Source organism: Xenopus tropicalis, chromosome 8 (assembly GCF_000004195.4).
Source record: "Xenopus tropicalis strain Nigerian chromosome 8, UCB_Xtro_10.0, whole genome shotgun sequence".
NCBI lineage: Eukaryota > Metazoa > Chordata > Amphibia > Anura > Pipidae > Xenopus > Xenopus tropicalis.
The window spans coordinates 51,723,774-52,012,131 of NC_030684.2; the positions used below are offsets into that span (position 1 = coordinate 51,723,774).

Consider the following 288,358-nt stretch of genomic DNA (forward strand, 5'->3'; position numbering starts at 1 on the left):
TTATTTTGGATTGCACAGATTGGCTTATTTATGAAGAGCATTGAGAAAAGCCCTGCTCCCTACCTCCGCTCAGCGCTACCATCTGCTTCTCCTCTTAACAATGGCAGATGTAAAAGAGATGTAACCCTTCACTGCCATGGCACAGCTTAAAGCTAAATCATCATTGCCTTTTGTATTATAGCTTTTAAAACATGTACAATTTTGTTAGTGAGGATTCTTTAGAATGTTTTTTGGTCATGATGTGAGGATCAGACAAGCACGGGACCTGGAGTTTTCTGGATAAGGGGTCTTTCTGTAATTTGGATCTCCAAATCTACTAAAATTTGGATCTCCAAGTCTACTAAAAATCATTTAAGCATTAAATAAACCCAATAGGACTGTTTTACCTTCAGATAGGATGTGTTATATCTTAGTTGGGATCAAGTACAAGGTAATGTTTTGTTATTACAGAGTAAGGGTGAAGACACACAGAGCTACTTAGTAGCAGCTACTTGTACTTGCACCAGCAAATCACCTGCCATAGACAATACTGAGAATTGCCTCTGCGTAAACACACATAGAGACAATTATCAGTAAATGATTAGCATTGTCTATTTTAGTAGCCGTGACAAGTAGCTGCTACTAGTAGCTCTGTGTGTCTTCACCCTAAAAGAAAGTCAGTTTTAAAATCTGAATAGATAGATTAAAATAGAGGCTTTGGGAGATCTTCCTGTATCTTTCTAGATAACAGGTTTCCAGATAACAGATCTTATAGCGGTATTGGAAATACCAAGTAAAATGTATGTAATGTAGGGAATGTATTGGTGGTTCATTTCTGTGTTTGGTTTGCCACTATAGCAGAAACAACAATTTAGGCTGCATTAAAAAAATCTCACAAAACAGTAAGAACAAAATAGTAAAATTCCAGTTGGTAAAACAGATTTAAGGGGTCATTTATCAAGTTCAGTGCAAAGTGCAAAAAATGTGCATTTTGCACACTGCCTTCTATAAATTGCCACAGGTGGTATGCAAAGACCTGTGTTCTCCCAATGAAAACTGAGCCGCCTGCATTTGGCAGTGCTGCATTCATAAGGGGCAGTTGAAGGGAGGCATACAGGCATTACCCCTCCTCTACCCCAACCTGCAATCCCCTAACTTGTGTGTCATTCAACTGGCATAAGCTGCAGAGCTCAGTCAGACCCTGGGCACAAATGAATATAGGGCCCATATTTGAGCCCCTTAGCTCTAGAACCCTTTTAAGAAAGTTGAAAGTAACGATGAATAGAACTGAACAGACATGCCTGCCTGTGTTTAAAAGCAAAATCCCTGAGACCTGGCAGTCTTATAAGAGTGAAGTGAGGCCTTGATAAAAGCTGTGATATTTCCAGGATTAAAAGTCAGCCAAGCAAGAAAAACTAGGGAGAGCATATGTCTGAACGTATGTTCATCAAATAGGGAATATTTTGTCACAGGAGATAATGGAAACCCCATACAGAGCTAGCACAGCATTAATAAATCAATTATTTAATCCCACCAGTTTGACTGCCCTCAGATTTTAAAACCTCTGATGTTATTAGGTTTTAATTTTTCATTGCAACTATGAAACCTGTAACTTCTCAGTTTTGAACAGTTATATACAAATATATTATAATGCAACATACATTTACCTGCATGTATATGATGCTTAGGTTGTTTTACCATTATCTTTCAATTGCCTGCATCTCCCTTCTTCCCCTTACTCCTTGGAGGTTACTAATTATGGACTGTGAGAGTTTCTCTGACCAGTTATAAATTCTAAAAGCAGCATGATGTTACCATTTTCTTGGAGAACACAAGTAAGTTTTTAGTATCTGCTTTCAGGGGCAGTTATCCTCATGGAGCCCCCAAACACTTAACTGACCCCATGTACCTAAAAGAACTCTGTCACATTAGTTACCCACTGCCTAGACTCAATATTGTGGGACAGTAAGAGAGCGCCGATTTACACAATCACAGCAAGCAGGCAGACACCATTTTGTGGACACTGTTATTAAGGCAAGTTTTGTATCACCCCAAAATCTTGTGTATGTGCCATAATGGGGGACCTGATGCCCATACCCATGCACTGGCTACACAGTTAGAAGGTGAGGAAGGGGGAAGTTAGTGCTGAATGGAAAATAATTCTCTGCCCTGCCTCTATGCCGGCATAGAGACAGGTCTAAGAATATATGATTGAAATCTGGGATTTTAAAATGCCTTTATAACGGGTTTGGATGTGTTAATAAATAAGGAAATTGGGTCAGATTTTTGCCTGTCTGGGTGACAGGATACAAAGGATAACACATTGGTAAATAAATGATCCTATGGGCCTTAACGGAGCGTTGAAAATAAAATATATCTCCATCTGTGCCACTAAGGATGTATGTTTCTCACTGGCAAGTAGTTAATATCCATCTTGGATGAAAACATTAAGTAGCTGAAGTCGAGGACCAGATTCAACTGTTGTTATTATGGGAAGTACAGCTTTAGCAGACATCTGTTTGGTATCATGTCTGCAAGTGAGCTATTCCAGCTTTAAGGGGTTTTATAAAAATATTTTACTAAAAATCACAGACCTTTTTTTCAGAGCTCTTCTGTGATTATAAAGAGCCTCTCAGTCCTGAGATGTACTTAGTGCAAAAGCTATTCCATTTCTAACCTCAATGTCTTATCTGCAGGGCAGCATAGAGGAAGGGTAGGCAATATATGATTGGCAGCTGGGGTTTTTAAATGCCTTTATAATGGGTATGGATGCCTTAATTAATAAAAGGAATCTGGGTTTCATGTTTAATTTGAAAAGGACTTTTTATTATACAGCTTTTTATGCCTGGGTGACATGTCCCCTTTAAGATACAGTGGCCAAGCCCCATGGTATCCGACCAGGTCAGCAGCCAAAATGATCTGAACTGCAGGGACTAAAGAGGAGGTGCTGCTCATTTTCACTTCTTCATGTGCCAATGGTCAGTCAAAACCAGTCCCCAACCAGCCGTACATGCTCAAATGGATGAATAGTATGGGCGAAGTTTGCCAAACTGCCTGACCAATTGGTCTGTTTCTTATTCAGATAAACGGGAAGCAGCTGTCAGAAGACACAGCTATTTTTAAATCACTATTTTACTCTAAGGGGCAACCCTGGTGATGCCCATGTGCCATTAGCTTTTCTTGAACAATTTAATAAACCTCTGATTAAATAGCTGAGAGCATTGTTTCTATTGCTTTGTAGAGTTACAGAGCTGCACAAATCAGCATGGTACAAAGCATAATGAAGACTCAGTGACAATATAAGTAGCTCAAATAAACATCTCTTTTGCAGTTATAATCAATTATGACCTTGTCATTTCATGAAGGAAGTCTACAGAAGTAAGGCACAAGCATTCAGAATGAACCCGCAGGCAGTTTAATTGCCAATCATCTGCATGAGAAGCACCAGCTGAGCCTTCCCAGGCTGAACTAAGCACAGAACCCACTCAGGGTCCACATTCTGATCAGCCAATCAGAATTCATGGCTGTTTCCTTTTCTCTGTTCAAAACTTCAGTTCAAAACTGCATGTTGTACTTTTCATATTGCTCTCAATGAATGTGTTGTTATTATGGCAAACAGTTATGTGGTAATGTATTAACAACAAGACAAAATTACAACATGAAATTACAACATGATATACCAGCATTGCTTGTAGGTATAGATACTGTATGGGATCAATAAAATAGAAAGCTGGCATCACCTATATAAGAGGGTCTTTCTATAATGAGGTCAATATAAAAAAAATAGGATTCTTTTACCACCAAGAGCAAGTTTACTATACCTGATAACCAATGTAAGAAATGGCGAGCGTGATCAAGGATGGATTGCCTTGGGCGCCCTTTCAACTTGTCAGAGAATAGTTCATTATACATTCGTTTAATCAGATCTGTAGCATCAGACCTCATTTTTTGCTTTATGATTTCCGACTACCCCTAAGCTTAGCTTCTAATTGCTGTCTAGACCACACTGACCATTTGTAGTGATGCTCAAAACATGATGGCACATTCCATTGGTCAGTTTTAAAACCCTGAATCATTACTGTTACTGGGCTGCTGAACCTTTCTGCTGGTACAGTAAGTTAACTGTAGAAAAGAAAGCATTTCAAGACATATTTGGACTTTAATTCACCTCAAAGACCAATGGCAAGTGGGCATATATATATAAGTCTAGTGCATTAGGATCTTTATGATCATATATAGTTTTTTTTTTGAGAATAGATGTGCTGGCAGAAAAAATAATGATTTATAAAGTACAGGGCAAGAAAATGTTCAAAAGCTATTCCATTTCTAACCTCAATGTCTCATCTGCAGAGACATACTGGAAAAATACTGGTTGGTTTCCTGATCTGGAAAAAAATGTAGGGCAACTAATAATATTCCAACCAATTTGAACCTATTTTTAATTACTTTTAAATAAATCATTAATGAGAAACAAGCCAAAATGGCTTAAGAAAGGTATCTTGTTAGCAAGATAAAAATTTAAGAATGTGGACTTCAGGTTTCTAATACAACTTAAAAAATTAAAAAGATCTGATTGGCTGCTATAGGAAACTGAACCTTTGAATATTACAACCTACTGGTACATTTGTAAATCAACCCCCACATGCTGTAATCCTTGGAAGATGTAAAAAAAGTGGCTATAGACCTGGGACTGAAATCAAAATGTGGTCCATCATCCTACAGAATAATTAAATAAAGAAAAGAAAGTTCTTTTTACTGGGAGCAGGACTGGGAAATTATTAGTCTTGCAACACTGTGGCTGCAAACACAGACAAATGACAATTTAATGGGCAACTTTGTGGTAGGAAATTAGTAAACAGCAACTAACTAGTGATGAGCAAAATATTTGAAAATATAACAGCTGCAAAATTTTGTTGGGGAAATTTAAAATTTTTTAAAAGATTTAAAAAAACCCATAAGAAAAATGCTGTGAAAAGAAACACCCATGGGCTTCAATGCATTTTGTGCAAACAAAAAGCTGCAACAAATGGCCCTTGAGTTCAATGCATTTTGCACAATAAAATGCCAGTTGATTTTAAAGCATTTTGGGAATTTTTTGTGTACTTCATCTCATCACTACAGCTGACTATAGTGAGCATATTAGACACCATTGCACTTAAGGCTGATGCCACATGTGGCGTTTTTACGCAGTGTTTTTTCTCAGCCTAAAAACGCTGCACAAGCCACACAGCCCCTGACTATGGCGTTTTTCAGCCTAGTACTGGTGACGTAGCAAATCCCGTTTCCATGGTGCTAATAGTGCAAAATAGTAAAAAATGCCGCGTATTTCAACTAGGTCTGGCAGCTGCCTTTGTGTATACATAGGAATAGCTTGCTTTGCAAATACTGGCGTATTTCAGCCAACGCTTGAAAAATCCGTGCTAAGGTGTTTTCTAGCGTATTAACGCTTTGTGTGGTTTGCTTCGAGTCTTTTCAAGTTATTTCTATGGATGATGATATCAGGCGTTTTTCAACCGCTGAGAGAATTAGAAAATACGCAGCGTAAAAACGCCACGTGTGGCATCAGCCTAACAAGGAATAAATAATAAGGTCCCTCGATTATTCTGTGAATATTTTTAACAATGTAACTAATGCCTTCGCCAGATAAAGATTTAATTAGATTTTATTTGATTATTTTTTCCCTTAATCAGCTTGAACAAATTCAGATGTTTGTTTGCTGTACCTTAAAATTTTTTAATTTTTAAATAAAGTAGGTTGAAAGGAGAAATAAGTTACAAATACAAACTGGAAATCATCACATTGTGACTGGGAAGCTTGTTATACAGAGCTGCTTCATTTGCTGCTGATCATTGCATTGCTGTCTGGATCAGTCTTGGCACAAGCTTTATTTTGATTAATACCTCATACATACAAAAACACAATTTCTGCTAAAATTGCATTTTCTGGTGTGTAGAAAAATGGATAGAAAAGAGTAAATGATGTACCTGATTTATTAAGTTCATGCATGTGATTTATAGAGTTAGTGCCCGCATTGAATAATTGCACAGAAATGTCCTGAAATGGATAGAACTAGTGAGACACAATAATATGCTGCACTGACACATGGAGGTCACCTTCTATTTAACTTAATTTCACAGTTTTTATGCTATAGATGTATTAATATCTGCAGATATGCAAATAAAGTGTTACATGCAGGTGTGGATGGGGAATATGTCATGGTGTGGAAGGTATACATGTATTATGTTAATAGCATGTATGGGTCTAATATTAATAATTCATCACAGATAAGAATGCTTGTAATTCATTGAGTCAATATTATAATAATGATCATAAATTCAAATATGCTTACATAAGTGTGTAATTTGCTGGCACAATATACATAAATGATGATGATAATGATGATATAGGACAAATGAAGATACTGATTATTTCTGTACAAATAGCATCTAAACATTATGCGGATCATTTATACACAAAAGTGCAGTGTGCAAAGTGCAACTATATATCCATAGCATCAGGCTTTGTACCATAATGCAGCATTTTCTCCATAATTCTACATTATTACATGGGTAATTGTGTCGTTGCGTTGAAACAAATGCAGGATTTGCGTTTTTTTTATTGAATTTAATATGGGTTTTAGTAGCCTTGACATTAAGTCCCATTCCCCAATGGACAAAAACCTAGTTAGGGCAGGGGCACAGGGGGCGGATTGTCTACGGAGAAGCACAAGCTGACAAACCACTCTGAATCCACTCTGGAGCAGGCACACACAGCGTATTTCTGCCTGAAACGCCATAGTCGTGCAGTTTCAGGCAGAAATACACCGTGTGTGCCTGTAGCCAGGCGGATTCACTGTTTCCTGTTGCAGGCACAACTAGAAGATTTTTAGAGCAGAGGGGCTGATTCTCAGGAAGAGTTTTTCCGCTTGCCGAGAATCAGCCCCTTGTGGTATAGCCTATAGTCTGAGCCAGTGTTTGTAAACAGCTTGTTACTGGGAGTCATTATATTTGTGACCCCCAAAAATGAAGCCTTCAAAGAGTAAAAGAGTAAACAGTCTGTGCAGACTTGTTAATGTAATAATATTTCTAATAAAGAAATTGCATTGTGAACTGCAAATGTTTGTTATTTATGCAAATGTTTTCATGTTACTGGGTCGCTATACATTGCAAACGTGATCAAAGAGAAGAGGAGTAGGTATAAAAGCAATATATCCAGTTAAAAAAGAAACCTCATTGCCAGTTTATTTTTTCTTAGATGGTAAATTAGGAGGGCATAGCCTATTGTGTGCAAAGAATTCAGGGGAATTTTGGTCCCTAGTGCTGTCCTGAATTGGCCTAGGGGATAATAACACCCTTCATGCTAGGTTTTATATGTTAGAGGGGGGAGGGGGCCAAATCACTATTGCAACTAGGAGAGACAAAATTCCCATTTAAAAATCGGAATTTGAGCTCCTAAAGTTGCCAGGCTTTTTGACATCCCTTCTAACTTTAGGGGCACTGCTGCCTAAGGAGAGTTTCTTAGCTCACCTCATGGCAGCAGAACCCCTGACAAAATCTTATGAGTGGCAGCTGCAATGTTACTGCATTAATAAATACTGTTAAAAGGTGTCATTTATTAATACTGGACAAGTTTGCCCCTGGACAATAGCCCAGAGTTTTAATTGCAGCTGCTGAACAAAGCAAATAACTGGTTGGTTGCCATAGGTGCAACATATGCAACATAGGTTGCCTGGGTGCAAATTTACCCAGTGTAAATGAGCAGAGTAGCAGAGAGGTAGTGTTATATTTTCACGGTGGAGACCAACCTAACATAGATATTTATAAAAATATATGGTGCTCAAAGCTTGCAAAGGCTGCAATACCTTACCAGGCAAATTAATGAGAGATATGGTGTGGTATATAGGTATATGCAGTGACTCAAAAGTGCTCAGGGGGAAGGCAAGTGTGTGCTATTCTAGAAATAGAAAATCAGTTGCAGAGCAGTGCTAAATTGCTGTGATGGATGGGAGGAGAAGAAGCTTTTGACATACAATAACAAGCAAATGTATAAACCAGTGAATGTTGTGGAGTGTCGTCCTTTTGGGTGTGCAATTACAGATCCATTCCACTTGACTTTGCACAACTGCAACACCTCTTGTGGCCTCTTATGGGGATCAAGCATATCATCCCTATACTGTGCTGATCTCTATAAAACCCCCAAGGATGCTTATATTAAGTGCACATAGGCAGAGCTGCAATTAGACCAATGGATTTTTGCTGAGGTACTCAGACCTGTGACCAATTCTCTAATCTTTATTACATATTATTCTGAGTGATATTTCTACCACATAGTTTATGTACAACATCTTAAGAAAAGTAAACAAACTGAAAAATGCTTTTTGTACCACCAGTCCCTGCACTTTAATATCTTGTATAGTTGCCTTTATAAAGTAGTGGCATCATGGGGCTGCTTTTCAGCTACATGCACTGGGCATTCAGTATTGTTAATGTAATAGGGGGATAAAACAATGTATTGTACAAATTACAGGAAATTGCAGAAAAAGAACTTGTTTCAAAAATGTACTGTAGGGTGCAATAGTGTACAGCATGGGTATAGAATGGCATGAGAAACACAGAGGGATATAGCAAGTTCGACCCAGTAATTTCTTTTTAATTTAAAATTCTTGTAACATTTTTGAAGCTGAACGTTTACCCTTTTGCTCATGCAGGGCCTGATTCAGTCTGATGTGTTGACTAAAAAAAATCAATTTTGGTCTACGTGGAAACGAGCAATTGAATCATTCCTATCTTTCCTAACAGATCCAGAGGTTGGCAAATCAAATATTTAAAGCTGCTTCAATTTGCTGTAAATTGGGTTAAGTGGGGAAAAAGAAACATCTTTCTGATGTTGGCAAAGAGCCCAATTTATGGTACTAATCTGTAATATATCTATTTTGTATTATATCTACTATTATATCTTCCATGTTCAGAGATTCAAAATGGGCCCTGGTGTTTTAGGTCGAAGACACACACAGCGATTAATAGCAGCAACCTTTGCAGCGAATGATCCATGCAGCAAAAACTGCACGCAATTAGTCGCAGCAACTTATCCAGTAACCTATGGCGGGAAAGTCGACACAATTAGTTGCTGCAGCGCCTTTTTAAAATTGCCCCCTGTGTGTTTGCCCTTGAAGGTATTGTTCACCTTTTTAGCATGTTATAGAATTACCTACAGTATTCCTAGCAACTTTGCAATTGGTTTTTCGTTATTTATTTTTTATAGTAATTTGCTTATAGTAATTTCTCTTCTTTCCAGCTGTCAAATGGGGGTCACTGACTACAGCTGCCAAAACTATTGCTCTGTGAGGCTACAATATTATTATTATAATTGTTACTTTTTATTACTTATATGTCTATGCAGGCACTCTGCTATTCATATTCCCATTTCTTGTGAAACCACTGCCTGGTTGTTAGGATAAATAAGACCCAAGCAACCAGATAGCTACTAAAATACTAAACTACCAGTCCCAATTTCAACAGCTCAGCCCGCGGTCCCAGATTCTTATTAAAAAGTCCCTCATTTCCCTTTGATCTCCTGCACTGAATGCCAAAAAGATACATAGTTTCTCATTAGATTAGATTACTTAATTAGATAAGTAGGCTTTTGGCAGAGAGCCCAGAATACTTAATACCTGCATTTAGATACAGTTGTAACTAATAAGTCTCTTGGGGGAACTAAGACTTCTTAAAGGGCAATTTCACCCCCAAAACTGTAATAACACTTAGGACAAGACCCCAAACCCCCCAGAAATGTGTTCAAACTTTACATAACCTGCCATATTTTGTAAAAGGGGAGTGGTATTTACCGTATGTGATCACAAATATGGGCGTGGTCAAAAATTTCACACAGAATTTCTTTTTGCCCCTCTTCACATTTTTCAAATGTTGGGAGGTATGTTATATTTTATTATTGATGGAGTTAGAGAATATTTTGCAGTTGACCTGATATTGCTCTTACATTGGTGGCAGTTCACCTTTCCTTTTCTTGATCTTTATAGGTTGTGTTAACAAACATGACAGTCAGGGAAGTGTTTTAGCAGTTGGTACACATGAAGGTGAGTTTGGCAGAATGTGTTTAGCTGCTTTGTGCAGTCTGGCAACATCCAGCTATATGGGGTGCTGACACCCCTCCCAATCACTATTGTATGTTTCTCCTTACATGTATATTTATCATTGGGATCTGCAGATTTTGTATAGCTTAAAAAGGTTTCTGGCAAATGATCTATTCATGATTGTTTAACCTGATTGCTAATTCATATAGTCACTTCATCCTTTATACCTTTATAACACTTTTCTCTTTGCCTACAATATTCACAGTCCAGTCATGTACCTCATGGAAAGTTCAGCACTGCCAGTAACATCATTGCTCACTAAAAAGCAATCACTTAAAAAAGTTCTCCTATCAGCAAACAACATACACTAAGGGGCAGATTTACTAATGCACGAACGGACCGAAAGCGTCCGAACGCGTTTTTTCGTAATGATCGGTATTTTTGCGACTTTTTCGTATGTCCCGCAATTTTTTCGTCGCCGCTACGACTTTATCGTATATTTTCCGCGACTTTGTCGTCGCCGAAAAATCGGATTGGTTTTTCCGCCGTTTACAATTGCTCAATCCGAAAAAAACGCGACGACGACGCAAAAGTCGCGCAAAATATGATAAAGTCGTGACGGCAATGAAAAAATCGCGCAAAATACAAAAAAAACGCGATGGCGATGAAAAAGTTGCAAAATTTGCAAGTTTCCTACAGGCAGAATATTTCCTGCAACTGTTTAGTTAAACTAACTATAGCATATGGTGTGTAGAATTACTTGGGGTTACAAAAAAATAATTGTTTGCTTTCTATATTTTTAAACCACCACGAATAGGCCTTACCTAATCTGTAATTCCACACACACTCGCTTTTAAGAAGCCATCATCTTTGAACATACACAAACTCAAATAAGATAAAGCATTTACATAAAATGCATGGCAAATATATTTAGCCTTAAAATAAATGTAATGTAAACTAGATCCAATCAAGGTATAGTTTTTTATTTTTACAAGCTCATGGTTGATACCAAATCTATAACAGTAGCTCATTATTGCTGTTCCATTATTCATTGTGCACATGTGAAAAATAACTTTTAACCCACAATGTAATTCACCATCATCAAACCACACATATGACACATAATTCAGATGACAAATATGAGGGGGGGGGGGGGTGACAGAACCTTTTCCATTAAGAATTTCTTGTTTTTGACATATTCTTGTTGGTGCATTAATCTGTCTTGTGTTCACCTCTATTGCAGAAATTACTAATAGATACAGTGTGTACAGCAACGTGTATGCTTCTTTTATTGTCATGGAAACTATTCCTGCAGTTGCCTTCTCCACATAGGCTTGTAGAGCACAGTATGTCCCATTCATGAACCAAAGTGAGGAAGTATTTTAGCATTAGGCACAGATCAGGAGACCTTCTGACCCCAGCAGTAACGCATTTCTAACAGTGGTACCTCTTCAAGTTCCATTGTTACCAGCGACAGGGAACAGTATGTAGAAGACACATAGCCCTTATAGATCATCACTAGTGTCCTGCAACACTTGAGACATTTATTAGCTTCAATGGGTAACATCATATGCCGTTAAAAATGCTTCTAATGAGGCTGTGATATACACTGATATATAAATACGCACACTTATGTTGTTAACTGGACAAATATGGTACTGAGAAACAACTGAATTGGTTAACTCAAAAACCTATATGGCCCACTGAATCTTACATTTAATATTTTGTATTGGTAAAAGATTGTCACTGAGCAAGAATCCTTATTAAAGCAAGGTACAGAGTAATGTACTGCTTATACATGTAACATTTGTGCAGCAAAGCCAGATTTACTAGTGCATATTCTTCACTTGCAACAGCTCAAGCCTTCTTACTGCTTCTTAGTTCTGTGGCTTATTCTGTTGGAAAACGCATCTTCCCATGTATCCATTAGTTATTGGGTGGCCTGCCTTGCATTTCCAGGTCAGTGAACTGTGGCATGTTGTCTGTGCTCTCTGTATTAGGAGTAATGGGCGAGATGACATGTTTAATACGTAAAAGCATTGTGAACAGCAAAACAAGCAGCACAGCCAGGAGTCCCAGAAATAAGCCCACATACATGTACAAGGTGGAGTATTTATCCGCAGTGGTAGGCGTTGCCTCTGTTGTCACTGTAGGAAATTGTTGGACAAAGATAGTTCGGTTTCCTCGGTATTTAAAATAGGCTTCAGTCATTGCTTGAGTTAGAGTTGCTTCTTCTTTTTGTTTATTCCAGGTAATCTGTATATTGTAATGGTAGTTATAAATCTGTCTCCGTGTAAGCAAAACTAACTAAATTTATCTCATAGCCATTGAATTGTGGGTCCACTGAGCAGATTCCAGATGAAATGGAGCGATAGCCCAGCATGTACAATGCTGCTCTTCATATGCCCATACCCAGTGTAATGTAGTAACTTTCATTTTCCTCTTTTTATTATCAGAATTATAAAGTCACGGTTTGTAAATTGTTCATGCTCTTATGGAAGCAGAGCCTCTAGCATATAACTTACAAGATAAAATATGCAGAAGATGGACTGTTCACATCTATGATCTGGGCTCTGTTAGGTCTTTTCTTTCCAGCTTGTGCAGTACTGTCACACTTCTGTAACACAAATACCAAAACAGGAACCATTATATTAGTTGATAAAATTGTTTTGGGTAAATGTAAGTAAGCAAAAATATACAAACAGCAAGAAAAATACGATGTTCAATACAATAATTTGCAAAATATACAGTATGTTCTGACCACAAATTCTATACAACACCTCTTCAATATATATATTTTACTATATATTTACGTATATTAAAGATCTCAGACGTCTTCATGCCTTTGTAGGGTCAAGGAACTCCTCAGTGAGTTAATAATATCGCTATGTGTTACGATAATAATATGTATAATATGGGGAATAATGTACCCCTTAACTTCTAAATAATATGATTTCTTATCACCTTAATAAGACAGACAAAATGCCCTGTCCTGCAATTCCAAACAATTATCACCTCTTTGCCTTGTTTACAAATGCCCTATATATTGTTAACTGAGTGAGTAAAAAGAAAATGAGTATTGAAATTCCAAGTATTCTTCATTAGTGTTGCAGTGTAATGTCCTACCAAATGATTAGCTGTTCCTCTGACATGGATATTTGTAAAGAGCAATTACCTTTAGCAATTGAACAGAACCCCAGAGACTTTAGATGCTGTTGCATTGCTTTTACTGTAAATGCTTTGGTCTTTTAGGCTGGTGGCAAAAACATTTTAATAGTTTTTTTCTAAATTTTTTCTCAATTTTCATGTGAGCATGTCTTACGGAAACCCCCACATCCCCTTCTGCTTCTTGTTCCTTTGCCAATCTGCCATTGTGTAACGTTCCGTATCCTGCACTAACAACTGCTGCTCTTTATCTAAACCTGCCTTGTTTGATCTGTAGGTAGTTCATTAAAGGCATTTGTACCTTAACATGCTCCCCTCAACTGTGCCTGCCTGGTCTGTTCCAGTGAATCACCCAACATAGGTGAACCCTGGATCTACTACCACCTCAAAGGCGCCATGTTGAATTGTGGGGAAAATGCTGTGGGGAAATTGCTAACGAATCACCCTCCAAATTGTCAAGATTGTATTCAGCCACAACCAAAACCCTAACAAGAACTTAGTACAGCATCTGGAATACACTGTCCAAATTATGGCAATTATTCTATCACAAGAGACTCTAGACTCAAACTACAGAATACACATGTTGGTATATTGCCTATATTCAGGTAACAGTCCATTTCCCTTTCTATTTTTGTCATCCACTAACAAAAACAGAGTATCCCAATCACAGCAAAAATACCTGTGTACAGTATGCATGGTTAAAGTTGCACAATTTTAAGCTAGAAATAAAAGTCTGCAAGCTAGAGTCTTGGTAGGACAGCATAAGTCAACCTGCAAAGGGATCCATAGGGTTTATTTGTCTCTGCAAATGCAGTTGTGGTCCCTGCAATTTCCCCACAGTCAGTTGCACATAAAACCACTTGCATTAAAAGTACTTGTGTTAAAATGTGCTCCTTGCACTTCTAAATGTCACACTTGGTCTCGCTCAATCCTTACTGACTTTGGTTCTATATGGAGAGCCCCATACACAAGCAGATAAGCTGGCATTTGAGATGGCCAAGTCGTCAGCTTATATCTGCCCAGCCCATTATAAGCGGCCATGTAGGGACACTTTTACAGAAAGCTACAGGAACAGGATATCATATTGTAATCATATTGTAATCTGTAACATATTACAGAGTTTGGTAAGAAAAATGCAGGGCATAAATCTAGATCACACTTTTGGCAGTCAACCTTTATATAAGGGTTAATATTAAAGGAGATCTTTGGCTAATATATGAATACCATTTTTATATGCTAAAATCCAGCTGCAAAACAGATCTTCTCTTTTTGCATCATTTGAAATCCTGGCAGGGGAGAAGGGACTAAAACATTGATGTTACAAATTGTAACACATCTGACAGATAGCATGCAGGAACTACATAACCCACAATGCATTGCACTGATTTTGCTTTCTCTGTTGACATAACATGTGCAGGGAATTGTGGGATGTGGAGGATGAAGACTGAAGGCAGGCTGAGGACAGTTGACTACTGTTACATTTTATTTTGAGTCTTAAGTGGAGAACAGGGGGCCAGGCTGGTCCAAGCCATATTATTATATGAAAAATCATGAAAAGGCTGCATCATTTTTTAATTGATTTATATTGAAAAGTTGTTTCAAAAATTATGTTTACTGTTCAAAAAGATCAAGTTGTGTTTGGGTGGAGTTCCCCTTTTAATCCCAATGCTGTCTGGGCTCCTTGGCCATGATCAATTTACAAAATAATCAGATTTTTCTCTTTCTCTTTATATACTGATTTCTACAATTGGGAAAAAAAACACTCTATTGTAATGTGCCTATTTTAAAATGAGTTCTCATAACAATCAGTGAATTGGATGATGGGAACTCTAATGAGTCATCCTACCTAGCTTTCAATAGAATCATTTAGCGATTACAGTAACCCTTTATGGCTCCAACATTCCATTTCTACTGAACTGGGAAGGCTGATGCTGGGCAATGCACATTTCTTCTTTCTTGACTGATCCCCTTTACACTGTAATACCCCCCTTTCACATTTACTAGGGGTAAGAACCAATGGAGCAGTTCAGTCACCCTCGATAGATCTCTGCTATTGCGGGCGACTAACCACTCTGAAATGGCTTTCCACCAGCAAAAACAGGAGTTGCCAGTGGAAAGCCCTTCACATCGCTTTGTTTTCCAAAGTCGCGAGAAGTTGCCTGCAGGGGGAAACTTTGTGCTACTTCAGAATACCGAAGCGATTCAAAGGGCTTTCCACCGGTGACTCCTATTGTTGCTGGTGGAAAGACATTTCAGAGCAGTTAGTTGCCCAAGATAGCAGAGATCTATCTATCTGTACCGCTCTGTGGGTCCTACAAGTGTAATTGCTAGTGATGAGTGAAATATAAATACAATAATACAAGGTAGAAAATGACAGCAAAGCTCTGCTGACTAGGGGCATTTGCACTGGTACAATTTAGCGCATAGGTCAGTTGGCCCAGTGGCTTGCACTAATGTAATCCCCCACAAAAATCCCCCCAAAAGGCCACAGCAAGTCTGGGCTTAAACTATAACATGTATGATATTTTTATTTTTATTTTTTATTTACAAATTATTTTTTCTTAAAATCATTTCAGTATAACATTGCGTTGTGCTAGGAATTAACCCAATGAATTCTGAATTTGAATAAAAAATAGACATAAAGTGGGTTATGTAATAAAAGACACAAAATTAGCTACTTGTCTAGTCACCTATATCAAGCAATTCACTGTTAAGAGTCAGCAGAAAGCAGCAAATACTATAAAAAAAATGACGATCAATTGGAAAGTTACTTAGAATTGGCTATTCTATAACACACTAGAAGTTAACTAACCCTTTAAAGCTGACCTGTCACCCAGGCATAAAAAACTGTATAATAAAAGTCCTTTTCAAATTAAACATGAAACCCAAATTCATTTTTTTATTAACACATCCATACCCATTATAAAAGCATTTAAAAATCCTAGCTGTCAATCATATATTGCCTGCCCAACTCTATGCCTAAGGCATAGAGGCGGGGCAGACACTTACTTTCACTTTGAATTCAGAACTTCTTAGATGTTGCTGCTCTCCTCACATTCCCCCTACCTCCTCACCATCTAATTTTGTAACCATTGCACAGGCATGAGCATCAGGTCCCCCCATACTGGCACAGAAACAAGATTTTGGCAAGATACAAAACTTGCCTTAATAACAGTGTCCACAAAATGGCACCTGCTTATTTGATGTGATTGTGTCATTCCAGGACTGAAGGAAACAAGATTTACATTACTTATATAATGTAAGTGAAGTTTATTTTGCTTAACAAACACAATAGAAGAGAATTTCGAATTATTTCTCAAGGTGACAGGTCCTCTTTAAGGGAGCAAGAACATTTTTCTTTTTCTATTATTATTTAGTACAGTACAAATGTATAAAAATGCATTCTCAGTCTAGGGGACAAGCCATTAAGACTATTCCACTTGCAGTTTGATTATATGTAGTTTCCTATGTCGAGCATCTCCTGACAGGTGCATAATGACATGTATTTCAGACCTAGGAAACCAGGCGTTGCTTTCAAAATGAATTTACATTGACCCCTTTTTCCTAGAAGGACTGCAGGTCTTAAGGGAACTCAAACTGTCACATCTTAGGTATTGCGGGAATTCAATTTTATCCTATTCCTGCTTATGTTTGCCACTCACCTGTCAGTCCTTATTAACACTCACATTTAATGGCCCAATACAAATGGCATCACTCATTCTTTAGTAAGAGAGCTACCTGATTGTTAGGTTTTGGAAAGGCAGACTTTGATTAACTTAAAGTGCTGTATTCTCCTGCAGAAGTTTGCTTGCAGCGAGAGCAATACCAATGCTGGCATAGGTTTATGGTGTCTCATTTTACAGGCCATGGGAAAATGTAATTAACTGTCCTTGCTATGCTAAATTCATAATTCACTTTTTTGATTCAATAAATGGTTACACTCTTAAAACGTAAATCTGGATATTTCAGGCTATGCCCAGAGTAGCCCAGTTATGTCCAGACACACTGAGACCTGCTCACTTCTTGGTACGTCATACCCCTTTTAGGGTCCATAATTTGGGACCACAAAATACCTTCTTTATGAGGTGGAGTATATCTTTAGCCCTCCAAGTCATCCAACTGGCTTTCTCAATTCAGAAATGAGAAGCCAGTTGGATGACTGGCAAAACATCTTCAAGAAAAACACAGCAAGTCCAGTTGATTTGACGTATTACTACAGATATACCATGACCTAGATGAAGGAGAATCTTCACAAACAATAAGGGTTTTTGCTTTACTCTTACTTTCTAAATCAGTTTACATGATAACAATCTGTACAGTGAATCTAGTAAAGGTACAATAGGAAGTCTTACTGAGCTCTGCTATATGAATTATGCAAATAAAGGCAGTTCTAATGAGAACACGTGCTGTGCCTTAAGTTCTGCTCATGATAATTACAGAACATTACCGCTTGTCATGCACTCACTTGAGCCTGATGCCGCTCTTACGAGAGTAGATTTGTCTGCCTGCAGGAGATGAATACATTAAACCTATGGGCTTCCTCGGAGGGCTAAAGATATACTCCACCTCATAAAGAAGGTATTTTGTGGTCTGATGGGAAAACCACAGCAAGAAAAAAAAACACCTTCTATTAAATATTCAGGAAGAATACTAGCGCTAAAGCCATCCATGATATATTTTTTTTGTACTATATTGAATACAATGACAAGCAAGATATGAACTATCCATATAGGATGAAATCACATTAAAATATCATGAACATATAATATGGCAAAAGAAATTGTAATACTAAAGTATGTTTTATTACATATTGGGATCTGTTATCCAGAAAGCTTAATGTATGGTGATCCAAATTACAGAAAGATCCCTTATCTGGAAAAGCCCAGGTCCCTAACATTCTGGATAATAGATCCCATACCTTTATTAACATACATGTATCTAAAACCTAAGATTATGCTGGATCACTTTGTATTGAGTCCCTTATAAAGTATTGTTGTTATAGAATACTCTAACTTGCAGTTGTTTCAGAAAATTTTTTCCATTTTGTCCAGTATTCTTTAATGTTACTGAATCCTGTCCATAATATTAAATTGCCATTCTCACAAAAGGAGTAGAGTCTATTCCAGTTTCAAAAAATAGTTATTCAACCAAAGATGGGATCACACTGGGGGATCCAGTATAGTGTGATTGTATTGTTCAATTTAAATGATGATCTATGTGGATATGGATTGGCAATGGCTATTATCTTGGCTCAATAAACAGACTGATTATCTGCCAGATCATATATGCCTTCAAGATTTATTAAAAGGCAACTAAACATTTTCCCCTTTTACCATTGTATTTGTTGTATGAAATTTATAAAAGGCTTTCTTCCTCTAGTATTTATTAATGTGTTACGTCACATTTTTTTCTAGCTCCTCTGCACAGCCTTTCTTATCCCCTCCCAAGCCCCCCTGTAGTATGATAGCACCTTAACAGGAAGCCAACAGGGGGTATGTTCATGTAAATGAACGTAGGCTGATGGTAACGGGAATATACAATACTGAATACTATGTTGCTACTATCATCCTTTTCTGCGCTGTAAGCTTTAATTAGATCTTTCCTATTTGTTCCTCTAATGGTAAAGCACTACACAATGTGATTATTTTATATAAAGTATAAAAAAATACATAAACAGAAAATTAACTGAGGCCAAGGTTAATCAAGCACTGAGGCTTTTAAGCATTGGGATTGTTAAAGGACAAGTCAACCCAAAATATTTTGCCTAATAAAAGAAAACATAATTCTAAGCCACTTTGCGATATACATTCATTACACATTTGCAATTTTTTTTTACTTATTTGTAAATGTAATTGCTATTAGAAGCAGTGTTTGTCTGTCATTTTCTATTCTCCGCCCTGGTGGCTCTGGCATTTGAAACAAAGACCTGCCTTGCTGGAGGAGACTGCCCTTTGCAACATTGTTTAAAAAGTTACAACCAGGAGTTCAGCAAATGCTGCTTTCTATAGAGATTACATTTACAAATAAATACAACAAACATTTTTAATAAATTCATATTGGAAAGTTGCTTATAATCATGTTTTCTTTTATTAGGCAAATAATTTTATTTGGGGTTGACATGTCCTTTAAGGAAACACTTTGTAACAGGCCAAGGTATATAAAAAATACACATACTGTATGTATAATAATTCTGGTGCAAAGAAGTCATTACTCCATATCCTATAATTACAACATCCCATGGATCACTTGTTTTGGTTAAACACGCAGATAAACCACTTTGCATGTTTAAATGATAATAATAAATACTAAGGATTGTAAGAACAAGTATGGGCTGAAATGTTTGACCCTAAGAATGATGTGCATCTTTTGAATGCCAGATTGTTTCAGGTGCACCTACAGTTTTTGCACTTCTCTTACAATCCACCCACCATCAAAAGAATAGTACTCTGTTTGACACGTGTTCTAGCTCTGTACATTTCATGTAGACGCATCTAACCTCCCACATGTACATAGCACATCATATTAAGGTCTGATATCAAGGGGGGGCAAAAAGGTACTGCATTATCTTTAAAGTCTATATTTGAGAATAAGACAAACTCTAGTTTGTTACATTAAAAGCATGTTGTATGCTTCGTCTGAATTCTTTAGAGCTATCGTTACCCGGTAAAGTAGATCTGCCGCTGAAGGAGGTTTGCAAAGGCAGGAGTAGCCCATGCAGACTCGCTGTTGGTTTACTTGCTTCATGAAGCAGTGTTATTTCTGTTCCACAACCTGATTTAATATTCTTAACAAAAGACCTTTGAGGGTCACCAGGGTATTGTGAGTAAATCAGTGACTCTGAGCACGTTGCAGCTTGGATTCTGGGACTCTGAGTGTGATTAGAGGGCAGAGTCTTCAGAGAATAAAGAGGAATCTAATCAGAAGCTAATGGCGTTGTGTCTTACCCACTGAATTTACGTGAGGTTAGAACACCACAGCAGAACAACAAGGCAAAAAGATAGGATAGCCCTACAACAACTCAGGACAGACAGAAGCAGAGAAAGTAGAACGGCATTTCTGTAGCACTCTAAACATTTCAGGTTAAAGGAGAACTGAACTCTCAAAATCAATATGTAATATAAGCTAATTCTACATGGCTGATTATTAAAATCTGATGCTAAATGCACTGATTTTTGAGCTGCCATGTATTATGAACCTGAATTAATTACTATTATTAGCCTTATATTGTGATATGTATATTCAATAGAGTATATTGTGAGTCAGCCCCTAAGCTCAGGTAAGTGACAGCAGCACAGAGCATGTGCAGTAAATCAGCAGAAAAGAAGATGGGGGGCTACTGGGGGCAATTTGGAGGCACAGATCTTCCCTGCTAAAGGGCTGTGGTTGCCTTGGGTTGGTACAGAAGCTCAAAACATAGGGGCAGATTTACTAAAACTCAATAATTTCTCATTTTTTTTTTATTTTCAAATTCGACTTAACTCGTTTTCTCGAATGTCTAATATTTACAAGAAAATGTTGCAAGGAAAAGTACCTGTGAGAAAAGTCATAAAAATTCGACTTTTTCTAATTGTCACCGCATGAATCCCAAATTTTGCAAAGACAATTTGAAAAAGTTGTGATTTTCGAACAAAATCCAGCGAACTTCAAGGAAAGGGAAGGGACCTTTGCAGCTGACGTCTACATTAACTCGGCAAGTTTAATCTGGAGAATTGTTGAATTCAGATTTTCAGCATTAAAGCACATAGTAAATCTTGGAAAAGTTGCAGCATTTTTTTCTCAGCGATTTTTAAAAAAAAATTCAAATTGAGTTCTCATTTAACTATGTAGCTTCAGTCTGGGAATCATTTCAGCGACCCTATACCTTGAAACAAGTCAATTTAATGGAATTGTTCCCTTTGATGCACTTATAACATTATAACAATTATTATAATATTCCATTCAGATAATAGCCTAGTTAGTTGCTACAGATTCACAAATCCTTCAGTTCCCTTAAGAAAGATCTGATGTATTATATGACTGTAGATGGTTGGGATTTACCAATAGGTCAGATTAATCAGTAACTGGGTAGTTTTTTGACCCAAACACTGCTGCATATCAAGGAGTTTTGGTTGATTCATGGCCAGACTGGCTATGTTTTGCTTTCATGCATACCTAGCTTTGCCATTTTTAAAAGTTGTTGTATGTATATTTGTTGAAGAGCTTCTGTATATCCTAAAATGATTGTAGCAAGTGCCAGACTGCAGAATAATGTTGCCAGCAGTAGATAGAGTACTCACAAAGGTGTCTGTACTTAGCTATTCCAACACCCTTTCTAATTTAAGGCCCATAGCATACAAACATCTTTGATAGCCAAGGTCATCTTATGGATAACCACTGTGATCAAACCATCTGTATAACTCCAGCAGCTGCTTCACACTGACTTAAATGGGATAAAGACTGCCTTTGATAGAGCGCTGTCAGGTAGGTATTGTTCATGAACTTTGTTAGAGTTCCTATGCGACATGTTTCAGACACCATGAGAAGTGGCTGTCAATGTCAATTACAAACTCCATGAGCCTAACAGCTCAGGCTGTGCTTTATTTGATCACTTGCCTCATAATATTGCATGTAATATGTGCTCGGGATAGCTTACTTTTTCAAAGCACTTACAGATCCCTGAGGGCTAAGCTACGTGACTGTTCTGCCACATGCAAGTATATTATATTTGTGATGAATATAGCACCTGTGCCAGGCCTAGTAAAGCCATTCAGGCTGCATCCATCTCCGTCTGCTAAGGGTTTACCCTGCCCCACCATCCCATAAAGACTCATTTAGCAATAAGACCATATAATAAAGGGTAATAAGGTCTGTGTTGAAATTCTCATTTATAATTTAATGGTGCAAGGCTAATTCTAAAAACATGTGCACCCTGACGTGCTTTTGATTGTTTGCACCTTGCGTCTATTATACCTGTAACTGAGGCTCAAGGTGAAGTTGAAGAGAACTTTTGCAACTGTGGATGCAATATGAACACAAATGACTGCACATGTACATGCATTATAATGTATCTTGTATCAAGTGGCAGACACAGCCTCTGTGGTCACTTGAATATTGAATGTAATCATCTAATTGGTTGCTATGGGCAACCAGATGTCGAGAAAACTTCACACCGGTTACTACATATGCCTGTTGATTAAGAAAGACATTCGTCTTCATTTCGCCATTTTAAAGACAAATGCTCTATTTGAATACCACAGTTACTCTGAATTATTGCTTAAATGAACACATATCATGAAAATAAAAATTAATTTGTGCTTGTGAGCAATGTTTAGAAAAATAGTGCAGGACTACAATGACTGGTGAATTATATTATAATGCAACCGTAACAGAATTTTAATAAGGCACAAGATAACATTATATTTCCCATTTAACATCATTATCTAAAAATTACACCCTTATTCTCTGGTACCTCAGTTAATGTGGCACGATCTGTCTGATTTGGTTTTGAAGGGACCACACACATCACGTGTTTGCAGCATAGACTGCCTTTTCCTGCTGTGCCAATGTGCGTAATACTCTGGGCCCTTCTCACCAGTGGACTCTTCACCCATCATTAAAGGAACAGTAACACCAAAAAATGAAAGTGTATAAAAATAATTAATATATTATGTACTATTGGCCTGCACTGGTAAAAGTTGTGTGTTTGCTTCTTAAACACTACTACAGTTTATATAAATACCCTGCTGTGTAGCCATGGGGGCAGCCATTTAAATTGAAAAAAGGAGAAAAGGCACAGGTTACTAAGCAGATAACAGATAAGTAGCAGATTCCCATTGTATTCTACACAGTTATCTGTTATCTTCTTATGTAACCTGTGCCTTTTCTCCTTTTTTCAATTTAAATGGCTGCCCCCATGGCTACACAACAGCTATTTCTATTAACTACAGTAGTCTTTCTGAAGCAAACACACAACTTTTACCAGTGCAGGGCAACAGTACATTATATTTTAATTATTTCAAAACATTTTTATTTTTTAGTGTTACTGTTCCTTTAAGTACAAAAGCCATCTGCATGTCGGTCAAACAATGAAGCAATAAACCCCCTGGATCAAGGTTAACTAAATGTATGACTAAATGTTACATCGCTATTTCGTAAAAATGACATGGAGAAAGCTCCTAAAAAGTCCTAGGATGAATCATATAGACTGTCCAAAGTACTACTCTGACAGCCTAGAATAAGCTATAAATGCTGACACCAACTCAGCTAATGGTAATGATATCTAATGGGGGTGCAGGGTCACCAGGTCTCTTACTTTTTACTTTATCTAAATTGCTTTTGTTCCAATTTGCATTGGAACAAAATTATTATTGTTATTACACACAAATCATATGCAAGGCGACAGGAATCATATCCTTTACGCTTCATTTCTTTCTTTTAAAACATTTTATTGAAGCTTTACAATAAACATATAGGATGAATAATGACAAATTATTTAAATATAGGTTGTACAACAATAGTCACATTCAACAGTTTGAAGAAAATAGAATACTTACAAAGAAACAAAATAAGTAATTAAAATAGAGAAAAACAAAAACAAATTAACTAGCTTTGCCCAGTGGATAAACTATAAAAAGAAAAGGAAAGAAAAGTTTCCTAGAGAGCAAAATCAAGGATAATTTTGCTTATATGTTTGTGAATTATTGAAATAAATCTATATATGCAGCATTTTATAAATCTGATCCTTATTACTTATATCTACAGCATTAAAGAAAAATGACCATGTATTTTTAAAAGGAATCCTGGATTTAGGTTCACTTGTTTTTGCTTTGATGGCCTCTTGCCAGCTAAGCTGATTAAGATAAGAAATAATTTCTGTTATAGGAGGGGTTTCCTCTTTTAACCAATAATAAAATAATGCTTTTTTAGAGGCAGCCATAAACAAAAATAATAATTTATCAATTTTTTGTACTAAGGAGACTGGTAAAATGCATGATAACACCTCCTCTTTTTTAATGTGTAATAGAGCGAAACTAGGAGATAACTTTATATTTAAATTCAACCTGTGGTTCAAGAATCTTTCCACCATGTTCCAGAAGTTACCAATCTTCGGACAAGACCATAGGTAGTGGAACAAAATTACGCTTCATTTCTTTTGGGTTGGCACTACCATAGGGGCATTTGAAAATTATATGCATCTTTGCATCTTTTAAGATAAATTGAGCCCTAACGTTGAAAAGGAAGGCTTCAGGGCTTAAGAACTGTATTTATTATTGCAATATTAAAGATTAATTATTAATGTTTGTATATATAGTTTATGTATGTGAGTGTATAGATAGACAAGTATAGGTTTGTGTGTGCTGGGTTTACTTGGAAGGGTTGAACTTGATGGACTCTGGTCTTTTCTCAACTATATGTAACTATATGTAACAATGATTAAAGGCTCCTCATTTGTGCCTTTGTATGCTGCCATTTAATTCTAGTCCAGCTCACTGTTTAAAGCTCTGGGTTCTAATAGATTAATGTCTCCATTCCTGAACATCTGATAGAAGTACATTGCCCAGTCAGGTGTAACCCAAGCTTGTTCTGCTTTCTTTCCATGTAGATTGTGTGTATGGTTCCTATTTCTGTAATGCTAAGCAAATGCTGCTTTCAATAGCAATTACATTTAAAAATAACTTTTAAAGCACTAAAAAAATGTAATAAATTCATATTGGAAAGTTGCTTAGAATTTCTTTTATTAGGCACAAAATATTTATTTAGGTTGACTGTAAGCAATGGGACAAAATGAACTTTACGTGATCACCATGCAAAGAAAAAGACTTTGCAGTGCTCCAAAAATCCTTTACTTTATCTTACATTTATCCTTTATATTAAACATTATTTAGGGGAAAAGAACACAAAAAAATATGCATAATTTGTAATTTTGTGTACCAAAGGGCTTTCAAGCACCATATGTTGCAGTAACAAGATTGAAATATACAGTCAGGATAAACTGTACTCCACACAAACTTACAAATCAGTCTCATTGGTAACTTATAATTTAGATATTCTTCCTCTAAGAAAATGAAATTAATCCTATATGAGCAGGGTACACTCACTTCTTAGTAATAGATCATCTGGTTAATTTTCCTTAACTAAAGTATCACTCACACATTAACAATTCACAGTAGTCTTTTCACCAGAGAAGCTTACAATCTAATACCCTTTCCACAGAGTTAGATTTATCACAAGTAGTGGATACCCCGAATCTATAATTATTCAATTTGGCCAAATACTAAATTGTCTGAAACAGATTCAGCCAAATACAGTATGTCAATATTTATTTTTATATTGACATTTGCCAGAAAATGCCCCAATATTCCCCCAAATTTCCATCATTACCAAACATCAATTTTTTTTGGTTTGTTTTTTTTTTTTTATTTTACACCAAAATATGATTTGGTCTCAGAAAAAAAATGTGACTTTATTATGCAACAAAACTGCGACAAATCTGAAAGAAAAATATGCCATATCTTGTAGAAGTCAATGGCAGAGGTCCCTTTCTTTGCTTCATGATTTTAGAGGTTTTCTGGAACTTTTTGATGCTGTAATTTCTACCACAATATGAAAACGTTGCGGTTTAATTACTGTGCTACCTTGCTATCCATGTATAAAGCAAAGAAGAGTATTTTACCATTTTAAATGCTTCAGAGTACTATTAATCTGGATTTAACTCAAAGACCATAATACAAATCAATACCATCCATGATATTTATCTTGAGACACATGTATAGATTTCATTGGGATCTAGTGTTTTTCCTTTGTCAACACAAATACCTACTGTACCTGTGGAATGAGGTATGAATATCTCCCGCTCATCTCAACAGAGAAAAAAATAAACATTTCCAGCCTTACCAAAAAATTCTTAATATTCATTATATGGTTCACATGCTGCGCTGATTTCATGCTTATTGTTGTTTGCCCTGTGTATTATTATAATCTGTGGGAGTCATGATAATGCAAAGTAATCTATACACTTAATATCAATACCTTTTTAAATACAATGTTATGGACAGACTGTGGCAAAAATAAAATAAAGGCAAACATGAGGTCTTCTCTGTATGTAACAAAGACATCTTTTTTTTTTTTATTTGTATTTATGTGCTTTGCACTAACTCGGAAATAATTTAATCTCTCTCCTGTTCCCCTCAGTTTTGTACCCTGGGGGAAGAAAATGCCTGCTATGTGCCTGCTAAACAGATGCACACACACTTCACTTCCAATAAGCATACTCTGTACTCCCAGGCATTAATGCAATAAATTGGCCATATTGCTAGTCAAAATGCTTGAATTGTTTAAAATGGGCAGAAAGCTGCAAGGCTTCCCAGAATGTCAGTCCGGTTATTATTCTCCTTTCTTAAACAGTAATGAGATCACTTTGTTTTAAAGCAGAAGTAAATTAATGCTGCCCTGCAAAGGTAATTTAATGGGGCTTGGTGCACGGGTGACATTTTCCCCATTCGTGTACAGTATATATAGTTATACACATAGTTACACACAAAGTTATCCACATGTGTACAGTTATATCTCAGCCTACTACAGAGGCTGCAGTTTTATCTAGTAGAATTAAGTCTAAAACAACTGGAAAGTTGTCAGTTGTTGTCCAGTTGTCTTCATTCTACTAGATACTGTATTTTATGATCTGGATGAATGATAATCTTCATAGATAGGCTGGAGTATTTCTAGAAATATTCATTGTGCGCACTGAAAGCGCCCTGGGCATGGACATGTGCAGTACTCTTCTTCCTAGGAGGGCGCATGATCTGCCCTTCTCAGACCTCCTACCTAATGGCATGATTTTTAATTAGTAAAAATGTATTTGTGGCACAATTTTGTAACCAATGTTGCCTTCTGAACCAGATCATTTTCCCATGTGAAACATTTAGTCTGTGTTTTAGATCCAGGACATGGAGACCAGAACACTTTACGACCATAAATATCTGGATATTGCTACTAAAATCACATGTCCTCAGTTGCAACATTCACTGCACATTTCCAAACTGTCTCTGTCTCTGCAAGCAATATCAGCACATGAACTTAATATTAGGAGCATGGGTTTCTAAAGGGCAAGTATTCACCAATACAGCCCAATGGGAAAAAGAGGTATGGAATGCAAAGTATGGGGCTTACAGTGTATTATGAGTTTTTCTAATGTAGTGGTTGTAAGACTTTTTCAGTTTGAGGCCCCCCTTAATAAGGGCTCCCTTATCACATCAATATTATAATTATAATATTAAAATGTTGAATATCAGTAATTCAGTTATAGGACGACAAATATATTTTCACCCATATACTCACCCTACCTGACACTAAAGCTGGGCTTTCTAGTATATCATGAGCAAAGAAACATTTTCCTAAAATCTTACCATAACTGGTATTCAGGCTAAGCTACCCTTGCTACTCCTCCAGCAGTCCCACAGTTTGTGAGATGCCACTATAAAAATGTGTTTTGAGGCTATGTGTAAAGGTTAAAAGAATGGGAAAGTATAATGAAACATAGAAGGGAATTCCAGAAAAGGGGTGCAGCACATTTGACGTCTACAGCAGTATATGAGAGATGAGTAAGGTATGAGGAGTAGGTGAAATGAGCAGTTTGGTGAAACCAAAAAATATATTTATGTGGGTTGAGATTAGCAGAGAAGAGATACATTTAAATATTATCAGCGTAGAGGTGATAAAGAGAAAAAAAGGAACCCAAACAGATAAAGGCAACTGGGAAGACAAAACTCATTTTTTTTATTATAGTGGTTAATAGTGGATGTTTTATTGACGGAGGAAGATTTTAGTTGAGAAAAAGGATATACGGAATATATATGCATTAGGCTGTTTGATTAAACAGGGTGTGAACTGAACTGTGGGATTGAGGGGATGTAAAGGTTTGTTTGGCTAAACAGATGCTGGTTTCTCACCAGGGTTAGGGTCAGTGGTACTTAGGATCATGTTACACCTTTGGAGAACTCTTGAGATATTACTACTTTGAGCTTTGAATTGTTCAGGTCTGGCAAGACCAAGCACAGTAAAAAAATCTTTCCTAGAAGAGCAGAGGTTGTTGTAACAGCAAAAGGAGGTGCAACACTCCACATTTATATCCTTGATTTTGGAATGCATTGTTGGACACCAACAACATTACATGCAGATATGCAGATAAACAGAGAATTAAATAATAGGCGAATCTGAAGTTTAGTAAACACACACTTTCTTCAGTCTTGACTGCAGTAAAAATCACAACTTAGCTTAATGTATATATCAGTGATTACATATTGATTTTTCCCATAACATCTTAATTCACTGAATACTCTATAGTACGCTTTCCTATTGTAAGGCACCTGCTCCATTATCTATACAGCACCTATCACATCCTCCTTAGCGGGAAGAGGTATAATTAGCCCCAGCGAGCAGATTGTCCCCAGGTGATTTTCTTTGTGTTTCATAAAAGGCATAATTACTGTACAAAACCAACAACAAACTAGATCCTAAAGCACTTACACTGGGATATATATTAAAGGGAATGCAATGAAAATAAGAGATGTGCCAGAAATATCTCACCTTAAATAAGCTGTTGAATAAAACAAGACACTTTAATGAACAGGTTTCATATAACCTACACACTGCAATGCTTTCTTATAGTATATCCCTAGAATACTTAATGGTATCATCAGGAAGGCACCTCATATTATTATTGTAACATGAACAGCTGAGGGCTAAGGTTACACAATTTCCAGAGCCACAAAATATCAGTGTTACTGTAATTCTAAAGGACCTGTCAATTAAGGTATACTATTTTCTTTCACAGTACCATATAAGCCCTACATGCAGTAATTAGTCATGGCAACGGGCTATTACATGGTCTTCTTTTGGCTGCCATGAACAAGTAGCAGGCCACTAAGAAGCCCTCTGTATAATGACCTCCTTCTAGCTCAAATCCTAACAAAGGCTGCAGCTGGGGGGCATGGGGAGTTGTTTATACAGAGGGATTTTATAAGGACAAAAAGGAGAATGTGACTTTAGTTTTATTTTTACCTTTTTCCCTTTAAGTGCAGGAAACAAGGACAACTATACATATTTCTAAAGTAAAACAATAGTCAAAAGATATGCAGTGCAAGGCACCATAAGTGTGCCCCTTTGCTTCCCAGCAGTATAGAAAATAACCCTGGGGTTTTATCATTTTCAAGTTAGAGGTAGTTAAATACAATAGGAAGGATACTGGGAATGGTGTGTCTGAAACATTGAACCCTAAGACACTAACTAAAAAGTTAAAATAATGAAGAGTGGCAAATTTTTTAGGCACCACCTAGTAATGTTAGTGGCTTACTTGCTAACCCCAGGCCAGCAGTCCTCTTCAAGAAAAGAATGGGGTACTGTTCACGGAGCATCACCATTTTCTTCTTCCCTCCCAAGATTCTCCAGCCTGACTTAAAATAGGGCACATGTGCAGTACATAAATTCTGTACTGCTTATGCGTAAGTCCAAGCAAAGGTGGTGTGGTTTGGGTCACCACCTTTTCTGGAAAAAATACTGACCTTTTTATATTTTTAGCATTTTTCCCTATTAATAATATTGGCATCAATTATCATTTTAACTGGTAAGGCTGGTGAACATACCTGCCAGGTAGCCAACATAGGCATGAGTTGAGACATACTTAGTGACCAGTACTTAGTGACCAGTACCCATCTGCTTGCATTAAGTGTCTAGAATTACTGGGGGATGCATAACAACCCTCCATTAGGTTTTAACTTTTCTTCTCCTGGCATTGAGAAGGATTAAAAAAAAGATACAACTTTTGTGGGTCAATTTAACATAAGAGTATCCATGTCCTTGTCAGTACTTAAAGCGGTATAATCACTTCATTACATACAGAGATTATGTTAGAAACACTAAAAACAAGTATATTTCTTATATACACACATTAATATTTAAGGGGGTCCTTTATCAACACTGGGCAGTAACCAATGGCAACTATAAAAATGGTGCATTGACTGTTCTGCCTGCAGCTGGTGGAAAAAAGCCAGTCACTGATTAGCTGCTATGGGTTAACTGTCCATGGGCAAATATGCCCAGTGTTGATAAATGAGTCCCAATTTTATTCTTACTTTTGCAATGATAAAGGATCTGGTCTCCTCTGTTCCAACAGGTAGCCTCAGTCAGGCCCCACTTCAATTTTGAAGTAATCCGATTGGTCTTCCAGTGCACAGCCCTCCGTGTGCAGCAGGAGCCAATCAGAAGCGAGTGTGATTGCTAATGGTTGTGTCTTCTCTATTCCTACAGGGTCCTGCTGTGCTGACAAAACACTGCAGCCACTTAGGTTTCTTAAACAGTTTGGGTAGGGCTGTCTGAGGCTGCCTATTGGAACAGGATTAACCAGTAAAAATAGAAAATGCGTCTAAATTGGAAACATACTTGTTTTTAGCAATTCTAATATAATCCCTTAATTTAGGGAGAAGACTTTACATTCTCTTTAATCAGATCATATGTGACATACAGAAGATCTTACAGAATAATCTCTTGTCAGCAAACTCACATCTTTGAATGGCCACTTCGCCAATCCAATATGTTACTAACAGACAGCACTCTTTGTTAGTAACATACAGTAGATCTTATATTACTCTCCATAATATAACTTACAAATGGTAGCCATCACCACGTGATAGAAATGTAAGGTAGAGACCCTTACATTTAAGGACACAAATTACTGCCCCCAATTATCTGACTAAACAATAACAAACCATGAGCTTTCCTATAACAAGACACTGAAACATATATAAATACACCTGCACTGGTAAAAGTTGTGTGTCTGCTTCAGAAACCCTACTACAGTTTATACAAATAAGCTGCTGTGTAGAATACATTAGTGTTTTATCTGTTATCTGCTATATGTCTGTGCCTTTTCTCATTTGAATGGCTGCCCACAGCTACACAGCAGAATTCTTTATATAAACTATAGTAGTTTTTCTGAGGCAAACCCACCAGTTGTACCAGTGCAGGGCAGCAGTACATTATATTGTAATTACTTTTAAACACTTTCACTTTTTGGTGTAACTGTTCCTTTAAAAATCCTCTTTAATACCCTAAGGGGCTGATTTACTAAGACACGGATTCGAATCCGAATTGGAAAAATTCCGATTGGAAAACGAACATTTTGCGTCTTTTTCGTATTTTTTTCGATTTTTTCTGCGCCTTTACGACTTTTCGGAAATTGTCGCAACTTTTTCGTTACCAATACGATTTTTGCGAAAAAACGTGAGTTTTTCGTAGCCATTACGATTCGCTCGTATCTTGTCGCGACTTTTTCGTATTGAGCGCTCGTAAGCGGCGGGTGAAACTTTCAGACTTAGCATATTTTTGGAAGCCTCCCATAGGACTCAATGGCACCCTGCAGCTCCAACCCGGCCCAAGTCACCATACTGAAGCTTGAATGAATCCGAACGCTACGAAAAAATCGCAACATTTTGCGCAACTTTAGGAATGGCTACGAAAAAGGCGCGACTTTTCGCGCAAGTTTTAACGCTACGAAAAAAATCGCCAGATTTTGCGCAACATTCGGATGGCAACGAAAAAGTCGCAATAATTTTCCCAAAAAATTGCCAAATACCGATCATTACGAAAAAAACGCAATCGGACGCATTCGGCCGGTTCGTGAGTAAGTAAATGGGCCCCTAAGTATTCTACAAGATATAACCTTGTTAAACATCTGCAAAAGAAATTACCTCTTTATGGGGAAATTAAATAGTCTCAAATGGAAAAATAGTTGCAATGCAAACAATGTTCATTTTATACAAAAATTTGCTTTGTGCATTTTTAATATCAGTTGTGAAACCATATTTAGCGACTTAAAAGTGTTTTTTGTGGGATCTCCGTTTCAGATCGGCCCCACTTATTAGGTCAGCTACATGTGTTTATCGCAATTCTGAACCCCGTGCCCTGAATGCCAATTGTATAGGCATATCCTCACCCTTGCTGACCTTAATCTCATTCTCTTTCAGTTTGTAGCTTCATAAAGCCTGATATAATTGGTTTCCCCCGTTATACAGCACTGCAGAATAAACATTTAATCAATCAATAAGGCATTTGTTGTTTACTATGGTAAGTGTTCAGGTTTGATAGATTTTTGGGTTATCTTCATAATGCAGCCACCAGTCTGTCAATAACACTCAAGACTTGAAAAACACACAGACCCTGACTACTGAAGAGCATCTTGAATTCTGCTTGGAGAACCAGTTTTTTCATGCTTTGCCTGTGTGTGTGTCTGATTCTCTGAAATGGAATGATGGCTGACTGCTGTGCCTGAGAAGGGCTCTATAGCAACTGCTAGAACTTAACTGCATTACAGTGAAAGTGGCGATTGGTAACAAAGCTGCCTTTAACAGTTCAAAATAATCAACAAATCATTTATAGAAAACAGGATATGTGTGTATAAAGTTATTTATACAGAGCAACTTTTATATACAATGCTGTACATTAATAGAATATACACAGTGGGAACAAACACTGCAATGAAAAAAAAAAAAAATCTGAACATTATGAGACATAAAAAGAAAAAAGGTACCTGCCCTGTAGAGCTTGCAATCAAAGTTGGTAGGTAACTAACAGGGCTCTTGTTTACCAACCCCACAGGTGCAGGTGCTGGAACTAGGGATCCACCGATTCTTGGATCTGACTTGGGATTTGGCTGAATATTAGCCTCAGATTCCTCAGAATCCAAGTGCCTGGCTGTACTGAATCCAAAACTTTAAAAATCATATAATTTTGGATCACATGACCTAAAGGAAAGAAACTGCAAAATAGCGATTTCCACCCCCCCCCCCCCACCTTACACTAAGTTGCATATGCAAATTAGGGTTCGGATTCGGCATTCAACCAAAACCTTCATAAAGATTCAGGATCTGGCCAAATCCCTCCCAAAAAATGGATTTGGTGCATATTTAGCTAAAACCCATTGGTGCAAGCAGTGCTCTGCACCATGTGGCAGATTAAAACTCTGGAGCAAGGTGCAGAATGTAATACTGTCAAGGAAATCCTGTATTTCACTCCCTAGCTTGTTCTTCTGATTGATGTACTATATAAGCAAGTGCTGCCCACCTACCACCCCCTCTGCATGTAACGCTGCTTTGAGAGAGAGACCCAGATATTTGCACTGCATTCTAGGAGCACAAAAAACTACACCGCATGATGCAAATAAGCACTGCAAGCAGGCCCAGACTGTCAATCTGTGGGTTGTCCCATTTTTTTGCCCTTTGCTTGATACCCCATCTATCATAAATTAAGATAATAAGTTCTGCAATTCATTCTGGCAGCGGCATTTGCAGAAAGGTGCCAGGGCTTTAAGAAGAATCATTTTTTAAGGGATGAGGTGGTTAAGGTAAAAAAAAGGAAAATTACCAGATCACTTGGAAAATCAGATGCACTTCTAGCAAACACTGGTTGCTGGGCTGTCTTGAGTGCAAACTGCCTTGAATGCAACAGTACATGCAGCAAGAAGCAGAAAAAGAGACAGACTAAAGTGGGAGAGGCAAGAGTCTGTGCATGTGACCCTTTTAACAGTTATTTACAAGAGACAAATATAATATTGCAGAAGAAGTGCTTAACATTATTAGAAAAGTTATAATAGTAATGATTTTTAAAGCCTTAGGCTGTCAGTAGATGCTGGGAAATGTAGAGGAACAAGAACTGGAGGCTGTAGGTTTTGCTTTTCTTATACCAAGGGTTAGGTTTGCCTTTCTACACATACAGTCCTATAGTTGCAGCCCCTTTTTAGAAAGGAAATCATCCTATTGAGAACCAAAAGTGCTTTGTATTTTACTTCCACCCTACACAACTGCTGCATTATAAGTAGAGATGCAGTGAATCCCAGATTCTGTTCAGGATTCAGCTGCCTCCAAGTTTGGCTGAACCGAATCCAAACCCTTAAAATCCACCCTCACCCCCTGTTTTCGGTTCTGTTGAATCCTTTGTGAAAGGTTTGGGATTTGGCTGAATCCCAAAAAAGTTGATTCAGTGCATCCCTAATTGCACAGATAATGTGACTCAGGTCACCAACCTGGTTTGTGTACCCCAAAATACAACTGTAACTGATAGTAAACTTCCCAAACTTCTATGAATATGAACTTGGCTGCACATAATGTATTACAGAAATATTGTTAGGTTTTTTAGAAAGTTTTCAAAAATCTGGGATATAAACCCAAAACTAGTTTTGCCTAATGAAAAAATGTGTCCTCCTAAGCAACTTTCCAATATACAGTACACTACAAGGGGTTTTTCTATACAAAAATGTTAATGTTTCCCCAACCAGAGTGTGGGCTCTATTGACCAGCACCTCCGGTAAGATGAACAGTTTTTGTATGATAGGTGCTCTTTCATTTTCAAATTTTTGTTGTGGTTTGGAAGTTATCTATATTAGAAGCACATTCATGCAGATTTCTTCTCTCTGCTCTCGTGGTTCTGACATTTGAAACAATGCAGCAGAACCCAGCTAATATACAGATATATGGCAAAGCATGCAAGGCTGACCTCGGCTATTTTGACTAAAAAAGATTTCTCAATTGCAATTACATTTAAAAATAACTGAAAATATTTCATAAATGCATATTAAAAAGTTGCTTATAATGTCTCCTTCTTTAATTTGGCAAACACTGTATTTTGGGGTTTTACATTGCATTGTTTCCCATTGTATTTTCCTGTCAAGAGGTGCCATGTATTTTTATTTCCGTTGCTGACGTGACCCTTCATTATACTGATTGCAAATTACCATGAAGTGCCAGCTGGGGCTAGTACATTCCTTTGGCTTAGCTACTGTTGCCACAACACCCAGTATAGTCTGTTCTAAATGTACATGATATAATAAAAACATTTCCATTAGTGTTAAATATTTACCTGTCGAAGTAAGCCACATGAATTGCTCTCAGCTGCGCTAGAAAATATGGATAGAATTCCAGCTGTAGGGTAGGCATTTCCAGTGGCATGTCTGTAGAAAACTTTTTCCTGCTGATATCGAGGAAATGATTCCTAATTTCCCTAGATAGCAAAAGAGAGTCCCTGTTGTGTATTGCAAGCCCAACTCCAGGCACTGCCAAATTCACCTTCTGGAACAGGAGACTGATGTGATTTCCCCAGCAGCGTAGGTGCCTGCAGGATGGAAAGAGAGAGGCCGAATGTGCTGTTTGCTGAATGGAAAGCTGATGCGCTAAGGGCTTTGAATAAGTTGACTTGCTCCCTTCTCTGAGACTACATAGAAATCAGGGAGATCTGGCTCCACCTTATTGGGAGGGAGGAGAGGATGCTGTGGAGTAGAGACAGGGAGGGTAAGGGGAGGAGGTGGCAGAGGAGCAGAGAATAAAGAGATGATCTTGCAGATTACATTCACAGAGTTCCAAAATCTGCATTTCATGTCTGTAACAAAGAATTGCTTCAGTGTTATAACCATATGGCACTTATAGCTGAATTGGCTGTCACTTTTCTATTTGGTCACACTGAATGGTTACATGTTATAGGAAAGCTATGGTAAATTCAGAGCTTGTTGGAGCTGCTGCTGAAAATTTGGAATCCTAAGGGGGGGGGTTTGTACCACAATGCAGCCAGCACCAATTCTTTGCACAAGCAGTCACGTGACCGGGTGCAGCATTGTGCCAATGTGAGCATATAAATGATGTGCCAGCTGCATCCTCAAGATATAAACTGAAGGGAAGGGCTTCTATTTGTTTTCTAGATTAATTTAAGCTGTCAGAATCGATAGCTCAGATATTTATTCCCTTTTTGCAGGAGGCATTGTCCCCCATCTCCCAGCATCAGGGTTGCCACTTTTTTCTAGAAAAAAAAAATGACCTTCCTTCCTATTTTTTTTTATCTTCTCTGTTAATAACATAATTTTTACTGGCCAGGATAGTAAAATATCAGCCAGGTGGCAACCCTACCCAGCATCCTGTGGCATATGGTGTAGGATTTTTCCATTACAAACTTACTCTGAACAGGGCATGTTGATAATAATAATGATATATGCCATATATATTAACTGCAATGACACATATGGCTAGTTTTATGGGTACATTTATATATTACATACATGGCTAAAGAACCCAGAGAGCCTAGTACAGTAGGAATGTGCAGCTGACTAATGTACAGCCTTGGGGCTTGCCCACTGTGACTAGTCATAGTGTGTGCACGTGGATTCACGTGAGACTTTAAACATAGTACTACTACCTGCCTGTGTCTCCCTCCAGCGTGAATCAGTTTCCCGCTTCTTCAGATCCAGAAATAACTTTCTGGAAAAACTGTGCATACAGAAAAACAGTTATAACCCAAGGAGAAAAAAAAAAAAAATGAGCACTTTTGAATAAAGGTGTTGGATGGAACTAAAAGCTTTGCATGAATAATTCTACAATAACTTTACTGGAATTCCACCTGAAAGGACCAATAGTAAAGCTGATATTGTAATAGTTTGCCCACATAATACATAGTTAGGAAAAGTGAATGTGCTTACACAGTATTACTGAGATTATGAACTCAGGTGTTTGCTGGCAAACAAGAAGAGGGTCACAATAAATTGTATATTTTTATTATTATCCAATTGTGTTAAAATTTCTCTATAATATTTTCTAAATATACTGCTGTTTGGCAGGGCCACAAACCTTACTGAACTTCTCTATGCAGCAAGTAACCAAAATAAATCAGTTAGTTGAGGATACTGGCGATATATATGTTTGAGAGGGCTACATCCAGCTAAGTACTGTGGTGTGTTACCATAATACTCAAGATATTAAGCTGAGTTTAACATGCTTGGTCTGTGGTCTATATTTAGAACTTTTCCCTTCCCTCCCCTAAATCTATAGTTCAACCTCATCTTGCAAACAGTGCTTGAGTGCATTCTGAAATGCCAATTTGTCCATATCATGTCATCACTGGTGGGAGTGGCAGTCTGGCAGAGGGTTTGGCCTGAGACTATGCCAGAAGGTATGCTGGGGCATATGGTGAGATATATTAAGTTACATAGTTTGTTTTTGCCAGTAGAGAAGCAGTAGAGCCCCACTATATCATACTACAGTACATGACAACATTAACTGCTGAGCTGTAGTTACCCTTTAAATGTTCATGTTTAATGTGATTTATTTATGGCTGAAATGAATCCTGTTGTATACACTCCTTTCTACTCCAGATAGGTGACAGATCATAATAAACTAACCTGTATGTAATAGAATAACCAATTTATAAATGGAGAAAAGAAAATAATGATATATTCTGAACAACATGCTGTGACACTCTACTGGCAAAAAGTTTTAATAAAAAACAAGGTTGTGGGCAATAAGATGGGGGATGGAGCTTAGACTCCAAGAAAATCAAAAACTGCATCTTCTACAAATCAAATCAGTCATACATAATCTGGTTCACCATTTCCACAGCCATTAAATCATCTCTGTTCGGCTGCAGTATTAATAATAATCCTCATTGGATTGGGTTACCTTTTACTTGCTATTAACATCAAACAGATAAGTACGTCACTTATTGCCAGAATAGATATTAGGTTGGGTAATTACATATTTACTATATTCATTATATATGATTTGCCGTTTGTGCAAACAAAATATTCAGTGGTTTTGGAGGACATATTGTATAAACTTCAAGTACAAATTGGTTGTTCAAAAGGGTTTTTATTTAGAAACTGCAGATTTTGCATTACTCATGGCCTCTCTTTCTTTGGAACTGGACAAAATTAAATTAGTATCTTATTTACTCTCAGTAGAGAAGTCATGTTACTATGGAGCTGTAAGGTGCTGGAACAGAAACTCAAGCAGACACTTTACAGTGCCATAAAAATATCAGATAATAACGATACAAGAAATGATGTTGAGCTGTTGGTTTATCTTGACCCAGTGCAGGAGAAAGATGTAAATTAAGGCTTGTCTAATATATATATATACAATACAGTAAATGTTCAGTAAATGTAACTGCCTTATTCAGCGGTAGATATTGCAGAGGGCATAAGGCCATTACTTGAGATTAGAGGAAAGGAGATTTAATCTAAAGGTGTGATATAGGTTTTTTTACACAGAGAATAAAATTGTGGAATTCTCTCCCTCATACAGCTGCACTGGCATAAAGGTAGCATCAAAAATAGGGCTCTGACTACAGGAGCCTTGGTTGGTGGCAGGGGCAGTTCATAGAGGGTAAGCAGCTCACAGGCAAGTTGCAAATTTGAAGGAAGTAAGAATGCTGGGAACTGGACAGGAAGTTATCCCAGCAGAAAAGGTTCAGGATTGGCATGGTCTGGTGCATTCCTGTCCAGAGGTAACAGACTTTTCTGGTGGCAAGGTAGCAGAGACAAGCATTCCCTCCCACCTTCCCTATGTCCAGGCCTGGAGTGGGATTCAAAATAGGCCCCGGAATTTCAAGTTCACAGAGACCCAATCAGCCCCCCCACCAGCCCACTAAATAGGGACTGTCCATGGCATCTTACAGCAGGCCCTCTGGCATTTGCCTGCCTATGTATGGTCCTTTTGGTGGTCACAGTTTGGCTAGGAATGCTTGCCAGAGGATAGGGGTGTATTCCCTAGGCACAAGCCACAAGGGTACAGGTAGTGTTCAGCTGTCCCCTTTGCATGGGGCCCTGGGAGATGAATGCTCTTTATTTTTACCTTCTCTTAAGGTGCCCATACACCTTAAGATTCGCCCGCTTGGTGATGTCGCCAAGCGAGCGGATCTTCTCACGATATCCCCCACCTACAGGCTGGGCGATATCGGGAGAATCCAGGCTAATTCGATCGTTTGTCCCTGGGGTCAAAAGATTAAATCATTACAGCAGGTATAGGCAAAGTCGGTCCGGGGACCGCATCAACGAGCCGATGCGGTCCCCGATCTGACTAGATTTTTTAACCTGCCCGATCGAGATCTGCCTGATTTCAGGCCAGATATCGGTTGGGCAGGCCCATCGGTAGTGCCCATACACGGGTCGATTAGCTGTCGAATCAGTCTAAAGGCCCGTGTATGGGGACCTTTAGTTGCCAACCTGATGCGGCTGCAGAAGGTGGCCAGCATAGCCTGTTGCCCATTTGTGTTGGTTGGCAAGTATTCTAAGAAAGGTTATCCAGAATGTTGATAATGTTGATTGTTTTTGTTCTTGAAGGGGAGGCTGGTCGTATCCCAGAACCTGCGCCCTGACCCTGCCCTAGTCCTGGGCTGAAAGCCTGTTTAGCAAGAGTTAAATACTGATGTCACTAAATCAGTATTGTATGGACACAATTTAATCAGCTAGTTGTTGTGAAGAGCTTACAATCTATGGCCCCTATCACATTCACACATTATGTTTAGTGTACCTTGGATCCAAGAACTTTAAGGCAAAAATAGTAACCACTACAGTATCACTACAGGTACAGTGGTATGAATGCCATAAAGGGGATTTCAGACAACAGAGGTCAGAGATTCTACAATATTGGCAACTGTTTACATCAAGGCAGGATATTAAGCCCTCAGCAGTTTTAATTAGCTTATATTTGTAGTTATATAACTGCCTAACACTAATCAGCGGTGTTTAACATTAAGTGAAAAAGGGCACAATATTGGCAGTGCAGTATTTTAAATGGCTGTTGACAAAATCCACCCATGATAAATCCTGTATGTGCTTTCCTGTACATACTGTACAATGGTTCTTCAGATACATTGGAGGAAGATGCTACTTTATAAACTGTACTTCCATTTCAAAACCAATGATGAAACTAAACTATAGCTTGCCAAAGCCAGGAATATGTTATTATCTTAAAGTTGACCTGGAGTCATTTGATTACCCTGCTGGAACACAAGGAAGAAGACATGGAGCTACTAGTAGCAGCTGCTTGTCATGGCTACAAAAATAGACAATGCTTATCATTTACTGATAATTGTCTCTTCGTGTGTTTTCTCTGAGGCAATTCTCAGTGTTGTCTATGGCAGGGTTTTTTCTGAAGTTTAGTAGCTGTGACAAGTAGCCGGTACTAGCTAGTAATTGCTGTGTGTGTCTTCACCTTAATTGTTATTATTTGCTCATTGGAGGGAATTCTTGTTATGGCTCTGGCACACGGGGAGATTAGTCACAAGCGACAAATCTCCGTGTTCGCGGGCGACTAATCTCCCCGAAATGCCATCCCACCGGCGAAAATGTAAATCGCCGGTGGGATGGCATATGCGGAGGCGCGATTTCAGTGAAATCATGGAAGTTTCCTCTCGAGGTGGGCGACTAATCTCCCCGTGTGCCAGAGCCCTTAGAGGTCTTACAATGTTGTATAACATAGATAATGTTTCCTTATCAATGCAACTATGACTTCTCCCTCTTCAAAAACAAACTGATAAAGCGGAAGCTCTTAGATAATTGCAAAACCAGGCAATTAATTAACACAGTTTCTTACAGACTGACATTTCTGTCGTTCAAGAGGTGCTACAATATATTTACGGGCACCATACTCTCAGATGGTTAAAGGGTAGTTAATTTGTTTCACATCTTAACAGCAGGCAACCATCACCTTGGCCAGCCTTTCCCTGATTGTCTACTTAAAGAGAGAAAGTCAAATACTTGCCATTCAGAGAACAAAGGGACTTTTTACGCTGCCACCATGTGCTCTTATCAAATGATTGGAAGTCTTGGGATCTTAAAAGCAGATGATAATTGTATGTGTGTCTGGAAAGTATTTTTTTTCTTGCAGTGGGAGCTATCATTTTAAAGCTCTGAGGTAACAAAGGATCAAGCAATTTGCTTTTAGGATTTTCTAGGTTTATGTAAAAAGGAGTAAAAAAAAAAAAATGATTTTCCAACACCCTAAGGTGTAACCCTGGTAACCACCAGGTTCTAGTCTCGTCCCACAATCTCTGCAAATCTGTTTTTCTTATTGTCTTTGAAGATTGCATCTCCCCAGCCCTCCAATCTGAGCTACCTCTGCACAGGGCATCCCTGGGGATAGTTTTAGCCTCAAGAAAAAAGACCCTCTAACTTCCAGTCTCTTCAAATACTCAGTCACTTCTTGCTGTCAGTTTAAAAACAAAACGCTGCTCCCTGGTACAGCCACTGAGAAACATCTACACACCCACATAATATACATCCCAAACATTAAAAGAGGACACATTTTATCTCCCTCTTATTGATCCACTCAATCCACCTGTTTTTTGCAGATTTCATGAGTGACGTTACTGTACATTCACTAAACCAAATCAGTGAGCTGCACTCCATATACCAGACCATTGTGCTACACTCCCTGATCCAGACCACTAAGCTACACTCGTTGAACGAGTCCATTATGTTACACTCGTTGACCAAGTCCATTATGTTATATTTGTAGACCAAGATCATTGAGCTAAACTAACTGGCCTAAACTATTGAGCGGAATTTATCTGAACCAGACCATTGAGCCAAATTCCTCTTTCCAAGACCATTTATCTACACTCACTAATCCAGACCAGTGATCTACACACACTGAATAAGACAACATAGCTATACTTACTGAACCAAAACATTGGGCTGCACTCAACACCCCAGGCCATTGAGCTGCACTCCATAAACTATACCACTGAACTAATCTCACTGACCCAGACCAAAATCACTGAGCAGCACCCCATTTACCAAACAATTGAGCTACACTCCCTGACCCAGACCACTGAGCTACACTTGCTAAACCAGATCATTGAGCTACACTCACCAAACCAGACCATTGAGCTATACTCACTGAACTGGACCATTGAGTTACACACAAACTATTGAGCTATATGCCTACAGTAGACAATTGAGCTGAACTCAATACGCCAAAATATTCAGCATAATTTCCTGACCAAGATGACTGAGAAACACTCGCTGTCCCAGACAATTGAGCTACACTCACTAGACCAGACCACTGAGCTGCAACTCTATATACCAGACCATTGAGCTGCACTCCCTGACCCAGACCATTAAGCCACACTCGTTGACCTAGTCCATTAAGTTACACTTGTTGCTCAAGGCCATTGATCTAAACTCACTAACCCAGATACTGAGCTAAATTATTTTATCCCAGACCATTGAGCTACGTGTACTAAACCAGACCAGGAATCTATACTGAATTGACCAGACCACTGAGCTGCACTCGTTGACCCAGACCATTAAGCTGCACTTTCTGACTCAAACCACTGAGCTGCACTCGCAGAGCCAAACCACTCCATGTACCACAATACTGAGCTGCACTCCATGTACCACAATACTGAGCTGCACTCCATGTACCACAATACTGAGGTGCACTCCATGAACCAAAACAATAAGTTGCACTCCATGAACCAGAATAATGAGCTACACTCACAGACCAAGAACAATGAGCTGCAGTCGCTGACCAAGAAAAATGAGCTGCACTCGCTGACACAGACCATTGTTCTGCACTCACTGGAAAAGACCGTTGAGCTGCACTCGCTGACACAGACCATTGTGCTGCACTCACTGACAGAGACCACTGAGCTGCACTCGGTGACCCAGACCATTGAGATATACTCAGTTAACAAGACCATTGAGTTATACGTCATAAAGTAGACCATTGAGATGCACTACATACAACACACTAATCAGCATTACTTACTGACCCATCAAGTTTAAATGATTTTTAGCAGATCCAAATTATGGAAAGATCCCTTATACCGAAACCCCAGGTCCTGAGAATTCTGGATAACAGGTCCCATTTCTGTAAATGGTTTGTATGAACTAATGCATTGCTCCTTAGAGAAGAGAAGAAGAGGCACAGAATTACAGACTGGGGAAGAGAAGATGTACTGAATTAGAAATAAGGGAGACAACTAGTAAATGGGAAAGAGCACATAATGCTAAGCTGTTAACACCCTTTGCATGTTGGTAGGAGCACCCTGTATTGTAAAGCCTGACTTTACCACTCTGGAGAGACAGGGATATCCACTCCCATCCATAGGTTTTTTCCCCAGAATCCTGTGCAGCCCTGGATCAGCCAAAGCTTCTCCCGGCAATCTATGGTGGGAGAAGTACCCTGTGTGGCAAGGCCAACTTTACCCCTCACCATTGCAGCAAGTCTGACTTTACCCCTCAATAGAGCAGTGATACTCCTCAATCCTCATGCTCCGAGTGATCTGGCACTACTGTCTGTCCTCCGTAAAGGGGTATGCCTACTTCCCCTCATTACAGTCGAGCTGGGTTAGCAGATGGGACAAATAGCAAAGAGCTTAGCTTCTGGCTTGTGGGTGTTAAAAGTAATGAAAGGAATCAGTGTGTATGATGTAGTACAGGTAGGGGATCCCTTATCCGGAAACCCATTATCCAGAAAGTTCCGAATTACAGAAAGGCCATCTCCATTATGAGCAAATAGGATTGTTTTGTATCCAATAAGGAGTATTCATATCTTAGTTGGGATCAATTACAAAGTACTGTTTTATTATTACAGAGAAAAAAGAAATCAGTTTTAAGATTCTGAATTATTTGATTAAAATGGAGTCTATAGGAGACGGGCTTTCCATAATTCGGAGCTTTCATGAAAAGGGGTTTCCGGATAAGGATCCCATACCTGTAATTCTTTTTTTTTTTTTTTTAAATGTTTCCCTTTTTCTCTGTACTAATAAAACAGTACCTTGTACTTGATGCCAACTAATATATAATTAATCCATATTGGAGGCAGAACAGTCCTATTGGGTTTATTTAATATTTAATTGATTTTTAGCAGATTTACGTTAGGGAAATCCAAATAACGGAAAGATCCCCTATCCGGAAAACCCCAGGTCCTGAGAATTCTGGATAGCAGGTGTGTATGAACTAATGTATTAACCTTAGAGAGTAATGTGACTTCTTCCCCACGTTACAATCCAGCTGGGCTATTAGACGGGACAAGTAGCAAAGAGCTTAGCTTCTGGGTTTTAAACAGTAATGAAAGGAATCAGTGTGCATGATGTAGTACAAGTAGGGGATCCCTTATCCGGAAACCCATTATCCAGAAAGTTCCGAATTACGGAAAGGCCATCTCACATAGACTCCATTATAAGCAAATAATTCTAACTTTTAAAAATGATTCCCTTTTTCTCTGTAATAATAAAACAGTACCTTGTACTTGATCCCAACTAAGATATAATTTATCTACATTGGAGGCAGAACAGTCCTATTGGATTTATTTCATACTTAAATGATTTTTAACAGACTTAAGATAGGGAAATCTAAATTACGGAAAGATCCCTCATCCCGAAAACTCCAGGTCCCGAGAATTCTGGATAACAGGTCCCATACCTGTACCCCAAAACAATGAGCACTCCATACACCAAACCACTGAGCTACAGTACATGTACAGTATTAACATGCATCAGAATAAATAGCATGCAATAATAGGGTCTAAACATAAAAACATCTGTGTTCCCTTATAACAGAAGAATCATCACCCTTTCTGAAGGTAAGTGCTAAATTAAAAGGTACCATGAATCAAATAGTTTACAGCTTTACCTGTGGAGGTGCAACCAGGTCTACTTGTAAGAGACAAGGGCAGACACCTATTTATTAAAGGGGTAGTTCACAATTGCATTGATTTTTTATGGTTTTCAAATTATTTAGCTGTTTGCTCAGCAGCTTTCCAGTTTAGTTTTTAGTAGCTTCATTACCCTAGCAACCAGGCAATGCTTTGAACGAGAGATGGGAAGCTGCATTGGGAAAGCTGCAACGAGGCAGAAAAGGAAGGCAGGTCTTTAAAAAAAAACGATTTTGAAAATGAAGACCAATTGCAAAGTTGCTAGGAATAGGGTATTCTATAATACTAAGAGGTAGCTTAGAGGTGAACCATCCCTTGATGGAGGTTACTACCTGAATTACAAGTGGGATGCATTTTGTCTTGCTTGCTGTCAGTAAACTGAAAGGTGATCTAAACACAATATACAGTAAGTTAACCTTAGTGTCACTGACACCCTCTGGAAAAGAGCTGCTGATCTAAAATTCTCAGAAAAATCTCAGAAACCACTCAGAACAGAGAACTACTATAAACTGCAAAAATGCTCAGATGAATACGTTTAGAATCATTTCATTTATGGCCCCAGAACCCCTTTAAACTGTACCTCCATACATCCATAAAGGATTGTTTCATTGTCAGACTGTGACGGCTTGAAATTACCCATAAAACTGCACTAAAGCTACACAACATAATTCCAGCCTACCTTATAAACCAGCAATAGTAAAACTCCCCAGTTAAGATGATGAAAGCTCTAGACTTGCAGTAATGGAGAGAAACAAACTTGTACTGCCTTTTAATGCAATATAATCTACTAAGTGTAAATTCTCTTCCCACCCCTAACAATATAGGATCAAAAACATTTCTTTGTACCGTGATTATATATATTATTTCCTCCAAAATGTAATTTTTTAAATGTGCAAAATGGGATTTTATACACTGCTGTGTCTCTCATTATACTGCAAATTTCTTTGGCCAGGACAGGTTGTATTCAAGGGCTCCCATTCTCATAGACATGAAAGGTCAAGATGAGAAGCCATGCTGTGTGCAAGGAGGTTTGCTTTTCTGCAGAATCTCATGGTAATAATGCCTGGATGTTTAACTCCTTTGAGACCAAGAGGCAATTGCTATTTTTGTCTTGCTCACTCATGTGCTAGAAGTGGCATTCACCATGTATATAGGGTGAAAAGTTACCATAGCCATGAACACTTGCTTCATATCACGGGTGTGTGTGGGGGGGGGGGGGACCAGGGGATCAAAATGAAGAAAACGATACAAAAAAAATTAAGTGTTCCAGTATGACTTTTTTGAATATCTATAAGTACATAAATGCTTGCATTAAATTGCTAAATTAAAACAAACTATACATACATAAATACATAGCAACTATAGCAACAATCTAAACTGTTCCTGTATGACTTTTTTGAATATCTATAAGTACAGAAATGCTTGCATTAAATTGCTATATATATATATATATATATATATACAAATAAAAAAGGAACTAGCAAAGTAGATGTCTTACATGGTTTTTATTCAATCCAACGTTTCAGCTCCACACAGGAGCTTTCTTCAGGGAGAAAGCTCCTGTGTGGAGCTGAAACGTTGGATTGAATAAAAACCATGTAAGACATCTACTTTGCTAGTTCCTTTTTTATTTTTACTTTTCTAACAAGTCCTGCGAGTGCTAGCCTTTTTCATTTGTATACTACTATTTGTTATGCATTAGCACCCAGGCAATGACCCCTGGTTTGTTGGAGTGCTACCTCTATTGGAACTATATATATATATATGCAATTGGAAAATTGGAAGTAATGTGTGTGTGTGTGTGTGTGTGTGTGTGTGTGTGTGTGTGTGTGTGTGTGTGTGTGTGTGTGTGTGTGTGTGTGTGTGTGTGTGTGTGTGTGTGTGTGTGTGTGTGTGTGTGTGTGTGTGTGTGTGTGTGTGTGTGTGTGTGTGTGTGTGTGTGTGTGTGTGTATATATATATATATACAGTGGAGGAAATAATTATTTGACCCCTCACTGATTTTGGAAGTTTGTCCAATGACAAAGAAATGAAAAGTCTCAGAACAGTATCATTTTAATGGTAGGTTTATTTTAACAGTGGCAGATAGCACATCAAAAGGAAAATCGAAAAAATAACTTTAAATAAAAGATAGCAACTGATTTGCATTTCATTGAGTGAAATAAGTTTTTGAACCCTCTAACAAAAAAAGACTTAATACTTAGTGGAAAAACCCTTGTTTGCAAGCACAGAGGTCAAACGTTTCTTGTAATTGATGACCAAGTTTGCGCACATTTTAGGAGGAATGTTGGTCCACTCCTCTTTGCAGATCATCTGTAAATCCCTAAGGTTTCGAGGCTGTCTCTGTGCAACTCTGAGCTTGAGCTCCCTCCATAGGTTTTCTATTGGATTAAGGTCCGGAGACTGACTAGGCCACTCCATGACCTTAATGTGCTTCTTCTTGAGCCACTCCTTTGTTGCCTTTGCTGTATGTTTTGGGTCATTGTCGTGCTGGAACACCCATCCACGACCCATTTTCAGTTTCCTGGCAGAGGGAAGGAGGTTGTCGTTCAGGATTTCACGATACATGGCTCCGTCCATTTTCCCGTTAATGCGAATAAGTTGTCCTGTGCCCTTAGCAGAAAAACACCCCCAAAGCAAAATGTTTCCACCCCCATGCTTGACGGTGGGGACGGTGTTTTGGGGGTCATAGGCAGCATTTTTCTTCCTCCAAACACAGCGAGTTGAGTTAATGCCAAAGAGCTCTATTTTGGTCTCATCAGACCACATCACCTTCTCCCAGTCACTCACAGAATCATTCAGGTGTTCATTGGCAAACTTCAGACGGGCCTGCACATGTGCCTTCTTGAGCAGGGGGACCTTGCGAGCCCTGCAGGATTTTAATCCATTGCGGTGTAATGTGTTTCCAATGGTTTTCTTGGTGACTGTGGTCCCTGCTAATTTGAGGTCATTAACTAACTCCTCCCGTGTAGTTCTAGGATGCTTTTTCACCTTTCTCAGAATCATTGACACCCCACGAGGTGAGATCTTGCGTGGAGCCCCAGAGCGAGGTCGATTGATGGTCATTTTGTGCTCCTTCCATTTTCGAACAATCGCACCAACAGTTGTCACCTTCTCTCCCAGCTTCTTGCTAATGGTTTTGTAGCCCATTCCAGCCTTGTGCAGGTCTACAATTTTGTCTCTGACATCCATGGACAGCTCTTTGGTCTTTCCCATGTTGGAGAGTTTGGAGTCTGCTTGATTGATTGATTCTGTGGACAGGTGTCTTTTATACAGGTGACTAGTTAAGACAGGTGTCCTTAATGAGGTTGACTAATTGAGTAGAAGTGTCTAACCACTCTGTGGGAGCCAGAACTCTTAATGGTTGGTAGGGGTTCAAAAACTTATTTCACTCAATGAAATGCAAATCAGTTGCTATATTTTATTTAAAGTTATTTTTTCGATTTTCCTTTTGATGTGCTATCTGCCACTGTTAAAATAAACCTACCATTGAAATGATACTGTTCTGAGACTTTTCATTTCTTTGTCATTGGACAAACTTACAAAATCAGTGAGGGGTCAAATAATTTCCTCCACTGTATATATATATATACACACAGGTATAGGATCCCTTATCCGGAAACCCATTATCCAGAAAGCTCCGAATTACGGAAAGCCTGTCTCCCATTTTAATCAAATAATTCAGAATTTTAAAACTAATTTCCTTTTTCTCTGTAGTAATAAACCAGTATCTTGTAACTGATCCCAACTAAGATATAAATAATCCTTATTGGATGCAAAACAATCCTATTGGGTTTAATTAATGGTTTATTGGTTTTTTGGTAGACTTAAGGTATGGAGATCCAAATTACGGAAAGACCCCTTATCCGGAATACCCTTGGTCCCGAGTATTCTGGATAATGGGTCCTATACCTGTATATATATATATATATATATATATATATATATATATATATATATATATATATATATATATACATATACACTTACTTCCAATTTTCCAATTGCAGCACACCTTCACCTTTTCATAACAAAAAATGGTGCATGTACTGTATCTAACCACAACCACTAACGTATGTGGTATAAATTATAAGATTTAAAAAAGACACAGCAGTCCTCAATCATGTGCAGTGAAATTATATCAGATGCATGGCAAAATGCATTACCCCATCAGCAACATTTCTGAGTGCTTAAACTCCTTTATCAATGGATAAAGTGATATAACAAATATATGGTAGAAATAGAGAGCACTAGGCAGTACACGGGAGCACTTACCGCTTAATCAGTGTGCTGCACGCGGATCCTCTCCCCCAGGATCCAAAAATCCAAATAGCAATAAAACAAAAAGCAGAGCACCACTGAAGTAAAAACAGTCTTTTATTCCATATTTCTTAAAAGGCACAAGTACATCCCTTGAGAAGACTTTGGCGCTTGACGCGTTTCGTGGCCTCCCGCCACTTCCTCAGAAGCATCAAAATCCTTAAAGGGGAGGGGGATTATATACCCATAACCTACAACCCCCATTCAAAAACCAGGGACTGTTAACCCATACCTCCCCACAATAAAGCAGAGTACAAAATACCATAATATAAAAACATTACACAATACATAAGAACAATATACGAATCCATAGTACCCCGGAACCAGGAAGGGTGGGTAAATCCACAGAATCATACCATGGTATTTTGCCTAATAAAAACAGGATAATTCCCATTCTTTATTCATACCACCCTTAGTATCTAAAGAATTTAAATTAAAGATCCAGAAAGCTTCTCTTTTTAGTAATCTCCTTTCCCTATCTCCTTTCCTCACTTGAAAAAGGGGTCTATCTATTATCTGGAAAGAAAAACTACATTTCCCATCATGCTTCTCTATAATGTGTTTTGCTACTGCAGACCTTAAATCACCCCTTTCTAGAGCTGAGGCATGTTCTAATATTCGTGTAGCAACGTTACGTTTCGTTTTCCCTACATATTGGGAGCCACAAGCACAAGTAACCAAATAGACCACTTGTTTAGATAGACAGTTAAAATACTGTTTAATAGCAAACTCTTTCCCTGTCTGGGTGCTAGTGAAAACTTTAGAGACTTTCAAGAAATGACATGCCTTACATCTATTCCTCCCACACCGATAGTTTCCTATAGTTTTTAGCCAAGGAGTTAACTCCTTCCGTGATGTATACATACTCGGAGAGAGCCAAGATGCCACATCCCTCCCTTTTCTATATACAAAGAATGGTTTCTTATCCAACACTTGGGCTAAAATGGGATCCTGTAAAAGGACTCCCCAATATTTGTTAATACTTTTGCGAATATAGTGAGCATCTTTATTATATACCATAGAAAACCGTGTCTTAGGCTCCTTCTTAACTTGCAAGTGGCGACTACCTGTACATTTAGCTTTAAGAAGGTCCCCTCTGGTACTACTCACTGCCCTATCATAGGCTATCTTAATAACCTCAGAGGTATATCCCCTTTTCCATAAATCCATAGCCTGCCGTTGGAAGGCATCCCAAGTGGAGCAGATCCGGCGCAATCTGAGGAACTGCCCCACAGGGATACCCCTCAAACAGCTGGCCGGGTGTGCACTCCCAGAATGGAGCAAAGTGTTACGTGTAATTGGTTTTCTAAACAAATCACAATGTATTTGACCATCACAGACTGAAAAATTAACATCTAAAAAAGAAATAGTATCTATATGTATCTCAAAAGTAAATGCTATACCCATTACCTGGTCATTACAATACTTCACAAACCTCTGAAAAGTGATCTCATCCCCATCCCAAACACCAATGCAATCGTCGATATAATGAAAAAAAGAAATAACCTGTGTCCGAAAAGGATTACCATCTCCAAGGACATGGAGCCTTTCAAACCAACCCATGAAAAGGTTAGCATAGGTAGGTGCAAAGGAAGCACCCATTGCAGCTCCACGCCTCTGGAGATAAAACTTATTATCAAATAAAAAATAATTTGATTTAAGCAAAAAATCAAGAGAGTCCAGTACAAAGCTAGATTGTGCCTGCGGAAACAATAGTTCCCTGTCTAGCCAATAGCGGACTGCTTCCATGCCCAAAGAGTGATCTATAGAGGAATAAAGGGATACTACATCAAGCGAAAACCAGCGAAAAGTTGACTTCCACTTCAGACCCTGTATTTTATTAATGCACATAGTCGTGTCTTTGAGATATGATGGTAACATTTCCACAAGAGGGCGAAGAAGTCTATCTATATAACAAGATAACTTTTCACCCAAAGACCCAATACTTGCCACTATTGGGCGCCCCTTTACATTTTCCAACGATTTGTGGACTTTTGGCAATATATGAAAAATTGGGATAACAGGGTTATCACATCTCAGGGCTTCCACATCTTGGGTGGATATATGGTAACTCACTTTTTAATGTTCAAGCAGGAAGTTCTTCCATTCACAGGAAATGACATCTTTATTGGTGTAATGGTAACCAGCAAGCATCAACAAACTACTGTAGATACATATCAGATCAGAAGGCCACTATGTATAAAAAAAGAAAAATGAGAAATCATATCTATGGAAAACAGAGGAACTGCATCATAATTAAACATAATCACTGTCATGATTTGTATGCATGATTTGAGACAAAGCAAACATGCAGTTGCATTAATTTTGGCAAATTGAACACAATTGTGGTAGGCACAGCAAATTGCATCAAGAGCCTCACCCCTTTGCAACCACTATGATTCCAGAATTCTGGTAAAAACACTGCATTATGGGAAAAAACATGGCAAAATTGAACTTTGCTCACTGCACTTGCAGATATACATGTGCCATAATGTGTTGTAGTTTTTAAGCAACTTGGATTTTTACATTTCTGAATAACTTCCAAAACACCATGTAAATACTATGTAAATAGGAAGGCACATGTTTCTGCACAACCACACATTTGTGGTTAACCTTTTTAACATGACTTTACCAAACAGATAATAAATAATTTTTGCCTATTGTTTTAATCACAATAAATCCATGGGTTTTGCTATTTCTTTAATAAAGTACACAAACAGCAGAAAACTGAAGCTACTCCATGTTTGGTTCTAGTGAGGAAAATATTTAGAATACCAGTGCACAGTTAATATACCTGCATAATTATCTATCTCACAAGGAGCAAATATAGAGCAGCTTCATTCTCTGTTTGTCCTGTATAACTGAAGGAATAAAAAAATTAAAATTTTTTTCTGATGAAACAATAGGCAAAAAGCATGTTCACTGAACTCATTGATACCGTTTTTAAGTTATAACTTCATTCATGCATTTTTATGCATATATAATGCCCACTGATCAATATTTGGGATACCAAGGCACAAGGAATAGCTCTCTGTGACTCTTCTGGCCAGAAGCTCAAGTAGAAAAGACTGCTCAGTTTAATAATGTTTCAAAAGAAAGTCAAAGTCAATGCTGACATGGATGTCTGAGGGAATTATATCATCTAATGATCTGCTGTCTGGATGTTGGTCCTAGATTAAAGGCACAATGAACTCTGAATCAGTAAAGGACAAATGTTAATCTAGGGCATAAGAAGTCAGTCTGATCAGGTAGCATCATGTCTAATGAGAAGCTCATAAACTTTTAAAGGAACAGTAACACCAAGAAATGAAAGTAATTGAAATATAACGTACTGTGGCCCTACACTGGTAAAACTGGGGTGTTTGCTTCAGGAACACTACTATAGTTTATATAAATAAGCTGCTGTGTAGCCATGGGGGCAGCCACTGAAGCTGGAAAAAAGGAGAAAAGGCACAGGTTACATAGCAGATAACAGATAAGACACCATTGTATTCTACAGGGTTTATCTGATAGCTGCTATATAACCTGTGCCTTTTCTTCTTTTGAATCACTGCTCCCATGGCTACACACCAGGGTTTATATAAACTCTAGTAATGTTTCTGAAGCAAACACAAAACTTTTACCAGTGCAGGGCAGCAGTACATTATAGTTTAATTTCTTTAAAATATATACATTTTTTGGTGTTACTGTTCCTTTAAGAGGAAAGCAAAACACGGGACAAGGTCTTATAAATGTTTGCATGTTCCAGAATGTTCCAAAAATCTTTTTAAAATCTGGAATCTGTTAGAAACTTAAGTAGGAAAGGTGAGTTATTTACCCTTTTACATGTAAAAAAATTCTGTTTATTTGTAAAATGCAAGATTACAGTCAAGAAGGAAGGAATGCTTTTTTACTAGATGCCGATATCTAAAAACATATGTAGGGTTAGGGTTAATAGTCAACAGACAGACTGCAGTGCTACTCTTCAAAAAAAAAAAAAAATACAGAAATTCCATTTCAAGCTCCGAGGAGCAGCTATCCATTTTAGTAGCCTACTGTGTACCCTGCAAGCATAATGTAGCACTAATGGATAAACCATAAAGTCAGGCAAAAGCCTGAACACTTCCCTGCAAAGATAAAAAGAAAAAAGAAAATACCCACACACAGTTTCTAGACAAAAAGCAATCTTACTAGGAAAGCGTGGCAGAGACCTGGAATAATTCCAATAGTTACAATGCTGTTTTTTTCTTTTAATCAAAATTGTTAATTGGAGACTGCAGTGAATCACTTACACAGTACATTGTGAGGTTACGTCACTCAGTAGCCAGCTGGTAAATACATGGTGGGAGAATATGTAATAATTAATTTTCTAATTGAATGTTTGCATTTGTGTTGCTCACCATGTGGCAAACCCCAACCGATGGAGGCAGAGAATAGTCAGATGGCATTTGTATGGGAGTTTATATGATGTTTTCAGCACATACTGTCTCTTTTTCTATCCCTAATCACTTTTTAATTGGGAATTTTAACATATTATCATCCTGGCAATTATAAATTCAGAGATTTTTAGCATATTTTCTACGCAGTAAAAAAAAATTCATCTTCATTGCTTACACCCCTGCACTATGATTCTAGCAGATTTGCTTGTGCTTACATTCCATCAGCCGAGCAGTCAGGTCAACTGTATGGTTTCTACAATTGAACCCAATTACATCCAAACCAAAGGGTAATATATTGTAAAAATACTGCATTTTTGCACATATAACATTAAGTACACAAATTCACTGTATAATTTACAGGTTATTCAGGGCACAAGGTACTCCCTATTACATCACTAAGCACAGATTATAACTGACATCACTAAGCACCTTTTGTAAGAATATAAGTAATAAGATATGCATGGCTCTTGTCTATTAGATACTTAAAAATACAAAAGAGCCATTAATATCCTGTAAATGATATCCTTTTAAATGGTGCGTAATGATGTAATTAGCTATAATTGGTGTTTAGTGATGTCATTTCTGTCACATGAGTCCCTAAACTTTTGTATTATAATAAATAAAGTACCCCCTGTAAATATGAATAAAGAAATATATCTGCCTTTTGAAACTGTTCCATATGTATAAGCATTGACTCCATCTGGGAATGCCACAAAGAAAGTGACATATCAAACAATATGTGACAAAACAGTAATTATTGTTGTAATATAGATATGTATGAACTGCTGCCATAACAATACATAAGGATAGTTCCAAATATTATCTTACAATTAAATATTGAAAGTGAAAGTGACCCAATGACATTATTAAAAACAAGGTACTGTATTTGTCATAGCTTCTCCCCCATCATGAAAAGGCAGGGGGAGGCAAAGTAAGAGTATATAGTAAGGTGCATCGAATCTGCTGTTAACCTATTGCATTACATTCATATGAAGAGATCAGCTAGGCAATCCTACCTTTAGTGGAGATAACAGCAAATCCCATCATTTCCAGTTCAGCTGTAGAAAATGAGATAGAAATCATTTATTCAGCCATGGTAGGAAACATTCCAGGTAAACTATATCGTTGAAACCATTGTATCAAACAGATAAAAGCCCACAATCAAATCTTAATCAAAATGCCTTTATGATAACATAGGATGGAACAATATTTCAGATTAAAACACTTTTCATCAGGTTCTATTAGAAAAGATGTTTTAATGTGCAATGCCATTCAACATTAGTTGTGCATGCTTAAGGAGGAAGAGGCTACTATTCATATTCTATCCCCTTAACAGATGATTTTTGTAAAAGAATTTAGTACATACAGAAATACATATTAATTATATCATCAGAACAATTAAAAATGGAGGGCAGATTTACAAATGATCATTATGGATCCATCAATTAATTAGATTGAAACCTATATATTTAGGAACACAAATAATGATTGCTATCAAATTAGTTCATTATGAATCAATCTGATTTTGACATGTCAACTAGGAAAGGGCATTCATGCTTCATTTTTATCCATATTGATCAATATCCATACTGTTCTGATCAACCTGGTAAAAACTTAAATAAATGAACAAATCATTGACCTTATTCTTCTATGGAATTTGAGATCTCGGACAACTTGTTATTGATATCCTGTTCCACCATGATAATAACCTTGCGCACAAAGTAAAGACTATACATAATGGGCGTTCAGAGATGGGAGTGAAAGAACTGGACTGGCTGCACAGAGCCCTGACCATAACACAACTGAACACTAGGGGGATATATTGAAATGCCAGTGCCAGCCTGGCCTGATCACCCAATATAAGTTTCCTATCTATAACATATCAATAATAGCAAATTCAATCAGCATCTAGTAGAAAGCCTTCCCAGAGTATAAGTGGCTAAAGGTTGTTTTGGCAGCAAAGAGAGGACCAACCTCATATAAATACCATTGGTTTTCAAGCCAGATGTTGGATATGCAGGTGTCAACACACATTTGGCCCTAATGTGTAAATAACATTTAAATAAAGTCTCTCTTTCTGTCTGTTCGTTAACTCTTCTGAGAGACAATCCAACTAATAATGGCAACCCTAAGCTTTGCACATTCTGGGGCCTTCCAGAGCATAATTGATGTATACTTTTAATTGTGTACACAGAGTAGCAGCACCTATAGTAGCAATTTCTAGATCATCTAAGAAGGGACTGTAGTTGTCTCATAGCAGGAGTTCTAGTTCAATAACAGATAACAAGACTCGGGTAGAACAGGCACTGTTTTTATAATATATGAGTCTCTGCAATATCTGCTTTGCCCTGAAACCCTGTGACCATTCATGGTTATTTAATACAGCTTATTTTAAAAAGGTGCAGACTCTAAGTATATAAAGTGAATTTAAAATTAAACTACCTAAATTATACTGTACTGTTTAGAACAATATATTTAAACCTTGTTTATTCTCTAAACTTACTCTGTACTGCCCCCAGAATAACATACCCAGATTTCTTTCTCTGTTACAGCCAGTTCAACCAAAGCTCTTTTGCTGACTTCCTTGTCTAGCGTGATGCTCTGCCCCTTTTTGCTATCTATGCACTCCTTGGGGCTGATTTACTAAGACACGAATTCCGACCGAATTGGAAAAATTCCGATTGGAAAACGAACATTTTGCGACTTTTTCGTATTTTTTGCGATTTTTTCGGCGCCTTTACGACTTTTCGGAAATTATCGCGACTTTTTCGTTACCAATACGATTTGCGCGAAAAAACGCGAGTTTTTCATAGCCATTCCGAAAGTTGCGATTTTTTCGTAGCATTAAAACTTGCGCGAAAAGTTGCGCTTTTTTCGTAGCGTTAAAACTTAAAAGGCGCAACGTTTTGCGCAAGTTTTAACACTACGAAAAAATCGCAACTTTTTGCGCAAGTTTTAACGCTACGAAAAAATCGCAACTTTCGGAATGGCTACGAAAAACTAGCGTTTTTCCGCAAAAATCGTATTGGTAACGAAAAAGTCGCGATAATTTTCCGAAAAAATCGCAAAATACCGATCATTACGAAAAAAACACAATCGGACGCATTCGGCCCGTTCGTGAGTAAGTAAATGGGCCCCCTTGTGTCTCTAACTATGATGACCTCAAAGAGGTGCCTACTGCACATGTATGATTGCTTTTAATTGGAGTAGAGGCAGTGAGCATGCCCAGTAGGCACCTCTTTGAGGTCTTCATAGAGAAAAGGACTGCTCAGAAAGCAAAGAGGTGGAGCTTCATGTTAGACAAGGAAGTCAGTAAAAGAGCAACAGTTCAGCTGCTTGTAATAGAGAAACAAAATAAATTTGCATGCAGGCAGAAAGATATGTTATTCTGGGGGCAGTTTAGAGTAATTTTAGGGGATTTTAAAATAAAAGGCTTACTTATCCCTTAAGCATTTTTATTTCTTTATTACTTGAAAGAATACGTGTGCATTTCATGCAGTCAATTAGACTGACAGTACAGGGGTAATTATTTTTAAACACTTTGTTAGAAATGCAATTTAAGCACATTCAGGATTTTGCTGAACTTTCTGTATAAAATGCTGTCTCTACATCGAATGCAGAAACAATGGAAGTGAGTGGTAATGAAATGCCAGTATTCACATTTCTCAGAAAATAGCGGTCACATTGTGCTCAAAGCAAGGCAGCCGAAATGATCCCATTTGTGTGTGCAGCAGCATACTGCTCTTTACTAGTCTGTTTAAAGGGCTGTAACCAAAATATGACATTTTTGCATAATAAAAGAAAATGTAACACTAAGCAACTTTTCAATATATAGTCGTAAAACTTTTTTTCTGTGTATTGAAACTTATTTGTATATGTTATTGCTATTTCCTACAGTGCTAATTCTGACTACATGTACCACTTACACAATATGGCAGATGTAAGCCCTCCTCCAATACCTTGCACACTTCTGTGATTCTTGTTCTTTGCAGGTCTAAAATTTGAAAGGTACATGCAGTCAGAACCACCAGAGCAAGAAGACGCTAAATCAGGGGTCCTCAAACTTTTTTAAGTAGGGGGCCAGTTCATGGTCCCTCAGATTGTTGGGGGGCCGGACTAAAGTCCTCCCCCAGTGTCCTAATACTATGGCCTGCTCCCCGCTACTTCCTTCCACTCCCCTCTGTGTCCTCCCGCTCCCTCCTGCATCCTCCCACTCCCCCTGTGTCCTCCTACTCCCTTCTCAGGCTCCCCCCTGCGTCCTTCCGCCCCCCCCCGTGTTCTCCTGCTTCCTTCTCCCGCCCCCCCTCTTCTAGCTCCCCACTGCGTCCATCTCCAGCATCCTCTGCATCCTCCCACTCCCCGATCCGTTCTCCCGCTCTCCGCTGCATCCTCCTGCTCCCCGCTGCATCCTTGCATCAGATCATAGTAGGGGCTGTATCCGGCCCGCGGGCCGTAGTTTGAGGATGCCTAAGGTAAATAGACAGATGCAAAAAAGTACAAGTAAGTTAGAATTAAATTTAAAAAATTAGCGCTGTAACGTCACCGGTCAGCCCCCCCCCCCCCTCCGTCCCCCCAAAAAATCTTCAAAGGACTGCAACCTTGCTGGCCCATGCGTGCAAATTTTCAGGAGCGGCTATAGTTGAAGCTGACCCTATGATTTGGGCCCCACTTTCCCCCACTCGGGGTCTGCTTCTTTTATAATTACTGAAAAAAAAATGTATATTTGGGTTCCCATTTATGCCATTAGTCCCAGTATATTTGCAGTAGAAATAGTTTTACTTGGTGAAATTGTTAGGCTGAAGGAGCCTGTGTCACATTTTTTTCCTGCTCTAACAAATTAGTTCCAGCACAAGTAAGCTAAACAGCCTGATGATTACGTTAGTAGAGGTATGGGATCCCTTATCCAGAAACGAGTTATCCAGAAAGCACCAAATTACAGGAAGGCTGAATTTTCTCCTCATCTAGCCAATGTTCATTTCAAGTTGCCAGGCATATTTTCACAGAACATCTCATATTTACTAAAAGTTTTAAACACATTGTTGCAAGAGAACAACCAATCAGATTCATGCATTCAAACAGGTGAATTGTACATTGTACTTGCTGATATTTTGTTATAGGCTACAAGAACTAGTGCAAACATTGCCCCTGCTATTACATAACTCGACTGGATTTGTGACACCACAAACTGCTTATAAGATGGTAACTGGCAATTAGGTTTAGTTGAGCAGCGCCAAGAACAACTATACAGAAATGCAAGTGACCTCATTTTTTGCGACAAGTACCTTTAATAAAAGGGGCTCTATGTACAACTGACTGCAGGCAAATTTTGCAGGACAGTAACTGTGCTTGCAATTGTAAATGACCCCAACAATCCTTTTAATCTGCTGTAGTTCCTATTAACAGTTTATACAATGTTAGAACTAAGCAGATTTTAAGAATAACAATAATAATGATAATGGGAATAATAATACACAATTAATAAGGTTCTTTAATTCATTGTAGGGAGTTAGTTCTGTTTTATGATGTGAAGAGAGTGGCAGGGAGTTTTGTATGGTTACCAGGGAGCTTTCATAATGTACTAAAACGCCCACTGCTGCCTGCTGAATATCCATTGTATGCTACATATTAGCTGCATGTTTGAACTGCCATTCAGATAAATCCATGCATTTATTTTACTCTTCACCTAATCCCAAAGATAATTCCATCCAACATCCCTGTCATGTGAATTTGCTGTACCCCTAACTGCTGTGTGCCTTTTATTTTCCACAGACATTCTGACAAGTACAGTGTGTGCACGGCATTTGCAGTTCTAAAAGATAATTAACCCCACTGGGGAGGGTGTTTATAACCATAAATTGGTGAGGGATTTCATGTATTCCCCTAGCAATATTTAGTAACCTGCTTGTACCTTTGCTCAACACAATCCACTTTGTTTTACTACCCTTTAACCTCCTCTTAGTGAGAGAATGGAATATAAACCTATGCCTTTGCTGTCTTTCCTTTACCAGGATAGGAGCTTTCACTGCTGGTTCTGGTGGGTCCTATATTTTGTCAGAAACAAAATGTTAAAAATAATATGAACCTGTATTATAATTTGTACCCAGTTTACTTCTGCAGTTGAAAATGTCTAAACCTTCCTCGCTGGGCAAAGCTGCAAGCACAGCTGTAGTGAATTCTACGCCAAGATGCCAAGAAATAGGAGAATTAAAGGAACAAAATGCAATCTAACTTTTATGTATACCACATATATTATATCTAACTTATAATGTAGCAACAATAATGCTGATTCGCTCATAGCACAGATCAGGAATATACTCAAAATACTTGGTCTATCCCTGCAGAGTAAATCAAGGCACACTATTCAGCAACACAAGAACAATGGGTTACCCCCAACTTTTTGGAATCAACTTCCGAGTGGAACCCAGGCAATTTCTATCTAGCTCTAAAGGTCCCCATACACTGGCAGATCCGCTCGCTTGGCGATGTCGCCAAGCGAGCAGATCTTCTCCTGATATCCCCCACCTACACGTGAGCGATATTGGGAGAATCCAGGGTAATTCGATCGTTTGGCCCTGGGGCCAAACGATCGAATTATAGTGACGGGCATAGGTAAAGTCGGTCCGGGGACCGCATCAACGAGCCGATGCGGTCCCCGATCCGACTAGATTTTCTAACCTGCCCGATCGAGATCTAGCCAATTTCAGGCCAGATATCGGTCGGGCAGGCATGTCGGAAGTGCCCATACACAGGCCCGATTAGCTGCCGAATCGGTCCAAGGGACCTTAAGTCTGTATACTAGTTCCCTACTAATAAATCCAGAATCTTAATCCCACTGACACTCCTCGGTGAAGCCAAAAGCTGCTCACTAACTCACCTTAACTACCTGTCATGCCAAGTGTGACCTATTATAGGGCGAATTATAGGGGAAAAAAACAAATTGCACTTTGTACATTGCACTTACCTCAATGTATTTTTACTTATCAAGTGAAATTGCACAAACACACCTCATTGCTGAAATAATTTGTATTGTTGTGCCCACATGGTGCTGACTGCTTAGTACATTATACCAGTACCCTTGATTCTGCAGTCATATTGCTGTACTTACTTATCACAACTAAATCATAACTAAAATCTATAATTCTAAATATACATTTATATGACGTGCTAAACTATAAGAAAAAATGTTGTTTACCATTTTTAGCCTAAAAAAGCTGCAGATTCTCTCTGAAATAACAAGGTAGGCTCCAAGCAGCAAGCTGGCACATAAACTAGACAGTGTAAAACATGATGTTCTGATTAAAAAAGGACAAATATTTGAAAATACCAGATATTAATTCATGACAGACATTTTTTTTATTACTTCTGAAAATGTGTGGTCAGGGCCACCATTAGAAATACTGGGTTGCCATTCAACAAAATGGGTTCCATCCCAATGATCAGTGCAGGGTGCCTATGTAGGCAACACTAAGTTGCAGATATTGCTTTCTTGTCTATGCCCCCTGGGCCTAAAATTGCTGGTTCACCTACTACAGTTCCTGCTACCCTGTCTGTTAGGTGCCATGAGTGGTTTGATCTTTACATGTGCAGTTATTTATATTTTTTTATGATTTGTTTACGATTAACTTTTCAGTTCTGCCACTTTCCAGCCTGAAATGTAAAATTCTGTCTTGTTGTCAGGGTCACCAGGAAACTAGAAAGCAGAAAGTTGGCATGTATGTGCTAATAAAGGCTCAACCCCTCCTAGGGTTGCCACCTGCCTGGTATTTCACTGGCCCAGCCAGTTAAATACCAGCCAGAGCCAGTATTACAAATGTATTGGCAATGTAATGTAATAGCTATTCCTTCCACCCCCCAGCCTGCCTCCAATCCGCTCCCTACCTTTTCCATTCTTCCCTCCTAGTTCTGACTGCCTAAATCATCTCCCGATTCAATCCTTGAGGGCATAACCCAGCCCCCTTGATGTCATAACTCCTTCCCCTGGGTGACACAGCCTGCCCATTTACATCACAGACCACCCTCTTGCAGGACCATCTCCTACCCAGCAGGTATAGGCAGCCCAAAAAGGTTGCAACCCGAACTCCTCCAGATCCTCGGGAATGCCTACCTATGCAATATCTGGCCAAAGGTCAGCCAGATATCTATTGGGCAGGTTTGAAAATCCCATTGGATAAGCAATTTGGTACATAGCAGAGTGGGGGGAAAAGGAACTTTTTGGTCTAAGAACCACTTACTGTATAATAGGACAGTTCTTTGAAGCTGACCCAGGTGGGTGGTGGTCTCTTCTTTGGTGTTAGCTATGGGGTAATAAAATCTTCCAATAGCTCCACTCAAAGGTATGAGGCAATTACATTAGGTTAACTATGCAGCGGCAGGTTGGCCGCTAGTTAGTGTATGCTGGAAGGATCTTTATATGTATGTGCTATACATTCAGTTAATTCCATAGATTTATTTTACCCTTCAAGTAATTCCAAAGCTTATTTTTCACATTTTGAAATATTTCCATAATATAATAGGGAGAACACAGCTGAAAAGAAATTGCAATTATTTGTATATTACTTAGGTAGGGGTAATTGGCTCCTGACCTCCAGGTTAAAGTTTAGGAGTTTGGGGTCAGTAATGACCTTCCCATCTTCCACTGGGATTACGTGATGGGAATAAGGAGGAGAATTTATAAACCAAGATCGAACTGACAGAGCTAAGAACTGCTGAATTTCCAGCTTTCAGCCAGTCCTCTGCAACAGGCAATGTAATCATTACCAATGCACTTCACACCTCTCCATCAACATAGATGGGGCACTTTCCATCTCCAGCTTTAACCCTAGGGGGATTTCATATTAAGGAAAAAAAACATTTGAGCTGCAATCTAAAAAATCTATTGCCATTGTGACCAAACATGATGGTTTCCCTCTAAACTGCAGGGAGTTTTACTTCAGCATCACAATTGTAATGATTTCCCAGCCATTTGGTCATTATAAAATAATTTCTAGTATTCAAAACACACTAGATAGTAACAGAGGCCTTATGCAAGTCACATATCTCAGTGTTGCAGGGCAATGAGACACTATTACCATTTGTGTAACACTTTACACACATTTTTACAAATATCAATAATATAAAAATAATACTATATGACATTAGAAAACTGCAGTTTTTATCCATTATGATATGAAGTTACTGGAGTGAAGATATATTTGTAGAATATCTTTGTTTCTCTGAAAGACACCAGGGCACATTTATGTCCACAAGTGCAGTTGGTGCCCCCTCAATCTATTAGCAGTCAGTTGCACGCAAAATCACTTTCATTAAAAGGTGCTCCTTGCACTTATTGTTGCATAATTGTGCTCAACCCTCTCAACCCTGACTCGAGCCTGTTGCGCCTATTTATGCAGAGGAAGCTACTGCTACCTCCTGACCAGGTGGTAGCTCCAGGGTTCAGTCACTTGCCACAGTTCAGTTGCGCCAAAAGAATAGGGCGCACACGTTGCTCGCAAATGAACATTGGAAATTATGCTCCACCGGATTAGAAAATTTTTGGTGATATTGCACCCAATTTGCAATAAAGCACATGTGCAAGCTTTAATTTTGGTGAATTGAATGCAGGTGCAGTAGATGCAGTTAAAGAAATAGCCTCCTTGCAACTGCAATGACACTGGTATTCTGACACTGGTATTGCACTTTACCCCATTCTTTTTCACTCATAGCTGTCAGTGACAGTTCTTTGTAATTCACTTCTGTCACAGTACTGCTGGATGAACCTTGCTTCAGCAATATAAGGGTTAGCAGGTAGGCATCCCCTTAGGCTGATGCCAGATGTGGCGTAGGGCTGATATTTTTGGCAAGCGGAAAAACGCTTGGCGAAAATACAGCCCTACGCCTGCTACTTGTGCCTGCACCCGAATGAATGAGATACGCTCGGGTGCAGGCACATGTAACCAATATACGCATGAAAACGTGAGGCTTTGCATTCTCTCACGTTTTTATGCGTATATCGGCTACATGTGCCTGCACCCGAGCGTATCTCATTCATTCGGGTGCAGGCACAAGTAACAGGCGTAGGGCTGTATTTTCGCCAAGCATTTTTCCTCTTGCCGAAAATATCAGCCCTAAGGCTAATGTCAGACAAGGCGTTTGGCATATATATTCGGCAGTTTGCCGAAAATATACGCCAGACGCCTCATCTGACATTAGCCTAAATGCTTTACATGCACATCTCTGCATATCTGCACACTCATGCACCTGTAAATGAAGGCAAATTTAGAGACCATTACAGAACACTGTATACCAAGCCTTGCGTCTGACTTGTCAGCAAAGGTGCAACTGGTGCAAGAACTAGCACTTTTTTGTCTGGGGGGAATAGTGCTAGGAAGGGAAGGCAGGCTATAGTTGTAGGGGATTCAATTATTAGAAAGGTGGATAGGGTAATTTGTCGCAAAGACCCTACATGCCGAACTGTGTGTTGCTTGCCTGGTGCTAGGGTTCGGCATGTGGTGGAACGAGTGGACAGATTGTTGGGAGGGGCTGGGGAAGACCCGGCGGTCTTGGTACACATAGGTACCAATGACAAAGTTAGAGGAGGGGGGGAAGTCCTCAAGAACGATTTTAAAAAGCTAGGTGCGAAGTTGAGGGCGAGGACTTCCAAGGTAATTTTCTCAGAGATATTACCTGTGCCACGAGCAACATTAAGAAGGCAGCGGGAGCTTAGGGAGATTAATGCGTGGCTGAGAGATTGGTGTAGGGAGGAGGGCTTTGGGTTTCTCCAGAACTGGGCTGATTTCTCAGTCGGCTACAGGCTCTTTGCCAGGGATGGGCTGCACCTCAATGATGATGGGGCAGCTGCTTTGGGGGAAAAGATGGCTAGAGGGTTGGAGGAGATTTTAAACTAGGAGTGGGGGGGGAGGGTGCAGAGGGAAATTCTGTGGTAGACAGGATAGATGAGGTAGTGGGCATAGTAAGGGAAAATGGGGGAGGAGACTTGCTTCGGGATACTGATAATGGCAGGGAGGCCCATAAGTTGTTTACACGTCATTCTCACGCCGGAACCAGTATTAAATGTATGTTTACCAATGCAAGGAGTCTGACTGGTAAAATGGGAGAGCTGGAGGTACTGGCGTTGGAGCGGAAATATGATGTGATTGGAGTTGCTGAAACTTGGTTGAATGAGTCTCATGACTGGGCAGTTAATATTGGGGGGTATACATTGTTTCGGAGGGACAGGGGCAATAGAAAAGGAGAAGGAGTGTGTCTGTTCATTAAGCAGGAATTAAAAGCAAATATTAGGGAGGAAGTGATGGGGTTAACAGAGGGAGCTGAATCCTTATGGGTTGAGCTTCTCACAGATAGTAAGGAATCTACCAAACTAATTGTAGGGGTATGCTATAGACCCCCTAATGTAAGCGAAGAGGAGGAGGCCCAGCTCCTGTTGCAAATAGAAAAGGCTGCTAGTTTGGGGCAAGTGATAATAATGGGGGATTTTAATTACCCTGATATTGACTGGGGCAATAGTACTGCCAGGACAGTAAATGGGAACAAGTTTATAAACTTGCTGCATGACAACTTTATGTCACAAGTTGTTGAGGAGCCAACCAGGAACCATGCTATACTAGATCTAGTGATCTCTAATAACCCAGAACGTATAGCAAATGTGCAAGTGGTTGAACCCCTGGGTAATAGTGACCATAATGTTATTTCATTTAATGTTTGGTGCAGGAAACAAATTTACACGGGGGCAACAAAGACAATGAATTTTAGGAAGGCAAATTTTAGCTCCTTAAGGGCAGCGCTTCAGGGCATAGATTGGGGCATTATGTTTTCTGATAAAAACACAGAGCAGAAATGGTTGTCATTTAAAATGATATTAAATCATTACTGTTCTCAATTTATTCCATTAATAAGAAAAAGTAGAAGTGTTAAGAATCACCCTATGTGGCTAAACTCTGAGGTAAAGAAGTTAATAGGGAGAAAAAGGAAAGCTTTTAAGAAATACAAGTCAGAGGGGACAGTAGCTGCGTTTAATGATTATAAACACTATAACAAGTGTTGTAAAACAGCAATCCGGAAGGCAAAGATAGAAAATGAGGAGCGCATCGCGGCCGAGGCCAAGACTAACCCCAAAAAGTTTTTTAAGTATATTAATAGTAAAAAGATGCAGGTTGAGGGTGTGGCCCCATTGAGTTATAATAACAATATGGTTACAGCGGATACAGAAAAGGCAGATGTGCTTAACCAGTTCTTTTCTTCTGTGTATACAGTAGAGGATCCAGTGGGACAAGTCCCACCCAATAGCTGCACTGTTGCCTCAGCTCCAACTACACAGTGGTTGGCACAGGATATGGTGCTTAAAGGGTTACACACGATAAATGTAAACAAGGCACCTGGGCCAGATGGAATACACCCTCGGGTACTGAGAGAGCTAGGGGCAGAATTGCAGTGGCCCCTGTTTCTGATATTCTCAGACTCTCTTTCATCAGGTATGGTACCTAGGGATTGGAAGAAGGCGAATGTCATTCCCATATTTAAAAAGGGAGTAAGATCTCAGCCTGGCAATTATAGGCCTGTAAGTTTGACATCCGTGGTGGGCAAGTTATTTGAAGGCTTGTTAAGGGATCACATTCAAAATTATGTAGTGGAGAATGCCATTATGAGCAGTAATCAGCATGGCTTTATGAAGGACAGGTCATGTCAGACCAATTTAATTGCTTTTTATGATGAGGTAAGTAAGAAGCTGGACAGTGGGGATGCAGTAGATTTAATCTATTTGGATTTTGCGAAAGCATTTGATACCGTTCCCCACAAACGACTGCTTTCTAAGCTAAGGTCTATTGGTCTTAGTGAAGCCGTTTGCACATGGATAGAAAACTGGCTACAGGATCGGGTACAGAGGGTGGTTGTTAATGGTACATTCTCTACTTGGAATAAGGTCCTCAGTGGGGTTCCTCAGGGTTCTGTACTGGGTCCACTTTTGTTTAATTTGTTCATAAATGACTTAGGGGAGGGTATTATGAGTAATGTATCAGTGTTTGCAGATGACACAAAACTCTGCAGACCAGTCAATTCTATCCAGGATGTGACATCCCTGCAGCAGGATCTTGACCAACTGGCAATCTGGGCAGCTAAGTGGCAGATGAGATTTAATGTGGATAAATGTAAGGTCATGCACCTGGGATGTAAAAATATGCAAGCCACTTATACCCTTAATGGGACTGCACTAGGCAAATCCATAATGGAGAAGGACCTTGGAGTCCTTGTAGATAATAAACTTGGCTGTAGCAAGCAATGCCAGGCAGCAGCTGCAAGGGCAAACAAGGTTTTGAGCTGTATTAAAAGGGGTATAGATTCACGGGAGGAGGGGGTTATTCTTCCCCTTTACAGAGCGCTGGTAAGGCCCCATCTAGAATATGCTGTTCAGTTTTGGTCTCCAGTGCTCAAACGGGACATTACTGAGTTAGAGAGGGTCCAGAGAAGGGCAACTAAGCTGGTAAAGGGTATGGAAAGTTTCAGTTATGAAGAAAGACTGGCCAAGTTGGGTCTGTTTACACTGGAGAAGAGGCGCTTAAGAGGTGACATGATAACTATGTATAAATATATAAAGGGATCATATAATAACCTTTCTAATGTTTTATTTACCAGTAGGTCCTTCCAACGGACACGAGGGCACCCACTCCGTTTAGAAGAAGGGAGGTTCCATTTAAACATTCGGAAAGGATTTTTTACAGTGAGAGCTGTGAGGTTCTGGAATTCCCTCCCCGAATCAGTCGTGCTGGCTGATACATTATATAACTTTAAGAAGGGGCTGGATGGATTCTTAGCAAGTGAGGGAATACAGGGTTATGGGAGATAGCTCTTAGTACTAGTTGATCCAGGGACTGGTCCGATTGCCATCTTGGAGTCAGGAAGGAATTTTTTCCCCTCTGTGGCAAATTAGAGAGGCTTCAGATGGGGTTTTTTGCCTTCCTCTGGATCAACTAGTAGTTAGGCAGGTTATATATAGGCATTATGGTTGAACTTGATGGACGTATGTCTTTTTTCAACCCAACTTACTATGTTACTATGTTACTATGTCTGTACTTTAGATGTACTATAATGCCCATCAATAACGCAATGCAAAATTAAGCATACATTTGCAAAAAAAAATATTATTATTATTAGTAGTAGTAGTATTTGGAGCCATTTTTCTTTACCTTGCAACATGCAGAATTTCATGTGGGTTCAGTGCTTCACCATGGTACTGTACAGGCACCCTAGGAAAGAATGGTAAAGTGTTTCAATATGATGGAAATTCATAAAAAAAAAAGACACCGTTCGGAAACACTGATCAAAACTGATCAAAGGTTTGTGAACATTTTTATGCGATTATCAGATATTTAAACGCATTCAGCTTCATTAGTAAAGACCACACAATATGCAGGGCTACAACCAACTGTAACAGCCTGGACTGCTAAAGGAAGCCCAATGAATTGTGAGGAGTGGGGTGACAGCATTCCTGATAAAACACTAGTGGGGGGGATTATAAAGCTGTGCTGAGCTGGACATACAGAAGCTGCTTACCTTGTGCTTAATTCTGGAGGGGGGAGGAAAGTTTTAAGCTGTGTAGCATCCCATTGTAAACTCTGCAGTCACCAACATAGCAGCTCTAAGACCTCTCCAAAACTTTTGTTGGACAGTGGACTTTAAGGTGTTTCCTTACATGCCCCAATTTTTTAAAACCAAGAATGCTAAAAGTCCATCCAGTTCATCACAATAGTCTTTGATATTGCACTTATTCAAGAAGTCATCAAAGCCAATCCTTAATGCTTTTGCCACAAGGGGCATATTCTCAGCAAGCCGAAAAACGCTTGCCGAGAATACGCCCCACTACTGTAAATTCGGCGTACCTTTTGCCTGCACCTGAATGAATGGAATACGCTCGGGTGCAGGCACATGTAGTCGATATCCGCCGAAAACCATAAGACCTCACATTTTTGGTGGATATTGGCTGCATGTGCCTGCACCCGAACGTATTCAGGTTATTCGGGTGCAGGCACAGGTAGTGGCATTTTGAGTGTATGGAGCATATGCTCGGCAATCGTTTTCCGGCTTGCCGTAAATATGCTCCATACGTTCCGTGTAGCATTAGTCAAAGGCTTTAATTCTAGAATCTGCTATCACAACATCACCGGGCAAGGCATTCTACCTCACTGCCCTCACCGTCGTTACAGTTAAGAACCACTTTTGCTGTTTCAAATTTAAAGGGATGGACTCTTGTCCTTTGATCTTTTCTATTGAAAAAAGACCCCCTGCTATCTGTCTTTAATGTTCTGTAAGGAACATTTTTAAGCCTGTTTTTGCCAATGCAATCATCATGGCACCTTCTTCTTAATTGTATATGATAAATTGAAAGGAAATGTACACACAAAATGAATGCTCTGCGTACATAGCTAGATGTGTTTCTATACTTGTCTGTTTAACGAGAAATAAATAGAAACGTAGAAACATTTATTAGCAAAAAATCAAATAGGAAAAAAAAAACTGGGAACAACTTTGTTTGCTTGACTTGTGTGCTCTCTTGTGGTTAGTTTGTACTATAGCATCTTTTAAATTGAGCACAGAATGAAACTACGGCATTAAATCTGTAAATATGTAAAAGCCAAAGACAAAGAGAAGGTGAGCTACATTATGAAAGAGCCACCAGACAGTACGCTGACTCAACCTCACACTCCATAGATACTGCCCCCCCTCTGCTAGGAATTCTGGAAATGATAGGTAGTCATTATAACTGCACTTATTGCAGTTAAGAGTGAACTTCTGCTTTAAAAAAAACAGAACAGGAGGGGCCACCATCTAGATTCATCCGTGAGCCTGAAGTAGATCTACAACTAATTTCTTAAGAATAGTCAGAATTTCTGAAGAACTTGCCTTTATTAGGATATAATTTAGGTAGACGCCATCTTGATGTCATGCAATGGAAGAGCTACCAGAATAGGAGCCAATATCTTTTTATGGCTACTAGCACACAATATATAAATATAAGTATATGCTTCCGTGGGTGACAAATCTCCTGAAAATGCCTAACCTTCGGATCACTACGGAGTAAAACTCATTGCGGTGATCCAGCTTAATAGCAGAAAAATGCCTTAAATCGCATTTTCTTACAAATAAACCAGATCGTTGGTAATAATGTCTTACCTGGGACAATCCCAGTGTTAAAAAGCCATAATTAACATTGGGATTTAATACCCCATAAAAGGCCAGGACCAGTAACCCTTAGCAGCAAAAAAGAGTTTTTTTATAAGTGACCAGTAAAAATCACCTGCTGCCATGGGTTACTGCACCTGGGCAAACTTAGTGCCTTTCAGTACATAACCCATACAGTATGTCTTTGTTTCTGTTCTCTGTTTCTTCATTTTGGGAGCTCTCTGGATCACTGAAAACTGGAGTGGTCACTGAAGCCCAGGCACATGTGGACTGGATACTTTGGCTTATTAGTTTATCAGTCATTTTGTCCAACTTATCAGCCATGCATTTGTCAAAGGAAGTTAATTTATCCAATCCATCAACTGTGTAAACTGAAGAGCAGTAGAAGGACCAGCCATCTGATCAAAACAGTTTTAGCAAAACTTTCTTTGTCTTTCTTCACCTATCTTTCTTATTTAGTTTTCTATCAAGATTTGGCTCCCCCCAGGAATATTGTATTAAACAACTTATTTTTGAAGAATCTGTTTGAAATCCACAGAGGTTACAGCACTCCATACAAATGACACTTTTTAATTTTGGAAAACACAAGGAATAGTACTGAGAAAAAAAATTACATCTGTAATCTGTAAGGGCCTTTCACCTTGTGTTCCCCTGCAGTAAAATTCTACCCAGTTCCACCGCAGGGGGGCACAGGAAGAAATGCAATCCAACTTGATTTGTAACACCAGCGTTCGGTGCTTACATGTGCCTGTGTTAGAACAGCCCCGTAACAAAGAATGGGAGGCGTTTCTCCCTGCGCTCCCCTGCAATGGAACGCAGGAAAACGAATTGGAGTAAAATTACATACTTTAAAAAGGCTCTTACAGATGTTTTATTGCACATTTGAAGTGCAGATCTGTGCAAGGGATAATTGATTATTATATTGATGAATTATATTATGATAACAGTGTTCAGCATTTTAGTATATTTCCAAATATTTTTACACATTAAAACCCCCTTCTGTATTCCAAATACTAATCTAACTGTATTTATTGTTTTAAACATTATTAAAGAAAAAGCATTGAGCCTCCAGCTATTGCTGAACTATAACTCAAAACATTCTAATTTCTGTAGTTATGCTATCATGGCAAATAGCTTAACCTTGAAACATCACACTTAGGGGCTGATTTACTAACCCACGAATCCGACCCGAATTGGAAAAGTTCCGACTTGAAAACGAACATTTTGCGACTTTTTCGTATTTGTTGCGATTTTTTCGGCTTCTTTACGAATTTTTCGTTACCAATACGATTTTTGCGTAAAAACGCGAGTTTTTCGTAGCCATTACGAAAGTTGCGTAAAAAGTTGCGCTTTTTTCGTAGCGTTAAAACTTACGCAAAAAGTTGCGCCTTTTTCGTAGCGTTAAAACTTAAATGGTGCAAAGTTTCGCGTAAGTTTTAACGCTACGAAAAAAGCGCAACTTTTTGCGCAAGTTTTAACACTACGAAAAATCGCCAGATTTTACGCAACTTTCGTAATGGCTACGAAAAACTCGCGTTGTTACGCAAAAATCGTATTGGTAACGAAAAATTCGTAAAGAAGCCAAAAAAATTGCAAAGAATACGAAAAAAATCGCAAAATACCGATCATTACGAAAAAAACGCAATCTGACTCATTTCGACCCGTTCGTGGGTTAGTAAATGTGCCCCTTAGTAACTAGGCCCAGACCATGTTCTGCTAATGTCAGACGAGGTGAATGGCGTATATTTTCGGCAAGCGGAAAAGCGCTTGCCGAAAATAGGGGTGAGATACTCTTGGGTGCAGGCACATGTAGCCGAAATACGCATAAAAACATGAGACTTTGCATTCTCTCACGTTTTTATGCGTATTTCGGCTACATGTACCTGCACCCAAGCGTATCTCATTCATTCCGGTGCAGGCACAGGCAGGAAGCAGATGACGCTTTTCTGCTTGCCGAAAATATATGCCAGACACCTCGTCTGACATTAGCCTTATGCCTTACTCCACCTGAGCCCAGAATAAATGCAGGGAACTTTCAGAAAATACAGGATTTCTGGACAGTCTCTGGACTTCTAGACTCAATCATTTTGTTTGTAAGGATTTTTATAGTATCTAATCTAGCTTGATGATATAATTCTTTCACATGTACCAGAATACTAAAGTTTCTTGCTGGTTACATTATATTTTATACCCACAGTATAACCATATTTTCCTTTTTTTGGCCTTCTGAGGCCACTTATACAAGTACATTATTTTACCACATGGCCAAGCAAGAGTCAGTTGATTTAAGTCTGCTTTATGAATCTGTATCTGTGGGATCAGCCACACATAGCAACACACAACTGAACTGAATGTCCATTTCTGTGGTTACAGACCCACAGAACATACTGCAGTGTATATCAGCTCATATCGATACAGACCCATAAAGCAGACTTACTGATTATTTTGCTTTTGTTTTGCCATGTGGTGGAGTGCTAAAAAAAATATCTATCACATACCAAACAAATAAAAAAAAAAAAGCCTGACTTTGCTAGCTCATGTTCTATTGCAGTAAAACAGATTAAAAAAAGACACCTCAAGAGAATGCAAAAGTAAACGCCCATGTGTAAGGGTCGTAACAAGCAATATGTAGTTTAATGAGGCTCAAACCAGTGCATAGGGAATCCTAAATGGGGCACAGGTGAGAAAATATGAGACAACTAGTTTTACCCTTTTGCTACAGTATTTCACTGTTAACCCTTGCTACTAGCAACTAACAAAACTGGTTGTGTCAAATGTACATAGGCTGTCAAAAACAAGTGAAAGGCTTTTATCTTGCTTTTAAGTCTTAATGGATAGTTTGCTTATCTACCATTTTTGGGCATCCATCTTCCATTTCTAATAAGGGCTTTTTACACACAAACTTTTGTTCATGCATTCCCTTGTGGTGGTTTTTTATTTCACTGCAGAGAACACGAGTTAACGTAGGCATGTATTTGTACTGCACCACTGGGAACAGCTGCAGGTGGGACACTTAAAGCTGCATTCCACCTGTGTTCAGTAGACTGGAATTGGAGTAAGCAATATTTTGGGAGCTAAACTGGACAAAGTCAAATTCACAAAAGCCTTAGAGCTCTTACACACAAGTGTTTAAAATGCATGCTGTGCATGTAAAACACATAAGGCTGAAGTATGACTATTGACCAAGATGAAGTAGGTGTAAGTTTTTTGGTTTTATTAAAGCTATGTTGTTTGGGTTAATAAAGTCACATTAAGAAATATTGATTTAAACTGGCAACATTGCTTTACACCAACCAACAATATTGCTTTACAAAAAAAATTTGGTATAGGGTGGCATAAAAAGAAAAACGTCTGTATACAGTTAGTGCACACAAATTAAACAGGGCTGCCACCTGGTCATTATCTTACTGGGCCACAGGGGTGTAACCAAAAACAAAAGCCAGTCATGTGGCTGCAAGGGAGCTCAGGAGTGTAGAGGGTCCAATGAGACCCAGTTAATTAACTTTATATAAAATAAAAAAAACTTATTTTAGGGCCCCCAAAACTTATAGAAGTTGATGTAACCAGCAAGAGATCATGTAAATTTAATGCTAGGGTGTTCCAGAAAAAATTTAAACCAAATTTTATCATACTTTATTTACTTCACCATTGTGAACAACCCTCAGTAGCAGAAAAGTGCAGTAACCCATAGCAACCATTCAGCCTATAGCTGATATATCTCACAAGCAGTAAGACAGATCCAAACTATACTCTGGTTACTACACATATGTCAGGGAATAAGCCCTATGAGCAGGCCCTGAGAGCGCTCAGCAATACAAACAGGTGTAGCTGTGGAAAGCCCTCCTTTAATTTAATAATAAACACTCCTCCCGTCAGCAGTAGCTGTGCGTTTGTGTGTTTTTTTCCCAGTATAATCCGACAGCCGCTAGTTCCTTGACTGCCTCCCCCACCTCCACAGGTGGTAACTCCCCAGCCGCAGTGACAGGTTATATAAGGCGGCTCCGGAGGGCCGCTTTTCCCCAGTAAAGAATCTGCTGCGTGGATGTCGAGGTCAGGGGGTAGCCAGTTACCTACACACAGGCCGTCATGCACAAGGGCTGGAAGAAATACTTTGGCCAGAAATCTCTAAATGAAGTGACCATGGACGATTACTTGGCCAGCCTGGGGCTGTACAGAAAACTTACTGCTAAGGACGCGTCGTGCCTATTCCGAGCTGTGTCTGAGCAGGTCAGGATGGAAAGGGGGCACTAAGGGGGTTGCTGGCATTCAATGGCGCTCTAGAGTTTATTGGGGCTGGATGTTGTCTGACCTATGTGATATAGAAGTAGCAGTCAAAATGCCTAGCACTGGCCCCTAGAGTCAAATCATTGCTCCACTCACCTCTTGCTTCTGTAGCCCAATACACTGACACCACCTACTTTCTTAAAGGGCCCATTTACCTTTAGGTTAACTTTTATAGTATTATAAAGTCTCCTGTTAGCAACTTTTCTATTGGTCTTCATTTTTTTTTTGTAGTTTTTAAATTACACGCCTTCCTCTCTTCTCTGTTTAAAATGCTGTTAGTTGGGGGTTTATGGCCCTACCAAAAAAAATATTATATTGTTTATTTTTATTACTTATATTTCTATTCAGCCCTCCTTTTCATCTTCTAGACCATTGTTGAAACCACCGTCTGGTGGTGGGGTCATTGGGACCCTAGCAACTGGATAAGTTATAAACTGCAAAATATAGTTTCAAATATTCTAGAAGCATACCATAGTTCAGGCAAGGCTTCTATTCAATTTACACTAGATTTTGTTGTACTTTTGTTGTATTTGACCAGAAAAAAACCCAAAACGTTTTCAAATACAACAAAAGTAAAACAAAATCTAGTGTAAATTGAATAGAAGCCTTGCCTGAACTATGGTATGCTTCTAGAATATTTGAAACTATATATTGCAGGGTAATTATTCATGGCAAAATAGGACTATGTAGTAGATGGCAGTACACTTTACAGTTGTTTAAATATCTTGAGTAGCCCTAGATTTATATGTTGAACTTTCTTATTTTCATTTATTTAGCAGCTGCTAACTGAAGGAAAGCTTTTGTGGGGTCCAGATAGTCACTTGTACATGAGCAGTAGTACGTGGGAATAAGAGGTCTAGTATGGCAATTAGGGTTGCCATCTGGTTAGTAACTTACAGGCCCAGTCCAAAAATGATACCTAATGCCAATGTTAATAGGAAATGGCAATATAGGAAGGCCCTGCAATTACAAAACAGAGCCCTCTTTGTCCCCTCCAGCTTTTTTGCTTATTCAGTAATGCTCCTTATTGTTCTACATGGAAATTTGTGACTGATATTCACAACAACCTTAAAGGCACAGTAAACTTTTTGTTTTTCAACTATATCCTTGATGTACAGTTAATCCTGTTGGCAAGGGTTATTCTGCTAAGGAAGTGTCATTTATATAGTTAATTTGCCCCCCCTATTGAAAATTAGAAGGGTATTGCCGGTCGCAAAGAGTTCCATGCCCCTATAATTGCTGTTATACAGTATAGGTCATGGAACTCCAAGGTGACTTCTTATATCCTCATATTTTACAAAAGGGGGTACATTGTTTATTATAATACACATGTTTCAGTGAGACATGTGACAGAAATTATCTCACTAAGCACAGTTTATAAGGATATCATTTACAGGCTCATTATATGCACATTTGTGGTTATTTAAATGGTTGGGAGTGAAAGCAGTAATGATAGCTCTGAAGCAGTAACCTTGTTACAGAAATGAAAAGTGCCCACATGTTGCTGGCATTGTTGTACCAAATTCATTTTTTTTCTTTATGAAGTATTTTTCAGACATGGGTACAGGTATGGGATCCCTTATCTGGAAACGTGTTATCCAGAAAGTTCCAAATTACGGAAAGGCCATCTGCCATAAACTCCATTATAAGCAATGTACCTTGTACTTGATCCCAACTAAGATATAATTAATTCTCATTGCAGGCAAAAAACCATCCTATTGGGTTTATTCGATATTTAAATTATTTTTAGCAGACTTAAGTTATGGAGATCCAAATTACGGAAAGATCCCTCATCCGGAAAACCCCAGGTCCCGAGCATTCTGGATAAGAGGTCCCATACCTGTATTAGTCAATGTAAAAGGCATATATTGAGATTTAAAAAATCAATGGTTGTCGTGTTTTGCATAAGTATTCACCCCTTTGGACTTTTTGATATTTTAATACAACCTTAAATTAAAATGCACTTAATACGTATGTTTAACAAAACTTTGTATTGCAATGCAAAACTAAAACACAACAGCTGATATGGTTGGTTGCCACCTTAACGCTTGTTAGAACTACCTTTGGCTTCGATTAGAGGTGCAAGTCTTCTGAGGTAAGTCTCTAACAGCTTTGCAAATCTATATCCAAGCTTCGTGAGGTTGAATAGGGTAATGGATTGGTGATAATACATTTTTAAATTTTGGCAAATGTTTTTGATCAAATTGGACTTTGGCTGATTCATTCTAAGACATTGAGGTACATACCAGTGCAGCTTTGCCTGTGTGTTGAGTCTGTATTCTGGAAAGTGAAGCTCTGACCCAGTCTCCGGTCTCTTGCAGAATAGTCACTGCAGAAGAAAAGCATTGCTATAACATGATGTTTTGCCATTAGAACACCATGTTCTTAGTGAGCAGTATTGACTGTCTGCCACACAGATCCTAGAGTGTGAAGGACAAAAAGTTTCGTTTTGGAACTTTTGTTCCACTTCACTCCAAATGGGGGGTATTATGCCCTTTTTTAATGGTTTAATAGCAACATGGATCATTTCCCCTATTTAATCTGTGGATTTCTTTAGTTTCTTTATAGTTATTTGGCTAGTTTTCTGACTAACCTTGCCTGGTCACTGAGATTTGATTAACATCCTTTACTAGGTAGACTTGCTTAGAGTTCTGCCATATTTGTTCCATTTTTTTTTAAGAGGGGAACTCCAGCTTCTGAACCAAAATTTGTCCCACACAACACAGAAACCCATAATATACCTGTAATTTGTTCCATCAAATAGTATGAATTAATACCATTTGTGTGTCGAAGTCCAGCTCCAAAACAGTCCTTCTCTTTCTGCATCATTTGAAATCAATTACAAATTGTAACAACTTATCCACAGCTTACAGAAGGGGTCTCCAACCTTTTATACATGGGAGCCACATTCAAATGAAAAAAGTTGCTCGGGGGTTACCTAATAAGAGCTGTAATTGGATATTTGGTAGCCCCTATCTGGACTGGCCGCCTGCAGGAGGCCCTGTTTGGCAATACACTGGGTTTTTATGCAACCAAAACCTTCAAATCAGGAGTTTAAAAATAACCACCTACTTTGAGGTCACTGGGATCAACATTGAAGTGGACTGTTCTACTAGTTTAATAGTTTAGAACAGTGATCCCCAATCAGTGGCCTGTGAGCAACATGTTGCTCACCAGTCCCTTGGATGTTGCTCCCAGTGGCCTCAAAGCAGGTGCTTATTTTTGGTTGCATAAAAACCAGGTGTACTGCCACACATAGCCTCATTTAGGCTGCCAGTCCATAGAGGGGCAGCCTAATTGCCAATCAGAGCCCCTATTTGTAACCACAAGAACATTTTCCATGCTTGTGTTGCTTTCCAACTCTTTTGAATGTGGCTCTTGGGTAAAAAAAAAAAAAAAGAGAGAGAGAGAGAGAAAATTATATATATATATATATATATATATATATATATATATATATATTGACCCTCTGGCTGTAATAATGTCTCTCTAATGTTTCTTTTATATACATGGTAAATGTACTGTAGCTTGCTCAGTTTTATAAATATAAAAAAGAAAAGTGGCAGATACATTTTCCATTGATTTAACCATATAGCCATGATCTGTACTGGTTGCACAATAAAAGTAAAATATTTTTTCTAAGGCTTGAATATTAGCAGCCCCCTAATATATATTTTAAAAGCAACCTAAAAAGTTAAAACTCTAATGGAAGATCTGACCTGCTAATTGATCTGAAATCTAAGCTGTTCTGCAGTACTATTGTATTATTAACTCACTTATGGTGTTAATAGCATTGTAAATGGAGATTATTTGAAATGCAAATTTTAAATCTTTTGGGGGTTTTTTTTTTTCCCCTTTTCAGTTGTTCTTCTGCCAGATTCACCATCCAGAAATTCGAAAAATCTGTGTGTCCTATATGAGACAAAATCAAGAGTTATTTGAATCGGTAAGATCGTTCATCATCTGCATGCATTTTTTTACAATTTTTTTGAAATTATAGTCATCTTGGCAAATATTAAGATCGAGGCTTCTAGCATTGTTTTGTACACTTTACTGGGTAACTTTTATAAACATTTATGATTGTACATCATCGGGATTGGATTGGATCGGGACAAGGTAGGCCACATATCTGATTTACATTTGTTTGCCCATTTATGGCCATACATGCATACTAGTATATTCAAGACCCTGCCCATTTTTGGGTCAGCCCTTCTCCTTTTTGGACTCAAATAGTATGACTGTCCTACCTAAAAATGGACCACTGCTTCTCACTGTGTTTAATTTTGCGTGCTACTACCTCAACTCACTGTATTTAATGAGTTGTTCACAGAAGTGAGTGAACCATTATTTACAAGTGCATACTGTGTGTATAGCTATATACCCTTTACTGTACATGATAATTAAGGCTAATGGCACATGGGGCAGTTATGGGACAGTGTATTTTAGCTGACCGAGAAATGACTAAAACCACCCTAAATTATTGGGCGGCAGTATAGGCAGTTTTGCCTGTCTTACCCACTCACTAAGTTAATAAGTAAATAATACAAAAAATCTTATTGAAAGGAAAACAATCATATTGGGTTTTTTAATGTTTAAATGTTTTTTTAGTAGAATTAAGGTTTGGAGATCCAATTTATGGAAAGATTCTAATTCTGAAAAACCCCAGGTCCTGAGCATTCTAGATAACATTTCCTATACCTGTATATCATTTCAAGCTTCTAGCTATTTTTTAGGGACTGAAGTTATTCTCCTAGCTTTTTAGCCTTTAATTATTTAATAGTTTTGAAGCTATATTATTCCCTATTTCTGACTAAGTAGTTCCCAAGACAAAATCTGTTTTGGGGAAAAAGACTTAAACTGGTTGCAAAAGTGAAAGTGTATTAGTCCTTTCACAAGGTATTTCTTGACAAGTGCAGTCGTCAATTCTTGTGGCCCTCCATAAACAACCCTTCACTCTTAAGTTTTACCCCCTTTTGGTCCTAACAGATGCACTCACACGACAACCTTTTGTGGATAGAAAAGGCCACAGCCCGTTTATTTGCAACAGTATCAAATTTGTTAACAATAACATATTAATGTCATTAAATAACATAATTTAACATAACATAAATCTCCTGGTAACATAGTAACAATAAGCTGCTGAAGGCTGCTTTGTGGAAGCTGTACCTGCCCCCACCCCAATCAGTTCCCTGAGGTTAGAAACCCCCTTTTCTAATCACCACAGCCCCATATACCAACGGCCTATGGCTGTAATCCCTAGCCTCAGGCCTAACTTTCCACCTCAATATCCTTTACCTATGTAATCTCCAGCTGCGACTATAGTCCTTTCATCCCTATTGTCTTTGTGACCCCATTTTCTCCTTCAAAAGGGAGGGAGGGTGGGAGCTGGTACCTTTTCTCTTTGCTCCTTCCTGCTTATACTATTCTACCTCCCCTTAGCCAATCCCAACACTGAACTACACTTCCCATAATCCCTAGCAACCAACATTCTCCCAGTCCCTTTTCCTAGCCTTGTCATGGCCCCGTACCTCAACTCCTGCCTCGTTCTATCCCGGGGCCCCTTTTTAAAGTGAAAATCCCATTGTATGCACACTGGTAGATACACAGTGCATAATACCACTGACCCCAGCAAACAGGCAATAAATTGAGTAGCAAACTAAATAAAAAAAAAAAAAATACAAATAAAAAAGTGAACAGAATTTAATAAAACTAGAGACTAGATCTGACAAGGTAAAGCACTGACCCCTGTAACAAAAATGTTTCCTCTTTTACATGTGGGAAGTGGCCTAAAAGACATTTATGTGGGGCATAGTTGTTTTGTTTCCAAATCTCTTAGTGCTAGCACTCCTTTTCCAAACATGGATTCATCAAAGTGTTATGGTAGTGCCACCTGGACTGCACTTCTATGCTAAAGCAGACCGAGCTTCATGGACTTGATGTACTCTACCAGTTTTAGGTCCACCATCTTTTCTATATGTTTTAACTCAGATAAAGACCTTGTTTTTTTTTTTTTCTTAGTATGTTGAAGGACCATTTGAAAAGTACCTGGAACGCTTGGAGGACCCTAAGGTATGTTGTAGCATTTAGGTTTTTATAGAGGGAAGGCAGCAACCACAGCCTTCAAACTGCAACAATTAATTGTACAATTCTGTAGTATCAGGATACACCAAGGGGCCGATTCATTAAAACACAAGTTCGAATCCTGAATGGGAAAAATTCGGATTGCATACGATAATTTCTGAAGATCGCAAATATCACGAAAATGTTTCTGAAAAGATCGTATTGGTTACGATAATATCGTATTGGCGATCCAAAAGTCACAAAGTTTTCGTACTGAACGATTGTAAACAGCGGCAGAATGTTTCTGAATTTTTTGTGCGGGCGTACAAAAAAGTTGCGCAAACGCGAAAAAATTGCCGAAAATAATCTTGGATTGTTTGAACGCTCCGAGCGTTTGTGTCTTAATAAATCTCCCCCCAAGTATACCCAAAGTACCTGCAAGAGCTAGTCAATGTGAAAATAGTTATACTTGTAAAAGCACCTGCACATAATATATATGAACAGCTTTCACCCTCCTGTCTTACTGAATAAAGAAGTGAATTGGAAAATATTTAACATAAGATATGTAAATAGAATAAGCTCCTTTCAAATTTTTCATTTAGATTGTTGCATTGCAACTGACGGCATTTATAAAGAACTGTGCTAATACTGTGTATAGTTTTAATGTTAACTTACCAATGTTGCCTATACCCTTTAATAAACTTTTATAAAGACTATATGGTGAATAATGGACCCCCTATTATAGAATATAGATAGGTCAAGAAATATAGTTGCAGGTCATGGAACTCTGAGGTGACTTGAAATATTTATATACATATATGACACCACTAAGCAACCTTTGTAACAGAGATCCCCAATCTTTTTTTTACCAGTGAGCCACACTGGTAATCCACACAAGCCCAATCAGTCTTTGGGTCTCCTCTATTTTCTTAGTTTTGTATGATAAAATGCTTCCTTTAATATAGTATTATCTTCTTAGAGCTATGTTTAACATTTCTTTTACTTTTATTGTAGGAAAGTGCTGGACAGCTTGAAATAACTGCCCTGTCTCTGATTTTTAAGTAAGATTTCTATTTTACAATTTAAACAATGTTAGGCCCTTCTACATTAATTTTTTTTCTTTTGTAGGCAGTTCATGTAAGAAATAATGTTTACAGTATATTTCTTAGTGCTTCTTAAGTTTCTTGTGTATTTAAGTTTGTTCAAACAGATAGCATCTGATTGAGCTATATCACGTTGCTTTATGTCCACCTTCCTTACTCCTTACCATGTGAGTTTTGCATAGTAGCTAATATACAGGATCTACTGTATATTTTGAGGGCACTAAAGACAGTTGAAACCCACTCTTTGGGACTATCAGAGAAGTCCTTGAAATCCCTTACACCAGGGCTGTCCAACTGGCAGCCCGCGACCCACCTCTGTGTGGCCCCCCCACCTGGCTGCTTTGATTGCTTACCTTTTAAGATTTAAATGGTAGCAGTACTGAGATTAACTGGCCCCCTGCATGGCTCACACCTCAGATTCAGGCTGTAATCCCCCTGTATTGTTTAAATATGTAATCTCCAGTACTGTTCACACCTTTTAATGCATTCATTGTTTTCCCCCTGCATTGTTCACACCTCAGGCTCAGGCTGTAATCACCCACATTGTTTCCCTGTTCACACCGCAGACATTCCCTCTGACACATCCAGGATTGTGTCTCTGTATGCTGCCTGTGTGTGCCATAGGGCAGGCATAGTGTGGCACACATAGGCAGGGGAGGGCAGGAATAGTATGGCACACATAGGCAGGGGAGGGCAGGAATAGTATGGCACACATAGGCAGGGGAGGGCAGGCATAGTATGGCACACATAGGCAGGGGAGGGCAAGCATAGTATGGCACACATAGGCAGGGGAGGGCAGGCATAGTATAGCACACATAGGCAGGGGAGGGCAGGCATAGTATAGCACACATAGGCAGGGTAGGGCAAGCAGTACTCTGCCTGCTCTATGCCTCCCCTATGCTGCCTGTGTGTGCCATACTCTGCCTTCCCTATGCCGGCCGTGTGTGCCATACTTTGTATTTTCGTATGTTGCCTGAGTGTGCCATACTCTACCTGCCCTATGCTGCCTGTGTGTGCTATACTCTCCCTGCCCTATGCTGCCTGTGGGAGGTGAACCTGGCAGTGGTTTTTCTGGGAGTTTGTTAGCATTTGGAAATAGTCATTATATGGTCCCTAATATGCTGGTGGTTGCTGTGCTATCCACAGAAGAGGAGGAGGCATATGGATTTAAGTGTATGTCTTAATATGACATAATATGATACTTTCACATATGAATGAGGGGTGATATCCCTTCAGTGAGCACCAACCATTGGGATTTTGCTGTGTTGCCACTATTAATGTGGGGAAGGCCTTAAAAGCTCTTGCGATAACATGGGTGTAGTTTGAAGTGGGTGCGGTTTAAAAAAGGGGAGTGGTCAAAACTGGCTTCCATTATCGGCCCTCCACCATGTAGGCCAGAAAAATTCCAGCCCTTGGTACCACAGAAGTTGGAAAGCACTGCCTTACACCATTCCTGTCACAGTGGGGATAGGGTGAACATGTAAATAAGTTGAATGGCCTATGCCTACTCCTAACCAACCAGTACTGTTTTCATAAGTTTGTGCTTAATATCCATTGCCCTTTTTAAAGTAGTTTGTTTCTGCCTTTTTCTTTACTAGTCAAGATTTCATTTTATATAAAAGCCCTGGAAAACAACCTACATATGCAACAGATAACAACTGGGAGGGAAAGGTGAGAATGAACAATTTGATGAATTATTATATGGACTTATTTAAAGGTACAGTACCCCAATATTTATTAAGTGGTTGAAGTGGTCTTGTGTATATTAAGTCTTCTGCACCCTCTCTAAAATACTTGATTTAAGGTTTACCCCCATTTTAAATCTAGTGGCTGCAGCTCTCCAAAAATAAGGGCTAAATCAAACGTTTTTATAGAGGCTGGAGGCTGAAGTCACTTACACCTTTACTGATTATTATGCCTGTGCATCTTTTTGCCAGAATATGCATTGCCTTTTAAGTTTCCATTAGTCTCTGATAAATACTTTTTTTCTAATTGGGTACTCATGAATGCAGTTTTTTTCTGTTCTGTTTAGATAATGTTATGTTGCTCAAGCAATGGGCATTATGACTCTGTATTTACCAAAGCATTCCAAGCTAATGCTGCTATATGTCAAGGTAAGTATATAAACTCACTTTCCTCACTTTTTTGTTTTGTCTCTCTATTTCTTTCTTTCTATACTCGGAAGCTGTGATTGTCAGTGCAGCTGTCTTTGGCAACCTGTAAATACAAGATTCCACTAGATGGTACTAAAAGCCAAGTAGAAGTCATAGATTAAATTTGCAGAAAACCCCTCTTGCTTGGCAGTATATTATATAATGCATAATATATGAGGTATGCAACACTGGGGCACTTGTCACCTCACTTAGGGGCAGATTTACTAAGACATGAACGCTCAAAGCGTTCGAACGCTCCAAGCGTATTTTCTCCAAATTTTTTAATGCCCAAGTGAGCCCAAGTGACTTTTTCGTACACTTGCGCAAAAAATTCGGAAAGGTTTTCCCACTTACAATTGTTCAGTACGAAAATTTCGTGACTTTTGGATCGCCAATACGATATTATCATGACTAATACGATTTTTTTGTAAGCATTTTCATGATATATGCGATCTTCAGAAACTTTCATATCCAATCTGAATTTATCCCATTCGGGATTTGAACTCACGTTTTTATGAATGTGCCCCTTAGTGTAGAACTTAAACCGCTATAGTTTTCTTAAATGGTCTGGCTTTTCAGGAACATTTTGTACCAGAATTAGCCAGAATCATTATGCTGCCTCTTTGCTCAGTGTGGAAATCTGCTACTATGTTGCTATGGCATCTATTTAGACTTGATACTTTTCTTTCACAATTGGCCCTTGTCAGCTGGCTGGTCCTACTAGTGCAGGTGTTTAATTAAACAAATAATGAAAAATGCTATTGTAAGCTACTGTATACAATAAAACGTTCCCAATGGTTTGAGTTAATTGTAATTGAAATCAGTATTTATTTGTCCATTTTTTACTGCTGGATTTCGCTCCCGGAACATTGTAACAAAGACCAGCTCTCTTCCATGCAAGACTTCAATTTCCTTCTGCTGCATTGTGTAAAGAGTCAGAACTAGCAGCGCAGAGAATGCAAATGGACAGATAAGAACTGCTTTCAATAGCAATCACATTTGCAAATATCTCCAAAACTACTGTACATTATTTAAGTTGTTTAGAATAAAATTTTTCATTATGCAAAAAAGAATACTGAGTACAATTTCCATTTTGTAGATCTGTTGTAAGAAGTTAATTTCTCCAATAATGATGATTTGTCATAAACCACTAATAATAAAAAAGGCTCCTCTGAATCTCTTAGACGATAATAAAACGCTTTCCTAAAATACACGACATACCAAAATCATGGTATTACTCCTGATGAAGGACATTAGGTTGTAATTAAGTTGACATTTGTATTAACTTATTTCCCAATTGTTGCAAAATCTGTTTTAATAAATTGCTTGCCTACATAGCCGTTCTGTATGAGTGCCTATATAGAGATGTTTTTGGTGTGGATGAAAGAGAGCTGCTTGCAGCCGTTGATCTCTTCCGAAGTGGTACAAAGAAGAATCGAAATAGTGCTTCCACTGGTAGTGAAGATGCCAACTTTGACTGCTCTCCAGAACAAACATCAAAACAGTCGTCTGATAACAGGTAGATATCTATCTCAGCTTTTAGCCATACTGCCTGACCATCTATAGCAGGTCGGGCATTGGTTTCAACAGACCATCCAGCAATCTTGTTGGGACACATTTGAAGTGCCTAAAATGCCCGAAGTGCTGATACATTTTTCATAGGTACATCTTTGTTTTTTCTGGCACCAAGATGTTAATTTGTTGTTTTGCTGAATTAGGAAGTAATATTAATTTGTTTTTTTTTTTTCTGCAGGGTTAAAGATTGGGAAGTTAAAGGTGGTGATAATTTCTTGGATGACAAATCCAGACAAACCACAGATGACGTAAAGGTTATTTTTTTTTTTTTCTTTATATATATATAAAGGTATTGGTTCTAAGTTGAGATTATTTTGGAATTCGGAAGTTCCTTAGAAAAATAACTTGAAACATTATTTTAAAAAATAGCATTTTTTTGCAATAGATATATATGCCAGCTCATGCGTTAAGTCTGCATGTTAATGTGAATCTTCTGGTCTTTGCATGCCCAACAACCTTGCCTTTTGGAAATCAATGACATTTATATCACACCCTGATTCTTTTAGCGCGACAAACTATTCTGCCTCAAAATCCCCTAAATATGGTTAGCTGGGGGTGAAACAGTCCTGTAATAAGTAATTTGTGCTGTAAGGTCAGACAGGGCCTCAAAATACATAAATGTATCTTAAAGGTTAACATGTCATAATTGGTGCTTAGTGATGTAATTTCTGTAGGACAACTCATTGAAATTTGTGTATATTATAATAAATAATATCCCCCTTTATAAAAGCACTCGGCCTTGCATGTACAGCTAGGCTTAGCTAAATACAGCTGTACTTGTCCTTGGAAATATAGCATAATGCTCAACTGTCCATGTACTGTAAATTGACTTTCTAGTAAGTCTTTCAGCTGAAAATTGTGAATATTTTAGATACTGTTTGATTTTTGAAACCGTTTGTTTCACATTTATTAAAATAGTAAAATGCTCACGTCTAAATTTTTTTTTTTTTTTTTTTGACAGTCCACAGAAAATCCTAACAAGATGCCCTTCCCATATAAGGTTTTGAAAGCCCTTGACCCAGAAATCTACAGAAATGTAGAATTTGATGTCTGGTTAGACAGCAGAAAAGGTACATTTTTTCATAAATGCATGCATACATACATGCTGCAAAGGCTCCCTTTATGTTAGTCTGTGACATTATTAAAGTTGTAAAGACACACACAGTATTTTCACAGCACTGGTATAATTAAGTTCAGTTCTTGCAGTGCAGTCCTTTCATTAGCCAAGAACTGTAGTTTCTAAAAGTTTGAAATGATTAATTTATATAAAATGTATCTCTATTTATAACTCTTAAGTAAAAAAAAATGTAAATGATATAGTGGAGCTAAGCAGACCATGGAACTGGCAAGTATAGATAGATATATTAATAGGTTTTGCAAAAACATAATTATATTAAGTTGAATGTTCTGAGGCTCTTCAAGTTTTTTTTGTTTGTTTTTTTAAATTCATAGCTTACCACAAATCTGGACTATGGGACATGTTTGCTAAAGTGTGATTTTTCTCCTTGTCCAACTTTACCAAAGTTTGCCTTAATTATCCAGTTATATTTTCACAACATATCTCCTACATACTCAAAATTGTAATAGAAATGTGCCATAAAGAAATGTGCTATAAATTCCCCATAGGAGAGAATTGTTGCCTTGAAGAAATGAGGGGGAAATAGCATGGAAGAAGGTAATGTAGATAATGAAATGCAAACGTTGGCTGCTCTAGCTTTATAATGGCAGCTTGTCAGCTTGATCCTGGAGAATTTTTTCTAGAAAAAAATCATCTTTGTACTCTTAGTAAATTGGTCCACTGGTGAAATTTTGTCTTGCAAAAATTTGTGAATTTTCACCTATGCAAAGAGAATGTTTGCCAGTGCAAAGTTAATTTGCCAAAAATTGTTGTATTCAATTTTTAGTAAATCGCAGATCTCTTAGAGACTTATTATTTTTGGAGAAAATCATTTAACTGCTAAATGTTTTATAGTGTGATTGTTTTGCAGTTCTATTATTTTACATAGCTGAACACTTTGTCCTTTATGCCCTGCCATTGTTCTGAAATGCCTGCTTTAATGTTCTTGAATTAAGAAATATGAATATCCGAAACTTAAATGTGGTACAATTTCCCTTTGTAGAACTTCAGAAAACGGATTACATGGTGTTTGCTGGAAGACACTATTGCTTAGGTGATAAGTGTCAGGTAAGATTTTTCTTTATATATATAATTTTTTATTTATATATGAAAGTCAGTCAGTTGGTAGCCCGTGTCTATATCTATACAAATGACAGAGAAAAACAGTATCCTTAAACTATATACTCACATCTTTAAATACAGCCATATTTATAGAGTCTTTGGATGATTCATGCTGTGCTTTCTAAAAGAGAGAAAGATAGAGGAATTCCATAACATGCCTCATACCTGGGCTAATTATATTTATTTATTTGTTTTGGCAGCTCACCTTATTACTATGCTGTATGTGTTTGTGTGGTTACATATGTTAGTAATAACCTTGAAAAGACAAAAGTGTATAACCATGATAGCAAAAATCAAATCATAAAACAAACCTAGTTATGATTACCATAATGTAATTTGCTTTTTTTCATTATTTGAATAACAAAAAAAGTTGTATGGATTGGTATGAAAGTCCTGAGAATGGATACTACTTGTTCATCTCTCTGCTTTATGCTTTATGCATAGCATACCTTGGTGTCCTAAGACATGATTGTACATTGTAGTGTTATAGACACAAAAAGAACCTAGAACTGGCACACCTAGTTAAGTTAAAATATAACTTTTACTTCTAAGTGGTTAAAATCCTGCTAAAATAGATAGAAAAGACAAGAAAGGAAAATTTAAAATTCTAACTCACACCTTGAACATGTTTCAATTCTCACGGTTACTCTCCTGCATACTGTTGCTTATAAAGTATCTATAATCGTGGTTGGTTTTATGCTGGCAACATTTGTAACGACGGTAAGGTTAATCTGTATAGAATATCCTGTGTGATTTTAGTATTGTGGAGGGAGTCACAATCAGGTGTGTGAGACACACCTGATCTAGCGTCTCACACACCTGATCTAACGTCTCCTGTGCCGAGGTATCAACTATGGTTGTAGGCACAGGAGTCTTGTCTGACCTCCTGTTGATTTTTTATCCAGTAATGTAGACTGGTTATATAATGAATTTAAGTCTTAGGCTGGAATAGCAGCAAATTGTCGGTGAAACCCTGTGCCGAGGTAACAAATAGAGGTGTAGGCACACGGATTCCGACTAGTAACTTGGGCGGGTGGTTGATCTGTTGTGATGTCGGGCTAGTAATGAGTCGAAACTTCCGGGATTAGCTGATAATATAAGGAACTATCTGAGTGCCGGATTAATAGCTATGACTAAGATATAAAAATCCTGGTAAAGGATCAGAGATTTCGTGATAATTTGAAATGTAATGCGGTCGGTCTAATTTAAAATCCTGGTTGCCGAGGTAACAAATAGAGGTGTAGGCACGAGGATTCCGACTAGCAACGCTAACGGTTGGTTGTGTGATTTGTTACGATTTTTGGCCACCAATGTGTTGACTGTGTGGAACTATTTAAGCGCTGAAGTAATAGGTAAGTTTGGAGTACAAAGATCCAGTTAAAGGATCAGTGATTTTATCGCAATTAAAATCGTTTGGTTTTCGGGGCAACAATTGGAAGTAATGTTGAAAGCCAATAAGTTGTCTGCAAATATGCGCCGTATAAGTAAGTCATTAGTATAGCGCAACATATACCAGTCAGCAGTAAAGTGAAGTAGGGACGTTTTGAGAGCCACTTTCAGTGATCCTCTGATGCCGAGGTAATATATGGGGTAGTAGGCACAGAGACCTGGGAATATAAGCATGAGAGCGCCGCAACTGAGAATAATATAAGGTAAATACGTGTTGAAACCTTGTCTCTTTAACTAGGTGGGTAAGATACTTTGAAACGTAAGATTGCAATCGCCGCTTTCTGCAAAATATGGAAGTAAATAACAGCGCTGATTCTGCGCAATTGAGGTGATTCTGTGCAAGCTGTTGGGAACTGTAATCGCCGTTCCGATACATGGGTACAAAGTTTGGGAATTAGATCCTATAGAAGCTTTGGCCTGGCTTGCTGGTCATTTGGTTGAGGTGGTGTGGTGTAAACTACATGGAATTGTAATTGCCGCTTCGTTACATCCTGTATGAAGCACTGAGATAGAATTAATGGCAACGCTAGCACTAATTAAGCGATTGAAGCGACTCTGTTGAAGTAGCAATGAGCGGTTTAGTCTACAGACTAACTATTGACAAGGTATTTATTGTAAATATTTTAGGCACGTATATATGTAACGTCAATCATTACTAAAGGCTATATGACCCACCATCATTATAATCTATAGTCAAAAACGAATGTCTTAAAAGTACAGTGGAATCAGTAATTGGCGTTCTCATGAACAAAGCAGTAGGCATCAATTAACAATCAATCACCCTCTGCAAAGAGAAGGTAATACCAAGCGCTGAACTAGATAACCTGGTATAATAGGAACAATAAAAGTTGTAATACTCAGACACGCCTTATGTATCTTCGAGCCAAACAGTGTATACATAACAATTATGAGATTTACCTTGTTTGGGAGAACTATAAGGATCTCACTGGGCTAACGATTTATATACAACTTACCTGACCTTCGTTATAAGCAAGTGGTGAAAAATAAACACACACACAATATAGGAATGGTGAATAAATAAAGTTTATTATACCGATGTCGTTATTGTTGTCAACCCTCTTCTTGAAAGAGTACTCAATACTTAATTGTTAGATAGGATTGCGACTCCCTCCACAGTACTAAAATCACACTGGATATTCTATACAGATTAACCTTACCGTCGTTACAAATGTTGCCAGCATAAAACCAACCACTATTATAGATACTTTATAAGCAACAGTATCCAGGAGAGTAACCGCGAGAATTGAAACATGTTCAAGGTGTGAGTTAGAATTTAAAATTTTCCTTTCTTGTCTTTTCTATCTATTTTAGCAGGATTTTAACCACTTAGAAGTAAAAGTTATATTTTAACTTAGCTAGGTGTGCCAGTTCTAGGTTCTTTTTGTGTCTATAACACTACATATTATACTTGAAAATCCTGAAACACTGTGCACCCTAAGACTACTGTAGTGCGAGGTTCCCTACATTTAGTATATGATTGTACATTGGGCTTCTTTTTTTTTTAGTTCCATTCTGCATTCCTTATATTGTTAGAGGTAGCTTTTCCCACTTCAGGGGTAGCAACTATGCCCTCATTAAGTACTTCTTGGCCAGCCAGACACTGTGCATATGCCAAGCAGCTGTGCAAGGCGGTCACGTGATCTACTGTGCAGACCTTTACCAAATTCTATATTGAGCAGTGCTGAGATGTCTCGGTGCTGTTTGCATATGTATTAGGGCTCTTAAAAGTGAGTGTTTGAATACTAGCCTAAACAACTGAAGCAAATTTGCATGAAACAGACCAAAATCCCTTCCATATAATATTCAAAGTTGATACCCCAACAGACCAGGTAATTTTCTGCCACAATGTGTGAGTAGAACCTACCAAAATGTCTTAAAAAATATTAGTGTGTGTGGGGGTTGAAATTGCTATGCAAACAGCATTTATTTTTTTCCATTAATGTCATATTTATGAGATTTGAGTTTGAGTGCTATGAAATATCGGCAACATTTCGGTGTATATGCTCCATAAAATGAGGGAATTGGTCAAGGGTCTTTAATACCTTTTCAAGGTGCTGTTTGAGTGCCAGTGTAACCTTTTCTGTGTGCACTTGTCATATGTGTACACTGGAATGCATGGTTTAGGGAAATTCTTAAGCTGAATCGTTTGTCAAAATCTTCCAAGTCTGCCCTAGATTGTATCAGTCTACTGAGGTGCAAAAGCATAAAAAATTTTATTGCTACTACAGGTATGCAATCCTTATCCGAAAACCTATTATCCAGAAGGTCAGAAATATGGAAAGGCCATTTCCCGTAGACTCCATTATAAGCAAATAATTCTCATTTTTAAAAATGATTTCCTTTTTCTCTGTAATTATAAAACAGTACCTTGTACTTGATCCCAGCTAAGATATAATTAATCCTTATTGGAGGCAAAACAAGCCTATTGTGTTTATTAAATATTTAAATGATTTTTAGCAGACTTAAGTTATGGAGATCCAAATTACAGAAAGATCCTTTATCTGGAAAACCCCAGGCCCCGAGCATTCTGGATAACAGGTCCCGAGCATTCTGGATAACAGGTCCCGAGCATTCTGGATAACAGGTCCCATACCAGTACTGAAAAAATTATCAAAATGGCTGTCTGAGAATTTTTTTAAAGATTTTTTTAGCTGTTTTTGCACATTTATGACTAGGAAACCACCCAAATACTTTTTACAGCCATGATGATAAATGTTCTGTTGATTATGTCTAAACATCATTAACAATTATTTGACTTTCCATAAGTGATAATGGTTCCTTACCATTAATTTGTATTTTTATCTACCCTGTTTATCTAGTTTTATTTTGTTTTTTATAATTATACTGTTTATAAGTGTTTATTTTTTTGCCATACTCAAATCAAATTTTCCTAGGTACGCTTGGAACCAGGAGGAAGGTATTACAATGCTCACATTCAAGAGGTTGGGCAAGATAGCAATGCTGTAACAGTCTTTATTGAAGAACTAGCTGAGAAGTAAGTAGAATTTTGATAGGAAACAAATGGGGTTTTTTTTTCTCACAAAAGTCAATGGGCATTTCTTCACAAGCAGTTTTTTTGCACTGCAATTTTTTCTCTAAAATGTTGCAGCAAATTTTTTCTCTCCTTTTATGAAAAAATTTGCCAATGGTGAAAAAATGTCACTTAATAAGAAACTGTTGTACAGTGTTGTGAATATTGTTTGCAGTATTTCAGTAAAATGTAAAAAAAAAGTTTTTGATTTTCTTTGTAATGTTTGTGAAGATTCTCATTTAGCCAGGTCATGGTATATCTGTAGTAATAAGTCAAATCAAATCAGCTGGACTTTTGCTGTGTTTTGTTTTTTTTCTTCTTTTCTTGAATGTTTCGCCAGTCATCCAACTGGCTTTCTCAGTTCTGAATTGAGAAAGCCAGTTGGATGACTGGTCGAAACTTTCTTTGTAATGGTTATTGATTTTTTTTCTTTTTAGGCTAAGCTTCTTTTTCTGTGCTTTACCTCCATGCCACATCATCAACTAACCTAATATTTCAATTCCGCTGGTTGTACACAGTTGGTCCACTTTACAAAACCAATTCCTGCATCCTTTGTTTCATTTCCCCACATTTCTCTGTTTTAATGAACTTCAATGTATATGACAAACTCTCTGCTTGTACAAACTGCAGGAATACTGTTGGGACTATGACTTACAAAATTAAGGTTTCTCTTAAAGCAGTCCTACAAGATAAACCTTTAGTGCAGCTGGAAAAATAGAACATTTCTATCCAAGGAATAGGGTGCCATAGCAAAACACCACCACTTGTACATTATTGAAAGTCCATGTTGCAGGTTTAGCACTGATGTTTGAAGGCTTACAAGGGATGTCCAGCCTAAAAATTATAATGTATTAATGTAATTGTAAGCATCTTTTGCCATATACATTAGTTTAAAATAAATTAATCCAAAGTTCTTGGTAAATTATATTACAAATGAAAGCATTTTCTGTCTGTCATTTGCGTTATCAACGTTTTCAGAAATTGTCTTTCTTCCAGCTAAGGCTCCAATTCTCACAATGCCTGACACACTTCTATTATTCTCCTTAGGTTTGTTAATCTCAGAACATGCAAGGCATTGTGGGAACTGAAGTCTTGGCTGGAGGTGAGCTAAACTCTTTTAGGTGAACTAAAGATGCAGAATGTCATATGCACAGTCAGGTTAAGTAGAGGAAGAGAATAGTATGTGACAAACTGCATTTAATGACATTTACAAGAATTTGACTGAAGTATGTTCCTAAGAGTCCTCCATCTAGTATAACTAATTAGAAAATAGCTTTCCAGTGTATTATTCAAAAATGTCAAACCAATGTTTCAGCTGCCTCCACAGCCTTTTTCAAACAAAAAGGCTGTGGAGGCAGCCAAAACGTTAGTTTGACGTTGCACGGTCAATTACTAATTATAGAAGAAAATGGACCAGCATTTAATTTCTCGTGAATAGCAATTCTATTTATATACCACTATCGTGCTGCAAATTCCAGCGTTTCAATCCCACTGGGGGATCTTTATCAAGTAAAACACACTGTGAGTACCAAGTGTTTAAATAAGTACATATATGCAGAAAAAGGTGCCAAATTGATGTCACAGAGCAGTGCATTCAGCACTATGGGTTTCCAATATCCATTTCAACCACTAGATGTCGGTATATTACCTCAGTGTTATAGGCCATTGTGAATCAACCATATACTTCTAGATGCAGGAAAAGGTGATGTACCGTGTTAGCCAGTCAAAAAAAATGTTTACAGGGTAACCCTTTTGAAATAAAAAATAACAAAAGTGGTAAGGTGTTAACAAAGTCATATAAACGGGGGGGGGGGGGGGGGGGGGGGCAGGTTCAGTCCCTTCTCCAGAGAGTTGAAAGTTTTCATTAATTTATACTCCCAAAACTTCCTTTCATTGTCTGTTCTGAAGTTTCCCTTAAGGACCAAGATTCTTAAATCGTTTATGGAGTGGTGAGGGCTGTTAAAATGATTCCCTACTGGTGTGTCCAGTTTTTTATTTGTTATGTGTTGAAAATATACCCGCGCTAAAATAAATAATTTCCAAAAATTTTAAAGTGTGAATTAATTACTTGTGCAGCCATCCTCCAACTAATCCCGTGTTGTTAAACATTAAATACCCACAGAGTTGGCGCTCACAAAACATTTGTATGTGTTTAAAATGAATCAATCAATCTTTATTAAAAATATATAACCTTAATCCATATATCCAAATCAAAAAAGTGCATAAAATAACATTAGTTCATCCCCATATATGATTACACGTTGGTTAAAAAGTAGATGGGATTATACACAATAATTGGCAATATCTACAAAAATTTTTCATTGATCAGTGTAAATATACCTAAACAGTTTAATGTAAATTAAGAACTATAATAGAAATCCATGATTTATACTAATAGAGACTAAAAGATAATTTATATGGCATGATCGCTAGCTTAAAAATAATTAAACCATCTATTATACTGAGGGTCTCCCTCTGCCAGGAGTGGGCTATACAATCAGCCGTTATATTAAAAGGCTGCAACCGGATAAGGGAGGCGTCGTAGAGAACCAAGTCTCAAGAACATTCACAGCAAACAATGCCACAATACCAGCGACGCCTCACACTGCAAATGGATAAAGTATAACAAAGGGACCTCACGGGGGTTAGGCTAACAACAGACCTAATACAGTTATCCCGGCCGGGAACTTACTTCAGGCACAGAGAGAGGAGCGCACTAACTTTGCTTGCCGCTTCGGGCCGATTCGGCAGTGACGTCATCGAAGCTGAATTCCTTCAGTACGGATCCTCTCCTGTGTCAAAAAGGTCAACACGTTTCGCGCTCCTGCGCTTTTTCAAAGACTGCTAAATCGGTGGTGTGTATTCCTCTTTCTCAGGCTTTGGCCAGTCTCTCCTATATACAGTCCTCCTGTTGGGCATCTAGTGCACTGTATTAAGTACACATTGAAGGAAGAACAGTTGTACTGGCCATGGATGCTGTATTCCTCTAATGTGTCCGGAATCTGTATTTTGTCTGAATTGCAGACGTGTGGGCAGGTTTTGCATTGTTTTTTGCCACAGGGATAGGTTCCATTTTTGTTGGGTTGTATTAAGGCACTTCTTGTTATTAGTTTTTTTAGGTTTGGGGGCTGCCTGAATGCCAGAAGTGGTGGGTCTGGGAATATGTTTTGGAGCCTCTCATCCTTATGGAGTGTGCACTGTAGATCTTTAGCTATTTTTCTGAGGGTTTTTAGTTGGGGATTGTATGTGACTACTAGAGGAACCCTATTTGTTTCTGTTTTTTGTTTATATTGCAGAAGTTGACTTCTGGGAATTCTGGTGGCTGTATAGATGTTTTGATCCACAATCCTTGGGTTGTAGCCCCTGTTAATGAAGTCTGCTTTAAGTGTTTTTAAGTGGTGGTCCCTTTCAGTAGTGTCAGAACATACCCGATTAAATCGTAGAGCCTGGCTATAGATGATGGAGTGTTTGGTGTGGTCAGGGTGAAAGCTATCATGCATTAGATAAGATGGTTTATCCGTTGGCTTCCAATAAATGGTGGTTTGTAAACTATTCTCCCTGATAAGAATGGTTGTATCTAAAAAGTGAATGTGAGTATGGGAGTAGTCCAGCTTTAAATTGATCGTTGGGTGAAAGTCATGAAATTGTTTGTGAAATTGAATGAGTTCTTGTTCAGTACCGGTCCAGATTATGAATATGTCATCTATATAGCGGAGGTACGTCAGAGGCTTGGTGTTACAGGTAGAGAGAAAGTCCTCTTCTAGTTTTGCCATGAAAAGATTGGCATATTGGGGTGCAAAGCGTGTACCCATACTGGTTCCCATCTTCTGTAGATATATTTCCTGCCCGAATAGGAAGTGATTGTGTGAACTCAATCATCAGGTGAACTCAATCATTTGTGTAACTGCATGAGATGGTAGGCCCTCCTTTTCCAGAAATTCTTTGCAGGCGGCTATACCATCTGTATGTGGAATGTTTGTATAGAGTGATGCCACATCCATTGTTGCCAACAAGGTGCCCTCTGGGAGTGGCCCTATACCTGCAAGTTTGTTAAGCAGATCATTTGTGTCTTGTAAATAGCTTGGTTTACCCCTTACAACAGGTTTCAAGATCTGCTCGACCCAGCCCTTCGTCAGAGTGCCAATCCCAAATACTATAGGCCCTCCAGGGTTACCTTCTTTGTGTATTTTGGGAAGCATATATAAAGTTCCCATTTTCGGAGTCTCTGGTATTAAATCAAACAGATCCGAGTGTGTGGCTGGGAGCATCTTGAATAAGTTTCTGAGTTCTTTCTTATAGGCCACTGTGGGATCAGTATCTAGTTTAGTATAGTGGTTTGGGTTCGATAGCTATCTGTGAGCCTCCGTAATGTAGTCTGAAGTATTCATAATGACCACTGCACCCCCTTTGTCAGCTGGTTTGATGATAATGTCTTTGTTGTTTTTGAGGCATCTAACAGCATTCCTTTCCTGGATACTCAGATTGTGGTTCTGTTTCTTTGCCTTGGCCAGGATGGTTGATTTAACCCTGTCTCTAAATGAATCTATATACTGATCCAGTCTGGGATTAAGGCCTGCTGGAGGTGTCCACTTGACTTTCTTTTTTGTAATTTGTTCCTGTCGCACGGAGGTGTCAGAACCTGTGTGTGGCCTCACTTTGATCCACATTATCCTGTACCTTATCTGTTTGTATCTGTTTGTCCCTTGCAGGCCCCCCCCCCCCCCCCCCCCCGTTTATATGACTTTGTTAACACCTTCCACACAGATATTCTATTTTTTCTGGTTATTTGATCTATGAGCTGAATGTTGTATACAGTATATATCAGCGAGCACCACAGCTTCTTTGTAATCAGCTTGAAAAAGGAACTAAAATGTTCTGAAAGCTTGCTATGGTTATCTTAGTTAGCCAATAAAGGTATCACCTTTATACCACTTTTGTTATTTTTTATTTCAAAAGGGTTACCCCATATACTTCTACAAATATACTACTACAAATGTTACAAATTATCAACTTAAAGTGTTACAGAACTATTAAGAAATAAAACTTGCCTTTATGTGTTCATAGTCAATTCTAGTGCATCATTTAGAAATAAATCAATTGGCATGTACAGTCATGTAAAAAAATTAGGACACCCTATAAAAGCCTGTGTGTTTTTGTAACATTCTTGGACACATGGATATTTAATCTCAATTTTAACAACAATACTGGGAGATGCAAGTAATATAACTTAACAATTAAAGCTGAAGAAAAGACTTTTCGAAATCTTCTGTAAAATGTAAGTCTAGAAAAATGCAATTTCTGGTGAGAATAAATCGGGACACCCCAACATTTAGTCCCACTTAAAATGGCTCAGATCGCACACAGGTGTTTCACATCAGGTGAACATGATTAGATCATCGTTACTCAGGATTTTGAAGAAGGTTTTCCCTATTTAAACCTCAGACATTTAGGGGCACATTTACTAAAATCCGATTTTTGGGGGGGGCTTAAAACTTATGGTAAAAATTCTGAGTAACCACAATCATTTCTGATGTTTTAAAACATCTCAAATGCTTTTATTGGTTGTACGCAAATATCATAATTGCATTTCAAAAGTCACAATATTTTTGTGCAGAAAAGTTCGTTATGCCACGAAAACCTTTCTGGCTTTGATGCCTTCCATGCCTAGCTTAAGAAGCCTTCCATAAGACTCAAGGGTACTCGACAGATCAAACCTGGCGAAAAGATAATCTCAAGGAAAGTGTTAACAAAGCATTAAAGAATTCTGAAATGTTCGTATTCTTTGCGCGAAGTATGATTTTTTTCATGGAAATTTAGTGAAAAGTTAATTTTGTATTTTTTCTATCTCAAAATTGTTTCGTAAATGGGCCCCTTAGTTTGGTGTGCTCCTAACTGTTGCGGTGAGAGTGAATACTATGGATTACAGACTAGGTGAACCTATCCTATCCAGCTAAAGATAATGGACTGTTCTTAGGGCAGGAAGCAGTTCATAGCTAGTTCCCATTTAGGCCACTAGGGGCCACACAATCCAACTCGTCTATCCAAAACACTTCTAGGTTGAGTAGCTCATGTATCATGTATCAAGTATCATGTATCCAAAACGCTTCTAGTTTGAGTAGCTTGTCTCCTTCCCTCTCCGTGTTGGTACAAGGTCTATCGGCAAACATCTGAATGTAGAGGAATTGTACTTAGCTTGTGCACAATGCTGTGCAACCCGCTGCTGTGATATGTCCTGTTTTTATCCTTGCTCTTGAATCCAGGTCTGCCTGAATGCTAGCCCTGTGCATACCCACTCTCTCTTTTAGTTGGCTATTTGTTTTGCCACAGTACAGATATCCAAATGGGCATTTGGTGATATACATCACCATACTTTGTGGTACATGCCAGCCTGTGTCTAATCATGTATTTATCGGTGTCCTTGTGTGTTTATCCTCTGGATCACTGGGACTTAAATATTCTATAATGTTTCTTTCTTTTTTTGTATCCAAACTTTGGTTTTGGTAATTTACTAAAAGGTAGAGAATTGTCTGTCACAATTATTGGCCAGTTATCCAAAACACTTTTCTGTACATAGCTACAGTATAGTGGCTGTACTGGCTTATGTAATGCATATCCGGTTTCCCTTGCCGATGTGTATGCCTTCCCCTATCCTTTAATATCTCCTCACGACTCTGAGCCCATTCTATAGTGCTTTCAATAAGTTCCATTGGGTAACCTCTCTCCATGAATTTCTGGCCCATCAATCCCAAATCTCTCCCCCTTCTGTCAAGGTCAGTGTCTATGTATGTATAACTTCATTTATAAAGCGCCACAAGGGTACGCAGCGCTGTACAATCTTACAGAATACAAAATTACACACAGGGAGGACAAGTGATATAATAAATAAATACAATAAATATATTTACATATATATATACACATATATATATATATATATATATATATATATATAAGTGCCATGTGGTATGAGAGATCCCTGCCCTGTAGAGTTTACAATCTAAGAGTCAATCCTCATAACCCTCAGCATTTAGGATTAGGGAAGAGAGTTAAGCAAATGTTTGGGATGATGACTGGTGTAATGTGGGATAGTATTCTCATCAGTGGGTTTTGTATAATTTGATGTATGTAGTTTATCTTCCCCTTTATATATCTGCACATCTAAGTATTTGTAGCCCACTTGTTACATGCTTGTGTGGCACTACCCGTTGGAGCACGATACTTTGGCGGTACAGAAGTCCTGAGCCCCCGCTTACTATGGGGGTTTACAGGGATTTCTCCCCTTAATGGCGTGCCTCCACCCAGGGATGGTGTTGTGGAACTATAATCCACCCCCTGGGAACTATTTAGATTGTTATGCCCCTCTGGGGACCCACGTACTCCTGGTAGATGTACCCCACCCTGGGGTTATTCCTTACCAGCTTGGTAGTGGTCCTCTGGGCTTGGCAGATAGTCAGATACGCAGACACAATATTGTATGTGAACTAGATGCACGGTTTATTAGGCAGAAACCTCTCCAGGAGCAGCTTATCATTTATACACAGTGCAGGGTATATCTCCTTACTTCTCATTGAGAACCTTCTCCTGTTGGCATACCCCACGGTACTCCCGACATATGCTCCCCTCTAGGTGCTCTCCCAGGTACTCACGGCAGAGACACTCTCTCATAGAGTTCCCCCGGTACTCCGCTAGGATGTTACACCCCAGGGACCCACACTCACATCAGGTACTCACATCAGGCACCCTCAGATCCGGCCTCCTGGACTAATGGGGACCTTGTCCACCTACCTAGCCACTTGTGTCCCTGCACTCCAGCAGATGTAATGCTGGGAGGTCTTAACCTCGCTACCACTCCTGGAGGGGCGATGTCTGCCCATTCTAACCTCTGGTGTCCTACATGACACTCCTAGAATGTCCTCTTATATAGAAACTGCTATCAACTGTGCCAGGGGTGCACACTACCTGTGCACTCTCTGGACTAACAAAATGTCTCCCCCAGCACATGGCTGCATCCCCTTATATGGGCCTATGCACCACCCTGTGGCCATAACCCAAACTGCAGGTATACACCCTATTAACTATTTAACAACCCAGTCATCCCAGTGTCCCTGTTACTATCACCACCCTGTGGCCAGTCATAGGGGTTCCTGTCCTAAGGGCCCATTTTTGGTAAACCCCTACATATTCAATAGAATCAAAATCATATTTATAAGTAAATCCTACTGGGCTATTCAAACTATCTCTTGCATCAAGGATTGCAACTGATCTATGGTGCCCATCCATATGAATAATACATCATTGATGTACCTAGGGTAAAACGCCCCATAGTTCCTGAACAATGGATATGTACTTCACTTCATACTGAAACATATTTGCATAGACCGGGGCCACCTTACAGTGAATATACAATTTCATTTTGTTACAGCAGTTTATACCAAATGGCAAGGTTATTGTTCTTATTCGTGTTTGGTTGAAGTTGACTATTTTTCAGACACTACAGTAGGGGAAGTACTACCTATGTGCCCTATCAAGAAGTCTCTTAGATACTGAGCGGCTTTTTCTATTATACTTTTTCAGAAGATAAACTATGCTATGTGCACAGAAACTGACCTCTGGGTATAGCATGTGGGCTCAGGCATCTGATTGTGAGAAGCTATTTATGTCAGTGGGCTTATACATTTCTGTAAAAGTCCAATACTCTTCCCATTTGTGCATACTGTAAAAATATTTACAAGTAAGGTTATGAAGGCTATTTTTTTTTCCAAACCTTAAAGAGATACTGACACCAGAAAGTAAATTTTTTTTTTTTACATCTATCATAACATTGTCTTTACAAGAACTTTATAATTTTGCCATAAAAATATTTGCCTGATGCGTTTACATTACCTGTCTGATCCCCTGTGTTCCTCTGAGGGGGCAGCCATATTTGTCTGTTAGCATTAGAAGCTATAACTGACAGGTTGGGAAGGGACAGTCAGGTTGGCAAAACAGTCAGGTTTAGGAACTTCAAGTAACAGTTACTTACAAAACCAAACCTGTCAGCGAAAAACCGTCAACACGACCTATAGGTAGCTTTTTATGTATATTCATATTTTGAAAAGTAGATTTTTCGTGTCAGTATCACTTTAAATAATTCATGCAGAATATTAGCTATTCATCTAAAAGTAAATGTTGTGGTGTAGTTTTATTTGTCCCAGCATATTTTTTTCTCAACATATTGGCTACCCTCAGCCTGCTTACATATCAATACATGCCAGATCAAATTTGCAAAATTGCCTTGAGTCTCTTATAAAGACACTCTAGGTATCATACATACATACATACATACATGTAGTAGGGTGTTTCCTTTTAACCTTCTGAAGTGCATGTATATTTAATAGTGTGTTTCCTTCTAAAATGTATGTAAAGTTGTGTATTCCTGCTATGTATTTTCTTCTGCAGACATCTAGTTCCGCTCATCAATTTAAAACCCGTAACTCAGGTAATCCCTCTGCCTGCATGGAATTCATCCACTAACCGAAAAGGGGGGAATTACCAGAAAATGACAGTGGGATACAATGGTGAGCTAGGTAAGGATGAAATGTTCCTTGAACTAAATGTGGGGTTGTGTTTAATAGGTAAGTCCACTCTGTGGACAAGAGAACAAAGTAATGTACAGTGTTAAATTAAAGGCTTAAAGGAACAGTAACACCAAAAAATGAAAGTGTATAAAAATAATTAATATATTATATACTATTGCTCTGCACTGGTAAAAGTTGTGTGTTTTCTTCATAAACACTACTACAGTTTATATAAATACCCTGCTGTGTAGCCATGGGGGCAGCCATTTAAACTGAAAAAAGTAGAAAAGGCACAGGTTACTAAGCAGATAACAGATAAGTAGCAGATTCCCATTGTATTCTACACAGTTTATCTTGTATCTTCTTATGTAACCTGTGCCTTTTCTCCTTTTTTCAATTTAAATGGCTGCCCCCGTGGCTACACAGCAGCTATTTCTATTAACTATAGTAGTCTTTCTGAAGCAAACACGCAAGTTTTACCAGTGCAGGGCAACAGTACATTATATTTTAATTATTTTATAACATTTTTATTTTTTAGTGTTACTGTTCCTTTAAGGCTTAACTTAAGCCTTAAAGGGGACCTGTCACCCAGACATAAAAAGCTGTATAATAAAAGTCCTTTTCAAATTAAACATGAAACCCAAATTCATTTTTATATTTACACATCTAAACCCATTATAAAGGCATTTAAAAATCCCAGCTGTCAATCATATATTGCTTGCCCTGCCTCTATGCCTTAGGCATAGAGGCGGGGCAGACAATAACTTTAGCTTTCTATTCAGCACTACCTAGATGTCACTGCACATCTCACTTTTCTCTTACCTCCTCCTAATCTAATTGTGTAGCCAGTGCATGGGCATGGGCATGGGCCTCAGGTCCCCCCATTCTGGAACATAAACAAGATTTTGGCATGATACAAAGCTTGCCTTCATAACAGTGTCTACAAAATGGTGCCTGCCTGCTTGCTTTGATTGAGTAATTCCACAACGGAATGAAACAAGATTTACATTATTTATATAGAGTAAGTAAAGTTTATTTTGCTCAACTAACAATATAGAAAATAATTTGGAGTTATTTCTTAGGGTGACAGGTCCCCTTTAAGCAGACTGGTCCACTATTTTGAATGATGCCTTAAGGCAGATGGACGGATCCCCACATAGATAAACATTTTTCCAGCATTGACATGTTTAAAAGAAAAAAAAAGACTAGAATCACAACTCCTTCCAAAATTCTTCTTTGGCTCTAAAGAAACCACTTTAGTGGCAACTTTTCTCCTTCATTACTTTCCTGAAATTCTAATTAATCTAATGTTTTGTTTACTTTTCAGATCTTGACCTTAAATCTCGCAAAAGGCTGTTTAAGAAAGTACGTGGGAAGGAGGTTTGTATAATACCTTTGAAGGGGTGTCGATGCATAGTTTCTCCCACAATTACAGGTTGCTTATTACCTCTCCATATTTGCAGACTCAAGGAAACATGCCATCTTATGATCACTTCCGGCCTCCACAGTCTCCTCACAGACAAGGCAGAAGTTATGGAATCCCTAAGTAGGTATTCTTTGTACCTGAAATAACCTAATTAATCACTAGGATCAGAAGCTTCAGATCACAAAAGATATGAATCCATAGCAACAATTATTTAATGAGGCAGTTGTATTTGTGCCTGAATACAATGTGTAAGGTTTAGTTTTAAGGGTAGAATTAAATAGATTTCCCTTATGGTTTGACAATTACTTTTCTTGTAAATTTAAGTCTTCTCCTTGATAGTAGATCTGCCATACTTTATGGCATAACATTTTATAGCATTAGACCACACTACCATTATTTACATCCGTGCATTTATAATCCTATTAATTGGCAAACTTTGTTCCACTTTGTAACCCCTTTAATTTAGTTGTTTGCCTCTGCAGTTGATAGTGGTAATTAAAATAAAGTAGGTAAGTACTTATTTACCAAATCTTATATCCTAAGCAAGGCTTTAGATGGATCCCAATTAAAAAATGCTTTAGAAAGTCTGTCCTTAGTAGACTAAAGATACTAATAGAAAGTTATCTGTATTGGCCCAAACTTAAGGAGCACAAAATGTTGTAACGCTATAGGTATGTTCAATTTTTTTGTGGTCCCACCAGTTTATAATGCATTTTAATGGGTGTTGTGTCATTAACAAAGTAAATGTTGAATTTCATAGTAAAATTGACTCCTTTTGTTTTTTTAAAAATATGGTGTTTTATTTAACACATTTTTTTCTGGTCCCCTGATAAACATAATATGGGGGTTCTGCTGTTTGATTTTGTTGTATGTTGCTTTTGAATTATTAGCCTTCCTATTCTGCTTTTTTCCAGCCTACAACTGTATATAATATCTGGTTGTTACACAGTAATATCTGCTCATATGGTAGGGTCGCCAGAGAAATATTTCTTTTTCTGATTTGGCCATTTGAAAGACCTCATACACGGGCTGTCTGAGTCTATAGCTTGTATCAGCCTATGTAAAGCCCGCTTAACTCACTAACCCCTGCAACCAAAAAAGATGGACCGAGAGAATTTAGTTTTATTCTTTTTTTCTTATTTTAATTGATTATCCAAACTGCTGCCTGGTTCCTAGGATAATTAAGTCCTAACAGCCTGATAGCATTTTCAAGCCTGAGAGCAGCACAACAAAATGTAAATAATTCAACAACCAAAAAATGAAAACTAATTACAAATTGTCTTGGAACACTGCAGAATAAACGTTTTTGTAGCAGTACACCCCTGGGAATAACATTGCTACAGAACACACACAGTTCTAAAAAAAAACCAAAACCTATATATCGCCTACCTATATGTAAATTACGGTCATTTTCAGTTTAGGATCATTTGACCACAAAACAATAAAAAAACATTTACTGTGTTCATTCATTTTAACATAATTTTCCTTCAAATCAGGTGTGTTGCCCCCATACATTAACTGTGTTTCATGAGGAATTTGAATTTATGTATTGGACCTGCAGTACTTTCCCAGGGCACAAAGATAATGGTGCTACCTATATAGCCCTATAATCTAAGTTCATTGACTTTTACTTAGTAAATTTACATTTATTTTTTTTTAATTCCATAAAGGGGCTCTCCAAGATACATGAACAGGCATGCAATAATAGGGCCAGAAATCACATTTTACCACAGTCCAGGAAAAAGATGCTACCAAAGTCTTGACAGCTACTCCTATAGAACTCGGTAAGTAATTATATCATGCAGCAAGTTCTTGTTTCTCTGCAGTCCTTTGTAGCTTTTTTTTATATTTATGTTTAATTGAAAATAAATCATGTACACGGTATCTAGGAGTCACTGTATCTAGTGGAAAATTGAAATCTAATGCTTTTGTGTGTTTGATTTTTATAGCACCATTCAGTTGTAATCTGGAAAATTGTAATTCTAATGAAAAGTATTCTGTGATAAACTGTTTAAATTGATTTTACTTAGAGCACTGTGCAGCAAGGTTGATGTTCTTCTGTTTTGCTATCCCAAAAAGCAGTGGCTTGCTACATTTTCAGGAATCAGTACTCCTGTGCAAATATGCGGCCTTGGTGCATGCAAACATGTTATATATAGAGCCAGAGGCACCACCAGTATATTATGCAGTACTCACTTCCTGTTACTGTATTATATTATTATTACAGCATATTATACATTAATAGAAAGTGGGTACTGACTCCGCAAGCAGATTGCATCAAATGAGTGGCAGTGGGACTGGAACCCAATTACACAGTAACAGATAGTTAGGCTATTGAGGAGCCGCAAGCCTACAACATGCTATATGTAGGGATCGGTCTGTCTGTCTGTCCTTCTGTCAATCTGAACCTCTGGCTCAATCAGTATGTCCAGGCTATTGGCCTAGACCTATAACCACAGCCATACTTAACTGTAGGCATGGTACCTATAAGGTTTGGAAAGTTTTATATATCGCTTTGAACTTTGGCCACATATATCACATTTTCCTTCACCTCAGCTGAGTCATGCCGGGTGTATTTTCATGACTCACAAGTAATGGTTTATTCTTTGCTACCCTGCCATACAGACCAGTGTTATGCAGAGCTCTTGACATGGTTAACTGGTGTACCCTTAGCTGCTGAACTCTGAAGCCTTATTGATGGGGATTGATTGCCTTTCTGTGGCTTTTCTCACTAGTCCTCTCCTTGTTTTAACTGAGAGTTTTGAGAGATGACCTTTGCAATGCAGCATATGGGGGGTTTGTTGATCAATGCTTCCCACTGAAGCAGAAAACCTATTTCTTGTTTTTTACTCTTACTAATGCTCAAAAGACTGACCGCACATTCACTGTAGTTGGCTAAAAACTTGTATTCCATAATCTTTATTTTAACCACTGTTAGATTTACAACTCACTATTTCTCTCTAACTGATGTTTTTCATCCAGAAAATGTTATTTTCAATATTTTTGGATGGAGGCTGATTCTTTTTGGCCAATTGTTTGTCACATGTTCAGACTTAAAGAAGAACTAAAATCTAAAAATGAATATGACTAGAAATTATTTTTATATACTAAACTATATACTGAATTTACTGCACCACCCCAAAGGCTCAGCATCTCTCAAACAGTAATGGTCTGAGTGTACACAAGGGTCCTTGATACTGCATATTCTCGGTGTTCTCAGGGTAGCTGTTGAGAAGCTAAGCAGCCACTGATGATGCAAGGCTGACTATTAAATTTTGATACAAACTGCACTGGTTTCTCAGCAGCCACGTAATAAGAAATTGTTTATTTACAAATCCATCTTTATATCATGACTTATATTCATTTACTGACCGCAGCAACAGAGTATGTGCAGTGAATCAACAGAAAAGACGATGGGGAGCTACCAGGGCATATTTGGAGGCACAGATAAACTGTTAACGGACTTTGGTTGCATGGGATAGTACAGAAGCACAAACATAATGTACACCATTTCTGACCAACTTCTTTGTTAAGCTTTAGTTCTCCTTTAAAGCTTCCATAACATAGGGCAGTGATCCACAACCCGTGGCTCACAAGCGATATGTTGCTCATCAACCCCTGGGATGTTGCTCACAGTGGCCTTAAAGCAGGTGCTTAATTTTAGATTCTTGGTTTGGTGGTAAGTTTTGGTTGCAGCCCATACAAAGGCTAACAAATAGCCAATAACAGTCCTTATTTGGCACCCCAGACACATGTTTTATGATTGTGTTGCTCCCCAACTTTTTTTTTTTACATTTGAATGTGGCTTACAGGTAAAAAAGTTTGGGGATCCCTGACATAGAAAATTAATTCACATAAAACAACATATTTCGGTTTTATTATTTTACTGTCAATTTTTTTTCAAACCTAAAAAAGCAATATGGAATTAAAATCAGATTGACATTTTTTTTTGGATTTTGATTCAGTTAAATCAGAGAATTTACAAAATGTAAAAATCATTAGTCAATTTCATTGCAGTCGGTACTTTTGAGCATAATATTTGTTCAGTTGTTGCTACTCTTTTTGGATCTTTAGGAATGAGGTTGAATGGCTGAGCTTTTTACATTCTTAAAACATGGCAGGGCTGCTCAAACAAGTGATCCATAATGCCATTCATTACGATTAATATCCCTAGATATTGTCTGTTAGATGTCACAATAGCTAGCGTCTCCTATGATCGTCATTGGTGTGTGCCCCACCCACACAGTTGCTCTCATTAACATTCATAAGTTTGCCTTCAAACATCCTGACAATATAAGGTAGTGGGAAAACCTATTGAGCATCCCTGCTAATACTAATTGCTCAGTTCAGACGACTAGCTCTCATATAAATACAGGTATGGGTATTGAATAAACCCAATAAGGTTGTTTTGCCTGCAATAAGGATTAATTTATATGTTATTTTGGATCATGTACAAGGTACTGTTTTATAATTACAGAGAAAAAGGGAATCATTTTTAAAAATGATAATTATTTCCTTATAATGGAGTCTATGGGAGATGGCCTTTCCGTAATTCGGATCTTTCTGGATAATGGGTTTTGGGATAAGGGATCCCATACATGTACACAAATTTACAATGGGCCTGAATAAAAATTAATGGATTTCTAACCGTCTACCTCATTTTCTCTTCAGATTACAAAGAAAACTTTTTTTTTTCCTTCAAATGTTTTAATTACATGTATTAGTATGTTCAATATACATCCTAGCAAACTAATGCTAAGGAGGAAAAGTTTTAGGAACGCTGAAATAGTAGTATGTGGCAACACCGCCAAAATTAAGATGCAGTAATGAGGGGGGCGGAGGTATTTTACCCAAAACTGACCCTTACCAATATTTCAACTCTGCCTGAAGTCCTCTTCTATTTTATGACCTATTTATACCCTATAGTAAATTGTAAGAAGTTCAATCACTGCAGGCCTTCTGGTCATTTCAGTTTATCCAGAGATTTCTGTACTGCACATGCAGAATCGGTAAAGGGGAGCCCAAAGGGTTTATTGTTGTTCGGGTTGGGATACAGTAGTTTTAAAATGGCTTTTTCTGGTTAATATTTTAAGTCTGTGAAATCAAACTTAACTGCATTAACATTTGCTAGTATGTTGTTTTATAACCCTTTGATTTCTACAATAGTTCTTTACTGCTTTTTGTTAAAAAAAAAAAAAAATATGTAATTGTGTAATATTTAAAAACCTCCAGTTTCAACATAAGCTTTATTTTGAATTTATTTGGCACATTTGTTGCAAACACTGTGAATTATAAAATGCAAAAAAAAAATTCTTGTAGTACCTTTTGCTATTATATTTTTTATTTCACTACCTCCTTCTTTCACACTCCAGATCATACAGTCGGAGTCGTAGACAAATGGCATGTATAAACAAAGAATGTCAATATGGTTATGTGCCAGACAGAGATGAAGAACCAAGAGGCATGGATGAGACCATGGCCTATTATGAGATTGAAGAAGGAGATGAAACAGCCTATCCATCTCTTCCTGTATGTATCCTGTCCTCCTTTTTGCTTGGGCTGACATGCAGTTTGTTTCTTGGTTAAGTGAGTACAGCCACCTGGAGTAAAAATTCAGATTCAGGTGTAACATATCATTTACTTTTAACCAGAAAAGGGAGTCTACCACTCATATTACTGGAACTCTTATTGGCTGGTGGAACTCTTCCACATAATGTAGTCGGCTTTTGTAAGGTAATACAGTAAATTAACCATATTAGATAATGAGCCTCAAGCAAACATTAGACCTTTGAAAGCTGACATGTCTTTCCCTGCCAATGTGTAGCCAGTCACATAGGAAGTGACAGTAACCTGTTTATTGGTGTAGATTTAGGTGCATGGAAAAAAGTTGAATGTATATAATATTTGATAAGCATTTGGCAACCTATACCTTTTTTTTTTTTTCATTTATTGTTGGTGCCAATGTATTATGCCAATGTATTAATCATGGTAATCCATTTTCTCTTCACTTCAGAATCAAGGAAGCACACTGGTTCCTGCTACTGGTTTTTGGGTTGCAAGAACCAGTCCTGGGCCAATTAGTCCAGGGAAGCAAAATTTGAATTCATCAGAGGAAGAAATTGATGAGCCAAGTGACAGCGGTAAAGTATTTATAGATAAAGTTTGAGAACTAGATTTTTTTATATCATAACATATATAACATACAAATACTAATTGATAAATGAGGTAAAGAAGGGGAACTGCTCAACTGAATATTTTAAAGGAGACTATATATATATATATATATATCAGTCCTGATGGTGTCTGCACTCCAAGGCTTTTAGTATTCTGTGGGGTGCACAGCCAAAATCTGAGTATTTAGCATGAAATAATCCATGGCCGGCACACCCTTAAAATTCAAAAAAATTTTTATTGAAAACTCATTGTTTAAAAACCAACGTTTCGGTCCTCATTAGGACCTTTATCAAGGATAAAGGTCCTAATGAGGACCGAAACGTTGGTTTTTAAACAATGAGTTTTCAATAAAAATTTTTTTGAATTTTAAGGGTGTGCCGGCCATGGATTATTTCATGCTAGCTATATATATATATATATATATATATATATATATATATATATATATATATATATATATATATATATATATATATATATATATATATATATATATAAAATATAATATATCCCCCAGTCTTGTAGGCAATACTGAATAATATGTGGCGCTGCTTCCACTATGGGGTAAAAATGATTATCTTTGAAAGTGACCCCTTATAGATCTCCCGCTGTCCCTGTCTGTGTTTCAAATAAGAGGTGGACGTGTTTTAATGGTCTCTGCCAAAAGCACAGTAGGGGTGGGGGGGGAGGGGGCAGGGTAGCCAATTACTGCCTTACATTCACCCAAGCAAAAACAGGATTCATTTCCCTATCAGGTCAGTCTAGCTGCTGATTGGTTCCTATCCCACAGTGCAGTGTGCTGACTGGAAAAAGTAGGTAGCAGGAAGTGGAACAGATGGGTGGGACTAGTAGGGTTTTTGGAAAAGTTTTGCACTGGCATATTCTTGTATTTTACACGATGCCACCTTTAAAAGATCTTTTTCAGCAAACTCTGTGGCATGCTAATGCTTTGCCTTGTGCAAGTAAATTGTCTGACACTCACCCTCCCCCAATATCTCTTGTTACTTTGGTTATACATCATGATCATAATAAAGAAAATTGCATGATCAGTGATTTTATTACTTGTATTGTAATCCTCACATAAACCAATTTGAGTTTAAACATTTTTCATTCATTCATGCCCTGATCTGATCATTTTGCTGACTGCAAGGCACTAAAGTTTGTAGGACTTTATTAACTATTACTGAAACAACTGATTTCTATTAGTCATGTATATAGTAACATAGCAACATATTAAGTTAGGTTAAAATAAAGACACACGTCCATCAAGTTCAGCCTTAATGCCTATAAAACATGACTAACTGCAAGTTGATCCAGAGAATGGCAAAAACCCCATCTGAAGCCTCTCCAGTTTGCTGCAGAGGGGGAAAATCCCTTTCTGACTCCAAGATGGCAATCAGACCAGTCCCTGGATCAATTTGTACTATCTTCAACTATCTTCCATAACCCTGTATTTCTTCTCTTGCTAAAAAGGTACCCAACCTCTCTAATGTATTGTCCAAAACTACTGATATATTCAGTTCAATGCACAGTTTCACTCAAAATGTCTAGATGATAGTTAACAGGTTAACTTCCATAATGTTGCACTCAACTAAGTGCTTTGAATTACCGTATATACTCGAGTATAAGCCGATCCGAATATAAGCCGAGGTACCTAATTTTACCTAAGAAAACTGGAAAAACCTATTGACTCGAGTATAAGCCTAGGGTGTGAAATGCAGCAGCTTCTGCTAAGTTTCAATAATCAAAATAAATTCCAATAAAATTAGGATTTATTAATTTTACTGAACAGGATTCAGCTTGCTGTTTCCTTCAAGGAGCACCCCCTCCCTCCCTCCTTGTGACATTGTGAACTAGATAGCTTGCCTGCCTGCTTCAAAGAGCTCTCTCCACTCTCTGCTCTTCGCACAAAGAAATATACAGCAGGCCAGTTTGAGGTTTACGGTGCATACCTGTCTGCTTCTAAGAGCTCTGGGCTCTCCCTCCCCCCTCATAGACAACCGAGCTGAAAGCAGGGAGCGTGTGATGTCACGCCAGGGGGCAGAGCAAGGAGTCAGGAAGGAGTGCAGAAGAGCGCACAGAGGGTCCGGGGTTGGCGGGAGCAGTGGTAGCTGCAGCAGGAATCGGGTAGCAGAGGGTGCTAGCTGGAGTTCTCGCGTATAAGCCGAGGGTTAATTTTTCAGCACATTTTTGGTGTTGAAAAACTCGGCTTATACTTGAGTATATACGGTATTTGAATTTTGTTTCTATATAGTAAAGAGTCCTGTTTGTAAGGTTACTATTCATTTTATTATTCAGCAACACTACAATAATGATTTTTTTGTTTTTTTAGACGTCTTCTGGTTATTGTTTCTGTTGATTAGTGTTTTTTATGATAATTCCTTTTGTTTAAAATGTCAATTGCAATTATCTAACATGATACTAATGCATAATATATACTTTAATTTGCAGTTCATAATAACCTTTTCTTGTAATGATGATTAGCAATGCTGTACTTAATCACAGTTAAATCTCGACCCATCAAGCTTAAAGAAAAAATTGAGCAATCATTTTGAATATGAATGTGTTCATGTTTCACCTGTGTGTTTTTTTTCTGTAGGTGAATACCATGAAGAGTTCATTTATACTTCAGGTCAGTACAGTAAAACAGAAATATGGTGTGTATATATAGTGTCATGTACTAGTAAGGTGGAATGTTGCAACTGTTTTTTTTTTTTTTTTCCAAGTCATTTTATAATTATGGGATCTTTGAGAAAAAGAAAGTATATACCTAAAACACACAACTTTTTTCATTGTTATTAGCAGCTCAGCAGTGGTCATTACTTAGGAGATCATGCTTGTTTTTGGGGAGTGTGGTGACCTCAGCATGCCTTGAATGGATCCCATCAATAATTACTGGAACAGGCCATACTATGAACTCATCTCATTGGGGCATATTTATCAAATGGTGATACAGAGGTCACGTTATGTCATCAAAGTGAAATTTTGCCATTTTCTGTTTTTGTATGGGAGTATATTTATCAAGGGATCTTGTAGAAGTTGATAAATACAGGAGGAATTTTTACTCTGGCTTGTTCCAATCTTTTTTTTCACCTTTTCATAAATATACCCTATAGTCTAGGGGGCAAACCTAGTATTTTTGTGGGGTGTAATTTGAAAAAGTTTCCAAAAGATACCATTTAATAGTATCCGAATAAACCTTGCTCACTTTTTTTTGTCCTTATTTTCGTATGTATATATTTTGTTGCTCACTTTTTTTTTTAACTTGCTTTATAGTATCCTTCATTATCCTGAAAAAAATGCCTTAACCTGATCTTGTTGACCAGTGTGTGTTTTTTTTTTTCCAAACTTTTTTTTAGATCCTGCATTTGAAAACTCTTCATTATATAGTGCAACAGAGTCCACACAGAACTTGGTAATGTATTACCCACCTTATTTGCTTTAATAAACCTTCCCATATTTTGATATTCTAGTTGTACTATTTTTTCGTGTTATGAACCATCTATGGCATGTGTTAAAGGCAGGGCTGCCCTCTGCAACTCAACCTCAAGGTGCAGAATGCAGCAATTCCCCGGATGCAAGTGCTTACTGAATGAGCACTAAGGTGATAAATATTGTGCTTGCAACAGATTAGACTGCACACCAAATTATCTAGGGGTTCATAAACCAACATTCAGATTAGTAATGGGATGCTCAAGGGTCTTCTATTAAAGAAGAAAAGAAAGAGAACATGAAACTCCTACTACTGACAATATGGCTACCAATTAACATTTCATTAATACTTAACCTGTAATTCATTTTGCTAGAAACGTAATAACGAATGAATTCCAATTTAACATGAGGGTTTAAGAATGTGAAAATAGTATGGTCTTCCTTTCTGAGTAATTTTGTGCACCTTGGTGCTCTATCACCTTTTTCCAGGGCCATTGTAAATGACCCCTATGTGGACATCTTCATTAATGACTACAGAAGGTTTGATTATCAGCACGTGGTCAATGAGACATAAACTGACTTGCTGTCCTTTTACCTTGTGCTGGTGCTAGATGAGACTTGCATCTTTGTTGATTTAAAGGATATGTAATGTCTATTTCTCAGGGGGGTGCCAAAATATTAGGTACCCCCCCCCCCCCCCCCCCCCCCCCACAGTGAAATAGATTTCTATGTTTTTTTTTCCCCCAGGTCAGTGCTTCTTTTAGGAGAAAACTGCACTGGCCTGTGAAAATAACGGTCTCAGCGCTGCACAGACATTTTACTTACCTTCCTACTGGCATCCAAAGGCTTCCTTAAAAACCCCTTGTTCATGCATGTGCAGTAGAGGAAAACTGGTAAGATCTACTCTACTGCACATGCACCTAATGCAAAGGAACAAAGGTCTAAGGAGACGCCAGCACAGTGCCCAGGTAGTTTCTTCCATGGGCTGGTGCAGTTTTCTCCCAACAGGAGCACCGGCCTAAAGTGGCAGCTGCCTTACATTTTGGCACCCCCAGTGAAATGGACTTTACATGTACTTTTAAAGGCTGTTTGCAGAAGAGCTTGGATTTTTGGAAGTTTTCATTCACTGGTGTGCTTTAACTTGCATGCACAATGTAGAATTCCTTTTCTGCATTTTTTTCTTCTGTGAATCAGATTCCGTTGAAAACACCTCTGCAATATAAATATTTCTCGTTAGAATGTAACATAGTAACATAGTAAGTTGGGTTGAAAAAAGACATACGTCCATCAAGTTCAACCATAATGCCTATATATAACCTGCCTAACTACTAGTTGATCCAGAGGAAGGCAAAAAACCCCATCTGAAGCCTCTCTAATTTGCCACAGAGGGGAAAAAATTCCTTCCTGACTCCAAGATGGCAATCTGACCAGTCCCTGGATCAACTAGTACTAAGAGCTATCTCCCATAACAATGTGTCATTGAATTGGTAGCCTATATCTTTCTTAAAATGACTTTCATAATCCTGTCACTGAGAATTATTTCTGTTCGACAGATACATTTGTATCTGTCTATCAACCGTCTTACAACCCCTGGAAGTGAAATGGATGTGATGATGTGAGTGTTGAACTGTAAAATATGAAATCAGCTGGCAGGCAGAACCCCCTTCTCAATCAGGAAGGGGTTAGTTTGGTTGCCTTCTGTTTTAGATCTTATCACTAAACACTGTGTATGTCACTTCTGTTGGTTGTAACTTTGGCTCATTTCTATCTTATTAGATTTTAATTACATTCTTAAACGTTTTGGCTGGAACCTTACCAAGGTCATAAATGTCTTCTCAGCCAGACATGGTTATCCCTCTGACCAGATCTCACAAAAGTGACATGTGAGAGTGGGCTACCCTGGTATCTATCCAGGGTAATTATGGACTGGGATCAAATAATTTTGGATTCATGGTCAGATAAACTATTTTAACTATCATTTGGTCTAAGAAGCCTATATGAAGCAAATAATAATGTTTTAGTCTCTCCAGGATGATGGGTCCCACGTTGTGCCTTGCCAGGATGACATTGCATCCTATAAGTTTTCTGAACAGGTAGGTAAATAAAAATGTATTTTTTTTTTTTCTTGAAAGGAAAGTAAAAGCTGATTTAATTGGTTAATAAGAGCTGTAGCATTGTTTGCCAACAACTGTGAAATGAAGAGTATGCAAACTTTTTTGAAACTTTTTTTTTTTTTTATATGTGATATCTTTTGTTGTTAGAAAATTTCAATAGTCCTCATGCTCCACTGACGATTTGGTGTTCGACGTACCATGAAGGTGGTTTTTCTCAATCCATAGTGTTTTTGCCCAGACTTTCCTTTTTGTATTCCCTAAGCATAGAATAGTGTCCAAATAATTGCTCAGGTTGTCACTTTTCCCTTTTTAATGGGCAACTAAGTCCTAAAATGTAAATATTATTGTGAATTACTGACAGTGAACAAAGACTACATTACACTTTTAAATGCACACAGCTTGGTGCTTTAATAATTTAAGGTATGTGTATGAATAAGAAGAATCAATTAAAGTAAATCTTAACGGAGAGAAAAAACGAATTTGCTGTTCAGTGTTCTGAAATATGCAAACATGTTAATGCCCAGTTTTCCAAATATATGCACGTTGTACTGCTTGATATCATATTAGCTGATGAGAAAACTCTAGAAAGGGCAAAACCAGGCTGTAGACTTGTATGTACTCTACAGCCCATGCTGTGTTTTTACTCTTCTTTGTAACAAAATCTGAAGCCAACCTGACATACTTTTCCATGCCGTTTTGAACCTCCTTCATGACGTTGCTCCTAGACTAAAACATGAATCTAACAGTTGTGGGAATTCACAAATCTGATTCAATATGGCTTTTGTGTCATATTTGCATCAGATTTGTATTTAGACATAGCAAATAAGATTTACAGCTATTTGCTGATATGGTGCAATGTGAACTTGATATAGATGTTGTTTTTTAGTAGTCAATAGGCTGGGCTATGTTACTTAAAGGAACAGTAACACCAAAAAATGAAAGTGTATAAAAGTAACTAAAATATAATGTGCTGCTGCCCTGCACTGGTAAAAGTTGTGTGTTTACTTCAGAAAGTCTACTATAATTTATATAAATAAGCTGCTGTGTAGCCATGGAGGCAGCCATTCAAAGGAGAAAAGGCACAAGCACATAGCAGATAACAGATAAAACACCATTGTATTCTACAGAACTTATCTGTTATCTGCTATGTAACCTGTGCCTTTTTTCCAGCTTGAATGGCTGCCCCCGTGGCTACACAGCAGCTTATTATATAAATTATAGTAGTGTTACTGTAGCAAACACACCAGTTTTACCAGTGCAGGGCAACAGTTCATTATATTTTTATTACTTTAAAGCTCTTTCATTTTTTGGTGTTACTGTTCCTTTAATGCCTTATTGGTGGATTTTGTATTTGCCTTTTTAAGCTGAGATTACTGCAAATTCGTGCGACTTTGGAAATCCAAAGTGATGCATAGGCCTTTCCATCAGCGGCTCCTATTCCTGTGGAAAGGCATTTCGGAGCGGTTAGTTGCCCATGGTAGCAGAGATCTATTGCGGGTGACTAGCTCGCCCCGTGGGCCATCAGCCTTATAAATAGAATCCTGCCTGACTAAAGATTAAGCTAGGAATGGTGCTTTATGCACATTGTGTGTCCTATATCTACTTTGAGCCCAGTTGTGGTTTTAGGCCTGCATAGCAACACCTGTCTCTACAGTCTCACATATTTCATTGTTTAGTTGCCGTTCACTGGTTCCTGAGGCACTGCACATATAGTTTGAGTAGTTGCAGATTATCTGTGCAGCCCCCAGAGCACGGAAGGTGTACAGAACGGTATGCACCTGAGAGTATATCTATCATGCATCCACCAAATCTACTTTCTGCTTTTTTCTATATTGTCCTACAGACCCCATTCATTTTTTTGAAACAAAGCTTACTGTGGGTTTAAAAGACACCAATGCAAAAGTCCGATTTGCAGAGAGGGATAGTGGTTGGGCTTGTTGATTCTAATTCTTAGGTTGGTGCACAGTATATGAGTATATATAAGTATATGTTTGCAGTTTTATGTTATTCTATGTAATTTTACATGTTATGTATAGGTCACATCTGTTATCGCTACCTCTTCTTGTGTGAATGCTGCCCCAGTTACAGTCATGGCAACTTCTGCTGTGGTCATCCCATCCACATCTACCTCTTCTGTTCTACCACAAACTCCCGTTCAGCCAATTATTGTGTCTTCACCTCCTTCAGGACGGCCAGGTAGACTAAATATTGTGTTCCATCTTTCAAGTTTCTGGTTTTTGTTCTTTTATTGTGGTTTCTATGTTGCTAACTGTCATAGTAATATAGTTTTGTAGAATTGTTGCATTGCTCCTTAAAGGAAAACTATACCTTAAAAATGAACACTTAACCAACAGTTTATATTTTGGTAGGTGACCTAAAGAAAGAAAGAATCTTGCCAAAGATATATATGTATGTCACCATTTTGTGATGAGGTGTGTGCTTTCCCCAAGATCACATGACCAGAAATAATGCAGCTTTAACTGTAACAGGAAAAAGTGTGTTGGCAAAAGACAAAGCTCTGTTCATTAATTGGCTGATGGGGCCAAGCATGTACGTGCACCTTGGTTTGTTTGTGTGCACCATGAATCCTATGATCCCAGGAGGTGGCCCTTAAGTGTTAAAAATGGGAATTTTTCTATTTAGAATTACCCAATAGCACATACTATTTATATGTAAATAGTTTATTTAGATGAAGCAGGATTTTACATATCAGCTGGTTTATGTGATATATTTTTATAGATACCTACATTGTTTGGGGGTATAGTTTTCCTTTTAAAAGCCTTAAGGTAATATGTATGCACTTAGAGGTGCAAATTGGTCAAAGCTGATTGTTCTTGTTGATTGATCTTCCACTTCTTAGCCTTTTATATGATTTCCCACACACCTGAGCTAATCCCCATTCTTACAAGTAAAGACATACATATCTGTGTTTGTGCCTACTATGGGGATGATTTATCAATGGTAGAGTTTGATTTTGACTTGAATTTGAGTTATGGATTGAAAACTCAAATGTCTGTCTGGTATTAAGTGCAAAAAAACCCCTAAACTTACAAGTTTTTACAGCTTGTAAACTTTTTAAATTCAAATAACCATTAGACATGCGAGTTTATTCGTTTTAGAAAAGCAAACTCAAATTCATAAACTCAAAAATTAATACATAAGCCCCTGTGTGTTTAATTTAAAACAAATTTTGATACAATTGTTTTTAAGGCTTTCTTTGCTAAACTGAATAATAATTTTAAATTGCAATTAGGTAAACTGGACTTTTGCATAGAATTTGCTATTGCTTCATTCCTTTATTTAGGGCAATGACACACGGAGCTACTTGTTGAGTCTACAAAATAGACAGTACAGGTATGGGACCTGTTATCCAGAATGATTGGACCTGGGGTTTTCCAGATAAATGATCTTTCTGTAATTTGGGTCTCCATACCTTAAGTCTGCTAAAAAAAAATATTTTAAACATTAAATAAACCCAATAGGACTGTTTTGTATCCAATAAGGATCAATTATAACTTAGTTGGGATCAAGTACAAGGCACTGTTTTATTATTACAGAGAAAAAGGGAATAGTTTTTAAAAATGTGAGTTATTTGCTTATAATGGAGTCTAGGGGAGATGGTCTTTCCATAATTCGGAGCTTTTTGCATAATGGGTTTCCGGATAACGGGTCCTATATCTGTATTTATAACTGTCTTGAAGTGGGTATTAGCAGAGTTAATTATCAGTATTGTCTATGGCAGGGAAATTCCTGGCGTTTTGTAGCCGCTACAAGTAGCTCAGTGTGTCATAGTTCTTAAATTTAGCAAGCACCACTAATAAACAGCTTGTGTGAATACAACCGGGGGGGGTGAACAATATTCTGATTTTAGTGGTTTTAGAGTTTTTTGAAACCACTATAAAACTCATTTTTACTCAAATCCTGAATATCTAGTCATTAAAAGATACGAACTGAAAAACCACAAACAAATTACAAAAAAAGGTACACAAGGTGTTTTAATAGCTAACATTTAGTAGCATAAATGAAATGCTGGGAATATATATATATATATATAATATATATAATTTTTTTTTTTTTTTTTTTTTTAATGGTTGTAGGAAATTCTGCAGGATTTTTTGCTTCTAGAAGTAACTTGGCACTTGTTTAAATAATTGGAGGCAGGAGGTGGTGCTCTTGTCAAGCTTTTGCTATCAACAGTACATATATTTCTGTCATTTAGCTGGGGAAAAGCAAAATATTTTGTCATATTTTGCATACAGAGCCATCTGACCAGTTCTGCAGGGCACTGTTCAAACCCAATTTATGGTTTTTATATTTTTTGAATGGCTTATTAGTTGCTTTGTCCATATTTGTGAAACAACCCCCTATGTCATGCACTGTGCATATTTATTCCAACATACCAAACTGCATTGATTCATCCCATTTTCCAGTGTTGATCATATGTGTAAAATGTTCCTCTTGTAGAAATTGTTGTTCATAATGTATAATTGCATATTGCCTCTAGTTTACGAACTGAGATGGATACTCCATTATTACATTCTAGCAGTCCCGCGGTATAACAGAATATGAATGGGTACCTTAGTTTCAGGCAGTGTTTTATGCAAGAAAGTAATGTCCCCATTAAGCTGTACTTTACATTTTGAAAGAGATATGGCATTTTAGATTACATATTTTCCAGTGTGTAAATGCTGAATTGCATGAAATTCTGCTAACTATTATGATTTAAAATTGGTATTGATAGCAAACTAGTACCAATCCATCCCTCATTTAACACTTTATTCTCTGACATTTTCATTAATGGGTTTCAGGTTTAACACTGACTGTCATGTTAATAAGTTGTAATTTCCGCATCATTAAGACACAGGTGTGCTTCTATGCCAATATGAAACCAACAAAATATGTTTTCAGTAGAGACTTTGCAGACTTGTGTTTTTGGAGTTATCTAACTCTATAACAGGGGCATATACTCCCCTCAGAATGTGGCCTTCTGAGTACTTGTTTCAAGAAAGCCATTTAGCACTACTGTAAGGTCTTTTCTATGAAGCTTCTTTGGTAAGGGTAACTAATGGGAATGGGCTGATTTATTTAGCAGAACTCCAATAGACAATAATGACAGTATTTGGTCAGTGCTGAACATGTCTGTGTACAATAATTTTAATTTTTAGAGGGTCTACTTTACTTTTTTAAGTTAGCCTAAATCAGGGTGTTATTTATTTTGTTTTGTAGCACCCACTTGTCCTGGAGAGATGGGAGATTGCACTGTCCCTCTCCCTCCACCACCACCTCCTTATTCCTGTGATCCAAGTGGCAGTGACTTACCTAGAGGTGAGAGATAAATATAATACTTAATATTAGTACTGAACCCAAGTTTATGTATGGGATGGCCACTTGCTAACTCCAGTTTGCAATTAGTAGTAGCTTTACAATTTTCAAACAAAATGGCGGCCCTTGGCCCAAAGACTATTATGTGTACTGTGTGGTCACAACTTTGCAGCAACTAATTAAGTTAAAGGGGCATAGGAGAAATCAGCTAATTGTTTCTCAGATGTTGTGACACTACATGCAAGCAACTGTTTCTATCCAATGTATTTGTGTTTATGGAAGGAGGTCACATTATCTCTGCAAAGATTGGATCCTTGGGATCATCCAGAATTATGCAATATCAGGGGCTAGAAAGGTCATGCCAGAAACCTGACAGGTACTTGGGCAGTGTGAAAGGGTCAGGGCACATTTCTACATATAAGGGTTGAAGGGGTGGGATTAAGATATTCGTCCTGGACCCATGGGCCTCTACTTTTTTCTCTGGCTCACATTTTGGAATACATCAGTGTAGCCTAGACAGGAACCCATCCTGACTTTTATCAAATTAAATTTTGTTAGTGTTCTCAAATGATGAAAAGTAGTCCCAAGGGTAATCACCCTTCTGCCATCTGACAGATAGGGCTGGCTGTGGAGGATGCCAGGAGAAAGCTACTTCCTAAATGTATAATGCCCAATGTAAAGTTTTGTAGAGGAGGAATAATGATCTGGGCCAGTTTCTCATGCTCTAGGTTTGAGTCATTTTTTCCAGTGAAAATCAGACCTTAAAGCTGCAGCATACGATGGCATTCTTTAATTCTGTATTTACTACCTGGTTGTAATAGTATAAAGAGAGCATTATTCCAATTCCAGCATGATAATTCCTTCATGTGTTTGCAAGCCAATTCTGTACAGACTTTACTGAGATGTGGGTTAAAACTTTGAGTTGCCTTCACAGAGACCTGATCTCAAGCCTCTGTGCGATAGAAGCATTTCCAGTAGAGTAGAGACTAGCACCTAAACGAGCACCTAAACTAGCACCTAGACTAGAGTTATAGCACCTAAATGAGGTAATATTTTGGGCAGGCCGATGTCTGGGTACTTCTGGTAAGTGTAGTTTATCAACATAAAGGGGTAATTCACCTGTCTATTAACTTAGATATAATAAAGACTGTATTATTGTAAGACAATTTACAACTGGTCTTTAAGGGGACCTGTCACCCAAACACAAAAAGATGTAGAATCAAAGTCCTTTCCAAATTAATCATAAAACCCAAATTCTTTTTTAGTAAATCATCCATACCTGTAATAATTGTATTTTAAAATCTGAGCTGTTAATCCTTTATTGCCTACCCCGCCCCGTAATTACAATTACTTTCACTTTTAATTTAACACTTCCTAGATGTCATCTAGATCGGGCATACAAAACATTTTGGGGTTATACAAAACTTTCCTCGATATCAGTGTCCACAAAATGGCATCTGTCTGCTTGCTGTGGTTGTAAATTCAAGAATGAAGGAAACAACATTTAAATAATTTATAAAGTGTAAGTAAAGTTTATTTTGCTTGACTAACACAATAGAAAAGGATTTAGAACTATTTCTTAGGGTGACAGGCTCCCTTTATTTTAATTATTTTTTCATGTTTTTGAACTATTTGTCTTTTGTCCTGCAGCACTCCAGTTTGGAATTTCAAGAGCTGTCTGGTTGCAAGAGTCCAGTTTTAGAGTAGTAACCTGCCAACAGTTTGGTAAAATAAAAAGTCAGAAATCTCAGATCAAAAGTAGAGTATATGAAAAGAATGATATGCAATAAAAAATAACTGTAAAACATATATCATTTAAATTTTTTTGGTAGCTGGGTTCAGTGACCCCCTACAGTCTCATAGTGTAAAGCTGGAAATGGGCAGAACAGGAAGGCCAATAATTTTAAAACCATGCAAAATAAATAACAAAGGTGGAACTTGCTTAAAATAAGGTCTATTTATAACCTACTTAGTTTATTTACTTGTGTGGTAACATCATTAGAAATTCTCTGGTCTAAAATACACGGGTCTGGTGTTGAATACTTCTTTTCTCTTCTATTTAGACACAAAGGTTTTGCAGTATTACTTTAACTTGGGATTGCAGGTAAGTAGTCCTATGTTTTCCCCACTATTAGCACTATAGCGCATAGAGTTTGAACTTCTATTGCTGTTAAAGGAGAAGGAAAGGTAAAAACTAAGTAAGCTTTAGCAGAAAGGTCTATATAAATAGAGCCATAAGCACTCACAGAAATGCTGCACTGAGTCCTCAGTGAAAAGATATGCCACATTTCTTTTCTTTTATTCTGTATACATGATCTTCTGTGGGACTTCTTGCTCTCAGAAAAATCCCTTAGGGCACGACACAAGTCTGCTCCTCTCTCCCCCTCCCATTTCTGCTGTGTAATCTGACCTTAGATCTGTTCAGGAGCAGTGTGCAGGCAGAGAGGAGAAGTCAAGCTAAAATGGCAGCTGTATTAAACAGAGGAAGCTTCTATGGCTGTTTACTCAGGTATGGTAAGGGCAAGGTCACACGAAGCGTAGATCTCAGCCCTGCGTTTTTCCATCAGGCTTACAGAAGCAGATCCGCTCTCCTACACTGCCTATGTGGCTGCACTGAAAACTACAGAATCCGCTTCAGTGCAGCCACACTGCGCTCCGCTCCCCTGCATGTGTCTGCACTGAAGCGGATTCTGTAGTTTCCAGTGCAGGCGTATGGGCAGATCTACATCTTGCCCTAAAGCAGTCTGCAGAATAAATACAGCATTCTAGCTTGCACTATTGACATATCTGTTGGCAATAAAAAGCCAAAAGGCCTTTCCTTCTCCTTTAAAACATTAGAAGCCTTCAGGCATTTCCTGGTTTATCTAGGAACTGTCTAGATTGGCAAATAGAAATTATATTGGCCTGTGTATGGCCAGCTTTAGAGAAAATTCCTTCCTCCCTACATTTAAGGCAGGGTAGCATCTACACCCAAAAAAATATTTTGGTGCAGATTTTGATGTATTTTTGGACTGGTGGTGCATTCACTGGTGTATTTGGGTGGTTTTTGAAATCTTACAAATACAGAGAATCTTTATGGGTTCGATAACACATTGGTGTAATTAATTTTTATTTATTGGATTAGTGTCTTTTACAAAATCATAAATTTTGGATGTAATGGAGCACCCAGTATTCCACAAAATTACACCGAATATTAAAATATCAGCCCATTTACCTTAACTGCAGCTTCTGGAAACAACATTTCTGTAGTGCTCAGTTGTTCAGTGCAGTAGAATCCTGTTACTGCAAGGGTTCAGTTCTGTGTGATCAAAATCTCAGCTGAATTCTACTAATTGCATATCCTTTTCACCGATTTTCTGCAGTTTGCCTTTACTCTTGTAAATTAATATTAACATGCTTGCAAAGTCTCTGGGTAGATGGGCAAGATCAGGAGTCATCAGAGTTAGAGATGTGGCTCTAAGCATTGCAGTTAGCAGGAGGCAGGGGTATATAGTGTATACTAAACGAATGCTAGATTAAGAGAAATGCATTTTAAGAAATTGTTTAAAGGCAGAGAGATTAGGAAAAAAAAAATAAAAGGTAGGATGAGAGGGTGCAGCTTTAGTGAAGTCTTGAATTTGTGTATGTAAAAAAGGTAGAGTGATGAGCTGAGGAGTACATTGCTATAGCACAACTAGTAGTTTGGTCTGTATGTGGACATGAGTTCAGTATACCTGTATAAGGTGAAGCAGACTTGTGAACTGGGTCATTGCTTTGAACTTTTTCCTGAAAGATGCAAGTGTAGAGACAGAAAAGTGCCAGAGGAACAGCAGCTGCTAATGTGTGTGGCAGCCACATTTATCCTAGACTCCATTGCTAAAACTTTCTGTTGTGGCCAGTTAATGGTAAAGTAGTACAGTCGTCCAAATGTGATATTATTAGCTAGTGTGAATCAGACTTTCAGACTATTTCTAAGCTAAAATTGTCATGAGTTATTGATTGGATATGTTGATACAGGAAGATTTAGACAGAATCAATATAACCCCAAGCAGAGCCAGAGTAAAATAAAAAGGGAATAAAAACCAGTTGACTGTGTGTTGACTGAGGATATTTTTATAATACACAAGGCAATCTTGCTAAGTTACAGTAGGGAACTGAAATATGGGTGTTACTTAGCGTAAGCCTTCAAAAATCACTAGGTAGAAAGGTTCATTCTTTTGTATATATACTGTCATCATTGTAAGTATTTCAGGTACAACAGCTTCTCATAGACACACATCACTGTGCACTCCTATCCCACCCTCTGAATGGTACCACAGACTCCTTAATCTTGCTTGACCTACAGGCCCCTCCCGCACATCAGGTTATCCTCCCTTAACCCTAGCTGCTTTCAGATACAGCAGAATTGCACAAGCATGGTTTTGGTGAGGATACAGCCACTCAAAACAAAATTCAATTCACTACAGAGATTCCGAGACCCCTCTATAACTGTGTTATGCTAACATCTGTTAAAAAAAAAAAAAAAAAAAAAAATATATATATATATATAATGTATTTTTTTTCTCCAATTAATTGGAGTGTATTTCAATGTTTTTGAGGGTATATCTTCTGATCTTGAGCTTTATCTCAGCTTGCCACTAGCTTTATAAATGAAGCATAATACAATATTAATAATATGATGCTTATTTAATCCACAGTGTTATCACCAGAGTTTTTGGCACTCCATGGTGTATGTCCAACAGATACCACCTCCAGCACCTGTAGAGACATTCCAAGGCTTTCCAGAAACTGTTCCTGTAGTTGACCAGTCTGCACCTCCAGTCTACAATGAGAGCAGACCTATTGCAGTGGAAACAGGAGGTAATAAAAGGGTACACGCTCAGAGGAAAATATAAAAAAGAATAAGACCTCAAGGGATAGAAGAAGACAGTTCTATTAGATAAGCATGATAAGAGGAGCAGGAATAGAGGAGAGGGACATAGAAAAAGAGAAGATACTATATCTTTTTAAGAAATTGTGAAGGAAAAGTAAAGATGTTTTACAGGTATGGTACCTTTTAATCCAGAATGCTCGGGACCTGGGGTTTTCCAGAGGGATCTTTCCGTATTTTGGATCTCCATACCATAAGTTTGCTAAAAAAAAATCTTTTAAACATTAATTAAACCCAATATGAGCGCTTTGTCCCCAGTAAGGGTTATTTATATATTGGTTAGGGTCAAGTACAAGGTACTGTTTTATTTGTTTGTAATTGAGTCTATGGGAGATTTGCCTTCCTGTAATTCAAAACTTTCTGGATAACGGGTTTCCAGATAATGGATCCCATACCTGTATATGTACATATTGGGTGCACTAATGTATTTAGTTGTGTGGATCTGACCCAGGGTCTCTTGGGATTCCTAGGAACTTTTAGTCTCATAATATATACACTACCGCAAGACCTTCAGTACCCCAATTTTAAATTAGAAATGCTGAAGTAACCTGAGGGGGTCATTGAGCAGGTCAGAACCACTGTAAATATATTAAATGGAGACTGATTTTCTATCCCCATATGAACAGTCTTCCAATGTTTCATTTTATTAAAAAAAAAAAATGTAAATATTGTGCAAAGAACCGAAATATATATTTTTTATTTTCCAGGTCCTTTTACAAATGTGGATCCATTGCCTTCTCTTCATGGCACAGTATATTATCCATTAGTCACTGATCCTTATAACCAGCCTCCCTTACCAGGCTTTGATTCTTGTGTACCCATTGTGCCCACTTATCACTATGTAGGACCTTGGCATCCTATTAGTCCAACATACAGCGGTTCCCCTCGTCTGCATAATGCTGTAAATGCTGGGCATATTCACCAAGTCAGCTACATAACTCCAACATCTCCAGCCCATTTTGTGCCACAGACAATTTGAGGAGGGTCTTGTGTTTTCTACGGTATGTTGCCATTTCATATATATCTAAGAATTTTTATGTCTAAATGTTTCATGGCTCTTTTTATAGCAAACTGGGTCATACATAGTAAGTTTGATTAAAAAAAAAAGGCAGGCGTCCACCAAGTTCAACCTTCTATGTGTATGTAAAACCTGCCTAACTGATCCAGAGGAAGGCAAAAAAAACTTTTCTGAAGCCTCTCCGTAACAAATTGCTTCCTAGCTCCTAGATAGCAATCAGACCAGTCCTTGGATCAACTTGTCCTATGAGCAATCTTCCATAACCCTGATTTTTCTTACTTGTTAAAAAAGCCATTTAACCCTTTCCTGAAACTATCTAATGTATCAGCCAGTAGGACTGATTCAGTGAGAGATTTCCACAACTTAACAGCTCTTTCTGTAACCTCCTTTCTTCTAATTAGAATGGATGCCCTTGTGTCTGCTGGAAGAACCTACTGGTAAATAAAGCATTAGAGAAATCATTATATGATCTCTTTATACATTTATATATAGTTATCATACCCCCCCCCCCCCCCCCAAGCACCACTTTTCCAACAACCTCAACTTGCCCATTCTTTCTTCATATCCAAGACTTTCCATACCCTTTATCAGGTTAGTTGCCCTTCTTTGGACTCTCTCTAATTCAATAATATCCCGTTTCAGCACTATAGACCACAACGTCACTGTATATTGTGGCTTTACTGGTGCTCTGTAAATTGAAAGAATGACCCTGTCCTCCCACAAATCTATGCCCCTTTTTATACAGCTCAAAACCTTAAAAGGCTTCTGAATAAACTCTTATGGAAAAAGTTGATCCATGGACTGGTCTTTTCTGGAGTCAGGAAAGGAGACAAGAAATCCTGTGTTTCTTTTGTTAGAGGATAGAGTGCAGCTTTTCTGTGAGTACTTATGGCTGTATTTACTCAGACTTACTTAGTTTTTACCTTTCCTTCTCCTTTAACGTGCATTTTTAATACTTTTTCACACATAGCTATACTAATGACTTTGACAAAGGAAATGGAAGAGGGCAATGGGAATTCGCTTTCCTGAGAACCTGTCTTTTTCACAAAACATATTTAAAGTAAAACAATACCCCTAGAATGAATAGTTAATATATTAGTTATATATCTAGAATTATTGCCGTTTTACTATGAGCCACCATTTTGTGATGAGCTGTGTTCTCCCTCAGAGATCACTGGACAGGAAATAATTCAGCTCTTACTGTAACAGGAAGAAGCACGGAAATAAAAGACAGAACTTTGTCCATTAATTGGCTGATGTGACCTAACATGAATGCTTGAATTTTTTATGTGCACCGAAAATCATATGATCCAAGTGGGCGGTCATTGGTACTTATAATGGCAGTTTTCTATTTGATTACCCAGTGGCATACACTACTACAAAAGTATATTTTTATGAAAATGGTTTGTTTAGATAAAGCAGGGTTTTACATATGATCTGTTTTATGCAATATATTTATATAGAGACCTCCATTGTTCAAGGGTATAGTTTTCCAATATTTTAAACTATTAGATATAAGATACAGATATAGAAAACTATATTGTTTGTGAACCTTTGAAAATACATGTTCCCGCAGCTTGCACTTAGATATTATGTTACTTTGCTTCACTGTGGTAAGAGATCCTGTCTGTAAATGGCAGTTATTATAATCTGAACATTTTGTTTGATATAGGGGAAAACTCCAGTGGCAAGTGAGTTATAAGATCACATTTAAGTTCACCAGTTAATTAGTAACAACAAAGCCAAGTCTGTCACTTACTTACCTTGTCACTTTTTTCTTCTCAGATCTGATTGTCATTATTTTGGTATGCTGTACTGTATATATGAGCGAGTACGTTTTATTTACACAACTTTAAAATTCAGTATCTTATTTCCTTAGGTTTGTGCTAGATTCTAAATAGCAACATTTTGGACAAACTGTTGCTGCATCCGTGTTTTCGCAAAAGGATCCAACAATGATGGAATAGAACACTCATGGTGGTGAGGTGCAGGGAAGGCAATATTAGTTTTTACTGTGAAGAATCAATACCTGGTTCTTCATTTTGGTGACTTGGATTTTCCGTTCATTTTGTGGATGTTAAGTGATGTTATGCACTTGTGAAAGGCTTTTCTACACTACCTTCTGTAGCTGCTGTCTCCATAGACTACCTCTGACTGCATCTACCTCACAACTGGCTGTCAGCATGTCAAGTGGTTGATGATATTCATCATGCCAATCTGCCATTTGTTTGCCATAATATTCATCTGTCTTCACTTATGGCCTAGTAGTTAGAAGAACAGTAAACTAAATCTTTAGCCTAAAGGAGGGTGGTGATCTTCTCTCTTTGCACTTAGTATTTTATACCTTTTTGTGTTTTAACTTGAAACAGAAATCTGTGCCAACCTATATCCAAGTCAAAACAATATCATCTAAATTTAAATTACTTGACTGTAGCCATTACACTCTATTCATAAAGCTTGACCAGAAAAAGTGAACATTGCAGTTATTGTCCATCTGATAAGAATGGTCAGTGTGCAGTCTGCACAAAAACATTTATTCCAAAATGTTGGCACAGTTTCCTTAATCTTATACATGTTTGTTCTATCTGCCGTATTTATTTTCCAATAAACAGTCAACTTTCCTTGTTTAACTGACAGTAAATTATGTGAGCATAACTTATTCTGTGCAGGTAACGTTCCCTCTTGGTTTCATTTATTAGATTGAATAGGAGCTGCCATGCTGTGTGCCCCAGCAAGGGAAAGGGTTAACTCTTCTGACCCCTCTGTTGCCACTGCCAAATGTTTGAATACCTGTCATTTGTAGAAAGCAAAATGGCAACCACTACTCGTTTATAAATAAAACACAAAGGGGAAAAATGTTTTTTGTACATGAATGTCCTTTAGATACTGTGCTTTAAATACTGTATGGCCAGATTAATACTACTTACAAGGTATTTTTTTCCCCCGTCAAAGACCTTTGACAGGTCAAGGGTCACATACTATGCAAGTAAACTATTTTTTGTCATTTGCATTGATTGGTCATAAGCTACTGTCACTTCCAAGAAGGTTCTTTAGATACTGCCTTGTTTCGAATGTGCTTGTAATCCACCAACAGCCCATGTTTTCTGGGTACGCTCCCAATAGCACCGGGGAATCATTCAGCAGGTGGGTCATTTTTTTATTTCTCTGTGCTGCTAGTTGCATCCAACAGTTCTGCTGTAAAGGCATCTGGAGATTTTGCAGTGCCGAGGCATCATGATAGATATAATTCTTTGGTCTGACATACGTTGGATCAGTTCATGGTCAATTTTAAAAAATTTTTTCATCCCCTAGCTTAAATATGCAAATAACATATTTGGTAATATGAGAAATACTTTGGCCAGTCTACTTTAACTGCAACTTTGTGACTTTCAAGCAGGGCTTGAAATTTTTTCCATAGAGTTGTGCCATAGAAGCCATCTTTTTACTTGACAATTCATAGCCATAGCTAGAACACCACATTCTTCAGAAAAAAACAATAAAAAAGGGAACAAGAGAGCAATACCATATTACATTACATCTTATCTGCTTCAGACTGGGCAACTTTCCCACTTTAATTTGTCTTAAGTTGTTTTGTGAGAAGTGTTTACATGTACTATTATTTATGTTCTTGTACAGTCATTCCTTTGTTGTACTCAGCTCTTTCATTTAGAAATATGTAAGCCATTTTTTGCACAATAGGTGATTTGAACTGGTGTTTACTTTTTCACTGGCACATAATAAAAGAAAAAGCATAAATTCAGCGTGTGTGTGTGAAATTAAATGTCTCATCGCTAGTACATTCTAAACCTGTTCCTTTAGAAAAGCAGAAAAATATTTCTTTGTTGAAACTAAATTGTTATTTTAAGAGTTTTTGGCGTGATTATTAGTAACATCTATTTCTAAAGCATCCACATATTCCGCAGCACTGTACAGGTCCAGGATCATTTAAGAAAACTATTTACATTTATAAAAATGTTTTCCTTTTTCTCCCGTAATAATAAAAAAACACTTTGTGCTTGATCTTAGGCTGATGCCACACATAGGGGCTGATTTACTAAGACACGATTTCGAATCCGAATTGGAAAAATTCCGATTGGAAACGAACATTTTGCGACTTTTACGTATTTTTTGCAATTTTTTCGGCGTCTTTACGATTTTTGCGTAAAAACGCGAGTTTTTCGGCGTCTTTACGATTTTTGCGTAAAAACGCAAGTTTTTCGGCGTCTTTACGAAAGTTGCGCAAAGTCGCGATTTTTTCGTATTTTTAACACTTGCGCGCAAAGTCGCGCCGTTTTCGTAGAGTTAAAACTTAAAAGGCGCAACGTTTCGCGCAAGTTTTAACGCTACGAAAAAATCGCGACTTTGCGCAACTTTCGTAATAGCTACGAAAAACTCGCGTTTTTACGCAAAAATCGTAAAGACGCCGAAAAAAATCGCAAAATTACCGATTATTACGAAAAAAACGCAATCGGACGCATTCGGCCCGTTCGTGGGTTAGTAAATGTGCCCCATAGTGTATGGCGTATATTTTTGGCAAACGGAAAAACATTTGCCGAAAATATCGTCATACGCTCCTACCTGTGCCTGCACCCGAATGAATGAGATATGCTCAGGTGCAGGCACATGTAGCCGCAATACGCATAAAAACACGACTATGCATTCTCTCGCATTTTTATGCATATATCGGCTACATGTGCCTGCATTCCATTCGGGGGCAGGCACAAGTAGGTGGTGTATGGCGGTATTTTCGGCAAGCGTTTTTCAGCCTAAACTAAGATATAATTAATCCATATTGGAGGCAAAACAGTCCTATGGGAATAATTAATATTTAAATGATTTTTTAGTAGGCAGGGTATGGAGATCCAAATTACCCCAGCTCCAAGCATTCTGGATAAAATGTCCCATACCTATATCATAAATGGGTTTATACATTTGAACATATGGAATTACATACAATGCAACCAATAACTGATACAAGAGGTGAAGAGGGCCCTGTCAAAAAAAAAAAAAAAAAAAAAAACCGTAAAAATTAAAGGGATTGAGACTCAATGTTTGGGAATGGGCAAGATCAGAAGCAAGCAAGGCGAGCGATGTAGCATAGGGTATTGTATATTTAGCAGCACCCTGAAACTACGCTAAACTAAATGTTTTAAGAGTCTGTTGGAAGGCAGATAGATGGAGAAGAGGAAAGAAAGTTGGACAGACCGTGGAAGTGAATTTCAGAGAGGGGTGCAGAGAAATCTTTAATGCAAGTATCTGAGATGGTAATGAGAGAAGAGTTGAGGAGCAGGTCAGTGGAGGAACCTAACAAGTGGATGGTAAGTATTTCCATGATTATGGACTAGGTGTTATGGTGGAATGGTCAATTGTTAAGAAGGTCAGCAGGATACTGGTCCGGACAGATCCTGGATTTGCTTACATGGAAAATTACCTATGTATATGAAGGGTCTGTTTGTAGTCTTGTGAATGACCAGAATTGTAGAGGATGATGTCCAAGTGACATAAGATCAAAAATGAAGAGTTCTGTATACTGGTTTATGTGAATGCAGTATGCTGAGCTGTGTGTTGTGAGGATGGGTTCAAAGTATGGTCTCAAGTCTATATGATATTATAGGCTGTAAAGTATACATGAGCCTTAATGGGTGTGTGGGCGGTTATTAGTGATGTGCGGGTTGAGAAAAGTTAGACCTGTACCCAATCCTAACCCGCCTGCTCCCAACCCACGCCCTACCGGACCCAGCTTTGGCCCTGTATTTAGAGACCTACATTACAAAAAGGGGCAGGGTGTGGCGGGCGCGTGCCTATAAATTCAGAAGCCGGAAAACGCAGACAAGCAGTGTTAGGTCGCGGGCGGCTTCTGTTTGAGCACTTCCGCTCACTCTCCATGCCCGCGACCTAACACTGATGTGCTGAGTAAACCCGTGGTTCCCGCAGGTATCAGGCTGGCCCACACATCACTTGAGGTTATATATTTTTTGAGTTGTACTATGTTCACCATTGTTCAGAAAAAGAAAAAAAAAGCTCTTGTGGTAACTTGATGCCGTTTTTAGTCTAAATGCTGATCTTACCCAAAAAAATCATTTTTGCTAGTGTATGTTCTTTAAACAGTGTCAATCTGCAGTCCTACAGTTACTGATACCCAGTCAACTGGATTGTCACTAACAGTTGTATATGCACAGCTTCCGCTTGTGAATTCATTTCATTCTGCCTTGTGGGCCTGTGCCCATGAGAGCCGATACCAATGCTGAAATATATATTAAATATATGACAATTTTTTTCTCTGCTATTGAAGCTCACTTCTGTGCATATACTGCCTTAGAAGCTGAAAATTGTTAGCCACGCACCTTCAAATTTAGCAAATTGTTTCACAGCAGTTTGCCCCATGATGAATCTCTTAATAGCCTTAATATAAATTAATGTAAAATTGCAGAGTGTGCTTATGAGCCCTTTTGCAATTTACATTATTTAGATTGCATAGTATTGGCAGTTTTTACATGCTAATAAAATGCAAATTTAGCACCCCCTGTTATTTGGCTCAGCGACAGTTGGACAGAACAGCAAATACCCCTTTCCCCCAAGCAGGGAAGTGTCTGTTTACGCTAATCTGATTGGTTCAATTTTTCAATGTGTCAGGAAAGAGAAAGCTGATCATACAAGCATTAAGAGACTCTTTGGGGAAACGGTAATTTGCTGTTCTGACCAGCCATCATTCAGGCTGAACAGCAGGGTGAGATGAGCTTACATTTCATGTTATTAACAGTATAAGAAATGTTAAGTTCATGAAATCTAAAACAAAATTAATGCAAAAGTGCTCAAAAGAGGCTGTAAGATGGTTTGCCATATGTAAAAATGTAATCTTCTGAAGCATTATGTCATTACGGAGTTAGGTAATAAAAGGCACTAAGTTTGCAACCAATCAGCTGGTAGAATGTACCAGTCATGTGTTTAAAAGTAAAAATCTTATTAGTTGCTATGGGTTACTGCTCCTGGGCAAACTTAGTGACTTTTATTACATAAGGGGATTAAAGTCAGGTATATTTAATTGACCAATCTGTTCAACATGAAATGGATAAACTGGATAGTAGTCAGCCCAATCGTCAGCCTTACCTATACAGACAGAAACCACTGCAAAAGTGATGTTTCATTATAATGCAATGTTAAGATTATAATGCATAAAGGAAATAGGGTTCTGCTGAATAATGTCAAATGTAATGACTACAATGCTACACTTTTAGCAGTTCTAGACTGAAATTGTCCTGCAGCCAACAGGTAGCTGCAATTCACAGAAAACTGTTTTGTTATACCCATTAATAATAGATTTTATTTTCTCATGATTGATACATTCAGTTTTATAATGTAATGATGACAGCCATGTTTTCTGTTCAGGTAAATGAGAAATCTGATCAGTTTTATGTATTCATAAATCTTTATTGGCAACTGTAATGTTTACATATTGTATGAAAGAATAGAAATCTTAATTTCAGTAAGCATACATTTGAAAAAAGCTTTTATTCAGTAGTTTAGTGTACAATTTAATTACAAAATACATGGAAATAAATACATTTTTTTTTCTTATTTACAAAGTTTCTCTGCAGTATAGATATCTGTCCTGTGGTACATAACCCAAAGTGCACTCTAAGTGAATTATATTTTGCGTATTTGAAATGGACATTCAGAATGTTCTGTTACCCGTGTGTGCTGGATGATCTGCAAGGCATTGCAATAGATCGCTCCCCTCTCCCGGGACAGAAAGGGTTAAGCTTTTGACGATAGACATTGCTTGGAACTTTTTTAAGTGCAGGCAAAATGCCATTTGGGTGCATATTGCTGCAAATCTCCAAAGAATAAAAAAATAAAGCAATCCATTTACACAAATGCATCTATATCTGTCCTAAGAAAAAAAAAAGTAAACCGATTATACAGATTTTCATTTACAGAGAGATAGGCCTGTGGCATTAAGCATGCTTGTTTGCAGATTTCTTATTGCGTTATACAAACTGAGGAGGGATTAAGCAAAAGGTACTTTGTAGTTGCTACTCTGCACAGTGTTTCATCGACGTACAATAAACCAACAGTCATACACAGAATCTGATTAATGGAACGCACGTTGTACACAAAGTACCAGGAGGTCACCTATTCATCTGTTATTAATGTGCAGCATGGTACGTGGCTCTTCTTATCGCTGGTTTCATAGCTTTACTGGTTAAGCTATTTAAAAGAATAGCATTCTCTTGTGGAACCTTTCCCAATGTATACATATTGGAGTCCCTTTGTTTTGGAATTAATTCAATGGTGTAAAATGGTAGTTTGAATCCCTCTGCATTTCATTAAATAAGGATTTTATGGTTTATGCCAACAAAAACTTTGGTTTAAAATGGCTATAAAAAAAAAAAACAAAATACCGCCAGTTCATTTCAATTATTTAGCTTTGTAAAAAGGCATCTTTAATGCGCACTGCTGGGATAGGCTTCCTAGGGCCCCCGTGCACAGCAATTCTATGTGAACAGTCCAAAATGTTGTAGGTTTGTGCTGGTAATAATTAAGGGCTGATAGGAATTACCCTTGGCTGCTTTCTATAAGGGCTTGGGCCCACTGCGAGATCCTCTGGCAGGGAAGTCTGACCCTGTTTGTACGCTATTATAAGGGTTTCATATTATATTTAATCATGCATAAATACAATCACAAATGCAAGTCTTGAATTTTGCACAATCCTTTGGCTTCTACTGCTAAACCTACCATGTTGATGATTTTTTTACAGCTATGGAATTTCTTATGCTGAAACCTGTTATCCAGAAAGCTCTCAGTTACAGGAAGGCCATCTCCCATAGACTCCATTTTAATCAAATCTTAATTTTAAAAATGATTTCTTTTTTCTTTATAATAATAAACCAGTACCTTGTATTTGATCCCAGCTAAGATATAATTAATCCTTATTGTAGGCAAAAAAATCCTATTGGGTTTATTGTTTAAATGTTTTTTAGTAGGCCTAAAGTATGGAACTAAATAGTGGAGCTAAATAGTGGAAAAACCTTCTCATTTTGAAAATCACAGTTCCTGATCATACTGGATAACAGGTTCTATATCTGTATCATATTCTAAATGTTTTGCTGTAGGAATAAAGTTATATTTTGTATAGTATGTCTTCTAAAAAAAAAGTTTCAGTATTGCTTATTTGATGAATATGCAGGGTTCTCAATTGTCTGCCCTATGAAGCAGAATGGCCTCACTATCTGTAATAACCTGCCTATTGGCAAGCAGATGTTTCTTCTGCAGAACTGCCCAGCCATGCCGGTGGTTTAAAGCCAGACATTTTAGGTTTATTCATGCCATAAACTTGCTATTTTTCAGAAAAATGTGCAAGAGCTTTGTATAGCAGCCACCTTGCTTTGTTGTGTCGCCCCTGGTTTGTATAAAGTCCACTTTCTTTCCGAAGAAAATTCTGTACCAAATAGAGCATACATGTTTTATTCATGTATTGCTGCTCACATATAATTTCATAGTCACGCTGTATAGATTGCAGATGTAACTACAAACTTTTTCCTTGTTAAGGAGAAGTTGGCCACTGGCAGTGCTGCAAAAGAAATATGTTTCCCCTTTGAGTGTATTAATCAAGGTATGAGCATGCAAAAAAGAAGTGTCATAATCACTTTTGCTGACTTATAAATAGGTCTCCAGGTCCTGATGCATTTCTAGAGAAAGTTTCCAGTTGTTAGCATAGACATTTTCTGTTCAATTGCTTTTAGAAATAAGTCAGGATAGATTTTACATGCATATTTCCTTATCAAAATGTAGTACAGTAGGTCAGACGTTTCTCAAGTTAGAAATGATTCTACTATATGCCAGCAGCTGTCAGAATAGCATAAGAAATTGGCCAATCATTTTAAGAATGTCCCTATAATCAACTCAAGACATTGCTATGACCAAAGATCTTTCTGAATATCAGTGACATGGAGCAGCATTTCAGAGGTGGCCAGCAGGAAAGCCAGAGCTGCTGTTGTCGCCCTTAGGCCTGGTATTAATTACAGTTCATATCAGACATTAGTGCTCAGACAGTGAAACATCAACAGGCTGCACAGATACTCTTTCATTAATGCCAGTTTGCCAATTGGTTAGGCCAGGTACACTGGCAACCTGACATGGAAATACTTTTTCTATACCATGCACTGAAGGTGCAGAGTCATGTTTTCTCAATGCACTTTAAGCCCCAGGAATAGTAAACCCCAAACAGAATGCTTGTGGAAGTAAAAAATGGCATGTAAGTCAGGCCTGGACTGGGATTCAAAATAAGCCCTGGCATTTTAAGTTCACGGCCCAAACAGCTCCCCACCAGCCCACTAAAGAGTGACTGTCTATGGCATCTTACAGCAGCCCCCATGGCATTTGCCAGAATCCACAGATTGACAGTCTGGGCCTTTTGTAAGTTGTGCAATAGTCAGGGCCATGTAGAATGTTGCATTTATGTAAATTTGGTGCATCCATGCCATTTATACCATGCTAACATTTTGCTTGTAATCGGTTTAATACCACGTGCTGTTAAAGTACACAGAGCGCCCAGACAGGGCACAGGCACACATTCAGATGCTCCTAGATATGCAATATGCAGCCACTTGGATACAATGTATCAAAATCTGTGTGCTATTCCAGGCTGGCATATACCATGATACAAGGCTGGGATGTTGGAATACCCATTCAGTTTTGCTCAATGGATTCACCCTACCCACCAAACCCATTCTCCTATTTAAAACCAAGAGTTGTTTTATAATTTGGCAGCTGCACCGAAGGTTCTGTGTGGGGTCAGACTAAGCAATGTTGACAAATAAGCCAGGTCCTGAGTCTGGCACCAAAAACAATTCTGATGCACTTAAGGTTTGATGCTAAATCCTAAACCAGCAGAAGAATCATTAGAATAGAAGTACCCATCCCATATGATCATGACTGTTTTTAAGTTTTCTGAAAAACCATGGCTCTCCTGTGGGATAGTGCAATTAGCCTTAATGTTACTCAAATGAAACACTGGGTGTTTTGGCTGTTGCCGCCTTTCTTTGACGCTACTTCCCTTTCTAACCTATGGACATGTGTTGCCATAGATTACTGTGATTACAAGTGGATAATGGGTGGAGTTTGGATAATTACAGCCATGTATATTTTTACAGTGGTTATGCTATACCAGGGGTATTTAATTTGGCAACTGTCTGTGTTAAATTGTCTTTCTGGCACTCAGAAGTTCATTATTGCCCCCATGCATGAGTATAAAATGAAGTTGAGTTGTTTTCTTTTGATAGCAATGTGATGGATTTTCTGAGCCACATTTTATGGTTATTATCAAGACAGCTGATTTCTTACTGTTTGTAATGGGGGAGAGACATGCAATTGTGGAGATGAGACACCTGCTGTTACACCAATAGCAACACAAATGAAAGGTCAGGGGCTCAGCTTTACAATGTAAAAGTATTTGGAAGCACTGTATAAACACCCACTGGTGGCTTTGTTTCATAGATAACAATAAAGATGTAAACAAAAATAACATATGTATTTTGTCTGATATGTGATATCAAATTATTTTTCAGAACCCAAACCTGCAGCTTGGGCTTTAAACTTTACCAGATTGTGCAGATAGCCTCTCTGCATGGCCATGCTGTACAGTCTCCTGTTGCTTTAATAAGGCACTGTGCCCTCTCATTTTCACTTGATAAGCTGGAGCGGGCAATTCTACCAAAAGTTAGTTGGTTGGATAAATGTGAATTCTTAACAGCATATAATGGGTGAACCCATTACAAAATATGATAGTTTTTGATATAGCACAGGGGAACAATAAATGCAATCGGCAGGGGAACGCTGATTTGGGGTGGGGGGGAGTGTATGTATTTTCTGTTGCATATCATCAGGTGTTTTCTATGCGAGTCTAACTCAGGCTTCCATTTACTAATAAAGCGGCATATTAACTTGTATACTAAAGTTTGATGCCAGTTTCTGTCACTTTATGTGAAATTAACACCACAGTATATTCTCCTGGGTGAGGTTTGATGCCTATTTTTAACATACCCAGTGTCCCGAGTTTAAGTGGGGATGATTGGTACATCTACATTAGCTTACAGTAGTTCACTTTTAGGATGATGAAGGTATTGATATTCATTTATTATTTTTTGTGCTAAAACTATATATACTCTGTTGCAATATTTCAGTGTTAAAGTGTTAGTTCTCCTGTAAGCTAACTTTTAGTATGCTATAGAATAATCTATGCTTAGCAGTGTTTCAAATAGTATTCATTTTATATGTTTCAATCATTTGCCACCTTCTGCAGATGTCATGTAGGGGTCACTGTTATTTTGATTACTCCTCTTTTTATTCAGTCTCTCTCTTGTTCATCTTTGTTTTTCATTTAAAACACAACATGGTTGCTAGGGTTAATGGGAAATGGGTTTCCTATGGTTTACGCTTATTGATCTATATACCAATTACCATGGGCATTCAGATATATTCCCTTACACAAATGGAAGTACCTTTAATTTTTCAATATCTCTTTTAATGTAGTACTGACTGTGATGTCTGTACTGCAATTTAAATGTGATCAGAAGATATAACCTGTTGTACATTTGCTATATATAGGTACTGTAAACAAGTTAAATAGACTTCCTATCTTTCTAATTGGATTTATGTAATGTAGAATTAAAATTAATTGAAAAATAAAACATCCTATTTGTTTTTGGTTTTGGTATATTTTGGATTAGATCTGTTTGGAGGAAGGTGCAAAGGTAAAAGATGAATGATATCCAAATATTTCAATGTGAATTTGATTTGACGGTAACTACTTTACTGCTATAGTTTACAACTTGGCCATTTCTACAGTACAGCGGCTGAATATTACAGCTCCTCATGAGCAAAACGGTCCGTTCTGAACAACCTTTCAATTGGTCTTCCAGCAGCCAAAAACGATTGCTCTTTGAGGCTACGGTTGTTATTGTTATTTTTACTTTTTATTATCTTTCTAATCAGACCGACATCTATTCAACCACTGCCTGGTTGCTATCGTAATTTATACCCCTTCAACCATGTATAGCTGCTAAAATCTCTAACTGGAGAGTTGTTGAATATAAAGCTTAATAATTCAAAAGCTACAAATAAAAAAAAACAATTGCAAATTTTAGAATAGCACTCTCTGCATTCTGAAAGTTAACTTAAAGGTGAACAACCCCTTAACTATAGTTCTAACACTGTAAGAAAGGATTAAAGCTGCTCCTATTCTGTTTTTTTTTGGGGGGGGGTCTCTTGTTTTTTCCTATTTAACCTGATAAATAGAAATGAAAATGCCCACCATTAGAGAATGACATGCTACAATATGGGACAGCTTTAATGACTTGTGTAAAGTAGGCCTTGGGACAGAACCGAATTAACAAACCATACATTTCTATAGCAAAAGGAATTCATATTAAAATATTGCTTTTATAGGAGAAGTGCTCTGATTTAGACAGGTGGTATACAATAGTATAGTGTGTTGTATGTTACTTGTCCTGTTTGAATACATTGTTATATTGTTGAGTTGCTAACTTTAGCATTCTGTTGTCATCCTTCACTTGAATATTCCCCTTTACCTTTGTAAATCCAAATAGCAAATGCTGTAGACCCCGGCCACAATTCATTATGCAGCTGGTTATTCAAACCATGCACATAAATCACTGATGGGTTTGTGCTTTGTTCCATTTTTTCTGTATGCTACTAAATGTAGATTTTATTTGAAAGGACACCATCATAAGCAAACTACAGAAATACAAAATATGTTTGGAACCAGTGCATTTTGCATCCATTAAGCTTAATTTAGCTTAGTGCAAAATACCTATGGGCCCATCAGAAAGTCCTAAGACTAAGATACAAATCCAAGGGGGTTATGTAATAAAAGGCACTAAATCTGCCCAGGTGCAGTAACCCATAGCAACCAATCAACAGGCAGTATTTACTGGTTATCTGTTTAAATGGCTAACAGTGCATTTTTGACATATGTTGAAGTACCCTCAGAATTGAACAGTTGGGTTGTATCTTCTTGTTGCTTTTTATTATTCCCCTTTGTAGTTTTGCATCAGTGATTCTGCTGCCCTAAAGCTAATACTTCTTAGTCGTGCCCCTCAATAACCCAGTTTCAGTTAAACAATATAGGTATTTGATTGCTGTTTTATAGTATGAATGCCATATACCCACTGCAATTAACATGAACTGTGCTGCATCTATGTATTTGCATAGATAAGGGGCATATTTATCATGCTGTTTAAACAGGGGAGTGAAACATTACTGGTGATGTTGCTTCTAGCAGCCAATCAGATGCTTTGCTTTGGTTTTCTACCCGTTAAATCTAATTGCTGATTGGTTGGTCTGGGCAACATCACTGCTAATGCTTCACTCCACTTTTTACACAGCATGATAAATATACCCCTGTGTGTACATTTTCTTTCAATTTAGGGGTTTAGGCAAACCAGTCTAGCATCTCTCACTTTCACTCACCAGTTTCCCTATACATGCTATGTATAGCAAGTACATATTGAAGGGAGGGGGCAAAATTAAAATGGGTTGTTGGCCTAATAATTTACAGTGATGTGTACAGTAGTTTGAAATATATAATATACATACTATATATATATATATATATATATATATATATTTTTTTTTTTTTTAGGGGCATATTTATTTAATAATTTTTCAAAATTTGAATAAACTCATTTCCACGAATGTCTAACATCTACTTAAAACCTTGAACTGAAAAAGTCAGTGCGGGAAAAAGTCACAAAAAAGTCCTGAGACTTGAAACTTTCTTGAACTGTTACACTGAAACACCTACTTTCTCAAATTGTCGCACAAGAAAATGCAGTGCCTACCAAAACCTCTAAAGTTTCGAGGCATAGATGGATCCTCTAGGGAAGGGATGTCTGCCATTGACATGATCTCAGCAAATTTTAGCTGGCGGGTTGCTAGCTGTTTTTTTCACAAAGTAAATCTTTTTTCTGCAACTTTTAGCGCTAAGAAATCAGAGTAAGGGGAAAAAAATCCAAGCGTCGGTAAATGGCCCCCTATGTGTATATAATATTGTAGTTTTAATATGCCTTGTTTTCTTTTAGGCTTAGTTAAAACAAGCACAAGCCACAACATGCTCCAGGGACTTGCTGACCAATCTGAAATGCTGCAGAAAGTTGTTTTTTGCTGGAGAAGTTGCAGTCACTATTCTACACTGTCTTTGGACTTATAGGACTTATATATAAATATATTTAATTCTGAGCCTGTTAAGTCATGAAAATCCTTAGACTACATGATTCTGTTATAATTTGAAGACCCTGCTAACGATGAAAAGGGCAAACTAAAAACTTAGAGATATCCTAGCGCTCTGCTGCCGAAAGCAAAACCAAAATCCGGTAGAACACACGTTAATGGAAGTAACGCACATTTATGAACATAAAGTAGATCCTACTTTTTTTTTTTTTATCTGTAAAAGTGAAGTGTAAAAATATCTGTCTGTTATATGATACAACAATTCTAGATTATACTTATAGTCTTGTTGTGACCTGCTCTTCCTGACCATCTTTCCACTTATTGATAAATAGGTCACATGCCTCACCCCAAGAGTCAAAAACATCTTCTGTTGAGTCTATAAGCCTGGTGTTAGAAGAGCAGAGGTTGGAAGCACAGTGTAAAGAGTTGGTGCAAATAGGAGGATTCTCATTGCTTTGTCCAACAATGCTCCCATCATGACTTACCTCATTGAGGTTAGTTTCACTTACAGAGCGCTCTGCCTCTTGGCCAGTCTGGGGATGTTGTAAGTCCTGCCACATAGCGTGAGGCTGGACCACGCCATCTGAAATGGTGTATACTGGTTCAGATGCTGGCTCGGTCACATGCCCATTCATTTTGGAAAAGAGTAGACCCAGCCTTTTAAAGGACTCCTTCTTAGAACTTGAAAGCCTCTGAATCTTGTTACCATTCCGGATAAAGGAGCGCTTATTAATGCCGTTACTCTTGGGTGCATCCTCCACGATTTCAATCCCAGACATTGTCTTAATCAGTGCTGATACATTGAAATCCTTTTTTTTGTTGCTTATGCCAAAAGAAACACTTTTTGCCTTGGGGCGCTCTTCTGTCGCCTCATCTTTTTGAGACACCTCGGTGCTGCTGGTGGAGTAGCTTCGTCGCGGTGGCTTTCGATTTCCTAAGAGATCGAGCACTTCATATCTAAAGCTGGAGATGTCCTGTTTCAGTTCCTGGAACAACAGAAGAAATAATGTAATAGATGCCAATTATGAATAATCTTTAGAGAATGATTTATCTTAAACCAGTATTTTTATCATTTACATTGATTTTAGCACATATTTCTTATGACATTTTCAAATAAGTAACCATTTTCAAAAAGTAAATACTGACCAAAAAAAATATTTTTGTTATACTGACAGTAATAAAGGAGGGGCTACAACCAGGTGTTATTTATTCCATTGGAAATAATATATTTTCAAGGCACAATTATTTTTAGTTCCTGGAAGCTAAAACCTGTCGAGATCACGTAGAAGTCAATATAGGTTTTCAACACTGGCTTTTGTGTGCCAATACTAAAATGTTGTGGTTGTCACAACTTTTCTGCAACTTTTTTCTTTCTTGCTTTTTCAGGTCAGATCTTTTCATAAATGACTGCCATTCATGCAAATGAGTTTTTTTGTGGTTTCAAAAAGGTATAAAAAAAAATCGAGTTGTAGTAAATCCCCCCCCCCTTAATTTGAAAGACGATCTATATTGAGGGTTTTAGAAAAGCTAAAGTTCAAAATAAGCAACCTCCCATCAGTTTCCAAGCAGCCTCTGCAATAAAATGTCTCTTTAAAAAAATGGCGCACACTACGCAGAACACAAATTAGTTTGATATTTACACATTTATTACAATATTACAATACAGTACAGGCAGTTAGAGGAAATGCTTCCTCCTGATCTCCCCCCCCCCCCCATCGTCCAACCTTCTTCCTCCTGCTCCCCCCGCCCAGTGTCCACATACTTTCTCCTGATCCCCCCCCAGCGTCCACCTACTTTCTCCTGATCCCCCCCCCCATCGTCCACCTGCATCCTGATCCCCCCTGTGATCCGGCTCCCCCAGCATCCACCTACTTTCTCCTGATCCCCCCCATCGTCCACCTGCTTCCTCCGGCTCCCTCCCCAGCATGCTCTGGCTCCCCACCAAGCATCCACATACTTGCTCCTGATCCCCACCATCATACACCTGCATCCTCTTGATCCCCCCCCCAGCATGCTCCGGCTCCCCCAGCATCCACCTACTTTCTCCTGATCCCCCCCCATCGTCCACCTGCATCCTTCTGCTCCCCCCCCCCCCGATGGCGGCCCTAAGTGCACCCAATCTAAACTCTCATAGGCACTAGTTTGCGCTACATAATGGAGACCTGCACCTCGCTGGGGAATACAGCACTGTCTGCATTCAGCAGTGTACTCATGAGAAAAAATTATATATCCACAGCTCACAGTTTAAGGGCTCGTTTAAACATGGAAATTAGTTTAAAAATACAGGTGCATGTCTGGGGAAAGCAATACAGGCTCCCCCACACAAAAACTGCTCACCGCTCAAATCCTCTGGTCTAGGTGTAACCTGCACCGGACCCTGCACTCAGGTGAAAAAACTCACGGCCAGGTAGAACCCACTTCCAAACAAGAAAGCATTATGCTTACCAAACGGTCCTGTTGACCCGGGTGCTCCTGCCCTGAGTCCGTAGCCAGGGGACAAATCTCGTCGCAAAACACACATTAGTAGTGCACTCCAGGTCAGCATAAAAAGCGCAACAGTTAGTATTAAAATCGAACCAACATCCTCAGAGAACTGAGGAAGTGCGCTGTCACGAAACATGTAAGACCTTAAGCTGTGTTTTTTAGATAAAAAAAAAGGTTGATTGATTATAATACTAACTGTTGCGGCTTTTTATGCTGACCTGGAGTGCACTGCTAATGTGTGAAGTTTTGTGACGAGTGTATTCATGAGGGTTGGACTGGGGACAGTATGTGCAAGACTGGATTTAACACAAGGTGCAGGCTGCACTGTAATCCCTTAAAGCAAGTGGTCTATAAACCAGCACTATCTTTCACTCCCCTAAGTTCCCTAGCAATTGTGACAGGGGATTTTATAAATCACCCATAGTGACTCTGAAGTTAATTCTTGAAGAAAATACTTCACCAAACACACCCGCCACACACAGAACACTGAATACTACCTTCAGGGTTCTGTATGCCCTGTGGTAACGACAATGAGTTCAGCCCCTAATATTTACAGTATAAAACCATGGAAGAGGTATCAAACACAAGTGATGTGCATAATAGTTACATTTAAGCCATTCTGTCTATTATTCACTATTGATAAAACAACCACACATTTAAGATTTTAATATAGGGTAACAATCAGCCTACCCCCTTCCTGTCCTTCATTATCCTTGCTGGCTGCCTTACAAGACTTTTTACTTACAGCCTTTAGTAAGTTTGCTGGTAAGTAACCTACAAGCTCCTTGTCCTATATTTACACTTTCCCCTGGTCTCTACACACAATTTAACTTGCTGGAACTCAGTTCTTGTACTACCCTAAGAGCATGTTGTTTTCTCTGCCAAAGCTAGACAACCAGCAGGATATGAATAATACATATAGTTTATGACTACATGCCTCATCATTTCCACTAAATGTAGTAGCTTCTTAAGCAGCAATAAAGCCTGATCCATGGCCTACTTGACTGCATTCTACATATTTAATGATCACACAATTTTTGGACTATTTTTTCCTCTGTTTCCTTGGTGTTATTCTTGGTCAGGTTAATCTTAAAATCACATTAAAAGGTTACATTAATTCTAAACTCCCCAAAAAGCTATGTTATCGGATACTCTTTAAATCCATCTATTTCTGAGCTGACTTTCTGCTTTATATAGGATACTGTTTGCATGCAATAAAAAAAAACCAATGGGAACAAAATTAGTTCTCAGTGTACACAGCCTGGGAATAACTGTGAAATTCTACTTAAGCCACAGTCTCCCGAGAGCTCCTCATACAATTTGCACATACACAATTGTATCCCAAGGCTGTAAGAGGCTGCTGGAAGTGTTGAAATATGAGGCGTACAGAAGCGAAGTCAAACCGCAACGGAAGTTATCTGATAGATCTTTTATTAGGTGTTGGGATACAATAATCTTCAATTTGGAAAATAAATTTTGCCTATTTCTGAATGAGCTTTGACAGTAATGAGTCATAAAATAATAGACAAGGGCAAAGATAACGGAGCACAGGGCTCAGACGCTGATAAAAAAAAAAATTAAAAGTGAGATTCTGTTTTAGGCAGATATCTACAGTATCTCTATCAGTGTTTAGTAAAATATGTGGGTATCATGATTTATGATCCTTAAATACCCAACTTGTCCATTGTGCCTTGGATCCATATTTTGCTGTAACATTACTTGCTTTTTTTACCCTTATAGCCTTTGAAATGAATATCAGAAGTCCTATTCTATAGAATATTTCTGTGCTATTGAAGGCCTGAGGATTACATTTTACATATTTCACCCTTATTGGAGGCAAAACATTTGGGTTTATTGAAAATAATGTTTTGTAGAGACCCAAATTACAGAAAGATTCCTTATTTGGAAACCCCCAAGTCCTGAGCATTCTGGATAACACATCCCATACCGTAAATGTATCTACCCATTGTTCAGCCTAGAGGACTTTCAGTAAGTTGGAGTGAATGATTTGAGATTCTCTTGTTATAGAAAGGAAGCTGTAGAATGTCTTTCTTGCCTCCTACAACTGGTCAGCATCTTTGTTGAATATAAATATATTTATAAATTGAGATAAATTCCTCATTCTGTCCCATACCTTCAGTGATGGCTGTTGAAAATTATAATTCACATTGAATTTAGTAACAGAATTCTAATCATTCCACCAAGGTCTCACTCCCATTTCTGAATTACTGTTTGGTGTACTGCAGACTTTGTTCTTATAAATCAACAACATGCCGACGTGAAAACCAACTGCATGACTGAAAAGCCCAATTTTACAGCATAAATGGGTGGATAGCACTGGTTATGCTTAAAAACAATGTTTCTTTAGCTCATATATTGAGAACAAGGAGAGAAGGAGTGGACCTGTCACCCAGACATAAAAAGCTGTATAATAAAAGTCCTTTTCAAATTAAACAAAAAGCCCAAATTCATTTTTATATTAACACATCCAAACCCATTATAAAGGCATTTAAAAATCCCAGCTGTCAATCATATATTGCCTGTCCCGCCTCTATGCCTTAGGCATAGAGGCGGGGCAGACAAGTACTTTAACTTTCAATTTAGCTCACACTTTCCCCCTCCCTCCTCACCATCTAATTGTGTAGCCAATGCATGGGCATGGGCACCAGGTCCCTCATTCTGGCACATACACACGATTTTGGGGTGATACAAAGCTTGCCTTAATAACTGTGTCCACAAAATGGCACCTGCTTATTTGATGTGATTGTGTAATTCCAGGACTGAAGGAAACATGATTTATATTACTTATATAGTGTAAGTGAAGTTTATTTTGCTTAACAAACACAATAGAAAATAATTTCAAATTATTTCTTAGGGTGACAGGTCCCCTTTAAAGGGGAACTCCTGCTTCCAAACCAAAAATTTGTTAAACACAGAAACCCTCATATACCTATCACTGTAATCTAAAAGGAACAAATACTATTTTCATATGCTGAAATCCAGCTGCAAAGCAGTTCTTTTCTTTCTGCATCATTTGGAATCCTGACAGGGAAGGGGGGACTAAAACATTGTAACATCATCTCCACAGCTTGCAGACAGCATGCAGGAACTACATAACCCACAATGCATTGCACTTTCCTTATTGACATCATGTGTGCAGTAAATTGTGGGATTTGGAGGAGGCAGGCTAAAGGCAGGCTGCGGACAGTCGATTACTGTTAAATTTTTTTTAGTCTAAAGTATATTATTATGATATTATAGGATACTATAAGCTCACTTTTTCCTGTGCCTAGGCTGTGGTTATTGGTGGCCTGGTATCCCACAGACAGTCCTTGTTTTGTCCCTGGAGAAAATTTGGCCCTAAAATTGGCCCTAAATGACTGGTTATTTTTCTAGAGTAAAAAAATCTTTTGGCGGGTGTTTCTAACAGGGGATGAAATACTGACAACTGCTACACTGCATTCTGACATTTAAAGGCATTATATGGCCAAATATATCTTTTCTGAAGTCTTATGTCCTCCATTGATTCAGTGACTGGTGAGTTCCAAATGTGTGGAATCAATAGGAAAAGAGCCACACATGCCTAGCATCCCCATGTACATTGCCAATGTCTTTTTCTTACCTTGAAGTTTTCTTCTGTCAGCCCTTCATTGGTCTTTGAATTTCTGATCATCGCAGCAACATATCTTTTTACCAGATTTCTGATAACTTCCTAAAATATCGGAAAAGACAAGCTGAGCACTAAGTTCTGGAACAGTAAAAGGCAGGTCAGTTTCAGGGTAGTGAAGCAATATGGCCATAGCCATGAGCAATTGAAGGGTCCCCATGAGGAAAAAAAACAGATAGAAAACAAGTATTGAGCAGCTATTGTTAAATGTTTTCTAGTGTATACATGGCCAGTCTGAGCCCCTCCAAGTGGTTTACTACAACTCACAGAAACAACGGGGAGTCATTTATAAACACTGGGCAAATTTGCACCTGGGTTGTAACCCATAGCAACCAAAAAGTGATTAGTTGTTTCAGCCAGCTGCAAGTTAAACAATTAAAAGAAACAGCTGATTGGTTGCCATTACTGCCAAAGTGCTAATTTGCCCAGTGTTTATAAATGACCCCCACTGACTGTCTTTGACTTTTGGAGGGCGCTGGAAGGTGCAGTGCCAAATGAGTTGCAATGTCATAAATTGGCCATTTCTTCTTTGCATGATTCTTTGCACTAATATTGTGGCTCCAAAGCTAGCCAGCCTGCTGAGAGCAGGTTTTCTACAGCAAAACAAAAATCTCTTTCTCCTCTGCAGGGGGACATTTTTGGGATGTATTTGTCCTATGAATAAACAGAAGTGGCATCCCTTTACCATGAGGGACTTCAGCCTCCCCTTATAATATTTATGTGAATTTTTTTGGCCAATCCCCGTTCTTCATTAGGGTTGCCACAGGGCCAGTATTTCAGTTTCCTTATCTGTAAAATACCAGCCAGGGCTGGTGCCGGTGTTACAAATTACATTATTGGTAAATTTGTAATCCCCAGTGGTTCTGTCCCTAGCCCACCCCAGTTCTCTCTCAGTCAAACTATTCCTGCTCTCCTTGTTACCCGACCCTTTGCCATGTATATATCCCAGCTACACTCACTTCTATGTCACTGAGTGACTGAGTGACATAGCCCCAGCCCCTTCTCCATGCAGGCTGGTATTGTCACCAGCAATAGGTTGGCAACCCTATTCTTTTACCACCACAGTTTAGACTGCTATGCCCCAAACATGCCTGTCCTCCCCAAACTCTCTGTGCTTTTCCCCCTGCCAGGGGAATAAATGTAAAAACTCTTGAAAAATTGCTATGTCTATTTTACTAAAAGCATTTTACTAAAAACAATTAGATTCAGTCTGCAATAACCATACTATGGACATTGGCCATTTTCTTGACAGGTTAAAAATTTTCAGTTAAACACCCAATCTTTCCTACTAACTATCTCAACTTTTAGAAATTAGACTTTGTCTTTAATGTATTGTTCTTGTCCAATTATTTGTCATTAAAATAATCTCTGTGTGTTTGGCCAGCTTAAGTGAGTTTTAATGGAAAGCTGGCTGCTATGGGTCAGAGTTGGCTTGATGGCCTGCTTGCTTTGGAATTGTTCAGATGCCGGCAGGCACTTGCATTGTGCACTCATAGAAACCCCGTACATAATAAACATGCCTTAAACAAACATACAGAGATCCTAAACTGAAAGGTGTTTTCCAAACACATTAAAAATATTTAGAATTAGCACATAGGTGTAGGAATAATATGGAAATGACGTTTTGTATTTTAAAAAGTGGGCACAAATAATAATCTTTAGCACATGGCCAAAAAGAGATTAGGAGGAACATTAGGGACAGACTCTATTTTTGCTCTGCAGAAGAGGTATGGTTGGGATCAGTAGGTAAAGCAGATCTGGCATTGCCTGGAACGGCTTGCAGGTATGAAGTATGTGTATAGCTGGAATTCAGCCCTGTCTGTTAGCATGTAGCCAGTCAGTGCCCATACAGAGTGATGGGTGTAAGAAATTGCTTCTGGAAAGTTCTACTGAATCACTGTTCTCTCCTTCCCTTACAGTATGTGCAGACTACATAGTATTATACCAGAACTGAAGACCCATGGCATGTCACCCATGTTATGCAGCTTACTGCATGCATTCTAATTTAATTCTTATCATTTTAAGAGATGGACAAAAACTTCTCCATGCCATTCACATTACCAGTTAGTGACTAGGTACATTTAATATTAACAGTGGTACCTTATTAAAAAATAAACACTTCCACTGTTTAAGTTTAATAGCTACTTAGAGTATTTCCAAGCTGTATTTCAATCTTTAACATCTGGTTGGTCATGATAAATTTAAGGCCAAGCCAATCACTAACCTGCCATAGGTAGAACAACCTGACAAGGTTTTGATAGTGCTGACCTTCTCATTAGAGGCCCAAAGTATAAGTCAGTGACATCTGCTGAGGCAGCCATACATATTTTATTTAGCGACGAGCACAGAATGCCTGATTGTCTCAGCCGGTGACAGAATGTACTGTAAGCAGCAGGCCTAATCCTGCTTGTCACAAGTGGTTTCAATCAAGTGTCGCCAAGAAAACAGGCTTGTAGCAATGTAATGGGGCACTGCTTACCTGGTAATGCTGATTCTGAATCAGGTTGTCGGCATGCCGTTCCTGAAATTAAAAAATGCAGACATAAATAACGATTGCCTTGGCCACTGCCACTGCACAAAATTCTTCAAGAGGTCCCCTGTGGACTATAATTAAAATGGAACTTTGGGGCCCTCTGTCTATAAAAACTTGCCAAAAACACTAATGAATAAATCATGGGAATTAAAATGGTTGATCACGTCTTACTGTAAACGTCTTTAGGTTTTCGTGCTGCTTTTGAATGTCTTCTTCGGAGTTCTTGCCTGGGCAGAGTTTATAGCGGACCCACTTGCAGAAGTACCAGATGGACTTTGGGCTGGCAATGATGTTAAAAGGAGGAGGCATTGTCGCACCTTCATCAAAATAACTCATCCATAGCTTAGTCCTAGCAAATTTCCATTCAATATCAGCATGATCCTGCCATAGCAATGATATCATATGGGTAAGCAGAAATACTCTCATTTATCTGATTTATAATTTCACACACTTGGATATTATATATATAACTGTATATAGTATAATTCTTAGTAAGTTCTCTTTATCTCTGGTCTGTTTAGTCTTAAACAACAACATTTCCTATAACCATACAATTCTAGGGTGCCGGAATGGAGGATAAAAGTAGATAGATAGAAACAAGAAAGGATAGAAACAAAAACAAATAAGCACAAAGCAACTTTTCAAAAAGACTATGAATAAGACATTTAGACCTTTGTCTATTTATGGGATATGCTATCTAGAAACCTATTATGCAGGAAGTTGTGAGGTACAGCGGACTTGTATCTTGTACTTAATATAAACATAATAAGAATCACTCCGTGTTGACGTCAATAGATTAGGCAGCAGATTCCTATTTTGTAGGAAGGTTTATATCTTGTACTGGTGCAGAGTGTGATTTGACAAGTAAAAAGTTTACCCATACCCATAGCAACAGGTGACTGCTAAATGCTATGTGATGATTGGTTACTATAGGTGACTTGACCTGTAACAAACATTGCACCTTTTATTTCATAACTCCAATTGTATTTTGACTAGCCAGTCTAGCATGTGCAAAACAATTGGGCCTTATAGGTACAGCTATATTAGAGCCTGTGAAGCAAACACAGGCATGGAGAGTACATTCTTTGTAATTGAACATGAAATTGGTTAACTGGCAATTCAGGGTGAACAGCCCAATTGGTCAAACATTAGCTCATTCAGTGACCTTGTGTGAATAGGAAGGTTCCATTCCCAAAAAGGCTTTTCTATGAGGTGGGCTGCAGTATTCCCATAATATTTGTTAGGGACCTTAACCCAACCCTGGCAAAAAACAATCACATAGCTTTTTCAATTCCATTCTGCAAGTAGGTAAAATAACACCTCAAATACAGGTATGGGAGCTGTTACCCCGAATGCTTGGGACCTGGGGTTTTCAGAATTATGGATCTTTTTGTAATTTTGATCGCCCTATCTGTGCAAGAAACTGTTTTATTACTACAGAGAAAAAAAAAATATTATCTATGAGATATGTCTTTTTTGTAATTCGGTAGCTTTACGGCTAATGGGTTGCCGGATAAATGATCCCATACCTGTAATTCATACCAGATAAAAACTGATGGCCAAATAAAAGGTTGCTTACAATAGGTCACTCTATATCATACTAAAAGGTGAAATTCCCCTATAAATCACTGATAGGACACTGCTGTTTTTTGGTATGTACTATGGGTGCATATTTCCTCTTTAAAGTGTGTCTCTAGGTTGCAGAATTAGACTGTTATTCACTTAGGTAAATACTGTAGCAAGAAATGGACTTGTCTCCTTTCCAAGGAACTTGTACTGCATTCTGGGTGCTACTCTGTCACTGTATTTCCAAATATACCCACATGTAAAGGTGCTTTAATCTGCCGGCTTTTAGGCACTGTATCAACAGCAGAGGAACAAGGAGTATCCGCCAAGGTTGGCATTCAGTTCGTTAAACAAATGCATCTGGCCATGAGTTTTGTTTGGATACATTCAATTTATTTTATTCCAGGCAAGCTGCTCCCTCACATCACTCGATGTGATATATTGTATTAGATAAATACACCTTTAACCTTCAGGGTTCTCACGCTGGGTCCTTACGGATAAACAACTGCTTCTTTCAATTCCTTTTTTTTCACAAGAGTAAAAACTATAAATACAATGTAACTTTAAAATCGGTGGCCTTATAATGGGAAACACTTATAAAAAAAAAGAAAAACTAGTCTATGGGCTTAACCACATAAAAGGTTTTATTTGCTTTTATTGAACTTGAAACTTGCTTTTCAAACCTGAACCCAAGCTTTGTGCAACTGTTACTCGAGGGTATTCCTCCTACTGGCTGCCTATATTTACACATATATAAATATATATACTGTATAGTATATCAGCCCAGATCTCTTCATTATAAAAAGATAGATAGATAGATATGTCATTACCTTGTACTTGATATTAAAGGAGAAGGGAAGTCATTTTGGCATTTTACTGCCAATAGATTTCCCACATTAGTGCCACCTAGAACACTATATTCATTCTGCAGAAAGCATTACCATGCCTGAGTAAAGAGACCTAGAATCTTTCTCTGTTTGATTAAGATTGCAGCTGACATTTTTGCTTTGTCTTCATAGCTTCCTGCTGTATAGCTCTAGCTGTCATAGCGTAGATTACGCATTCCTAACGAAGGGGGGAGGGAGTTCTTAGCATTCTTTTGGGAGGGGGGAGCAGGAGAGGAGGGAATTGTGCAGACTCTGGCCCCAGGAATGAAGGATTTTTCTAAGAGAGGAAGTCAGATAAGGAAGAACATGTTTACAAAAAAGGAGACAAGAAATCCTGTGTTTTTGATAGAGGACTCAGTGCAGCGTTTCTGTGAGTGTTTATGGCTGTATTTACATAGACCTTTCTGATAAAGCTTACTTGGTTTTTACCTTTCCTTCTCCTTTAAGCCAGCTAGCATAAATCCAATTGATATGTTTTTTTTGTTTAAAGGTTTCAATATTTTAGTAGGATGATACTATGTATTGTGTAAATTAAATGTTTAGGAAAACCCTAGGTTCCAAACCTTCTGGATAACAGATCTCATACCTGTATATATGTAGGAATACATTATATATTTTAACTGTAGTCAAATTATCCAAACAAAATCCCTATTGGAAATTGCAGTTCAATGTCCCTAATATGCAAAATCATACAGCATAGAATTCTAGCTTGGATGGAGTTGTACAATGATACAGTATATTCCAGATGGACAGTACTCTTGGGATTTTAATCAGAGGGAAAATGAATCAACTTTCTGGCATTAGCCTCTCAACATACCAAGCAATATTTGTTACTTTTTGGAAAACAACATCTCTTTGTCTCATGAAACCTCCATTGAAGTTCTTGCTGATTTTAAAGCATAATGCTACCTCCAATGTACTGTGAATCCATGCCTACCAAAAAAATTTGCTCATCACTAGTAACTATATAATATAGCACCATAATTTAAATAAAGCCGTGTCCTGCTCTTTTGACAGTTGCTATTTACTCTATGTTTTCCCCTCCAACCAATCCCTAATCTTATTCTCTCCCTACTCAGCTTTGCTTTTTATCCTTTGGCTAAATACATGGGCAACATTCTGCTGCATACTAATTCAGAAAATTTTGAATTACAAAAAAAATCTGTTCGCTTTGATAACCTATATATTTATTCTATTCTAGAGTAATGAGCACAGCCTGCGCTCCCATATGCTGCAGTACATAGCTACGGGAATAAAGGCAAAGGTGTCATTTAGCAGCTCATGGTTGCTCATGCAAATGAGGTCAGATAAAGCAAGCTACGCATCAATAAAGATTTGTTTGTTGATGTTGTGTGCACAGTCTCTAAAGGGATATCCGTGTCTATGGTACATGTGTGATCTGTATTTGAGCCATGGAAGGAGTGTATGTAGTTTGAGGAATGCCATAAAATGACTCTGCTGACTCTGTGAGACACCAGCGCTAAGCGGATTGCATAGTCACACCTTTTCCCTTCCATAGTGAGGACAGATAGAGCTTGTCTAAGAAGCAAGATTCTTACTAGGTTATCAGATCCCTGAGGCTTTTAGACAGATGGCACAATAAGCATTACTGATTTTGTTTTAAGCCTCATATACTTTACTGTGTTCAGACCTGTAATCAGATTAAACTGATATCGATTAATCATGTCATTCAAGTTTATACTGCTCCCTAAGTCAGAAATTACAGTAAATACAGGTAGAAATTTTATAAGATACATGGGTGCAACATTTTGGTGATTTCCCATCAGTTACTGAGAAATGGATATGCAAGTGTCACTCTATTTCCTAGGTTTCTAAACTGATTCTCAGTTACTGGAGTAATGTCAGACTGGGTCTCTAGGGCCCAACCAGAGAACTTAATATCAAGGGGCCACTCCCCTAGTTGCACAGTGATACATGTTACAGGTGTTATATAGGCCTATGGTAGAAATATGAAAGGATAAATGGAAATTGTCTTGTATTGGGGCCAACAAGGAGAACCCCTGGAACCTAACACATGGACCGAAGGCAATTTTAAAGGGGGCCTGGCCTGGAGTCATATAAGTATAAAGGTTTTTTTGAGCCGACTCAATATCTTCTGCAGTAAATGTTCCTGTAAGACCTGTCTGAAGAATTTCCTGTATCAGGGGGACCGATACCCTGGTGTTTTACATAACTGATAACTGTAACCCGAGGTAAGGGTGAGCACTGACAATATGATGAACCATAAATGGAGATATATGAAACCAGAAAGTTTGAAAACCACTAGTCTAGTTAAAATACCAGGGAATTTTTAGCTAAGGTCGCCACCTGTCCGGGAAAAGGTGGCAACCAACATTTCAGCCAGGAGGCTAAGTAAGGGCCGTACCTCAGGCAGCTCCACTGATTGAGTAGCATTGATCTGCCCACAGGATAGGTATTATTGCAGGGAGCACATGGGATTTGTGGGAGGATTGGGCCTCATATAGTAGAAATATACTAACAACCTTTACTGCATGATACTATCAAAAAATAGGATTTAGGATTAGTTCAGACCAACGTCTATTCATTTTTATTACAAGATCCAACAACATCCAGTCTGGTTAGTAGCACCTATAGTGCAGCATCATTTATGTGCTGGATTGCACACTAGTTGATGAAAGTACCATTAAATAAGTAATGAATGTTATGTATATGGATCCAAATGACAATAATGACAACTAACCCCGTTACGGTGTTTACAATACTTTGCTCAGAGCAAGTCTGCAATGTCAGGTTGAAGGAAGTTGAACCTGCATATGGAGCTTGAAAATGAGTTCCTAATAAATTTGGGTGTCATACCTTAGTGATATTCAAAGATAAAACTTCATCCATTTTTCCTCACATGTAAATAATGGTAAAGAAACTGTATTATAATACAAGTGACATGGCTTTGAGCACCTGGGAAACTAGGGAAATGGTAGCCTTGTGTCAAAGTTCAAAATTAAATTGCTGGAGCAGCAAAATTAACTGATGTGTTTTGAAAAAAAAACATATTTTCCCATGACTATGTTCTTTTGAGTAGGAGCTTTGATGTATATATTTGAAATATATACTAATAGATGTGGGCACTGCTTATTGGGTGCACAAATCATTCATCATCTTGGTGAGGCTTTAACATATGAATTGTATCTGCCCTTTGCTTACCACCAGGTATGAGTTATATTTATGATTACCTGGAGCCTTGGAACTTTATTGTTATACAATAGGGAGATTTGTTAACCAATGATCTTATTTATATCTTTAAATTAACTTTTAGTATGATGTAGGCACTCTGTGACATTCTGAGACAATTTGCAATTGGTAGGGACTGACTAGAAGAATAAATAATAAAAAGTAACAATAAAATTGTAGTCTCAAAGAGTCTCAATAGTTCCTTTTCTGCTGTTGTCAGTGATCCCCATTTAAAAGTTGGAAAGAAGCAAAAGAGAAAGGCAAATAATATAAAAATATAAAAAAGAAGACCAATTGCACAGTTGGGATGTAGTATGGATGCTATTAATCATTGGCTGATATACCATTTCTAGTTTTTATGCTAGCCAATGTAGCACTACCTGGACTTTTCATTCTATATGCACTTCCAGACTTTCCCACTGTGTTACTGGATGCATGGCATTATGCATTATGCATCTATTTCAGATCTTTTTCTTTATGTTCTAACTTGTAGCAGTCTCATCAATACTATTTGCTAGTTGGTTAATTGGGGAACTGGGCTGATGCATTATAGCACCTATATTAGTAAATCAGCTCCATTAACACAACTGAGGCAAGCTGTATGGCAGCAATCATGTAAACAACTATGCATACACAGTTCTGTACAAGGCATATTTATCAAGCTGTAAAAAATGTGGTGTGGAATGTACAATTTTCTGAGCAGCTGTTTACACAGCCGCTCATCAACAACTGGCAAATATATACATTTAAGAAGTGGGTATGACTTTGCCAAGTACTCTAAAGCGTAACATTTTTGGCATGCATTTTAGACTTTCTCTGGGGTTTGCACAGGGCTTTTAAATATGGAATGTATGCCAGCAGGGAAGCTTGCTTTTATTTGGAAGGCTGTAACTTTATAAATATATGATTGCTTTTTATACCAGATTTTACAGTTTGTGAAATAAAAATGTATACAGGTATGGGATCCCTTATCCGGAAACCCATTATCCAGAAGGCTCCGAATTACGGAAAGCCTGTCTCCCATAGACTCCATTTTAACCAAATAATTCAGAATTTTAAAACTGATTTCCTTTTTCTCTGTAGTAATAAAACAGAACCTTGTAATTGATCCCAACTAAGATATAAATAATCCTTATTTGATGCAAAACAATCCTATTGGGTTTAATTAATGTTTAATTGATTTTTTAGTAGACTCAAGGTATGGAGATCCAAATTACGGAAAGACCCCTTATCCGGAATACCCTTGGTCCCAAGCATTCTGGATAACGGGTCCTACACCTGTATTATGAAAGATTTGCACTTTAATCATCAATTATTTTCTATTTGATGGTGCATATATACAGTGGATAAATGAAATAAATTGGTGCTTTAGTTTCCTTTTAAATATGAGAATATATCCAGTAAAACCCTTTTTTTAACTGTAAAAACATAGCAGGTATGGATAACACAGCAGATGTCAGGAAGACAGTGGCCACCGACTTGGTCTCCTCAACCAGAAAGGTGTAAAAATCCAAATTACTTCTGCTTCTCTGCACTCAGACCAGTGATTTGGATCAGTGATTTTTCTGAGTTCTCGTTTCATGGCAGGAAATGTCCGTAAGGCATTATCATCTAATTTATTCAGCCATTTATGTATTCAGCCATAACAATACAGATGCAATGCAACTGTATATATATTTTAGAACTCACCAAAGGTTCCTAAATCAAGATTTAAAGGGGCTAATATACAATACACTAACATATAAACTATATAAAGTAGTGCATTTTCCAAATTTAAAATTGGCAGAACTAGAATTTTTTTCTAGCCAATCAGAATACTAGAATATCAGCAATGAAACCAATTTCCTAAGTCTATAAGCCTGTAAAATTGAATTTAGAAGACTTGGAAGGCTCAGTTGTTGAACAAGAATTGCCTTTTATTCACAGCACATTCACATATACAACAAGATTCCTAGTCGGGCTCCCCAACTAGGCTTTATTTCAGTACTTATTTCTCTCAGGCCTAACTTTTCCTATCAAAAAGATTTCATTCCCTATTGCTCTCACTGTCATAAAGGTTGCCACCCCCCCTTTTTCCTGCTGGGGTTATTCCTCTCCTTAACCAACTTTATTATCAACCTAAACAATTTAAAGAACACATATTTCACCTCCATACAATCCATTGGACAACCTCCTCTAATATTGGGATTGCAAATATGTTAGGGTTTTACCAAAACAGCAGTCATAATCATGGCTCAGATGTAAGGGATTTGTGATATGGCTGTCTGGTTTAAAAGGGACCTTTAACAATGGAGTCTTGGCTCTGTGGGAGATCCATCTCTACAGTTCATATGGACTAAAATTCAAAAATGTTGCTTTGTGAGAAATGCACCATTATTTTTCTGGCAGTGGCTAGTAATTCTGCCTGCTGGTGCTTCCCATTTCCAGAGGCACAAATATTTCTGCCCGACAGTGTACTGTATGAAACGCAGGCAGGATAAACTGAAAAGAAGGCAAGCAGATCAGTACTTACCGCAATGAGCTGGTAGGAATTGTTCATCATGGCTATCAGCATGTTGAGTAACACAACCAATGAGATGACATTGTACGTTCCAAACATTGTAGCTCCAACAAACTCGGTAAACTCGTGGCGTGCTTTAACATTGGTGACATACAGGTTCAGAAGACCAAATACTGACCAAAACAAAGACTGAAGGGTCTCAAAAAGGCTGCAGATTAAGAGGAAAAAAATACTGTAAAGTTGACTTAAAGATGTGAATACACATGTACAGTATTGGGACATTTGCCTTATCTGTCACTCATCCTGCCACCTTAGTTTCAATACTGGATATAATATGAACATTTTTATGGTTACACTGTAAAGGAGAAGGAAAGGTAAAGGTTTCTTTATCAGAAAGGTCTATGTAAATACAACCATAAGCACTCACAGAAAAGCTGCACTGATTCCTCTATTTTCGGTATCAGACTTCCTCTCTCAGAAAAATCCTTCATTCCTGTGGCCTGAGTCTGTGCAGCTCTCTCCTCTCTCCCCTTGCCTGCTCCCCCTTCCCATACGAATTCATAAAACTCACTCCCCCTTCTCTTAGGAATCTGTGATCTAAGCTACCAATGTCTAAAGCTGCAGCAGGAAGCTATGAAGACCAAGCTAAAATGGCAGCTGCAATCTTAAATCAATGGAGGGAGCTTCTAGGGCTCTGTACTCAGGTATGCTAAAGCATTCTGCAGAATATATATAGCGTTCTAGGTTGCACTAACATGGCAAATCTATTGGCAGTAAAATGCCAAAATGACTTTCCTTCTCCTTTAATTGCATCTTTACATGGCATATGATGATGTAGGCAAAGGTATAGGCTATTGTGCAAAACATTCATAAAGGCATATAAAACAGAAGAAATGCAACAAAACGTATTAGTAATACATCCTAGAGGCATTCTGCATGCTAGATTGGCATTTCATTGACTGATAATGTCACCAATAGTAAATGGCCCCTCTGCTTTGTCCTTTCTTTGATTTCCAAGGCAGAATAGATAGAAGTTTGCACTTTGTTCCCATTATACACAACCCATTGTAAAGCTCAAAATAATAGATACCCTGCATAGTTTTATTATGGAACTAAGTATTAATCTGCAGAACAAGGACAGGAAAGCACATTCATTTACTTAGGATGATGAGGCGCTGGCTGCAGTGATTGCAAACTGATGGCATTTAAGCTCTATCGATTCTTTCTTGGCTTTGCTGAAAGTGATTTGGTCATTATTATATTTCAAGCCTTTGCATGAAGAGAGAGGGAAGGGGAAAGATTGTGCCAAGAACAAAAATCAGGCTCAACCCACCGTGCTTTTGTGCACTTGCCTGTGATTGTCCGTGTGCTGCATCTGGGGGGGGGGGGGTACATAGGTGTCCCCTTATATAGTTTGTATTCTTTGTGTTATTTTGTATGTATACAACCAAACAACAATAAGCTCTTTGTTAAAGAGGCTGTGCCCCTTATAATAAACGTGTCAAGTTATAAGTAATATTGACAGATTATATTTTTATGGTTAATAAACAATTTTCCTTTGTATTCAGTATCTTTCTAGACTAATAATTAAAAAACCGTGGCGGCCACGGACTTCAGAAACCAGAAAGCAAATTATTAACCCTGAGGCTAGATGTTAATTGTTATTATAAGGAACATATACCTTTCTTAAATTAGAATCTTTTGCTCCCAAGCTTTCCATAGAAGGAAAAGATGTAATTATAGAGAATTCTCCAGTTGAAACCATAACTACTAGTGCCATTTCAGCAATCAGTTTGTTGAATCTAACATTACATAGCTTAATGTTGCAAGCAATTGATATTGCAGATATAGTGCTGTTTAGTTAGAAAACATAGTTGCCAATGAGAGTAGAATTTGTAAACATAGCAGGCAGGATTTTTATTGAAGGTTATTCTTGTACCAGTTATACTGCAGGCCCTAAAAAGTTTAGAAAAACTTTTAAAGTGTAGTGTTTCTTTAAGTATCCATTTTTACGGTCACTGGACTAATGCTCCCCAATATGCTGGGGAGCAGCATCCCAGCTACTGAAGGTTTATGTTCCCTTTACTATTTTCAACCGCATACCTTTCTGTTTAAACCCTTGCCTATTTCTTTTTTAGTCTACCACTACCCAGCTAATAGCTTATCCAGGTAGCTACAGAACAAATACTTCAAAATCTCAAAAAGACCAATTACAAATTGTTTGAAAATGCTTGGTGATAGTAATCTAAGCATCTCCACCTAGATTATAAACAAATGATGATTTTTATTTACTTTTTCCTGAAGAAGCCCTAAACGGAACCATTGTGATACAGTGTTCTATTTCAGACATACAGTGCATGCAGGGAGCCATGGGTAAATTAGCTTTTCATGAACTGCAAAATCTTCACAGAGGGACACTGATTTAGACTGTCTGATGGTAATAGGTGAAGGTTATCTTGTGACTAAAAATCAATGAATAAGGGACAATCAAATGGGCTGCATCAGCATTTATGGCAAAAAATATCTCATAGCTAAGAAAAAAGCTAAGGCTTTCAATATATTTTATGTGCAGATGCATCTCTTAGTCAGCTGAAAGAGCTCTACGATAAATAGCCCATTGCAAGAACAATGTATATTGCTCATAAGAGGCAATACAAGCATACAGAGCAAACTCCAGTATCCATGAATGAGCTGTTGGTGATAGCCATGGCCGTGCCTTTGACATTGCTATTATAAGGGGTTATGCTAAAAAAAGGATCTCTTTTCTAAGTAGTTGCTAATCTCTGCCAGGAATACTCCACAGGAATTGTCCAACTGAAATATGTATTCTAAAAATTCCACATTTGTCTTTGTTGTTAATAAAGGGGAATTATGTCATTATATGGCATATACGGGAAAACCCTTTTCTGGCTTCTTTCTGTATAGGCTTTGAAGCAATATGAGTTCCATTTACAGTCCTGCATGATTGCAATGGCAGTTTATGGCAATGGCAGCTTAGACAGGGCTTAAACTGCAATATAAGCTAGAAACCAAAAAGTGGAAAAACACTGTTTTTCCTAATATTTCTATTGTATTTTTAAGGCCTATACCATGGCTGTTGAAACTGGAAAAGCAAGGAAAGCCATGGCCCTCAAACTCTTTCTCACAGGTTCTGAACTATTATGTCAGTGAGTGGGTGCAGGTGGGATGGTTTGTGTCTTTAGATTAGACAGCTATAGGTTTAGTGTCTCTGCCCAGTTGCTTATTTTTATTGTAGGACATACTATATATAACTGTTCTGCCAGAGTCTCAGATGAGGTTATCATTAACACATTGCTGCTGAGAACCAACCTATTTAATGCCACAGTGATATGAGTGTCTCGCTCAGTTTGACATGGGTGAATGGGCTCCCATCTTTTCTTAGAATTCTTACAGCAGAATTAGAGGTTGATTATTGTTTTGCTTGTCTGCTCATTGTGCTCCATACAGTCTATAAAGGTAGACTTTGGAAAGAGAATTCATTTGTCAGCTCCAAAAGGCATTTTTGGAACGTAAAAGCAAAAGTGACAGAGGTCTGTGGAGAAATCGTCTGTCTCAGAGCCATTAAATTAAAAGAACATCATTTGGCAAGAGTCAGCGTGTGGCTGAACAGGCTGAATAAGCACTTCTTAACCCCCTTTTGGATCATATAGTTTAGGATTGTCAGTTTTGGAAGTGAAATTATATGCAGAAACGAGGAACTTCCAATTAGACTAGACTTTATGTCTACAAGAGCAATTGCGGTCCTTGCAATTTCCCCTCTGTCAGTTGCATTAAAGAAACTTGCATCAAAATGCACTCCTTGAACTTCCATATAGTTGCACTCTACTCCTCTACTCAATCCTACCTGCCTTCTGTTCCAACTTGATCATTGCTGTGCCTACTGACGCAAGGGTACCCTGGAGCTACTGCCACCTCCTGGCCAGGCAGTAAATTCAGGGTAAGTGAGTTTTTCATTTATTTTCCCTTTTGTTTTATGCATTATAATGTTATATTATAATATGTAAATATTTCCATGTATACATATATATCTATGCAATAAACTCTATTCTTCTATTCTACATGATTCATCTAATTCAGTTTGTCATTCAAACCACTGCCCAGTTGTTAGGGTCAGTGACCCTGGCTAAAAACAGTTTAAAAAAATATAGAAAAATAGGTCTATAATTCTGTCATTTTAGCACCATGAAAATGAAGGCCAGTCACAAGTTATCTTGGTATTTCACTATCTACCTCATACTAAGCTGAGGTCTCATTAAAGGATATTCCTTGTGCAAGACATATTGAAAAACAATATTTTACAACCGCTTCCCTAGAAGTGAAAATTATATTCATAAACCACAGAACTGCTCTTCATCTGAGCTCCCATAACACTATTCCCTTGGGGCTTGCAACGGCGTCGCTCCAGCTATGCAGATCAGCATTAGAGAGAAACAAGCTGTTTATCATGGAAGTATAGACATTCGGTGATTTAGAGAAGCTAAGCTGCACAGAGCCATCTCATTGAGCTGTAAAGCTGCCACAGTGTTAATGGAAATGACATTCCTGCCATTACCTATAGCCGACACGCCGACTGCATTTTATGATTATAGAGTGTATTGAATAAGAACTGCTGTGTAATGATGTCTTCTAGGCGCAAGACATGCTGGACAGTTAAAACCAAGGAGCTGCCCAAAATATGAGTACGAAGCACAATAATGGCCATCAGTTCACTTGGTTGTCCTGCTTTGTATTCTTTGACTTTTTCTGCTGACACATTTAAATGTCACATATTTAATGCATTCTGGGAAAATTTACTTCAGAAACGTTTGAAGCACATTGTGAAATTTGTTACTAAGTGAAAAGATGTCTAGACAACTCTAGGGAAAGAAAGACCTAGCCCTATGTACAGTGTGGCTAATATCTCAGGATTAGTAAGATGGAGGACAAGAATACCGCCACTTGTTGGGCCACAGATACACCATGGAGGGTTCTAATACACTATGCAGACTTTGAATGCAGTACAGCCTGCATCTGCTTCAGAATCCCCACTGAGAAGCATCAATGATGTTGCATTAAGGGGGTGGAAAGGCAAAATAAGAAATCATTTTCTATTGGGTGTTAATAAAGAGATCCTACAGAAAAAAGTAACAACATCATAGCCTGACATAGAGTCAGTGTTTTAGTTGCCAGGGACAGTGACAGGGTCATATTCAAAGTTTATTTAAAGGTGAAGGAGAGAAGAGGCCTCCTTTAATCCACAAGACATTTTTTCATTTGTGATTAGAAATTAGACCTTACCTCAGTGAAATTCTGCAGGTAATGACCATAGGGTTTTTGAGAGCATATTTTTCTGTGGATGAGTGAAAGTTCATCCCAAAGAAATTATTAACAATTATTAAATTATTAACAGAGGCAACTGAGGTGAGCTATAGTTTCTTTCTTTGATAAATATTGCCTGTAATGAGAAAGAAACGTCTACTAAATGCTTAAAGCAAAACTATATCCCTGAACAATGTAGGTCTTTTTAGTAGTATGTGCTATTGGGTAAGCTTGAATAGAAAATTGCCATTTTAAGTACTAAGGGCCGCCTCCTGGGATCATAGGATTCACAGTGCAGACAAACAAACCAAGGGCACACATACATGCTAGGGGCCACATCAGCCAATCAATGGACAGAGTTCTGCCCTTTTCTTCCACACTTCTCCTGTTACAGTTAGAGCTGCATTATTTCTGGTCATGTGATCTCTGAGGGAGCACACAAAATGGTGGCTCAAGATTATTTAATAGGCTGCTTCATATGATATAAACTATATGCTGGTTAAGTTTTCATTTTGATGGGAAAGTTTTCCTTTAACATCTAGATCAGAAGACATGTTTTACAAGATGGCTACATTTCTGAGCACTTGTTTTAGAATAAGAAAACATAATTTATCAGGGCTTTGCTACACCTGCTAAATGAATACATTCTCACAAACATGAAGTAAACAATGAAGGAGTTGAAAGAATGCAGCCTTACGTGGAGAATGCATTGTTCTGTTTCTCGCATCGAATCCCCTTGCAGTTGTTAGGTTCCTCAGAGGCACTAGTCTCATAATAAAAGTAGAGTTGGTTTAGTCCATTGGCAAAGGCCAGCAGCACCAGGCAGTAGATAAAGAGGAATTTGAGAATGTCCAGCAGCATCCTCCCAAGGGAAATTTGTAAGGGGCCAAGGTGGGAATTCGCTGTGAACAGGGAGATGAGACGTAGGGAGCTCAGGATATTGGATATTGCAAAAAAAGCTTCAGCAATCAGTGTGGGGTGCCACATGTCCCACTCTTCTCTTGGCTTTGAGCCATTGTACTGAAGGAATAGACAGAGAAAAAGACAAAAGTCAGTTATCTAGCTAGTAGGAAAGGCAGTCCTGCTTTTATAGCTGTATACAGCCATGGCATCTGTTCCTGGCCCTTTATGAACCCTTTTATGAAAGGTTTTTTAAAGTTTACTTGGGTAATTAGCAAATTACATACTTGGTGTTCTTAATTGCAATGCATGATATTAGCCTGACTTTCTACATGGCAAGGGGTATCTTTGTGGGTTACACTGGTTTGCTACTACAGTGCCAGGGACTGGCAAAATCTGCCTTGATACAAGGATTACTTTTTTAGGAAACCCACATGGAGGGTTAGAAAACATAGGTGCATAGATAGGATGAAAGTAGAAACTAGAGGGTAAAATGGGGGGTTACCTTGCAAATTACTACATAACTAATTAATATTGTATATAATGATACCTTCTGCATGATTATATGGATAAGTACCTTCTACACTAATGTATCCTTTGCATTGAAGCAAGGCATTATTATCTATTGGATCAGCATAACATGAGTACCTGTAGCAATATAAAGAAGTCATTCTTACCTTCACATAAGCAACTATTTTAAGGGAGATGGTTGCAAGGTAGAGGGAGTTCATTGCAAAGTCCATGAGGTTCCACCAGTCATGCACGTACTCATTAAACCCCCCATCCCACATCTCCTTTATTTCACCCCAAATAAAACCTGAAGAGAGAAGAAATATATAATTACAAAAGTCAAGTTGTGATGTACAATATTGTTTCCTTTATCTGCAGTCGGATTACTGACTTTGCACAGTTTGAATAATAAAGACTGTACAAGTATGGGATCTGTTATCCGGAAACCCATTATTCAGAAAGCTCCTAATTAGAGGAAGCCCATCTTCCCTATAACTATTTTAATCAAATAATTCCAAATTTTTCAAATGATTTTCTTTATCTCTGTAATAACTAAAATAGAATGAATCCCTATTAGAGGCAAAACAATCCTATTTGGTTTAATTGGTTTTTAAATGATTTTTTAGTAGCCTTAAAGTGATACTGACACCAGAAATGAAACCTTTTTTACATCTATCATAACACTGTCTTTGCATGAGCTTTATAATTTTGCCAAAAAAGTATTTCCTGATGCTTTTCCATTCCTTATCTGATCCACAGTGTTCTTCTATGAGGAGGCGGCCATATATGTGCAGCAGTAGGCTGTTAGCATTAGAAGCTGTAACTGACAGGCTGAGAAGGGACAGTCAGGTTGGCAAAACAGTCAGGTTAAGGAACTTCAAGCAACAATTACTTACAAAAGCAGCCCTATCAGTGAAAAAAGATCAACATGACCTATAGGTAACTTTTTATGTATATTCATAATTTGAAAAGTCATTTTTTCGTGTCAGTATCACTTTAAGGTATGGATGTTCAAATTATGGAGAGATCCCTTATCCTGAAAACCCCAGGTCCCGCGCATTCTGGATAACATGTTTCATACATGTACAGGCAACACTAAGCTGTTTTGCTTTTATTCAGTGTTTCAGTGTCCCTTGAAAACCATCATGAGGATAGAAAAGAATGACACCAAACATCTTGGTTTCTGTAGGGTACCAACCATTTCCAGGCAGTCTCACACTTTGCCAGCTTTACCCCATGTCACCTAACTGTAAATGTCACTCAGAACTGCAGCACTGGTTGGTCCTTTTGTTGTACAAATGAAAGCATGGCCGGTACAAATGCACACTAGCGCTGAGCAATGAAGAAAGGTATAGGTGAGAGCTCTGCTCTTTCATTTACAAGATAAAAGTCAAGCTTCAAACAATGTGCATATGCCAGAAGCATGCGGTACGCTGTCCTCTTGTAGATAAATGAAAACAATTGTACTGAAAGTGCCTCGGGTTTACAATTTGCAAGTTGAACTTTCAGCCCTGGCAATGTGCAGACAAAGAAGCATTGAAGGCGAGGTTGACAGACAGGGCTGCTAAAGAGCAAAGTAGCAGTGAGAATAAGGAGAGAATGAGCAGAATATGTTGTCAGGGAGCCTAGCTGCAGAAATGTACACATATCATTCAATTCATTTCTTAATAATTATTCTATGACATAACAAAACTGCCCCATATCAAGTCTAAATCAGTGCTCTCCCATAAATTGATGCCATACAAAGAAGTCAGTAGAGCCTTTGGGCAGAGACGGAGGCATAAAAATCTTTTAGAGAGCCATCTTGGTCCTTGGCATTCCAGCTGTATACCATATACTATGAGAGTGAAGCTTATATAGGGATACTGGGGCCTGATGCTATTGCTCACTTTATGGTCCTGAAGTGGTAAAATCAAAATCGCTTGTGATGCCCCACACTGAAGAATTAACCGGCCCTGTCACATCTGACATGGACCCAATCCACAGAGAGAGAAACAAGTACTGCTAAGTTCTCAAAACAATTTAGCATTCATTCCCTATATGGGTTAGAGCGTACAAAACCCTATAAGAGTAATAACAGATAAATGCTCGTAGAGCTCATGTGATGAGGAGTTATTGGTGGGGTAAGCAAGGGGATATATCTTAAATATACACACCATACCAGACCATATATACCAAAACATCAAAAATAAAAAATAAAATAAAAAAGGATTGGTGAACTTTGTATAAAGTACTTACGAAAAAAGCTTTAGCTCCTAGTTGTTGCTCTGTGCTGCAACCAAATACAACTGCAAAAATCCAAAAAGTAGGAAAAAAGCTTCAGCACATTTATTGCAAAACATTTATTGTGGGTAGTGGTAACCTGGTTACCACTACCCACAATAAATGGTTTGCAGTAAATCTGCTGAAGCTTTTTTCCTACTTTTTGGATTTTTGCAGATATACCAAACCATATTTTGGTAAAATAGGACAAATTCTGCTTCACTTACTTTCCTGAAACTTAAGTGTTTATAATACAATGTTCCCCTGATCACTTGATCAAAGGGAAAGAATATAGGGTGCATCTTCTACTGTTTGTTAGAATTTGTCACTTGATCAGTCAGTCGTGCAGCCAATAACTCATAAAGTTACTCTTCTTACCTAGGACCCAGGGCAAGATCATCCACTCAACTACTGTGGGAGGAGGTCCTTGCATGTGCAGTTCAGTTCTCACTATGTGCTGGGAGGCCAGGAGCAAGAGGAAGAGGAAGGTGAGATATGAGGCTGTGTGGCAGATAAACTTGATGAATGGCTTTTTAATGAACAGTCCCAGCCTGCTCTTCGGTGCAATCAAATATGCCACGGATAGCACAGGGAACAACAGCCCAATGGTAATGCAAGTCACCAACTTTACAGCCCAGTGCTTCCGCCGCCAACCCGGGAATCCATCGTACCACAGTGTAGCCAATAACTGCTGGCAGTTTGGCTGGGCGACAAACTGAGGGAGAGAAGAAAGAACTTGTTAATAGAGCAGTTAGCCTCTGGATCAAAAATTCTTTATCTTCTATCTATTAGAGCAGCACCTTTCAATTTATTTCCATTTAGTTATTTGCTATTTCTCTTTATGCAACCCAACTGTACAGGCCTCTGGTCTAATGCATCAAGCCTACAGAAGTTTTGACCCAAACAGTTAGGTTTTTCTTAGGGCTGTTCAGGTCTCAGCTGTTTGTTCAGGTTTCAGCCTTGTCAAACCCAATAACCACCTCTGATTTCACAGCCTGCCCCCAGAAAGCAAAACACACCCAAAATGCCATGACCCCACCCCCATATGGCACTGCTCTGCCCCTAACATCATCATGCCCTCTTGTCCAGTTTTTGCCAAGGTCAAAGGTGGCAAGCCTAGAGAGAAGACATGTCCACTCTCTTTTATTTATTCAGGCTTTTCTAGTCTATGTTTCCTTTTATTTTATGGTCATCAGACCAGAAAAATAAACATATAATAAAGCTGTATGTTGGCGACTGGATACTTGAAAACAACAAGGATTGAACGAATGTTTTACTTAACTAAAAACACTTTCAGGGAACGTTATCTCATCTGCTGTGGAAGGAAGGTATTATTAAAGCAAACAGTAAAGCACAATGAAGCAAAGGGCAGGTTAGCTTGAACGCTGAGCCAATTCAGCTCTGCACGTGCAAACAAAGCAATCTCATTTCATCTAAACCACAGCGATATTCTATTAACAACCCCAAATACCATATTCTACTAACTAAAGCATGGATTTATAGTATTTGTGTTTGGAATTGCATTATCTGTAGCAAGTTTAATAATTACTATTAGTCTCATGTATTTGCAAACGACCAACGTTATCATCAAATGTGCAAATAACTGACTGATAGAAGGGGTAAAGGGGCCCTGCTCATTAGAGCTTACAATCTAAAGGATTTATTTTTGTCTTCACCGGTTATTTCAGCCTATTCTCTATTCCTTAGTGATGGTCTTTTATTAACTTTATGTTCCTAGAATGGAACAATCATTTTATTGACACTGAATGTATTAGCAAGGATTAATGCTATCATATCCTCTCAGTGGCTCCTGTGCTTTAGGTAAACAAGTCTAATGTGTCAAGCCTTTAACTATAACTCAAGTCTGCCGTCTTCTTTAACTGCAATGTCCAGGGCTTTTTTTTTAATTTATTAATCAATGACTGTCACCTTAAAAATGCAGGGTACCGTTTGGCTTTAGAAGAACGCTTCTTATATGTATTTATTTTTTTCTTAATCATGCTTCTTTTAATAGAATTGCCAATGTTTATTCCCATCCTCTTTCCTATAAATGTTTCATTTAATGTCTATTCTTACTGTAGCAATGCAAACCGTTCGATATCTGTGTCTAAATATCAACTGATTGAGTACCCAAATGAAAATGTTTCTATTGTAGTTTTTAAAGGTATAAATAGTTCTTTGTTGTGCTACCTCAACCTACCATGTTTTCCTTTTGCAAACAATCATTCTTGCTGGTTTTTAGCTTGGTATTCTCATGTGTTAATGCATATTAAAAGACAATAATAGAAGGTAACATTTACAATTTGTGAAAGTGCTATAAAATAATAATAACAGGACCCTTGACAAGCAGAATTCAGGGCTAAGGTTACCACTGGTACCGGTTCAGGGGGACTGACCCCATTTTAAATGTCCCTATGGAAAATGAACCCCCGCAAGCATCCCTGCCTCTGAAAGCAACAGAGTTGCCCCCAGTCAATCATTGCTATTCCAGGAAAGGAGTGAACTTATGTCACCGGACCCCCTTCCCTCCTCCCACATCCTCCAAACTTCTTGCGCTAACTTTTCTGTTGTTGAATAGTAATGCGCAACAATTTTTGCCAGATTTTGCCACAAAAAATGTCCATAGACTCCAATACATTGTAAAAAAAAGCTGTGCAGTTTCAAAAAAGTTGCTGCAGAAAAACACCTATTGACTTCAATGCATTTAGCAAATTTTCACCGTTTTGCAAAATTTTCAGGCAAAGTGAAATAGGACAGATTTACTTATCACTATTGCTGAAGGAAGGAATATGAATAAAATAGTTTTCTAGGGAAATATATTAAGATTAAAAGATGTGGCTGTGATGTTGAGTGGGTGTACCGCAATGAGGGAGTGGCCAAAAGTGGGCATGGCCAAGAAATAAGCATCAGAATCCTAGTCCTGGCATCAGCACTGTATTTATTCCTGGCACTGCAGGACTGATCTTTGCACTTGCAAATTGTGGAAGAGAGAGGTACTGGCACTTAGCACCACCACTGGATTTAGCTGCAAGTGTCTGGCAGCCCGGGGTACAGAGAATACAGAGCTGCCTTATATAACAACAAAATGCCAACTCTTATACCCTTTAGAGAAAGTGATTGAATATTATAGGCACCATGTGTACTTTGTTAAGCAAATACCCAGCAATTGCCTTAGGGGATTTAGCATTGGCTGAATATAAATTACAGAAATACATGTGTTATTGTTATCCGGCCAAATACTGAGGCCAAACATCTAAAATCAATTAAAAATGTACCCATAGTGCTCTGTACACATTAATTTCCAGCTCCAAGTTTGTGCCTTGCAGAGCTTGCAATAAAAACCTGGCACCAAAGGCACAGCGAGATTATGGAGCCATGCCCCACATATAAGTAATCTTTGTTTAAAATAAAATAATTGGCCTTTGTATGAGGGTACAGTGGAAATGTTACTATTTGTGTATAATGTTACTACCTTTTATCACTTACTTTATTCAGTTTGTCATCATCCAACATATAGGTCCATTCATTAAAGAGGATCAAAAGGCAACATTGACCAACAATGATTGTAAGAAAATCCTCCAATGAGTATTGCACCTAATCTGTATTAATCTGGCTCCATGATCCTTATTTCTGCAACACTGACAAATTGCACTTGGTCATTAACCCACAGCAACCAATCAGTGATAAGCTTTGTTTAGCTTGCTGCAAGATAAATAAAGTTATGTTTTATTCATTTTATTGGTTGCCATGGGTTACTGCACTAGAGCAACTTTATAGAGACTGTTCATCTTTACACCAATCCCTGCCCCAGTGGGGTTCATCCACCATAATTATTATATTGTATTTATAAAGCCCTGGCAGTCTCCGTGGTGCTTTACAGAGATTAAACATCATTTATCAGTACCTGCCTCAGTGGATTTTACAATCTAAGGTCCTTGTCACATTCACACATCATCAAATTTAGGATTAGTACCGCTTTCATTTCAAATGACACAATATCATTCACGTAGTGTAATTGGCCATAAGGGCAAGGTCACACTGGGCAGTCGCACTTTTAGTTGTGCCTGCACCCAGAAGCATTGAATCTGCCTGGGTGCCTGCACATTAAGCATCTGATAGCCACCTCCTCAAAGCTGCCACCCTAGGCATGGGCCTTCAGGTGCCTATATGGAAATACTGGTTCCCTGTACATTTGTTGCTGGAACCCAAATGTGAGCAATATAACCAAGGAGCTGTGTGTGTTGAAACTGTTGAATTTAAATATTGCTCTTGTTAAAAAATCATTATGAGTTGCTGATGCCGATCTGAGTGATTTTGCTCCTAACTGAGCACGGACATTATTCTTTCAATAAAACCAAGGCTTGTTATTGAGTGTAAGTAGTCAGGAGTGTGTTCGCCGCTGAGTGAGCCAAGAAGGGCCAAAAATGGCTATGTTCTATGTATGAGAGACTGCATTGCTGCCTGCTAGACAAGGAGCACTGGGCAAGCCATGGGCACTGCTGATTATCTACACTTGTCCTTCAGTGTCTCGGTGTGGGCAGAATTGCCTATGGCTGAACTCCCATTCTGCTGCAGAGGAAAGAAAATCACAGGGCTCAGCACTTATAAATAACTTCACTCCCTTTGCCACTTTATATGCAGCATTTGCATTTCTGCCGGGACCTTGAAAGGCATCACGAGGTCGGCAGAAGGGTGAGAAAATGACTGGGCTTTCATAATGGTTTTCGTTATTGTTATTCAATACACATTACTTGTAAGCTGGAGCGTTATCATTTCCAGCGTGCCGCATTGTCATTTCCATGAGGAGCTCTGCCAAAACAAAAGGAACTGCGTTGGATCCTGTAATACCTTTTTTTTCTGTAATACGTTTGTTAGCATCTAACATTTTAACTGTTCATCTTTGGACTTTCTACTTCTGTTAATTGGCTTCCAGAGAATTTCCTTTTCAGGAGCAGATGATGATTGCATTTGTGCTTTAATACCTACAGTATATGTCTTGGGTGTCTGCATATGGTTAGGTCTCTGCTGTGTGTGAGGGTGAAAAAAATTAAATCTAAGAATACTCAAATTTTCTCTCATGTGTCAAGGACCGTTTATGCCAAAATGCAAGTATTCATTTGAATTCTATACAGTTTATATATATAAATATATATATATATACTGTATATATTTGCTTTGAAGTAGAAATACTATTTTTTTGAAGTGTGCTTAATATGTAAGAGTTCATTTACCACCTAAGCCGCAGTTGTGGTCTCTGCAAAAATGGCAGCGACATTGCCCATAATGAAGATACTTCAGTCCATAAACACTCTTTGTACTTTCCTATAGTTATGCTACCTATTCTAAATCACAAATAGTGATGCAGGGGAACCCTTATGTGTCTTGTGAAAATACATTTCATAATGTCCACAAATGTTTATGGGTGAAATGCATTAATTCATACCTATATAATGTGAAAATTGCATTGCATAAGTTTGTGCAAGGCTGCAGCACACCGACTCTTAAAAGAATGGCTACAAAATGGTTCATGGTCTTCTTTTCTCACATAGACCAGACCAGTGAGGTTAACAACACCTGATACTTTTATGAATCCTATTGTGCTCCCTGTGATACTGAAACCCTGGCTACCCCACCATATTTGGAAAGCCCAGGTTGGCACAGAAGTATGTAAGAAGTACTGTAGATTAGTATTTATGAGTTCATGTGTGGTGATGTTGGAGAGTGCAGGGTTTGGACTATATTTTGTATTGTATGTAGGAAATCAAATACAGGTTCTATATGGGATACTGTGACACAGACTTGAACATTAATTCAGCTGCCTTTTAAGAACAATTCATTCAAGAGATATTAGCCTCAACCATACAATCCCACCTGTGCCTTCCTGTCTCCTTAGGCTTATGTTCTTTCATCACAATGAGTATTTAAAAAACATTTTTTTAAAGGAACACTTATCAAATTAGTTACAGAACTACATTTTATTCTAAGATCACCATTTTGCTTGCATAAGCATAATATATCTAGGCTGTTAGCACCTAAAAGCAGTGAATGTAATCCTTTGGTGCCCCACTTTAATGATAGGTGGGAAATAAAGGATGACACCTTAGGAATTGTGTAATATTTATGTATGCTTGTCTTTGTGTTATGCTATGGATTATTATTATTATTATTATTATTAATGCATATTTATAAAGCACCACAATATTCTGCAGTGCTGTAAAATAAATAGGTTTTTTAAATTGAATATTCAGATTTATATACAAAGACAACTGATACAGTAGGTGAAGAAGGCCCTGCCCACTCAAGCTTATAGCCTAAAAAATGTACATTGTACAAAGCACCTTCCAGAGTCTACAAGAGAGTATGCACTAATCACACTTATTATATGTATAATTTATGTGAGTGATCTGCCTGTCCCACATCTCATTTCTAAAGCAATGGTATTTATATGAAGTTGGCCCTCCCTTCACTGGTCTACTCTTCTGGGAAGGCTTCACACAAGATTTTGAAATGTAATTTGTGGGATTTGCTTCCATTTGCCACAAGAGAATTAGTAATGTTGGGGATCTAGGAAATCTTCCATCAAAATATTGGGAGGGGCCCAGAACAGAGAAACAAACCCTACCAGGCCCCCTCCCCTGCCCACGCATGCCCCTCTACCCACTTGTATATAAAGACCACTCTCCCTGACAGCACATATTATATGATACAATAAAGGGAGCAGACCCCAAGTTCTGGGCCCCTCTGTCCCCTGTCCTCTATTGTTATGCCACCGCCGATGATGGTGCCCTTTACAACAGGCTTATTAGGTTTGTTTGGTTCTGATCATAGTCGTTACCAATAGTCCTTGTGATAATGTTGTCTCCGGGGACAGTTCGAAACTCAGCAAAAAGTATTTCAAATGAGGACATGTGTCCACATACATTTGCCCATAGCAAGAGACAGTGGCTTAACAACTGGGTGCCAGGCGGCCCAGCACGCACAGCGACCCCTACCAGCTGCCGCAGCTATAGCGGTATATATATATACTATGATATATATATATATATGGTGATGAGCAAATCTGTCCCATTTTGCTTCAGCAAAAAAAACTATGGAAAAACGGCAAAACATTAGATTAACACGGGTGCCATGCATCTTTTTATGACGCTCCTGGGCCTATTTTGCAGCGTCTGCACCTATTGTGATGTGACTGCATCTTTTTTTGATGCGACTGCAAATTTTCATGGCTAAATTTTGCAGAAGTTTTGCGAAACAATTCAACAATGGCGAAATGTGGAAATTCACTGAGAATCTGTGCCTGACGAAAGCATTTGCTCACTATATCACTATATATATATATGTACTGTATAAAAAATACACACAATGTTTTGGATACAATAATTAAATAGTATAAAAATGAACTGCATAATTACAATGATATTAATTAATTATCAGACAAATGAAGGTGGCTACATTGGACGCTGTTTTGAAAGCTTTAAGTGTAATTCAGGTGCAGTAGTGTAGTGTGTCTCTAGGTGCTTGCTTGTGTACTTTTGGTCTAGCAGAACTATTGATAAGACATAATTGCATCTATAACGTGAGATGAACTATTGACTTGTTTTGCCCTCACTCAATGAACCTGAATGATTTTCCAGCGTAATTATAAATAGCATGCCTGTGTGACAGCAGTGTTATTAATGTTGCTATTACCGAACAGCCATGGACCTAGTTATCCATTTCCTCCACTTGTCTCACTTATAGTTCCCTACTACCTCCTCAAGCCTTCTTACCACTTACATTTTCTTATGCACACATTGTACCTCCGTCAACAAAGAAAAAAAACAACATAAAGAAAAATATTTAGCCCAGTAGAAAGGGCCTAGAAGTAACAAATAAAAGAGTGCAGTCATATCCCTTTCACCCAAAACATTACTTCCAAAAAATGTGCATAAATCAAGTAATATTGCATCAGAAGTGATTACTTTAAAAACAATAATCTAGGTCTGAGATCAGCGGCCAATCTGAAAATGCTAGCAGCTGCACCAATCTCCTTTGTCATGCCACATGCCCAGTGACTGAACTGCTGCTATTTATCCGTCCATATGGTATGTGTGACCTCATTCCCGATAATACTCTTGTCTGACCCACAGGCCCACATTTGCCAGAATGTTTGAAAGTAAACAAAAAAGTGAGTAGCTGTTTTTTTAATAAAGAATCTATTATTCCTTAATCAATAAAATATAGTTAAATGTGTGGTTCAAGTAAATCCTTTGCATAGATAATCCCCGATACATCCATTAGTGATGAAATAATAATGATAAAATTGACATAATCAGAATCAAGCCCCTTTCCCAGAGCTTGGATCTGCTAGTTTTCTTGTGTCTTAAAGGTCCATTATACCCTATTTTGCACAGAATTGAGCTGAGGAACACCTACTGTACATTAGCATTGACAGGCTATCTCTGCCTCTATACAGGCCATTACAAAACCCAGGAAGTTACCCTGGTATAAAGGGTGCCATTTACTGCCAACTTCAGGTGGTCATGCCCACAATGACAGTGATCTTGACTATTGCTTTTTGCAATGGATTTTTAAACACAACAAAAGCCCTGTTGGAGATGATAAGGAGTTCATGACAGCAGTCAGTAAGAAAATGGCTGCTTAGGGAAGGCTAATACTACAGGCTGAAAGAGTAATACCATCACAGAATCTATACACCAATAAAACAAATGGAAGATAAATATACATTTATCTTTTAATATTTCCAATAATAAAAGCTAGAGGGAAAAATGACAAAATGAAAGTGTACTGGCCATTTCACATGAGACTGAATGCAAAGGATGCTTTTTCTGGTGACTAAAAAAATCCTGTAACTGCCAATCATTGATGCATATTACTGTTAGTCTGTGCTGTGACGGACGAGCAGATGGTAGTCATGCTGGGGTATGGAACAGGAATTTTCACCAAGCACTCAGCAAAGATTCTTATATAATATGGTAAATGTGATTACTTTACCTTATAGAGGACAATGGAGACGATCTGTGTCATTGAATGTGTAAACAACACATAAAAGGGATTGATCAATTTGCATTCCTTGGTACATTCTCATTATTAGTAGTTCATTCTTTGTGCACATTCTCAAAAACAGGGAATTACTTATGTCTGTACAAGTATAAACTAAATTTTCTATTTTGTTACATGTCATTTTCCATTTGGGCACTAGATGGCAAAAACCTGAAAGGTTGCATCTTATGACTTCCATAGAGGTTTCCATCTGAGGAGAAGAGTCCAACGGTTTAGAGCCTACTGTTTATAAGGTAGTCAGGATTTAGGCAATGGCCTCTTTGGTCAGACAGAAAATTATGAATCAACACCAGAAGCCAAGAAGTGAGGTATTTTTCTTAGCAAGGACCTGTGCTTGTAGATTGGCCCTTTAGGTGTTCTAACCAGTACTTTAGTCCTGTAGTAGCTAAACTAGATGTGGGAGGCAGGTAGGCTAGTTAGAAAGTGAGACGGGGGGCAAACAATGAGGATAGTGGTGTAATCACCCTGGTGAGCATATTACTATCTAGGGAGACCTCAAGTGTAGGCTTAGGTTAGGTTGTGGGAACTAAGTTGTGGGACGATGTAGTGACATGCCACATAAGAATAGAAGGAGCCTGTAGAATCTAGCAGAAGGACCCTCTCAGTCAGCTTTCAGACAACCCTATTGAAAAGTTGCACTACTGCATTGCAAGATAATCTGGGAACATGAACAGCTCTCACTTCCAAAAAAACAAACAAAAAAAGGAAAAATACAGACATATTATAGCTGGCAGGATTACAGAAAATAAGTCACCCCTGGAGTGAAAGGTTTGAGGTTGAGTGTCCCTGCGGATGTTGTGGCGTTATCTGTAATATGGCAAGCAAGAGGTCATACAGTTTTCATGTGCTCTTTGTGCTTGTGTTTAGCTGGAGGATATACACACAATCTATAAAAGCTCTCTGCTACTATTGACAGGTTACGCCAGAAGCATCTGTTTCATGGCGACACCCGGCTGGATAGGAAATATTGGATTTTCCACTATAATGGAAGCCTCTGTGGGACAGGCATCCTATTTGCTTTTTGGAGCCACTGATGTATTTGTGTTTGATTACGTATATATGCGCTCACACAGTAGTTTAGGTGGTGGACATTTCTGCTAAACCTGTGTAATGCCGTAATATAGAGGGGATTACAGAAAAAAGAGTCAATAGGCAGAAAGAACCCAAAGGGGGTATGGGCTTGTGAGCAAGGAAAGAGGCAAGCTATCACAAGAAATTAGAAAGCCTTTGGAAGTAAGAAAAGCACCAAGGATTCTTGCAGATGTATTGATCCACTGGTGTTGTATAATTCACCAACAGAACCCCCCATACACTCCAGCAGTATTGTACTTAACTGAGCTCGCTGAACCACTTCAATATATAACCCTCAAAAAGTCTTCAGTGCTATTCTTCCTTTCAAATGTCATTCACATGACATTTGCTTTAAAATGTGCTCATTGAGCTCAGAATACCTGACACTGGTACAAAAAAGTTTGCTGGGAGAATGTGGCTGTTAACATTGAAAATGATTTGATCTGTTTAGCTTGTCAAAGTACAAAACTGCACTCCTCGTGCTCTACATTGTCCTTAATAGTGCTAATCCTCATCTAACCCCAGCATCTAACATGTGAGCTGTCTCCCTATTCTCACCCTTTGTAGCAACCCTGCCCAAATGGGATACCTTGCTGTACTTTGGTTTTACTTTACTTATACTTTATAATTGAAATTATACCATAGCACTTGCAGATGTAACTTGTTCATTTCTTTATTGTTGAAATGCATTAAAAATGACACAGTGTAGCCCCAGCATTTCTTGACACAGTGTGGCCCCAGCATTTCATAACACAGTGTGGCCCCTGGCAGTTCATTATACAGCATTCTCTCTTCAATTTCATGACACTGCACAGACCCATATATTCTATATTCCCCCACCCTCACCTCTACCTGACACCTCAATCACATTATTTAATATACAGTATATCATCCTCTCACCATTTTTCAATGTTTTCCCCAATCCACCTTTCTCTTTTGTTCTTTAGATTCATTTTCTCTTCTTTCGCCTATTTTCTCCCACTCTCCTGTTCTCTGTAACCCTCTCTGATACCTCCATCTTCTTCATCCATATAGCACTTCTCCATCTCTTCTCTACTTCTCTCCCAGCCACTGATGTAACTTGAGTGTGAAAAATCTTCGTACGGGCCCAGCATACAGGGATTACTACCTGAAACTCTGTACCTGCCTACTCTACACGCCAGCGCCCCCCGCCCACCTGCTTCCTCCTCTCCCCGGCTGCAGGTAGGAGCATCCCTCCCCCCCATGACTGAGGGCTCTGCTTTCTCTATAGTTACACCAGTGCTCCCAGCAATCTTTTCACCCCCTGTATCATCTATGTGTTCTTTTTAATCTCTCCATTTTACTTTTCTCTTCTTAATTCTTTTCCACCATTTTATCCTGCTATCCACCCCTCTTATTTGTATTCACCATTTCTCTTTCCCAGCTATTAGGTTTAAATTTTCCTCATTCACCTACTTTAATTTCTATTTGCATTTTTGTGTCCCAATTTACAATATTTTCTTTGGATTTTGCTTCTATAAGAAGTCAAATCTTGCAGCTCTGACATTTTCTTTCTTTTTACAGACTGGATCCGGCTCATTCTTTTGTCGAAATATCAGTCTCAGTACAACTGCATGGGGAATGGCTAGGCTAGAGCGCGGTGCATAGTTCACACTTCAGCCTATCCAATCTGCATTCTGAGAAAGGAATGAACCATATCTGAAGCTGTAGGGAGAAAGTAAATGCCAATGTTGCAGGATATGTATGAAAGCTCTGGTATTACTGAGAAACCTAAGCATCTTGCCTGAAGACCAATTGCAAAGTGTCTCAGAATATCACTGTCTGCATCATACTAAAATTAATTTACAGCTAAACTACCTCTTTAAGGAACAAGGAATAGCCAGCTGAATGAAAATTCCTTTAAGAACCAATTGTAGTTTCCTGATGATTTAGCAGTAAACACACATCTTTTATACACACTGTTTCTGCACTTACCATCTGTACAAAGCGCCATAGCTCACCATAGCACCGTATACACCATTATTTGATACAATCAGTGCATTGGTACTAAGCCCAAGCAATCTTGGGTGCAGCCAATTAATATATTGTGTTTTAGTGTGCATAAAGTTGCATGTATTTCTGTGCTTCAGCTGTGCCCTCTAATGGTACATTCAGCAGCCTGAGGGCAATCTCTCTCTCTGCTAATCTAATTCCAGGGAAAATGAAATAGTGCAGAATCTTGCTGCTTCTATATTCATCTATTATGTCTAAAAACTATCCCATACTTTTGTTTATAGGGATAGAGCAATGTGGCCCATATCAGCGATGAAAGAAAAAAATGCTGACACATCCCTTTAAAAACATGTAGTCATACAATTCATAGTACAGGTATAGGACCCATTATCCAGAATGCTCGGGACCAAGGGTATTCCGGATAAGGGGTCTTTCCGTAATTTGGATTTCCATACCTTAAGTCTACTAAAAAATTAATAAAACATTAATTAAACCCAATAGGATTGTTTTGCATCCAATAAGGATTATTTATATCTTAGTTGGGATCAATTACAAGGTACTGTTTTATTTCTACATAAAAAAAGGAAATCAGTTTTAAAATTCTGAATTATTTGCTTATAATGGAGTCTATGGGAGACGGGCTTTCCGTAATTCGGAGCTTTCTGGATAACGGGTTTCCGGATAAGGGGTCCGATACCTGTATTATGCATGGCCGCTATATCATTATCATTTGATTTCTGAAGCTTCTTCATGTCCCATTTGAGAATGTCACCAAGTAGTTCCAAGTCCACATACCAAAGTCTTTTATACAGGTCATGGATCTCTAAGATGACATCTAAATACTTTATATTTGAAAATGTTTCCTTTTTTTCATTATTTTGATATAACAGCATTGAATGAGTCTTGTAACACAAGTGACTGGTATGATATAATGAAATATTATTCTATATACAATGCAGCATTTGCCAAGTGCAGTCCCATTGTTCCATACATTGCTCCAGATTTCCAATTAAAGTCCATTAAAGTCTATGAGGAAATCTGGGATAGAATTAGGAGTTAAGGTTTCCTCATTGAATCTAAACCCATTATATGATAAAACCATGCAACCTCAGCCAGTATGACAGTTAATACATCTTAAGACACCAGAGAAATGCAAAGTGGTTAATTCTTCTAATGAATTGGCAAACTAGAATGCATTTTAAAGAATTAAAAAAAGTTCTGTCATGTGAATTAATCATTCCCTTGTGCCATGCTATAACAATCACGTCCCTTATGTCTAATAAATAAGGAATAAGCCATGGTTAGGGCCTTAGAGATTCATAGTATGGACTCGTTCCACACACAAACAACTTCTGGTATCTGCTGAGGTTCAAGCAAATCCAACCCTGATAAAAGATTGGCATAGCCACCAGGAAAGGCTTTTTAGAACCTTTAACTAGAATTCCTTCCTAAGAACATACAGAATGCTTCACTGGCAATTATGTCATAAAACATAATTTAATAAAGAAAAATGATAAGGATATGTCATCAGTCATTTAAATTAAAAAGCAATTGTAATGTTACAGTAAGGAAATGCTAAAGACATTTCCAAAATCGTAAAGTTTTTTTATAAAGACTACAGAGGACACATGGCTATGGCAAATGTAATGGTTTGAATGCTACTGCTTGTTATCAGTTGAAGGGTAAGTGCAGGGTTATGTGTTGACGCTGATAATGCAGCACATCGTCTTTCTCATTAGTGTATTGCAGCCACTTTTTTCCTTATACAGGCTATGAAATATGAGAATATTAATTATGTTCAGAGAAGCTTCATCTTTGCATATTTGCATTTATGAATATAAGTAGACATTGGAGTAATCCTATGGGACAGAAACCACTGGACTGGGGATATGTCAAAATGACATACCTATAATCTGCATTTCCCTGTATTTGCAGCCCCCATGGAAAGCCTAAAACCTACATGCATAGAAAAGGTGGTTTTGGGAATGTTAAAATAAGGTTATTTTAGGGTAGAGCCACTACTGATTGAATAGGGATGTATAAGATTCCTAAAAAATCATTGTTTTGCTCCCCATAGCTCTTTAAAGTAGGCATCTCAAGCTAATTTATGCATGTTTCCTCTTGTACTCCACTTGTAATATATAAAAATGTTACCTAGCAGTTCCATATCTTTATAAAGACACAGGCAGACATGTTTAGTCTGATGTTTCCCGTACCACTGCATATGTAAAGGGACATTAAATCCACCACAATGCAGTGCCAAGGACCCTGGCTCCCTCCCTAATTGCAACACTGCCACTTTCCTCATTTTATCTGTACCCTGTAGTGCTTCTCACATTGTAGAGCTGGAAACTGCCATCTTTGGCCATGTCAAATCCTTTCCCAATATGGATGTTGCTGATCAGTAACCACTGGCACATGCACTGGCCCAGAACCAAAGGTCAGTTTGCCATGCACATTTGTTTCATGTTTGTTTGCTGAACACTAACATCCATACTGGAAGCTACAGCGAAATGCTTTTATTCTTAAAACAACATTAATAAAACTTTATTCCTGCTGTCATAGGCTAGCCACCAAGTGAGTGTGACATGAATTTTCCAATAATTATTGAAACTGATCTCTGTAAATATGGCTTAATGTTCTTTTGTCCTGCAGTTGGAGCTGGACAGTTTTTCTTGCACCAAACAACTGAACAACTTTATGTACTCTCAGCTCTTGCTTGATTACAGTGTATTATCAGGGAGCAAAACTTTATACTGTATATAATCGGGCCTTACTAAGCTAAGGGGAAACATACCGTAGATCTGTTTAATAAAGGGTTTATATTCTCTTCAACAGCTTTAGTTGGGCAATGTCCTGTGTTTATAATGCCATGCTGCCATGTATATAACAGTTGGTTTATGGCACATGATACATTGCTTCTTTGAACTTCCAAAATACCATATACACATTTTATTCATACTCTACATCAATATGTGCAATATTATATTGTACACAGAAGCATTTTAATGGCAACATCTTTACCAGCAATTACTCAGCAAATCAAATGTTAGCATCTATGCAATACATGCAATTTTCTTAAGGCTAACAATGATAAAAATATAAAAGCATATAGTATTTTCTACATATTTTACTACAATTAGTATAGAAAATGATCATCCTACAGATAATTAATATCTTTGAAAAATCTCACCTCCTTCTGGTGATACTTTATTGCTACTTTCAGTTTTGCAAGGTCATGACACTTCTGAGGGTCCAGCTCCTCACTTTGGTCATCCCTGTGGTTGAGGATAATCTCCAGTTCTCTAGAACTTCGAGCTTGATCAAGCAAGTCCTTGGCAAACTTCTTACACTGCTGAGACAGTTCTTCATATTCTGCCTTAAATTCATTCTCCACTTTGCTGAGCTCTTTTAGTTCCCAGCCAAGGCGAAAAGCAGTCAGGATGGGATCCTCACTAGATAAGGCAATCAGAGACGGGCTAGCAAGAGCCTTGTAAATGTTAAGCCTTGACCTGGAGTGCCTAAGGCTGTCAACTTCTGAGCTGGAAACACACTCCACACAGTTGCAACGTATCTGGTGTGGTCGAGGGATGGTTACTCTTCTTTGGACTAGGAGCTTTATTATTTCATAGTTATTAGTGTGAGCTGCCAACATGATAGGAGTGATGTCCGGGGTAAACTCGGAAAACTGTGTGTCCATCATTAACGTTGGCACCTAGGAAACAGAAACAAATTACAAATCCATTGTGATAAAAGCTAAAATAGCAATTAAAGCTACTAAGAAATCAGGGCTAATTGTTAGGATTGGAATTGAATACACAAGAATTTCAGTTATTAAAGAGAATAGCACAAATTGTGACCAAATGAAGAGAAATCCGCTGAAAATACAGGTTTTCATGACAATGTTGCTACACATAAATGTTGCTGGAATACAACTCCCAGCATACTCTAGCATATTATCAAGGGTTAACTCATAATAGCAGCCACCTTAGAGATGGATGTATAAACACAATAAAAGTTTTTTGGGTCCCCCAGGGCTAGAGCCAATTGCAAAAAAATCCTCCAATGAGAATTGTGTCTGCCGTATTTATACTTGATTCTTATACTTGGTTCTGTATCTGTTGCTAAACTTTAAGGCATAAAACACACTAGCACTGAACCCCTTACAACAGTACCATGGGCTGATATAAATAAAGGCTTAGGAAGGCTGTCTCTCCAAGCCAAAACCAAGGAATGTCATCATTGACATTGCTTGTATCCTGTCATCTATCCTGGGGTTATTATACATGAAACTGGGACTGTATTTATAATACCTTGTGTTCTGGGTTATCATATATGGAACTGACACTTTATTTATCCTGCCCTGTATTCTAGAGTATTAATTATAGAATTGGCCCTGGAATACTTTGAAGAAATCAATGTTGAAGAGGTTTAAAATAGCCTTACCAAACACGAAATCCCCCTCTGCCAGTGGACAGGACTTAATCCCCCTTCTAGAGTATCATTTTAGTGTCATGTTGACACTTGCCCACTATTACTAATATGTTACAACAGTGATGTAACACTGCTAAGGGATGATTCTCATTGGACAATTCTCTTGGATCAGTAATTCAGCTTGGGATGCCTAATTAGGAGCACAACAGGCAAAAAGAAGCTTGCAAATTACCCTGCACTAGCTTTATTTGTTCCACACAATGTTTAAACAAAAATTTGGAATATCATTTTGGACAACCATATTTAAAAAGTCAGAACAACCTGTGAAAAGTTCCCAAGTAAATAATAGATAATCTTATTTACAATAACGTAACTTGGCATATCAAGGTTATTCTTCATAGACAGAGGGAAAATAATCAACATATAAATATTTATTCTGTATATGTCTAAAGTGATTTTTCTTCCATGTGAAAATGGTGCTTATCTTGAGACTAGAGGAAGAGACTTGCATAGGGATGCCATTACTATACCATTAGCAGGGCTGCATTCCTGTAGCAGCCCAGGCTGCCCTAGGCCCAATTGGTGCATGTGTTGTACAGGATTTGTATATGCACAGCGGGGCCGGAACTAGGGGTAGGCAGAAGAGGCAGCTGCCTAGGGCGCAATGATTGGGGGGCACCAGGCAGCAGCCTCTCCTGCCTACCCCAAGTACAGTTTGCGTCGCGCCGCTTTGTATAGCACATCGCACACCGTGCCCCCCCCCCGCGCTCGAACTGCGCATGCGCGTTAGAACACACGGGGGGGGTGCGATGTAGCAGTGCAGGGGCGAGGTAGGCGACCGGGTTGCCTAGGGCGCTCGGTCGCATGGGCCTGCCCCTGATGCACAGACTGGAAGCAAGGGATGCCCCCTCCCTGCTGGATTTTAAAGGAGCAGTTCAGTGTAAAAATGAAACTGGATAAAATAAAAACTGTGTAAAATAAAAAATGTTTCTGTATAGTTAGTTAGCCAAAAATGTCATCTATAAAGCCTTTTGAATCTGACCTGCATGTCATTCTCCACAAAGGTTGTTTATATTATTTGTTGCCTGGGTTCAATCCTGGGTTGGATACTTTCCCAGCAAAACATAGTAAAATGTATAATTGTTTTGCAATGTATAATTGATCCAGAGAGTAATCTAATTAAATTAGATTGATTTTGTCCTTTTTAGAATGCTTAATTGGCAGTCTGTACATTTAAAGCTACGTTATACTTTTATTTTATTTTGGCTCTTTTCCATTTGCCCATTAGTCTCACCATATTATTTTTCCCTCTGCAATTCCTTTGTCCCTGCCTATTTCAGGTAACCCTGCTAGTAACTGCTAGCTAGTAACTCCTGCTAATATAATTAAAAAAAAATAAACCAATAAATTGGTAAAAATTATTGACACACTGCATCCAAAAATTGTTTGGTTGTTTTAATCCAGATTGTTCAAGGCTATCTGTTCTGTTACAGCTTTGCGAATCTATAATATTTCTTTGTATTTGTTTAAAATGTGTCTACATTTCTCTGTGGCACAATGCAATATATATAGAAAGGACAAAAAGAACAAATGGAGGAAGTGAAGTGGAAGCCATGGGCTGAGGGCAGGCATGTTAATTATAGCAGCTGAAAAGTGCAGATATTTAAAAGAATGATTGGGGCAATTTTTCATAATGAGCCGTGTGTGCTGAATTGATGGGAAGCTCTGTCAGCGGAGAGATGCTGGGAATTGTAATTCCATAACGCTAAAGGTTACCGATCCCTGGTCTACGGTAGAGATTAATGCAACCTCTGTGCACTGTCAAGCGTTCCCAGGAAAGACATCGTCACCTCTTTAGAACCGGATTCCTAGCTTTCATGGTGCTTTTATATGCTCGGGCTTTCGACGTAAATGACAATAAATGAGGTGCTCCTTTTTTATATATAACAAAGACATCTATAACAAATAAATGAGTCACGATGAAATTACTTCAGGCTTGATCCAATTTTCCATTAACCTCATCTCCGGGCACAAACAGATTAGCATTCTGCTCTGCATTTCCTCATAGGGCGAGCCAGCTATGAAGCTCTTGGAAGATGATGTTAGATCTAAATATGCCCTAATTATGGTATATGAGGATCATCAATGCCAAATCACGCAAAAGCTAGTGAAAAGAAGATGCTGTGCTGGAAAAAGTGATACATTCTAACTGTATTGCTTATGTATTCCACCAAGACTAGAGCTCTACAAATGGCACAGAACATAAGTGCCAATGGTGAAAATACTTTCCAGGGAAGCTGGGATTTTGCACCAAATGAGAATGCTTTAACAAGTAATGTGCCATATGTGCTACAGGTATAGGAACCTGTTATAAAGAATGCTTCTGACCTGGGGTTTTGCGGATAAAGGGCTCTCTATGTAATTTGGATAGCCATACTTTAATTTAAACATTAAATAAACCAATAAGTTTGTTTTGCCTCCAATAGAGATTAAGTATATCTTTATTGGCATCAAGTACAAGGCACTGCTTTATGTTAATTTACAGTAGTTAAAAAGCTGTAGGGTAATATATTCTCAGTCCTGTAGCACCACTACCTGCCCCTTTAAATTGAATTACAAGATCAGCATGAAATATTTTAAATAGAATCTTTTTTCGCAACATTAAGTAGTCTTTAATTGCCACTGGATGTTCTTTCATACAAAAAAACATTTTGACAGTTAAAATTGAATATGGCCACTGTCAGTTGCACAAATTAAGCAAGCAAACGTTGCCATGGTAACTGCTGATGGAGGGGAAAAGAAGTGGAAATCCTTTGTAGTTCTAGAAAAATGGAAATGAGGCATGTTAGAAGCACAAGCTGGTAGAACTTTGCACTGCTTCTGTTTCATTCCATTTTTTTCAGAATATACTGCTTCCTAATGTAAGTCTCTTCAGTATCCAGTGAGGAAAGTGATATACGAGACGCACAACATGGGCGCTTTAACAAAATATTGCGCATGTTAATTAGAGAGGCTTCAGGTGGGTTATTTGACTTCCTCTGGATCAACTAGCAGTTAGGCAGGTTATATATAGGCAAGACAAGAGGCAGACAGAGCAATATACAGAGCAGTGTCTCACTGGAGACATGTTTAAGCTTTAAGCATAAGAGCTGTAATGAAATGAGTGCTTACTGTATATAGTTAAAATCACAAATTAAATTACTTTGCAAAAGTTCCCAAGGTTACCTTATTATTTTTTTTAAAAAAATTTATAGTAATCAGTGAGAATAATGATACACGGTAAATATTTTGTGTCTGCAATGATTTAAACCATGGTCTACAATCTGCAACCTCCAACCACAGTTTCACACTTTTAACCGAGGTCATCTACAAGTAATGGGGAAGGGAGAATTAATAAGGAAAAGAGAGAGAGAAAAAAGGATACAAAGGAATGGATAGAATAAGAAGATAGTGATGGGCGAAATGTTTCGCCAGGCATTGATTCGCCGCATGTCCAAAAATTGTTGCAAGAATAGTCGCGCGTCAAAATATTGTTGCAAGAATAGTCGTGTGGCCAAAAATTTTGCAAGACTAGTCGCGTGGCCAAAAATTGTCAAAAAAATAGTCACGGCTGACAATTTTTTAGGCGGGCGACAATTTTTTTGGCGACATTTTCACAGTTTCACAATTTTTTCGCTGTTTCGCGAATCTTTTGAAAGATTCACAAATTTTTCACAAAGCAAAACAGGATAGATTCGCTCATCACTATAAGAAGATAAAAGAAAGTGGAATTAAAACCAAGGAACACAGGGGAAATGAAGATGGGGCTAGAAAATAAAAGTAAATGATGCCAATAAAACAGTGGAAGGAGAAGAGTAACCAGAAGGTAAGGGCAAATAAGGAGGGAAGATGGCAGAACAGAAGAGAGAGGTTTACTGGATACCCCATGAAATAAAAATTAGCCCCAGAATGCATGTTTGATAATGGAGTTAAAATGTATATAAATAAAACAAAATGATCTCCACATGAGTTTATATTATTGATGACTGCTTCCTTTCACCAGGTCACTGCCAAGTCCAGATAACCTTTCCCCTTGTTATTAGTTTACAGTTATACCATTTGGCATTTGTTAATAAACACCTCAGGCCAGCAACCAAAGGACACAAACAAGCTTTCAAGCATGTCTGGACTGTGACGTTGAACCATTTTTGATGTTCCACTAGCACTTTGACTATAATATCTCAATCCTAACATTTCCTGGATGCATTAGCTCTTTTTGATATATAGAAAAACTTGCCAGCATTGTTTGAAAACATATATTTTACATGCTGCCAAGTGCAGCTGCAGGTGGATTTATGCCCAACCTGTTTGTTCTAGATAGAGAAATTTGCTGCTACCAATAAAACACATATTCAAACAGAAGCCAGAAGCATAATAAAGTATTCAGTTGCACTAACAACCTCTTCCTACAAGATGCACTGAATAATAAAATACCATCTAAATACAAATGCAGCATAGTTTTCAATGATACTATGTTCATTGTCACAGACCCTTAATAACAAGCATAGGATGGAATTAAAAAATAAATACAACATATCATATAAAGCCCATTCCAGAAAAAAAGATGTATATATATTGTGTTATTGATTATCAATAAATAGCAATATACAGTCTATAGAATATAACCAGAATGCACTGTGTGTGTGGTTCATTCCTAAATGCCCACTAATATAATATCCATCAATTTATTTCATGCTATGATTATATATGATTATTATGTTATTTTATTTAAGGAGCTCATGTAATCTCAGTGTTTTACTTGACAATGATAGCCAAATTGGCTTGGGGTTAGCTGTGACTCTAATCACTAGCCCAGAACCCTTTATTATTAGAGTGCAAATCGCCATCTTTTTTGTACCATTCTACATGCACATGAGCCAGCCCAGGGAGGCCCAAAGTGCCAGCATGGAGCTGTAATAACAGTTATCAGTTAGTGTTGATTTAAAAATCCAACTTTATAGTTCTATAGCTAGACTGTATAGATGCCTAACCCTAGACTATAGCTCCCATGATGCTTTAATTTTATTATAAAATGCTATAAAATGATGATGGCAGTAGTTCATCAACAGATGCATGGAGCAATACTGCTGTGGAAGGTTCAGGTCCCCTTTATTTGAGTTAGGAAAAGGTATGTTAATGTCGTCAATGCATGAAAGCCTCAGTGGTACACTTTCCTATCAAAAGAAAAAGATTACTATTGATTTCTGTTGCGCGCTTGCAAATTGCTCTATTTTTGCTGCGAACAATAACCCACCTTGTCTAAAAATATGAAGGATGATACAGACGGCTCACAAGGTAGATGACCTGTATCAACATTCATTTAAAATGTTAGTGAGCAATGGAAGTGAAATTTCCTTTCATCCTGGTTTTGCTTTTAATGTAAAGTACCAGAATGATCTATTATCTGCCAGTAAAAGAAATGGCCTGGTACAGAATATACATATTAACACACTGTATAAACAGGGCATTCACTTTGTACTTGTTCAGCATGAAACAAGGTGACTGCGGATCTAATTATCCCATTCCTGCCAGAAAGGTCTACACTGCAGTGAGGCTTAGAAAGCCAACACAAAGGCTTCATCTTGCAGCTTTTGAAACACTCAAAGCTGTCTTTCTAGGGCCCAGCAGAGCGGCAGCTGTAGGTAGGACTAATGTTGGAGAGTTAAGTAGTGGCACATTCACCTCTGGACCATGCAGGTCATATTGCAGTAACCTTTAGTAGCAGTGGAGAGAATATTGTCTATAAAGGGACAGCAGGTATATTAAAATGGAGCAAACATGTGTTGCCCAACCTTTAGCCTTTAGGTTGCTGAAGTACAGCTCCCAGAATCCACCCTTTATTTATATAGAACCAAACTATTCTGCAGCACTTTACAGAAAATACTTACTCATCCACATCACTACCACAGTGAAGCTTAGAATCTAAGTTGTATTTGAGATATATATACTCGAGCAAGTGCCAAAAATACCGGGATCCTGCCAGAAATGTTTGAATGTAACACCTATGCAAACAAAGAGAAGGACATACAAGTACCATACAAAACTAGTATGTCCCCCCATCCCCAGTAGAATGAGACAGTAGTGTAACTATTTTGCTCCCTTGTGCCTTTTGTTTTTCAGAGGTTCAACACCCAAGCTAAATCTTGTCCAGCTTCATAAGCTTCTTTGACTCAAGTGATTTGGTTGGTCAGATTGTTTTGAATAATAAAATAGAAAAATTTTGTTTTTTCTAAAAGGCAGATATATCACAGTAGGAGATGATAGTACAAGAAATTTCTTACACAATTTTGGTGAAAAAAACCCTGCAAATGAAAATGGAGGACAAGTAACATTAACCCTGGACTACAGGTCAGACATGTTTCAATATAACGCAACAACAGTGGCTTCAGTCTGTTATAATATACTAGAGCAGTGCTGTCCAACTGGCAGCCCACGGGTCTACCTCATTTGGCCCCCACATTAAAGTCTGACTGCTGTGACTGTGACGGTATCAGTACAGAGATTAACTGGCCCCCACAGCATACGTAGTACAGTATAAACTGTGCATCTTAGAGTGGTCCTAATTGGTTACTTATGTGGTCATCATAGGTTTTCCTGTCTCCTGCTCTATGCTGCCTGTGTATGTCCTACTCTGCCTGCCCTGCTCTGTGCTGCCTGTGTGTGCCATACTCTGCCTCCCCTATGCTCCCTGTGTGTGCCAAACTCTGCCTGCCCTATGCTGCCTTTGTGTGCCATACTCTGCCTGCCCTATGCTCCTTATGTGTGCCATACTTTGCCTGCCCTATGCTGCCTGTGTGTGCCATACTCTGCCTCCCCTATGCTCCCTGTGTGTGCCATACTCTGCCTCCCCTATGCTCCCTGTGTGTGCCAAACTCTGCCTGCCCTATGCTGCCTATGTGTGCCATACTCTACCTGCCCTATGCTGCCTATGTGTGCCATACTCTGCCTGCCCTATGCGGCCTGTGTGTGCCATACTTTGCCTGCCCTATGCTGCCTGTGTGTGCCATACTCTGCCTCCCCTATGCTCCCTGTGTGTGCCATACTCTGCCTGCCCTATGCTGCCTGTGTGTGCCATACTCTGCATCCCCTATGCTGCCTGTATGTGCCATACTCTGCCTCCCCTATGCTCCCTGTGTGTGCCATACTCTGCCTGCCCTATGCTGCCAATGTGTGCCATACTCTGCCTGCCCTGTGCTGCCTGTTTGCCATACTCTGTCTGCCCTATGCTGCCTATGCTATACTCTGCCTGCCCTATGCTGCCTGTGTGTGCCATACTCTGCCTGCCCTATGCTGCCTGTGGGAGTTGAGTAGTGGGGGTTTGTTCTGGGGGTTCATTAGCATTTGGAAATAGTTGTTTGGGGGTCCATAAGGTGTTATGTGCTGGGTGTTGCTGTGCAATCCACAGGGCAGGAGGAAGCATATGGATTTAAGGTAGGGTTACCACCTGTCTGGTTTTAACATGGACAGCCCGGTTTTCAGTAAGGGTGTCCGGGTCAAAACTTGCAGGATTCTCAAAGATCGCCCCGCCCCCATGATAACGACAGCCCAACCTGTGACATCACTGGCTTACCCAATTTAATTTTATCTTAATATAATATTTTCAATAAAAGTTTTTCACATATGCGTGATGTACCAACCTTTTGTTTTTTTGGTGTGCTACCACTATTAATGTGAGTATGGTCTTAAAAGTTTTTGTGATAACATGGGTGTGGTTTGAAGTGGATAAGGTAAAATGGGCGTGGTCAACCCTGCTTCCATTATTGGCCTTCCACCATATAGACCAGGCACAGCACTGTCCTTTATTATACAGAGTATCATAGTCCAGCACCATTTAGGTTACCAGCGATGGAGCAACACTGCTATAAAAGGTTTGAGCCCTTTAAAACCAAAAGACATGTACAGATAAGAAAATATTAATACTGTACAATATTTTATCATTTTTTTATTCAGAAAGATCAGTCAAATCATAATCAGAATCCATTACTGTTCAGTTTCCAGGTTATATGATTGGACTTGAATCAAAAATACAATGTGTTTTTCTAATTTACACAGATTGTAGAAGCACCAAAGTTCTGTGTTTCTTTAGGAGTAAAACAAAAAGCTTAATTTTGTGGCATGAAGCATTTAAAGTAAAAGGGAAAAACAATTAGCTTCACTGAATCTAAATGAGTTAAATGGTAAAGCCACAGCAACACAAATGAAATTAAAATCTCCATCCAAATTAGATTGCCAATTGCAGTCATTAGAAAGATACGGCATAGGCTTGTCCTGACCTGTAATTGATTAGTCACATGTGAAGGGATCAGCAAGGCGCTCAGCCACTGGCAGATGCACGTGATTGAAAAACCAACATGATAATAAATTCTAGAAAAACTGATTATACAAAATAAGGGCTGCTTATTCTATACAGGTCTCAATGTTACACAAGGCAAGAGTGTATATGTTATAGAATGGTTATCCTGGGGCTTGCTGCAAACAGTGCAGATAGGGATCCTCACTTGGGTAATGTGAAATATACCATGGATTTATACCAGTTCTCCAATCTGATTCATCTTCACCAGCACAACATCAGTTATCAGTTGTGTCACTGGCCCTGGAGGACCATGTTTACATTAGGCAGTGTCTTAAATGTCCCTAAATAATATGCTGGGAAGTATAATACGGTGCCCTTTTAATTACAGATGTAGGTTTTCACTAATTAAGATCCAGTATTTCCTCAGCCATCTTACCGTTATCAAACAGTATTAGATGCCCAATATTACACTGTCATCATACAGTGTCTAGATAAGATGTATCTCCCCTATAAGTAAAATACAGTGTTTTAGATGTATTGGGGGGGGGTTGATGGGGGAACTGCTAATGATCAATAGGGGAGGAAAGATTAAATATATTTGCTGCCCACACACAGAAATAGCCACAGAATAGATTGCTTGTACTGGTATGGCACCTATTATACAGAATGCTTGGGACCTGGGGTTTTCCCGATAAGGCATCCTTCCGTAATTTGGATCTCCATATCTTGTCTACTAAAAAATAATTTAAACATTAATTAAACCCACTAGGGTTGTTTTGTCTCCAATAAGGATTAATGATATCTTAGTTGGGATCAAGTACAAGGTACTGTTTTATTACTACAGAGAAAAAGGAAATTATTTTTAAAAATTATTTGTTTATAATTAAGTCTATGGGAGATAGCCTTCCCGTAATTCGGAGCTTTTTGGATAACGGATCCCATACCTGTACAGAAACAGAGCCAGTATCTGTTCCTGGATCCACCAGAGCAAGTGCGCAAGCACCAAAATATTGCTTGCAAGATCAAATAATTAATTATGAAATTGCTGTTTCAATGGTTCTTGCCCCAAAATGTGTTTGTTTAATTATTTACATAAAATTTTGAAGGATGAGGATTTGGGTTGCTGTTTGTAATCCAAATGCAAATTGTCGGAGGCTAATCATCAGATTCGTGCTGCAACAGCACTAATGTTCTCTGGTAACAAAAAAAACTCAAAAAAGAAAGGTTTGAGTTCCATTTATTTTTCCTTAAAAATAAAGTAACAAACGAGGCATGGGTTATTTTATGTACGGGGGAACATTTATATATCTGTTTATGATCACTTTGGGAATTTCTGCATGTATATAAAGATTTGGAAAAACAATAAAGTATTAATAGTTACATTTTCAAAAGAAACACTGTATAAGGTCTCCTATTTTTGAGTTCCATTACACCTATATACTGTATAAATATATAGGCTTGCACAAAGCATACCAATACTTTGAAGGCCCTGTATGGATATATATATTTATATATGTATATGAAGGTTGCAGGTTATTTGAGTGTAGGGGCTGCAGATGGTCTAGTGTGCAATGATCATTTTTAAAGGAGAACTAATGCAAAATAAAGAAGTAGGGTGTAAATGCTGCAGGTTATGTTTAAGGAATCTGTACCAGGCCAAGGCAACCGTATTCCTTTGGCACAGAAGATCTGTGTTTTCAAATATGCCCAGGTAGCTCCCCATTTTCTTTTCTGCCGATTCAGAGCACATTCTCTGTTGCTTTCAGTTATTGAGATTAGGGACTGACTCACAATATACTGCATATACAGTGTAGAACATAAATGTCATAATACAAAGCTGATTAGTTTAGGTTCCTTTATATGATAGCACATAAACCAGTACAATTAGCACCAGAATTTAATAATCAGCCCAGTAGCATCAGTTTATATGACAGGCTAACCTCATTACTTGCTTGATGATTTGTGATGACCCCTAAGCTTAGCTTCTTAACAGCTGCATAGAACTCACTGAGCATGTGCAGTGTCGCTGACTTGCCTAACAAAATGGCACCCTGTGTACAACTTTGAAAGCCTGAATCATTACTGTTATAGAGGTGCTAAACCTTTAGGCCGGTGCAGTACAGTATATAAAATATGGCATTTCTAACCATATTTGTTTTCAGGGTTTAGTTATGCTTTTAATTAATAATAAGCATTTTAAAGGATGGCATTAGTGATATCAAGACCACCCCACCTGCCACCTGTGACATCAGTGGGCATGGCCCTTCTGGATTTTTAGTGAGTACTAATACATGAAGAGTGAGCCTGTGGGTTCTGAGTGATCACATAGATCTGCACAATTCTAGTGCTTAATTCATACACTGATTACATTGAGGACTGTGGGAGATCTTTTTATAGGTGGATAGAATGCAACACATTCTTAAGCTCATTATCATGCTAAACTGAGCAACCAATCAAATGCTCCCATGACTCTTAGGCAGAAATCAGTATTTGAGAGATTTTTTACTTACAATATGGTAGGAAAATGTCCTTTTTACTTGTTTACTTTTTCCCTAGCGCAGAGCTAGGAATATATTAGAATGATTAAATAATGTATTGCCAGTCTTAAAGCAACCAAACTGATGCAATCATCACTATTCAGGTCCTAGGCTCTAGGAATCACAGGCCTTACGAATACACTTAACAGCAGAAATATCTATCATTAGCATTCATTTCCATTTCTCATCTGGTAATTGCAGTTTGCACTTATACATTACTCTCTGTGCAAAAAGAAAACAAACTTTAAAGGAGAAGGAAAGGTAAAAACTAAGTAAGCTTTATCAGAAAGGTCTATGTAAATATAGCCATAAGCACTCACAGAAATGCTGCACTGAGTTCTTTGTCAAAAGAAACAGGATTTCTTGTCTCTGTTTTCCTGTGCCAGAGACACACAGTTCTCTCCTCTCTCCCTCTCCTGCTCCCCCCTCCCTCAAGAATGCTAAGAGCCTCCCCCCCCCTTAGGAATGTGTAATCTGAGCCAATCAGCATAGTCATAGTCTAACTAACTGAGCATGTACATCGGTCTTGATCTTGGTGCAGGAGCAAGGCATTATGGGAACTTTCTTTACAGAGGTCAGCATTTTTTTTCCTATGAGGCTTCTGATCATCTGAACGGGAGAAATATGGGGAGACTTAAGGGCACTATTGAGAGAACTGAAGGTATGCCTGCAGCTTGAGATTAACTCTTTATTAGCCTTTCCTTCTCCTTTAAGGTTTCACCAAGACACCAGTTTGTTTTGTGGCTATCACAGTCGCCACCATGGAAATGTGTTACCCCTCTGCAAAATATATTTTCTGGGTTCAACGACCACTTTGGAATATGGGGTGGTGAGGAGTCCATTGGGGCAGGAATTAGTAGGAATTGCAAGACTTTATAGGGACCCCTCCTATAGTTACACCACTGGAATTACACTCCTATGAAATGTATTGGTGCTTCAAGGCTCCCAGTGAAACAGAATCCCTAAATCACTGTTTCAGTTTATAGCAATAAGAATATTTCATTCTAGTTTATTTCCATTTCAAACCCAGCGGCTGCAGCAGTCTATAGCATTTTTCCCAATACAGCATTTTATCCTTCAGATCAGAGAAACATATTTTGTTTTTGCCTATCACTTTGACAGGAAATGTGTAAATCTGACAGCCTGTCTCCCATTGGTAAAGCATAATGAAACCATGGGGAAACATGGCATTCCAAAAAAAGCACCAAATGCCAGGGAGCTACAGATATACACTCCATGGGATCGTCATTCAGCGCTAACTGCAGCTCTGCTTCTAGGGATGCAAACCTAGTCATTAGCCCAACTAAAAAATACAATGTGCATAATAGCAGGTAGCACAAAAATATTATTACAATGTCCTGCAATCAGAAATTTGAAGAATAATGTATCCCTTGGTAAAAAGTTCTTTAGGGAAACCACATTTCCTGAAGGCAGTTTTATGTTGGGTAAAAACATCTGTTTTTCATAACCACAAATAAGCGTTTGGCCTATAAAAATTCTAATATTTCTACAAAGGCCTTGTATCACCTTAAGCTGCAGGCAGGCAGACTATTGTTACCGCACATACCAGTCAATGATCATCATTACATTTTATGTGTATTCCTGTCTACTGTATAACCAGGCCCAGATTTATGTAAAGGCTGCAAGACCCAGGCCTAGTGTAGAAAGTTATTAGGGGCGATAGGCATGTTGCTGCCTTAGTGCCTTCTGCACCACCTCAAGGCCTCCACAGTAATTGCCCATTTTCCTTCTGATTTACAGCACATGCACAGACTCTACCTTAGAAAGTGATCCAACCCCAAGTGACTCTTTAGGGAATGTATGTCCCAAAACAAGTGAGGTGGGAACTATAGGAAGCTCTCTCTTTTTGGGATGTTTTTGTTAGAGTGCTTTTGCGTCATCATCATTAAGGACCACTAGCCAACAAATATACCCAACCTGATCAAAGAAGGACAACTAGCCAACAAATACACCCAACCTGGTCAATACTTCCATCAGCATAGGGGGTTAAGTTGGCCGCCTTGCCAACAGGAAGTTCAAGTCCCAGGAACCCAGGACTGCAGACTCTGTAGGTGGTTGCCAACAAATATACTGAACCTGGTCTAAGAAGGAGCAGTAGCCAACAAATATACCGAACCTGGTCAAAGAAGGACCACTAGCCAACAAATATACCCAACCTGGTCAAAGAAGGACCACTAGCCAACAAATATACCCAACCTGGTCAATGCCTCCAGCAGCCTAAGAGTTAAGTTGGCTGCCTTGCCAACAGAAAAGTTCAAGTCCCACCTCTGACACATTGAGGTGGGACCAGGCTTCTCCTTCTTGCTAGGAAAGAATGGTGCCCTTTCTGCCTAATATGCTGAGTCACCATGTGGCTTCAGTGGTGTAGTGGGAAGAGCAGCTGTGTTATAAGAAGAAGGTTGCACGTTCAATACCTACTTTATCTCTAGCTACTATATGCTTTTAGTACATTGACTTTGCTTCATCATTATCATCATCATCATCAAGGTTTGCTGCGTGTCTCCAGTGGCCTAGGGCTTAAGGCAGCTGCCTTAAGGTGATTTCTGTTTTGTTCTCTTTTTTGTATTGTTTTTGTTAAAGTGAATTTGCTTTATCATCATGAAGGACCACTATCCAACAAATATACCCAACTTGGTCAATGAAGGACCACTAGCCAACAAATATACCCAAACCGGTCAATGCCTCCAGCAGCCTAGGGGTTAAGGTGGCTGCCTTGCCAACAGAAAGCTCAAGTCCCACTTCTGGTGCGTTGAGGTGGGACCAAGCTTCTCATCCTGGGGTCTGAGTGGGAACTGAGCCCAGGACCTTATGCTCTGTAGGTGGTTGCCTTAATTGCTACTCTATTTGCCAGGACATTTGTACTTGGAAAAAATGGTGCCCTTTCTGCCTAATTTGCTGACTCACCATGCAGCTTGAGTGGTGTAGTGGGAAGAGCAGCTGTGTAATAAGAAGAAGGTTACAAGTTCAATACCTGCTTCATTTCTAGTTACTATATGCTTTTGGTACATTGACTTTGCTTCATAACCAGCCAACAATTATTTAAGGTTTGCTGTGTGTATCCAGTGGCCTAGGACTTAAGGTGACTGCCTTAAGGTGTTTTCTGTTTTGTTCTCTCTTTTTGGGATGTTTTTGTTAGAGTGAATTTGCTTTATCATTATGAAGGCACTCACCTGATGTTGAATAAAAATACATTTTGCATTGAGTTGGTATATTAGCAGCAGTACCCATAACATGATAAGAAGATAAGTTTGGCAATAGCATTTCTTCCCCTTTCAGGACAAAGAACCAAAATGTTATGAACATTGTCCTTTGAGCAGCAAAACCATCATATCCTGTTTGCATGGATAGCATGTGTAACACCTGTTTGGCCAGTAAAGGGTAAATCCAGACTAGTATTAGGTAGAGCATGTGTTACATGCGATCCCCCTTTCCCAGGATGGGCCTCCGCTAGGTGGGAGATGACCTTTAGGAGCTATTTTGGAGATGAGGATGGTGTTGAACTACACCTCCCTGATGCTGTATGGCGTAGTGACAGTAATTAGGACGCCAGAAGGTTCTTTGCTGATCAACTATTAAACATTTATTGTTACAGACAGGGTTGATGCATGGTAATACTCACAATACTGAAGTAGATGTTACAGCAGTTAATAACAGTTGTAGTTATGCAAAGCAGAGTAACACCAAAGTGGAGGTAGATAAGGAGATATAGGCAATCCTAAGGATGATCACCTGTTACTGGGCCGGATCCCTACCGCAACGGTGGATCAGGGGAAGATACTGCCTGATACCTATGTCTGACTGCGGTCCCTACAGTAAGGCAAACAGAGCCTGGGTATTGCTAAACCCTTTAAAGTTCTCCTATGGTGGAGCGAATGCTGCTCATGCTAGATAGCCCTGACTGTCTCACACTATATAGAGTGTGCTATTACAGGATCTATCCTTCTGCTAACTTCACCTCATTCACGGGGCCCTGTCCCCGACTTTCACTAGAGCACCAAAGGGCTACTCTAGGGCAATTGGCTTTTACTGGGGCCAAGTCTGATCCCAGGCTCGATGGAGATGTTCCTGAGAGTCAGAAGGCAGCCAAAGAGGAAGCCTCCCCTCCTTGCTAGACACTTTATCAGTCTACAAGGGGAGTGGTCATCCTAAGTAAACCAATAAGGCACAATATAGTATGAACTAGATACATGGTGCTTTGCCCAGCAACAGCACTAGGAACTAGGAAGTAGGGATTTAAAGCCATAGGGACTCTAACACCTATGGGTCCCTACACATGCATCAGTAACTTATAGTACATAATAATATATGGTCTCCACTAAAAGTCATGGGCAGTGGGGAAACCTGATAAACATTACAAACAAGGCCCTATGTGCCTCAGTTTGAATTCATTTAGAAATGTTTGACCTTAACAAAGGAAAATACCCTAAAAATGAGTTACAAAATATAGTAATAAGCAAAGAAAAAAGCAATCAATGTATCTGGCAAAAGCTAATTTAAATCTGCTAAAAAGCATAGATATTTAGTGAGTTATCTCCTAAATCATCCCTAAAGAAACAACCTCTTAGGACTTTCTGAATATGGAATGTGAGAACACTCATTAAAGTACTTTTAATGTAATCTCCCGAAATTAATTAGCAGAGCTTTACACTCTGGCATGAGAAATATGTAAATATAGTTGCTAAAATTACCTTCTCGTACACTATTTTGTTTTGTGTCTGGCTTTTAACCCAGCCTATTTCAGTGCTTGTGTTCCTTTTAACAAATGCAGAAAGACGTAAAAGGGGCAGTTGTAGGGAATAAGGTTTTACTGGCAGACCAACTGGAAGTTGAAGGATATCAGAGCAAAGCATTAGAGAAAACCAGCAGGGGTACAGCCATATCCTATAAGGGAATTTGCTTTTTTTAACTACAAAGAAAGTCAATGACTAAATGAGCGAAGATGTCGCCCAGAAAATATTTTATGATAATGCCTACTGAAATATTCATTCAACATTGAGATCAAACAGTTTGTGCCCCCTGAGGAAGCCCACTCAGGCAAAATATATATTGGAGATTTTCTGATTCGGTGCTGGGGTTCTTTCTATACCACATGGGCATTGTGGGAGACTCATTTTCAGGGGGTTCATTTCCAGATTATTATTCATTATATTCATATTTTTTCACAACCTTTTTGTAACAAGCACAAACACATTGTCATTGTACCCAGGTGCAAACACTTATACTGTATATATCTATACAGTATATCTATATGTCTCTATTTATATCTACAACCATCTATCTATCTATTATATTTAAATAAATATATATATATATATATACACCTTGATAAAGGTCTCTAAGGGGACAAAAAACATTACAAACAACATTTTTTTCCTTTTTTCAAAAGACCAGCATGTGCAATACTGTTTGTCCTAACTATATATATACTGTACATAGCCTAGTATATATATATATATATATAAAATGTAGAGGTGTTTATTCAAATCAACATCTAACGTTTCGGCTGCATCCACAGCCTTTCTCAAAGTCTTTGAGAAAGGCTGTGGATGCAGCCGAAACGTTAGATGTTGATTTGAATAAACACCTCTACATTTTCTGTAAGACCTGTGAGTGCGGACTCTCTCTACAGCTACTCCATCTATTATTTTGGGACTGCACCCAGGCTCCCTTGGACCTACTTATACGTGAGTGCCTGTCTTCTTGCAATATATATATATATATATATATAGTTCCCAAGATGTAAAAGAAACCACACTCACAGGACTTATAGTGCAGAAAATGTGGTTTTTATTGCTGTACTAGAAATCCTGTGATTGCAGATTCCTTTACACCATGGACTGCACCTTCATCATCTGGACTGCATCTAGGCTCTGATATTCTATTTACAAGGTAATCATTTTAAAATTTGAATTTTTGAATAAATTGGAGTCTATGGGAAATGGCCTTTCCGTAATTAAAAGCTTGCTGGATAATAGGTTTCTAGATAATGGATCCTACATATATATTTGCTTGGTAAGGGCCAGCACTCTCACATATAAGTATAAAAACAACAAAATGTCTTTATTTCACATGTCACTTGTGTCCAACGTTTCAGTCCACATTAGGACCTTTTTCACGCATAACAAATAGTGACTTGTGCAAATCTTAAATATTTGTTATTCTTGATAAAGGTCCTAACATGAAACGCTGGGCACAAGTGAGATGTGAAATAAAGACATTTTGTTGTTTTAATACTTATACATGAAAGTGCTGGTCCTTGCCAAACATATGCATTTTTTGACTGTGCACCTCAGTAGAATGTTTGGAGACGAGTGTGGGCACATTTTCTTTGAGATATATATATATATACTGTGCAGACAAGGTGGGCAGTAGAGAGACAAATCTGTGCGCACATTGGGGCAGCTCAGAATGATTTCCACAGCAAACATATTTGCCCTGCAGGTGTTTATATTTATAAATGTGGACAAGATTCGTATATTTAAAGTGCAAGCATAATATATCCTTAATATCCTTAGATGCTTTCTAAATATGACATAATTGCAAATTGGGTATATTTTTGTGTATATGCTGCATTTAAGTTACACCACAACTTTGGTGAAAAAGAAAAATATACACTGAACAGTTTGTGCAAATTGCATACTGATTTTGTAAAGATTCTGTTGACGCATTAGCGAGTCATTCAAAAATATTTGTGCGCAATGCAAGAAAAGAAAAGATGGGTACAGCAAAGCAATATTTAAGCATTTAGGGTTAAACATGAAGGACAGTTAAATATGACAAGACATACCTGCTTCTCTCCACTTGGTTTCCTGTGACTGAGAAGAAGTTCTACAGCTCCCACTACTTCCTTCCTTATTGCATACAAGAGAGCATCCCCCACATATATATTGTGGCTTAGCAGCAGCTCCATTATCTCCAGGTTCTCGTTCTCTATGGCTATAAGAAGAGCGCTGCGGCCCAGTGGATCCATGCAATTGATGTTGATATTGTAATAGATTTCGGCCTCCTCCAAGGCATGTTTGACACTGGCATAATCCCCCTTCTCCACAGCAATGAGGTAGGCCTTTTCCTCCTGTGACAGCTCTGCCTCCGCCCTTACAATCTGTAAGGGGATCCGGTCTCTGTAGGGTGAGTAGTTCACCTTTTTGTAATACAGCTGGGCCATTGTTCATAGTGACATAAACACCTACAAAAGAAAAGTCAGAATACACTTCATAAGAAAAGGGGTGGAAGGAATGGAGGATCAGTGCAACTCAGTACAAGACTCTTATGCCTATTCATGATTTAAGGGAGACAAGTTAATTGGGCAGGTATTGACTTTGCATATGATCCCTCTTAATCAATGTGAACAGACTCCGTTTTTAGTTCTTATAGCCCATTTTGTTGACATTTTATAATAGATTAATATATTTTTTAAATAAAGAAATACCAGGCTATTAAAGTCAACAAATAATGGACTTGATTGCTACATTATGATGTCAACATTTTCTGTAATTATTACATGGTTAAAATGGCCAATCATGAACATGTCCCAGAAGATGAATGCCCAATGCTTGTTCTCTGGCTATTTTCTCTAGGCTGCACTGTGCTACCTCTTATTGTGCCCCAGGTTTAGCTTTAACTGCTTTTCTTAGAAGCAGAACAGTAACTTTAATAATGCACACCCTGTGATATGCTGTATCATGGGGAACTTCACTAATTTGCTGTTTACCAACAAAATCCAAAACAGAATAAACCTAGCAACAAAACATTAAATGATAATAGATATGGGCAGTTACACTTACATTATAAAGATTCAGACCAGTAATACAATTAGTTTGATTCTGTATTGACAGTGCTTATTAAAATCACCTAGACATGGTTTCCAGGGTGCTTGTACCTGTATAATATTCCAGAAACTGACCCAGGGTGTGAAGTTAGTGATTATTACTATTAGCACATGTATTAACTAGTTCCTTGTCCTTTACAGAATAGCAACCAATCAGATATCTGCTTTTAGGCTGATGCCACATGGGGTGATAATCATCCCCATGCTCTGGCATCAGCCTCCTGCCTTGCCTGCACCTAGAAGCATTGTGTCCATCTGGGTGCCTGCACCCTGGCAGAGACAATGCTTCTGGGTGCAGGCAAGGTAAGGGGTTGATGCTAGTGCAGGGGCTGATTCTCAGCTTGCATTTTTCCGCAGGCTGAGAATCAACCCCACATGGCTTCAGCCTTAAGCAGCTGGCTAGAATATTGTACCTGCTACTGGTTTGCTAAATGTTATAGACTCATAGAAACATTGTGCCTTTAATTACATTACTTAAGTTTGTTTGTTTTATGTATGTTTATTGCACAATACAGCTCTGTGTTAGTGCATGGAGGCACACAAGCAATTGCAAAACCATGAAGGCTGTGTGTGTTCACTTGTATTCACTAACTCATGGCATTTAATGTTGCTCATAAGGCTGGGATGGGCTATCTATTATTAAATAAATAGTGCTCAGTCAATCCAGAGATAAACAGAGAGGGTTAAATGTCCTGAAGAAAACTCAACACCACGAATACTCTTCCCAAGAGTGATTATTCAACACAAGTCTTTGAAGAGCAAGGTCAAAATACCCTAGCAGATCACAGACAATCTTAACAGCTTATAATGTGCAGGATTTCTTTCCTCATCTAAAGTTATTGAGCATGGCTGCTGGTCATTCAAGGATACCAAAAGAAACCGCTCACAAAGAGCACTTTATTCTTTTTAATAATTACCAGAGAATTTTTTTTCTAACTCTAAAATGTTATTGCAGTGTAATATTGGCAAAATGTGCACAGTAATCACAAATACAGGTATGGGATCCATTATCCAAAAACCCATTATCTAGGAATCTCCAAATTACGGCAAGGCCATCTCCCATAAACTGTATTTTAATCAAATAATTCTAATAATTCTAATTCTATAATAAAAAGTACCTTGTGCTCATATTATATAGTTAATCCATATTGGGTTTGTTTAGTAGACTTGAGGTATGGAGATCCAAATTGCGGATCAATCCCTTATCTTGAAAACCCCAGGTCCTGAGTATTCTGGATAACAAGTCCTACTATCTGTATTTGTTTACAAGATGTCTGACATAAAGATGATTCTTATTGGATAACTTTCTAATGAAATTCTCACCTTGGATTGCTATGGGGAACATAATTAATTTCTCTTAGGTTAGGAAAAATAACATTTTCAAGAAAAAATGTGGCGAGCTGCCACAAAGTTTTCGCAATTTTCAAAAATGTAACAACTGTTGCAACCAAACCTTGGCAGTTTGGTAGTTGAAAAACATATTTGCCTATTTTTAGTTTTGTCAGAATGTGTACTTTACACTTGACATATGGCTTTCTGGGGTGAACATACTTTTTTATGGCTTTACCCCAGTAAATGTATTGATTTGCAGTAGCTAAAGTAACATTCATGATAGATCATATGAGGGTAATTTATTTGGGGACTCTACATGCAACATACTTAGGGCTAAACCCATTGTTAGTGGAATATTTGGCCTGGATATTTATTCAATGTAGATTTCTGGAGTGGCACTTCCAGCGTGCTGCTGGGAGTTTTTTTATCTATACAATTAAGAACTATACATATTTGGTATTGACATATTCAGGAGACTTTCTAAATCAGTATTTTTGTATATACATTAAAATCTGTTTCTGATATGTGTCTCTATATAAAGATTTTATTTTATTTTTTAGACATTAAGAAGCCTATATCATTGCAGAATTGGAATAGCATGCAAATTTGGAAAACATTTGTTGTCTTTTAAAAAATCTCTCTCTCTCTTTATATATATACAAGTACATACACATACATACATGATACTGTATACTGTATGTATAGTAGTGGCTTTAGTAGTAAAATCACCATTATGCTTAAGTTGGACAACAGTGCATACACAAGAAATATTGTTGCAAGTAGGGCATAGAATGTCATGTGTAGCCAGTAGGGCACCAAGCCTGAATCAAAATTAAATGTTTATGTATTTATGTAATAAATTTAGCTGAAAAAGGAAATCAAGTTCGACCTTCTAAAATCTTCAAAAGTGATTGAGAGGAAGACAGACCAAATTCCTCTGCATTTTCGATCATCATCATCAACCAAAAAATCATGTATGCTTATCCTTCCCTAAATATCTTTTGAGAAAAGGCCCAAAAATTCATAAGATGGTCCTCAGGGTAGAGTAACATTGAAAATCAGTTTGATTTTAGTGTAAAGGCAAACAAGCATTAGCGTCTAAAGTCCAATTAGAAGAATGCAATCATATTTGGTTGTCCCCAGCTGTTCATTCCCTCTCTTATTTATGAAACTGGTTTGTTGAATTCAATGTGATTCCAGAGCTAATTAGTGATACAAGGTATTCTGGCAGATCACACTGTTACCTAAGTGTAGCAAGCTGGCCATTGGCCCACTTGGAACTTCAGCCCTAGTCTTCTACAGTCAGAAAATTAGATGTGAGGATGAGCATACATGGAGATTTTGCAAGGCAAAACACTGAGCTGGAAATGATTCAGCGTCTTTCTTTTTTATGTGTTGGCAAATGTTAATGCACAATAAAAAAAGCAGCGTATCCAATAAAAAGAACTTGTTACCGTACTGAATTTACTGTATAAATATGGTTATAAGACAGTTCATATGCTTGGGGGCTGGTATATTTCTAAAACTAATGTTCCACAAAGAAAATTAGTCCCCCATGATAGATCTCTGCTGCCACAGAGAGAAAATTCTTATTTACTTGCAACAATAAGAGTTGTCAGAGGAAAGCCCTATGCCTATCCAGTGCGTCAAAAGAAAATGATGCGTACATCAAGAAATGACGCACATGACTTTCTTTGTCACAATGCAAATTTCTTCTGCTGCAAATTTTTGGTGAAATGTGGAAATCCATGTCGCTCATCACTACGGGTGACATTGGCCTAAAGGATTCCCAACAGGTCATAATAATCCCATTTACCATACACTATAATGACACAATTGTTGACTGACATTTATCAAAGCATTGTATCAGGATTCATCAGAATCTATTTGACTAAGTAAACACATTTTTTGTTTCATGGGGTGTTTGAGCTCAGTCTCTGAGCTCTAGCGCCCTGCCAAATTAATTATCTCTTAAAAAAAAATGAATGAAAATAAAAGAATGCAATGCAAGTTAATTTAGAAAAGCTCAAAAAGATCATTGGACAATGGACCATCTCATCAGATGAAGACATCCTTAAGTTGACAGTACCTGCTTGATCCAATTGGACAGGAACCACATGTAGGTTTTCATAGAACAGCAAAGGCCTGATATGTAAGAACTGCCAAAACTATTCTGCCTATTTTTAAGCCCAGTCCCAGTGGGGAGAAAACATTGCTGATTGAGGTAAAAAATGTTTATTTATCTGATTATTACATTCAAAATGTTGTTGGATAGCGAGGGGATGCAAAAGGTAAAAGGGGGCAAAAGAGAGTTAGGGAACATATTATGCTTCATTTTATCTCTGTGTATTGCATATTGCCTCAGTTTGCATAGAGGATGCCATGACATGGCACAGGAGAAAGCCCTTGTAATACTGAGCAAGAATTGTCATACACATTTCCCATTGCTTTGGAAACCTATAAATGATTAATATTTGAAACATCAGCTTCTCTTTTAAAGCTACTAGTAGCATTCTGTCAAACTGCAAATTTATGTGGTTGTTTGAAGCAGTTAACGTTCATACTTTAGTTTTTGGTATGATTTCTAAATTAGGCGTGGTGGAGCAATATGTTAGCATTCTTGCCATAGCTTCTGCACCTGTGATAAAGAACAAGAGCATTCCTACAAGATCTGATTCATTCCAGACAAGTCTCTGGGTTTTGGGAATAAAGATGGATAAGTTAAATTTGACACAATAGTCCTTCTTTATGTGTTTGCTAATTGGGAAAGACAGAGCCATACGATTATTTTGAAACGAAAAAGAGAGTGGAGGAATGAATGGAGAATTGTGGTTGAAGAGGTAAAGGAAATAACTGGATGTGGTTAAACAACCTTAAATATCAGTAAAAACAGCTGTAGTTTTCAGCATGCGCTGCCCTATTTGAGCAAATACTGCTGTATTCTGCTCCCAGTGGAATTTGTAACATAGAGCACACTGATGTATTTCTTATTATGGCTTCTCTTGAAATAAATCACATCTGATTCCTGCCTGATCCTTTTTATCCTCTGTTTCACCAGACAGCCATAAAGCATTTATAGTGTCTTGAAAAAAAGGCTCTTTAACACTTTGAGAACTAGAGACGCTTGTTTAATGGAGCTCATTCATTGACAAATTATTAATGCTACTGGGAAAGGAGACAGTCATAAGTCATGGGCAACCAAAGTCAGCGGGGTTGATCACATGCTGCGCAGAGATAGGGTTATGTGTAGAAAGGCTATATATTCAGAACTATAAATTGATTGAAATTGATAATTGATTCAGTAGAAAACTATTAGGATCCTTTATCACGTATACTAAATTAGATTAAAATAGATTACTAAAATATATTCTGTATTCAATTATGGTCTGTAATGACTCCTGTAGCCTTGAGTTTTGCTACATGAGTTTTGAGAATCAGAATATTGATATAGTGAGCAATAATTACATATGGTTCATGCCCCTAAAATGACTTTATTGGCAATCAACCGAGGAGAACATTGAATCTTGTATTAAACTTAAATGATCAGCCCTGTTTCAGAACCTTTATATCTAATATTACACACATAAACCTGCTACTTATTAGTAAAGGTATGGGATGAGTAAGAATGCCTGGGACCTGATATTATCTGGATAAGGGATCTATCCATAATTTGGATCAGCATATCTTAAGCATTTAAACTTGAAATAAACTCAGCAGGACTGTTTTGCCTCCAATATGGATTCATGCAGTTTAGTTACCATCAAGTACAATGTGTTCTATTATTACAGAGAAAAATTGGAATTATTTGTTTAAAATGGCTCTATGGGAGATTTCCCTTCTGTAATTTGGAGCCTTCTGAATAATTGGTTTCCAGATAACAGATCCTATGCCTGTAAATGTATAATGAACTATGAGTTCAACCTATAACATTTATATTAGACATATCAATGCTGGGGCATCCTGTACAAATCCTGTACAAATAGTACTAAGTCTGCTTGTGCCTATCCAACACAGATCAAAAAGTTATTTATCTAAAATATTTATACCCATGAGGCATATGATACTATGTTACTATACTATCCAGCTTTGGGTCACAAGTAGTTAATGTTCCTCCCATACCAGTTAACATAAACACAAATATAAATAACAAAAGGATAAATGGTTATTTGTTTGAGGTTATTTCTCATTACATAAAGAACTGAATGGTACTTAAGGGACATATTGATTAAACATTGAACTGCGGTTCACCTGGAAATCAATCAGTCATACGTATATATAGCTTCTGTTTACAAAATGGATTGCTGAACACATGGATAATTCCATGACTCCGCCATATGTCTGATTAATAAGCAATAGAGGATTTAATCTTTGCATTTATCTGGGGAGTATCTGACATAGTAACTCCCTGGTAGCTACTTATTTATCAAATATTGAACTCAGCAATGCACAGCAGTTGCCAACAGTTAAATAGTTTCCTTGTTTATTAACATTTACCTGATAGTCAGGGAAGTGTGTTAACAAACTGACACCCCAATGTGTTCTATGGAGTGTTAATGCTCAGTGAGAAGCATATTATTGTAACAAAATTCATTATACCTGGGAAGCAGGTCTTGCCATCATCTTTTTTTTCCATCTGTTGACCTACAATTCTTAGTATCCTCCAAATATTGCACATTACCTTTCTGATTTTCATGCCAGTGACTGATGAGATCCCAAACTTTTGCAGCAAGTCATTATCTATTATTTACTAGTAACATGACCCAAAAACTAAATCAGGGGGTTTAGAAGAGATTAGGTATAGCAGGAACCAGGGCAACTGTTCTGTGCCGCCACATTTAGTAGAATAGCATTACCCCAGGTTCCCATTATCATGTATTTATATAAAGCCCCATCATATGGTTCAGTGCTGTACAGTTAATTGGTGTACACATAAATAAACAAATTACACACAAATACTGACAGGAGACCCTGCTAATTAGAGCTCACAGTGATTAAAGTACCAAACAGTATTGTGAAATAGGGCAGCCATAGTGAGCCCACCAATGTGAGATTTGTTTGTTTGGACATGATTATTAAAAGAGAAAACTCCAACTCCACACACCAATATTTTCTGCTTGGCCACATTACTTTTTAATGCCCTCTCATTTAAAGACTGATTTATTTATTACACCACTTTTAGCTATTCCCTGATGTATCTCAAGGATTACGGAAGATGCAGTAGTATGTGGGCTCTGGCTCAAACTCAGATACTGACAAAAAAAATAATCATCTGGGGCCTTTACACATTTTCTTTCAAGGGTAGATCAGTCAGGAGAGGTCACCAAGCATATTTGCTATCGTAAAGTACAATAATGTTCAAATCAAATATAATGTGTGCCATGTGCAATACTGTCTGCCATGTTTCAGAAATTGCTTTAACAACAAATGCTGTGATATAAGATTCTGGCTGAATATTAAAAATTTAGGGGCTGAGGTGTAAATTCCTTGTTGTCTCTCCGAGGTTAAACCTGTGTTTATTTATTAAAATAAACTGTAAAGCAGAGAGAGAGAAAAAAATACCTCCATTCTAGAGTTCAGCCAAAGTCAAAGCACTCATTTCTGTAGCATCAAAGCAATTTACCTGTACTTGTGCTCCCTGGATTGGAATAATGACAGCGGTGCTGTTACTTAAATGGATCACCAGTTACGCAGCAGAAATTGTTCTCCCAGTGGTATCCTAACCTGGATCTCATCTAGTCTGAGCCAGGCAGCCTAGTTATGCACATTGCTCACTGTAGCTACGGATTTTATATCCAGCAATTAAAGTGATTGATTTTGATACAGTAATTGTTCTAACATCCACAGGTACAGTAAAAATACATATATGATGTATAAAAAAGTGTTTATTTTCTACAAGTTAAGTATTACAAAGTGTGGGTGCTCTGCAAATTAATTTATTGAGAGTTCATACTGACTCAAGTCATTAAGGTACTTGCGTCTAAACACACTTATGGACTTGCACATGGTGGCAATGCGTCCATCCTGCCTCTTCTGATCACTGGTGAGCAACTAAAGCAATAGTTGCGGGGTTCCCACAGTGAGTGGCATCAAAAGGAGCAACAAAGAACCCAATTCAAATGTGGCTTTGAATACACTCTGTGGAACTGATGCAACCTCCCTCATACTCAAGTGCAGACTCATGCTGGAATTATGGGGGAAAATTCTGCATGATGGGTAAAAAAACATGGCAATGTACATTTGAAATTGCACTTTGCACACTGGACATAAAAATAAAAACATTCCGTCATTTGGAGCCAGTACGCATTACGTCACTTCCAGTCTCCGGAAGCGCCACATTCTATCCCCCAGGTAACTCTTGGTACAAGTTGACAGCTCTGCCTGAAATCACACTTTGGACTACTTTATATAACAGTGTTTGTGATGCCACTAGTAATGTACTTTGCGTCACATGTCTCACTGAAACTGTGTAGCATAAAAAGTGATTTAACCCCTTATTACCTCATGCTTTTATATGGTTGTTGGGCTACTGTGACTCCTAAATCCCTTCTATTTTACAATAGGGGGTGCATTATCACCTGTATAATACATAAGGGCCATGAAACTCCTGTAAGTTAAATCTTTACACATGGTGATTAGTGATGTAATATTTGTCGGAAGAGTCACTGAAACTTGTGTAACTATGTTATGTTAAACTTGTGTAAACTATGAGGATATCCAGATGCGTCAGGAGAAAGCTTGGGGCCCTGTTCTACATGGGAACTGTCCCTTTTGAGTTAACCCAGAGCAAACCAACTCAGGGTGAAGGCACCAAAGCCTTGCCTCAACGATATGTTCTATTCTGTATTAACAGTTGCTCTTTTATGCATTCATAATGCATAAGCCTACTCCAAATGTTTCTCGGATAATGAAAACATGGAAAGAAAAATAGGGCAAATTAATATTACCTGTAAGAAGGCACAACAAGTCACCACTAGGCTGCAAGGGGGTGAAATGACTAAGATGCTACCGATTAGCAGGTAAAAGTAGAAAAATAATAACCCTGAGGTGGATATTAGTTATTGCCCAGAATGAAATGGCACTCTGAGAGTCTATTAAAGTTAACAAACAAAACACACACAAAAAAATTAGGATCCTAAATGGCAAGCTCATTATACTTGTAGAAGCACTCTATAGCTTATTTAAGTGAAGTGCTACTTCAACAAATGGACAATAAATTGACTGATCATCGCACACTCCCTGGCCCCATTCCAACACAGAAAACAACATCTGTTGTTTTGCACTGAATCAATAGAGTGAAATGCTTGGTTTTTGGTGACATATACCTTTCCTAAAATTGGTTATTGACCCCTAGGCCTAGGGACCTCTAGGCAGCCCAAGCTTATTTCAGGTGAAAGAGAATTCTCAGATGTCAATTATATCATTGTTATCTAACATAACGATAGACCTTTGCAAGTTGTTTTTTTTGGCGATTCAAACTTTAGAAGGACAGATATAGTGAGGTTATAGGCCAAAACAAAATTAATTTATTGTCTTTGGTAATGACTGTAGGAATCCAAGAACAGAGAGTCAGTGTACACAGAGCAGGCAGAATTCTGACTGAAGGATACACTTGCATCAGTTGGGCTGCTGATTCTGAAGGACATGGAAAATGTATACTGCGTAGCATTGCTTTAACTATCCATCTCTATGATTGCTGGATTCAAACTCACATGATGCTGCAACCCTTGATCCAATTCTTAATAATTCTTAATGTTATAGTGGAGCAACCTTTTATGGAAGGTAAATTAATCCGATGAAAGTGAGTGTAGGACTGGCCAGACCTGAGATGACTTTGACATAGTCGCCAATTTAATATATTGCAATATATAGACAAACAATGCCTGTTTTGTTTAAAGGTCAGGGATCTGCTGTGCACATTTGATCGTTGTGGGTAGCACTTCAACTTTATGATTGTTCAATGGTTAATTGGCAGCTTCAAGGGAAACAGGGACCAAAAAACGTCACAGTATCCAGATCCCACAGGAGGGAAATGTGGTCCAGGTGCAATTTAAAAGGGGCAATGAAGTCTTCAGATCTAAAGGCAAGGTTTGATAAGCTAACATTAATCACAATCAGCGCATGTGCCAGGATAGACAGCAGAGAATTTATAAATAAATGAACTTAACCTACGAAGATTCTGTGTCAGCTTCTTGTCCTTAGGCAAGTCCCTTAAGCTCCTCTGATCTCAGGTACCATAACCATAGGGGCCCTGTAATTACTGGTACTCGTAGTGCCAATCCAAGATTTTCTGCTGTTTAATATTTCAATTCCCAAACTTTACAGTTTTATCCAGATACAAAAAAAAATGGTTTCTGATCAATACAAATTAATTTAAGAATCCACAAACAGACAAATTTAAAGGGGAAAATGAAAATGTATTATAAGCTTCATCTCATGGAAATAAGGAAACTAAATATAAGCAATTAGAAAGTCTGTACCTTTTGTGCAATAATCAAGTTACTCCTTACTATCTCCCCCACAGCAGTCTCAAAATGCTGCTTGGCACTGGGGATAATGTAATAAAAGTCACAAAGTTTGAAACATATCCAGTAATCCATAGCAGTCAATATGCCGGTAGCATTTACTGGTTCGATAAAAGTTTAAAGACCTGGTGCAAAGTGGCCCTAATTGTACAAGGGACTTAACTAGCTTTTTAAATAATTCAGCATAATGTAAAAGGCTTTTGTACAACAAGTCATCTTTCTCTCATATACTCAATGAGAAGGTATACAGTAGGTATCCAATAGTGAACTATTACAGTCCAAGCAACCACAAAGACAAATAAATACATTTTTCAAGTCGTTTTCATAGCAGATAATGAAGGACTTACAAACATATATTTGCCAATATTAAACTCATCAGCTTCAAGCTGATCCATGTTGAACAGCTGCAATGTTCACTTTGGCCAATCAGCAGAATACCCAAAGACATTATTACTGTAGCTTGTCTTTTATAAGCTGGAATGATTTTAAATCACACACTTACTAACGCAGCATGTAATGTTCAAAAGCCTTTCACATCACGTTAGGCTATAAACTGAGTAAATGAATGCTCTAATACATGCTTACATTTACCCAGGGTATATAAATGAATACTGGCTTTTATAGTGTAATTATATTGTATATCTAATGTCGCCCTGTCATCATTTGATTTTTTATTCATCTTGAGGTGTGAGGATATATACAAAAAAAGTGGGATGCACAGTGAATTTTTGTTATAAAAGTTTGCTGGTCTACCTTATATTAGATATACATCCTTACATTTTATGGTCAGTAGTGTCCATATAATATTGTCTATTTAAACCATTTCTATCACGTCAGTGTTTTTTCTAGCAAAAAACACTGTAGAACTGATGAGCTTGGTGACCAAGCATTCTTTCCATTGTCACCTGCAAAATGTAATGCTCAATGCCGCATCTCTCACTTTACTTACTCTTGATCACCCCACACCCCTTCTGCTATTAGATTGCTATTGAACAGGGCCCTCTATACATCCTGTAAAGTCAATATTTTATGCCACTGGACTTTGAAGCAGAGAAATAGAATCAAAGCATACTTCACAATATGCACCACACTTTCCTCCTGAATGCATGATTGCATTTGGTGTATGTTGTAGAACAAATGCATAATTCTGAGAAATAATAATGGTCTAGTTCCTGTAAGAGCAATCCTAAATTGGGGAAGACCCTTAATAGTTTAATAATAATAATAATGTACCCCTGCACAAAGCTAGGCCTTCACAGAAATGGATTTGCTTAGATGGGAGAGGAATTGATTGACTGGCCTACACAAAGCCATGACCTCAACCCAACTGAACACCTGCGGAATTAATTTGGATGCCAAATGCACTCAATCTGTGCCAAAACTCATTACGCTCTTATTGCTCACCAAGCAAATCCTACCAACGATGTGCCAAAATCTAATGGAATGCCTTCCCAGGGGATTGTCATGTTAAAAAAGGCATGTATCTAAATACTTTTGTCTTATAGGGTATATATATATATACACTATATATAATTTCACTTTCGTTATTGCTTTTCAGGCAAGTATTTATTTGTCTTACCAAAACTTAAGACTTTAAAGCCAACAACTTTGGAGTAGAGAGCTGCACCTTTTAGAATTTTCCATTAGCATAACTAAATCCTAATAGATAAGCATTTCAGATATTTGTATTCTCACCCAACTGGATGGGTTCAGAATTCATAATCCAAAATGACACTTAGGGGCACATTTACTTACTCACGAATGGGCCGAATGCGTCCGATTGCGTTTTTTCCGTAATGATCGGTATTTGGCGATTTTCCGGAAAATTGTCGCAACTTTTTCGTTGCCATTCCGAATGTTGTGCAAAATTTGGCGATTTTTTCGTAGCGTTACTACTTGCGCGAAAAGTTGTGCCTTTTTCGTAGCCTTCGCGCCGAGTACGAAAGCTTCGGATTCATTCAAGCTTCAGTATGGTGACTTTTCTTGGGCCAGGTTGAAGCTGCAGGGTGCCATTGAGTCCTATGGGAGGCTTCCAAAATCATGCTAAGTCTGAAAGTTTCGCCCGCCGCTTACGAGCGCTCAATACGAAAAAGTCGCGACAAGATACGAGCTCATCGTAATGGCTACGAAAAAGTCGCGTTTTTTCATGCAAATCGTATTGGTAACGAAAAAGTCGCGACAATTTCCGAAAAGTCGTAAAGGCGCCGAAAAAATCGCAAAAATACGAAAAAGTCGCAAAATGTTCGTTTTCCAATCGGAATTTTTCCAATTCGGATTCGTGGGTTAGTAAATGTGCCCCTTAGTGGCCAATTTACTAATCCACGAATGGATCGAAAGTGTCCGAATGCGTTTTTTCGTAATGATCGGTATTTTGCGATTTTGCGACTTTTTAGTATTTTTTGCGTTTTTTTCGTCGCCGTCGCAACTTTTTCGTAAATTGTTGCAACTTTTTCGTAGCCATTACGACTTGCGCAAATTGTCGCAACTTTTTCGTAGCCGTTGCGAAAAAATCGGAAAGGTTTGCCCGCCGTTTACTAGCGCTCAATACGAAAAAGTTGCGACAATTCGCGCAAGTCGTAACGGCTACAAAAAAGTCGCGACAATTCACAGAAAAGTCGCAACGGCAACGAAAAAAACGCAAAAAATACTAAAAAGTCGCAAAATGTTCGTTTCCAATCTGATTTTTTCCCATTCGGGATTCGGATTCGTGGATTAGTATATCAGCCCTTTAGTGATAGAAACAAACAATGATACTGGATACACTCCAATAGTGTAGAAACTGTGAGTTTCTAAAACCCAGTCCATTAATCAGATCTGAGAAGGAACAAAATGATCCATGCAGCTTGGTTATGCAGTTAGGGATGCATTATTTGTATTACTGTAAAAAGCTTAGGAGTGATGCAAGGGTCTCATTGGCCTGCAGATGACTGGATGAAAATGCACAGATAGGTCAATTCACAGCCCTATACAGCTTTTGTAATCAGGCTAAAATGGACTTATACACTCATTTTAAGAAAAAACCCCACATTAGATGCATCTTTAAATCAGGAGGACAATATTGGCCAACATTCATGGTAGCTAGGTATCTAGAGCCTGTGAATATATAGATATATAGAGAGTCAGTGACTTGGCTACTGGGAAATATGAGATGCTAGAGAGCCAGCGACCTGGTTACTGGGAAATATGAAAATGAAAAACAAATGATTTTTTAATATGTATATTAAAGAGGTGGTTAACCTTTAAGTTGGCCATTGTATAACATACCAAAAAGTAATTCTAAATCTTCATTATTTATTTGCTATAGTTTTTGAATTATTTGCCTTCTTTGTCACTGACCCCAGCAGCAAATAAATGATTGCTCTGTGAGGCTACAAATTTATTGTTATTGTTACTTTTTATATCTTACTTTTCTATTCAGGCCCTCTCCTATTCATATACCAGTCTCTCATCCAAACCACTCCCTGGTTGCTAAGGTAACTTGGACCCTAGTAACCAAAAAGCTAGAGAGCTCCTGAACTAAAAATTAAATAACTTAAAAACTACAAATAATAAAACATAAAGACCAATTGCAAATTGTCTCAGAATATCACTCTACGTCATACTAAAAGCTAACTCAAAGGTGAAGAACCCTTTAGATAATGAAACAACATAGCAAGTGGAAAAAAATAGTATGTGATATGATAGGTGTGCTGTGGAAGTTTAACTACCCCTTTAAGCACCATATTGGCATAAGAGCTTTAGCAACACAATGTTTTAAAACTTAATGGGTTAAGTGGGTTATCGAGGGAAGAACACAAAACTGTTAATAGAGGAGATTGCTGAACGCTGTCACCTAGAGAGATGTACAATTTCTCCTGAAAGGGAAGCCAGATATGCACAGGTCAGAACAAAAGATCAGCTTTGAAGCAACGTCCTTGCCCACTGCCTCCATTCCCCAGCCCACTGCCGACCGAGGGGGAGTCACTCACTGCATCTCCTGAAATAATACATTTGCTTTCCTTGACTGTTCATTCCTGTCACTGGAGCTTGATGGTGTTCCGAGGGTGATAATTACTGATCAAAACAAAGAAACTGTAAGAACAGAGGCAGAATGAAATATAAATGTAGTTGTAACCTCCCATCTGCCAAGTGCCATGTTTCTTCTTAGATCTGTTTTAGTAAATAGCAAATATTAAGTTATTTTATCGTGTAGAAAAGGCCTGGAAGTAAGGTGGTTTTTAACCTGAAATAAATGCTGCTTTACCCAGATTTAGTGATTTTTATCTGAGCTAATAAAAGTTAAGTTTGAATTCTTTCTGAATAGGGATGTAGCGAACATCGCCAAAAATGTTCGCGGACCCGTTCGCGGACTTTCGGCAAAACTCGCGAATATTCGCGAACTTTGCGAACCCCATAGACTTCAATGGGAAGGCGAACTTTAAAACCTAGAAAAGCCATTTCTGGCCAGAAAACTGATTTTAAAGTTGTTTAAAGGGTGCCACGACCTGGACAGTGGCATGCAGGAGGGGGATCAAGCAAAAATTTCTCTGAAAAATACTTTGTAAAAAAAACGGCAAAAAAAAACGCCAAAAAATAACGCCAAAAAAAAACGCCAAAAAATAATGAAAAAAAAAACCGCCAAAAAATAATGGCAAAAAAAAAAATGCCAAAAAAAACCGCGGCGAACCCAAAATGGCGAACATCGCCGAAAGTTCGCGAACTTGCGGACTTGCGAACACCCGATGTTCGCGCGAATTAGTTCGCCGGCGAACAGTTCGCTACATCTCTATTTCTGAATACATCACTTTGATTTCTTTATATTGTGATAAGTAAAATGTCTCTTCCACTTCTACCTGATAATGCATCTGTATGTGAGATCTCTCCTACACTTTAGAAACTAATGGACAGTGCATCTAGAGGATCCTTGCTTCAAAATGTTGTACCTATTAGGGTTGTCAGCACGTCTGTCAGTTTCTAAGGGCATCACTTATTAGGCAGTGCAGGAAATATCATCTTACAAATATATATTTAAAGGACACGTAAAACCCCACAAAAAAATGTAATTAGTGAACAGCCTCTTTGAAATATTTAAATACCTGCTATTACAGTTTTTAAAATGTTAATTGTAGGGCTGCAGCATCCCCTTAATCATGTAGGATTCCTTCTCCTTAGCGCAGGACCTAGGCAACACAGGCCTGCAAGGGGGTGGGTTTATGGGTAGGCAAAAGAGGTACATACCTAGCATCCCCACCCCCACTGCACCCTATTCACATGAAATGGTTTCACGTTCTGGTTACCCCTAGTTCTGGCCCCACTTCTGCTCCTCTAACCCACTTGGCCCCCTCCTTTGACTTTTAGCTCTTGGCTAACTGAGCATGCTCATGATATTAAACGCACTCTCCAGTATAGCAGCCAATGAATAGGAGGCAATTCTGGTTTCCATAGAAACTCTGCTTTAGCTGTGCATTCTGCTGGAGAAACATGTTTTTTCTCCTAACTTCCCCTCCTGAGCTCAGATTAACTGTTGAAGTGTTCAATCCAAGCAGGACTTTTTATCAAATTTCTGCCTAGGTAAGCTTGTTTTACTGCGCACATGTGCTGATTGCAGATGTAAATGCAGATGCTGATGACGTCAGAGCAAAAATGGCTGACGGGTAAAACCTGCTATTTGTTTTCGGAAAATGTGATGATGGCGAATTGTCATAACAACCCTTAAGCCGCACACTTTGTCTGATTAGGGCTCAACATTTATCCAAATCCAAAAGCAATGAAATCATTGCATTTTAAAGGAACAGTAACACCAAAAAATGAAAGTGTATAAAAATAATTAATATATTATATGCTATTGCTCTGCACTGGTAAAAGTTGTGTGTTTTCTTCATAAACACTACTGCAGTTTATATAAATACCCTGCTGTGTAGACATGGGGGCAGCCATTTAAATTGAAAAAAGGAGAAAAGGCACAGGTTACTAAGCAGATAAAAGATAAGTAGCAGATTCCCATTGTATTCTACACAGTTTATCTGGTATCTTCTTATGTAACCTGTGCCTTTTCTCCTTTTTTCAATTTAAATGGCTGCCCCCATGGCTACACAGCAGCTATTTCTATTAACTATAGTAGTCTTTCTGAAGCAAACACGCAACTTTTACCAGTGCAGGGCAACAGTACATTATATTTTAATTATTTTAAAACATTTTTATTTTTTAGTGTTACTGTTCCTTTAATCTAGCTGCTAGGCATTGAGAGCTGAGGAATGTTTTATCAATCATATTGTTTTAACAATACAATCCTGACATTGCTGTACTACAGCTCCTAGCATGCTTAAGGGTAAAGACACACAGAGCTACTAGTAGCAGCTACTTATTACAGCTACAAAAATAGACTGCTGATCAGTTACTGATTATTGTCTCTATGTGTGTTTTAGCCATTTAGACATTTCTCAGTATTGTCTATAGCAGGGTCTTTTCTGGCATTTAGTAGCTGTGACATGTAGCTGCTACTAAGTAGCTCTGTGTGTCTTCTCCCCTTAACCCTGTTAAATGATTCAGGGATTTGAGGTGCAGCCTGTTGAACACAGGTAATAAAACAGCCGCTAGTCTGAAAGCTCTCTGCAGTTCCAGAGCTGAATCATTGCTTTACCTAGTGAGGAATTAGTTTCAAGTGATTCTTCCTCTTCGCCGCCTCTGGCCAAGCCCCAGGTTCCATTATTCTTTGTCTGTCTGAAGACCGCTTAAATCTCCGTCTGTCTGTTTTTAGTCAGTATGGAGGCTGTGCTACTTTAGATGATTCCTGACCTGTGTCAAGGACTAAATTAAATTCAGTACAGTAAAAAGGGGAATCACATGGAGGCTGTGCCTTGTACTATTTTTATTCTTTTTATCTGAAAGATTACCCAAAAGAAATGTTATGGCAAGAAAATGAAATAGCCTTGCCGAATGAATGTACTACAGTATTATTTTATTAAGACATTATTGGATTTTCTTTGTGAATATTGTTCTGCTTGTTAATTCTCCAGTGAGTGAAATGGATAAATTACATTCATCTATTATCTCAACATTGTTTCCGTTTATTAACCATTTGCTCTGCTTTATTTACATAGCTTCCCAAAAATGTACAATTCTAAAGTCCTAAATCTATGTTGCAATGTGGTAGCTGGAAATGTGATATGACTGCATACAAGAGAATTTGCAGTTGATGGAGCAGCCACAATCTCATAGCCACTGGGAACATTTCTGTGCCCGAACAATTTGGCACTAGCAGGTTACAAAAGCCAGCCCCAAGCTAAATGTTGCCTCCACTTCAATGTCAACAGAATGGTATATATACAGTAAATATTTGTATTTGACATTATCCTTGTATATCCATATAACTGTTTTATACATAGGAGTTGGTTTTCCACTTATCATTTACACATTAGGATTTGTAAATATTTGCAATTTTTTCCCCATATCACTTGAGGTTAAGCTTCAGCCAAAAGGTATATTCAGTTATACATTATACAAGGCAAGAATTAACTTTACTAAAAACATTTTTTATGACAGATAAAAAATGAAAATGTCTCTGCTTACAATGACTATAAACTGTCAATGAAATCAAGCATTACTTTGACCAGAAGTCTACTATTGAGTGAATATACTAACCTAGGAGATTCATTGCAGTTATTGATATCAACCATTCAGCAATTAGGTTTAAATAAAACGAGAGCAACTGACTGCAATAGGTGACAACACTGGTGCAGAGAACTGTCCCCTTTATAATAACATAGGGTATTTTAGAGATTAATAACCATATAATTAACTGTCATGTGGGATGTCAACAAGCACAAATTATAACAAATGGTCTTAGCTTGGTGTGTGACTGTGTGATTTTTCTTTTTACTTAAAACTAGCTTTCCAGTAATATAGCAGGCAATTCCCATTCACTTTGAAAGGGGGTCATTTTGAGTATTTTATACCATGTAGCTAAAAACTGCTTATACATAGTTCCAGATGATATATCATCCTTATTTCCTTTTAAAATGAAATAGAAAGCATAACATAAACAATGAAACAACTGACAGTTAAGCTATGGCTGTTTTGTATTGAAATACACAAGGTAGTTGCTCCAAAAATATAGGTATTGGGCAGTTAGGAAGCAGTACCTCCTATACGAGCTGGCATGGTGTCAACCCAACTCTCTGTTGAAGTCCCAGAAAATATAAGAATAATATAACAAGATGGCATTATAGCTGTAGGTGGAAGTGGCACATCTTTTAGGGTTTGAAAGGTGTCCAAATGTCCATGATTGTTTTTATTGCCATGCAGGCTTGTGTAGATTTCTCAAATGGTTTGTATTTGTGGTGAATTCCATTTAGATGCTATTGATATATGTCAGTATATGGTTTGCCTCATGGTTGAGTACCCCAAGGTGCAGCCTGTAGAAGAACCTGCATTTCACTATGAATACAGTGGTGCTTTTATTTGGCAGTGGGGTATTCATGTAGATGTCCCCTTTCCTGCCCACTAGCTTCCCTGTGATGGCAGGGCTGCCTTGGTCCCACTGGCATTGTGTTCTGCAACTCACACTGGTTTTTCATCCAACACAAGGTTAAAAGTGCAGGATGCTATAGCTGGGGCATTTATAAAAGACATGATATATGATGATATGATTTGCTAAAACAAAGCTAGCAGAACAAGCAGCAGTCTGCTTTAGCGTATTGATGTGTCTATAGCAAGTCTGGGGTTTGTCATTCTGAAAATACAAACAAAAGTTGATGTGTTTATCGGGATGTGAGTATATATGACAAATGACAGCTAAATAAATAACTTGTCAGCAGTTCCTTCTTGCAACACATACCACTATGGGAAGCATGTTTTACCTGCCAGCAATAGGAAGAAAATGGATTTCTAAGCCGTTTTTGTTTTCCACTTCTGCACCTTCTGTTTGTTTACCAGGTCTGTACTGCAATTTATTCTAATTAGAATAACTGCTTTCTACTTTCTTCTTCATATGTAGGGTAAAGCTTTATGGTATCTGTACTAGATTCTGAAACAAGCAACAAACTATCTACAGTAAATGTGCCTGAATATATAAAATAATAGATTGCAAGAAGGCATGGGAATGAATGGCGTGTATGTATCAGTTGGCACCAGATCTTGTTTGTAATATCTTTACCTGCTTTAGGGACAATAGTAGAAAGTAAAGAAGTAATCAACAAATAAGGTCAGTTTAGAATATGTGTAAAATGACATTGAGAAATTAAATGACAGGGACAAAGGTCTAATAACAAGTGGAGACCAATGAAGTATTTGCTTTCTAGTATACAAACTGGGGGGGACCATTACATGCTAGATGCTGAGTGGTTGCTTTAGTATACTTGAACAAGGGCAGCTTTACCATTACAGTGTTATTACCCTCAGTACCAGTATTATTTGCTCACACTGGTGTATACTTGCTATAGATCCTATCTCATGGTTTAATGGTCTATTAATGCAGCAAAACTGTGCCGCAGGAATAAAGTCAGAATAAATTAGACGTGTAAATTTTCATAGACTTTAAATTAGCAATTTGCTGGCTACAGATTATCCATTACATGAATCAAAGTTCTCAGTTTACTACCTTGTTACAGTCTCAGGTTTTTCCCCAATCACCTACTGAGCGGATCTTCTCCTAATATGCCCATCTAAGTTTGGCCCTAGGGCGAAACAATCGAATTTACAACGGGAAGGGGGCTGTTGAACCGAAGACTGCATCAACGATCTGATGTCGTCCCCAATCCAACGTGAAAATGAAACTTGCCTAATTGGTACTTGGCCAATTTTCAGCCAGCTATTGATTGGGAGAGGCACGAGCTAAAGGACTTAAATCAGCAGCTTAAATCTGCCCATCACTGGAAACAGGAAACAAACCTAAATGCTTCCTGTATGTTTATTCTAACCTGAATGATCTCTAGGGCAGGTCACTCTGACACCAATTTAATCTTGCCATGCCTGATGGGATACATGATTCTGTTACATCGCTGCAGACATAACTTTATTTCCCTTTTTTAAATACTCTCATTGTCCCTATTTCCCCCTTTGTATTGTAAATCTTCTTGGGATCAGAGAATAATGCACGTTATCAGACCTCAGGCAACATGGTTTTGTGTCTGTTCCTCAATAAACTGAGATTAAAGAGAAGAGATTAAAAAAACAATGTTAGATTCATTTATCAGTGCAGTGTTTATCCTTCCAATCCGAGAAATCATTATTCCAAGATCTTCTTTAATTTAGCTAATGAGCGCAGATAATTAGCACAGCAGAGTTCAGCATATACCTTTTTGTTAACTTAATTTCTAGCTCGGTGATATGTCTTTTGCCTTAACACAATTAAGAAATGTGAATAAAAGAATTAAGAAGAAGAGTTTCATTTTATCTAAACTCCTTTTTTGTTCTTGAACAGTTTCGTTGGCTGACCAAATGTGCTGTGTACACACAAATGCAATAACGTTCATTTATTCAACTTGTTTTTATAATATATATACAAATCAGAACTAATTGTATATAAATATCAGAATATAGCATGTCCTGTTCTCAAAAGATGAACAAATGAAAACAATAAATTCATTTGTATAGTTATTATATCTATGGCACCATAGGGCAGGTCCTGCTTATTGTACCACAGGGAAGCTCTGACAAACCAACCATGTGGCTGCTATTTTTTAAACTTATAAAACGCACTGTTTCTGCAGATGCCATCCACCCTCCCTCCTTTACAGTTCCTATCATGTTATATCTTGTATCATTCAACTGTAGGTGGAGAATGATAAGTGTTAGGGAGGCTCAGCCTACCCAAGAATAGACCAACTGCTATTTATAATTATACTGATAAAAGCTTGTCCATGGATAGCCTCCCCAAACTTACATTTTATAGAACAGCGTTTTGGCATTGCTGTTGTATGACCATAATGTTATTATTATTTTCCTATAACACAATGTCATCTTTATTATAAATATTAATTATAAATAGGGTTTACCATGAATATATTTACATTATATTGTTTGAGGACAAAGGTTAATGGGTTAATAAAGCATTACCACGCTGCATGCCTGCACATACTAATAGGGGATACCATTACACTGACCTTGATATTCTCACAGCCTAATACCAAAATAGCTATTTCTATATAGACCTAAGCAGTCCAATCTGACTGGGGCAGTATGGGAGTTTCCATTTGTGTGTGATGAAGCCAATATCTAAGTTTAAAATGTTTCAGTGTCTGCCTATAAGAAAATGTCTCAGAGGAAACATAGATATAGATCTCCCCACTCATATTTACAATTACATATTTGGAAATAAAGTGTTTCTGTGCACACAGTAAAACTATGTATTTATTGTGTATTCAACTGTCACTTAGAATATTTGTGCACATGGCTTTTTATAGTTTTGCTTTATTGTTACATTAAATGCCTGCATTAGATTTAATTCTTTAATGTTTTAGTTGTATCGTTGTGTTTGAGGTAAAAAGGTAGGTTTATTAGACACGTACGTGGTTTCTGAGCAAAAAGATAGAACAACAGAACTAAGACAGCACTGGGTTTTTATAGACTGAATGAATGAAGGGTAACATGAATTGCATGGACCACTGAAAGAGGGGGCATAGGAAATCTGCCTACACAGAATTTATTCTTTGTCAGTAGTTAACAGACATGCTGAACTGTAAAGTTCATATAAAAATGTAAACTGCCTACTATTTTTTTTACTTTGAAAAAATCCTTAGTTTTTAATTTTTTACAATATTTTTTACTCAACAGGGAGGGGAGAAAGCTGATCCTACAACAGTCCTGCAACAGAGACTTTGTATGATAGAAAAGAGAATAAGTGATAATAAAACAAATCACCGTTCATTTGTACTAATTAAAAAGGACATACAGTTTACTCTCTTAAAAAACTGTTTTTTTTTCTGCCCATAGCTCTGCAAAGTAGATATCTCAAGCTTAAAGGAAAACTAAAGCTGAAAAAAACTAAAAGAAATAGGCAAAAAATGTTGTACATTATGTTTTGGGTTTCTGTACCAGCCCAAAGCAACTACAACCCTTTAGCAGGGAAGATCTGTGCCTCCAAAGATGCCCCAGTAGCTCCCCATCTTCTTTTCTGCTGATTCACTGCACGTACACTGTGCTTTCAGTTGCTGAGCTTACTGACTGACTCACACTATACTGTATAAATAAAATATAAAAGCTTTCAGATTTAGATTACATGGCTGCTCTGCAGACAGTGTAACGAGCATCAGAATTTAATAATCAGCCCTGTAGCCCATCAGCTTCTATAACCTCAGCGTCTCCATTTGCGACGACCCCTAAGCTCAGCTTTTTCAACATCTGAGCATGTGCAGTGTCACTGACAATCACTTAATAGCCTAGCAAAATCAGACATCACAAGCTCCTGTGCTCAACTTTGAAAGCCTAGATAATTATTGTCATAGGGAAGCTGGACCTTGAGGCTAGTGCAGTAAGTTCAAAAATAAAATATATTTAGTCATATCTGTTTTTGGGGTTTAGTTTTCATTTAATTGCAGTTACAAAAAAAAACTTCATTGAGAATAATCCCTACAAGTATTACACCTGTGATCTTGCTTGCCATCAATACTAAATCATGCCAGTAATACAATGATGTCCTACTACAACATTTCCTAGATATCTGTAGGTGACGAGTGATAACAAGCAATGATACAACAATGGAATAACACTTACATTATGTTGATCACTATACTTAGCAGACTGGCTTAAATTAATCAGTAAGTCACTCGAGTAGCTTCTAATATGATTCCCTTCATATTTATTTCCTCTAATTGCAGCCTTATGGGCTTGCTGTACTAATGTAAATGGAGTCTCTTTGTTAATATCATTTTCAAAGTTAATCATTTTTCCTGTGACCGTAGGCTGTATGCAAGCATGAAACAAGAATTGCTAGATGTGGCAAGATGGCTGGGTCATTATGAGCACTGCATTATGGGATTTATTTATCAGGCAGAAAACAATTTGGAAGACTTTGTGCTATCTGAAATGTTGCTTTTTTAGTAAAAAAATTAGCAATTTACTTGTCACCTATTAAAAAGCAAACATCTTATTAGTTGCTGAAGGTTACAGCTACTGGTCAAACATAGTGCCTTTTCTTACATATGGGGGTTGTCCTCATGTGCAAACAGGGTATGGAAAGCTGAACACTGACATGTAAAAAGCAGACTTGAATGAAGTTGGGTACCCTGCTATTATTGCTGGCTTTAGTGATATTATCCTTGTTTGGGTTGAGTCACACCTGTATATTATCCTTTTTTGGGTTGGGTTCCACTTGTAACAATTTAAAGGGGATGTTTACCTTTACTTAATCTATTTTGGTCTTGTTAGCTGTCCAAATTACATAGTCACATAGGGTTGAAAAAAGAGTCCATCAAGTTCAACCCTTCCAAGTGAACCCAGCACACACAAACCTATACTGACCTATCTATACACTCACATACATAAACAAACAATGACATATTTCAGTGAAATAAACAACCATTTATTTGCTCAAAATTAAACAGAAAATCCAAAAAAAGCAAACTTATTAAACATACTATACAAAACAATGGATAGGTGCATCCCAGTGCCTCATGGTACCCTGAGGCACAGTGTATGTGCTGTTTGCTGATCACCAAGATGGCTGCTGGGAACAGGTGGGGACCAATGCTGTCAAGCAGCTCTGTAGTTCTGGACATGCTATGGGGGCACAGATAAGTTGGGGCAAATGACAAAAGGGGGCACTGCTGCTAAAACTAAAAATTTGCCAGGAGGCTTTTCTTTTCCTTTTAATAAAAATGTTTACAATATATTCACACAAAATGTTATTATTGCCTCATTGGTTAAGCTAAAACTAGCATAACAATGCAAATGTGAGGTAAAAACTTTTTTATATATATAAGATATAAATTGAACTTTTTTTAATCAGTGTTTTACTTGTTTATAAAATGTTAATGAGACTTTTTGCACGTATTGTTCTAGGGTTAGACAGAAACTTGTCCCCTAACAATAGGCTGCTAATCCCCATTAATATAATAACGATCCCCCAATGGGGCTCCTACCTTGGTGTGAAATGGAGACTGGGTGAAACAAAACAAAACAGAAGAGCTTAGAATTGGTCTGACAGTTACACTGAGCTTTACTCCATTTTGAAAATGTTGGGGAAAAATGTTGGGAAAATTTTTTGTTAAAATGACGTATAAATGTCGTTTAAACGACAATTTCACAAAAGTGTCTGTAAATTGTCTTTCTTTCAACAAAAACGGAAAGTGGCGGTTGAGTCAGAATTTAGGCAGATTTCTGTTTGTGAATCAGGATAAAGTGTTTTCCACCAGTTTTTCCACCACTTTTACTCCAGTATCTTTTTTTTAACCCCATGCCATGGTGACTGATCCGCACATCATAGAATGTTTAACCATTGTTCTATTTAACTATAAGGAATAACAAGTGTTCAGAGATGCTTTGCTGAAAACAAGGCTTGGTAAATGTGAGGAATCATTTTTTCCATTTTGCATGACGTTAATGCCTAATTGGAGAGTATTTGGTAAGTCCCAGAGTACTTGTTCTGCTTTACATAATGATCATTTGAGAATTAACAGAGGATCATTCATCACTGATCTTTTGAACTACACATTGCTTTTTATAGAGGATTCATTAATAAATTAGCAGATACGCATGTAAAGGTTTCTTAAGGCGATGAGAGGTTGTCATCTCTTCTCTTTAAAGGCAACATATACCTTCTATAGCAGTGTTTCTTCACCCAGATGTTGTTGGGCTACAAATTTCCAGCATTTTTCAACATATCAGCAATGGTTAGCACATATGGGTATCTAGTCCAGCAACTATAGTGAGAGATTCTTAAAGCAACCCCACATAATCATAATCATCCAAAGCCAACAACCCAGTAGATGCAAGAGTATCCAGTGAAAGAACTGCCTGTTCTATTTTACTTTTCTCTCTGTTCTTGGATTATTGGCAAAGATATTAAAAATTTTAATCTAGCTTCAACACCTAAACAGGCCTAAAATGTGATACAGCGTAATATTGACAAGAAATAAATTGCATAGTAATCCCAATATGTTAGATTAAAACAAGGCGACTGACTGTACTGGTAGGTACTGATACAGGTAGGTATGCTTTTCGCTTCTTACCCTTTCTGCTTAAGTTTAGGCAGCCTACTTTGGAGATCTATAGGGGAGCAAGTGTTACTATAAAGAAAAGTGTGCATCTTCTTTTAAAGGACCAGTAAAACTAATGGAAGCATTTTAATATAATACACTATTACCTTGCACTGTAATACGAAATGTGTGGTGCTGTGTAGCCAGGGAGAAGCCAAACAAGGTGAATTTGGGCTATAGGATAAATGCTGACACATCTAATAAAGGAAAAGCCACAGCTGCTAAGAAATCTTACTTATAAACTAGGGGTCAGATGCCATTCATGGCTCTCTGTAGAATTATAGGATGAAAACCTTTCTGAAAAAATAGGGCATTGATAGCAAGATAGTTTATTTATGGGTGCTAAATCAACAAAGACTACCTTTAAATATATAAAAAAGTTTAGAATGTATAGCATTACTGTTGTTTAAGGTTCCTACACAGTATATTCTTTATTAGATAATTATTAGTAGAACTGTTAACCTGCCTATAATTAATCTACGCAGACAGAGGAAGATCATACAAAGTCCCTGCAGATAGTGCCCTGATCAAGAGGCAGGGGCAGTGCTAACTACGGGGCCACTGTGTAATAGGAAAGCTAAGAGCAAGATATGGCAAGAAAAAAAAATTGCCAGTGTATGTCCTAATGATCAAAGTGAAAGCAAATCTACTACCACCAGACAATGTGGGGGGGGGGGGGGGCAGCGGGGCGGGACTGTGGTATGGTAGTTCCCCTCCTCTGCCAAATCTTCTTCTTCAAGATGGCCACCCACAGAAAATAAGGGGACGGACAACCAAATCTTGGGGGGCGTGACAGGGGCTGCAATATGATGTAGGCCTGGCCCCCACTGAAGATTATTTCTCCTGAAATCTGGTACACCTAATTTAATAATCCTTAGACTCTTCAGTAAAAATCAACCAGGGTTAATGAAACAGCCCCTATATCTTTTCCTACATAGAAACCTACCTTGATGAGATATTTATATAGAACTTAAAGGGGATGTTCACCTTTGAGTTTACTTTTAGTATGAGTATTTAGAATGAGAGACTGATATATTTATATGAAAGAACCTAAACAAAAAGAAAGGTATTAAAAAGTAACAATACTAAATAAAATGATAGCCTTACAGAGCAATTGTTTGGCTGTTGGGGTCAGTGACCCCCATTTGAAAGTTGGAAACAGTCAGAAGAAGAAGGCAAATGGTTTCAAATAGATGAAAAATAAAAAATGAAGACCAATTGAAATGTTGCTTAGAATTGGCTGTTCTATGACATACTAAACAAATCCTTATTTGACATAACTATTAGGGGAAAAGCAAATCAAAACAGCATGACTCTCAAACAATAGCAAGAGGTAAAAGAAAGCACTTAACAGTTATGTCTCACTAGATTGCTAAGATATTCTATTAAAGAAAGAATGTCTGCTCCCAGGAAACATGAAAGAACCTGGGTGTAAGGATGGCAGGAAGGCATATAGAAGCCAAGCAAATTATAAACCATCTGAATGCCCAGTGCACAGGAGCTGACAATACATTTTAGAAGTATCTTTTGTTCCACTTCTTTATTTTGCTCAGACAGTGAAAAATGAGGATATACTGTAGCTTATTGTGTATTTAAAGCATTCCTGTTCTGTGTAAGTCCATTTAACAATAGGCATGTGAGCTGCCAAATGGATCGCCTTTGTGGAAACATTCTTTATAGACTGCAATAGCAATTCATGCCAATCTATGCAACATGGCAGCTTTGAACTGTAGAACTGTACATAGGAAAAAGGATCTACAGAAGGGACCTTCTACAAAAATAAACTCTGTCCTCCTAAATTTTTTCTCCATTAATCTGTGAATAAACTATAACATTAGAATAGATTAGAAACAGGGCGCATTGCACTATGAATGTGGATAGTAAAAGGACAGCTAGTGACAGCCAGCATCAACCGACTAAAGGCAGGAAGAAGCTTTATGTGGAATATGGCAAAATCTATTGTAAACCACTTAAATATGTCTTCCAGGCTATCTCTGTAAAGTGGCATAATAAGGAATCCTTTTGCTACATATATATATTTCTAAATCTGTGTGTATTCAGTATAGAGAAGCATTTATATTAATCTGCATTTTTCTTCAAAAGAGACAAATAACACTTCAGTGTTTCATCATATTAGACAGATGCAGGGAGGTCATGTAGCGGACAAAGCCATTAGCCAGAATTAACCTGAGATCATATGGCCAATTAAATTAATTAAATCTTAGAATGGCAGTACCCATTATACATATACCTGACTCGGTATTAATGCACATTACTGAATATATTGTGTGGTCAGCTGCAGAGTATCCTGCGCAGTATAGATTATCATGTGATTAATCTGGGGTAAATGAATAATCTCGGTGCATTCACTGATCAATTGCCATCACCTGCTCTAGTTAAAAGGATCAATAGTTCATTTATCTTGCCAGAGAGAAATTATTTTAGATATCAGAGTATTTAAGAGAAAATGTATACATACGGTAGCTTTTTTTCTTTCTCTCCAATGTTCAATGTTGGGCTACATTATGCAAGCAGAGTTGATTACTGGAATATGTATATTAGATCAGTGGTGTAATAACAATGCGCCCTTCCCCCCCTCCGTGTTCCTCGCTACCTGGCCGATTTTGGCAGGTAGGTAAGAGAGCAGCTAGGAAGGGGGGATTTCTTACTGCTATATAGCGGGAGCAGACTGCTTCCTCTAAAGTTACGCCACTGTATTATATGTCAGGGCCTAATTGCTGACACTGTTTTTATTGGGAATGGTTGTGTCCCAAGCAAGTAAGGGATCAGCCAGATGAGGTTAGGTCCTCAATGAAGATTAGCTAGGAGTAGAGAAGTAGCGAACTGTTCGCCGGCGAACTAATTCGCGCGAACATCGGGTGTTCACAATTTAGCAAGTTCGCGAACTTTTAGCGATGTTCGCAATTTTGGGTTCACCTTAACTGGAGCCAAATTTTGACCTCTCACCCCAGAGCCAGCAGATACATGGCAGCCAATCAGGCAGCTCTGCCTCCTGGACCACCCCCCCCGGACCACTCCCTTCCATATATAAACCGAAGCCCAGCAGCCATTTTACATTCTGTCTGTGTGTGCTTGATGAGTTAGCATAGGGAGAGAGCTGTGCAGGGGTTTGAGTTTAGGTTTAGGTAGCTTTGCTGACTAGTGATCTACTTTCTACTGCTCTGTATATAGCTTCTGTGGGCATCTGTCCTGCTGATCTCATCTGCTGTAACCCAATAGTCCTTGTAAGGACTGCTTTTATTTTCTGATTACTGTTACTCTTCTTTTCATTGTGTACTGCAGCTCCGTCTGTGTGTGTTGGAGACAGGTGTGCTGCTCATAGTAGTGCACCAGCACCAACCACACATTCAAATAATTTTTTTTTATAGGCATGTAGACGCCGGACGTTTTAAAGCAGTTTATTACACAAGTTTAGAAATGTAGTGTGATTTCTGCCCTTTACAGCACAAAACCCAACGCTGTGTCAACAACGTATTTTTCAGAGAAATTTTTGCCCTTGATCCCCCTCTGGCATGCCACTGTCCAGTTCGTGGCACCCTTTAAACAACTTTAAAATCAGTTTTCTGGCCAGAAATGGCTTTTCTAGGTTTTAAAGTTCGCCTTCTCATTGAAGTCTATGGGGTTCGCAAAGTTCGCATAAGTTCATACTTTTTGGCGGAAGTTTGTGAACGGGTTTGCGGACTTTTTTTGTGAGGTTCGCTACATCTCTAGCTAGGAGCATGTCAGTTAACTGATAACCCCACCAATGAGCAGTAGTGAGGGGTTGTGTCCATTGTCTGATATCTGTCTCCATAGAAGAGAAGAAGTGATTGTTACGTTATAGGTAAAAACATTATTTTTAGGTGAAAAGAAAGAAAGAAAGAAAGAAAGGGACATTATACCTTCATTTTTTAAATTTCCATCTGTAGTTTAATCTATTTTTATTTTAATTTCCCTATTTGTGATTAGTTTCGATGAAGCTAATGTAAAGCTGGTACTGATAAGAACTGATAATATCTCATAGGATTTGTATAAAAAGAAGAGTTGGGGACCAAGCACAGAGCATTGAGGGGCCCCAGTAAAGAGTTCAACAGGTGCTAATTTGTAAGGAGGTTTCAACAAGGGTTAATATACAACATCGTTTCTGTTCCTTATTTTTTTTTAGGATAAAATAGTACAATTGCATATCTGAGGGTTACTTTATATCCATTTGTACCAAATACAGAATGCATCCATCATTTCTAAATCTAGTTCTGACTTCTGAGTTTTCCCCCAAGATTTGGGGGGATATTTGTCTATGTTTACAGACGAGTTTTCTGCTTGCGATAAGCACTGACTATTTCATAAAAAACTATTTGCTAGTCATGTCCTTCAGACACCAACCACCCTATGAAAGGTACATAATATAAACCATACAGATATCTCCCTTTGCATGCCCAAAATCGCATAAAAAGTGTAAATGCAAATGAACATTTGGTGTGGATCAATATCTGGCTAAAACAAGGAATTTGGAGCACCCTCCAAATGTACAAAACTTTCACAAGATTGTCTAATACCATTAGTAGGGGGTTATTACAAAAGTATTATAGAGCTTTGGTTGTTCAAGATTTATTTTTACTCATTATAATCTAGTTTAATGTCAGTTAATTTAGGATTTTTAGCCTTGTAAGAAATTTTACAAAGCTATTTCTAAAAAAAATCCAATTATGTAAAAGTAGGACATATGGTATTTTTACAGATCTATTTCCTACAGGATTTGGCATACTTATTACTGCACATGTGAAGCACAGTATGAATCTGTAGCCTTAGATATATTATTTGGGGTTAGAGAGCACGATATTTCAAAAGTGACTCATGGTCATTTCAGCAAACGCCAGGGATAAATGAGGGGAGAATGGATACTGCGTTGTAGCCATGATCTTCTCTACAATGTGCGTGCGAGGGAGACAGTTAAAGGTAATTTGCTGTTCTGTTAAACTGCTCACAATGACACCTATCATTTATACAGATACCTTTCAATTCATTCTTCTACTAGCAGATTCCTAAGCTATAATGTCTCTGCATTAAATAAAACTTGCAGAGAAATCTTCTAGACCAGGAATATCTGGAATCTTCTACTTCAACCATCTATCTTATGGTGGCCATACATGGGTAGGCATTAGCTGCCAATTCAGCTCCTTCAGTCTGAGTTGAAAGCTTATCTGCCCATGTATGGGGCACTCTGATGGGCCTACCTAACCGTAATCTGTGAAAATTGGGCAGATACCAATCGGACAGGTTTAAAAATCTTGTTGAAACAATGACTGCTTCGGGTGGTTAAAGTTGTCCATGTCATTGTGTTTCAGACATTAGGCCCTAGGGCCTATTAGTCCGATATTGCCCACCTCATCAGGGATCAGGGAAAGTTCCTTTCATTTTAGCGACCTTGCCAAAACAGGCGGATCTTTCAATGTATGGCCAGCTTTAAAAGGCAAAGTTTTATGGGAATGAGCTAGGAAGAGCTGTTATAAAGTCCCTTATCCCTAAAACATGTTTTCTTAGGCATCTTTGAGCTGTTTTATGCACCTGGGCCTTTAGTTATAGTCTGCCTATGAGCCTGATACAGTTTTAACACTTTTTTTGACACTAGCCTTTATTGGAGGATGGCTCTGATAAAGGAGGAACATTCTGAAGCCACATCAGTCTCTCGGTACCACACGGTGGGCTTGTATACCTTGCTTGGAACACCACTGAAGACAACAGAGTAAAAATGACTGTGGAGAGTGTTAGTGGGATTGATGCTATAACTGGAAAACATCAGTGTAAAAATGTAAACGTGTAAAAGTGAAGCAATGAATGACATCAGCCTGAAAAACACTTGCCTACATTTCATTTTCATTGTATTTACCAGAATTTTCTCTTTTTTATGATGTGAACTTATCAGTTGACCATTGAGAAGTTATAAGAGAGAAAGCGAACCAAGGATGAATATTCCCCAGTGCTTAATAGTTACTGATCATCCTTACAAAGCTCAGGGAAGCTTATATTCAAAGAAGGCTATGAAACAGTTGCATGGTTATGTCCATTACCAAACACTAAACTCAGGCTTTTGTACTTAATACATTAAGTTTAAACCTTTCCCAGTTAACAGTGAGAAGAGTCTTACTTTAAATTTAACCAGTTATTGGTTTTGTTCAAATTAAATATTTTATTGCTCTTGTTTTTATATTAATTAAAAATATGTCAATTCACTAAAACTTTCCTGGCTGCCAGGAAAGTTTTGATGAATCCATTAAAAATGTAAGCCCTTAAAAACAATTTAAAAGACACATAACACCTGAATATTGTAAAAAAGAACAAATACCCCTTACAAATGCTCCCCCACACCTTGAGCGTAATATTGTTCAGCGTTATGAGCGCATTTGCCATTTACATTTATTATGAGTTTTTTTTCTAATTTTTAAGATATTCACCACTTTTACACTGCTAATATAATGAATTTAAAACAACAGTCGAACTCTCCTCAACATTAAGGGGCTGATTCATCACAGTACGAGTTTGAATCCCGAAATGGGTAAAATTTGGATTGGATACGATAATTTCTGATGATCGCAAATATCACAAAAATGCTTGCGAAAAAATCATATTAGTCACGATAATATTGTATTGCCGATCCAAAAGTCACAAAATTTTCGTATCCGAACGATCGTAAACGGCGGGAAAACCTTTCTGACTTTGATCCTTCTGTGCATGATTTTGGAAGCCTCCCATAGGACTCAATGGCACTCTGCAGCTCCAACCTGGCCCAAGGAAAGTCTCCCATAGGACTCAATGGCACTCTGCAGCTCCAACCTGGCCCAAGGAAAGTCACGATACTGAAGCTTGAATGAATCCGAAACTTTCCTACTCGGCGCGACAATTTTGTCGCGCAAATTTTGTACGAAAAAGTCACACAAAGGTATGAAAAAGTCGCGCAAAGGTATGAAAAAGTCGCACAAAGGTATGAAAAAGTCGCACAAAGGTATGAAAAAGTCGCGCAAAGGTATGAAAAAGTCACAGAAGATACGCTCAGTATGAAAAAGTCAGATTCGGAGCAATTGTACTTTAATAAATCTGCCCCTAAGACTTCCATCTTTGGGAAATTTTCTCCTGACTCCTTAGGCAGGCTGGAAGAACTGATTAGACAATGATGCTGTTGTTTCAATTTTCCATATATCAGCAGTGTAAAACTAATATCTTTGATGAATCAGTTCTGATATATATTTAGGCTCTGTCCAGCAGACCATTTGAACATGCTTATCAGACATATTGGGCTGCTGAGCTTACAATCTGAACATGTTTCCTGTAGCACTGGGAGGGTCCATGATGTCCCTGAGAAAATAGAACTATACAAATTTCATATGAAATCCCCACTAAGAGAATTTTTTTTTTAAACTGCTAGAGTGACAGACATCTTTGCAGCAATAAAAATAGATGAGTTAAATGGCAGAAAATGGTATAATGTGCAGTCAGCGTAAGTTTATCTCATGCAGTGCAGGAACATATGGAACACCTGCAAACCCTGCGGGTGAATTTATGGGCTTGGGTAACATCAGCAAGGCAGAAAGAACAGCTGAAATAAAGACTGCCTGTGTTTCTGTGTTCATAAATAACCTCTCCAAGAGAAAATAAAGATAATCTTCTGCTATTCCATAGGAACATGCAACCTGTGGCTCTCTGGCTAACAGTGAGCTATAACTCTGATTCCAAACATGAGAATGCTCAACTTGCTTTTCATGTAGAGTTGGAGCAAAGCGGTTGAGCATTAACATTATAATGACACAAAGCACTGAGCGGTGAAAGACTGAAGGTGAAGCCATTTTTTTCTATACACATGTTCATTTTGAGCTGCAGGGAGCTCTGCAGTGCCACAAAATCCGCTCTCCGCTTTCCCTTTGTTACAGGCACAAGACTGAATGCACCAAATTACACAGCCTGATTTTTCCGCTCCCTCTAACACGTAGACATGGATTGGATGTATTGCACAGATTGAACAGGGACTATGATCATAATTCCGGCCCTCAAGCCATCATTCCCAACAGAGCCATGTGGGTGTGTTGGTGACGAAGGGAATATGTAGCTGACTTGTGATCATTTATCGGTGTAATGGCATTTCTTCTAGATATTGCTAAGTGGAAGCTTTTAGAGATCAAGGTTCCTTTTCATACAATGTTTTGCTATTTGCTTAACCTATTCTAAACAAGTAAGACAAGTGGCAATTTTAAACTCGTTCTTTTTTGTAGAGGGGATATGTAATACAGTTTAGTTTGGGCAGGGTATTTGTGTGTTTAAAGGGGATGTAAACCCTCTTTTGCACTATTCCCAAGATGACTTAGAGAAGCAAGAGAATGCTCCAGTAAGAAGTGAAGTGCTACATCAGCTGTGTTATTATTCTCTAACATACTGGGATTGCCATGCAATTTTAGCTTGCCAGAATTACACTGCAGTCAAATTCAGAAGGGCAGATATATCGCTCTTTGGGTGTTCAGAGGGCTGTGTGCTTTTACACAGGTCATGGAATGCCAAGGTGATTTATAATACCCATATATTTTACAACAGGGGGTACATGATTTCATATAATACAAAGTGTTATGCGTTATGTGACTGAAATGACTTTAGGATAACTGATGACATCACTAAGCCCTGTTTATAATGTTATAATTTACAGTATATTCCTGGCAATTGTGTTTTGTAAGGATATATTTCACAAATCATACAGATTTCTTACAGTCTCCCAAGCCATAGTCTATCTATTGAGCTAAGTCATAGTCTCAATGGGCTCACCCATTTTTTGTTATTGGTGGACAGAGTTCCAGTTCCGTTAATATTCTACATTACGTCAAATGATCTAGATGTGTGTATTGTGACCCCTAATTTCATGCACAAAAGGAATTTTCTGGATCCCAACACATCTGATCCTTTGCTACCCATCTCCAAACACCTTTACCCCGCTAGATCAGTCTCCTTAGTTTCGTGTCCAATGTGAAATCGGTCACTCTGCAGCCAATTTATCTGACAATAGCTTGAACATTTGTCTGTTTATGCTTTGTTTATGCTTTGTTCATTTGTTAATTATGAGCTCAGACAAAGCAAAACCAAGAATTCTATTCATGATCCTTTGCTGGCCACCAACAACAGCCTGCCATTCTATGCGACCAATCTGGTTTAATATTCCTCAGAGTTTGACCCAGTGCAACAAAACAGTTACCTAAGGATTATAGCTTCAAACTGCCATTCATTTACACTGATATTACAGACCTTTCAATTTGAACAATGAGATTGTGCCACTGCATCGTATCGGAGAACACAGCAGAACATTGTGGCAAAGGACAAAACAGGTACGGGTGAGGATGTAGCCAGGGATCTAGGTGCCCATTTAAGAAGTCATTTACATTTTTCTTCTAGTCTGGATCTGTAGTATGCATTTTATAATAAAAGGCAGCCTAATGCTATGGAAGGCATATAGTGCAAGAAAAAGCATAAAGTATTATGATTGTTAAACAGCCATAGATGTTGCCAGCTGATTTAACTATGTGCTAGTTACTGACTTAAGGAAATAGCCTGAAAAAAAACAAAAAGTCTGAACCCTTGCAACATAAAAGAATCAAAGGACATCTATTAATAATCCATTGTATTTTCAGACATCACTTTTTGCTAGTTAATATGTCAGGCACATCCAAGGGGAGGCTGGTGGTACGCATCCTGAGGTTCCTTGGTTATGGAAGAGAAAAAACATCTGAGTGGTCATGTTGTTTATAAGACAGATTTTAAATAGTACCAATAGTCCCAGGGGAATATGCAAGGCATTTAAAGATCAACATTTTCATTATTACTGCTAAAACCATATATGGAACATTTTTTTTATATCTTACTTCAATATTCAGTAAATGCCCTTGCCTACAACAGCAACTGTTCATTTTGTTTAGAGAAAGAACATTTCACTGGGAGGGAAGCATCAGTGCCGAAAGGAACTGTGTAATGTACGTCTGTGATTTATCTGCTGCAATAATGCAGATCTCCACTCCTTGCACAATACAGATCATTATGTTCTCTCTTGTCAAGGAATCTTCAGATTTCATTCTCTGAGATTAAGACTCGGCTGGGCAGCAATTTATATATGTATATATATATATATAATTTCAAAGACAGTTACAATGTCTGTGAAAATCCTTTATGATCAAGTCATATGACTGCTGGACCGTGTGCCACTTGTATATACTGTATTTTGTGCCACTTGTATATACTGTATTTTGTGCCACTTGTATATACTGTATTTTAGGACCCTTTATCATTTGCAGAGAGATGTTAAATTTGGCTTCTCAAAGTAATTACTCTGCTACATATTATCTTTATGTCATACTGCTGGAAAGTGTTAATGAGCCCTATGTTAAAACAGATGGTTATAAGAAATATTATATTTAGCATATTAACCATGAATTCTGTATATGAATAAAAGATTCATTATTACTGTTTATTGCTTTATGATATGAACTGCTGTAATAGTTTCATACACACAGAATGTAATAAGTGTATCTGCAGTGAGATAATAACTCAGGACCATACCTTGCCCTGTAATCAACTTGAAAGTACAATTTACAGACTTGTTAAGCGTTGATCATAGCAGGAAAGAGCCACAGGGTAATATTTACATTGCCCTGTGAAAGAAAAGAATTTAAATAATACAAAAACAATTCTGTCCTTGAGACCATAAAGTAAATGATGTAAAGATCTGTAAATGCTTTGCTTTTGCCTAGTTTTATATATATATATATATATATAGAGTCCAGAGTGGGAGCACACCAAATGATCAGACAAAACCTAGGTGCCAGAGCTGAAAAAATTTCTTAAATGGATACAAAAGTGTCAGCACTCTCAGGGTTTACGCAACAGAAGCAAAGAAAATAGAAGTATTTTTAAATGCAGGTGATCGAGTTTATTTATCCGACGTTTCAGTCCTTTACTAGGACTTTCATCAGGGAGGGTGATGAAAGTCCTAGTAAAGGACTGAAACGTCGGATAAATAAACTCGATCACCTGCATTTAAAAATACTTCTATTTTCTTTGCTTCTGTTGCGTAAACCCTGAGAGTGCTGACACTTTTGTATATATATATATATATATATATATATATCCAGGCAAAAGCAAAGCATTTACAGATCTTTACATCAAACAAGTTATGTACAGCTGACCATATAATGGCACATGGCCCACAAGTGCTTTTATGCTTTTATACAGGTCATGGGACTTCTATTACACAATATGTATTGTATGCAGTATTTTCTATAATAATAAATGTTTGTCATGTGACAAATGACATCATTAAATACTGATTATAACTGACAGCATCACTAAGGATACAATTTACAAGTTATTCATTCATTTCTTTTTGTCACCTACATTAAAGATCCAGAGGGCACAGGGTAATAGTTTTATGGAGGGTTTATGTGATAGTGGGTGTTTGCCTGCGCCTAAATGAAGTTAACTAATTTAATAAAGGATACCATACTCTAACACCAAGTCCCTGCACTTAGGAGGTAAAAATGTGTCCTCTGGTCCCTTTATTAGCATTTTAAGGGCTGCAAGCAAACGTGAAACAATTTTAAAAAACATCTGCTGATGATAACACAGTCAATAAAAGCATACATCATACACTATATGGATATATTGGAAAACAGTCCCTCAATATTGTCCCTTGTCTTTTCATCCTTCATTACAATAACCTTGTTTATGCTGCTTTCACATCTATTTGCATTGCTAATTCTGGCTCTCAGAGATAAAGAATCCGTCTTGATTCCAAGAATCGCTGTTTGTTTTCCCCGTGTCGACTATATTAATGTTTGTATTGCAAAAGCGGACTTTGTTTTCATAAGAGAAACATTTAAGGAAGTTTCTTGGTAATATCTAAAGTATCTGCAAAACAGAGATGTGTAAATTGGCTGTGACATACTTTGCTATTCAGTTAGAAATGGGCAGTTTATAACCATTGTGCTCCAATCTAGGTGTAAATCAGTGCCATGTGGGTGCGAATTGCCTTATAGAATGAAAAATTGACTCCTTCAATGGTCGTGAAACACTGTGATTCAGAAAGGATAAAACAGTTTCTCTTATCTCAACTGCCAACACCACTGTGCTGATAAAGAAAGCTCTTTCCCGCAGATATCAAGGGCTGAAACAGAGTCATTTGTGCAGCCATAAAAATATGGGATTAAAACCATAAATCCTATACTGGTGCCAACTAAAGACATAGATTTTTGTTTTGTGTACAAAAATCATCTCTGTGGCTAATATAAATATGAAATCCAAAATCTGGTTGCCAACATGTACAGCTTAAAACAGCTTGTGCTCTATAGATATGATATGCATAAAACCAATACCAAGACCAGTTTTTATTGTCCCTTTTGGTACTGATAACATTGCTTAATATTAAAGAGAACTTCCGACCTTTGTTATTTGTCTCAATGAGAGGGTATCTCTCAGCCAAGAAAACCACTGACTTGCTGACTGTCTGCCTTCTGCAAATGTGCTTTCATGGTAATGGTCTTTATAGGCAACAATTCAACTCAACAGTCTACTGGAATATAGGGCACACCTGATAGACGCCTTCTCCCCGAAAAACATGTTGTGTTGATTGGTACAATAAATTCACATTTGCAAGGAATGAAGTCCTGCCATTAAACCTTTTTGTTTCTATAGTATTTTTTTCATATTGGAATGTGTAGTTTGCATCTTCATGCAGAAAAACACTTTGTCAAGTATGTTTTCTTTTATAAAATGTCATGGCAGCTGTAATAGCAGAAAATATAATATCAGAATAATATTAAATGTGGGAATATATAATCTATTCATCCCCATTCAGTTTTAGCTGGCACTAAAAGCAAACATATTTTACCTATATTATTTTAGACAAAATACAATATTTTGTTAATGTGTCAACAGTATTTAATATTTGTGCTACGAAGATTCAAAGTTCCTTATACATCTGTCTGCACTAGCTATTGCCTGTTCTCTATTAAAGGGTTACTCTGGCTTCCGAATGAAAATTTGCAAAAGAGCCCCACATAACACAGAAAGCCCTACTATACGTATCACTGTAATCTGTTCCTTCAAAAAATATAAATAAATACCATTTTTGTATGCTGAAATCCAACTGCAAAACAGTTCTCTTTCTGCATCATTTGAAATTCTGGCAGGGGAGGAGGGACTAAAATATTTATGTTACAAATTGTAACAATTCCATGGCTTACAGAGAGCATGTGATGTTCCTTTTCTTGTTGACTTAAACATGTGCAGGGAATTGTGAAATTTGGATGCAGGCTAAAGACAGGCTGAGGACAGTCGACCACTTTGAGTAAACCAATGAATAAACAAATCAGGCTGCGCAATAAAAGCTTTTATTTCCCCAAATCCTTGATACAGCCAAGTAATCCTGATCACTTATTTACGCTTAGCTTTCTGATTTTGGCTTCATACCAGTGTTACAGAAGACGTTGAACACATTTTTCTAGGTCTGCCTTTGTGAAGACTGATAAATCTAGAACATGGGCAAGCAAAATAGTAAAGTAATATGTTAGATCAGTGGTTCTCAACCTTCCTAATGCTGCAATCCTTTAATACAGTTCCTCATATTGTGGTGACCCCCAACCATAAAATTATTCCTAAGACCATCGGAAATATGTGTTTTCCGATGGTGTTAGGCGACCCCTGTGAGAATGTCGTTCGACCCCCAAAGGGGTCCTGACCCACAGGTTGAGAACCGCTGTGTTAGATAATAACAAGGTGACTGATGTATCACTGGTAAGGATGATTGTTTTTGGAAAATTCTTTAGCATCTGTAATTAAGAGTCGGACGCCTACTTTAGATGGCTGAAATGCTACTACACCTAAGGGTAGAGGGCTACACAAATAATATTCCACTTAAAATGTAACATTATATTTCAGTCAGTGCTGCATATACCTCTTAAATGAAAGTGCATGGATTTGGTGCTACCCCTTTGATATTATAGTAAGAAGTATGATGTTATACCAATATACAATTTTGTTTCATTTTATAGCTATCTGTGCTACAACAGTCTCAGAAACTCGACAGAATGCATACAGTCTAGCTAATGTATGGACAATGCATCTGTTAAAGCCAGGGCCGGAACTTAGAAGAAGGCAGCTGCCTAGGGTGCTGCAAATAGGGATGCAGTTAGAAGCAAAATTACTATACAGCCCACTCTTGCTTTAAGTTCTGTGAATCGTCTAAAAGTGGTCCGAGGCAGCGGTGGGATGGCGCTTGAGGCTGCTGAAAGGAGGTGGAAGGTTGCCACATTGGATGGCATTAGGGGGCGAGTTCAAGTACCATTTGGTCCCAGCACTGGTTATGGCATACAATATGCATACCCCCATACATACTCTATAATGTCTTAATACAGCCCCTCAGACGTGCAGTATATTGTATAGTATGTATTAGTATATAATAGTACTATGGGTGATGAAGCTGGAAGTTGCCAGAAAGTGAGCTGAAGTGTTATGCATCTTTTCTTTTGCTATATATACTGTACCTACAGATAACATGATATTTGCTGGTTATTAAGACTACCTGCATTATCTTGCAGAAAAGGTATAGACAATAAAATAAGCAAAAAGTTGCATATCCTTGCCTTAGCCCTTTCGCAAAATGAGAACTTTTCCTAAGCGTTACTAAACTTTCATTTGTTAAGTAGCACCTTCACACATTTTGGCTATGGATTCCTTTCAAGCACTTTATTATGTCATCCCCTTGCACTGCATGCCAAATGATAATAACATGATATGTAATAAAAAGAAATGAATCCTTAAGGCTTGCTCTGCATCATGTCTCTTACTTTCCTGTATGTGAGTATCTGGTTTTGGGGTTGTCTGTGCACGATTACTTCTGCAAATCCAGCTAATACAGTAAAATAAAACTATCAGGCAGTAAAAAAGGTGACATTGTGTTGAAACACATTCAAAACATCTTCTTAACAGTTCTAATTATTTCTAGCAGTTTAACTAATTGAACTGCAAACTGATAATTAGCTTTCAACCCTCCCTGGGAAATGCCGTATTCCTCTATACTGGGTAGCACACTTAGCTCTGACTAAAGGAATAAGGTCATGGGCATATTGTATTTCCTTTGCTTCCTTCTGCATACAAATCTTAGCTGTCTGTGTATGTGTAGGGACCCACAGGGTAATTGTTCTACATATCATTATTCCCTAGTTGCTGGGCAGATGCCCACGTACCTAGCTTTGCTTATTACCATATCTCTATTATTGCTGTTAGGCTTATGACCACTTAGGGGTGGCACTTCATTTTTGGCCTTAAGTTGCTGACCCAGCTGGATGTGTTTCAGCGAGCCTGGGATCAACAAGGCACTCCCCAGTGATTGTCCCCCCCCCCCATGTGTTCGCGAATCTTTCAAAATATCCGCGAAACGGCGAAAAATTCGCGAAACGGTGAAAATGTTGTGCGCCAAAAAAAATTGTCGCCCGCGACTATTCTTTTGTCACCTGTGGCTATTCTTTTGTCGCACGGCTATTCTTTTGTCGCCCGTGGCTATTCTTTTTTGACGCTGGCGACAATTTTTGGACGTGCAGCAAATTTTTCCGCTGCAAATTTTTTCATCCGTTTCGCGAAACAATCTGCCAATGGCGAAACGCGGAAATTCGCCGCGAATCCATGGCTGGCGAAAACATTTCGTCCATCACTAATCGTTATTCGTACTTTCTCGGCCATATAGTTTCAAAGCAGTGATCAATATTGTGCCAGTTAATAAAGGATAACAAAAAAAAACAGGTTTATTGTATGTGATATTCTTGAGACTGCACTGAAAAACTGAAAAAAAATATTCTCCATTACTTTTGCTTCTAACTGAAAACTGATGAAGCTTGTTGAACCTCGTGAACATTAGGCAAAATGGCCATTAGGTGTCCTTGTAAATGTGATGTAATTTTGACGCCAGATTAAATTTTTCTGCCCTTCATTTTAGTGCCGCAATTTATTAAATAGCTGTAGTTCTGATGGAAAATTAAATCTCAGTGCATTTACAAACTAATGACCCAGTAGCAGAGGTTTGTGCAAAATGACTCCAGTTCTATGTTATACCTTGGCTAAACCCAGAGACAAAGGTAAACGTATTGCTCTGGATCTGTTTTGGAGAATTTCATCTCCGAGTCAGCTTTTAATAATGTATATTAGCCAAGTGTGAGTTTAAGAGCAGGCATCATTAAACAGACAATGAATATAGTTTAACTCATTTAAATTCACCTGGCAGTAAGTAGGGATAGTGTACGGCAGTGATCCCCAACCAGTGGCTCGTGAGCAACATGTTGCTTACCAACACATTGGATGTTGCTCCCAGGGGCCTCAAAGCAGGTGCTCATTTTTTAATTTCTAGCTTGGAGGCAAGTTTTGGTTGCATAAAAACCAAGGATAATGCCAAACAAAGCCTTCTGTAGGCTGCCAGTCCATGTAGGGTCCATGTAGCCAATTATAGCTCTTATTTGCACCCCCAGGAACCCTTTCCATGCTTGTGTTGCTCCCCAACTCTTTTTCCATTTAAATGTGGCTCGCGGGTATAAAAGGTTGGGGATCCCTGGTGTACGGCATGTGAAGTCAGGAACAGAAATAATGAAGATGTCTGCATCTGTAGTTTCTACAAATTCAAATGTTATTTGGTAGGAGAAAGTGCTATCATCTTAGCAGAACTCACACTGATATTTCAAATTTCCCGCAAGCATCACTCACTGCTTAATGTATAGGAAATCCCACTATCCCTACCTATTTGCTTGTTTAAAAATGTATCTGCCCTAGTTCCATTATATCCAGGGGCTGGTTAAATCCATGTTACATTTTGTGCTGAGCAGAATAAGGATTCTTGCTTGGTAAAATGTAAGTAGGAATTCTAGAATTTGCTTCCCAATTCATCTTCAGTTTTCCCTTAATTGACACACGTCACTATTCTTCTACAGTGGGACAAAATAACCTAGACCTATATGTTTCACTGAATATTTTTGTGAGGTTTTTACCACACTTAAAAAAATCCTCTTTTGATAAAAAAATAATAACCAAAGTAAATCAAGAATGCAATGACCTGACAGTCCCAATATGCTGACAGATCAATGAACACACAATAAGCATTGTGTATGTGAGCAAAAGAACAAAGCTCCTCTTAAGATGGAAGCTATTTCACCTACGTTCAGGAGTGGCATGCTAGCCCTTGTTGTTGTTTATAGAATGCACTCATGCACAGTTGCTCATGTATAAGAGGGTAGTGGGTGAGATGTTGGAACCCCCTGGCATGCACCTACCTTGAAGGCCATTCACAACAGATAAGGCAGTAGTGCCACAGGATGCCAGGCACAAAGAAATCCTATATTAGCAATGAATTTGAAAAGCTCCTGTGAGAAAACACATTTTTGTAATTCATCTTTATTATATAAAATATTTGGTTTTGAAGCTACACACCCAAGTCAGCTGCTAAAACTCTGTCTCTCCTCTGCGCTCTGCTCTCTCTTTGGAAGGGATTGCTGACACAAACTTGCATTCTGCCCAAACAGGAAATTTAGACTACTGTCCGAAGGTGAGCTTCCCCTTTAATCAAACACAAAATGCAGAGCACTGGATCTTTCTGCCATTTTTACTGCACTGCTTAGTGCTTATTCAGGCAGTACTTCCTCTGTCATCATGGCTGCACTCTCCACTTGCTTCAGATTCTCCAGATTCAGCATCAGCGCCTCATGCCAGATTTCATACCTGATGCAAGATACAAAGCACAGCCAGACTTGGGGAAGAAGTACTGCCTGAATGAGCACAAGTGGCCCCCTTTTTTGGCCCTGTTTTTTGCGAATGACCCCAAGTATCTTATCTAAATGGGAAGGAAGCTAGTATAAATACATGCTGAAGGCAAAACAATGCTCTTGGTTTCTTTTTATTTTGAGAGGCTTTTAGTAGCCTTAAGGAATTGTGTTATACATAATGGAATGTTCCTTTTCCAGAAAATCCCAGGTCCCAAGCATTCTAGATAACAGATCCCATACCTGTATTGGCATAGTTCCTACTCTTTTTATAAAAGTAAATAACTGATTTCTTTGGACACTTTAGGAGTACTGTGTAATACTTACCAGAGACCTGATGCACTATTTAACCCTTCAGTGAATGTATGTATTGTACAGCTTTTATAAGTATATTTTGATTGGAATACTGGTTTGAAGCAAGGGGCCAAGAGATCACTATTAATATCAGTTCTTTCCTTAAGATTACACAACAGATGACTCTATTTATCCTTTCTAGCTGAACTGCTTTATTCCCCATGCTGCAAAAGAAATCTATTGTCCCTACGTTTCTAGCTAATCAGTCACTTCGCTACTCTACCCATGAGGCTTTGGAATACAGAATATGTTCTTCCCACATAAATCGTCTGGTTGGATAGATGCCGGTAAAATCTCAATTTTTTTTAATCCCAAAGTGCTTTGGGTTGGAAACTCTAGCAAGATGAAAATATCAGTTATAAAGCTGACAGATACTTTTCAAAGCAGATAAAAGTGCCCCTGATACAGATAGAAAATAGATCATAATTGTGAAATCACTAAATTGTTCTCTGTAAAGGTTTAAATACTATATATAGTTTTATCCATACAAGTCCCATACAAAATACCCTTTTTCTCTCCTTTACATTTGCTATTTCTGTTTACAATGTACATTTGTTTAGATATATGTATGCACAATAAGTATATAGTGCTCTGATCTGGACCTATGCTTTGGTTGGTGTTTATTTAATTTGTAATTGTATAAGCTCACTGGGAAAAAAGCTGTGCAAAACAAAGCAGTTCCCAGGGGCCTTCTTGTCGTCATTTGTAATCAAAATAATGTGATTTAACCTTGGAGACCCCAAGGGTCTGAGCAATGTTTCTTTATTGATCTCAAAGCAGATGGAGCTACCTGCAACTTTTCCCCTGCGGAGCTGGAAATGGGGGTCATTGCAAAAGGTGATACATTCATTTGAAATCTAAAATTCTGCATGATACTTGCACCTCTACTACCCCCTCAGTTTCTGATGGTTTCCAGGTTCCCAACATAGCAACCCAGTTGATCACATTACATGGTCAACCAAGCTGCTGACAGAAGAGATTTGGAAACAGATGTCCAAAAATATGGCTGTCTTGATAACTGCATGACAACTGACTGATCTGCCTCTGGCCTCCAAGAGTTCAAGGAAGTTGCAACATAATTATCATATTATGTCCTTCATGTTGCCAGAAGGTAATTGTGTTCTTTGATCTATTGCATCAATATTGATAGATGAGATACTAGATAGATAGACAGATAGATAGATAGATGATAGATAGATAGATGATAGATAGATAGATAGATAGATAGATAGATAGATAGATAGATAGATAGATAGATAGATAGATAGATAGATAGAGAATCCTAAGTTCTTTAACATCAACTGCAGAAGAAATAACCATCCAAAGCAATTAATTTTTTATTGATTTGTGCTCCTGGAGAAGCTTTCTCAAGGGCAAGTATACCACAAACCATTCCCTAAAATGTGGAACAGATTGCTACCGTATGTGCTGCCCTGTGAGAAGTCAGTGGTGCATTCCTTTTCCAGATATCGATATGATGAATAAAATAATACTCACACCTAGATTTGGTGCCATACTTTTCTTTTGTCACTATGGGTTGTATATAGTAAGCCCCTGAAGTTATAGTTATGGTATAATTACCAACAGAGGCTGATGAGAGAAGGGGCCCTAATCCTACATTTGGTTGGCAACTGCGGAGTAAAGGGGTAGCTTTTAGCAGTAGTTTTTGTGATCAGATCTGTATATCTAAAATTCCTTCCATACACAGAGATTTAATATTTGTAATTCCAGGAATTATATTTGCCCCCTTTAGAGCAGAAAGTGGGACTAGTGCCTTTATGTATGTTACGTATTTTAAAGTCAACGGGAGTAAAATTACAAAAAGCTGATCTGAAAGCTTATATGAAAATATTGCGGTATTTGTAAAGCTATTTTACTGTGCCCATTTAGTTTGGGATCTGGTAAGACCTGAAGCAGCCAATCTGTGTCTCTCCAGCTGGTTAGCATTCTGGGAGTCCAAAATCTCCTGACAATCATATAAGGGTTAATTTTGTTCTCATAGCTTCTTAACAAGAGCATCAACTATAAGGTCAGCATGCTATTACATGGGTGGCAAATTGCTGTACTCCAGGAGCCAACAGGCCAGATCTTAAGAAAGATAAGTGGGTCAATCAGTTGCTTAATTATTTTAATAGATATAGGCTTGCTGAAGAAGAGATAGATTAAATCTAGCCTGGCAGAAAAAATAGTAAGAGAACAACATATGTCTTTTTGTCATTAGTGTGTAAGTGATGAAGGGAAAATTACTGGATCGGTTTCACTGCACCACCTCAGTGGCTGTAAAATGTATGTGTGTGCACATGTGTGTTTTTTGTGTATGTGGTATTTATTAAAGTATGTGCTTATCTGCTCCCCATTAAAATGTTTAGTTTCATATGTTCTGTCAAAAAAAAGACTCATTAGGATCAATGAGACAAACCACATAAGGGCTCATTTACTATGTACTGGGGAACATGCACAGCCTGTTTTTTGCACTTTGCGTGTTGCCTCACAGCTGCTCTCTGAGCTCCTAGAATGGAGCATAAAGAAAGAAAAGCCCTTTGCTTGTTCCTGCATTGGGCAGCACCACATTCAGAAAGGAGGTTGGTGGCAGGCAGGTTCCCCTTGAAAGCCCCCTAGCTTGTACAGAACAGCCTTACACCCCACTCTGCTTGCACAGAATGTTCACAATGCATGTATTGCCATGGACAAGTGTGCTATATGTGGACACCAACAGGTGCAAATTTGTAACCCTTACAGCTCTTGTACTTGCTTCCTGGGCAATACTAAATAGCAAATGGAACTGTAAATAGTAAATGGAACTGTTACCTATCAGGGCCACTGGCGTATACCATTCCTTAATAACTGTCTGTCACCTAAAAATGAAGCAGCAAGAACATACAGCCATAGCTCCTGTTAAGGCGCAAGCCCTAGGCCTATAGCACACAGGGGAATTACAAACCGCTAGTTGTATCTGGCAAGAAACAGATCTTATTACTTTCCCATGGGAAAACACCAGCTACTTCGGTGACATAAATCCAAGCCTTAAACCAAACTGAAGATAACATGGGCCAAAAAGGCCTGCAAACTGAAACTAAATTACATATTCACTAAAAAATAGCATCCTTTCTAGCAATAACAACACTACTAAGACTAAATGTACACAATCTATGAATTCGCTACAGGACACTTTCTTTATTATGGTGTCAATTGCTCTTTACCTTTTATCAAATTATTTACAGACCATTTCTAAGTGCTTTAATATTTTCATGTTTATGCTTCTTTAAAAGAAAAATGTATATATACATTCTAGTTCACCCCAAGTGACCATCTGAACTTGAAAAAAGGAACAAAGCAAAATGCATAAAACGACAATTATTGGCATACTTTGAATAAATGAGTCTCTAGAGTAAGATTGATCCACACTCCAGAGCTGGCTGTAATTAGGCCCTGGAGAAAGAGAATAAATCAGTAGATGGTTACTAATCCAAGATAGCACTGGCCTTCACAGCGATCACTTGGCTGCGGGAGAGCAAGAAAGTGATCAGAGCTGCACCATTAAAGGGCCAGTAACACAGCAAAATGCAAATACTTTTAAGATTTAAGGCCTTATTTGCTATCCACCACATAATTTTTGTTGCATTATGCACACTGCATGGTGCATGGTGGAAAGGACAGGGCTGAGCTGTGCCTCCTGACTGGTGCTCAATGTAGAGAACAGGAACCCCGGGGAGGCAAGTGCTCTGTAAGCTGGCACTAAGGAGTAACACTGTCCAAGTAGGTCTGCAGTAAGTAACCTACCATTTCCACAGGGCCTCATATAAGTGTAACACTTATACAACTATGTTTGCCTTGTTGAACAGTAATCGATATGGGTTTTTAGGGCCCTCGCAATAACTTGAACTCATTAATTTCTGGCCTGATAACTACCCTGGGTTCAAAGTAGGGAAGAGACAGCAAGCTGAAAGGCAGCCTTGGGGAAAAAAAAATCTAAAAACAATTTACTTTTCTAGCCAGTCTTACAGAACGGAGGTTATTTTCCCCATGTAAGAATAAGCAGGCAATTGGCTATTGTGAGGGTTTTTGTGCATTCCTCTGGATCAGATTATAGAACAGTGATGGTCAACAGAATTTCAGAGGACTCAATGACTATTGCAAAGATCCTTAACTTACTGTAGATTTCATGTTAATGATAACGTAATATGCAACATGTGGAGCTAACATGGGGCCACAGCTGAGCACATGAGGGCCAGATGTGGCACCACGGCCATGATTTTAGTATCACTGCTTAAGGGCCCCTTTTCACCTGAATATAATCCTGCTTTTGTGTCGGTGCCACCAATTATTACAAATATATATTGCAGTATATCTGGTTGTCTCCCCATTTAGCTATTTATGCAAGTACTGTATACATGTCTTAGTACTGAGCCAGCTGCAGTCCTATTCCAAATTGTTATATTTTGTTTGTTGTTGTGAATTATATTCTTATGCCATGGGGCCAGTTCCTATCAAGATAACAATCTTTACAAATTAAGTCTCCAAAACCAAGCAAGGCAATAACATCTCCTTGAAGGTCCATATCTATCCCCCTAACCTCTAGTTGAAGGTATCTGTCTACTGTCTTCACTCTCTACTCCAAAGATAAACAGTACCCGTGGTATAGAGGGTAGACCTTCAAATACGTTTATTAAAGACCTTTGTATTTTCAGAATACTCTAAGTTCTAGATAACTCATTGGCCATCTCTCTTGTTGCCTGATTGTGCAAATATGTTATCTTGCTCATTTGGCTCATTACAAAATTGTAAGGAGGAAAACAAATCAGATGGGAGAGAGAGTTGTATTCACCTAAGACCTGATATATAGACTCTACAAACCATCTTCTTACTTTAACACTACACATTGCAGAAGAATATAATTCCACTTTGTATAACACAAGCAAATTTATGCCACATTTACACCATATTCTTATGTATCACAGTAAAACTACTAGAATGATTGACTAAGTTGTGTGTTGGAGTCATAATGTCACCTGGAAATACATTTCCAGACAAGCGGAAGAAGACAGGGATGTGAGTGGGTGATTCTGTGTAGTCAGAACACATGAAATAATAATATGGAAAACATAGGTAGCGTAGCCGTGCCAGGCCCAAAACAGCAGGCAGCACAAAGCTATGCCGTTCGTTTTGCCTCTCTTGGCACTGAAACTGTTAAGAAATGCACAGCTTTGTGCAGCAGCCTAAACTGAGCGCATAAAGCAGATTAACAGTCTAGAGAGAGGGTTAATGGGATGCAGCACATGTTGCAATGTATTTGGCTTTATCTACCCAGAGGTTTTGCGCGTACAAAAGGCTTATTTTTGTACACAGCTGTCTTAGAGCCATGAACTTGTTGAGGATAAATATACACCCACACACAACAACAACAAGGGATAAAATACAATAAGCAAATGTTACCATCAGCACAAACATTACATCTCCTGTCTGAATTCAAACCCAAACCTTAAAATATTTGGCATAGGAAAAAAAATCACAGCTTAATCATGGGTAATAATTAGATGCTGTCACTGGGAATCAATAGCCAGAATACTTTGTGTTAACTCCTCAGCTGCCAGCAGCAGTGAACAATTTGACCTGCTGAGAGGTTGGTCCGGAATGCGTCAGGCAACACTCCGAATGCGCAGTTTTCACAAGATGTCATATTTCTTGATAACATCTTTGGAAGGAGCACCATATTAAATGCAGTTTAAGTGACCTTCAACAGTTCTTTTGACTGCATCTGTGCAGTTGCCTTAATGCAATGTGTCAAGAATATGCTTTTTATCAAGGAAGTATGAAATCTTGTTTTGTTTATGAGCTTCCCATAAGGAAGAAATGATATACAAACTATTCATCTTGGCTAAGCATGCAGTTTTGCAGCACAAAGCTAAGTATGTCCTAGGTTCCAACTGAAGGATTACAATGCGCATACAGTATAAAGCAGTGGAATATGGCCACTTCTGAAGAAGACTCTGGGTAAAGAGTATTGAGCTGCAGCCTATCCTCTAAGAGACTGCAGGCTTTAGGAGCAATGTAATTGGGATGGGGGGGGGGGTGTATTCATACTGCAGGTCCTACATAAAATGAGGTTTAGGAATGTTGCATGAGATTAAAGACGAAATGGTTGCAATCATTTTTTTTAAATAGATGAAATTATTTTGTAGCCAAAAGACTGTGACCATTGTGTCTACTTATCTTATTATCTATTCCCCCCTTCCCAATTTGTTTGTCAATGAGAAAATTTAGAATTGCATAACCAGGATGAGTTCCGTGCCCCTCTGGCATCAGGAACAAATGCAGTCTAACATAGTTCATATGGCACAAAGTGATTTATAAAAATGACTTACATTGATGAGCAGCTCAGGCAACTTCTATTGGTGCACACCAGTGGGCAGCTAAAATTCAGGGTTGGTTTTAGATTGGGGCAGAGAGGTCATTTTACCTGGGGCACAAGCTTTACATCGGTGCCTGGAGGGGGTGTAGCTAAACATGCAAAGGACATATTATATTGTATAACATTGGTTTCTGGGAGTTGCAGTTCAACAACGGCTGCAGGCTGGAAATGCCTGATTTATATATGTTTGCACCCTTACATGGGGGTCCTAGTGTTTCTGCATTGCCAGGGGTCCATATATATAATCTTTGTGATTCTTCCACTTGTAAAATATACTGGGAAGAATCAGACATGGATCATATTGGGGCAATAATCTTGATTGTTAAATCTTTCTGTTGATTGGTACAGAGACACACAAAAAAAACAAATTAGTATTTGAGGTTTCTCCCAGTTCTTTAAACCTCCTTAGAGTTAATCATAGTACAAACAGACAATGTTCCATTATTACCCTTACCCCTGTCTCCTTTAGTAAAGCTGTATCCTGGGAACCTCCCCCCAAACATCCCTATATTTGTACGGTGCTACTGTGAATAATGACGGCACTATTACATTAGCTTAGGGAAGGATGAGTACTTTTTGGCCATGTGTTGCAGGCCCTCTGCAGCAAAGAGGATTCAGATTTAGAACAATAGACTTGAACGGCATGACACTTACCTAGGCTGACACTTGTGGGCTACATGATCAGAGGTCCTCTGCCATATACAGCAGCCACTTCATTTGTAAATCCTCTCAGCAACCTGAGAAACAGCCCAAAAAGTCCGGTAAGTCCCACATTTTTTTTAATGGCTCCAAAACTTCTCCATGTTGACCAAAAAACTGTAATTAGAGGGAATTCCACCTTTCCCTTACACCTCCCCTAAGCCAATCCGAGGAACCAATAACCCCTTCTCCATTTGGAGAAAATGTAGAGCAGTAACATCATGCTTTCTTTGCTTCAGCAACCCTCTGGAGATAATGGCATCTTGTCCCTAAACCCAATGGGTGCAGGTTATCAGAGCCCAACTATATCCCACTGCATGGCTTGCCAGTGCCATTAAGAGCGCCCAAGACTTTTTCTCTTCCACAATGAAAGAATGAGACAGAAGCTGCTTCCAGTGAAGAGTTACCTTTGGATAGAGGCAGATGAAGGCTGTGGATGCTGCTGTATGATGCTTGTGTGTGTGTTTCAGGGAGCAGAAGCAGCAGTCAGTGAAATCCATGCACCTCCCTCTTCCCTCTCCCCCTCCCTATCTCTCTTGCTCTCAGCCTTACACCTTGCACACATACACATGCACTAAACACAGACACACACACAGGGAATATTGTGCCAACATTGTCTGCCTTAAGCTTGCATGTTGCACATTACACAAAGCCTCTCTCTTGCTGTTCTCATCTGTCACCCTTATATCTATATTTATTTTCCAGCATAGAGAGAATGTTACATGTAATTCCCAATAAACCCATATGCATTCCTTTTTTGGATGAGCAGTGCAATATGCAAGAGATCTGTAACCTGCTGCCTGTCATCTGTTGATAGCATCTAGCTTCTCGCTCATCTCACCATGCCTAGGATGTAACTAAGGATACAGCAATTCCGTCAGCAGTATTGTGCTGTCCTTTAAACACGTCCCACTGAAAGGGTTTAAGGACACTTGTACTAAAATTGCAAAGTTTAAATAATAAAACAGGGAGCTGGGAGACCACCAGTTACTATGGCGATGGAAACAGGTGATATATTTAAAGAGGGCCTGGTAACCATATTTCTGGAATGTCTGTGCAAACTTTCAAAATGTAACTTAGGCATAAAGTTCAGAGAAATATATTTATATATATATACAAGAAAGAGTGGAACACACCCTATAAGGGTTCAAATGCCCTGGGTGCTGGCAAAAAATAAGTAATATAAGGACAGAGAGCCGCACACACAAGGACTTGGCAAATAGTGAAAAAATGTATTATAGAAAATCCAACGTTTCGAGTACAGTTAGTACTCGAAACGTTGGATTTTCTATAATAAATGTTTTCACTATTTGCCAAGTCCTTGTGTGTGCGGCTCTCTGTCCTTATATATATATATATATATATATTATATCTGCATATCTGCATTTTCTATAAATGATTGCTTTGCTCTTGCCATTTACCACAAGTACAGGCTTGCAGGAACATTAAGATAAGACAGCAAATAGCAGTACAGATAGGAGATCTATTGTCTGGACTCCCATTATTTAGAAAAGTCTGAAATACAGGAATACCCTTTTCCTACCTATTTAACCAAACAATATTTTTAAATTTCCTTTGTCTCTGTAATAATAAAACAGGACTTTGTACTTGATGGCAACTAAGTTGCATGAATCCATATTGGTGGCAAAACAGTCCTATTGGGTTGATATTCCATTTTAATGTTTTAGGGCTGGGACACACGGGGAGATTAGTTGCCGCGCGAATAAATCTCCCTTGTCTCGGGCGACTTTTTCCTGGACTCTGGACATTGTGTTGCGCTGAATCCTTGGCTTGTCCTTGGCCACTAAGCCTGGTAACCTGTCTGTTAACCCTGCCTCTCCCAATCATGCCCTGCCTGGTTCCCCGTCAACTTCTTCCATAGCCTATACTAGACCAGTGTCCCCTGATGGTCATTTATAATATGCTTTGGCCACTTGTCATGACATTAGAATGGCACTGGACAAATTTATGAATAAAGACAATATGTTCTCAATGTTAGAAGGAAATCACTTCTTTAGAGTTACCCTCATAATGGTGGCTACTGGTGCCCATCACATATCCTTCTAGTCTTCTAGTTCTTAGCACATTACAGTATTAATGAGCCCCTGGCAATAGTATTTTAATCTGAGCTATGGTGTGGGCCCCTGGCAATTTGTATACTTGCAGAGAAGTAGTACTGGCCTTAGACATGTTATATTGGCAGAACAGTGATACTGGCCCCTGCCAATAGTGTTGAAGAAAAGCCATGCTACTGGATGTTAGCAGGATTTTACTGACCGAGCAGAGAGGTACTTCCCCTGGTACAGTGTGGATCAGTAGTGTAACTAATATACCTATCAAACTTATTCTGGGGAGTGATTTTACTTGCTGCAAGATGTAGTACTGTTTCCTCTTTTCAATAGGGATGCACTGAATCCACACTCCGGGCCGAACCAAAGCCAAATCCTTAAAATCACGTGACTTTTTGTCATATCAAAAAAAAAAATTTCACTGCGCGCTGTTCTATTTGATCCTTTGTTATTCTGATTTGCATATGCAAATTCAGATTCAGTATTCGGCTGAATCTTTCACAAAGGATTTGGGGTTCAGTCAAATCCCACAATAGTGGATTCAACACATCATTGCTGTATACTGCACCCCATTCCAGATTCTTCAGAGCACACTCAGACCCAGGCCAGAAGTACTCTCGGTATAGCAGCCCCTATTACATAGACAAGAGGCAGTCTCCACTGAGACAAAACAGTTCTATTACCATTTATTTCCCACTTAAAGATACTTAAGTTTAATACATTGCGTATCTGAGATATAAATTCCATGTCTCACAGCACTATGTATGGTTTCCTTTGCATGACGGCTACGGATTACACATGCTGGTTGCCAAAATGGTGCCAATCATTCTAACCAAAAAACATTGCCACAGGTGCCACATGCTCGGACAGGATGGGTGGGTGGCAGTGTTCTGTATGTATTGGGGTTTAGTTCAGAGATTCACTTTGTGCGCTTGAGCACTCATGGAAGGGGTTGGGCAGCTCCTGAAACACTGATTTTCTGCACTCTGCAAAATAGAAATAATTTGGAGGTACTTTAATAAATTACAAAGTTATAAGTTTGTAATTTCAGCAGCTATCTAGTTGCTAGGTCCAAATAATGAAGGCCAATTGAAAAACTTGACTATACTATAACATACTTAAAGTTAACTTAAAGGCAAACTACCCCATTTAGGTCAGTTTGGAATAACTGCGAGTGCATTGATTCCTATTCCTAACTACATGGGTCATTGTAAATGACCCCTCGTCACCAGTTGCCAGTATTAAGATTTAATTTGGCCTTTCTAAGTGAAAATACCATAGTCACAAAGGGGCCTATTACTATTGTGATGCCCGAAAAACAATGTAAAAGGTGTATATTTCCTTTTATGCCACCTGATGCCTGTATTTAATGTTGTTATTTTGTGCCTTTATTTTTATGGCGTAACCCATTCAATGGGAAAAATGCAGATCGCTTATAAATTCAAGCTGTAAAAAAAAAAGCCTTAAAAAAAGAAGGGATGGATGAACGACTAAATATGCACCTATGGGTACAATGTCTATCTTAATAGAGCAGACTTTAATTTCTGTTATGCTGAACATAAATCGTAATAGAACTGCTTTGTTTTAGAGAAGTCCTGGTGTGATTAAAACACAGGCACAGACCTGCTTTGAACTTTTACATGGTGTCACTATTCTTGTCAATAGAATAGAGGCCGACACACAAACTTATGTCTTTTTTGGAGTAAAATAGCTCAACCTTTTTGGTCTCTGGGGATTTATAGGTAATGCCAAATTACAGGCAAACCAGTCATCTCCAGTCTGTAGCTATCTGGTCACCAATGTGTTATAGTTATGACATCATGTGCGCATTTCAGCTCAGTCCATGGACCACAATTAAGCTGAGTTGCCTCACTGTTAATAAGTGGGAACTGCTTTGCTTTAGGATCACATTGTAGTAGCCATACTTTGACTTGAAGGAACACCCCTCAGAGTGATTTCATAAGCTGTCCATTAACAAGGTGCTGAAATCAATACACGTCATTATCTACTGACGCCTTCTGTTCCCAAGAGGAACAATTGGAATATATGTACTGTAGGTCTTATAAGCTATTTTAGCAATATTTGTTAAATACCCTGCTTGGGTATGCTGACTCTTTAATAAAATAGGGTGCAATGGTTAATGTAGATATCATCATAAGAAAAAGCACAGTGTGCCTGTTCTGGTTCATCAGACTGTGGCACCTTCATTTATGCCCTTTGCACTAGGTTAAAGGACTCTCAGACAGCACAATACTTCAATTTCACAACATATTTATTATTTAATGAAAACACTGGCCTACTTTGTTAAGTAACAGTCATTGTTTCTTTAATGACTTTTCTTGGGAGAGTTATTCCCATAGTGATCCACATTCATCTGGTTGCTCTCAATACACAGGGGATACATGCAGCAAGCCGATTGAACCTTACCAGAAAAACTCCATCTTCTCACTTCTCTTAAGAATGGGGGTTGACAAGTGCTTTTCTCACCCACAAAATGTATCTGAAATTCATCAACCAGTTTTGCATGCTGATTTCCCAAGAGTACCTTGAAGGGTGCCAAACATGACTGAGATGAACAGCTTGTTGATAAAGAGAGCTCCAGTTATCTGCACCATTCCCAGGCTTAGCTAGTTGCTTGCAGTGATTGGGTACTGTAAAATAAATAAATTTATGTTACTATTTTCTTTTTACACAAAAAGAGGTTGTGGGAGCACTCCAAGGCTAAATAAAGTATACAAATACAATGGAAGTGCAACTGATCTGGCCAAATTAACTACAAACATACAAAAAGAAAAAGGGATTGATCAATGCACATTCCCTGGTCCCCTGTTTCATAAGTAAATTGTCTGTTAGTTTCATGCTAGTGCATACAGTATATAGACAAAAAACAGGGGTTTTTAGTTACAAAATTATGATCATAAGATTGGTAAGCCACCATACCACGTCAAGGTAAACCCCATATGGTGGTCCTATCTATTTACCTCTGGTCATATTTTTCAAAGGCTGGCACTCCCGTGCACTATTGCCATTCTTGACCTGGGGGCTGGTTTGAATCAGAGGGCTTAGTCACTCCCATGCCTTTTGCTTATATAGAGAGAGATTGCCTGGTTCCCCAGGCCCAATCCTCCCCCGCTTGCGGCTTGTAGAGGAGAAGACTGCCCATTAGCCAACACTCATTCTTTTTAAAGGCATAAGACCACCATTAAAGGGACAGGTGTGGGGGTGCTGAACCCACATGGAAGTTTGGCCATTCTTCCTGCAGAATTAAATCTGCTAAAATACATAAATACACAAAAAGAGGTTGTGGGAGCACTCCAAGGCTAAATAAAGTATACAAATACAATGGAAGTGCAACTGATCTGGCCAAATTAACTACAAACATACAAACATACCAATCTTATGATCATAATTTTGTAACTAAAAACCCCTGTTTTTTGTCTATATACTGTATGCACTAGCATGAAACTAACAGACAATTTACTTATGAAACAGGGGACCAGGGAATGTGCATTGATCAATCCCTTTTTTTTTTTTTTTTGTATGTTTTTACTATTTTCTTTTTCCCTGTTTACTTTTTACTGTCATCAGCTGCAACTGCCCGGTATCTCCTGCCAATGATATCAATGGCAACAACTGGATGTCCAAGAACTTAATTTGTATGTTGTAGTTGTTTACAGGGGAACCCTTTTGAAATAAAAAATAACAAAAGTGGTATAAAGGTGATACCTTTATTGGCTAACTAAGATAATCATAGCAAGCTTTCAGAACATTCTAGTTCCTTTTTCAAGCTGGTAGTTGGTAACTGCATTCACCCAAGGTCAGTAAAGTCTAATACAGGTATGGGATCCCTTATCCGGAAACCTATTATCCAGAAAGTTCCAAATTATGGAAAGGCCATCTCCCATAGACTCCATTATAAGCAAATAATTAAAATGTTTAAAAATGATTCCTTTTCTCTGTAATAATAAAACAGTGCTTTGTACTTGATCACGACAGATAAGAAGATTTTCCCTTTACTGCTAATTAGGTACAAAGTACTTTTTCTGAATCAGGTAGATAAATGACAAATAGAACTCTTCCAGGATTAGGTTGCACTTGTATTTACAGAACTATATAACAAATGTGGGACAATTAAATACAGTATACAATTCAGTCTCTTCTTTGATGTTTTTTCAGAACAATTTCTTCAGTTTCTTTCAGTTAGAAACATAATGACCTTTTGCCTGAGTTCTCTGTCATACCACATCATACATCCTAATGGTTCATATTTTGATGGGACAGGCCTGATACCTGTATCCCAAAAGGAGCTTTGTCTAGGAGTAACTAGACTTGACCAGTACATACAATAGATATGTTGGAGAAGAATATATTTGATGAAAAAAGCTTATCAACGTTTTTCACCTTAAAGGAACAGTAACACCAAAAAAGAAAGTGTTTTAAATAAATTAAAATATAATGTACTGTTGCCCTGCACTGGTAAAACTGGTGTGTTTGCTTCAGAAACACTACTACAGTTTATATAATAAGCTGCTGTGTAGCCATGGGGGAAGCCATTCAAGCTGGAAAAAGGAGAAAAGGCACAGGTTACATAGCAGGTAACAGATAAGCTCTGTAGAATATAATGGGGGTTTATCTTCTATCTGCTATATAACCTGTGCCTTTTCTCCTTTGAATAGCTGCCCCCATGCCTATATAGCAGGGTATTTATATAAACTGTAATACGGTTTCTGAGGCAAACACCCCAGTTGTTCCAGTGCAGGGCAACAGTGTATTATAATATAATTTCTTTTATAAACTTTCATTTTTTTGGTGTTACTGTTCTTTTTAAACTCTGGAATTAAATTACGCAACTAGCTTTTTCTCATCAAATTTAATATCGCAAATTATGTGGTAATTCCAGCCTTTTTTTTTTGTATATGTTAGAGGGAGACATATCTACATTCTTGTGACCAGTTCAACAACTGTTACACTGCCCTGTATGCTGAACTACAACTTCTACTATAATCCAATATATTAGCAAAAGTAGGAAGCCATCAGGGGGGTACCTGGGCTATAACTGTAAAGGGCCTGGCCATTGCTTTGGCCTTGAAAAATAAAATATTGTACTGTTTCAGATGGTAAAGTTGCATTTGTACCGGGCCCAGTGGAAATCATGGGTTTTTGATGCTGACTGTTTAGAGAGTTATGATGCACAGTGGGAAAATAGGAAAGGCTGGAAATAACTTGAAATAATAAATGTATACCTGACAATGTCGGAGTGGTAGCACAACTACAGCATTCACAGGTAATTCCAGATACCAGGCAGATTGTAGACTGGTGTAGCGTGAAAAGCCTCATCAAAGCTCCCAAGAGAAAACAATTAACAGTTTTGCACAAATGATCATCTAGGACCGTTATAATATGGAGCAAAGAACCTTTAAAAATGCAAACGGGGTTCTTACTTGTAGTACAGATCCCTAACAGTGCAAATCCTGGCATTCTGGTCTGAAAGCAAAGAAATGGATTGATTGACTAATAATTTTAAGGATGGCTGCCTTCAACTCAGAGTTTCTGATTGGTAGTTGCCATGGTAACATTAGATGGTGGTAGCAGCACAAAATTGTACTGTACAGTGTTTAAATTAAAATGTGTCTTACTGCGCACTTGGGAGGTGCCTCTCTCTCTCTGGCACAGTTCTCAAATACCATTTGTTAAATGGCTTCATATATCCGATATCAGTTCTACCATAATGATATTACTGGCCTTTCTTTGTTCTCTTTCCTTCTGCTAGCAGGATAGAATATGTAGCCTTTCCTCTCATACACACATACCATTTAAATGTATCATGCACTGCCAGCAACTCTGATATCTAGAAATGTATAAATATTTGAGCGGCCTGAGCCATTAATATGTGATGCCAATATGTTATATAAAAGAACAATAGCCATAAATATAGGAATGTCAGGGTTGTTTTTTTTTTTAACCAGAAACAGTGGCAGCCCTAAAGCTGTCCCTACACAAACTGGTACTATTCTTCATATGTATAGTGGCTCATCAATATCCATGTACAGGTATGGGATCTCCGTTATAAGCAAATAATTCTAATTTTTAAAAATGATTTCCTTTTTCTCTGTAATAATAAAACAGTACCTGTACTTGATCCCAACTAAGATATAATTCATCCTTATTGGAGGCAAAACAAGTCTATTGGGTTTATTCAATATTTAAATGATTTTTAGCAGACTTAAATTATGGAGATCCAAATTACAGAAAGATCCCTTATCCGGAAAACCCCAGGTCCTAAGCATTCTGGATAACAGGTCCTATAATTTTACTATGAATATTGGTCTGATTTGGGATAGAGTATGTTAAATCTAATCTACCTGTGCATCATATCCACCAGTATATGGCTGATTGGCAGATGAGCAAGTAAAGAGTAGGTGCAGCTTTTGCTTCTGTTCCAGTTATACGGACAGGAAAAAGAAAAAGGCATCGGTGCAGTGTATGGCCAAGTGTGCAGTGTGCAGTGTTTGAAACCAGTTCATTTGGACCCTGGGCCAATCTGTCAAGTGCCAACAAAGATCAGTTTGTGTATGGCCAAGAGTAAAAAAGAACAAAAAAGATATATAGTATAAAAACAACTAATTCAAAAATAAATGCAGACTGCTGCAAAATACTGCTGGGTATGTTATGCTTACGTTACATTTTAAAATGAATTGCCCTTCTAACCCTTTCTAATTCCAGGCAGTGTCATTCTGTGGCTACTAAAGCAAATAAAGTGCTGTCTTGTATAAAAAAGGGCATTGACTCAAGGGATGAGAACATAATTTTGCCCCTTTATAGGTCCCTGGTAAGGCCTCACCTTGAGTATGCAGCGCAGTTTTGGGCTCCAGTCCTTAAGAAGGATATTAATGAGCTAGAGAGAGTGCAAAGACGTGCAACTAAACTGGTAAAGGGGATGGAAGATTTAAGCTATGAGGTTAGACTGTCGAGGTTGGGGTTGTTTTCTCTGGAAAAGAGGCGCTTGCGAGGGGACATGATTACTCTGTACAAGTACATTAGAGGGGATTATAGGCAGTTGGGGGATGTTCTTTTTTCCCATAAAAACAATCAGCGCACCAGAGGTCACCCCTTTAGATTAGAGGAACGGAGCTTCCATTTGAAGCAGCGTAGGTGGTTTTTCACGGTGAGGGCAGTGAGATTGGGGAATACCCTTCCTAGTGATGTGGTAATGGCAGACTCTGTTGATGCCTTTAAGAGGGGCCTGGATGAGTTTTTGAACAAGCAGAATATCCAAGGCTATTGTGATACTAATATCTACAGTTAGTATTACTGGTTGTATATATATAGTTTGTATGTGAGTGTATAGATTGGTTAGTATAGGTTGTGTGCTGGGTTTACTCGGATGGGTTGAACTTGATGGACAATGGTCTTTTTTCAACCCTATGTAACTATGTAACTATGTATGTAACTATGTGTTGTGGATCATAGAATCTATGGCACAGACTTAAAAAAGACCTTAGTGGCACCGCTGTAGATTCGACACCTTTGGTTGGATCTCTGCTCTGTGCCAGGCCAGTGTATTTATGGTAACATGCATTGTTGTAACAAGAAGCTTCTGACACCCAAACGTTTCTCTCTGATCAATTTGTTTACCTAAATGACATATTATTTCTGTTGCAACCTACTGCACATAACTAAAAGAATATTTTTATTATTAGCAGTATTGCATTCAAACTCTTTGCAGTTGGACTGGCTGTCATTATTGGCAATTAAATCTAAGAAAACATAAACTCATATTATTCCAGACTGACAGATCAGCGGGTTCCTAAAGAAATGCCTCCCTTACCAACCAATACCCCATTACTTCCTGTTATGACTACTGTAAAATGGTGGTTGATAAAACAATGTGCCAGTTACAAACTTTGGTGTAAAAAATACACTACATTTGTCCAGGAGCAGTAACCCAGTAACTGTTTGAGTAACTGTTTAAAGGCAAACATCTTTTTGGTTGCTACTGGTTACTGCTCCTGGGCAAACACATTAGGGATAGTGTCCTACTGCTGTAGCCACTAGAAATTCTTGGCAACAATCAGATTGTAACTTTTATTATTTTTCTTGCCCAGGTCCAAGTTTGTCCAGTCTTACTAAATATGCCCGACAATAGAACACCAGTGCTACACTTACACAAATAAAACTTGTTGAAACCTCAGGTGCAAAGCTGTATGCCCTTCTGCACAGGGTAAATCTTCAAAGCAAGAATATTCCAGCAGCACTCTGAAATGGTGAATAAAGAGGGCCCAACTGATGGGTCACATAAAGGTTGGAGGGCAGCTAGATAAACAGGAAAATGCACCACCCCTGGCATTTAAAGAGCCTTCGGGGAACGTGCACTCAAATAAAAGGACTAATAAGCAGTGATTTAACTAAAGGCAGATAATTAATTAGGTCATAGGGAGCACAACAAATTTCAGATTAGGGGATTAGTAGAGAGAAGAGCAATGTAGGTACTGAAGCCCCATCTATTAAAAAGTAATGGGTTATAGCATCCCAGTACATTATTCAGTAAGAACAATGAGTAAAAGCCATCCCCATTACATTACCCATTGAGCATAATGGCATCCTCAGCACATTATATAGTGAGGGCACCTAATGCACATTATGCAGTTAGGGTGAAGGATAGTGGAACAGCATACCTAACATAAAGTGAGAGCATCTATAAATGGCAATTCTAGCACACTATACATTAAGAGAAATGGGTAACAGCATTGCACACTAACCACACACACAGTTAAAAATCAATGTACAGGCAAAAATGAAATATGAAAATCAATATACACTGTCACCCTAGATAAAGGGATATTTCATATGAAAAATTAACTCTTTTAAATATTTATTTCATATTTTATTGTGTTTATTAATAAATTTAGATTTAATTAAGTTACATATGGTATGTTAACTGAGGTAAACCTGTTTGTGGACTTGTTTGAGCAAGTGCCATCTGAGTACTAATATAATCAGCAATTTGGTTACTCTTTCCATTGCAAGTGTAGTAGAGTAGGGCTTTAGCCTTCTCTTATTGCTGTCAGTGCCCATTCAAGGACCTTTTATATCCTTATGTGTGAGAATAATTGTAGCCCACAGGTTGAGGCAAATACTTTTTAAAAATGACTGTATGGGTTATGGTTTTTCACATAATTCTGAGATTGCTGATTTACAGGTTTCTGAATAAAGGATCCCATTCTTGCATTAGGAACTATGGATTTTGCACGGTACCAGAACATTCACACAGAATGGCCATTCACCTGTCTGTGAGCTGAAGCATAACTGGGTTACACAGAAATACTGTGATCTAAAACACAAAGTCAAGTCTACATCTTAATGGCTGAAGAGAAACAAAATGAAAGTTTTGAATTATCAAGTCCTCACTTGAATCGAACAGAGATACTTTGGCCAGACCTGAAACGAAGAAAAAGAAGAATAGTTTAAAATTCATAACCAGTGATGTGAAGCACTGATATCAAACTATTGGAAACTTTTTGCTGCAATTATTGCTGCTGAATGTAGTGCACCAAAATCTGTACAAACTTCCCACTGACTTCTTTACCTTCCTAGAGCTTGTATTTTATTTCAATAAATGTTGAACATTTTAAAAACTCAAGTTTGAATACATTCTAGATCACATTTTTTGCCACAATTTTCTTGAATCAGTACACCAGTTTCCTCCCACACTCCATAAATATAGAGGCAGTCTAAGTAGCTGCTGATAAAATGTCTAAATGTTTAAGGGACATTGGATTGTAAGCTCCACTGGGGCAGGGACAGATGTGAATAATGCAAAAGCTCTGTAAAGCACTACAGAATATGTTGGCACTACGTTAATAAAAAATATAACAAAAGCATAACAATAATCCCATATTTTAATAAATCAACTTGCAAACTTGTCTAAGTTCTTTTACAGTAATGATGGAAGGCTTTGTGCAACAACAATATGACAATATTTTTACTGGGTAACTTTAGGATGAAGTTACAAAATAGGGTTATAAACAATGCTAATAATGGCGAAATTACAAAATTCTTCTTTTTTTAATTGTTGGACATTTACATGTTTAAATCTTAAATATACCAATTTTGAGCTATGAACTGGACACACAAGCCCATTTCTGAAGAAAATCTGAATTGTATTTATTGTGCCAGCATGGTAATTGCCTTGCTCATGAATTCATCTTCCATTTGCAAGAAAAATGCATAACTAGCAGCTGAACTGGGCCATAAGGGAAGTGAATGTGTAGAAATATAATATTAATAGAGAGAGTTTTATTGTAGTTGATCAATATAACACCAAAGGAAAAAAGTTAAAGCAGTAGCGGCTGTTATTGTATTACATTAGGAATAATGGGGCCCTACTGCAAAATAGAATGATAGAAATCACTAGGGACTTACACAAGTGCTTTCATATAAAGGCCATGGATCTCTGACATTACTTCTAATATTCTATGCATTTTTATAAGCACCAGTTATAAACAACGACATCTCTGAGTACCTTTTATAAATATATTTTGCAAGATATTAAACCAGCATAACATATTGGGATTAAAGTACCACTTTTTATAACATACAGGGCTATTAGAAATCACAGTGGAGTTCCACACCATATAAAGGTGCAAGGCTGAAGGTGAGTGTAAGTACTAAAAAGCATGTATTGGGATAACCTGTTGCTTATACTAAATCCATACTGCAAAATCCTTTTCATTCATTTTGTTACTCTTGTCAAGACCCACTTGTGCCCATCTGAAATGAATCTGCACCACAAAGCTAGTGCACACATAACTTGCAGTATATTTATCTTTATCTTGGAGTGCAAAGGGCTGGAAAGTAACTACTCTTCTGGAGAAGGTAAGTGAATATATAGCATATATTTATTTTATGTTCTGATTGCTTCTAAGTAGACATCTTTAATTTAAATTACATAGAACCGGGTTGTTAAATATGCCAGTCTCGAATTTTATTCACACCTTAATGACTATTTAAATTATCTACCTGGAAGAGCTTTTAAAGTGCTCACCTCATTTAAACAAATGCAATAACCCAACTGTGCATTACTCTCAGCAATTGTATATCCAACAGCCCCCTCCATGATGTCATATGTAACGGCAGTAAGGAGAAAAAAGCAGCTGGAGACTCATAAATTGGGATTTGTATTCATACTCCCCCAGCGTACAAGCTGAAATTATATTGCAAAGCACAGTGCATAAGCAGTTGGATCACTCGCTCATTTCCGCTGTGATTTAAAGGAAAATCACAAAGAATCTCTAAAAGCTGCATTTTTGAACTGAATGGGCAGCCACTAGGGATGTCCACTTCTTTCATAAACCTTCCGAGTCGTTAAAAGAACATTAGCTCCCAGGAATGCCGCTAATGATTGTTAATAGCACATTAATGATTTGGCATTTCATAGCCACGCACTACGGTGCTAATGCTGTGCCATTTGTGCTTGCAGATTAAATATTCAGAGAATACAGGGAGCAGCAGGCACAAATAGAAACTCATTTTGCGATTAACCTGCCACAAAAACATTCTCTGGGATAGGAAGGTAATATTCACAGAATATTCCAATTGTTGAAGCGGGCCATATTTACACGTCAGTCTCAGTCGAGGGAATTGTATCAGCCTGGCACAAAGAGGATGCCATCAACATAAATCATTTCACTATTTACCTTGTTTAAGACTTATAAATACAAAGACGTGAATTTGTAAACTCAAAAGAGCAGGGGGCCACTACAGGTGAAGCCCTGCAAGTACGGAGTATGGTGGTTCCTGAGTATGGTGGTCCATCTGAAGCTTTATAGTGAAAAGATGCATAAGCTATGGTTCAGATCTCATTTGTCTGAAAAGTTTTTTGTGACTTTAATTCATTACTTCTAATATCCAAGTAAAGGTGGCACAAGTAACCAACATAAATACATTGACCAAGTCAAATCAGTGGACGAGGTGCACCAGGCCCAGACCCTCAGCTAAGAAAGTGGAAAACTGACAGCAATAGGAAGAAAGGGGGCATCCATAAGGAAAAAATTAGCATTTCTATTGACGCAAAGAAGATGCTCATTCTTTTAATGTAAACTAGTGATGAGCAAATCTGTCCAGTTTCTCTTTGTCGGAAAATTTGTGAATCTTTGAAAAGATTTGTGTAACAGTGAAAATGTCCTAGATCAAAAAAATTGTGTGTCATTTCTTGACGTGCACAATTTTTATTTATTTTTTTGACGCACATCATTTTTTATTAGGTGCGCGTCAATTCTTTTGTCAGAAAGCAGAGTTTTTTTTTCCCCTTCTACCTTAGTGCTTCCTTATAATGATACATTTGGGCACACAGTATTAGCAGCTCCTTTATGAGTTCTCCTGAGGCTGTGACATATCATTCATTAACACATGTGCTCATTAATCTAATAATGAAACAGCCATTACCTTGTTATGGATTGCTGTGGTTAGCAAATAGGCACACAATATCAATATGTGTGAATTCCAATAAGGGGAACATTAATCTTTTATACTAGGAAGTGAGAACCTATCTAGCCCCCCTCTTACACTATTTCATTATTTGACATATTGATGCAGAAGGTGCTCTACTGGAATGGACAGATGGAAGAAATGTTTTTAATACCAAGTCAGCATAAAAAGCATAATACCAATGCAACAAGACAGACAAAAATAGGATGTTTAGAGAGAAATTCATAGTCTGGGACACCATCTGTTCTGGAAAGAAAAAGAAACTTCCATTTTTCTGTGAAATGAGACAGAGAATAGTATCTTAATACATAACAGTTGATTAACAAATCTCTCTTGCTCTCTTTTTGTCTCGACTTTGGTTCCTTGTGTATTTGGGTGCTGCCTTAAAGATAGCAAATGCAATGATGCTGTGTCATATCAGGTAAATTTCACGTTATAATCTAATGATTTACAATATAAAAGCAATATAACAGAGGGTTTGGCAATGACCTAGCCTAAAGGCATCTAGATATTGCTGAACTAAAGTTCCCAGAAACTCCCCCTGTGTAATCATATTGGGCCTGTCAGAGGTATGGTAGTAACTGAATTCAACATCTGGAAATGTACAGAGTGACCGCCATTGGCTTAACCACCCTATGTCTTAGACTTGAATCCCCAGATGTGGCTGAACTACAAATCTCAGGATGCTACCCTCAAATGTTGAAGAATTTTTAAAGTGTTAGTGAGCAACATCTAGGGGCCTAAGTAGCATGTACTAAGATATAATTAATCATTATTAGAGACAAAACTATCCTGTTGGGGTTATTTATTATTTAAATGATTTTTAGTAGACTTAAATTATGGTGATCTTCATTACAGAAGGACCCCTCATGTGGAAAACCCCAGGTCCCGAGCATTCTGGGTAACAGATCCCCTACCTGTCATTTAGAAAAATCTGAATTATTAGCTTAAAATTAAGTATATGTCCTTCCTAAAACTCAGCTTTCTGGATGATCTGTTTCTGGATAAGGGATCCTATACCAGTCCTGTAAATATAGTTTTAATGGCTGAGACACAACATAGGAGCACATTCATCAAAGTACGAGTTCAAATCCCAAAATGGGAAAAATTCAGATTAGATACGATAATTTCTGATGATCGCGCAAAAATCACAAAAATTCTTACAAAATGCTAATGAAAAAATCGGAATAGTCATGATAATATCGTATTGGCGATCCGAAAGTCACTAAATGTTTGTATCGAACGATCATAAATGGCGGGAAAACCTTTCTGACTTTGCTCCTTCTGTGCATGATTTTGGAAGCCTTCCATAGGGCTCAATGGCACTCTGCAGCTCCAACCTGGCCCAAGGAAAGTCTCCCATAGGGCTCAATGGCACTCTGCAGCTCCAACCTGGCCAAAGGAAAGTCTCCCATAGGGCTCAATGGCACTCTGCAGCTCCAACCTGGCCCAAGGAAAGTCTCCCATAGGGCTCAATGGCACTCTGCAGCTCCAACCTGGCCCAAGGAAAGTCTCCCATAGGGCTCAATGGCACTCTGCAGCTCCAACCCGGCCCAAGGAAAGCCTCCCATAGGGCTCAATGGCACTCTGCAGCTCCAACCCGGCCCAAGGAAAGTCTCCCATAGGGCTCAATGGCACTCTGCAGCTCCAATCCGGCCCAAGAAAAGTCTCCCATAGGGCTCAATGGCACTCTGCAGCTCCAACCCGGCCCAAGGAAAGCCTCCCATAGGGCTCAATGGCACTCTGCAGCTCCAACCCGGCCCAAGGAAAGTCTCCCATAGGGCTCAATGGCACTCTGCAGCTCCAACCTGGCCCAAGGAAAGTCTCCCATAGGGCTCAATGGCACTCTGCAGCTCCAACCCGGCCCAAGGAAAGTCTCCCATAGGGCTCAATGGCACTCTGCAGCTCCAACCCGGCCCAAGGAAAGTCTCCCATAGGGCTCAATGGCACTCTGCAGCTCCAATCCGGCCCAAGAAAAGTCTCCCATAGGACTCAATGGCACTCTGCAGCTCCAACCTGGTCCAAGGAAAGTCTCCCATAGGACTCAATGGCACTCTGCAGCTCCAACCTGGCCCAAGGAAAGTCTCCCATAGGGCTCAATGGCACTCTGCAGCTCCAACCTGGCCCAAGGAAAGTCTCCCATAGGGCTCAATGGCACTCTGCAGCTCCAACCTGGCCAAAGGAAAGTCTCCCATAGGGCTCAATGGCACTCTGCAGCTCCAACCTGGCCCAAGGAAAGTCTCCCATAGGGCTCAATGGCACTCTGCAGCTCCAATCCGGCCCAAGAAAAGTCTCCCATAGGACTCAATGGCACTCTGCAGCTCCAACCTGGTCCAAGGAAAGTCTCCCATAGGACTCAATGGCACTCTGCAGCTCCAACCTGGCCCAAGGAAAGTCTCCCATAGGGCTCAATGGCACTCTGCAGCTCCAACCCGGCCCAAGGAAAGCCTCCCATAGGGCTCAATGGCACTCTGCAGCTCCAACCTGGCCCAAGGAAAGTCTCCCATAGGGCTCAATGGCACTCTGCAGCTCCAACCTGGCCCAAGGAAAGTCTCCCATAGGGCTCAATGGCACTCTGCAGCTCCAACCCGGCCCAAGGAAAGTCTCCCATAGGACTCAATGGCACTCTGCAGCTCCAACCTGGCCCAAGGAAAGTCATGACACCAAAGCTTTCATACTTGGCGTGGCAATACGATTTTGTTGCGTAATTTTTGACGCACAGTACGAAAAAGTCACGCAAATTAGCGAAAAAAAAACTGCAAAAATACGCAAGGTACGAAAAAAAGTGGGATTCGGACCGATGGTACTTTAATAAATCTGCCCCATAAGGTTAGCCACATTCCTAATTCTTATTTTTAGACCTATATGGTTGTTTTAAATGCAGCCATAGGTGCTGTATTACTTGTGAGACTTGCTTAGTCCATGAGTTACAAACAAATTTTACACATTTAAGAGCTTTATAAATCGCAACACTTCAGGTGTAATCTATTTATTGACCTGTCTTAAATGCAGTAAACAAAATGTAGTTTGTACCGTGACAGCCGTTGCAGAAAGGGTTAGAGAACATGTGGCTCAGATTAATCATAAGAATCACACAAAGGAAAGCAATGTTACTGAGCAGTTGGCACAATACAATGGAGGAGCTTATTATTAGGTGTACAAGGGCGCAAAGGTGAGAGCAGGAATTATAGGAGAGAATGCACTGAGATTACACAGAGGTCTTTTTTCCTTGTAAAACTTGTTTACCATCTTGTTAAAACCATATCTTTGATGTAACCTTTTTCATCTAATTTCACTGACTGCGCTATGCCAGCTTAATGTAGTGACTGTGATTACCCTGCAATATATATAAATGAGTTATTAACTTTTCAGTGTAGGTTTCTCTCAATCAACTCTTACACAGGTCTTACATGGAGCTCCTCAGTATGCAGTACAGCTCTCTACACAGTATCTTCCAGTAACACAGCTCTTGCCCTTTCCCTTGCCACCCACTTGCCTGGTACTCCACTGCTATGCCACCACCTGCAGGACAGATCCTTCCTATAAGTGCCAGTACCCATCTGCTTGTATGTTTCCCTGATACAGGTATGGGACCTGTTACCCAGAATGCTTGGGACCTGGGCTTTTCTGAAATTTGAATCTCCATACATTAAAGGGGACCTGTCACCCTAAGAAATAATTCCAAATCCTTTTGAATCAGGTTAGTAGAGCAAAATAAACTATACTTTCACTATTTTAATTATTGAATTTATTTTCCCCTCATTCTTGGAATAAGTAGTCACAGCAAGCAAGCTGGCGCCATTTTGTGTACAGTTATTAAAGAAAGCTTCGTATCCCCCCAGAATCGTATGCATTTGTCATCTAGGTGTTGTATAGGAAGTGCTATATAGAAAGTTAAAGTAACTGTAATTAAAAATCTGAGCTGTCAATCATATATTGCCTGCCCCGCCTCTATGCTGCATGTAGGTCATGTAGAAGAAGAACCTTTTGCAAATTGTAAAATATTCATTTAATTTGAGATTTTAGCCTTTTCTGGGGGGGTCCTGCTTGTAATCACACAAACGTTACATAAACGAAGATTTTGAGGGGTTTTTTTTTTCATTTGTGCTTTTTATAATCGTATTTTTGTGATAATTGAGGAGACATTCTTTTTATTTTTTATTTTTTTTAAAGTGAGTTTAGTCGAGGCAGAAAAAAACATGAACATTGCACAAATAAATAATCTGAACAAATCTGCCCATAAGTCTTTTACTAAAAAATAATTTAAACATGAAATAAGCTCAATAGGAAAAGCAATAAGAATAAATTGTGTACAATGGACTGTTTTATTATTGCAGAGAAAGGGGAAATTTATTTTAAAAATGTAATTATTTGATTAAAATGAAGTCTATGGGTTATGGCCCTCACATATTTTGGAACCCATACCTACCCCCCACCAGACTTTCAATGTCTGTTCACTCAATTCCCTCACTGATGGAGGACCCACTAATGCAGGGGTGGCCAAAACATTGATTGCAGTCCACTAGTTGATCCCCCGTGGATTCACATCGAAGCCGGGAAGTGTTGCGATTCCACGCTTTTATTGGGTATGCGTACGTACACTGCGTCGCTTACGTACATAAGCGGGGAGGGGCCAAAAGTTGAGTGTGGGGGGGGGGAAAGTCTGGGCACCCCTGCACTAATTGATTTAGCCCACTGCCTACTCATCAGAGCCACAGGCTGCTCATAAGCTTTCTTAGTGATCTGAGTCTTCCAGGCAATTCCAGGGCCAACAATAATGCTTATTAACCATTGTTTGCATGGCCCTTTCTCCCAGATTCTCTCTCCCAGCTGAAGAGGCCAAACAGGGATTTATCTTTACTTTAATACTACAGAGAAATTCTTCAAGAATCTTTCATCTCCTTAAGTCAACCTTGTGTGGTTGTTGAACCACATTAAACTCTTGCTCATTAGCTAGGGTCTCACCTATTGGGACTTCTTTCAGAAGAGAGGAAATGCAGAGCCTGTTCAGTTACCCATCTTACCAGTTGTGTGATCAATTCATTCAAATGTCTCTCTGCATAATATAAAATGATACAATTACTTACACATACCTTTATTAGGGCACGTCGGGTGCAACAATGGTGAAGAGCCCCAGTGACAGATACTAGTTTAAGTATCCATTTCTCATCTGTCCTTCAAATAGACAAATATCACCCTCATAGTAACTGTATGGGCTGCACTGTGTATAGCTCTGGCCTTGCACAACAGGAGCCACTTCATATATACTACTCATTCCTTCTAATTTCTCTGCACAGAATGGAGCTCGGGTTGGTGCTGCAAAATGACTCCACCTTTAGAAACAGATTTAATTTGAATATTTATCACATGAAAAGCTCTCCAGGGCCATTGGCCCAATGAATGCAAGATAATCATCTGATGAAAATCCCGCCCGGTCTGTGTAAATTTGGCTCCTTGTTCCTTGTTCCTGCAATTGGAGTTGGAAGCATTAAACACAGTTTTTCAAGCAGAGAATAAGGAAACTGCCGTATGTTCTTCCTTCTGATGTTTGATTACAGAGTAATATTGGGAAGCCAAAATTTGCACAGAAATCTCAATATGTTATATATAACAGCAAGATGAATGGCAATGCTGCTAGGCAGGAATCTTATGAGTGAATCCCTTTGTGACTGACATTAAAGGGGTTTTCAACTCAAAAATACTATCGTGCTCAGGGATATAAAATGTGGTTCTAAACCCCTGCCTAAAGTAAAATCATTGCAAATTTTCAAAGTTATTACATTTACTGTATTTATAAAATGTATTTACTGTTTTAATCAATATCTGTCTGGCCCTTACTATTCTCTGCATTGTTTGTGACTATTGAAAGAACGTAACAGAAGCCAGCTATTGTTCTGCCAAGACGCCAGTTCCCACAATGCCTGCTTCTTCAGAGGTGTAGTGATCAGTCAACATAAAATGGTTTAAGCCATGATCCCAATCCACCCTAGACATTTTAACATATGCTTCATCCAAACCCCTCCGACATTTTGGTAAGCACAATACAATTGAGAAATGTGCCATCTAGGGAGAGGCAATATAGAAGCATGTTTAAATATATACTTAAATATCTCTATTTAATAGTCCTCAAAAACAAAGTTCAAGTAAATGTCCAGTTGCAGACAGAAGAATAAATCAATACTAGCATAGTGAGGCACTCAATGACTTCATATTATAGTAATAATATAAAAAATGTATTAAGTGTTTTGGTCCCACTTTAGGACATTTCTCAAGACACACCTAAAAAACTTCCTATATTTTAGATACTATTTCCAATTCCAGTTGCAGGAGCAGAGAACACAGCTCTGGTACACAGTCCGGTATACACAGCTCTGGTGGGATACTTATTGCAGAATTCTCTTGCATTTATTGTTCAAATTTTGTTTATTGATGTTGCTGGGCCACAACTTTCGAAGAATGCCATATACTAAGTTTCCTGATTTTCACAAAATAGTCTCAGACTTTGGAGTCCCAAAAGGCTTGCCAGAATGTTGACAGGATATTGGAGTCGGTCACTTTATGTCTGGGTGTGGTCAGGTGGATTAGAAGTGACCTAAATTGCCCCTCTTTTTGTTAGATTGCTGAGCCTGTCTAGACTGGGATTCAAACTAGGCCCTAGCATTTCAAATACACAGTGGTCAAACAGCCCCCAATCTGCCCACTAAATAGTGACTGTCTATGGCATCTTACAGCATCCCGTCTGGCATTTGCCAGAATCCTGTTGCTGAAGAATGAGGTACCATATGCTCTGGTGCAGCGATGCCGCTAGAATAGAAGAAGATGAGCTACATTACAAGGCTTTACATATGTGTCCTTTCACTACCTAGGATAGTGATATGCCTTAATGTATGAAAAAGTATGATGTGATTTGTGAAGAGGCCAAATTTCATTATATACAACAGGATGCTTGTCAACACATGCTGCCCTTTCCTATTTATGTTATTCTGGCCACAGAGCTTGCCCACATCAAATGATGCTGCATGCCGCTCATGGGGGGAATCTAACTGCTCATGGGAAACATTAGAGTAACAATGCCATCAGGCTTTACTGAAAATAATATCATTTTTAAATACATAGAAAGCTTTGATGCAAGGGTGTGTTTTTGCTTGCTTGTTTCTTTCCTTTTGTATCTTTTATTCTTTTAAGGGATTGAATGAGTTACTGTGTTTGCTTTGGAACCCCTTAGAAAAGGAGGCTGGTTTCAGCCATGGGGCCTGGGGAAGGAGCAAGGGAATACTCTAGACTGGTCTAGCTAAAGAAGGATACGATCCTATGTTCTTTGAGCACAAGCTAACGTAGTAGCTGGGTGTCCGCTGAGGATTGTGGGTTAAGCAGGTTATTACGCCAGGTAAGTCATCCATCACTTAAGGGACTTGTGTTTGGAAGAAAAGATCTCCAGAGTAGCTCACTAAGAATGTCCCATGTAAGAGCCATTGTTACACCCATGTGTGAGGACTGCTACATAGTAATATAGCTATTTATTATGTGCATGCTATTAATGCATATTGTTGCATTAACTTCACCTGTATTTGAAGTTGTTACTGTTAAAGGAACAGTAACACCAAAAAATTAAAGTGTATAAAAGTAACTAAAATATAATGTGCTGCTGCCCTGCACTGGTAAAAGTTGTGTGTTTGTTTCAGAAAGTCTACTATAATTTATATAAATAAGCTGCTGGAAGCAGCCATTCAAAGGAGAAAAGGCACAGGCACATAGCAGATAACAGATAAAACACTATTGTATTCTACAGAACTTATCTGTTATCTGATATGTAACCTGTGCCTTTTCTCCCTTTTTCCAGCTTGAATGGCTGCCCCCGGGGCTACACAGCAGCTTATTATATAAATTATAGTAGTGTTACTGTAGCAAACACACCAGTTTTACCAGTGAAGGGCAACAGTGCATTATATTTTTATTGCTTTAAAGCTCTTTCATTTTTTGGTGTTACTGTTCCTTTAATAGATCAGCCATCCAAAACCACTCTTTGCGCTTCGTATAGTTGCATTTGCCCTACCTCTACATCGACCTTTGTCGATAGACTGACGACATCCCAACAGTGAAGATTTTCTGTGCAACTGTGGTTGACTTGCATACATCATGACTGTGCCAGACCCATCTCCCCCTCGCAGCTGCAATTAAACTGGAATTATTGGGAAAACACAGCACTGTGGGTAAAAAAAATGTCGATTTAAACCTGAAATTGCACTTTGCACACTGCACTTGAAATGGTAAATGACCCATTGTATCTCCAGATGGGCTAATCTCATTATCATCTCATTATTTATTAATAAAAGCATGTAGGGACAAAATGAGGGCAGACTATCCATGCATAATACAGGCCATTGTAATGACCACAATTCAAGTGATATAGGCTCATATTGGCTATTACTGTTAATGCCCACACATTTCCTTCCCGCTATAATTAAAACTTCCCCCAAAACTAGCACCACCCAGCCATGCCATCTGAATCAAAATGGGAAAATCATTTCTGGGAGACAATTTGGTCAAACCGATTTCTGTGATCATTCACTGCCAGGTAACTTGGCTGTATCCCAGTTATTGCTATTCAGATGCTGCAGATGAAGGTCTTGCTGGGAAAGGAGGGGCTGCAGTGAATAGTTAGTATTCTGTGTCTCTGCATGAGATACCATTAGTAGCCTGGAAATAGAAACCAGTTAATAAAGAATGCAGCCGTAAATATGCACCTGTGGCAGGAAAGTTATGAATTAATCTGGAAAAGCTTTTTTTTTGGTAAAGTTTGCCTGATTCATATATTAAGGAAATTATGGATGCTGAACAGAAGTACTGATTGCAAACAAAAACCTTTGGAGTAAGAGCTGCAACAGAGTTAGCCTTCAGCTGTGACCTACAAAAGTCTGCCATGCCATGCATGCATAAAGTGCAACTGACCAATGTTGGCCATCCTGCAATCATTGCTAGATATGAATGTACCAGACAATTTTATAAATTAAATTCAATTTTATAAATTATACAGCCCATGTGTTTTTTGAAAAAGTATAAGAGAACAAAGGAGTTATTGGAATGCATGTCCTACAAAGACCACTGTGCTTATTGTACCATAACATATTAGTATTTTCCAGGAGGAGATGCAAGAGAGAAATGAGAGAAAGCCGATAAGTGCTTCCTCCTATAATAAAAAAGTCAGTGCTTCTGCAACAACAAATTATGTGTGTATACATTGATAGAAATATAGATCATTTTAATTAACTTCCAAAACATCGTTGGAAAAATTGTAACAGTCATGGTGGATAATCCATTTGAAATGTGTATAAATTTGCACCCCCATACATGGGAACAATGGCGGTCTACTGACCTGAAGAAAGAGTGCTCTGGTCAATTGGGCTACATGCTTTAGGGAGAGAGGAGCAGTAAAGGCAGAGTCAATGGCAAATGCCAAAGTATAAACAAGAAGAGACATTTTAAGCAAAGTTCCACTTAGGGGGAGATTTATTAAGACACAAACGCTCGCTCCGAGCGTATTTTCACTGATTTTCCGCACTTTTCGGACGCTTGCGCGAAAAATTCGGAAAGGTTCTGTCGCTGTTTACAATCGCTCGGTACGAAAATTTCGTGCCTTTCTGATCGCCAATAAAATATTATCGGGACTAATACGATTTTCTCGTAAGCATTTTCGTGATATTTGTGATCTTCAGAAATTATCGTATCCAATCCGAATTTTTCCCATTCGGGATTCAAACTCGTGTTTTAATGAATCGGCCCCTTAGATTTTTTTAAATTTATTTTGCTTCATTACTGTATTATCACAACATACCAGAATCTAAAATCAATAGTTTGGTAAAAAAAAAGATAAAAAAGCTATGATGTGTTTATAAAAAAAAGGATTTGATGACATGAAACTGTACCTACCTAAAGGGGTTCATTGATTACGGTACTTGATCAAATGAATGCCACCAATAATATTGCTTTAAGAAATGCCAGAAAGAAAGTGTTCTACCAGAAAGCATTCTGTTACAGGTATAACCCATGGCTAGCTTTTTGTAAATATAGAAAAAGGTGACAACATTTCTAGAAAGGATACTTATATAGTGGTTTCTGTAGGGTTTAAGAATGTTACAGATCGTACAGCTGGCCACTCCCATGAAGTCGGCTACCTAAGGAAAAGATATATAGTGCCCCTCCCTATATTCAATAAACCCTGGAACCAGATATAAAGAAAAAGATGTGGAGAGCAATACTTGGATGGCAGACGAATGTTGGTCTTCATAAAAACTTCAATAATAGTGATCAGTTATCAATCAAATTTCTAACCATTTCACTAAACAATTTAAATTGTTGTTGTGACACCCTCATTGCAGACAACAGAATTGTTGTTTGTCAGAGCATAAACATATGACCTTTTGTAAGTCATCTAGCAGTTGTGTGGGGGAACTTGAGGAGGACGATGAGATAAACCCTGGAAGAAGTATATCTAGTATAAATAAATCTAAAGCAACTGGATTTGTTAGGTAATCATTGAAGACGTTTCACTTCTCATCCGAGCAGCTTCTTCAGTTCAACTGACTGGTATGGGAAGTCCTCAGAAGTAGTTAGATGCCAAGATGCTGAAGGAAAACTGAGAAAGATATGGAGAAGACCATGAAAAGGTTTCTTTTGAATTCCAAATAAACGGAAAGTGTCAGCTAGTAGATGGCGTCAAGTATGATGACAGTGCCATCATTTCAAGAAATGTAATAACTTAACTATATATAAAGAAGAAGTAAATAAAACAAGGCGCAAATGTTGGAATCGTTGTGATGACAACTACTGATTTATCAGTTTGTTTGTTAGAAGTGTGTTTGGCATCAATCCAATCCCAAACATATGTTAGTTTAGCAGGTGACATAAGGTGACATCATTATCAGAGAGTTTTCATTCTGCGTTCTTCTTTGCATAATCACTTTCTCTTGTCAGAATGTAATAGACATGCCACTCAGGAGCAGAAGTGAGATAGATTCACAGGAGCAGGGGGGTTGATATATAGACAATGAGAAGCGTTAAATGGTAGATATGCATAGATGGATCATCAATATAATGTGTCATCTTGATAGATTTCTGTATAAAGAAAATTGCCATCAATCTCTCAGTAAACTTGTTGTGCTACTTATTTCAAAAGTAACTTGGATTTCTGTGCATGGGAAAGTAAGGAGAACCAAAAAGCAGTTTAATGTTTGTAACTATCGATGATATCAAGTCTCAAGTCCTGGCCATTGGCCCAAACCTAATGTCAATGACTCCTAGGTCCAAGCAAGCCATGTTGTGATCATACACTTTAACCCACACTGTAATTTCCAACATATTTTTAATCATCAATATATTCATTTTTTTCAAAATATTCTCTTTTTTCTTTGCTTTCTGAAAATGAGATGTTCTTTTTCAATTTGATTCATGCAATTTAGTGATTTCTACAAGTGGTTTGGAAGCATGAGTACAACTGGTGACCCCATTGTGGAACTTCTTCTAACTGTTAGGCATGAAACCCCTAACATACACATATGCAGAATGAGAGAGCTAAAGTAACTACACCCAGGTGGACTTTCAGCAGAAGAAAGTTGACCCCCCCACATACACTTTAGTAAAATATATTCCTTAATTTTTCAGGATTCATCATGGTCTGGCATGGTGCCAAGAGACTGGCGATTTGCTAATATGGTGCCGTTATTTAAAAAGGGATCCCTGAAAACTATAGGCCTGTTAGTCCGACATCAGTAGTAGGAAAGCTTTTGGAAGGGGTAATAAGAGATAGGGTACTTAAATACATTGCAAATCACAATAATATAACTTTGTGCCACCATGGTTTTATGAGTAACAGATCTTGCCAGACTAATTTAATTGCCTTTTATGAGGAGATGAGCAGGAACCTCGATGCTGGAATGGCAGTGGATATCATCTACTTGGACTTTGCTAAAGCATTTGATACAGTACCTCACAGAAGGTTAATGATAAAATTGAGGAATATTGGCCTAGAACATATTTATATTTGAAAAGAGAACTGGCTGAAGGATAGATTACAGAGTGGTGGGAAATGGAACATTTTCTAATTGGACCAGTGTGGTTAGTGGAGTACCGCAGGGGTCAGTCCTTGGTCCTTTGCTTTTTAACTTGTTTATTAATGACCTGGAGGTGGGCATAGACAGTACTGTTTCTATTTTTGCTGATGACACTAAATTGTGAAAAACTATAAGTTCCATGCAGGATGCTGTCACTTTGCAGAGTGATTTGATTACATTGGAAAACTGGGCAGCAAAATGGAAAATGAGGTTCAATGTTGACAAGTGCAAAGTTATGCACTTTGGTAGAAATAATATAAATGGAAGTTATACATTAAATGGTAGTGTGTTGGGGGGATCCTTAATGGAGAAGGATCTGGGGATTTTTGTACAGTTGACTAATTCCAGGCAATGTCATTCAGTGGCTACTAAAGCAAATAAAGTGCTGTCTTGTATAAAAAAGGGCATTGACTCAAGAGATGAAAACATAATTTTGCCCCTTTATAGGTCCCTGGTAAGGCCTCACCTTGAGTATGCGGTGCACTTTTGGGCTCCAGTCCTTAAGAGGGATATTAAAGGAACAGTAACACTAAAAAATGAAAGAGCTTTAAAGTAATAAATATATAATGCACTGTTGCCCTGCACTGGTAAAACTGGTGTGTTTGCTACAGTAACACTACTATAATTTATATAATAAGCTGCTGTGTAGCCATGGGGGCAGCCATTCAAGCTGGAAAAAAGGAGAAAAGGCACAGGTTACATAGCAGATAACAGATAAGTTCTGTAGAATACAATAGTGTTTTATCTGTTATCTGCTAAGTGCCTGTGCCTTTTCTCCTTTGAACGGCTGCCCCCATGGCTACATAGCAGCTTATTTATATAAATTATAGTAGACTTTCTGAAATAAACACACAACTTTTACCAGTGCAGGGCAGCAGCACATTATATTTTAGTTACTTTTATACACTTTTTATTTTTTGGTGTTACTGTTCCTTTAATGAGCTGGAGAGAGTGCAGAGATGTGCAACTAAAGGGGATGGAAGATTTAAGCTATGAGGTGAGACTGTCGAGGTTGGGGTTGTTTTCTCTGGAAAAAAGGCGCTTGCGAGGGGACATGATTACTCTGTACAAGTACATTAGAGGGGATTATAGGCAGTTGGGGGATGTTCTTTTTTCCCTAAAAGTGACCAGCACACCAGAGGTCACCCCTTTAGATTAGAGGAACGGAGCTTCCATTTGAAGCAGCGTAGGTGGTTTTTCATGGTGAGGGCAGTGAGGTTGGGGAATACCCTTCCTAGTGATGTGGTAATGGCAGATTCTGTTAATGCCTTTAAGAGGGGCCTGGATGATTTCTTGAACAAGCATTGTATCCAAGGCTATTGTGATACTAATATCTAGAGTTAGCATTAATGTTTGTATATATGGTTTATGTATGTGAGTGTATAGATAGGTAAGTATAGGTTGTGTGTGCTGGATTTACTTGGAATGGTTGAACTTGATGGACTCTGGTCTTTTTTCAACCCTATGTAACTATATTGCCTCTTTCTGGATTCCACTGAAGACGCAATAAGCAGCTTCATGTATGTTCAGTGGTTGTCTATCAAAAATATTCTGGCCTTGCACTGATTACCCAAGTCCTTTCTATGCCCCTTAGAGTACCTCTGACACCCTTTAGGAACAGAAGTCCAACCCCAGACACCTCTCTGGACAAATTCTAATGATATTTCTCTTTCTCCAAGCTGGGATCAAACACTGTACTGTTTATATTAAATCAGCCCTGGGAAATGAATCCCTATTTTATTCAAATACCTTTCCACTGTCTGACATAAAGGAAACATCTTCAGATGAAAAAGGGTTACAATGCACAGGCCATTGCCCAGCTGCTTTATCTGCTTATCTTCCCTGAAAAAAATGAGTTCTGTAGGTCAGTCAGTCTGTCATCTTTAATAGCACTTACAACCAGAAGCAAATAAAAACAATATCATTAAAAATGATCACCGATGCACCAAAACATTTTGATTAAGTGGCTTAGAGGAAGCATTAGAGTGATGGAGAATGCATATTCTAGATTGCATGGGGTTTAACAGCCACTTGCCTCTACTATAATCTCAGATGAGCAGGCAGCCTGTAACATCAACCTGACTGCATTTGGGTAATTGGCTGAGGGGACACTGTTAATGCTCAGGCACTTTGTGGCACCGGGAAACAATGGAAATTAGTGAATGTAAATTATTCTAGGAATGTAATCCTTTATGATTCCCATTGTTTATTTCTCTGTTCATAGTGGCTTTTTAAGGCCATAGAGTTTCTGCACCAAGGATAAGGGATCTTTCGACACACTGTACTGTTTATAGAACCCAAGGCAAAAGTGCAGGTGTCTTGCTACCAAGAGTCTGTAATATCCTCTTAAAGCCAAGTAATTCAAGTGAAGTCAGGTAATAGCGTGAAATACAAATATTATCATGTAAATATGTGACTTTCAAACCTACCTGATTCCCAAATTAACCAAAATCGGGACCGACAGAATTCAATAAAAGTGGCAATAATTGTGCAAAACAATATTATTAGTACATGTAAGGCCAGCTTTACTGAATAGAATAAAAGGGGTAGGTTAGCCTAAACCTCGTTTGCCAAGGTAATTCAGTGTATCTATGCTCCAACCTTCTCAGCAAACTGGACTTTTCAATGTAAGTTTCACCAAAGCAAACTTTGCAAGTTGCAGTGTAGACTGTTGACCCTTGGGCCCACTGGAGGACATGACCTCCACGCCACTGCTGCTGCCCCCCAGATTTCTCTTGGTATCCTAGTTGACCAGTGCAATGCTGTTAAATGCTGCAATGTGGTTATAACTATAGGAAGTAAGAGAACTGTGCATTGAGGTCATCTGATAGCTTTGACTTTTTATTCTGCCTAAATGCTTTGTACACAGCTCTTTTTTAACCCCCACCCCCAAAAAATAACTAGTGTTGACATGCAAAAGGTTGTCCATCCCTATAGATGGCTAGTTTGAATTTCCCAAGGGAAGTTTCTATTTAACGGAGTGTATTTCATCCTGAGAATGAGATGATATGCGGAAGAAAAACTCCCAAGATGCAAACTTTTCATCATGGAAAGAGATCATTAGAGTGTCCATCAGTGAAGCCTCTGGTGACTGCTACTCAGCACTGAAGGTCAAACACCTTCAGGAATGTCATACAAATTTGACATTAATCCATTTGCTTTGAAAGGTAATTTCAATAAACTTTGTGGCATCTAACATTCACACTGAATTTACTGAGAGGTTTTTATAGATCACACTGTGAATAAATGGGAAAAAGTAAGTGCCCTTCTATTAATTAATAAAATGGAAACAGCTTCATTTCACTTTGCATTTTATTAGGGGTTTTTTAATATGAAGGGAAAAGATAGGAACTAAAAATTCTCCGTTTGCGAGATTTCATTTTGTGATTCTGTTTATTGCTCAGGTATATGTTATAGCTGGTACCTTCTTTGCTGTTAGGTCACAGATGTTCCTTAACAGTTTAATGAATGTACAGCGATTTCCTTGCTGCTGTTCTTCATTGAGAGAACCACATTTCTAGCAGCAGCTGTTACTTTGAGCAATTCCTGTTTTCTCTATTGCAAACGGCTGAGCTCTTTGCATCTTATCTTATGATTTCCTTAATTTTTATGGTTTGGTGGTTGCAGCTGAAGGTAATGGAGTTGCTCCGCCGAGCTATAATCACATTTATTGGAGGCTCGGCAATAATGACGTAGCAGCATTATTATGACAAAGCCATTGGCATGAATGAACCTAACTACAGTAGATTCTAAATCTGTTATGCTCGTTGTCCTTGCTGGCTATGCTAGGCTATAATTCGCTCAACATTTCTAAAAGGAGAGAGAAAAAATGCATGTAATCCTCTCTGATTCCCATTGTTAATTTCTCTGTTCATAGTGGCTTTTTAAGGCCATAGAGTTTCTACACCAAGGATTAGGGATCTTTCGACACACTGTACTGTTTATGGAACCCAAGGCAAAAGTGCAGGTGTCTTGCTACCAAGAGTCTGTAATATCCTCTTAAAGCCAAGAAATACAAGATAAGTCAGGTTATAGTGAGAAATACAAATATTATAATGTAAATATGTGGGACTTTCAAACCAGAGTTTGAATGTTTATCATGGGCCAGGCAAACTGAAGCAGGGACTGATCTATAACACCTATCACATATCAAGCTCAGTCATCTGTTGTCAGAGGTACAGGTATGGGATCCGTTATCCGGAAACCCGTTATCCTGAAAGCTCCGAATTACAGAAAGACCATCTCCCATAGACTCCATTATAAGCAAATAATTCTGATTTTTAAAAATGATTTCCTTTTTCTTCTGTAACAATAAAACAGTACTTTGTACTTGATTCCAACTAAGATATAATTCATCCTTATTAGAGGCAAAACAATCCTATTGGGTTTAACTAATGTTAAAATGATTTTTTTGTAGACTTAAGGCATAGAGATCCAAATTACAGAAAGATCCCTTATCTGGAAATCCCCAGGTCCCGAGCATTCTGGATAACAGGTCCCATACCTATACCAGTAATGCAAATTCAATTTTAAAATATTCATTCTCTTATATTATCCTGCATGGGCACTTTCCCAATACACATGCTTTATGGCAAAAAGTATCACATATCCTAACTAGTACTACTACCTAATTCTGTGTTCTAACTACTGAGCTCTAAACAGTCCAAGGAAGCAATGTCAGGACAAGAGTCTATACATTTTAAGGTTCTTGGGGGAGAGGAGCAACACACAAGCCTAGCATCTCTTTATGCAATTCCAAGCATTTACAGAATAATCATCTGTAGAAGAGAAAGGGAGGTCCCATTTTGCCTCCACTATGCCTTTGCAGTTGACAATATGACAGTTAGATAAGTCTGGGTTTTTACAAGCACCACAAAAACACTACCTCACAAACCAAACATGGCTTGGGGTTGTTTTTCCATGGTTTGGGCTAGGGATGCTGGTTCCAGTAAAAGCAATCCAGCTTTCCATTTTGTGTCAACAATTTACACAAGGCAAGGCCCATAAAGATTTGGTTTTTCATGATGAAAGTGAAAGAACTTGACTGGCCTGCATATAGCCCTGACCTCAACCCAGATGAACACCTCTGTGGATGAATTGGAATACTGACTGCAATCCAGGCCCCATTGCCCAACATCAGTTGCCAGTATAGCAACAATGTTCTAACATCAAATAATCCTTCCCAGAAAAGTAGATGCCATTACAGCAGTCAGGACAGTAGCAAGTTTTTGCAGCAGACACAATCATATACAGTTTAGTATGTGTTTGTATGTGTACAGTATATATAAATAAATATCAGTTATCATATGATTAACTTAACAGATTGGGACAATTCATTCTTTGTACGCATGTCTGTGCCTGTAACACCTAGCATGATTGCCTAGTATTGAAGTAAACTGTCAATCTTAGGAAGGTTATCAATCATTGAAGGATATGTGAATTGTATGGGAACAGGGAAGCAATCAGCCTTGCTTCTCCATTTAAGCCAGTTTCATTAAATGACTTCTTAGAAAAGCCTCCTGTATCAGATGAACAGCCTTAAACAAGAACACACTGGAAATAAGGGTTAAAATAAGCACTGTGCTTTACTGAACTGATGGCATACCAGTTGATTTATCCAATCCAGGATTATCCTGTTTATTCTTTTAATCCAAAAGGCTTCCATAAAACCAAGATGAACTAGGTATATCCATGTTTTATTATGTATTATGATTCTGTGTTTTGTATAATTGTTGTCCTTTTCTGCCAGCGACCGATCATTTTGTTGGGAAAAAAAAATTAGCCAGAGCAGTAACAATAACTTAACCATTTTTCTGGCAAGGCAGGGGTGTTGGTGAATTAATGAATGAGCGTAAGTGGCTGCAAGACACGGGATGCAGGGGAAGCCCTGTAGTTAATTCCTGCTATAAGCAGTTGGTAAGTCCTAGGCACCAGGACCGAAACTAGTGGTAGGCAAAAGAGACACATGCCCGGGGCACAGTGGTGGTGGTGGTACGCTAGCACATACCTCTACTGCTCCTCTAACTCCGGCCCTGTGCAGCTAACAAACAAGTAAGCAGCCAGGATTGGTGGCAGCAGAGTGGCCTAGGAGCAATTATAGAATGGAGTGGGGGTGATGTGGCACAGAGGTTGGTATCTTGGTAATGAGCATAGATTCTTGCCTTGGGTGTCTGAAGGTTTTAGCTTCTGGGCTCCCCAGTGCCTTGTGTTTCCCTTGGCAGATTTAAGCGGCAGATTTAAGCTGCAGTTTCATCCTCTTGAGACCAATTTGGCATCTTATGTGCCCATGTATGGGGCTTATCTGCCCATGTATAGGGCCTACCCGACTTTTATCTGACCAAACATTTGCCAGATGTCAATTGTGTGGGTTTGATTTTTCCTTGGGATCATGGATGCAGTCCTTGCTCTGATGACCTGTATCCCTGTCACTGTCTGATATTGCCCACCTATTGAACTACAAGAAACCAGTAAAGCTGAAAAAAAGAAGTAGGAGAGAAGAAAAGAACAAGAAAGAAACAGAAGCAAAAGAAAAGGAAAGATTAATCAAACTGTGAGCCTGGATTTTGAGCTTACTATAAGGATTAGATCTGATATAACTTAAAAATTGCAGATAAGATAAAAACATGGTGTTAGGTAACTTCTATTTTTTACAGTGGTCATCAAATGAAGATAGACAGTTGTTTACCAAGATATTGTCTAACAAAGTTATTCCATAAGTTAGGTATCAGCTAAAAAAGGGAATTTTAGGATGAAGACCCTCTACTAGCAGGTCAAAATGTAAGAAGTACCGTAGTCCCATACTTTGAATGATGCTTGTGTAGCAAGAAGTTGCATGGATGATTTAGGAAGTAGTCTGGGTGGGATCCATGCCAATTGTTCCGAATATGTAGTTGGGGACTTACTTATATTCTGTTTCTGCGATACCCATTGTGGTTGATGTACTGTGGAGAATATGCATTGGTTAAAACTTAAATGAGCCACTTGGTAATATTTTTTTCAAATTTGGTAAATTGAGTGCACAGTTGCCTTTAAATGTATTGTGATTGACACCACACCAAATAAAGGCAGGCTGTGCTGTTTAAGTAGAGCGGGATTAATGAAGGGTGCAACTCAGATCTATTCAGCCATACTGTTGAATGCTAATCCAGTTATCTGAGGGCAAGAGAATGAGGGCTTAGTATTGCAGTGGCAGTTCCAAGTCAGCAGTGTATGATGCACTACCTATTAAATCTTTATTTTTTATAATGCAATACACGTCAAAGGCTGCTTGCTTGCTGTAGAGACGTACTCACTGTATTCACATGGTATGTCCAGTGATTACAAGGCATTTGTATAACATATCTCTGTCTCTCCTGAGCAGAAGATTTGCTGCAGGTCTCTGCCTCCATTTTGGAGCCTTTGTGCATGGGTGAAATCACAGCAATACCCTTGCAGGGGTATGGCGTATGCAATAGAGGTAGATAGAGTGCAGCAGCACTACTTTTTGAAATGGTAAAAAAAAGTTGCATTAGTTTGCAGTAAATAAATAAGCAACTTTTTTGGACTTACTTGTTCCTTTTTAAAGTCATTACGGAACACCAAGACCAGTATGTATTCATGAGTGCTCCAGGCAGCAATGGGGCCCTATGTCAGATGTCAAGGACAGGGCTGGCTTGAGTCTGCTGGTACTGCAGTGTGCTGTAATATACCATTTTTATTTTATTTTTTTAATTTTTATTTACGATATAGGCCCTCAAGTGCCTAAAGGGTAGAGGTGTACCTCGCAATGGACAGGGAAGCAGAGGAAGCAGAACTAAAGAGGAAGCAGACCCTGCAGCTTCAGGTGGGCCCAGGAGGTATGTATGTATGTATATCTTTATTTATAAAGTGCTACTTATGTACGCAGCGCTGTACAGTAGAATACATTAATACAAACAGGGGGTTAAAGATAATGGATAAATACAAAGTACAACAATAAATACAAATAAATACAAGGTACAGTTGCAATAAGAGTCAGAAACACAAGATGAAGGAGGTCCCTGCCCCGTAGAGCTTACATATGGGAGGGGTAACTAACAGACACAAATGGGCAAATGTAAGTGCTGTAGGTCACAGTGGGTGACATTACAATATAAGTGCCAGTTCCCAGATCAGGTGCTGGGCGAGTGCTCCAAAGGGTAGTCTTTAAGTTTGGTTTTAAAAAGACTGGGGGAGGATTCTCTCCGGAGGAAATCAGGGAGGGCATTCCAAATGTAAGGGGCAGCAAGGCAGAAGGGTTTAAGGCAGGAAACAGCAGTGGTAGTGGGAGGTGCAACCAAACGGTTGCTCTGCGAGGAACGAAGGAGTCGGCCAGGAACAGAGGTCCCCATGAGGCCTTAATTAATGAGGAATTTAAATAAATATTGGTAAAACAGACCAACCTCTGGACATTTTTGTAGCCCCAAAATTACTTTCTTGTGGGGCCCAGTAACATCCAGTTACACCACTGGCGCTGGATGTTTTTATCGACTATGAGGTGGAATAGACTCCATAATTTGTTATCTATAATTTAAAAAAAAGGAATAAATGATGGCAATAGAGGTCTGCAGCAACACAGTGTAACTAGAAACAACTTTGGGCCCCACAGCACAATCTGTGTAGGGGCCCCCAACATTCTTTTGTGCACATTTGCTGAAACTGTGCATCAATCACTATCTACAAAGGGCTGTCTGTACTCCTGAATTCCCCAGAAGCCAGTGCCAATAACTTCTCCTTCAGATTTCTGAAAGTGTGCTCAGTGTCAGCATTTCTTGCTGTGATCTACGAGACTGTTTCCATTTACAGATTACCATGAAATTACATCATTTATCCCACTCACCGGCAGTCAGAGGACACAGTGGTGTGTCACCGCTGGGCCTGAATACAAGCGCTGTATGAGAATGCTGCTCTATGTAATTCCTTGGTCATCACCAAGTCTGGCTTTGTGCAGAAATCATAGTCTGATGCAAGACGTATTCAGTGGGATTATTTTGGCAGCAAGGCCCTCCTGCTTTACTAAAGACGTACAATAAAAGAGAAGATTACTCAAACATTTTCCTTGAATTGACTCCTTGTAATTGCAGACTCATTGATTACCCCATGAAACACATTGATCATTCAGGCTCCAGCTCTCAATACCTGCATCATTCAAGGCTCTCTTCTTATAGCTCAGTTCTGCCCTTTTGCATTTAATTCATGAAAGCAGCAGAGGACAGTTTAAATACTGAGCATTCATGTTTTGTCTTCAGAATTAAGGGCACATATACATTCATAAGTGCAATGAACAATGTTTTTTTCCCACACTACAGTAGTTTTCCAGGAATTCTGGCATCACTGTGTTTGCAAAGGGACAATGCTCTTGGTGCAATTCTGCTGTGCCTACCGCAATTCTGTTTTGGTTATTCACCAAAATTAACACAACTGCGCATGTGCTTTGTCGCAAATCAGGTGCATTTACACTGAATATTTTCTAAGTCTGTCTGGTTTATTTCCAATGTTCTTTTGGGCACTAAGGGAACCCTGGAGCTACCACCTGGTTCATGTGTGTGGTATCCACCTCCTCAATAAAACACCTTACAGTCAAGATTT

The 288,358-nt window shown here is 38.3% G+C and overlaps 3 protein-coding genes and 1 long non-coding RNA gene across 9 annotated transcripts; 1 reads left to right on the forward strand and 3 right to left on the reverse strand.

Annotated features, from left to right (window-relative positions):
• Positions 1-11,031: 11,031 nt before the first annotated feature.
• On the reverse strand, positions 11,032-73,931 carry sertm2 (serine rich and transmembrane domain containing 2). Of its 5 annotated transcripts, XM_031891349.1 has the most exons (7): positions 73,777-73,911; positions 67,600-67,659; positions 54,439-54,480; positions 51,081-51,197; positions 36,443-36,513; positions 35,120-35,371; positions 11,032-12,686 (listed from the first exon to the last, which is right to left on the reverse strand). In XM_031891349.1, the coding sequence occupies exon 7, from the start codon at positions 12,278-12,280 to the stop codon at positions 11,996-11,998; it is 285 nt and encodes a 94-aa protein (XP_031747209.1). In that variant the 5' UTR covers positions 12,281-12,686; positions 35,120-35,371; positions 36,443-36,513; positions 51,081-51,197; positions 54,439-54,480; positions 67,600-67,659; positions 73,777-73,911; the 3' UTR covers positions 11,032-11,995. The 5 variants fall into 5 exon arrangements, 4 of the variants coding, with proteins under 4 accessions (XP_031747209.1, XP_031747208.1, XP_031747210.1 ...); XM_031891348.1 differs by lacking the exon at positions 36,443-36,513; XR_004219756.1 differs by lacking the exons at positions 11,032-12,686; positions 36,443-36,513 and adding an exon at positions 57,349-57,416 and having other exon boundaries at positions 35,126-35,371; positions 73,777-73,931.
• On the forward strand, positions 73,439-129,215 carry alg13 (ALG13 UDP-N-acetylglucosaminyltransferase subunit). 2 transcript variants are annotated; one of them, XM_004916844.4, is made up of 26 exons: positions 73,439-73,819; positions 77,739-77,822; positions 79,895-79,945; positions 80,951-80,997; positions 82,638-82,710; positions 83,072-83,153; positions 84,531-84,711; positions 84,946-85,021; positions 85,729-85,837; positions 86,888-86,952; positions 91,371-91,471; positions 100,946-101,073; positions 102,392-102,429; positions 102,528-102,610; positions 104,161-104,274; positions 107,863-108,019; positions 108,504-108,630; positions 111,264-111,296; positions 112,024-112,079; positions 114,118-114,189; positions 116,247-116,406; positions 119,437-119,535; positions 121,596-121,636; positions 124,209-124,371; positions 125,149-125,442; positions 127,339-129,215. In XM_004916844.4, exons 1-25 carry the CDS (start codon positions 73,679-73,681, stop codon positions 125,418-125,420), a joined length of 2,553 nt encoding a protein of 850 aa, XP_004916901.1. In that variant the 5' UTR covers positions 73,439-73,678; the 3' UTR covers positions 125,421-125,442; positions 127,339-129,215. The 2 variants fall into 2 exon arrangements, with proteins under 2 accessions (XP_004916901.1, XP_002938835.2); XM_002938789.5 differs by having other exon boundaries at positions 73,440-73,819; positions 102,392-102,444.
• Positions 129,216-140,173: 10,958 nt separating this feature from the next.
• On the reverse strand, positions 140,174-252,554 carry trpc5 (transient receptor potential cation channel, subfamily C, member 5). Its single transcript, XM_018096991.2, has 11 exons — positions 252,067-252,554; positions 200,766-201,164; positions 181,848-182,369; positions 166,925-167,261; positions 164,452-164,591; positions 163,572-163,894; positions 157,568-157,763; positions 149,564-149,773; positions 149,339-149,380; positions 146,815-146,904; positions 140,174-141,694 (listed from the first exon to the last, which is right to left on the reverse strand). Exons 2-11 carry the CDS (start codon positions 201,141-201,143, stop codon positions 140,984-140,986), a joined length of 2,949 nt encoding a protein of 982 aa, XP_017952480.1. The 5' UTR covers positions 201,144-201,164; positions 252,067-252,554; the 3' UTR covers positions 140,174-140,983.
• Positions 252,555-256,434: 3,880 nt separating this feature from the next.
• LOC116406563 lies at positions 256,435-259,643 on the reverse strand. The gene is made up of 2 exons (XR_004219571.1): positions 259,424-259,643; positions 256,435-256,831 (listed from the first exon to the last, which is right to left on the reverse strand). It is a non-coding gene; the product is annotated as an uncharacterized LOC116406563 (long non-coding RNA).
• Between the last annotated feature and the right edge of the window lie 28,715 nt (positions 259,644-288,358).

Excerpts from the sequence above, each read along its gene's own strand:
- alg13 (XM_002938789.5), top strand. The coding sequence starts at position 73,679 with ATGCACAAGGGCTGGAAGAAATACTTTGGCCAGAAATCTCTAAATGAA. Across the intron at positions 84,712-84,945 it reads AAACAGTCGTCTGATAACAG|GGTTAAAGATTGGGAAGTTA; the intron begins GTAGATATCTAT and ends TTTTTTCTGCAG. Across the intron at positions 85,022-85,728 it reads AAACCACAGATGACGTAAAG|TCCACAGAAAATCCTAACAA; the intron begins GTTATTTTTTTT and ends TTTTTTTGACAG.
- trpc5 (XM_018096991.2), bottom strand. The coding sequence starts at position 201,143 with ATGGCCCAGCTGTATTACAAAAAGGTGAACTACTCACCCTACAGAGAC. Across the intron at positions 163,895-164,451 it reads AAATAGTTGCTTATGTGAAG|TACAATGGCTCAAAGCCAAG; the intron begins GTAAGAATGACT and ends CTATTCCTTCAG. Across the intron at positions 157,764-163,571 it reads CAGAACAATGCATTCTCCAC|CCTTTTTGAGACCCTTCAGT; the intron begins GTAAGGCTGCAT and ends CTTAATCTGCAG.
- sertm2 (XM_031891351.1), bottom strand. The coding sequence starts at position 12,280 with ATGACTGAAGCCTATTTTAAATACCGAGGAAACCGAACTATCTTTGTC.